General features: G+C 32.3%; 5 protein-coding genes, 2 long non-coding RNA genes and 1 pseudogene across 8 annotated transcripts; 5 read left to right on the top strand and 3 right to left on the bottom strand.

Moving 5' to 3' along the window:
* Positions 1-7854: 7854 nt before the first annotated feature.
* On the bottom strand, positions 7855-31503 carry LOC136990523 (oligoribonuclease, mitochondrial). Its single transcript, XM_067288930.1, has 6 exons — positions 31214-31503; positions 15851-15934; positions 15652-15729; positions 8593-8813; positions 8465-8518; positions 7855-8383 (listed from the first exon to the last, which is right to left on the bottom strand). Exons 1-6 carry the CDS (start codon positions 31337-31339, stop codon positions 8317-8319), a joined length of 630 nt encoding a protein of 209 aa, XP_067145031.1. The 5' UTR covers positions 31340-31503; the 3' UTR covers positions 7855-8316.
* A 160-nt stretch (positions 31504-31663) lies between these two features.
* On the top strand, positions 31664-45889 carry LOC136990527 (uncharacterized). The gene is made up of 4 exons (XR_010883070.1): positions 31664-31876; positions 42570-42621; positions 45626-45660; positions 45754-45889. It is a non-coding gene; the product is annotated as an uncharacterized lncRNA (long non-coding RNA).
* An 18006-nt stretch (positions 45890-63895) lies between these two features.
* LOC136990529 (uncharacterized) lies at positions 63896-99174 on the top strand. Its single transcript, XR_010883072.1, has 2 exons — positions 63896-63959; positions 99020-99174. It is a non-coding gene; the product is annotated as an uncharacterized lncRNA (long non-coding RNA).
* An 18055-nt stretch (positions 99175-117229) lies between these two features.
* LOC136990518 (synaptic vesicle membrane protein VAT-1 homolog-like) lies at positions 117230-156609 on the top strand. Of its 2 annotated transcripts, none has more exons than XM_067288924.1 (10): positions 117230-117568; positions 131004-131133; positions 131207-131422; positions 131496-131638; positions 131711-131814; positions 136276-136331; positions 136650-136844; positions 151426-151515; positions 151599-151710; positions 155686-156609. In XM_067288924.1, the coding sequence occupies exons 1-10, from the start codon at positions 117366-117368 to the stop codon at positions 155694-155696; spliced, it is 1260 nt and encodes a 419-aa protein (XP_067145025.1). In that variant the 5' UTR covers positions 117230-117365; the 3' UTR covers positions 155697-156609. The 2 variants fall into 2 exon arrangements, with proteins under 2 accessions (XP_067145025.1, XP_067145024.1); XM_067288923.1 differs by lacking the exon at positions 136276-136331 and adding an exon at positions 136190-136245 and having other exon boundaries at positions 117231-117568.
* Positions 156610-167081: 10472 nt separating this feature from the next.
* LOC136990522 (uncharacterized protein SCO4629-like) lies at positions 167082-178724 on the top strand. Its single transcript, XM_067288929.1, has 3 exons — positions 167082-167396; positions 168943-169066; positions 178122-178724. Exons 1-3 carry the CDS (start codon positions 167187-167189, stop codon positions 178601-178603), a joined length of 816 nt encoding a protein of 271 aa, XP_067145030.1. The 5' UTR covers positions 167082-167186; the 3' UTR covers positions 178604-178724.
* A 32-nt stretch (positions 178725-178756) lies between these two features.
* Positions 178757-189841, bottom strand: LOC136990516 (carcinine transporter-like). Its single transcript, XM_067288920.1, has 9 exons — positions 189381-189841; positions 186645-186748; positions 186316-186470; positions 186084-186252; positions 184548-184674; positions 180007-180334; positions 179760-179941; positions 179507-179677; positions 178757-179438 (listed from the first exon to the last, which is right to left on the bottom strand). Exons 1-9 carry the CDS (start codon positions 189765-189767, stop codon positions 179364-179366), a joined length of 1698 nt encoding a protein of 565 aa, XP_067145021.1. The 5' UTR covers positions 189768-189841; the 3' UTR covers positions 178757-179363.
* Positions 189842-192450: 2609 nt separating this feature from the next.
* Afg3l2 (AFG3 like matrix AAA peptidase subunit 2) lies at positions 192451-231094 on the bottom strand. The gene is made up of 18 exons (XM_067288914.1): positions 231076-231094; positions 230766-230881; positions 222051-222234; positions 215412-215505; positions 211157-211298; positions 211009-211083; positions 208303-208427; positions 204896-205072; positions 199920-200022; positions 199706-199843; positions 198335-198488; positions 198121-198250; positions 197929-198026; positions 197691-197801; positions 195729-195925; positions 195501-195620; positions 192887-193081; positions 192451-192811 (listed from the first exon to the last, which is right to left on the bottom strand). The coding sequence occupies exons 2-18, from the start codon at positions 230850-230852 to the stop codon at positions 192584-192586; spliced, it is 2358 nt and encodes a 785-aa protein (XP_067145015.1). The 5' UTR covers positions 230853-230881; positions 231076-231094; the 3' UTR covers positions 192451-192583.
* A 2238-nt stretch (positions 231095-233332) lies between these two features.
* LOC136990479 (uncharacterized) lies at positions 233333-235104 on the top strand (annotated as a pseudogene).
* Positions 235105-235435: the final 331 nt, after the last annotated feature.

The following is a 235435-nucleotide window of genomic DNA, read 5'->3' as shown; positions in this document are numbered from 1 at the left end:
CAATTACAATATACAATTAGAACAGAATCCAATATGTTAACTACTAAAACCAGGAGTCCAACTTTTTTCAGTTTGGAAGACAAATTGCATGTGCTTAAGTCAAGCAATTTTTTGAGTATGTAGAAAAATAATTCCTATATTTTATGGCATATAAAATATTTTATATGCCATAAAATGTAGCATATTTTTATGGCATATAATTCATTAGCCTATGAGAGATTGCAACTTCAACATATAAGATGCAAGGCAATCTTAATGCTGTAAAATGGTAGTTGCAAACAATTGGAAAGTATTGTATTGTATTTAGTACTATTAATTAATTAATGACATTCAATGCATTGATGTCTTTAATTGCATATTGATGAAAATTTAGGTGCTTAATGGTCGTCGAGCTCTATTTTTGCAACGGGTGCCATTACTGTGAGAAGGTACAGAGACCAGATTTTGGAACTCCGAGCAAGACTTTTCCGAGGTGCAGCAGGTGCAGATTTAATTTTCACAAACAATAATGCCCACACATGGGTGCTGCACTTGTCCATGAATTTCTTCACAGCAAAAATATTTGTCACATAAAATGGTCAGCAAGATCTTGATCTAAACCTCAAAGAATGTGAGGGAGATGAGTTGCATTGTCAGCTTCCACCAAGAACATTTCAGGAGCTTCAAGATGTTCCTGTTTAAGGATAAACCTGGCTTCTGACAGAGCTGATGAAAATTATATCCAGTGTGAGAAATTGCTGTGCTGCATGTATACATGCAGGAGACAACCACAACATTAAATGATCCTGTGCAAAAGGATTTATGACTCTTTTCTGGTTGGTTTTGCTTTTTGAGTGTTTTGTTGCATAAAGAATACAATTTTCTGTTCGTACATTGAGTTTAATGCTGTTCTGGTCAGTAGTTCCTGACATATAGGCCAAATTAATGATTATTCATATTTTTTGAATGAGTATATATTACACAATAGTAGTTCAACTTCTGCCCAAAATTTCAGTAATGGCTATGGAATTGTATGTTTTTCAGAAGTTTAACTACCACTGTATAACCAGGCAATAAATAAAAATAAATAATTTTAATTACCAAATAAAAAAATGACGAAATACTCATTTAGAAATTAAAGGATTTTGTTTGTAAAATTTAACCTTCTGAATTTAGATCCATAAAATCAAGGATTTAGTATAATATTAATACTGTATTACTATTACTGCTTTTCATTGAAGTTTTATAGAAATTAAAACTGAAATGGACTGTTTAGTATAATTTTACAAAGAAAGTATGAATTATAAGATCATAAAAGCATCTACAGTTAAAAAAAATATACAAAACCTCAAAAAAATTTTTCCCTAAGCAGATAACTTGGTATTGTACTTTAACTAAAATCTTAAATTTATTGTTATTAAAATGCTATGGATCATTAATAATTATTAAATTCTCAAAAATATAAAATTAAAAATTAAAAACAATGGGATCGGTTATTGAATAAATTAAATTAATAATTCTAAAACTTATATTTTCAGAAATAAACGAGTTAAAACTTACTCTCTTCTATCCGACTTCAAGAAATTTAACAAAGATGGATCACAATCAAAATTCAATATTTATTTCTTAGCATATTTTCCAATTATAGAAGAGAGTAATTTTTAACTCGTTTATTTCTGAAAATATAATTTTTAGAATTATTAAGTTAATTTATTAAATTCTCATTTCTAAGTTGATTTTGAATTTTACAGGAAATACATCTGATTTCCTGTAAATAACTATGCTGCTCTTTGAACTTTTAATGCACGTGTAATGATTGTGTTTTTACACACAATCATTACACGTCTAAAGATTATTGATGATTCTGCATTTATCATGGTTAAAAATCTGTGTTAGTAATCAAAGTAATGAAAAAATATTCAGCTATGCAAAATACTTCCAAGGCGAAGAGATCATCATTAATGTGGAAAATTATCTTCAAAGTTTAGTTTATAGGAATAAGCTTATAATTAAAAAGGTATCTTATCTTACTAGTAATTTTTTGTTTTACATTGTATGAGGATCACTGAAATTTCTGAGATATTGGAAAACAGTAAATGCTAGAACAAAGAAATTTTAGGAGTGTTCATAGTAGTATCCTTTAGGATCAATGCATTTTTGGGTTGCAATTTGAAAAAATTGTAGACCTATAAATTTCAACTGTCTCCATCCATCTTTCCTTAATCTTGATAACGGAGTCAGATAGATGAAAGACGAGACCGGATATGGAAACTTTAGGAGCAGGAGGCTCCGATTAACTATACGTGAATGTCTGATGCAAATCGGAAGTCACATCATTTCAATTCATAAATTTTCCTCTGAAAAGACATTAGATGACTGGCATGACTATTGTTAAAGGAAAAGTTATGATGTACAGGGGCAGGACACTACTAATTTAAGGTGGAGAGGAAATGCTTTAAATAAACTAAAAATTGCAGTCTGGCATTGTGATAGTGTCACAATAAATAATTGCTTGTTGAAGTTGATTTTCCAAACGGTGAAAACTTTGTGCTATATCAAGGATAGCCTGTATCATTTGATAGGTATTGTACATTAGTTGTCATCGGTTACCATTTTTTGTACGGCAGACATTTTCTGGGATTACTATTAATGCATGCTTGCTGCATAATTTTCATCACACAGAGCTGCAACCCCTGAAAGCCACCTGAATACAGTGGCTTGAGATAGTGCTTTATTGCCAAAAGCTGTTTGTAGACGATCGATGCATTGTTCTTGAGTTATTCCAACTTTAGAATAAAAATTATTGGTTGATAGTACTTATGCAATAACTCAGTGTTGATGCAGTTTTTATCTTCTGTTCCATTTCCGCAATTAGCTATTGCTAATTTGAATACATGGGCATTGTGTAAGTTATTTCTAGAAGCAAATGGTTTTTCGTTCTCAAATATTTCAGTGACCCTCATCTAATTATGCTCATTTCTAAGAGAGAATTTGTAAAATCTACTTAGAACAATATGTATATGGAAATATGTCTTCTAATTTAATTGAGAAAGAATGCAAAATCTAAGATTTAGGTACTGTACATAATTATCATGTTTATAGTAGTATTCCTTCTCATTCTCAATACAGTTTCTTAACCTTGAAAAATTCCTGTATAGGTATATTTTACATTGTACTGTACAAAGTAATAATGAAAGGTTATTTTTTACTGTTAGTTTTGCATAGAAGGTATCAAAATAAAGGTATTATTGTACATTGACTACATGTTTCTTAATATATTCCAAATTTGGTGTATTAATCTTGAAAAAATTCTAAGTAAATAATCAAAGATATATATTTTTATCAAATCAACTAACATGGATACCCAGATTGAAAAAGCTGAAGTTGAACTTGCAAGTCATAGGAATAGATATATAGAGAGGTTGAGGTGCATGTATTCAGCCCAAAACATGAACGGCGGATGGATGAACGCCGACATCTGGCAATTCTATATGGTCGATAATGGTGTTTGTTACGTCTAGAATGGCGAGTAGACGATTGGCTTAAACTTCATTTTTTTGTGCTTGTGGTTAAAATTATGATGTATTTTATTAAAATAATGATTTGAGCATTTACGAATAATATTGTAAAGAAACAAACAAACAATTTCTGGATTAAAATAGTCTAATTATTTAATTTTTTAGCAAGTGATGTGAAGTGCCTATAGAATTTACATATATTTGTCTTCATAATAGCTTATCATAATTCTGTAGCAGTAGGTTTGTTCTTCCACAGCATAATACATTTGTAAATTTTCTAAAAATATTTTCCCAAGCTTCTTTCGGATTTATATAAGCCACTACTTCCCTCGACAAAAGTATGAGGTAGTCCTATCGTCCAATTGTACAGTAGGAGACATCACACTAATTAAAAATAATTTAGTGTTATTAAACATCCTATAAATACTTTAAAATAGTTTAGCTTGTTTATTTACCTTTGCTGGTAACCCTCAATGTTAAATGTATCTGCCATTTTTTCTTTGTATCTGCCATCTTCATTTCTTCATCATTTCTTTCATATGGAGTTTTATGGCTATTCGCCTTTTTACTCCGAGAGACTTGTGGTTGATCGCTAAGCGACCAAAGAGCCAGCCTTATAGAATGGACTAATCGCGAGCGAGGAACGAATGCCTTCCAGGGGGACTTTTATGGGAAACTGGCCCCTATTCAGGCATCATCGACATGGAGAAAACCCAGAAAACTCCATGCTGCCAGCCCGTCCGAGCAAGGCGCAAACTCACGACCGAACTTCCAGTGTTTAGGGTCTAGTCTCCGCCGAATGAGCAGAGATGGAGTCCACTTGGCCACTAGCAGGCCCTGCCATTTTTTCAACAAATTTCCCGTGTGTTAATGCGTGATGTTCACTGAGTCATGTGATGTTGCAAATGAGCGCCGCAAGGTCTTTTACTTGGACTTAAAACGTCAAACGTGTACTTCTGTTTGCCATACAAGTTTAACATTTGTACTTACGCCTCAACCTCTCTTATGTTTGTCCAAGAATAGTCATAAATAAAAAGTCTATCAAGCTATCATAAAACCAAAGCTGCAGTGTGTCCCAAGAGTATATATAATCAACATTTTACTGCTTTACAGAATTGTTAGGGATTTAAAAGAAATATAAATAATTTCATTTGTATATGCAAATTACTTTAATTTTGAAATTATCAAAAATCAGTGTAAAGATTATTATATTAATAATTTAACAACAAAAGTATATTTTTGGCTGTCCCAAAAGTATAGATAATAAAACAGAATTGTTAAATTTGAAGCATAAGAAACTTAAAATTAACAAAAATAAAAATAAATGACATCATTTTACTTTGATTCAATATTTTAATTACTACTTGACAACAAAACTTTGCAAAATTCCACATGGAAGAGAGTTTAGTATGGAAAAAATTGCATGAATATGGAAATTAAAAGCAGAAGATAGTATTCATTTCCTTGTAGTGTCAAGGAAATGAACAGAATTCCTGGAATTTATAAAATTTTGAAAAACTCATCACTAATACCTTCTAAACATCAATCAGGAAAGCTGAAAATTGTATCTAAAAGGGATGGCAATTGAATTGTGCCTCTTGCATCACAACAGGATAAATCAGTTTGTCAAATTTTGTGTGAAAGTGGATTAAAAATATCAAAAAGCACTGTTCATTGAAGAATTTCAACAGCTCCATATAAGAAATTTGATGCCTTGATGAAAAACCATCCCTAACAAATACAAATTGGCAAGAATGCAGTGGGCTAAAGATCACATGCTATGGAATGATCAATGGCTCTCAGTCCTTTTCAGTGAAATTTAATTTGGATGGGCTAATCACTGGCATGATATTAGGAAAGAAGAGCACAGTTTTCCAGCAGGCAACAGGGTGGTGGTTCTGTTATAGTGTGGGGCTGCTTTGGATCCTTAATGGTTTATCAAATTTAGCAATTTTAACTGGTAGACAGACATCTAAAAGTTATCAAGTTCTAAAAAATAATTCATTACCTATTAGAGAAGAAATTGGAGGATCTGATTGACTTTTCCATCAAGAGTATGCCAGTATTCGTTGTTTACACTCAACAACTAAGTGGCTCAAGTATCATAATATTCAAATTATGAAGTGGCTGGTGAGAAGCCCAGACATTAATCCGATTTAGAATTTGTGTGGCATTCTTGCTCGAAAAATTTATGCTAATAACAGAATAATAGGCATTTTATGACAGTTTCAGAGCTTAAACAAAAAGTCATTGAGTGCTGGTTTCAAATGGATCTAGAAATCTTACAAAATTTAATTAAATCAATGCCTTATTATCAATGCCAATACCAGGCACCATTGCATTTTTGAAGTCATTAAACATAATGGCAGTTCTATTTCATATTAAAACAATTTTCATCAATTTATGTTATGGACTATTGCTCAAAGTTTAAATTTATATTTTTGGGACATCACAAAAATATTTGTGTTTAACACTATGTAACTGTAAAATATTGTAAATACAATTATATAACATCTTATTATGCTATAAACAAACAATAATAACCACTCCATTGTTAAGAAATACTTAATCTAAATATTTAAAAAAAATAAAAACAATCTATATTTTTGGGACACACAGTAGAATATAGAATTATAATATAGGGAAATGTACCAAAATTTGCAATAAACTTCAAATTCAGAAAAAAAAAGTTTTTTTTTTGTTTTGAATTGAATTCGTATAGTATAGCAGGAAAAAAATATTCAGCTATTATACATGTATATTGTTTGTAAAACAACAACCTGTAAGAAAAAGCAACAAGATATTCATTACAGGACTACATGGAACAGAAAATGAGAGAAGCAGAAGCCTTCATACTTCCAAAAACTTGAAGACCAAATGTGACAAAAAAAAATCAGTAATATATTCATTTATGAGAATTTCGACTATTACACATTTATACAAAAAGGTTTTAATTAGAACAAACCCTTAGAGCACAATATATATTAAGAAAAATTATAAAAATACAACTACCACCACCAAATGTATGTAGCAATGTATTTGACTGACTATTCTATATATAAAAAATAATCTACAGTAGAGAGTCGTTAATCGGATTGCCGGTAATTGGAACGATTTTCAGTCAGACTGTGTCGTGCTGAATCGAACGTTTTTGATACTAAATTTACTTCTAAAGTATAATTTTCATGTTTTTATATTCAATATATTTATTTTGTTTGTACAAAATGAAGAAATAATTTTTAACGATGTGATAGCCTCGATTATTATTATAAAAATTTTCATTAGGCTTAAAATCAACGAAAATTCAACACGAAGCGACATGCAACGGAGAAAAATTCAACACGAAGCAACACGCAGAAAAATTTGAACATCAGACAGGTTAATATATTTTTTTTGTACATAATCGGTAATCAGAACAAATCACTAATCTGAACAACCCCAGTCCCCAATTGATTCCGATTTTCGACTCTACTGTATTTGATTATTTTGCAAGAATTATTCTGACAATTTTTTAATGTTTTATTTTCTATTTTTTTCTTGCGTTGTATATTGTCATATTGGCTTCTGAGAAAGGCAATGCCATGAAGTCCTATTATAAAATTTTGGTACATGATTTAAATAAAAACATTTTGTGTTGCTACCATAATTCACGAGAACAATAAATAAAAGTACAATGCAGACCTTGGATGTAAATTAAAAAATTTTTTTAAACTGATAAAACTATTATTTAAATATTATTATTGTACTGAACTTCAATGAACCGTCACAAACAAAACCTTTTCTACCAGTATTGAACTTAAACTAAACTTCCAAACATTTTTGGCCTTCGAGGACTGCTTCAGGTGCTGAACTAAACTGGCTTCCTACTTGGACCGTTAGAATGATGCTGTTCGATTTTAAACTCTGTATATATCAAATTTCACCCTTCTGCCTGATCCCACTTGAATTCCTCGAATAGGTATCTCCACGCATGCATGATAGTCTCACCATCTTTAAAGTTAATACAGTTGCTTCTTAAGTTGGCTTTATAAATCTCCAAGGCCTCCAGGTGACGAATATGATCTATTTGAAAGGCCTGTCTAATTAAATCTGGTGTTCCAAATAGCCACCCGCACTACCAGGTCAGTGGAGTACGTGGACAGGGCGGTGGCGTGTTTGTTGTGTTAGGTCGGAGTTGGTCTGCTGTTTGTTGTGTCTATCGTTAATTTAAGTTCAATACTCATAGAAAAGGTTTTGCTTGTGACAGTTCATTTCTCACTCCAGTATTTCTGTTTAGAAGACTGTTATTTTACTGTACTTAAAAAATATTTGTTTGTAACTGAAAATCCTGACTGCAAAGAAAATAATGAAACAATAATTAAAGTTTGCAATAATATTTATTCTATGTTGTAAAATAATAATCACATTTGAAATGTATACCATACTAAGTGCAAATGGTGCCATTTATAGTTGAAAACGGGTTTAAAAGAATGAGAGCCAAATGACTGGAGGACTATTATATGTAAATTTCTAATTATTTTTGATAATGACCAGTATACAAGTACATATAATTTTCTTAGACAAATCAATACTAACTCATGTTTTCTTGCATGATTAAAAGCAACAGTTTTTTAAATTATGTGAAATTTAGCTTTGTCTTGCAGAGGTGAATAGTTCATATAGCATGACTACGATAATAAGATAAATGAAAATTTTAAATTGAATGTTTGCCAGATTGGTGATCTTGGTTGACAGGTATGAGCTCACTGATGCTAATTCTGGGCTTATTTAATATACAAATTTATGATATATGGTAAATTTGACAGATGAATTTAACTCTTTACTTAAAGATGGATTTCTTATAATATTTCAGTTCACTAATGCTTTCAATAATATCTTCCAGAGCTCTGTAAATGAAGAAATGATACATTAATTGATGGTTAAATACTAGGATATATTTTTTTTTATGCTAATGAAATTGTACAAACCGATGTGTGGCCTTTTTTCTTAAACCTTCTTTATACTCTTCGGGATACCATCGTCTAACAAAATAATTTACTCTTTTATTTACATTCATTTTAGCAAATAAAATAACTGAAAATTTAATAAGACTAACCTGCACAATTCTTTGATGGTACTAACATCAACAATCCGATAGTGTAAATGCTTCATAAATTCAGGCATGAATTTTTCCAGAAATTTTTTATCTGCATGAATGGAATTCCCAGCCAATGGACATTTGCCTGGCGGTGTATGTTGACGAACAAAAGACAAAACTGCCATCTCTGCGGCCTGAAGAGTAACTTCACTTTTTCTACTTTGCTCAGTCAGTCCCGACTAAAAAGTAATATATCAGATCTTGAAAACATCATAAGAAAATATTTTTTATATCTAAACTAATTTGATAGAATTCACTGAATCATACAGAATTTAACAAACTGGATATAGTAATATATAGCAATATAAATTTTAGTATTTTCAGTTGTGCTAAGAATGTCATTAAAAAGAAATCATTTAATTCCACAAACTGTTAAATGTTTCCATTCTGATTTTTCAGTAATAAGTTCAAAACTTAATTGCTAGAACAAATCTTTTGATAAAGAAAAACCTTACTAGCATAAATTTGAACTGCAGCCACAAGAGAAATACTATTAAAAAAGCTGCATTTTGGAGGGTATTTCATATATTTTCAAATGCTAATTTTTCAGAGAATTATCAAATGTTAAATTTATTTTCATATAAATTAATAAGCATAAATGACAAATCATTATTTATTCTTTCTTCTATATATGTAAACAATTATATGCTTTCCCTATAATTTTGTTTGAAAATAAAAATTACCTGAAAACTTTACACAATGCATTTGAAATCAGACCTATACATAAATGTTTTAGAAAATATATGACAAACTTTATACATAATTTGAAAGCTATTTTAAATATAAAGTTTGTTTAACTTATTTTTGCCATTACAACTGCTATATTATGACTGAAGTTTAAACTAAACTAGTCAAATTGCTCTCCTGTTTAAGAGTTATTCCTTACCATTAATTTAAATGTAAAAAACTCAATCACATTACATTGACACTGTGGGTGTGGGCAATAACTGCTATGCAGATTATTAAATTTCTATTTAGAAACTTTAACTTGCATCTTAACATTGTTTTACATTTCAGGTTTTACATTGTTTTACATTTCAGGTTTTCTTGTAATGCTAAAGCTGGCATGCTATAAGGATATTTCATGCAGAACAACTTTGATAAGTTTCTTGAAAATGACAAAGACAAAACAAAAATGCTTATAAATTCATTTTGCAGAATAATATAGATATTTATCAAGAAAACCATTTAATAGCAAACAAGAATAATGTATAGGTGTTTTCAACTGTAATTGTTTCAATACTGTAATTAAAATCTGATTTGTAATTTTATCAAGTATTTCAACATTACAGTATTGCAAGACTTCAAATTTTCAGTGCAAAAATTTTGGTAAAACAGATTAATTTATCAATAACAAGAAAACTATTAATCTAGGATAAATACCCATATCTAGAACAGAAAAAGTAAAATTTTTTACAACAAAATTTGACAGTGCACAAAATTTTGTTTTAACAAAGTAGATACTTTTTGGTTACCAGACATAAAAGATTAAATAATGATGTTCATCCAGTGTATCAGTTCAATCTAAATTTGTATTAAAAAAATTTGCTATTATAAAATGCTATATTAGTTATATAAAAATTAACACACATTATTGTCAAAGAATAAAAATTATGTGAAATAGGTCAACATACTGAAGCTTAATTTAAAATCAAATTAAAAATATATACTTTAAAATAAAATATTATCTGCATACTGTGTGTAGAATGAAAAATATTTTAAAATTTAACTTTAAAAAATACTGTTGTTATTTTCAAACAATATATTCAATATCATTTGGATCAATATCATTTGAAACATATATTCAATATCCTTGGGAGTATCATTTTTCATCATTTGTAAAAAGTTTTAACAGAAAGCTTTAAGTTTATAACAGTTTTTCTGATCAGAAATTGTTTTTCCATAAAGAAACAAATTAAAAAAAATAAAACAATTAGTTCTCTGATTATATTAAAAGTGAGAGGACAAGGTATTCAGTGGGAGGTATTAGTTTTCTCTACCATTTCTGATTTTGAAATAATGCTGAAAGAAGGGTAATGAGAGAAAGAACCGACCTTCAAAGCAATGTAAATAGACCATAAAAAATATCACCCCTTTTTCTTGTAATTATGGTTAATTTATACAATCATTATTTGTTTATTTTGTATATAAAAAAAAATACAGTAGATTCTTATTAGTGTCAATCTGTGAGACTGCCTGTAAAGGCTGACAGTAGCCAAAAACTGATCTTAGCAAGTATTACAAAATATTAATTTCAACAAAAGTAAGTATATAGATAATTTGGTAATATTTCATTGTAAGACTGCAGTTTCTGTTTTCAGATATTTCTGTGGTTCTTATGAAAAAAAAAATTATCAAAGTCATCACCAATGCTTATAAAGAGAAAGACTAGAGATATTAAAAAAAGCAGTTTTTCAAAAATCAGTTAAAAAAAAAAAACAATTCTTCATAAGTATGGTTTTGTCAATGTATTCATCTAAGTTATCAATATGAGAAAATGCAGATTCAGAATTTTCTTAGTCAACAGTATGAACATTTTTTGAAACAAACTGCTGTATCATCATACCTTAGTTGTCAACTTCATCACTTTCTTGATTTACAATGTTCATAAATAGTTGTTAATTTAGACACTGACACATCAAAAATGAAAATTCTTAATACAATCCTACAATAAAAGGAATACACATTAAGGCCACTTTCATAAGTTATAATTAATATGATCGTGAGAAGCCAGACCAAACAAAACAATTAAAACGGCAAGGCCATATTTGGGACAAGACTGTCTTGGAGACTCACTACTAAGCGGGATCACTTCGATGCTCATGGTGGGTCTCGTTCTCATTCTCCAGTCATCTTTGGTATCGCTGGTTTTGAGCATGATCATTCAAACTTCGCTGGCCACAGCCACGACGTCTTCCACGATGCATTTTCATTGAAATTAACCTATTGAATGTTGAAATTTCTCTCCGTTGCATGATGCCCTTGGGTTAAATTTTTGTTAATGTGAAAATTTCCCATTTTCGAAAAAAATAATGGTGGCTATTGTATCATTTGCAATTATTTTTTTATTTTGCACAAACAAAATATACATATATATATATTAATAAATGTAAAAAGAAAAATTAATTCTATTTCGGAAATTAGTTTTAATATAAAATTATAATGACATGCCATCTAGTTTCAAAAAGTTCCAATGATGAAACGAGATATCTCCGGTCAATCAGTCAAGGTTAGCACGTGGCGACCATAAATATGTGGGAAATAACACAGGACAGGTAAATGGGTTTTTTCAAAGATTCGTTTGTCAAAATTTGATTTAGCAACATTTGCTTTTCGAACTTTCCAACGCACATGTTTGTCAAAATCCAATTTCACAATATTTCTATTTCCAACTTACCAACAAGCAACACATGCACAAATCTTGCACTATTCCCTGTTTGTAGAGAGTGTTGCCATTTTGTATTTTATTGTGTTTTGGTTCTCGGTTCCCTGACTACCTACAAGTCTGGTTTTTTTTATGCATGCATGATTTGGGCACCTAATACTCTGTGCCAAATTTCAACTCCTGACATGTACTCCTTCATACCTCTAAGTTGATAAGACAGCAGGCAGTATGATTTTATAAACAAGATGTAGTCTTGTCAATTATTCAAAATATTGAGAGAAACTTCAAGCTACAGACTTTATCTGTAGCAGATGCATGTCAACTTCCACACCTGAGTTTCCTCTTAAGAGTTCTCAGCATCAAAAATGACACTTTCCATGACCTTTTAATCTCCTGTCTAGAGTTTGCTGTTCTAAAATACTGATGAATAGACAATTCGGGCAGTCATTGTCCGTTCCTCAAATGGTCTAGTCATGTCTCGTGTGTCACCCACATCACCTATGAACATATCTACTTCATTAATGAAGATATCACCTATTTCCTCTCAGATACCAAACTGTTTGAACCAAAAGATCTGCTACTGAAGACGAACTCACCAGATTTGGAATGCTTCGACTAGATGAGTCTGGACAAATTCTTTTCAACAAACGTCAATTCAATAACCTCAGGTATTTACCAACATGTGGTTTATTGTAAACTCTCTCTCGCATAAAGACTCTTGACATCAGAATGTATATCCTCTATCAAATAAATGGGTATTTGTTTTGTTTAACTTGTTTCAGAGTGCTTTTCTTCTGCAACGCTGTCTCTTAGACCTCCTCTATCCAGAATCTGACCACCCATGTAAACCAATGACAACCTAAATAAACAGGTTATCGCCTCCTATTATCCAGGGTCCCCCAATACATGTATTAATCCTCTCCAGGTCCTGGAGGATGATTTGAATGTCCTCATTTGAGGATCTATAAACCAATGAAAGGTGGATCATAGCTTTGTTTACTTTTATATTAATAGTAGTGATTTTTGACATACTATTCAAGGGATTAAAGTGAACATTGATGTCTTTATTATGTACCACAAATGCCTGTTTTAAGACCTTGGGCAAAGTTAGTTGGCGGAAATGTTTGCCAGCTGCCATAGCATACAAAAGCATTATTGATCAGGTAAGACTTTTGTATTAATAGTAAATCAGCATTCTTTTCTTCTGCAAATTGGACAAGTAGAGAAGAGGCTGCCTTACTACATTGGGTATTAATCTGTAGTATAGTGAAGGATCTCCAAAAAATGCCATACCAAAACTACTAAAGTTAGAAATCCAAAATTTAAATGATTTATAGAAAATAAGGGAATAAAAAGACCATCCAACTGGCAGCCTGCGGAATCTAATGAGAATCCTGATGGAGGCCCGTGAAATGCACAGGCATTGACCACCCTAAGTTGCAAGAAAAGGAGGCTACGAAAGTAATTTCAACAAAATCAAACAAAGCTTACTGATCAAAAACCAGCAGAGAAAGCACCAAATTGCTAAACTAAGCAACAGAATATAAAACAGTAAGCTTACATACTTTAAAGTAAAACCTTCGATTCCAAAAACTAACACAAGAGCCGATGTGACACAGGTTCATTAGCTACGCAGACGCCCACTACAGAAGGATATGTAGCATCACTTAAATCAGCATGCCAGCTTTACCATACAGAATATATCTGATTTCATGGTCTATCTGGATAGACTGGCATGCCAGTCATTCCACAAAAATATGATATATCTTTTTTCAATTTTTTTTCTTTATTTTTTGACAATAATCTTAAATAAATAGTGATAGATTGAAAAGTCACATTTGTTATATATGCAATTCAGTTCCATAGCCATCAAAAGTTCTTCCATCATGCCTAATACTAATGTGGGCTTCATGTATTAAATTAAACAGTTCATCAAAAACAAACATAGTAAAGAATTTCTGTTATTGAGAACATCATACCTCTTCAAATGTATGTAGTAAACAGATTTTTTCTTGAAACATTTTTCACATCTTTCACTTCACTTAACTAGTGAACAGGCATAACATTCTGTTAAGTATTTTGGTCTTTCTTATTATTTACTAATTCAGTTAAAAGTTCAGAAAATCTGCTATGTATTACTTCATTCATTCTGCTGCATTAAAAGCAAGATTTAAGTAAACACAAAAAATTGTATAAAATAGACAAATAAGTTGTCTATTATGACAACTTATTCATTTACACTGCTTATTTCTCACCAAATTCATTTTAAAAAGATGAAATAAAAATCATTACAATGATACTTTCATTTTCTTGATTTACATTTTTAAGTACATTACAAAACAACAGATACATATGAATACTTTTTCACCTGACTTGATCGGTAAATTCGGACATTAACCAGTATCTCTTGGTCCGAAATGTGAACAATCCGGATTTCGGACTTTTACCAGTCAATACCATCAAATATCTGGATTTACTGGTAATTTCAAAATGTTACAGGACTTTGGACTTTTACAGTAACATACACTCAAATTTACATTAAAAATGTTTTTAGCAAAATGTTAAAAAAAACTCATTTATTAAACTATTAAAAGCAAATTTTAACCAGTGACAATAAAATTATTTTGCCATCAGCACTTAGCCTTAATATTTTTCTTGATTATAGATAAATTTAGGAGTAAAAGCATACTGACTAGACTCTTGTACAAAGGGCCAGATGGCATATAGGCCTTAAACCTGTCATCCTAAATGAATGACACGACTTCCTTTGATAGCAATTCTTTTTGGAGGCAGACAGACAAATAATGTAGTGTGCTGAAATAAAACCAAAGTAAACAGAAAAACAGAATTTATGACATACCTAACATTTTCATAGAAACAGAAGTGCATAGGCACACTGGGAGTATGCTACGCCAGATAAGCAAGAGTGTATTGTGCATTATTCTGCATTTAAAGTATGTCTAAATAATAAACAAATACCATCCCTTACAAAAATTTTTAAAAAAATGTTAATTATAATGTTTTGGTGTTCAGTTAAAACTACAGCAAAAATTTATTATTATTCTTTCACAGACTGCAATTGTAAGAATATTGTATCATCACAAAATATCAAATCAACGTTATCAGCATCTTGATTGAAGTAAACACTTAATTTTTTATGTTCAATTTCATTTCTTATGCTCACCCTCCTTGGTTATCAGAAACTAGCAAATATATTAATTAGCAAAAGCAAAGTATTGTGTTCTTCATTTAAAATACAGATCAGAAATATTTAGGCAATATATTGACTCAGATAACAAGAAAAATATTAAAATTACATTTTTTGTCTTTGATTTGACTTCTGACTTAATTGTATGTACAGGATGATACCAATTTTATGAAAACATACATTACAAGAAAAAAATTTACCAATTTTTATTAAATATACATAGAAACAAATTATAGACAAGAATTTATTACATGTGAAACAAAAATAAAAACAATGTTCCTTAACACAACCAAAGCAAAACAAAAATGTAAAAAATATGAATCATTAACTCAGTTGTGGAATGCAAGTAATTATTTTCAAAGATGATAAGAATATTTTTATACAATTTAGAAGTTAACTGTAAATTTTTTTTTAATATACTTACTCTACCATGATGATCCTTGCACCATTTATTCATACTTTCTAAAACATCATCTGGCTGATGAATAATTAAATTTGGGCCCTATAAATCAAAAACTTTTCTGTAAAAAATTTTAAATAGCTTCCAATTAAAATTAAAAATAAATATTTCATTTATGTTCTAATGGTAAAAAAGTTTTAGATAAATTTACTTGAAAGCGTACCTCCGCAATAATATTTAATTTGTCATCCGTAATAAGACAGGCAATTTCCAAAATATAACAAGTTTCAACATCTAGACCAGTCATCTAAATTAAAATAAATTAAATTTAGACTTATAAATATATTTTTTAAACAAACAGTTTAAAACTGTTAAATAATAACAATAGTCTTGTGTGTTTACATGTATACAGGGTGCAGCATATTAACTTGACTTTTTTTTAAACAGCTTTGACAAACCACAGAAGAGGAGAGTGACCCTGAGCACGTTATTTAACTCCAATACATTTAGTAACAATGAAATTAGTGTAAACCAATAATATATTTTATTTTATCTTTTTTTTGATGTAAAGGGCTAGGCATTGAAGATTTTCTGGTTTTGAAAGGTTGACAGGAGTGGTCAGCTAAAATTTTATTTCATTTTATTTAAATCTCATTGTATATAAACTATAAAACTGTCAAAGTAAAGCTGTTTTTTAATACTTCTTTACAATAAAATAAAAAACTTCTTTATAATAAAACAAAAATTTTAAATTATTATTCAGATTGCTTTTTATCCATTGACTTATTTCCCAAAAAAGAATGACGCTAAATCTGTGATCACTAAGCATTACCAGAATGAATGCAAAACGATAAAAAAAAATACTGAAGTTCAAAAACGTAAAGAAAATGTCTTTAAAAAGAAAACTATTCAAACATTTAGAAATTATAAAAATAGATGATGATAAAAGAATAAATGAAAATACAGGCCTACAGATTTATGAATCTTGGGGAGGGATTCCAAACAGATAGGTGTATGAAAAAATAAACTAACACATTTGTGAGCCAGAGAGAAATGCACCCAAAGGCAAAGTAAATGCAGATGTGTAAGTGAGATGTAGCTTTTAAATTTCCAGTATGTAAAATCGTGATGCAGTATGAATTCATCAGTGTCTCTGTTTTTGTATCAAATATTACAGAATTTTCTTTCCAAATTAGTGTGTTCAGGATAAAATGTATACGACAAAATCCACTAAAAGGGTACAAGTACATATGTTAAGAAGTTTTTACTATAAAACTAATAATGTATGTATAACCTAGAAATCCACAAAACAATCTGTGTGTCGTGATTGAGAAGGGACCTGTAAAGTCCGAAATGCATAATAATAATAAATACAAAGAAAATTGTGTCTCAAGGTCGTTCTGTTCCATGACTATCCAGTTTGATAAGTCCATCTACAGGAAAAAAGTGTGCTAGCATGAAACATGGAAAAAAAATTTAATGTTTGTTTTATTGCAAAGAGTATTTGTTCAAATTTTAGAACAACTGAAGAGGGCTTGAACCTAGTATCTAGCTGAAATGCATATTGTGAACAATTTTAAACATGGGATTTTTTAAAATAAATGTGGTTCTTTAATGATAGTGCCTCTTTTTCATTACTTTGACAATCTCGGTTAGAAAATGTCTGTAGAATTTAATTGTGTAATGTACTAGTCATATTGAACATTACAACTTTTTGTTTAGTTACTTTGATAAAATTTACATAAATTGCTTTATATTTGGGATGGCTTAAATTCTACTGTTTTTATTAAAATTTTAATTTAAAACCAGCAGGTTAATCTACTGCATCCTGTATATAAAATTTCTACTTAAGCAAAATTTTAGTTCTATATATAACATTTCCTTGATGCACCCATGATTTTAAAATTGGATTTTATGTTTTTGTAATGAAAGGAATAAACTTTAAAATAATAAAATTTTATAAACTTAACTTTTCACTTTTAAGTAAAAAGTTAGAAAGAACAATATACCGTATTTTACGGACTATAAGACGCACCTGAATTTTGAAGGCAATTTTTCGAAGAAAAAAGTGCATCTTATAGTCTGTAAAATAAGGTAGATGTCATGAAATAAAGAATATGTTCAACAGCTCTATTTCCGGATCTTCTGCATATATATATATTAATTTTTTTTGCTTTAATTTTGCATTGTAATGTCTTAAAAAGGAATTTTAAAATGTTAAAAAGAAATTTAAATTAAATTAAAAGGATTTAATTTTGTCATTTGAACTGATATGATGATTGAACAGTGTAACTGAAAACAATTAATTAATGATGCATAATACATAATGTGGTCTATTCATGACAACAACTATTGATTGTTGTCATCATGATCTTTGTTCTATAAAATCAATAGGCTATCAATGATCAACTAATAAAAATGTTTTTCATATTACTAAATATAGGAGTTTGATAATTCAAATATCATTTTAGTTAACTATATACAGGTAAAGATTAAATATAAAAAGTGCATTCTAACCTAAATAGTATTAAAGCATTACTACAATAATTTTCCTGTTTGGTATGAACATTTAATAACTAGATAGCATGAGTATTTCACATGGATGCTGATAAGTAATAAATGCTTTGCTTCAATGCAGTAATTAATATCAAAATCAACTGTTAAAGAAAAATTTTTGCATAATGCAAATCTGTAATTGGTTGTTTATCTACATCTTTTTTGGAATTTTTGGATATGGATTTTTGGACAATAAAAGTCATGACATTGCAATTACAGTACACATTACAATACTTCAACAATGATTGCACCATTGATAGCATATATGACAGCATCATAATATGGAAATTATGTTTTCAAAGTAAAAATAAATTTTATGACTATATTAAATCAGTTGATGATATAGTCCTGTCAAAAACAGGAATCTAGAGATATGTATATTACTTATAAACATCTTTCTAATTATCTATAAATTGCAAAATTCTTGAATCATACTATAATAGAAATCCACACTGCTTTTTCAAGTAGCCAAATGTTTTATTACATATAAAAACATTTTATGGTTGACTACATCTATAACACTATACTTTTGGAAATCAAAATCATGTATAAACACGTTTGTAGCACGCATGCCGTAAAATTTACATTTTTAGTTCAGTCAATTCAAAAAATTCAAAAGTATTAAATTTGGCCCTTACATAGAAAAAAGGTTGTCCATCCCTGGTTTAAATTTAACATGCAAATATAAATATCAATCAAATCAATCAAATTTTATTTGATATAACAAGTGTTATTACAAAGGGGGTTAAAAAAAATTTGTTATTTTAAGTTTGATACATAAACAAAGAAATTATATATTTTATACAAAGTTAGCATGGCAAAACTATTACCAAATAAAAGTTGGTAACAAATAGGGTTTCTCATTTCCCGATCTTTTGCTTGTCCCGGGATTCCAGGATAAAAGTGAACTGTTTCCCGGGATCCTGGGAAATCCCAGGACAAAATTAATTATTTTTAAGATACTTTGTATATCATGAAAATCAAATGATATAATTATTTTTCATTTTTTAAAGTAATTTAATACGTTCTGCAACCTCCAAAATCATATTAATAATGCTGTGTAAGATATATATTAAAAATTACCTTTGAATTACGTAGAAATTTTCACAAGTAGAAAAAATTTATTAAAGTTTGCTGGAAACTGCATACAACAACAAAAAATGACTTTGAATTGAGTTGAAAATTTAAAGAAAAATGAATTTAGATCAAACTTTTAACTTAGAAGGTAATTTTTGATTTTTTAAATAAAATATAATACAAAATATTGTAAATTTTTTATAAGATTTTAAAAAGCAAAGATGGTCAATACTCCGATCACTCAATCTAATTCTTATTTTAGTAATGAAAAGTCTTGCTACCAAGAATGCCTTTTCCGATTCAATTGATGTGATTGGAATCGTGTTTAATGCATTTAAGAGAAAACAAATATTATGTGTTTTTCACCTGTATCCTGAAAGATTTCTAGTTCGTTTTTGAGATTGTCGTACTTCTTTTGTTCCCTAGTAATCTTGATTTGTCTACCTCGACTACTTTAATAGAAACATCATAGCCCAATAATTCGGCAGTTCATTTGCCTTTAATAATCAGATTATGAAGAAAAACTTCATACTCGCTGACTCTGATTTTTAACCTGTTCAGATCTCCAATGCTTCTATCTTCAAAATTTTTTAAAAATTTCAAAATTCAAATCTCCAAATGATATGTGCCTGCACTAGTTGTTATAACATTGTGTCATAAATAGCATGCCATGCTCTTGATCAGGCCTGGCCAACCCAAATTGTTTCACAAGCCACTTCGATCACGCGTAACATTATGATGGGCCACAATTTAGGCAAACATGCTTTTAAAAAAGTAAAACAAATACGAAATGAATAAGATTTTATTGTTATACCAAGAGTTCATAATTGCACTTGCGCATTATAACAATGACACATGGAAATTTTCATTTATCTAATTGTTTTGGTATACACATAATGGGAAACAAAAGTTTTAATAGATATATAACATCGCTTAGTGGGCCACACAATTTAATGTGACGGCTGTGGGTTGGCCAGGCCTGCTCTTGATAGTTGTTTTTTTTTTTTTTTAAATTGATTGACAGGCCTTTGCAGTCCACTTTAAAAATTTCTAATGCCTCCAGATTTCGTAGTTGGTTTATATGTTGGGTTGACCCCGTTTCTTTATGCAGCACTCGAGAAGTGCTTTGCAGTGAACACACTGAAAAGCACTGGTTTCTAATTGGCGAACACTGCTTGTGACATCATTTCGCTACACTCTTGCTGCATAAAGAAATGCGAGCGTTTGTCAAATCATTGTTGCTTGTTATAGGTTAGAGATAATGTTGTTTTCATTGGAATATGTTGCATGTTACGTTTTTAAGTTGTAACTGCAAAGCCATACAATGTTAGTAAGATGTATCTGTAATTATTGCTTTGTTTGCTAGATGGATTGGAAACTTAATTATTTTTAAACTTGCCAAAATATTAAAAGTAATTAGAAAAACTCATTTTATTTTTGTAACTAATAAAATGAATTCTTCTAATTATCTTTGTTAATAGATCAGCAAATTTAAAACTGCAAATAAAATTCAATGAATTGAAATACTGGATATCATTTTAAAAATATCAAAAATATAAATATAGACTTTATGAATATAGTTGTATATCTTTAAAACTGAAAATGTGGTTGAAAAATCAACCTAGTACTTTATTGTAAGTTTTTTTAATTTTGCAGAGAAGAAAGAGAAAGAAAAGACAAAAAAAGAATGAAAAAAGTAAGAGAAATTTTATAATTTAAATGGCTATATATTTATCACACATTGACTAAAAATATTGATGGTAAAAATTTGCATTCATATAGCACAAGATGTTGATACTTTCAAATTGAAGTGGAGTACTGTAGATAGGATAAGAAAGACCAGAAATTTGCATCATCATCATCTGATTATATTAGTCTGACAAATATATTTGGCATTGTGGTGTTTTAGGAACAATAAACTTCAAAAGTCAATCAAGATAAATATATAAAGATAGTTAATTATATTTATGAACAAAATATTGTATAGTCACTTAATGTTGATAAAATATCAAATAGTTAATATTATTGAACATAACAGAACATTGCATATTGTGTGTTGAAATATATGACAAATAAATTGAAGATAAGTTTTACAGATTGACAAAACTTACACAATCATTTACACAATGAACTGTAAAATTTAAAAAATGAATAACCACAATAACAGAGGGATTAATAAAATAATATTTTTTACATAAGCTTTTCAGAGAGTTTTATATATGCTTTGCTTTAAGTGAAAAAAAAAGTTTCCTAAATGAAATTCCAAATATAAATCTTTATTAAATTCAATATGATACTTTTTTCTAATAGTATTTATTAGAATTTTTTAAATTTCTTACATTATTTAATATAAAAATCTATAAATATAATTTTTTTTAAACGATTTATTATTGTTACTTTTATCATATATTAACCAATTCAATGTTACTTTTTCATGAATCATCATCATAGATAATTAACAGGTGGCATATTCATATCAACTCCATTATGTTATTAAGTATTATTATTCATTTACAGTATCTATACTTTGTTGTTAATCAGCTAGTTATGTTAATTTTAAAGTAAATCAAAAAATGAAATTTAATGTTATAAATTAAAATAATTTTTAAAAAAGGATTTGATAAATGTTTTGTTTTTGTAATGTTCCACTCACACATGATAAATTATTGTTTTTATATCATATGACATTCAATTTATAAATAAAAACATATATATAATTTTTAAAAATCAGATTAATTAAGCAATTAGTTTTCATAGGATTTATTCAATGCAACTTTTAATTACATATTTAATATTTTATATTAAATTAATGGCAAGTTACAGCCTTATATATTAGCAATAAAAGTTTCATATGTTAAAGATTAAGATAGCATTTGATAACTTTCTGATAACTAATGTAATTTACATTATGATATATCAGTTCAAAATTGTGAAAAGATGAGATTAGATTAGATATTAAAATTTTTGTTTAATTTGCTAAATTACTAAAGGACAGAATACAAAAGAAAAATAACTGATTAGATAAATTTATATTTAAATTTAAAAATTAATTATAATCATCAATTACTATTTAACTGAAATGACACTACATATAATGATTAAACTGAAAAACATGTATCATTTAGATCAATAAAGCTATCAATTCTTTTATCTTTGGAAAAAAGGAAGAAGTCAAATTAAAATAAATCTGTTGCCCTTAAAAACATAATAAATATCCAAATCTTATAAATCAAAACAAAATTTTCCATTCTAGAGCCTGAAATTTTCTTGTGATTTAGACTTATGCCTGTAAACATTTTGCATATAATATTTACACTATTGTAAAAGTTCTAGCTCAATAAAAACTAGTAATTAATCTATTTTTCAACAAATTTTTTTTGTACAATATTATTTGAACAGATTTACAAATATCATTTTATTTTATTACTTTAATTAAATTCATCACAAAATTAATAAATTTGTTTATTTGACTGATTGCTTTAAAACTTAAAATAAATAATGAAATTTTCAAAATGTTCGCTACTATATATTATAGTTTCTGGTACAGCTATTATTTTGAGACTGAATCAGTTACACAAAAAATGGAAAATAAATATATAGCCATTTATTATTCCTAGATAGTGTAGCTACATTAATAATCAGTGTGAACACCATTTACACTTAAACATTCTTCTATATGTTGCCCAAAATTTTTGTCAAAATTACAAATTTCATCTTGCATAGCTGAATTTTACCCTTCTAGTACCCCAGCTTCCAATTTATTAATGTTTTACAGACTGGTTCTTGAAACAAAACACACTAACCACTTCAGGAAATATTACAACAATTGAAATAAGGTCTGGAGAATTTTCAAGCTAGTCTTCAGACCAGATAAATCAAGAGCAGCCATGATTGCATGTGTGGCATTTAGTCACCCTGCATCAATACAGTAATATTCTGTTTGGAAAAGGGTCTTCACATCCTTCAATACAACAATATACTTTGGAGTAATTTTTTGCAATGTTCATAATAACATTCTTATTGACTATTACTTTGTTTTTGAACAACAGGAAATCCCTCCTGCAAACATGATCTTTTGATAAAATTTTGGGATTTGTACTGGAAGAACTGATGCTGGATCAGCTGTTCATACTCATGCATTTCGATGATTTGGAACTAGATGCAACAATATTAGCAGTCCATCAGTGAAGAAGTAAATATAACGAGCAATTATTTATTGTGACATCGTCACAATGCCAGGTTGCAGTTTTTAATCATATTTTTAATTTATTTAATTTAAAATATATGCTCTCTACCTCAAATTAGTAATGTCTTGTCCCTGCACATCATACTTTTCCTGTTACAAGAGAATTGTGCTGGTCATCTAACTCCTTTCAGGGGAAAATTTTTTAATTGAAATAACGTGATTTCCAGTGCAAACCAGAAATTTGTATATAGTCAATCAAGGGCCAAGGTTTCCATATCTGGTCTCAATTTTCATCTATCTAACTTTGTTCTCAAGATTAAGGTAGGACAGGCAGATGGATGACAGAATTTATGTCAATTTTTTTCAAATTGCAGCCCAACAAAAATTTCTAGAATGTACTAGAAACTATTTATAAATTCTTAACATGTAATATTTTAAAAATATATTTTGCTGAAAATTGCTTATTGATTTAATTAAAAAAACCCAGGTTTATCAATAGGACTGTTGAAAAGATTTAGATGAATAAGATTGGTAATAAAATTAAAAGTTTTTAAGTCTAAGTATTCAACTAAATTTTATCAAATATATTTCAACCTCTCATTGACAATTAACATTAATTTTATTTTTACACAAATATTTTCACACACACACCAAAAAAAAATTCAATAAAAATTCATATTAATCTTTAATGCATTTGACAAAACTTGCAAAGTTTTTTAATATACCATACACAAATTTGTATATGGTATATTATTATGGTAAATTTGTGTATGGCATGTGTATATTATAAACTTAATGATTTTTATGTAAAAAGTTTCAAATAACATTTAGAAGATAATTGCTTAAAGTTATTCTAAGTTTCTATATTAAATCAAAAGAATTTTTAATAGGGACATTAGATAGTAATGCTAAATGATTGTCTTTATACTGGTTTAAAAACAACAAATATAGAAAATTTTTAAGCATTCATTAGATTACCATACACATGCATAGAAATTGAACATACAGAACAATTCATTAAATTCAAATTTGTAATTTCAATTAAAAACAGTTTTAAAAAATTCAATTATTTGATTATTTTCTTCTAATGTTAAAAAATTCCCCTTTAGTTGACTATACCATTTTACTATATTTCCATTTGATAGTATTAATATTATGATTGTGTGTTTTCATAAACATTATAAATATATCAACTTCATTTAAAATTATCTACTGTCTGAAATTAAATCATTTCTTTCTTAATATTTTATATAAAGTAAAGCAATCTATACAAAAATCAATTATTGGCTACTTGTATTTAATATTATTCAGTTATTTAAAGCTCTTCTTTAATATATCCTTTAAATAAAAATCACTACTCTGATATCAACACTTTTCAGCTGAACTTACAAGTTTAGAAATAATAGAATTTGCTATATATGAAAATTTTCTATATTTTTAATAATCGTTTATCTTCATTACTACCTGAAGCAATTTGCTCAGATAAAACTAGAGATTTCTGTTTCCACACAGAAGAAACTTCGACGACTCCATGTTCATGCGACACATGAGAACTATCAAAATTATTATGAGGACTCATTTCTGAAGGACTATCACTCCATTTAGCTGAAGCAGAAGGAGTCCTCCTTGGAAGACGAGGAATGCTTTTTCTAAGATCTCCAGCAGGAGCAATTATTTTTCTACCTGTAATATCTGGCCTGGATATTACAGGTAGAAAAATAATTGCTCCTGCTGGAGATCTTAGAAAAAGCATTCCTCGTCTTCCAAGGAGGACTCCTTCTGCTTCAGCTAAATGGAGTGATAGTCCTTCAGAAATGAGTCCTCATAATAATTTTGATAGTTCTCATGTGTCGCATGAACACGGAGTCGAAATTTTTAATAAGATGTGAGATTACAGTCTACTAAAATTTAAATCATAAAATTATATTTTCTAGTTAAAAATGGATCTGGTCTTTTCCATAAGTCAGGAAGATCAACTATTTTACATAATGGAATACATAAAAGCATTGTCTGCTTTTATATATTCCATTATGCAAAGTTTGTATAATGGAATATATTTATATATTTTGATAAAAGACTTTTTTATGAATTCAAATCAAAGTAACACATTATTTTAATAGGCACTGTTTAGTTAAGGGGATGCTAGCTGATATGTACAGCAACCAGTAAGATTCAAGCTCTAAATGAGGGGTTTCACACTACCTCCAGAATTGTTGACCCTTCATGAGATATTTATCTCCAAAGATCAGTTTTTAAACACCTATCAGTATACAGCCTATTCTACATGCTGCTTTCCATGTAAATGTGCATCTCTGTGCTCACTATCACTGGCACCTCAGTGCCCAGGTGGAGGTCCCCTAAAACTATTTAACATTAAGTACGCCACAGTCAAGTGGGGCTACTCGAAGGTGGCATAATTACATGGGCTAAATTATTAAATGCAGTAGTCTTCTGGCATCTTGTTAACCGAAAAGTACCTTTTAATTATAACTTGAAATAGATCTCTATATTATTAACTATAAAAGTAAGTGTTTATACATCAATATGTAAAACTCCAGTTTTTCACATTCATAATACCATCTAAAAATGAAAGTGTTTTCCATTAATTTGTTTTTATTTATATGGATGATTATTGAAACTTTGTATAAACTCATTTATTAAAATATCTTCATACAAAATTAAATACAGTGGGTGATTGATTAACGAACATAATCCGTTCCAAGACTGTTCGCTATCCGAATTGTTCGTTAACTGATTATCGATTTACCATAGGTTTTTATGGGAATTTAATTAATTCGTTCTGGAAACCCAAAAAATGAAAAAAAATATAAATAAACATAGTAAGAAAGTATATATGTAATAATAGAAATACATATATACACAGTCTTGCATTTTTATTAATCACGTTTTTTCATTCGTGGGGGTTAAAGAATCTGTCGAATGTTGATTACTTTTCTCTCTTCTTCAGGATTTTTCAGAGGTAATTAATAGCATTGTAATTGTAGAGATCCACAAGCATATTAACCTCAACCCGGTTTGGATGCCATTCTAAGACCGTTGTTCTGACATCATCCCACTTCTTCAAAAGATCTTTAATAGCAGATATCAGCATTAATCCTCTTTTTCAGAAGAAGGCATATCTGCCGAGTTTCTTGTTGTTCTTCATTCAAGAGTTCTTGGCATTCTTCTGTCGTCAGATCAGTTTCAGGTTCCAATATGAGCTCTTCAATGTTCTTTATTTCTCAGATGTGATTTTTGTTACTCCTTAAGCTGCTTGAGTCTTCTTGATTATACAGTATCTTTCTTAGATAGGATTGAACTGCAGCCTACTGTAGACCTGTTTAAGCCATACTGCCCAGCAACATCAGACATCATATGCCCACTCTCTACCTTTGCTATTATACTGCCATCTTTCAAAATTAAAAACAGATGCAAAACTTAACGATTGCCCCCCCCCGACAATCTCGCAAATACTTTTAAAAAATTGTTTCCGTCAAAAAAATAAAAAGGCTGGAATTACAAGGGAGAGTTTCAAAATTCAGAGGAATACTATTCGATCAGTATATACTGGATTGAGCGTCATTGTTGATGTCTCCCGTGCTCCGAAAAGTTTCGAATTGTTGCCTGAAGACAAGGGAAAACCAATCGGTATTCATTATTTTACGTTGCTTCTTCTTGTGTTTGTTCTGTGAGGTGTTCATTATCTGAACAAAAAAAAACTTTTGCAAAAGTGTTCGTTATCTGAACTGTTCATTAACTGATCATCCTCTGTACTATTTATTGTTTAAATATAAGAAATATTTTAGTCTCTATATCAAACAACAAAAATTACTGGCAGAAAATAAATTGTTGTTCTTTTATGAGGTTAATTGTAAACTAACTTACTTTGTTAAAGCAATAATAGAGACATTACAAAAGTCTACAAAACATGGCAAATCATAATTCAAACTTTTATATCAAGAACAAATATACTATATATTGCTCAACATATACAGAACTGAGGGAAAAGGTAGGCCTACTAAGTCTTAAATTTAATTCTTTCTTGAAAACTGATTAAAAACAAATTGTATTTAGATTTAGTTTTCAAAAATATATTTCAATTGGTATTGAATAGATAAATAATTAGATTATTTCATAAATTTTTGTTTTAAAAGAATATATATGTAAATAATCAATTAAAACAAAAAAATTTTGAAAATTTAAAAAAAATTTATTCTCTGATAATCTAATTAGAAATACATTTTTTACCTGTAGAAATGCATAAGTATGTATTAATATTATTTATTAATAGTATAGAATACTATAGATTACCACCTATGGAATTTCGGGACTGAGTATATATTTGAACTCAGAGGACCTAGAAGAGTTCAATGATACCCTACTTTTGGACTGGAGACGAAAAATAAGAAAGTTATCATTACTTTTTTAATGCTTTCATGCAGATGGCATCGTAGTTGCTAGTGCTGCCATCTCGCGGTAAAATCTGCAAACAAATTAAAAAAAAAAAAAACACTCTGAAAGGCAAGAAATTGCACGAACAGTCGAATGCCACTTCCTTTTCTTTTGTTCAAGAACTACCGTGAATCAATAACTAGTGATGTTAAACAAATCGGCAGCCTGCCGGCAGCTCCCCTCCCGGGGGGAGTCCGTCGGAAGCACAAACAGTGAACACTAGTTCCTTTTTTTCTTTTTGTTCAAGCATCGCGACTCCCGACCGTGATACTGCAGTCGGCTCATAGTACTGGCCGACCACAAGTGATAGCAAGACTGAGGTGCCGTAGCCCCCCGAGCGCAAGGGTGTGCAAAAAGGACTTAACTCAAACTGTAGACGATCAGTGTGCTCGTGGATCAACATCTGCCTTTGTTGAAGGTATATATGGCTGACTTGCCGGACTGCCTGTTAAACATGCAATAGGCTTAGCAGAGAGAGCAATGCAACTCCCGATCATCGCACAATCGCCGAAAAAAGTATGATAACTTTCTTATTTTTTGCCTCCGGCCCAAAAGTAGGGTACCGTTGAATTCGTCTCGGCCCTCTGAGTTCAAATATATACTCAAAGTCCCGAAATTCCATAGGTGGTAATCTAAAGTACACCCATATTATTTTCTTACAAATTAAGATTATGTTGTAACATCAACTATAAATTGCAAGTCACAAAATGAATTACAGAAGATAAACTTAAATATATGAATAAAATTCATTTAGTGTGCTTTATATTTTAAAAGTAATTAAATTTAACTTGGGTACTTATGGGTTTTCCTCCTACTTGTCATGCTGCATGCCATTTTCCATTCTCATGTATCCATCACACTCTGTTACATTGCTTACAAAACAATTTAGACAAGTTTGAATGGATGACTGAATGAAATAATTAAATTTTTGATTTGTGCAAAATTTAATTAAAATTAATTTGTTTCAATAACATTTAAAAATATTTTTTCTTTTATAAAGTCGGAATAACTATTTTTTTTAAGAAATCAAACATACCATATAGTGCTTAATATTACATGCTAATGTGCAAATTAGTCTTTGGTTTGAGAATTTGTTGTTAGGACAGTTTGGAGAAAATAGATTATTCATTCAATTTTTGGATTTTGTCTACATCTGAACTTTATATTATTCATATTCTGCAGGAATATGGTATTTTACATTTTGAACATTATCGTAAAAAAAGGTTTAAAAGTAGACTTACTGTATATGTAGAGTGAAAAAGATGAAATGAGGATAATTTTAAATAAATCAACATTAAGCAAATAAATGATAAAATAAAAAACACTTTTTGATGTAGCTAAGTAATCTTTTATTTAAACATATATTTTAAAATAGTTAAAACTTCTACCCTGTAAGAATAAAACACAGTAGCTAAGATGAAACAGATCTCTATTTTAAACAGCTTTCATGGCTACATGGTTTTCGTGGAATCAATTATTTGCATTCATGGAGTGTTTACTGTATTAACATCTGAGAACGCAAATGTTCTATTGACAATGTAGCATTTAATAACTATCCTAACATCCACTCAAAGTAACTGAGAGTATTCAACTGGTTTCCAAACATTAGTATTAAGAATGGCAATTTATCAATCTTTTTACATAATCATCCATTTTACTATTTTATATGAACTTTGGCAGGCATATCTATTAATATTTTAAAAACTTTGAAAATTTGGTTAATGCTACCTTAGGTAGACAAGATGGCAGCTTGTCTCTAATTCCAGCAAGGAAGTGGGACGCACATTCTAACCTAACCTAACCTATTCTAATAATTTGGTTGCTAATAATTATGGTAATTTATTAGAATAGGTTAGGTTACGTTAGAACGTGCGTCCCACTGTTTCCTTGCTGGAATTAGAAATGAGCCGTCATCTTGGCTACCTAAGGTAACATTAACCAAAAATTTATATTTAAAAAAATTTTTAGTATAAATATAATTTAAAAGCAATTATATGTAAATAAAATATAACAGTACCATTAGCAAAATAATTAGGAAAATAAATATAATAATAATAAATATTAGAATAATAAATTTAAAACAATTTGTATTATTTCTGTAGCAAATAGCAATAAAAAGAAAGAATATTGTAAAATAAATTTTATTTAAATTTCAAAAATATTTTTTGGTATTATTAAATTTCCTATATTTCTTTTTATTAAAAAAAAAAGTCATATTAGAGATTCTGAAATGTTTAATTTTCTTCTAATGAAAAGATATTTTATATAAATGCAAATTTTTATAAAATGTGAAATGGCATTTCCAATATCCAATCAGGAAAATATTTAAAATTTGAAAAAATTGTAAAAAGGTTTTTAGATTTTGAAACTAAGTTCAAATCATTTTGTATAAGTGTCAATGAAATAAAAACAAACAAACAAAATAGAAAACATTAAAAATTTGTTTTTCCTCTTTTATTTCTTACAAAATCATAATTAAAACCTTATTATAAGATTATAAATAGTAACCGTTTCCTTAAAATGTAAAATAAATATTTTCCGATTTATAATTTTTGAACAACACACTTTAATATGACACGAAACAAGATTAGCATTTCAAATTAACTCAAAAGGGTAATTTAACTATTACAATAATAAGAAATGTTTTATTTTACTTTGAAGTTACAAGCGAACTATCATAATAATAAAGGATATTTAAATTCGACACACCTTCTAATGCCAAATTTAAGGGAAGTTTCAACAACTTTCATCTTTGGCAAAAAACATTTCAATGCGATTCTGTCATAAAGTTTACAAAAAGAAAAATTCATATGCAGACGAAACATTTTGAAATTATCACACAAAAGGTTTGTTTAGTTAGTAACAAAGTCCACTTTTCGGTATGCTCAAAACAAGTTTCAAAGCATTTTCCATCAAAATCTCTTCGGGAAGTATGTCATTTAGTGCAAATAACTTATAAATTTTAATTGATTAAACAGAGTTAAAACCAGAAACATATCCAAATCAGTAAATAAAGGTAAAGAAAAAAACAACCAGAAACTTAATTGAAACATCATTACAGAAATTAATAAACTATTTTCCATTTAAATTCTGTAATAATTTATAACATTTACACCAAAAAAAAAAAAGGATTAAATGTACATTAATAGGATTAGGCTTGGCTTAAGGTTTCTTCCCTATCAAAATATAGAAGAAAAAAAAATCACATTTTAAACATTAAAAAAAAAACTCGATTAGAATGACGTAAAATTATGCATTTTAAGCAATTTCTATGTGTTTTAGAGTAAATTAATGCTTATTATCTATTAAAATTACCTCCAAATCGACCCAAATAAGTCTTTCTTCGTCTGGCAAGTGTTTGTTCATCCTTCTCGGCTTCTTAAACGAACTCATAATAATCTCGTTTATTAAAACTCTCGATAACTTGAAAATTCTTACCATCCGTCATAACACGACTCGAACATTTGTAATGTTTAAATCAAAAACGATTTCCCTATCGGAATTTATGCGGATCTATTCCTTTTCATTTGTAAACAAAAATACGTCGAGTGACCATACGACATCGATGCTTTCGACATCCACTTTACACCAAACGATACCAAAATCGATTACTCATATATACGTACGAAACTATAATTTTATTATAAATAAATATATTATAAACGATACAGAAATATAATTTACAATTTTTAATAAAATTAAATTATTATAATTGTATCCAATACCGTCATTTTCATTTATGTTTTATAAATTTATATAGAGTATTACGCTTTTACAGGTGGCGCTACGGTCGGGTGATGGCTGACGATGGTCGAAAACAAATTTTGACTTGTTTTGGTTTTCGCGATTTTTTCCTTTCGCTCTTAATGTTTTTGAATTACTAAATTTGCATTAGACGACGTTTGATTCGCTTTGTAATTTAATTAACGTTGATGTGATTTAAATAAAGACGGGAAAGAAATTACTGTCTGTTGACAGGTAGGTATTTAATATTATAATTTAATTGTGCAATAAATAAGTTAATGATCGTAAATTATTTATTGTATATACTAAAATTAAGTTACACTCGTGCATAAATATAAAATCGAGTATATATTTATATAAATTTTATTTTATGAAATTTTTCCGTAATGTATTGTTTGAAGGGTAAGATGTGAACTCTGAATGAGGGGTTTCCCACCCACAGAATTGTAGACCCACGTACGAGCGAAATAGTCAAAGGAACCATACTTACTTGTGCGACCTTTCGCGAGATATTCGCCTGCAAAGGTCGGTTTTTACCATGTGTCGGTATACTGCTTGGTCTCTGTGCTCTACGTGTGGTCGTGCGCTTTGGTGCCGACTTGGGCTTTGGTGCACGCTCTAAAACTACATGATGTTGAATGCTCTGCGACGGTGGAGTGGACTACTCGAAGCCTGCATAATTGCCTGGGCCGGATAGTTAAATGTGACGGTCTGGCAGAGCGATGTGACTTGGAAGTGGGATGATTTTGGGGGCTGTGTCTTGCCTAGGGTCGCATGTAGAGGTGTGGTTCCTTTGACTTTTTGCTCTTGTGGTTTATGGTTCTGATAAGATCCCAACTGTCTCGTACAGATTTGTACCAGATTGGAGCTCTGAATGAGGGATTTGCCCTCAAATTTTAAACATCTCTGGAATTTTTTGCTCCTATGAGCATGATCTACATCAGTGGTGTCTGACCAAAATTGTTTACTGGGCCAAAACCAAAAATAAAAATACACTGTGGGCCACACATATTTATTTATAAGAAAGCATCTACAATTATACAGTATTCTGTACATATTTTAATGCAAAACTTGGTTTTTCAATTTTTTCACGTAATTTTTTCATATCAATGGGTATTTTCAACATTGTACAACGTAGTTGGTTTTTTAAATTTTCATTGGTCAGTCTATTATGACTTTTACATTTAACAATTTTCAGTTTTGAGAAAAGAGATTCCTGAAAGATAGATGGATCCCATTGCAGCTATAATGCTCATTGCCAGTTTTATTAAGTTAGGGAATTTATCCTTATGGATATATTTTTTTATAAAACTGAATTTTGTCATTGGCCTCAAACATACATTTCAATTCAGAAAATGATTGGAGGTCTATTAACTCCATCTGCAAAATTGTTGGAGCAAATTCCACAACATTGTCAAATAAAAATAAGAAAATATTAAATATATTCTCATAATTTTTTAAATATGAAAATCTCTCCTGAAATTCTTGTAGTAAATTAGTAATTTCTTATTTATATTAAAAAAATGTTTTTGTCACTATTAAATTTATATAATAATGGAAAGTGGACTGTATTTTTTGATTTTAACTGACTTTCATAAAGTTTGAGTTTTGCTATGAATGCTTTTATGTTTTTATAACAGTCTGTGATCAATTTGTTTTCACCTTGAAGCTGCTTATTAAGTTTGTTTAATTTCATTGTGATATCTGTAAAGAAATATAAATCCAAAAGCCACTGTTCATCATATAATTCAGGAACATTCTGGTTATTTTCATTCGTAAAAATTTGAATTTCTTCTCTCAAATTCCAAAATCTTTCTAAGCCTTTTCCACGACCTAACCATCGAATTTTTGTATAAAAAAACAAATCAGTGTACTCAGATTCCAGTTCTTGAAAATAATTTTGAAACTGATGATGCTTCAAAGAATTATTTTTTATTGCATTAATTGTTTTAACAACAACTAACATTACATGGTTTACATTAAGTACTTGTGCCCACAAATTTTCAAGATGCAAAAAACAATGACAAATGAAAAGCTCCAAAGATTTTGAACTTTTTTCCACAACTTCTCTATGCTCAAGAATTAATTTAACAGCTCCAATATTCTTGCCGATCATTGAAGCTACAACATCTGTGATGATCCCAATTACATTTTCTAATTTCAGTCAATGGTCATGCAAGCATTTTATGACAGCTTCTTTTATATTTTTTCCAGTAATTGTCTCTTTCAAACTTGCAACATCGAGAAATTCTTCAGTCACATTCATTTCACTATCCATGCCTCGAATAAAAATGACAAGTTGAGCCATATCCTTAATATCTGTTGTTTCATCCAAAGCCAGTGAGAAATACACAAACCTCTTAGAAACCATGCTCAACATAACAAATTTCATTTGAATCAGAATTTGATGTGGCAGACTGATTTGACTGAAAATCTTTACTTTTTCAGGAACAATTTCTTCAGCTGCAATGTTAATGCATTCTTTGATGTATTCACCATCCAAAAACAGTTTCATTTTTTTTCAATGTGTAATATTTGCATGCTGGCATTAATGATGGCATTTGATTGAACTGTTTGTTTGTTTGACTCCAGAACAAAATGAAATACACATTGTTCTACAGTCAGACCTGCCTTAAGTATTTATAATTTCACTTTTCATTTGTCACTAGTATATTTTTTTAAATTGTTTTTGTTCATAATGTCTTTTCAAATTGTGTGATTTTAATACTGAAGTAGAGTCACAACAAATTAAACATACAGCTTTGTCTTTCATCTGAACAAAAAAAATACAAATTTTCCCATACACTTTGAAACTGTCTGTTTTCATATTCAAATTTTCTTTTCAGACATAATGGAAATAAAGGCCTAATAGAAAAAAATTAATTAAATAAAATTTTACTTAATTACATAAAATAAAATTACTCCATGTTTATTTGGTTCAGTTTGTATTGGATTATTTGTTAACATTTCACATACACAATATGTTTAAGCTACTAATAAAAACAAGTCCCTAGTAATTATAAATGCAGCAATAATAACACTTTGTTACTCTGTAAAACCTATGTTAATTAACAGAGATAGCTAAACAGAATAACTGTATTAAAAATGGCTGCCAGGCCAAAAAAGAGAACCAGTAACTAATGGTCATTCGATTTTGGAATGACTTACAGCTTCAAAGAATTTAAAGATTCCAATAAATGATATGAGATTTTATTGTCAACACAGAAGACTGTTGTAACTTTAAGAATGTGTCTATTGTTTGACATTTATTTCACATATAGGGCAAATTTAAAGAAATATGATTTCATTATACAAAATTCAAAACACAAATTTAAAAACTTTTGTTGTTGTAAATATACTGAATAAATACATACTACATATGTATATGTGTAATACATTTGAAGCTTTGTTAAAAAATATTTAAAAATTGTTTTAATTTCTGAGTGAAGGTGATAAGGTGTTATACATCATATTCGTGTATTTAACTATACATGTAATATTTCATTGTAATAAAAATTTATACACGATAATTACGGTTTTAAAAGAGCAACACTGTAAAGGTCCGCTTTTAGCGTAGGAGGTCGAAAAGCCACGCGACCAGGATAATTGGTCCCACCTGGTGTTGGGGCTATAAATGGCCGGGAAGAACAAAGGGATAGCGTCTCCGTTTATGAGTACACGTCAATGTGTTTGCCACGTGTTAGTCGACTTGAAAAACGTAAACAAGGGACGGACGCAACTGTAAGCTACGTCGTTGGGAGTAGGGCAGATGTTTTTGGAAGCTCCCAGGGGAAAGGAAGAACCTGATTGGTCGCAAGTTGTCGCCGTGGAACTCCTTAAATTGTAAGGGTGGCGAGAGGAACGGGGAGAAGGGCGAGAGACCGGATACGTGGTAGTCTCTGACACTTAGGAAGCCAGTGAGGTGTAGAGAGAGTTTTCTCCTCTTAGGAATTCCTCTGAGAAGGGTTAGTGTAGAGACCGGACGGCCACGCTGTTGAGCCAACTCCGCAAACCGACCGGAGTTTCCCCAGAGTCTAATAGTCCCCAATAGACAAGCTGTTACGTGAGGCACCACACCTTTGTTGCATTGTGTGTGTAATGTTGTCAAACTTGTACATCCTGTAAATATTTGTTTTGTAAATAAACTGTAAATATTCACTGGACTGAGTGTGGAGGTGTAGCTTTCCTCGAACCATCGTACGGACATTCTCGAGTCGTAAGAACCAACTCGAGACGGATCATCGTAAAGATCGTAGCGGATTACATAAGGATCTTCACTAACACAAAAACATTGACTGGGCCATGGGTTGGACATAGCGGATCTACAGCTCTAATAAAGTTCTGACCACCTCATTCAGAGCTGCAATTGTTCTTATAGTAAAAAACTTAAAATTTTCTTGATTAAATCAATATTATGACCATACAAATAATTTTGGGTCTTTGCAGAATTATCCTTTTTAATTGTCCAATCAGAGACAGATGGTAACAACTTAAAACCGACAAATGACATTAAAAAATTCATACAATACAATTGACGCTGACCTTTTCTTTGAGGATCCGACACCAAGAACACAGTATCACAATTCTTCACAATATCACTTAGGTAAAAAACAGTTGTATTTATATCCATCTGCTGACCTCTGGTGGAACTCTGGAACAGCTTCTTAATTTGCATATCTACATTATTAACAAAGTTCCAAGGATTAAGGAGGTTTTAAGTTATTACCATCTGTCTCTGATTGGACAATTAAAAAGGATAATTCTGCAAAGACCCAAAATTATTTGTATGGTCATAATATTGATTTAATCAACAAAATTAATCCTTGGAACTTTGTTAATAATTAAAATTTTCTTGTTCATTTTTTTAATATTCTCATAATAAATTCTACATTAGTTCTTTTGACCTAATAACACCATTTTATATCATTTATACTGACTATTAATTAAGAAGGTGCAGAATTTTTAACTAAAATATATTTTTAATTATCAATATTGGTTACTACATCCCAGTTTTAAGGAGAAAAATTTAACTCTTGAAACAATTCTTATAATTTTACTTTTTGTGTTGAAAATAAACTTAATTGTATTATTTAATGCAAAAATATTAGTTACATCAAATTTAATTGTATATTGTGGAATATCAATTGAAATGAATGTAAGAAAGCATCTTTGCACATATTGGAAGAATTAGAAATCTGATCTTGTCTGACCAAAGCATGTTTGTAAAGTTGGATACAAGAAGTCTTGACATTGCTTTTCAGCAGAATGTGTTTAGAAATTCAGATGTAGCCATGATGTTGGTCAGAAATTGTAGTCATTTACATATAATTCCAATTTTGTTGCGTTTGAGACATGGCAATGCATTCTATAGTCTTCAGATTGCAGGTGCCAGATTAGCTCGCCAACAAAAATAAACAAATTGAGATGGAGGATATTGGTCAAGGTGCCAGAGAGTCAATTTTGTCTGGTTAGAAAAAATTAAAGATTATATAATTACAGTTTGTGTGGTGAACTTTTTGTGTTGTGAAACGTACATAGTATGGAAATTGTGACATTTACTTAGTCATGTTTCGGTTATCTGAGTTGATGCTACAAAGATGAAGAGCAACATTGAAAGTATATTTAAATTGGCCAAATCTACTCTCTCTAGTAGAAACAATAAGTGCAATGACTGTCTAAATTCATAAAATGATGATTTATAAAATTCTGTTGGAAAAATAGAAACAATTTTCGATAATAAGTTATGAGTTTCTACCACCTAAGCTAGAAAAATGCATTGGCAGAAAATCAGAAGAAAGTGCCAATCAGGTTATCCTCAGGAGTTGATGTCAGAAAAATTTCTTTTGACATCAGAAAAGGATTAAACTTGTAAATGAACTTGTAAATGTCATTTGACATTTACAAGTCCATGCTACCACATTTTTGATTTTCTGTCTATTTCCAAATATGTAGCCAGAAATTTCTGAGTGTTAGTCACTCATGTGGCTAATGAATTGTGTAGACTTAGTACATGTAGGTAGGCATTGTAAAAATGCATTAGCCCACAATCATTAGCAACACATTGTGCAAGGAGCTGCCATATCCAAGCCATAGAGCAAACTAGTGATACACATGGCAGTGCTCAATAAAAAAAGAAAAGGTGAACAAGTATTAAATTTTGTCTTTACCTTGTGGCCTATTCATGTAGCCTAGTATTTGAATTCGAAGTGCCTGTTTTTCTCTTTCATTCAGTGATCAACTGCTTGTGACATTTTTTTTTCCACTGTTTACTTTTAAATTCTAGTAGGGCAGCAAACTTTGACCTGAGGGGGCAGAAGACCATTAGTGTGAAAACACCATCCATCCTATGTGACTATATTCTTTACTTAAAAAATGATTGTAGGATATTTATTTTATCTATGTCACCCATGTAATTATAATCTTTTAACTATTGACTGACAAGGCACTTCATGCTTGTTCCATCCTTTTGATTTCATGGAAGAGAACATACATCATTTTCATAATAATTTGAGAATAAATGTACACTATAATTATTTTTCCATTTCACATACAATATATTTTGATCAGAGATAGATGATCACTATCATCTTCAGTTAGTGATTTATCCAAAGTTAAAGATGGTAAACCCTTCCTGTTGAGCCTTTCTTATAGTATCACACACACAAATATTTTCAGACTTCAGTTATTCAACAAGATTTACTAATATAAAATAATTATCCATCATTACAATATAGTTCTTGTTTTCAAAGATTTTTTATAACAGTTTCACCCAAAATCAAATTGTGGATTTATTCACCTCTTTGTTTTCTTTGTTATACATAAAATTCATAGCAATAATCAGTATTGGATCTACACCATAATTTATATCATTTTATGGGCCTCATCAGATTGTACTGTTATAGATCTGCCCTTGAACAAAATCATACTTTTATCTACTGATATTGGTCAGATATTCAGATTGTTAATGAGAAGTCTACTGTATAAAGTTTATCTTGATTAGAAACTGGTATACAGTCATTATCATTGATACATAAATTCAGTAAAAATTAAAAATATCTGACTCTTGTCATGGTTTTTCTCATTAAATAAATTTCTAGATAAGGATCACATGATCAGTAATCTGTAATTTGTGGGAAACATAGGTAATCAAAGCAAAACTGCAATCCAAGAAATGCTTGAATCTCACTCAACTTGATTGGTAAATTATTTGTCTAGTATTGATTAACATATAAATTAGGTTGAATATAATATTATTTAAAATTTCTTCACCTATATATATTTTAGAAAGCATTCAGAAAGTAAACTAATTGACTGAAAATGTTCTCTAATTGATCCTTTAAGAAGTGATGAAGTGAAAAAATTGGCATTATGGTCTCAATTTCTTTTTTCTACATTTTTTATATCTTGGTGGACCTGATTTTTATTTATTACCAACAATAATATTAACGATAAACATAAAACCGAAACTGAACCGAAACAAACATTGTCATTGTTGGGAGTAATAGCTTGAGTTGAAGACAGCTCAATATTTTTGACTGCACTGCCACTAAATTCATCTGATATTGCATCATTAGGTACTTTTTCCAATTGAAATAAAATCTCATCTATTGTTAAACTTTTCATAAAACAAACTATTGTTCTAAAAAAAAATTAAAATTTTTACATCATTATATTGTTTTATGTCTTGTCACTAACAAAACATGCTTTGAATCCTTACAGAACTATTCAGTCCTAAACAAATAAACAATATTTTGATTGAAATTAACTTAATAACTAATGTAGATAATTGTTTATACAAACATATATAAAAAATATAACATACTGGTGTAAGTTATGGTTATGTTACCAAATATTACAAACAATAAGAGCAAGTTATCTAACTTAAAGTAAGAAAATTATGTTACAGAATTCAAATGTAAATGATGTAATTTTGAAGCTAATCTAACTGATATTACACCAGTAGTGTCATGTGCTGGCATAGTATACATAGTTTTCTACTTATAAGGGAAGGCTCAGAAACACATTTTATAGATTTGAATTAGCCATTGCATGGTTATTCTGGGATGCTAAAAAATAGGCTGTCATCCACTATAAAGACATAGGCTCCACTTTTGCATTTATTTGAGAAAGAGTCATGGTTTCAGGTCATGACAACAAATCACTTTTTGAACCTGAGGAATTGGTAGATACTGAAAAACAAGTAATTTCCATGTATGCATGTTATGTTCAAAAATTAATAGTTTTTAAGAAAATTGGCATTTTTTTTTATTTTGACTGAAATACCTCAAATATTGTCTGTAAACAATAGGAATTGTTGAGAAGGTAGTATATTCAACCAAGGATTCTATACTTGTGGGTTCACACCTACCTGAGGAGCTTCAGTTGAAATCAAAAATTGCTAATTTCTTAAAAACCACCAGTTTTCAGATGTCATATAAGTACACAAAAATTACTAGTACTGCTTTTATAAAAATATATACAAAAACAACCAAAACCCTAAAAGCAGGATAATTTAAAAATAAAACAGTTGCCTCAATCCTTTCAATGATTCTTTATATGCATTTTGAACTGTTTTTAATTTACAGTTCCTATTCAGTAGTACAAGAAAAAAGGCACAATGTAAACTTACTTCTTTACAATCTGTGAGAGTCAAGATACAATTTATACATGTGTTATCTTGTAATTTTATATCATACTAACCTGTGAAAATTTGCTTTTTTTTCCAATATCTATCAATTTCCCAGGTCCAAAAGTAATCCATTGTCATGACTTAAAATGGTAATTTTCTTCAATAAAATGCAGAAGTGGAACCTGTAGCTTTACAAGGGATATTTTTTAGTGCTCTAGAGTAGCAAGGGTAGGCTCAGAAGTATATTTTACATATTTGGATCAGGCTCTGCATAACCATTCAGAAGCTGATCCAAATACAGTTGAACCTCACTTAATGAGCACCTCTCATAATGAGTAATTAGCATAACAAGCAAAACAAATTGTAAAAAAATTACTCACTTAACGAGTGATGTTTTGCATAACGAGTGACGAGAAGAGGGGATGTCTTGGTTGTGCACTTGCTACATCAGTCTTTGTTTAGCACTCATTCTACTAGCATCTTAATGTTGCTTGTGATCACACATTTTTCCACTTGTGTTCAGACATATTACATATAATCATCAACCATAGCCCATTATATAATAAACATGCCAAATGATTTGCCAAATTCTTGAGCTATGTAAAGGCTATAATTAAATATTTTGACTAGAGGTAGTAGGCAGTTATGCTGACATCTTGTATTAAATTTAATGACCAATTAAAAAAAAATTAAAATTTAATTTGGAATTGGTCTAAATGTTCTTGAAACCGTGTTTTTACTGTATATTGAGCATTGAACACAAGATTGTGTTATTTATCAAACACTTCAACTAATAAAGGTGGAAAAAGCCAGGTGTTTGATAAATAACATGGTTTTGTGTTCAATGTTCAATATACAGTGTGAGATCTGGAATTCCATCCAAGTCAAATTTTGTAATAATTCGTTTTAGGAATTTTCCCCTAATATAAACATCCTGTCTAGAAACGATCCTGGACGAGAAAATATGCGTCCCCAGCCAGATAACTGTCAACAATCCTTTGTTCTTAGATTGTACCCAGATCATCTTGCAACCTTAGTTTACACTTAACGTCCAAAATCGTCATATATTTTGAATCCCGGGAACACCTATGACATAAATCGTATCCGCTTACGATCACGTGACCTAATTTCCCAGGCTAAACTTATAAAAGCCACTCCTTCCACCCCCTCAGGGGAGTCTCATATCATCTGCCGGACAAACGCCGTCGCTCGTCGTCACCGACTTGGACCTCCTGTCCTAACGTCTCCGCGCTTAGTCGTGACATTATAAACTGTGCCATTTTTGGATACTACTCTCCACCTCGTGGATATCCAAGTGATAACTATATCAGGAACGAATAATGAGGTATGAACCGAATCTGTAAGCTCTCTCTCTCGACCCCTATGCAACATAGGGAATTTAGTCAGATTTTGTATTTGTGTCCTTCATTAATTCCAATAAATCTTGTTTTTGTTAATGGTGTCCTCTTTGACTCGAATATCGCTTTCGCCTTCTCGTCGACCCCATCCATCTCACCTCCTATCCACTCGTGTAACACGTAACGCTAAGAAACGAAACAGCCATCCTTGACACGCGAGTCACCGGAAAGGGAGGCACGACTTCCTCCTACCTCCCCCGTTCTCACATATTGGTGTCACTCGAGTGGGGTTTCGACCTTTTCGGAACCCTGGTAGGCACCAGAAATCACATATCGGTTATCCGATCTTACATACAGTAAAAACACGGTTTCAAAAACATTTAGACCAATTCCAAATTAAATTTTTTTTTTTTTTTTTGTTTTCTGCAAATCAAATTTGCATTCCAGGTTGATTCATTCCATGTTAGAAAAAAAAAAATGATGATTCACGCTGCTTAACCATGATGTATATTGTATAATTTTCTTTGAATAAATGTTATACATAAAACATTTGAGTATTTTTTTTGGCATGGAATGCATTATCGTATTTTACATTAATTTATATGGGAAAAATTATTTTGTTTAACAAGTGTTTCGCATTACGAGTAAGATCTTGGAACATGAGGTTCCACTGTGTGTAAAATATACTTCTGAGCCTACCCTTGTTAGTATGCTTGAGTCTTAACAGGATTAATGAAAGGAAATTATTTAAGTGAATTTTTAAATATCTAAGTACTAATCCTGGTAGCAAATGAAGGGAAGGAGTCTAAAATTTTATTTATTTAATGTTTTCATAGTTATTTGACTGTCTTCAGTCAAAGAAACTTAATTTATATATTTTTAACAAATTGGAATTGAGATTTTGCATAATCTAAACAGTAGTTTTTTTTAACTCTTACAGAATTTAACCAATTGAATATATCTGACAGAAGAGCAAAGCTTCTTTGAAAATGGTAAGTGAATAAAATTTCAGATTTAAAAACAACTATCTTTTTATTCATTATTGTATCAGTTTATTTAGAAATTGTAATTGTTTCTTCCTTATATATATTGAAATGGATTGATTTAGATGTAATTTTTAACAAATATTTGTCAAACGATATATCAGTTTCTAGAAATTAAATTTAAAAAGAAAGTTTGAATATCATCATTGACACATGAAAATCTTGTAAGCACCAAAAATCAATTTTACCGGAGCAACAAAGGACATTAATATTGCATAAATAGTATAAGATTTTTTCATATGAAGGTTCGTTATAAATTGGAATCATATAATTACCAAGATTTACTATTGAATAAACACAACAAAAGAATCCAATGAATTGCTTAACTTTCCCAGCAACATTTGATGGTGCCATCTGTTATATTATTAAAAAACTTTTTATATTTTTAACTATTATAAAACTGCAAGAAGCTTAATTTTGAGGGTAGGGATGAGTTTTAAAAAAATAAAAAAAGATTGTAAATGCCAATAATGAGTAAAATCATCATTAAGTCTGACCCTACTGGAGATAAAGGAGACTGTATCTATCTCCCCACCTCCTTGACTTTTAATCATCAAAATTTAATAGTATCAATCCCCCTTAATAAACAAATTTCCCTGCAAAATTTCAGAAATTTTCAACAAAAAGCATGGGAGTTATCAAGCTTGAAAGAGGGTGAACAAAATTGTGCACACACTAACATCCATACATACAGTAAAAATCTCAATTTTTTTTTTTTTTTTGCATTTCTAGACATTTCAAGGCCCAAATGTAAAAATTTGAGGGTAATTTTTTTCACTGATTACCATACTTTTTCTCTGTTATATTTAATAGCTAGGAAAGTAAAAAGATGATCTTTAATGAGATTTCCTTAGCAGTGTGGACTCTGATTATATACAAGCTTATTACAAATAACAGTACAGCCAATTCTTTTGGGTGAATGTTTGAGATTTTTGCAGAACATACATATTTTAAGAGCCTGCATAAGTGACATAAGACTTATTTGACCCATTGTTGTACTTACAAGATTTTTGTGTATAGATGATATCCTGCATTTACTATTAGCAATCTAAAAAAAGTGAAAAGTTTGTTGATTTCTTATATTTAAATTGATTATTTTGATAAATTTTCAAACTTTTAATATGTAAACGTACAAGTATAAGACAAAATAATAGGAACATTGCTTTCAAAATGTGTTGTACACATTTGAAAGGGCCACTTCAACTGTCTAATGCAGCCCCGCCATGTATTGCAACAGTCTGCCATCCAGTGGTGGTGAAAGGGAAGGTATCAGTCGAGCATTTGGCAGTGTGACAGTTGCATGAGAAAATTCTGTTCCCAGCAAAGCGCCATTATGTCCGACCTGTCTGCCGTGCAAAGAGGCATGATTGGAGCTTGCCTCGCTGGAGCGTCCGTGTCTAGAACAGCCAACCTTACGGGTGTTTCAAGGTCTACTGTGTCAAGGGTTATGACAGCTTACACAAAACTGGGAAAAGTGTCCTCTGTGAAGCAGAGCAGTGGGCAAAAGTTGAAGTTGACCAACCGGGATAGACTAGTGTTGAAGAGGATAGTCGCCCGAAAACGTAAGACTGCACTTCTGCAGATAACCTTCAAGATGAGCACCCATATCCACCAAAACTATTCAACAGGAGCTGCATGCTGCGAGCATTCATGGCCGAGTAGCCATCCCAAAGCCGTTAGTGTCACCGCAGAATGCTATGAAGTGACAACAGTGGTGCTGAGACCACCGAAACTGAACACAACAGCAATGGGAACAGGTCATCTGGTCTGACGAATCATCATTTACATCATTTCAGACTGGTTCGTCTGGCAGATACTGACAGAGGCATTTCATGTTGACTGTCTGGTTCCTACTGTGAAGCATGGAGGGGGTTCTGTGATGCTGTGGAGAGCAATATCGTGGCATGGCTTGGGGCCACTCATAGTCCTGAGGAAGAAGGTCAGAGGCGAGCAGTATCGCAGTATTCTCGCAGATCATTTACATCCTATGCTTCATACTCTGTTCCCTGGAGAACATCCTCTATTTCAAGATGACAATGCCACTGTACACATGGCTCGCTGTGTTCAAACATGGTTGGATGAGCATAATTATGAAGTGGAACATCTCACATGGTGTCGTCAGTCCCCTGATCTCAACATCATTGAGCCTGTGGGGTTTTTTAGAGAACAAAGTCTGTGCTCAATTTCCTCCTCCATGCACACTATCTGAACTTGAGACCGCTCTGCAGGAGGAACGGCTGTGAATTCCCTTAAACTTTCTGCACTACCTTTATTTCTCAAGCCCATGTCGGATACAAGCTGTAATTCAGGCCAATGGTGGCCCAACTCCCTACTAATAAATATTTTGCATTCTTTCACAGGTGTTCCTATTATTTTGTCCTATACCTGTATATTTCAAATAAAATTTTATTTGTGAAAAAAACATTTACAAAATCTTTAATCTCATCACATGTAGCAATGTGATAAACATCTAAAAAATCTGGTTGTATTTCAAAATCAATTACTGTATTACTATATAAACTGCATTATTATCACAACAAACTACTTCCAACAACCTTTACTCTGCAGTTAAATTATTTCTTTAATCTAACGTTTTGGTTAGCTTTACTAACCGTCTTCAGGATGCGACCAGAAAGTCTTAATTTCAAAAAAGATTTCGAAAGCATTTTTTGAAATAACGATTTTGGTTGATCCTGAAGAGGGTTAGTAAAGCTAACCGAAAACGTTAGATTAAAGAAATAATTTAACTGCAGAGTAAAGGTTGTTGGAAGTAGTTTGTTGTCAATTACTGTATGTTTGTTGTTTGCTGCAAGGTTTTTATTTGAATTTAAATGTCTCATCATCATAAACTTCAGAAAATAATTAGTATGATAGGATTGCAGGGCAATACTAAAAAATTTGAAGTCCTATAGATTAAATTCTTGAACTGCATTATATGTTTGTTATTTTATAGTTAAGAAGGAAATTGCATTGGCATAACTTTTAAATGTAAGTATTGTTTATTTGATTGTAGCTAAGAGACTTTTTTGCAGTAATTATGTGAGTTTATTTCAATTTATTTTGATAATTGGCCTTCTCCAGATATCAACAAATAAGCAAAATAAAAATGGTATAAGCAGACAAACAGCAAATAGAACATGAGTGAAAATATGGAACATAAATCACAAAACTATCTATGAAGCAATTTCTCCAAGACAAATATATTTTTTAAACTTTTTTTAATGAAAAATATCCATTGCCTTTAAGTTATCATTAATGTATGTTTTAATTCCAATATTTGTATCATATGTATTATAAACACCATCTTCTAATGAAAAACTCCTGCTTTCCTTCTAAACATTTTTTACTTTTAAATTTTGTAGTATGGTATGAAATAAAAATACCTTTATATCTTGGGAGAGGAGAACAATTTGCCATTATAAAAATATTGGGGATACATCCTCTCTATGCTTTATGCTAACAGTAGCTCAAAATAAAGGTTTGTTGTGAATTGGTGTAATTACTTATTTTAGGAATTTATTGTTGAAGTTTACTAAATTTTTTGTAATTAAAATGTTTCAAACATGAATCAAAATAAAAGTTATAAAAATTTTGATTAAAATGCTATATTGTATAATATTTACTCATGCAAATATAATTACAACTATGTTTATTCTCCCCTTTGATAACAAATTTTTTTTGACATTGATTGTATTGATTGATTGATTAAGATGCTATCAACTATAGGACATTTCAAACACATTAAAATGTGAAATAATGCACATCTCAGAATTGAGGAAACAACTGCAACAGATTTTCATATGTATAATGAGAAATTACTTATTGTGACATTGTCACAATGCCAGGCTGCAATTTTTAATAGTATTTTTAATTTATTTAACTTAAAATATATGCTCTCCACCTCAAATTAGTAGTGGCTTGCCCTGTACTGTATGTCATACTTTTCTATTAGCAATGGAGTTGTGCCAGTCATCTATCTAACACCTTTTGGAGAAAAAGTTTTGAATTGAAATAATGTGACTTGTGGATTGCATCGGAAGTTCATATATAGTTAATCTGTGCCTCCTGCCCTAAAGCTTTCCATATCTTTCATCTCTCTAACTCTGTTCTTGAGATTAAGGAAAGACGGATGGATAATTGGAAATTTACAGGTCTACAATTTTTTCAAACTGCAGCTCAATCACATTTGTATATATGTTGTAAAAAATTTCAGATAATTTAGCAAAATATATTTATATAGAAATATTATTAAACTGAAAATGTTAAAGATAATAAAAGTGGAAATAAGTTTAAGTATTGTATGATGAAAATATAAATTTGTGCTTCATAAAAATATATGTGCCATTTGACTTATTGTAATTTATATCAGGTTTACTGGCCATATTCAAACCAAAATAAACCTGATATAAGTTATAATGAAGTTCTTATCAAGATAACTTGGAGTTATCATCTTATGTAGTTCCTGTTTCCACATCCTGTATATGTTGCTATATACATATATAATTGAAAATCTTGAGATTGATTTTTGCACCAGAATACATGACATACTTATTCTGTATTGTAAATAAGTTCTCTCTCTACATTTGAGGTACTCAAACTTTGATATCACCACCCTCTTAAAGTGTCAGTTAAATACTTGTGAAAGGATCTTCCCTATAAATATTAGAGAATCCTTTAATATCTGTGAAATATTAAATGTGTGAGTTTTGCCTTGCAAATAGTATTGTTAACACAATCTTGTGACTTTTTAACTCACTCTCACTTTTTAAATTTATATGTGGGCTTCATTACTATACAATGTACAATTGTTACTGTTGGAGGTATTTTGGTTTATTGGCGTTAAATTGAAGTTTGTGGAAATGTTGAAATAGAATCTACAAATAGCATTTTTTAGATCAGTTTTCTGATAGAGCAACTAACTCAAAACGTGTCAAATATAACATCATGTTCATTGTAAGAAGGCATCATAAATCTAATCCTGTAAAAGAATTTGTTAATAAAGCTATTTGAATTTATTATATTACACCAGTTGTTTCCATCATGATGGAATATAGACTATATAAAAAATGTAGAAGCTAGTGAGGTAGCATGTCAGAATTCAGTTAATCCAAAGAATCTTCATAAAATTATCCTATTTTTCAATCCTCTTAACCAAATGGACAGCAATTTACTTCGTCTTCAAATCTGATAACTTATCTTAGAAAATGGTCAATTTGTAACCTGAAATATTAATATCATAATAAATTTAAAGTGTTAAACTAAGTTACTACACATTAAAGCTTAGTTCACATAGAACAAACTGCTAGGAAACATGGAAAATGGAGCAAATATCATATCAGAAGTGACATTTCTAACAAAGTTTTTGGTTTTGCAAACTACACTGACATTTGAATATATCAAATGTGTTTGCTATCAAAAATATTCACTGTCAAACAGGACAGGTTTTCTTTTTACATGAGACATGATACATAATTTGAATGTACAGTACATTCTTTGATGCTATTAAAAATAAAGAACCCTAAAAATTGTTAGATACAAAACTAGCAACAAAAACAATTCATTAACATAAAATGATATTTTGTTCTAGAGATGCTCAATTTGCTGTTACTTTTATTTTACAAAGTGGAAGTGAGAACTAAATATGTTAAGGTTAAAATTAAAAAAAAAAAATTTCACAATCCACTTCAACTTTCATTAGCAAATATCTGTGTGAACTAAGCTTACTGTTTTTAAACAATATTCTCTGATTTTTTGTTCATTTTATTGCAAATTCTTTTTTAATATTACTCAAACTTTGACTCTGTTGTAAGTATATCAGTGTATTTGATTGAGTTTTGGATAGTTATATTGTTTGTGATAAATAAAGTCTGGAGTTTTGGGTGCCGCACCCACTTGGTTTGTGAAAGGGGCAAAGTGTAAAAAGACAAACTATATTGGTTTTAGTGCAGTAGGCCCACTCATTGCCAAATTGTTTAGCACCCAAATACACCCAAAATGCAAACCTGCCCCAAAATGGTGACTAGCACCCAAACTGTATATTTTGCACCCAACTTCCCCTTTTTTTACATTTTCAAAGAATATGTTGACAATTATCTCTTTGATTTTTATTCATTCATTCGAGGGGGAAAAAACAAATTTGTTAAACTGGACCACGTATGCTGAGAGAAAAAATATGATAATTAGCTTACTCTCTTCTTTTGTTGAGAGAAAAGAGGTTAATTTTCTGGACTAAACAACTAAGCATTAGGATTGTTCTAAGAATGTACACAGATTCACTGAAAATCTTTAACAAGTGTGTTCTTTTCTCAGAAAAAAAAAAAATCTAGAAAATCCTGACTTGTGTTCCAATTTTTTGTTTGTTTAGTGTCAGCATCATTAGAAATAGCAAAATTGTCCGCATATAAACTGAACGTTTTAGCAAATAAGTTTAAAGATGGTGTATACACAGATGGAAAAGTTCTTCACTGTTCCATTTGTGATTATGTGATTTCAGTTGATGTGAAACACCAAGAAACGAAAATCAGGCGACACACGAGTTCGGAAAAGCATAGAGAAGGAAAACCTTCTCTGCTTTTCCGAATTTCGAAAAGAAGGAATTTCGAGCAGACATTTATAGGGGCCTCATTTCAAAGAGGAGAAGAATCTCAGAAGGCTAATAATACGTTTTATGCAGATTTAATGACTGCTCTTCTGCAGGCAAATATACCCTTATATAAGGTAAACAATCCAGCCTTTAAGTCATTTCTCCAGAAATATATGAGAAAGCTTGTCCCCGACAAGAGCACTCAGAAAAAACTACATGAAACCAGTTTATGATCAAACAATATCTAACATCCTGGACATTGTCAGAGACAATCCTGTAGTGTTTATACTGGACGAAAGAACGGATTCCACAAAATGGTATGTATGGAACATTCTTGTTGCACCACCAACCAGATGCTATGTACAGTACAACCAATGTTGTTTAAAATGTACCAACTTGAAAATATGAACTCAACTACAGTGTCCCAAGCTTTCAATGATGTTTACGTCAAGTTGTGGCCAAATGGTGTCCAGTACGAAAAGGTTTGGCTTATCATTACAGATCAAGAATCTTACATGTCAGCATTCTCAAATTTGAAGCGTATCTACAACAACCTAAAGAATGAGACATATCTTGCCCATGCCCTACACAGTGTATGTGAATGTATTAGTGTAGAATATAGCAAGACCAACAACTTTATTTTGAAAACAAAAATGGTTCCCCTCAAGTGCCCTAGTCGGGAGCACTTGTACCAAGACATAACTGGGCTGCCATTACCACCCAGCCAGTGGTCACCCATTGGGGGTCTTGGTCCATTATCAATCATAGCATAGTCTGTTTTCAATTCTATTGTGAGAACTTTGAGAAAATTAATGCATTTATCAATGAACTTCCTCCTGGTGATTCTGCGGCCGTCGACAGTGTCAAGAAACCAGTCACTGATCCAGTAGTGACCACAGAACTCTACTCCGTGCATTCGTACAAGTTATTGGTGGATAAAATTAACGAGCTGCAAAGATGTGGAACTGAAATGCGGATCAGTGGAATGTTGTAAGTCAAGCGCTTGATATACTGGACTGTTTTGCCTTGGATAAACTCAGATCTAGTTTATGAAAAAAATTCAGATTTGAAAAATATTTTGGATTGCACTGAACTAGCATTCCAGGTAAAAATGAAACACGCCTCCTTAGTCTCAGTTGACGTAGAAAAATCTTTTTCCTTATATAGAGACATTCTATCCTCCAAATGAGAAAACTTTGCTTTTAAGAACATTGAAACAGTTACTGTTGTAAATTGCAATAAACAACTATGTAGTTTGTAAATATAATACTTCTCATTGGTTTTTGTCTTAATAATACAGCATTTAAAAGCACCCAAAAATCCAGACTTTAGTGATAAATCATTAGTCATTAACTTTTTTTGCACACTTTTGTACACATTTGGTATACAAAACAAACTTTCACACAATTTTAGACAAAAAGTAAATAAAAAAAATTGCAAGTTATCAAGTAGTAGTACTTCTTTTGTTTTCTGTTTAATCTACGTTTCTTTTTTTTTTCTACTGTGAATATATCACAATGTATAAAACTCTTCTACTTTAATAAGAGATGTTACAATTTTTGTTTTTAGGTCTTTGGGGATAAACTTCCTTTAGTATGGCCAACATAATTTGGTTGACACACCACTTCTTGAAAATATGCATGAATCTGAAAATATTTTATACCTATGCACTAGCCATAGTTTTTATTGTTTTCCCCCCCTTCAAATAATTTACATAAAACAATTTACAAAATCCTTATGACACTTTCCTTAGAACATAGGCACTTTCCTTTTTGTCTGTCAATTGTATTAGTTATGATGTAATTTTGGGAACTCAAGCTTTGTGAGGATTATGACTTTTTTTTGTATTTAATCACTGATTTTATTATATTTTGGATTGTTGCCTTACCAATATTGCATTTTTAGCAGTTTAACCAAAACTTCCATCAGTTTTAGATTACTTGAAGAATTAAAGCAATTTGTGTGTGAAGTATTTTTCCCTTGACTATGTATTTGCCAATTTTTCTCTCAATTATTATCTTAATAATTTTTAAAATGCATTCTTAACTGAATAAATCAAAAACTTTTGCTTTTATTACAGAGTACTTTCAGATCATTTTACTTTCATATCTGATCTGAAAACACTTAGTACATCATTGCTTATCAATCATAGCATCAGTTCTCTTTATTTCTTTATATAATTAATAAAATACTGTAACTTGTGTAGATAACCTGCAGTAGAAAATTCCTATAATAAAAATAAAAACCTTCTTATAATCTTCCCCATTCTATATCTCATATCTCCAAGTAGCAATTGAAGGTATGACACTGATATAGATGGTACTTTTTAAATATTAACATATATCTACAATGAAGTGTAATAGAAAAACAGTAACTATAAAATTAATGTAAAAATATGAAACTGAGAGGTTCCCTCTCAGTATTATTTTCTAACATCTAAGTTTAAATACTTTTAAATACCCAATAATATGAATTCAAAAAGCAATCATTCAGCTTTTATTTGCCATGAAGAAATCTAAACTTGATTCAGAAAAAGCATTTACTAGCAAAAGCAGAATGCAAAAAATTTATTTTTGCATGGCAAATTTGATTCAACTGCCATTTTGCAAAACAAGAATTCAAAATGATTGCTCATTTTGCTACTACAGCAGATGTTAAAACAAGATGGCAACTAATAACAGCAAATTATTTTTTATGCTTCATCCATTTATCAAAAAGTTACACAGAAAAATTTACCCAGAAGGATGTCACTGTGAACACTATTTGTTACTCATTCCATCAGCAAGTAATTAATTTTAAGCTTTGTTCTCTGTATAAATACATTAAAAATATTAAACAGAAAATACAAATTAACCAAAACTGGAACAAAATTGATGAATAAAACAACAGTGATATTCCAACAGAATTCAGTTTAATAAAACTAGTGTTTTCACCATATTTTAAGGGTCATCTATTCATTCTAAAGCTATATCTGAAGATGACCTTTAAAATATGATAAAAAACATTACAACAGAATTCAATTTAATGAAACTAATCTCACGGTTAGAATTATTTTCTACTAATGAATAAAAGTTTATTTTGACAATCATTATTACTTGGTAGATAAAAGAAAGTTTGTTCTTTAGTAGCTTTCTTAAAATTTGGTGGTTTTGAGAAAGCCACAATGGCAGGCAAATATCTGCATCACACAAAGATGTTTTGCACTTTTAAAGATGCTCTTAGTGATTTTAGACAAAGGAAAAGCTGTTCGTATTTACAATTTAAAATTGGCATATAACCCATAATGTTATCCATACCAAATTATGGTACAGTACATTAACTCAAGACAGCAGCAAGTAATTTGTGTATTTGGTAATATGAAATCAGTAGTATCTAAGAAATAAGGCAATTGATTTGTTAAGTGTCACTGCATATAAGCCAAATTCTTACTTTATTTTTTTTTTTTTTAATTAAGAGCACAACTCTAAAAGTTAAAACATGGTCAGAATCAAATAAGAGATTTTTTTATCCATGTAAGGCCTTTGTAGACATATTTGTGTTTGGATTGATGGCATCATTGAATATCTTTTCATTTCCCTGAATTGTTGAAAGAAATAGTTCTTTTTATTTGTGTACTTTTCTACAAACCTGTTCTATCATATTTTATAGAAAAACCTAGTGATGTGTGAACATTTTGAAAGTAGATGAAAAATAATAATATATTTCAAGAGACATTATCATTTTAAATTGCTTTGTTGCTGATTGCCCACTGTTCTTCAAATGACAAATTACTTGTTAACTACATTATTAACAAAGTTCCAAGGATTAATTTCGGATCCTCAAAGAAAAGGTCGGCGTCAATTGTATTCTATGTATTTTTTAATGTCATTTGTCGGTTTTAAGTTGTTACCATCTGTCTCTGATTGGACAATTAAAAAAAAAAAAAGGATAATTCTGCAAAGACCCAAAATTATTTGTATGGTCATAATATTGATTTAATCGACAAATTACTTGCTTTGTCATTTGAGAAAACTTTTTTACTCGGGATATTTCTGTAAAATACAATGGAACAAGTCTATATAAAGATATGTAAATAAAACAAAATTTGTTTTAAGAAATCAAAAGAAAAACAGCAACATTTATGACACTAACAGAAGCAATTATTCAATGTATACAATCACCAACTGCCACTTATACCAATATTTAATTAATAACTAAACCACCAGTAATTTTCAAACCTGATTGGTGATCTTAAGTGCCAGTGCATGTGAGCAATACTTTGACATTAGGATGCAGCCAGCATCAATATGATGTGGTGTCATAGATATACAGTACATGGAAGCAAATAGAACAAAGCATAGGTAACGAGTTACTGACGTGGTGACATTGCATCCAACCTACGTATGGTTGTACCTATTCAAGGTTTTAGTGGATTACACATCAAACTCACCACCTCTGCATCGAGCCAGTACTCACCAATTAGTGCTGGTGCACATAAGTGATATTTTGACATGAAGATGGTGCATCCTCACTCCAAAATATTGCTTGCATGCACTAGCACCAAGATAACCCAAGCATCACAGAGTAAATTTGCTAGTAAACAATATAAGCAAAGTCCAATTTCTACAGAAAATCAGAAATCAAATCACTGGATTATTTTCAGGTTGCAAATCAAATTGTTTTTTTAATTAACTTAGTAGCTTAACTATCTACCATAATTTTATCTTGTTCTAAAATTAAAATATAACAACCTACACACCTACCTTTAGCATAAATTAATCAAATAAATCATTGGATTACTACTTTCAGGCTATATTTTAATTTCTGATTAGCAGCAAATTAATAAAATAAAATAGTTTTATTAATTCTAAATTTGTATACTTCATTATACTGTAGATCTTTTTAATATTGGTTCATATTTTATTTAATGTATTGAATAAGCTAATTTCAGTGTAATTAAACTCTATGCAGTTTTTATTCCAATGTGTTGACTTACTCCAAAATAAAACTAAACATTTTGACTCTGAAATAATTTCTATACATTTAGAAAAACTTGTTATTACCTTATTGATTGTGAGTTTTAGAATAAATTATTCAATATTTTGATTTTTATATGCAGATATAGGTATACCTCAAGTTACGTCGTTCTCGATTATACATCGTTTGTCAAAAAAGTATATGGAAAAATAAAAATCAAGTTTGTCATTTTATTCGACTTCATATCCGTCCGCCATAAATATTGAAGTCATAATATCACTAGAAAAACATTAAAAGCGCATAAAATTATATTAAAATATGTACATTTACAGTAAATGTTAATATAATCATTATAAATCCTAGAGAACGAAACATGAAAACATTATGTTTGTGTTGTCATCTTATTTAGCGGTCTTTAAGTGCTAATTATTGGCATTTTCCACCGTAGTTTCAACTTACGTCGCCTCTCCTGGAACCAATTACAGACGTAAGGCGAGGTATACCTGTATATCTAATTTTATTACAACCATCAGAAATTATAGGTAAATTGCAAAATTTTTCTTACTGTACTAAAGTTTTTTAATCTGAAGGTTATAAAACAGCATAACTTAGAAGCTGTTTACAACTTACACAAGGATTATTTTTGTTTTGAGACAAAGAATATGTTACTTATTCTAAATAAATCTCTCTCTTAATCAATCATAAATCTGCATCCAGTGTTAAGGTAATAGAATTCTCAATATAGAGTATAAAATTGTTCTTAATAATAAAACTAGAGTTGAATTTTATTTAAAAATAAATATTCTAAATTATTTAGAATAGAGTAAATATTAGTGTAATCCTGACATCTTCCCATTTAAGCCAACATATTCTGGTAGATACTGTATTTTTTGGGGTCTATGTTGTATTCAACTTTTTAATGAGTACTTAACTAAATATGATTCCAAAGGGATAGATTTGATATTAAATACTGATGATTGTACCACAACAGATATAATGCTAATAGCTGCATATCAACAGAACATACATTTCCATAATCTTTGCAGCAAGCAAAGAAGTCTTCTTTTTACTTTTACACTATGCAAGTACAGTTCAGAAGAAAAGATGTATCATCCCATAAATAGACTAATCTATGTAGCTATAATTCAATTTAAAAAACCAATGTGTATATGTTACAGGCCAAACTGATTTATGTACTATAAATAGGTGCCAGTGTAAAAAAAAAAAAAAAAATTGATTTTGTGTAATTCGATATCATTTAGTTATAAATTTATTCTATATAAATCTATTTTATATGTTTTACAAATAAACTTGTAAAACACACTTGTGTACCTTTTAGCACTATCAGAAACGTTTTACAAGCACATTAATGTTTGTTTAAATGAATTTTATTGAAATGCAACCACAGTACACCCTGTAAAAATAAATAAAAGATTAAATATTTTATATGTTACACTAAGAAGCACAATTAAGTTCATTTTTAATTTTAGTTTGACTCTAAAAGTTATTTTTATTATTTTGTTTGAATTTTCGAAAGTTAATTACCTTTAAAAGTGCATGGCTTAATAAAAAAAAATACAAACTGATAAGTACTGATTAGCTTATTTTTATTTTATAGTTTTGTACAAGTGTTGTGTCACTTCTAATCAATACCGTTTTTGTTTAATGTTACCCTAGGTATCGAAGATGGTGGCTTGTCTCCGATTCCAGCAATCAGAAGACGGAACAGTGGGGACGCACGTTCTAACCTAACCTAACCTATTCTAATAATTATGGTAATTTATTAGAATAGGTTAGGTTAGAACATGCATCCCCACTGTTCCCTGTCTTCTGATTGCTGGAATCGGAGACGAACCGCCACCTTCGATACCTAAGGTAACATTAACCCCGTTTTTTTATAATTAAGTAGACTATGTTTGAATAAATATTGTTCATCTAATTGATTGGTTAAAATAAAATTAAAAGGCATTAATATACTTGAATAATAATTCTAAATCTGTTCAGCCTAGGACAAACTAATTTGGTCTGACACACGTAGGATAAACTAGTTTGGCCTGGAATCGGGTTTGTTCGGTAACATATATAAAGATTCAAAACAAAAAAAAATTAAATATTACAACTTGAATCTTTTGGGAGAAAGACTTGTTCCAATTCATTCAGTACAACAGAAAAATGTTTGTCATGGATTTTAATATGAAATAGGATAAAGGAAGATATTATCTAATGAATAATACAACTATTTTAGTTATGAAAGATTATTTTAAAACATTCAGTTGATTGGTGGAAAGTCAATGAGAGAGATCATTTTCCACAATCTTCTTCATTGAATTATGAGAATGCTATTGATGAAATCAAGGGGAAAAGATTGGAGTGATATGGATACACGCAGAGAATAGAGGCAACAAGAATACCATGATTATCGACGGAATGACTCCAAGTAAGAAGGAAAAGTGTGCACTAAGAGAGTTATGGAGAAAAAAGGACATTAAAATAAGAAGGGCAGAAGACAGGATATATATATGTATAATGAAAAGAACTGTTGATTTGAGGAGGAGGAGGATAGCAAAATTCTGATATATAAAATGCATATGCATCTATGATAAAAGAATTGTAAACCATCTATTTAGAGATGAAGCACATCAATGAAACATTAAATCACTGACACATTTCACCAGCTGAAGTAATTATTACTACTTGTATGTACAGTACATATACTCATTAAAATGGATAATGACTGTTTTTAGCAATAAACTTGTAAAACACACTTGTGTACCTTTTAGCACTATCATAAATGTTTTACAAGCATATTAATGTTTATTTAAATTAAAGAATCACTATTATATTTTAGAATTTAGTATAGTTATTAATCTATTTTATATAACTAAATATATCTACAATTTTTTAAAAGAGCTGAAAACATTTATTCTATTACAGTTATCATTTTTATATTACAATGACTATGTTTAGATAAAGAAATAAACATTTTCAGCTTTTTTTTTTTTTTATAAACTGTAGGTGTTCAAAGTTAGAAGCAAGGGACAAGAGGCAAAGTATTAAAATAATAATTACAAAAATAAACTACAAATAAATTTTCATTTTCTTTTTAATTACTTCTATTAATGCAATTGCATGTTATTTAGCATGCAGTTGCATACAGTATTTTCCTTCAGATATATATAATTTTCAGTAAATAAAAAACTTCCTTTTCCTTTATGTGGTATAATTTTTTCAATGTCTTACCCAAAGACAAAACATACAGTATATTGTCCAGAGAACTTTTGCATTTCTAGTCTTCCTCAATTGTAAAAGTCTGATTATTAAAAATGAACAGTTACACAAAATAAAAATCTGGATCTTGTGGTTACTAGTTCAAATTTATGTATTCTTCTACTTCAAAAATAGTAACCAAACAAAAATCAACTTTTCTATTTAACAAAATTAGTATGAAGAATGTTTCTTACAAAATCGAGGACGACTTCTATACTAAAATGCAAAAAGTTTATATAAATATAGCTTTATTTTTTCAAAGCTTTGTCTTTAGACAATATATTGAATGAATAAACACATGTAATGGTACTGTACAGTACAGTACATTCAATAGTTGCTTATACTGTATGTCAATATATTTTTTTCTTCTTAAAAATAGCCATTTAATAACAGTTTGTACAACAGTCAGTTCTTTGTTTTCAGGAAATTTATAATAATTAAACAGTTTGCCTTAAAACTGTTAAATGAGATTTTGATTGTAGAGCATGAATCTGAAGGTTTTTTGACAATGTTGAAATTCAATAGCTAAGTCAAAATTTTTGATAGTAGTTAATGTTATATAGTTATAAAATTTTAATTAATCAGAATACTGCTCACAAGTAGCAAGTTTCCTTTAGTTTCTATTTGATAAAAGGAAACTCAAAATTTTAGATTGGTGATTTTGTATTTATGATGGTTTAGGTACAAAAAATTGACAAAACAATCTCACCATTTCTAGAACTAAAATGCTTCGTAACCAATTTTTGACAAAAATAATTTATACTTCATATTCTAAACATCCTCTGTCAAATTTTTAATATTTTGTCAAGTACTCAGAATTCAATTGCCTCTAACTAGAATTAAGATTTACTGAAAACAGATAAGTAAATCTTAATTCTTCACAAAGAAAATTTACACTTTGGTTACATTATTACAATCTGATGTATTATGCCAGAATGTTACACCAATTATTGCTTTCATTACACAGTAAAGCCACTGTCTGGAAGTATTTCAAATAATGGATTTACTACTCTCTTAGGTAATGAAATTTGTTTTTGAAAGATTTGGTTTTTACTTTTTATCTGGGATCAACGTAATTGTGTGGATAAGTCATTCTGTGTGAATTAGAACAAAGAAATAAAAAACTGGGATAAAAATGTAAGATTAAAAAATTAAACAAGCTTGAAGTATTTCTAAACAAAACATTTTCAACATTTTACAATTCTCCATATACAACTTGTAGCAGTAGTTTAATCTATATACAACTTGTAAATTTTTAGATTCAAAAATTTTCAAATTGGACATAGAAAAAACTGATGAAACAGCAATAAATGTTGTCTTAGCATAGTTTTTAGGTACAAGTTGTAGTCGTAATACACAAGAAAATTCTTTCAATTAGTTTTGTTATTTTGAAAAAAATTTGCATGTGAAGATTTTTCTACAAGTTTCCAGCAAATGTGAAGTGATAGCTAAATTAAAAACAAAATTTCCATCAGTTATTAATCTTACCTTATTTTGCTTTTTGCTCAATAACACACACAGTGCTGTTAGTTTTTAGCATGGTATTTTAAGTGAATTATCCCTATTATCAATAGGGAAGTTATGTACACATGGTATTTATGTCACTTGCATTTAACAGAAAATTATACTTACAAATATATAATTACATTACAGATTATTGTGTAAAATATGATTTCAAATGATATAAAACAATGAAATGTTCCTTGTGTGTTAAATAACTAAAGAAAATTACAATCGGTTATATTTAAACAATTTTCTTAAAAATAATGAATATGTTATGCTTTGTATGTGTATATACAAATTTTACACACTAACTTTTTAGTTAAAACATAGCTGTTTCAAAACTATGTTTGAAGCATAAGCAAATTTTGGTTAACTGTTTCCTCTGTAGGGATGATAGTGAATATTGAACAAATTAGGCATGGACTGAACTAGTATGGGTTGAAAAACCCCTTGATGAAAGAATGTCTTCGTGTGTTCTTGCAAAACATTTGGTCTGAATTCCAGCTGTGTTGCTGATTTATTTTCTTCGTAAACGTTTGTATTTTTTTCGTGCATGTTCTGATTGACTATCGAGCTGTGTTCAAAATTTAAATTAGTGAAATTTGTGTTAGATAAACTATTTGATTCTTTACTATCAAAACTTCTATTTTGTCTTAAATCCTTATTTTTTCCCACCTTTTCTTCATATGAATAAGCCTGATGATTTTTATATCCACTGTTTCTGCTAGAAGTTTTCTTATAATGTCATAAGTTTTTCTGTCTGTGTTATATTTATAATCATGAGTATGCTGTTTGTATGACTTTTGAGGATTCTCTGTATTATTTGCAGAACAGCGTGATGCTTGATAATCACGTATGGCTTTTAAATAAGGATTATCATCATTTTCTGCTCCTGAACGTCTCTGGAGTTTCAGAACATTTCCAAATAAGCGAATACCCTCCATCAATGCTATGGTATATGGTACAGATTCTTCATGCTTGAAGGTTACAAAGGCATAGCCTCTATGACCACCTGTTCTATCCTTTACTATCTTTACACTTTCCACTGGACCTGCCTATATGCAATAAAGATGACAAAAAGAAAAATTGTTATTAACAATCACATGTTATTTTTAATTATATTTAATAAATGTAATAGCAATCAATATTTAATTAATTAAGAAAAAATTGATTTATGTAATTAACAATTTTTGTATATTGTTGATTAAAGAGAATACATTACACAATGACAAATTAATAATAATAATTAGCCATTGTTACATGAATTTTATCAAAAGCTAGATCATAGTTAAGTGAACTATTTTATTAAAGTTTGTCACCGGCACAGGAAATTCAGTATACATTTTATATAGCCACACGACTGTTCAGTTATAGATAGTGCATACAATATTGACATGGTTGATGATAATGTAAAGTTAAAAATAATAACAGGAAGATGTTTAATGTATATTTAACAGCTTATCAAATTTTCTGAAATTTTTACTAAATTTTGTACTAATAATCTTAAAAGTACAAATTTTAATTTACTGATCAAGTAAAAAATTTTTTAGTAATTGGAAACTTTAAGAAAATTACTATAATAATTTGTGAACAGCATGATCATCAGCTTGTAACAGGATGTATTACATATAATACAAGCATTTCTTAGGACAGTATTTGGTTTAAATTCTCAATTGGGGAAAACACACCATCTAATGTAATGATAACATCACTATTTGATATCACACAAAAAAACATTGTTCTGAAATTCAAATACTATTATACCTGTATATTGATAAATGAAAATGTCAAAATTATTCAAATTTTGGGATTGGAATAAAAAATCATTGAAACAATAAACCAAATTATATGCAGAATTATTTTCTTGTCATAAATCTGGCAATTAGCAATTGTACATTCTTTGGTGGTGTGGTTACTTAAATCGATCGTTTTCCATGTTTGTCCAAAATGAGAACATGTGGTTAATTTTTACAAAGGGGAATGGACTTTGTGTCCGTTCTTCAACGGGCACAAAGTCCATTCGTTCCATTTGTCATTCATTTTGGACAAACATGGAAAACGATAGATTTAAGTAACCACACCACCAAAGAACGTACAATTGCTAATTGCCAGGTTTACGACAAGGAAATAATGAAAGAGGTGCCCGCAGAGATTCGGACAACTGCCTCCTTTTCCGGCGGGAGCATAAGATTTTTACAACGAGCAAGCCCACGCGCCATCATTCGGGGCACATCTCCATGGAACATTTTCAAACCAAGTCTGCAGGCAATCTTTGCACGGAGTCCCCGACTTTGCCGCATTTTTCAAATACGGCGTCTTTTTCAATTGTCCTCCACATAACCAGTCACCAAAATCTTTAGCTCCCGCCAGAAAGAGGCCATCATCTAAATCTCCGCATGCACCTCTTCCATTATTTTCTCCATCGTTTCCCTTTCATAAAACAACACAACAAGCAATTATGTTTTTCAAGTATATAGTTATTCGAATCGGCCATTTTCGTGTTCTTTTATCCAAAACGAACAACAAATGTAACATACTCGATATACATTTTTAAATTCAAGGTTACTTAAATACGGAAATCTCTTTTATCAGAAACGACCCCACAAAGAATTCTAGTGCGGGGTCGTTATTTATCTAATAAAGTAAACATTTAGCCGAAAACGTGTCCTCTGGGAATAATTGATAACAAAGACCGATTCCATTAATTTCGTCTCAAAGTTCGACTGTAACAGTTTTGGGTGATATTTCTCACGCTTTCTACGTAATCGATTTATTTACGCCATTAGAACAATTCCGTTCGTAATTCTTTGCAATAAAAATAGAACGGAAAACGAATGGACGGTGTTCCGAAGCAGCAAACTGTGCAGAGCCGCCATAACGGCTCTATGCAAAAATTTGGAGATTAGAAGGGAAGAATACCTGGGTGAAAAGTTCGCAAAGCAAGTCTTCTGTGACCATTTCGGGCAAATTACCGACCCACAACACACGCTCCACGTCAGAATCCATCGTCGATTAAAGAAGGAAGAGGTTAAGAGCGAAAACGAAAATTTCCATTCGTACCGTCGGCCTCCTCCCTGTTGAAATGACGTCATTGGTTCGTCACCGCATCGTGTTCTACGATGCCAGGCCATGTGAATATAATAATAATCGAAATTATTTTCAGATGTGATGTAAACACGTTTCCATCTATCTTTATACTATTAATAATAGTTTTAATATAATATTAGCCAACGATCATCTTTTAAAATCAAGTTTAATTAATTGCGTAGTAAAAATCTCCCGAATGAAGAGGCACCTGATGTCGCGTATCGGAACTAAATTAACGTCTGCTTTCGAAAGCTCGCTTTTGTTTAATGTCGATTTAATAATTTTTTAAAAGTTGTTTTTTTTTATAAGAAAATACGCGAATTGGATGAGTACGCTCCATCTGATTTATATTTTTTATTTTAATTTTTTATTCTGGAGCCATACCACATCTGTAAGATGCATTATAATGTAATATTATGGATGTAGAAGGGTTGAACATTGTCTACATGGAATTTTTGGTTAATGTTACCTATGGTTCAAAAAGAAAGGAAACAATGGGGTGCACGTTCTAACCTAACTTAACCTATTCTAATAATTTTGTTGGTAATAATTATGATAATTTATTAGAATAGGTTAGAACGTGCGTCCCCACTGTTTCCTTTCTTCTATTTGCTGGAATCAGAGACGAGCCGCCATTTTGGAACCATGGGTAACATTAACCGAATTTTTTAGTGATATTAGTGTCATGTGAATAAACTGTAGGTTAGAAAATATTTGCAGAACTTTTCTTTAGTGTCAGGGATCCACAAACTATTTTACACCTAATTAAAGGAGAGGGAGTTTGCCAAAAATATATACAGGAGAGAGGACTCAAAAACTGTATACCAAATTAATGGCAGTCCCTTAGGTAATCTAAGTGAATATAATTTAATATTCTGGCACAATTCTAGATGTTTATGAGGGGGTCGGGACCTTGACAGGGCGTTAGAGCATATTAATAGGAACAAAAGAAGTCTAATAAACCATGGGTGTACGGGCGACCCTTCGCGAGATATAGGCCCCCCAAAATGACTATCGACGTCGGAACTGACGCCGCTTTTTCCGCTAAGCCTATCGCGCGTTTAACAGGCAGCAAGCCCTATTGGGTGTACTATAGATTACTCCCTATGGAATTTCAGGACTTTGATTATATATTTGAACTCAGGGGACCGAGACGAGTTCAACGGTACCCTATTTTTGGACCGGAGACGAAAAATGTTACTTATGGCAGCGAACATGGCGGCCCGACTGACCTCTCGTACGGGCGCCACCACACGCCGCCAAGTGCTAAACTAGTGATCGATTCACGGTAGTTCTTGAACGAAGTAAAAAAGGGGGGAAACGTCTTCTAAAGGCAATTTTAACGGCAAGCGACGCGACTCCCGATCGCGATAGCGAGGCCGGAACTGACGTAGGCGCATCTTTCGAGGGCTATATCTCGCGAAGGGTCGCCCGTACACCCATAGTTTATTAGACTTTTTTTGTTCCTATTAATATGCTCTAACGCCCTGTCAAAGTCCCGACCCCCTCATAAACATCTAGAATCTTGCCAATATTCTTAATTATATATTCTTTATTACATAAGAACATTCTTCCAAATTATAATTAAATTTCTCTGTTTACAAAACATCAGCACTTTTAGTAACACATTACAAGGATGCAGTTGAAATATTCATAAAATATGTATTATTTTATGAATATTTCACATAGTAACAGTAACAGAAACAGAAAATAATGATGATAAACTGTTTTATTCTTGAACAAATATTTTAGGAATAGAATATAAAAGTAATTGTTACAAATAAAGCATTTTTTTAAAAAATTATATTGAAAATCTTCTGTTTTTACAGGTTTAAGCCTATTTCAATATTTGTTTAATTAAATTCCAAATATGAGCTATCCTATCTAATAGGTAAGTTTCAATTATTCTATGCTCAATATATTTATATATTTATGATAGTTAAAATTTCTACATACAGTAAATCCCTCTATAACACAGTAGATATGTTCCGTGTTATATGAATTCCATGTTGCACGAGTCACTTAAATACATGAGCCAATCACAGCCCGGCACATGTGCAGTTTAGGGGCTACGGCTGTTTGAAAGGTTTCTTCCATAAAATTAACTGATTCTAGACTAATTTGACTCAACATTTCCAAAACACGTATAATTTTTTGGGAATAATCCATATAAACTATGCTATAAGCAAAAAATTGTAGGAACACTTTCCGAGTGTGCACGATTCGAAGACCCCATTGCTTAAGCTTGTTTTCATCACGGAGCAGCTCATCAAATGGCAGACGCATGTTTCCTGATAAGTTATTCTTTCTGCGAAAAATTTGCTGAACTTTGGAGACATCATTAATAAAACTATAATTTTTATGGCCGTTGAATAATAATATGTTTTTTAGTAGGTCCGCTGCTCGTTTAAACTCAATGGTTTGTACAATATCCGCTATTGGTCCAGACTCGACCAATCCTGTTGTGAAACAAGTCGGCAGTGACATTTTATCGTGTTATACGAGTCTCTTTTAGAGTGTTATACGAACACGATCGCAATTTTTTCACTGTGTTATATGAATCTGTGTTTTATGAATCCGTGTTATAGGGGCATCTACTGTATATTATTATTATATTTTTATTTTAAGATTAAAATTTATATTTGTTTAAATTAAATTCAAAAAAATTTTTTTAATTCCAAATTTAATTAAATTAACATTAGTTTAAGATGGCAGACTAACCATCTACCTTTAGTTAAAATTATTTTGTTTAATGATTATTTGCATTTCTCATTGGATGTTCACCCTCTGATGTTCTAAAATACATCTATTTTATCTGGGTCATTTGGCTCAAGGTTCGTATAGATATAGGAGACCATAATTACAGTATGCCTATTCAGTGCTGTCTGGAGGGACATGCAGCAATCAAAACTCAATAAAGTATTATATGCTGACATTTCTGGACACACGAGATTTTTGACAGAGTATTCCTAAATTTCATAATGCACACGTACTACGGTCAATTTGAGTGTAAAACTGTCTTTGGCGTATGAAATATCATTTTTATTACTTCAGATCAGTAGCAATGATCATGATCGTGCCTGGATGTGTCTTTTGTGTGATAAAGTTATTTAAAGAAAACAATACCAATGTTGCAAGTATACTTCAAGAATACACATTAAAAAATTATTATTATTATTATTATTTTTTTTTTTTTTTTTTTGCTGCTTGTATCATCACAAATCCTATAATAGTAAGATTTGAAACTAAATTCTTTTAACGTGCAGAAATGTCAACATACAAAATTTGGTTGAGTTTGGACTGCCACATATTTGTCCAAACAGCATTGAATAGATATCGCATTCTGTATATTCTGTACTGAATTTTGAACTTTGGTTTGGATCTTTTTTCCAAGTAAATTTACAGAAAAACATTGAACGCTGCCCATTTAAAACAAAAGTTATAATTACTCAATTATTTAATTGAACTTTTTAATCAACATGACTGTAATGTTAAAACTATGTAAATGTTGATAAATTTGGATGTTAACTCTTTCCCGGCCAGGGTACCAATTGATCGTTACCCTGTTAACAATCGATTTTTATAAAATTTATTGACAACAGATGTCAGCACTTGACGGCATCATCTTGTTTACCGTCTGTTTCACATATTTTTGTCCAGGTGGTGTTTTGTTGACTTAAAAAATTTTAATTATTAGTTTTTTTTTCTTAATTTTTCATTTTCTGATAATTTTTTTATTTCATTTTTAGCATATTCATGCAATAATATTACTATAGTAAGTTCATTAATGCTATAATAAGTTTATTCAGCTATAATATGTTAATGCAGGGGTGAGCAACCTTTTTAATCAACGGGCCAATTTAAATTTTAAAATTTTTTGGCGGGCCGCACATAAAGTAACACTTATTAATAATTTACAAAACTTTATTTATAATAAACATTAGAATAAAAAAATATAAAATTTAAAAAAAAGTAAAGATTTCATATACAAATTTTAATGCAAAATAAAAACAAACAAGAAAAGAACAGAAAAACGAATTTACATGAAATTTTAATGAGACATTTGGCACTGTTTTTTCGATACAAGCTGATCAATATCAGCCGGAATTGATGAGGTAGCTACAAGTACGCAGCTTTCTAATCATGCATCACTCAGTCTTGATCGGTGGTCATTTTTGATTAATTTCATGGTTGAAAATAATTGTTCGCAAACATACGTACTTCCGAACAGAGATATCATTTGCTTTGCATTTTTCGTCAAAAGCGGAAATTTCTCAGGGCTCACATAAGATTTAGAAAAATTTTTGATGTTTACTGAGAAAAATACATTTTTTAAATCGGTATTATTCTGCATGTCAATCACTTCCATTTGAAAGTCTTCGGGAACTGTATCCACATCGATATTAAATGGCAAGGAAAACATTTACGTGGAAACCGCTGTCTTCTCAGCTTTGAACATTTGGAATCGTAATTGAAATTCATTGATTAAAATGTCTATATATTGTGCGTATTTTTGAGAAGTAGTAACGTTTTCTTTTTCTAAATGTGGAAAGTGAGACACATTATTCTGCAAAAGATGCTGTTTCCACAATTTTAATTTGCGCTCAAAACCCCGAATTTTATCATACAAATTGTGAATAAACTGTCCTTTGCCTTGAAGTTCCACATTAAGATCATTGAGATGCTGAGTCATGTCGATAAGAAACCCAAAATCGCACATCCGTTCTTTATTACCAAAATGAGGAAAGGCATATCCCTTCATATCCAAGAACAATTGTATTTCGCTTTTTAAGTTGTATACTGTTTTTAGCATTGCACCTCTACTAAGCCAACGTACTTCGGTATTAAAAACCACGTCGCCATATTCAGTTTCTAAATCTTTCAGGAATTCTTTAAATTCACGGTGATTTAACGCGCGCGACTTTATAAAATTGATTAGTTAAATTATTGGTACTGTGACATTTGGCAAACTCAATCTTTTCGCACACAAATTTTCCTGGTGAATTATGCAGTGGTTAACGAATATTTCCCTTCCTGTGACCTTCTTAATGTCTTGAAATAGCCTTCCCGATACTCCTACCTCCATGCTTGACATTGCTCGTGCTCCATCTGTCGATATACCAATAATCTTTTCTAATGAAATTGAAAAATTTTCCAACACAGACTTTAGTTCATCGTACAGGTCTTTGCCGGTTGTAGTCCCTTGCATTGGAATCAGTGAACACAATTCTTCGGTAATATTAAATTTGGTGTCAATACCACGTAAAAATATAGCCAGTTGTGCTGTATCGCTAATATCGCAACTCTCATCAAGTGCCAAAGAACAGTATTCGAATTTTGCAATGCGTTCACGAAGCGTTGTTGCTATGTTCTCGGACAAGTCTTCAATTCTCCTTGCAATGGTGAATCTTGATAAACTAGTGTTTGAAATAATATTTATTTTTATCAGGAAATGCTATTTCTGCAACAGCAGTCAGACATTCTTTTATCATCTCTCCATCTGCAAAGGGTTTCATTTTTTTTTTTGCCAGTATTTGACTGACAACAAAACTAGCCTTTACTGCCGTATTTGATAAAATAGCTTGATTTTTAAAAATAGCCTGTTGCTTTCCCAAGTTTTTCTCCATTTGATTAAACTGATCTATCTGGAGTTGTCCTGTTAAGTTTTTATATTGTTGTTCATGTTTTGTATTGTAATGCCTTTTTATGTTATATTATTTTAATGTCGACACAGTCTCTGAGCATTTTAAGCATACAGCTTTATCTTTGACGAAAGTGAAAAAATAATCAAATTTCCACTTTTCTTGGAAATGCCTGTGCTCATCCGCAACCTTCCGTTTTTTTTTGTTTGCTTTTCCGACATGCTATTATGGATTAAAAATTTGAAAGTTAAAAAAATTTGTAGGAAAACTTAATTTTGAATAAAAAAAACTCTAATATAACCTTTTTGACAATAATATTGCACTCACGCCTTTCAATAAACACAAGAATTGCTAAAATTGCTAGTTAACAGCTTACCAGTCTGACTGATTGTGTGACAGAAGCAAACACAAACAAGCACAGACGCGGTGCGTTCGTATTGCATGCATGTTTAAACAAGTTGCCGACAAGTGAGTAACTCGTCACAAAAAATTGTTTCGGTTTAGTATGTACTACCATTTTATTATAATTAATTTTATAATAATATATTGATGAGAGAAAGTCGATAAATAAATTCAATTTTAGAAATGCTTGGCGGGCCGCATAAACATGTTTAACGGGCCGCGTGTTGCTCATCCCTGTGTTAATGCATTATAAATATTCAAGTTATGACCTTCAGTTCTGATATTTTATATATTTTTTTAATTTCAATTTTTAATTATTTTTTAAATCTAAAATATCAGCAAATGTTACATCTATTGCTACTGGTAATCATATGTTTATTACAAAAATATATAATCTTGTTTGATATGAATAGAATAAAGTATATTAGTTCATTATATTAGTTGAAAGCAGAATAAAGTTCAGATTTCAAACAAATGTTTGATATAATGTGCAATAATTTCACAACGAATAAACGTACATGCATAAATGTTATATCAAATTGTACAGAACAATATTCTGCATTCTGGCTCAGTGACAATAAGAATGAAGTAACCAGACAATGTTAATTTTGACAAAAAGTAACAAATTTTCAAGTTTGAATGTCAGTTATCATATATTATTTTTTTTTCTCATAAATTTTTCAAACAAACTTTATTGAAAAATGTCATATTTAAAACTAACTATATTGATAAATATATGTGATTTTTTTCATATGAATAAAATAATAATTTAATTTTTGGTGAATTTTTAAGATAATATTGCCTGATTCACCTATTTTGCCCTTGGCCGTTTTACAAAATAAGGGGGCATGGCAAACGGCAGGCTAAGGGTTAATGATGAAAAATCCTTATCAGAACTGATGTTATATTTCATACATTCCTTTTTACATATTTTCCAAAAATATATATTAATTATTAAGGAGAAAACATTGACGTCACTGAATTACATACTGTTTTTACAGATCTTAGAAACAATATAGTGCAGAGAAAAGAACAGTGCATTTACGGTTTTATAGTTAATCAGACTCTTTTGGATTTTCCGGAGAATAAGAAAAAAAATATTCAAACAAAAAGCCAATATGGTGTAAGTACTCATGAGCATTGAAATATTTAAATGACTGCTATAATTTCGAAAATGCATTTATTTTAGTTCAAAAATTTAATTTAAAAAATAATGTTCCAACTATACAAGACTGCTGTAAACTTGATAAACATAAACAAAATTGATTTCAAAGTAAAAGGTGATGATGTTTTTAATGAACTTTGCGCAATAAAGGAAAGAGTAGGAAATTTGGAGGACAAATTAAAAGCAGGAAAAAAATAATTCACAGTTGTGTGCATTTATATTAAAAAAAGGAAATTTTCCAAATGTTCAGAGGATAATTGAATTTATATTTAGCATTCCAATTTCTAATGTGTACGTTGAAAGATGTTTCTCTTCAATGAATAACTTATGGTGGGATAAAAGAAACAGATTAACACTGGAGAATGTTAAAGCTGAACTACTAATTTGTAGTAACATAAAAATTAAAATTAAAAATTTTTACAAAGAAATAATAAAAAATAAAAAACTTCTGGAAGCACCTAGGAGCAACCAAAAATATGCTTTTAAGGCAGTAAATAAAAATAATGTAATGTAATATTTATTTTTATATAATTTTTCTTAATTATTTTCATGTAGTTTATTATTATATGTAATCACTATGAGCCCAGCATTGCTTGGGCAAGCGATTTGGATGATTTGGTAAATATTGTACGTTTGGAAATTAAGTTATTTCTATCAATGGTAATCTTCAACAACTGTAGTAATTGTTATATAACACATAGTCCTTATTGCTGAGAATCATTTTACTGCTTCAAATGAATGTTTTCAACCTGATCAATTTTCTGGAATGTTTACAATCATTCTATAATTGAACCAATATGCAATAGCAAATTTGAATTTAAAACGGTTTGAACATTTAGTTAAAAAATCAAAATATATAAAAATATTTATAACAATGTATGAAATGTAATCAATTTAATGCACCTAAGTACTCAATAAATACAAAACTCAATGAAAAACAAAAAATTTAATCTAAAATAGTACGGTATAAGTCGTTCTTCAGGTTACGAAGTCTTAATCCTCTCTCCCCCCATGGGGGGAAATTTTGAAAAATCCGATCTTAGTGTGCATTTTCATGACGTACCCTAACTGTGTACCAAATTTCACCCCTTTATGTTCAGTGGTTTGCTCTGGGCAATGATGAATCAGGGGCTCAGTAAGTCAGGACATGTAATTTTATATATTTAGATTACTTGTGTTACTTTTTAAATTTCTATATTTTTATTATATATTGTATCATTTGTAACTTAAATTAAATTAAATTAAATTAATATTAACATTGGTATGTGTTATTATTTATTATTATTTCTTTTATCTATTATTTTTGCAATTAATATCGACATTGGACTGTTATTAATTATTTTTTAATACACCACATGATTATTGTATTACTTTAATAATATATCATGTACAGTACATGTTTACCGTCTAACAAAAAAATATTTATTTTCTACTCACAATAAAAAAACCTAATTTCTTTATTCCTAAGTATAACATCTTAGTTTTAAAATGTCCCGTCCCTCATCACTCAGCTGCACCATTGTGGGCCTGGCCAACCCATAATGGGTTTGCTTAAAGAGGCCTTCTTAGTGTCCACAGGGAGGAAAGAGTTGACAAAAAAAAGGTGGGGGATCGGGGGACTATCCGGGTCAGCAATTTTGAAAAGGTGGCAATACTACTACTATTACAAGGAAGTTTGACATTCTGTTGTTTTTCCTGAAGTGATTTGTGACTCAATTTCATGCTGAATGTCAAAACAAGCGGAATATAGTTTTTATCGCCACTTTAATAAAAATATTGCCAGGTGGTGATTTTGGCACTATGTAAAGCCTGCTTATGGGCTGTCCATTAATTACATTTACAGTTTTTGAACCTCTTACTCCCTTTTGTGTACAACAGTGTACTTTTAGCAAACCCTTCCCCTTTAATTACATTTGCAATAGTTCATGGTTCTCCCAACATTGAAGAAATGACTTTAAAAGGTTTTTTCATATCCATAGAACAGAAAGTTTAAGAAGAAAAAGTATTTTGTGGTATTTTTAAAACAGGAATTTTTATGCGAATATTCTTCTGACTTTTCTAATATTCTGTAAGGATCTATATTATTGCATATTAGTCTACACAGGAAGGCTAAGTGCCTATTGGTAAAAACAGTTAACGAGGGGTGGTCACAATGTGGTCATCACAGCTTTCAATGATATTGTTTGTGTGGATAAACCTTGGTATGAACCTTTAGTGAGCAAAGGGAAGAAAGTGTGCTTCTGAAATATTTTCAAGAAAATCAAAATTAAAAAAACCCAGGTGACTTTGGAATCTTCATTGAAAGATTTTGCAAAGAATACTCATGCTTGACTGCTAATTACAAGATCGTTAGTTTATCTCTGTGAGTAAAACCTGTTTTTAAATCAATATAATTTTTACATTAGATAAAAGAAATTGTAAATTACATGGGTTTACACATTTTATTTTTTATTAAAAATGTTCATTTTATATTCTTTAAAAATTTGTTTTTGGAATTGTTTAAAATATAAAGTTTGTTTATAAAACTGAAATAATTAATTACTTTATAGTTTACAAATTTATTATTCTTACTTTATAACTTTAATGTATCTTTACTTATTTTATTAGTTATGAAAAGGAAAAATACTTAATTCCAGCTTTGGGAGGTAATAACTATATCTTATAAACACAAAATTTTACACCTTCCTCCTAATTTCCAGCATTCACTGTTTAAAAACAAAACGTTTTTGCTATATACAGTGGCCTTCATTAGGTTAAGCAGATTCTACTTATGTGTAAACAATAAGAAACTAGAAAAGTGATATTGAAAGGCATTTGTTTACTGTCACTCATAACAGTTCAATTGATATTTTGAGTTAGTTATAACTAATAATTTTTTTCAGTTTATTTAATAAATTAGAATATCATGAATAATTTGACATTTTAACATTCCCAAAGTAAAAAAATTTACAAATAAACACTCACTAAACCTGATAACATTGAGCCAATACATCACCAACTGCCATAAATAATCAGGCTAACTTTTGGATATATACGATTAAAGATTATAAATAAATTTGGCACTTGAGGTAGGCGTTAGGTGCCATCTCTTATTAAAATTAATAATTATAATAATTTAAATAATTTAGATTAAACTGGAAGGAAAGAATTGGCCCGAAGCGAGATTCGAACCCGCAACTCCCGCTTAGCCCGATTATTTACGGCAGTTGGTGATGTATTGGCTTAATGTTATCAGGTTTAGTGTGTGTTTATTTGTATATACAGTAGAGAACCGAAAATCGGAATCAATTGGGGACTGGGGTTGTTCAGATTAGTGATTTGTTTCGATTACCGATTATGTACGAATAAATATATTAACCTGTCCGATGTTCAAATTTTTCTCCGTTGCGTGTCGCTTCGTGTTGAATTTTCATCGATTTTAAGCCTAACGAAAATTTTTATAATAATCGAGGCTATTGTATTGTTAAAAATTATTTCTGCATTTTGTACAAACAAAATAAATATATTGAAGAATATAAAAACATGAAAATTATACTTTAGAAGTAAATTTAGTATCAAAAACGTTCGATTCAGCACGACACAGTTCGACTGAAAATCGTTCTGATTACCGGGGTTCCGATTAACGAGTCTCTACTGTATGTATACCTTGCCGGGGTTGCGATGGCCAACTGAGTGCCTTGAGTTGATGTTTCTGGCCGTAGGCACAGAGGTGTCCCCAGTCGGTGCCGTAATAGCCATTGATGGTTATGTCTTTGGCTTATATATGCTGGAAGAGGAGATCGGACCAAAGGTCTGGTAAGTGTAACTGACAATGCGACCGCACGGTAAGCGGCAGTTGCGGGTTCGAGTCCCACTTCGGGCCGATTCTTTTCTTCCAGTTTAAACTGAATTAATTAAATTATTATAATTATTAATTTTAATAAGAGATGGCACCTAATGCCTACCTCAAGTGCCAAATTTATTTATAATCTTTAATTGTATATATCCAAAAGTTAGCCCAATTATTTACGGCAGTTGGTGATGTATTGTAAAAAATTTTACCTTTATTTTTTTACAGACGCATTTACAGTGGAACCTCGTTTAACGAGCATAATTCGTTCCAGTACCTTACTTGTTATGCAAAACAATTTTTCCCATAGAAATTAATGTAAAATACGATAATGTGTTCCACGCCAAAAAAAATTTTCAGATATTTTATGTATCAAATATATATTTTATTTATTCAAAGACAATTTATGCTTCTTAACAATAGATATTGTTAAGGAGAATAAATTATCTTTACTTTTTTTTCTAGTGCAGAATAAACCAACCTGGAATGCGAATTTGATTTACAGAAAACAAAAAAAAAAAAAAAAAATCGAAATAATTAGTTTATTGTTTATGATAGAGTACATACTTAATTCTTTTTTACTAGAAAGCTGTCTAGAGGCATTTGTTTTTGCCAACACTTCAAAATTTGCTGAAAATGCGACACAACGTTATCGTTAAATAAATTTGTAGCGCGCTTAGCCACTGTCTTATTCGGATGATGATTCTCAATGTACAATGAAACAGTTTCCCATGCTTTCAGCATTTCTCTTATTTTGCCAGAAGATTGTTGCTTTGCAGTCACCTCTTCCTCTGACAAACTCTCCTCCATGACTTCTTGCTGTGAAACGCAATGCAATTCCTTAAGCTCTTCAGTAGTCAGCTCTTGGCTGTGCTCTTCCACAAGCTCATCAGTATCGTTGTTATCCACTTCCAGTCCCATGATCTTGGCCAAAGACACAATCTGGTTGACTACAGGGTCACAAGCACTGTCTCAAACTTCTCAAAGTCACATTTGACAATGCTCTCTGGACTGCTCTCTGGCCAAAGCTTCTTTCAGGCAGAAGTGAGGGTTCTCTTGGTAACACCTTCCCATGCCTTTTTGATCATCTTGAGGCAAGCAACGATGTAGAAGTGATATTTCCAAAATTCTCTGAGAGTGAGATTGGTCCCTTCAGTCACCTCAAAACAATGCTCGAAAAGCGCTTTAGTGTATAACTTCTTAAAGTTAGAAATAACCTGCTGGCCCATAGGTTGGAGTAACGGAGTAGTGTTGGGAGGCAGAAACTGGATCTTGATAAATTTAAATTCTTCAAGGAGGTCATCTTGTAGGCCTGGAGAATGGGCAGGAGTGTTATCCATAACAAGCAAGACATGGAGTGGCAGATTCATCTCAAGCAAATATTTTTTTAAAGAAGGACCAAACACTTCATTCATCCAATCAGTAAAAAGGTCACGTGTCACCCAAGCCTTGTTGTTGGACCTCCACATCACATTTAGCCTGCTCTTCTGGACTTTACACTTCTTGAAGGCTTGTGGAGTTTTCGAATGGTAAACAAGCAGCGGTTTAATTTTCAAATTGACACTTGCATTAGCACAAAATAGCAACATAAGACGGTCTTTAATTGGCTTGTGGCCAGACAATGCACTTTCTTCTGCTGTTATATAGGTTCGCTTCAGCATCTTTTTCCAGAAGAGACCTGTTTCGTCGCAATTAAAAACCTGTTGCGACAGGTAACCCTCAGAATTTATGAGCTTCTTGAAGTCGCCAATGAAGTCCTCTGTTGCCTTTGTGTCAGAGCTTGCTGCTTTACCTTGTCTGACAACGTTATGGATGCCGGTTCTTCTCTTAAATTTCTCAAACCACCCATGGCTTCCCTTAAATACTTTTTCTTTGGCTGTTGATGATCCTGGTGTCTTCTTAATGAGGTCAGCGAAAATCACTTCTGCCTTCTCACAAATGATGTTCTCGTTAATAGTGTTGCCTTGTAATTGCTTTTCATTTATCCAAATGAGAAGTAACCTTTCAACATCATCAAGAATACGTTGTTATATCACGCGAGTGCATGGCCAACGAAAGAACAGGCAAAACGACTAAAACGAAACTTGATATTTATTTATAGAAAAAAAAAAAAACAATTTTAACAAAACACTTTTCTCCTTCTCATGTTATGATATGCAGGATTCTTTTAGGACTCCAACTCGGGATCTCACACACGTGTAGACGAAGGAGGGGTAGACAAAGGGAAAACCCGTGGTATCGCACAAAAGAAACACGACTCAATGATAATGAGTTACAAAGAAATATTATCCGAAATATTATAAACTAAGACTAAAAACTAACTTACTAACTATAGAGAGGAAAAGGAAAAGATAAATAGATATAGAGAAGTATAAGAAGGAAAGTATAGGGGGTACCCAGGATATGATATGTCTTCGAGATCTTCGGGTCGGGAAATTATACTCAAGTTGCTGGCTATTATATTTCTTCTTTTCCAGTTAATAATCCGAGGATATTCAAAGAGTTCCTTGCACTCAGTCTTGGCACATGGATTTCTTTCTTTTCTCTTGCAGACGATCCCAGTCTTATCTCCGTTCTTGAACGAACTGTTCAGATTTTCTCTCTTACCGTCTGTTCCGTCTCAGCTCCTCACCAAGAATGACCGTTACTCACTTCTGAGTGCCTCGGGGTCTTTTCACTCTATTCGTCTTTCCCCTTAATTCCTGGAACAGGACTGCCCCACCCGCAAGGAAAGTGAAAAATCGGAAGGTTGAGAAATAGGGGAAATAAAGAACAAAGAATTGAGGAATTAATGTTAGGCTTATAACTATCGCGTATATACAAAATTATGGCGTACCGCCACAACGTAACCGTTGCCTAGATATTCTTGTCACACTTTTTGAAGTATCTATCTTCTTAATCTTGTCCTTGTTCTTGAGGATAGTGCAAATCATTGATGTAGATCAATTGTATGTGCGTACTAGATCAGCCACACTCACACCTTGTTCTCACTTTTCAATGATTTTACGTTTCATTTTTATGGTTCTCTTATTGCGACTTTTTCTTTGGCGACATCTTTGCAATGATAATTAAACGATACACAAAAAATCCCAAATAATATGTCTGATAAACACGCATTTTCCGCTTCTACATCGATCTTATATAGTTGTTGACAGCTGTCAGCCGACCAATCAGCGACTATGCTAGTCATAGCTGTATTCTAGGTCTGCCACATCGTTTGATATGTCAGCCAACAGTCTCTTCCTTGAGATGCATGCGCTACCAATTCAAATTTAACCGATTGTGTTCCTCAACGAACTCTCTTGGCAGCATTTGTTACTAGTTCAAATCAACCAATCCTGTTCATTACATGATATCACCATCTGTATGTTTCTATATTCAACAGTTGACTCAATGGTGAGAAAACGGCATTTCTAAATGGACAGTTAGGTTTCTGTTGAGACTAGTGATGTCACAGCTGTTTCACCATTGAGTATTCAACAAACTAACATATTAATTTCTAATATTTAATTATAGCCTTTATATAGCACAAGAATTTGTCATATCGTTTGGTGTGTTTATTATATACTGTAAAAGTCTATGGTTGTTGATGTTTATATGTAATATGTCTGAACATAAGTTTGGAAAAATGTGTTATCACAAGCAACACTAAGACACTAACAGAATGAGTGCTAAACACAGACTGATGGATCATGTCGCATGAGCACAATTCAGGGACTTCCCCTCTCCTCATCACTCGTTATGCGAAATATCGCTCGTTAAGCAAGGTAAATTTTTACAATTTGTTTTGCTCATTATGCGAAATACTCGTTGGTCGAGGTGCTCATTACGTGAGGTTCCACTGTACTTTCATTCACTTACATTTATAGACAACAGTTCTGAAAATGAATTTTCAAAAAAGAGAAAATGCACATTTTTATAGAAAATAAATAGATTAAAATTAGATGGGTTTTACAATTACAATATATTAAAATATTTTGTCAAAATTGCATTGATTTGGAAAAAGTTTACATTTGCTTGAATTGTGTTATTTATACCAATTGTGTCATGGAGGACATTGCAAAAACTTGCTATAGAGTTGCTGTTGCAATAAATAAATTCAATGCACAGTAGTCATTTTCATTGCCTTACGAATGGAAATTTCCAATGAAAGGCACCAAAGGTATTCAAAGAACAATTTTTTCTGTCAAACAAAAAAAATCCCTATCTTGGGAATATGTTAGTGCAAACTGCATTTCAATACAATGCTTTTTCATTTTTTTAAATGAATTTTTAAAGTTATTAGGGACTTTTGGCTGCCCTATGTATTGAAAGTGAAAAAAGAGAGACTTTTTCTTCACTTTCTGCAAAGTATTACATGCCCACAACTCTGGAATTGTAAGGTAGCCGACTTTCAGGGGAAAACTGTTAATCACGTGTCAGGAAAACCTAGGGTCGAAATCGTATGTGGGTGATGGCAGTAGGAGACAAAGATGACAAGTGTCTTACACAAAACCGTTTATTCTAACCACTAAGTTAACTTACATATTAATGGTACAACAAAGATCGTCGGCCAACGGCGAGACATGAGACTTAACGTGGCTCTGGAGCTTCCTGGGAGTGGATGTCCGAGGAGTTTAAGTGGCACTCTGTGACTCGGTCATAGGATAGTCGTCCTAGCTCACTTTTTTCAGCGGTTAGAGGACCCGTTGTCTTCGGTTAAGGCTTGAACAAAGGTGAAGAGGTCTGTCCTGCACTATGGGTCGAGAAGAGAACTGCTGCACCTTTCCGAAGGAGGAGAGAACCTCCTGACCTTGTGACTTGGGAGTTTTATATGATTTTTCCCAAATCTTGCCCTTTTGATTGGTCCTAATTCCCCTCTCCCGCCTCTATATTGGTCATTCCCTTGTTTCCATGTGAAAACCGAGACCTATCTGGTTCGGGAGAGGTCTGAGAGGTGTTGACAGCCTTTGAAGTTTGTGCTCGTATTTTCCGTCGTTATGGCCCTCTTTCTGATGTTTTGTTCCCAAGCGACCTGCCACATGTCTCTGTGGCCATTTACCTCCCCGCTTTGTTTCTTGATTCCAACGCTCGTACGTGAGCACCTGGACAAAGCTCCCTCTCTTTTGATTGACATTCCCTCAGTCGTTCATTATCGTGTTGCGTTTGTTTTAAGATAAGTTTTAGGCAAGTTTCTTTCATGTCTGGTCTTCATCACCAACATGTGTTCCCAACCCGAGCTGACCCTCAAAATATTCAACTTTGGAACTTTATAATTATTCACCACTTCTACGCATTTTTGCAACCCTTACAGAATCAAGTGCATGGATAGCATTGATGCATAGCATGTGGCTGTGGCTGTGACAGTGCATATGTGGGTGACAGGTTTTTGAAAAATAGTTGTACCAGGAGGAAATCAGCTGTCACTTTTGCTTTGTGCAATGGCATTGGCATGTCATGGAAATTGGTGTCAGACCAATGGACACAGTTCACATTTAGTTGCCCAGTCAAGATGAAATATGCCTCATTGGTCTATAGCAGGGATCTGCAACCTTTCAACAGTATTATGCCAAACTCAAGTTATAGTGTTATTCTGGGTGCTGACATGATTCTACCAATTTTGTTATATACAGTGGAACCTTGCTTAACGAGCACCTCTCACAATGAGTATTTTGCATAATGAGCAAAACAAATTGTAATAAATGACTCGCTTAACAAGTGATGTTTTGCATAACAAGTGACGATGAGAGGGGAAGTCCCAGATTTGCGTGTGCTCCATCAGTCTGTGGACTGATGGAGCACATGCACAATCCAGGACTTCCCCTCTCATCTAGCATCTTAGTGTCACTCATGATCAAACATTTTTCCAAACTTGTGTTCACACATATTACGTATAAACATCAACAATCATAGCTCGTTATATAATAAACACACCAAACGATATGCCAAATTCTTGGGCCAGGTAAAGGCTATAATTAAATATTAGAAATTGATTAATTTGACTAGAGGTAGGAAGTTATGCTGCCGTCTCATACTAACTTTAATGACCAATTCCAAATTAAATTTTAAATATTTCTAAATTATGAATTAATAATGTATAATTATTAAATTTAATACGAGATGGAAACATAACTGCCTACCTCTAGTCAAATTAATTTCTAATATTTAATTATAGCCTTTACATAGCCCAAGAATTTGGCATATTGTTTGGCATGTTTATCAGACATAATATCTGTGATTTTTTTTTTTTTTTTTTGTTTTCTGCAAATTGAATTTGCATTTCAGGTTGGTTCATACCGCACTAAAAGAAATGATGATGATGATTCACACTCCTTAACAATGTATATTGTATAATTTTCTTTGAATAAACATTATACATAAAATATTTGAGTATTTTTTTTTCGGCATGGAACACATTATCATATTTTACATTAATTTATATGGGAAAAATTGTTTTGCTTAATGAGTGTTTCGTATTATGAGTAAGATTCTGGAACAAATTATGCTTGTTAAGTGAGGTTCCACTGTATATTATCAGAATTGGTCCAGTTATAATAACTTCAAAATATATAATTTTGAAGTCCAAGTTGTTAAGTGACACAGAGCATAAACTCATGTGCTGTAATATAAATATACAAGCCAGAGATTCATTTATAATGTATCATGGCCTACACTGAACTATGGTTTCTGTTTAAATGTGTAATTAATAATTAAAATATAATTTTTACTACATTTCTATTCAATCAGAGTGCCACCGAAAATTGTCTCGTGTTCCATAGGTTGCTGACCCCTGGTCTAGAGGATTCATAATAGGAAATTGTCATCCTCCATTGGTTCAAGAATTCCTGAGCAAAGGCCTGCCATGCTGCAGGATCCCTGTCCTGTAACATTTGTATCCAATGAAATTGGTACAGGAACATTTGCAGTGTTGATCATAGAACTTTTAACATGGTGGTTCTTGATATATTGAGATCATTTGCAACAAGTCAGGCACTTATCCTGACATCATATTTGATGGTTTGCTGAACCTCCATGACAACTAATATCCATTGGGGGTTGCCACTTCTTTTTTGGTCACATATAAACCTGTGTCTTTAAATTTGCTGATTAAATCATGCACAGCTGCATACATTATGGATCTGATAAAATTGGCATAATGCTTCTGCAACATTGCAACTGTTCATGTAATACAGCTTCACAAGTTCACCATGCTGCTTCTGCAGAAGTTCTGTTTTTTTTTTTTTTCTGTAAGAGGTATAACCAATGTAGAGGATATACATTTTGTCTGAATTCCATTTGTCAAATTCTTTTTATATCCAGAAGCTGATGTCACAGTAAGCTTCAGCTATGATGCTACTGTCTTGCTTGCAAATCTGTATGCAGGGACATTAAAAGATGTCACATAGGCCTGGGGAAATTTACACTGTCCTTCTATGGTTAATTAGTGTGAAAAAAAAATTATGGGATGATGTCTAGGTCTGGAGAATTTTGCCCAGAATCCTCCTCCTTGTTGACCCTCCTGTATGGATCTTATGTTGTGGGTATTGGCTTGCCTACTTCCTATTTTTCAAACACCAATATCTCTGTTGTTTTTTGTTCTACCACACACTGTAATCAATCTTATGCTGTTCTTCATCATGCAGAATCTTGTAACATCACAAATTCTTGACATTTGTATTGAAAATTTTTGAGTTATGGTTACATTAACAGTAACTGTGGCATGTATTATACTCAATTTTCATGTATTGCAAGCGCATGTCATCCTGTAACTATCCTGAAAATTTTTCAATAGATTTCTTGCTTTCTGTGTTCCCAAGACTGTCATTATTTCATCAAGTTACTTTATGAGTATTCTGTAGATGGAAATAGTCCCAAGTAAAATGACAGAGTTCAGGGAAAAAAGTTTTTTAATTTTTAAAATGATTAAAATAGCAGTAAATATATAAGGTTACAAATCAACAGTTAATTCGTAAAGTTTAGTCAAATCATTAGAGAACTCAGGCTATTTGCTATTGTATCACATTTCTTTTAAAACAAAGATTAGAGGTGTGTGTGTGTGTATATGTATATACTATATACAGTAGAATCTTGTTTAATGGACCTTGGGCCACTGAAAATCATCTATTGTTCTGAGAATCTGTTATATCACACAAACAATGGATTTCCTGCAAACCCAGGAAAATGTTATTTAATCCCCTACATGTAAGAAATACCTGTACTTGAAATTATTTGGTCTCTTGAGATCTCTGTCCTTCATACAAGCACATATGTTATAAGATTATGTATTATGTCATATGTGTGTATACAACAAAGCTGGTGGAAATTGTATATACTGTAAGCACAAAGAGAGGCAAATTATGTATGTTTGTTAGAATTTCACTTGACTTTGATTTGTTAACAAAAAAACTCATCCATCTTGGTTTGTTTTGATGCTGCTTTTCTGCCTATTGAATAAAATGACCAGTTGATATTAGCAATGTCATGTACTGTACAATACAGCCTGTTCATTTATGCTGAAACTCCTCAGGAGGGTCTTCATGACTTGGAAAGACCCAATGGTCTTGCTAAATTTTGCCACCATACTTAGACTGGCGTTAGTGTGTTCACCAAATGGCTCCTTTTCAATTCTATCAGCCTGCTGACTCCCTTTGTACAATTAATCAATTGTACATATCCCTGATGTAACAAGTGTATCGTCAAACACTACAAATTCCCAGAAACTCCCAAATATTAACTAAATGTTGAAAAAAAATACCAAGTTTACAATAGATGGGGCTAGAAAATATCCATTGTTCCATAACCTATTTAAACAAGACTCTACTGTATGTATGTATATATATATGTATATATATATATAATGTAAAACATATACAATAACTAATAATCATATTTTAATATTACTTCTTGCATTTTTTTAAGTCATAATCAAATATATATCCCTCATCCCAAAACTTAAATTCAAAAGCATATTTTTAATGTTTATTTTTTAAAAATTATATACTTCTGTACTTCCTTTTAATATTACATTTTGTATAAAATGAAAAGTAGATAAAAATTTGTTAATAAATTTATCAAAACACGTACTATTTTGATTATACTGGGTATTCAGAAAATAATGCACCATAGGAGCATTATTAGCTGAATGCACTCCTATGGTATATAGCAGGGGTGGCCAACAAGTCGATCGCCAAGCCAATTTTGGTCGATCGCTAGCGATGTCTTGACTTAATGTATTATATTTGTAACCGAACGCAACTGTATGCATGCAGTTATGACTCGACTCATAAGCAGTGAGTGCACTTCGTACTGAAACACAGTGTATAAACATAGTATGTATTTCACACTTCCCCTCCCCACTTAGACTATGCCTATGACAACAAGTCGATTGCGACACATTTTTACGATAAAAAGTAGATCTTATGTGCACAAAAGTTGGCCACCCCTGGTATATAGCACTTGACAGGTGATCACATGTACTGATTTTGGTGCAATATTCTATGCTGAATTTTAATTGTCTAGAATCAGAGTGACTAAATTAACAATGCAAGTATTTGTAATATAATTTATTCGTACTGTAGTTATATATGCATTTCGAATCACTACATTTAACAATTCCTCTTCAGTATAACATCTAAGGAAAAAATTTATACAATACTTTTTTAAAATAAGATACCAATACAATATTTGAGTTAAACTATGATGCTTAGGAGTATTTTACGTTACAAAAAACACTTGCATTGTTATAAATCTTATTGAGTGAATGTTTGCTGTCAACAACATTCTAGTGTAACGTTGTCAAGGCAAGTGATGGATTATCACTGGTCAACACTGTGCTTACTATGTATGATGTCATACCAACATGGTTCTATTTGCATTCCATTGTTTAAATCTATGCTATTTATATGTCTCCAAATTTCAATATGCTCTGTAAATCTACATTTCAACTGATTTCCTTCTTTATGCAGAACTCTAATATTATGTAAGTCCAGTTTACAAAGATATTCATTTACATGTTGGGACCAAGGTGAACCTGCATAAACAGATGGCAACCAAATGTTCCTTGACTCTGTTTCTCCTATATAAACATAAAAGAAAATTAAACTTTAGATGGATCAGATGTGCATAGTAGTCTATATACTACTACTTGTAGGGTTGATTTATGTTTATTTATTTTTTTTTTTTTTGTGATTGATTTTATTAACAGAATCTACCACTTTAAGATCCGGGGCTAATTTAATATTAAATTTCTTTAGATATTTATTATATTTTTCAAAAAAGTTATTTATGCAATATAGAGTGTAAGCAGTTTCCTTGTTATCTTTATATTTCACTTTAAATCTATTTGTTGAGATGTTCTAAACCGTTCTTACCGTCTTCCTTGGGTATCTACTAAGTATATATTTGTTAGATTAATTGAAACTTGCATGCATCAGTCTTCCTGTAATGTTGTTCTAGTCCAGATTTTCTTGAATTCTGTAAGGTAAGCATTTTTTTTTTTTTTTTTATTTTGAGTCTGGGAAATATGATATACTATGAATAGTTTTCCACATGTTACATGATTTTTCAAATTTGTTAATTTTAAACTAATTTTCTTTACAATTCATAGAAATGTCCAAAAAGTTTAACTTATTTTGCTGTTCTATTTATAATTCAAATTTTATACAGTCAAACCTGTTTTTATGCGGGGGATAGGGACCGCATTAAAAAAACGCATAAAAAAAATCTCACGAAACTTCACGAATGGCTGTAAATAATAGTTTTCGCAACACAATTAAAAAATATTTTTTTTATGCGGTCAACAGGGACCGCATAAAAAAAGTCTCACATAGAAAATAACTCAAAACCGTACAAATAGAATTTATTGACAACAGATGTCAGCACTTGACTGCATCGTCTGGTCTATCGTCTGTTTTACATATTTTTGTCCAGGTGGTGTTTTGTTGACTTAAAAAGTAAATTATTTCATTTTTCGCATATTCATGCAATAATATTACTATAATAAGTGCATTTATGCTATAATAAGTTTATTTAGCTATAATAAGTCAACGTAAGACATGACGAATCGCACGAGACTAGTCGCCAACTATACCGCACAAATTAAAAATTCGCATTAAAAAAATCGCACAAATAAAAATCGCACATAAAAAGAGCGCATAAAAACAGGTTTGACTGTACTTTCATGTATCTTGTTTGCTTCTTTTAAAATATATTTGGCTGTGATGTTCGAATTGTATATTATAAAATAATACACTAATAATCTACATACCTCTTACATAATTTTACTCCGGAAATTGCTTAATTGTTTTATCAAATTTTATCATAATTATTTTACTGGGATTTGGAGTATAAGGAAAAGTAGTTAAGATTTTATGAATTATCTTGCATACTGTCAGGTAGTGTGGGATGCCAATTTTGAACATTTTGTGAATTAATAGGTAAAATGTTTGTGTCAATACTTTTTTCTTGGAGTTTACAAGAGAACTTTCTTTGAAATGAAGGAAAAAGAAACATGAAATTAATATGTAATTTTATTTCTGATTTAAAACAACCTATTAGTTATTGATCTATCAGTATTGTATGTATTTAGTAAAAAAGTTGCTATTCTTACATTTTATATTAAATTTTTGCATAATTCTGCATAATAACTGACGGAACACTGCATATCATGCTTACTGGGCTGTACTCTTATGGTATGTTATTTTCTGAACACCCAGTATATACATAAGAATCATACTCTTTTAATTAATTTTCATTTATATATTAATAATAATTAAAATATACTGACTAGCGCACAAGATTTAAAGTTTTATTGATTTATAATATACTAAGATATAATTATAATATATATATTTATTCATGTAGCTTGGAAATAAAACTAATTTTATTATTTAACAGTGACTATACAAATTTACATTTTATAAATGAGTTGCAAAATTCTTATAAACTTTCTAACAAATTTAACAATAATTGGCTATTGTTACGACACAAAAATTTACTACAGTTTTTTGAAGTTTCTCTTGATATCTGTGGGAGCTGTATCGTGACTAATAATTCATATAAAAGTAGAGCTGTGAGGCTGAAGTTCAAAATACATTTTAAATTTTTCTTAAGTTAGTTTGGGAAGATACCATAACTAATGTCATAATGACAGGTAGTTTGCCATATATTAAGCTTCAAAAATTTTACAGCATAATTGACACACATTTGTTTAACTGTGCTTCATTGGAAAACATCAGATCTTTACTGGTAAAGTAGTAAGTGCATATTTTCCAGACATAATGACAAGATGCAAGTTGTATGGAATATATTCTTTATTGGATACTACTGTTTCCTCAAAAATAAGACCAGGTCTTATATTAATTTTTGTTTCCAAAAGATGCATTAGGTCTTCATTTCAGGGGATATCATATCCAAAGGTGCTCTCTTGAGTATTTACAAATAATTATAATATAAATTAAATATTATTATTGACATTAATACTTACTTAAACTAAATGATAATTTAAATTATTTTAAAATGCAATACGTCCCTTGTGGGTTGCAAAGAACTTATTAAATACAACCATCTAACTGATGATCTTAACTGGGGCTTATTTTAGAAGGAGGGCTTATGAGCATCCTGAAAAATCCTGCTAGGTCTTATTTTCGGGGAAATATGGTACCAATAGCATTTTTATAGTGTCACATGATGAGCGGCCGGATGGCTGCTCGTCATGTGACACTATAAAAATGCCAGATGGCTGAGCGGTCAAGGTTAGCAGCCTGCTGCCCTGAGGAACTCGGGATCAAATCCAGACAGGTCAAAAAGTCCCCAGGAATTTTTCAGGTGGTCCATCAGGATATGTCAGGTCCTGTCTCTCACCGCCTGGCTGAACACATAATGGGATTGCTGTAAGAGACCCTCTTAGTGCCCACTGAGTGGAAAGAGTTTTCTTTTTTTAAAAAGTGTCACATGATGTACTGTAATTAATTCCCGATCTACCAACTCCATTACATTATTGTAAGCATATTTCACAGAGCTTTATTAAACCTTCTGGCATTAAATAAATATAACATTTTCCATAAACTTTGGGAAAAACCTAAGCAGAACATACATGCCATTATGTGAATTCTCCACTGCCATAGAAAATAAAAGATTTAATGTTGGGGAGCCAAGTTTAACAGAAAAAAATTTTTTATTTGAATTCAATAAAATATCCACCTTATGTGAGTGCTAATTCATGAGTAATATAGAAATAGAACTCATGGCATAATATAAAAGAAAAATTAATTTTAATTAGGAAAATAGTTTTGGAAAATTTACTAGAATTTCTTTACCTTTTACTTTAGGGGTGCCAGGTCCCCATGGCCCACACCTTGGGTGCACCACTGTTGTAATGTAATTCCTGCTGGATCCACACAAACTTCACAAAACTCAAAATATTTCTTAAAATCACTTCAATTTTGCTGCACATAAAATGTTTTTCTTAAAATGCATCTTACCGAAAAAGATGCCACTGCTGTCTACTCCTCACAGTGCCTCTTTGGAAACATGACCCTATCCATCATTTCTTAGCTAAACCAAGTAGTTCCATGCAATGTTAATATTGGCTTACATCAAACACGGGATCAAAAATCTTCATTATCAGGAAGAGAAATATTATAACATATCAACTCACCAGTAACAATGAACATAAATCTGCAGATCCATCAGATGAATGTCAGTAAACTAAAAGAAACCTACATCTTACATTCCACATATATATTGTGGAGCAATAATTGAAATAAGTTTTGCCGACCTTTGTTGGCTGATGAATGAGTTAAGGAGTTTAGTGGCATCTTTCCCAACTTTCTTTATATTAATCCAGAATGGCCTATTGTCACTATCAAGTGAATCATCAGGCTACTTTTTAAGTATTTATCTATTGACACTGAAAGTACCTCTCTGTGGTAAAAAGTTTTCATTATCACCACTATCATCATTTTCAACTATACATTGACACACACAATGCTTTTCATTTGTCTAGTAAAGTATTCAAAACCACTATATTTAACCTAATTTATCTTAGCTATTTTGTACAGATTTTTGACAAAAATTTATATTCAAATACAATCAACAGTAATTAGTGATATGCAAAGAAAGATCACAAAGTAGAGGAATCATCATGCAATCTTGCATTAGAGGAGGCTCCTATAATGCAAAATAGGAGGTTAATGATTCTATTAGAAGAATAATATATAGAACATAATTAAAAAACAGGAGTCAGTCCATTTATACAGGACTTCGGAGTCAGTAAAAAAGTGTCAATGTATGTTTACATCCTGCTGTTGAAACTCTACTGGGAGTCACCAGGACAATTACATGAAGTTGATGTAACTTATGTAAAATACAAAATATACATTAACAACATTAAAAAACCAGTTGAAAGGCCTGATGCAGGTATTGGGGCATACTAAATAGTTAGCATGCATAGCAATGATAAATAATTAATTACAAATGGTTTACCTAAAGTGCAGAGACATTCAGCAGAACACTATTTCAAGTGAACTGCCCAGAGTAAATCGCGTAGAGATCTCTCTGCATGTCACCCCCACTGGCCTGCGGTACTTTGTAGGCATTGGTGGTTTTTCAAAGACCCACAAAGTTTTTAAAATCGTGATTAAAGTATTTCCTGAAACACGACATTTCAGGTAAATACTCTACCATCTCCCATTGAGTCCCCTTGTAAAGCTGTTTTAAGGATTTGAACTTTTACATCTGTTCTTTTCCTTACTCATTAGAAGTCAATGTATAGTTGCCCATGACCAAACACATGCTCAGGTAAATAAATCCCAACTTTGTTCAAAGTTTGTCCTGGAGATTTATTTATAGTCATTGCAAATGCTGGTTTCACTGGAAATTGTCTTCTATTTAATTTAAAAGGTAGTCCCGTCTCAGAGGGACATAAATATATTCTAGGAATAAATACCTTTCACCTTCAGCCAAGCCAGTGAGAACTTTGGCTTCAATCAGATTAGGTTTTAAGGATGTTACAACTAAACAGGTTCCATTGCAGAGTCCTTTTTTAGTATTCAAATTTCGTAGGAGCATTACAATAGTTCCTAATTTTAATTTTAGGCAATGATTTGGCATCCCCGAAGGTGTGATGCTATTCAAGAATTCAACATTAAAGTTGTCTCGTTCTTGTTTATCATCTTCCTTTACAGAATCATCACTTAAGTACGTAATGTACTCACTTTCTAAAATATCTATTATTTGTTGATTAAGTTTATCAACATCGTCATTCTTAGCACAAAATGTTGCCTTCTGTGACGTATCTTTGATCATGTCAATCGAGATATTGTCATCAAATGTTGCGGAGACAATGTAGTCACACAAAAACTCTGAAGATATTTCTACCAAACTGAGGTCTGCAGGAAACTCAACTTCATTGTTTTAAGTTCCATCTCCAAGTTTCAAAAGCCATTCACTATGTTCTGGATCTTCTGATCTGATATTACGACTCAGTGTAAGATGGCAAATAACACCGTTATCTTGCCATAGCTTTGAATATTTTAAGCTTCCTTGGACTATAGCACATCTCATTGCATGAGGAATGATTAGCAGGCATTGCCTGAAATCACCCCCAAGTAACATAACCTTACCACCAAATGGTACTTGGTTATTTTTGTCCAAATTCATGACTTCATTTCTTAAGATCATCAATTATATTTACGGCACGATTTGAAGCCATTGTACATTCATCAATAATCAACAGATCAGCATTTCTCAGAGTTTCTACAGGTTTTGAATTTGCTTTTATATTTGAGGGAGATGCCTTATTCATTGGTACAGGTAAAGCAAACAATGAATGCATTGTTTTACCTTTATTTAATAAATTTGCTGCAATGCCAGTTGTGGCTGCAGGAAGCACAACTTTTCCAATCCCTCGTATAGTGTATCAAGGTTTTATATAGGTATGTGTTTCCGCTGCCACTGGGTCCATCAATAAAAAAGCACTTTGCCCTTAAAGACGAATCCTCAATGGCTGCTTTTATTTCAATAAAAGCTTTTGTGGCTTTATTAAACCTTATTTTTTTTCTTTTCTTTACTTTCCTTATACTATCTTCCTGTAGTAACAATTTTACTTCCGTTTTCTATTTACTTAACCACGCGGTAGTTAGTCGACACATGTGGCCTGGACGGTAATAAAAACAAAAAGGGTGTGACACCGAGGGGTCGAGGGGTTACGTCAGAGGAGATAGGAGGACAGGAGAGAGAGGAAGGAAGATTTTTCGGAGAGAGAGAAAAACGGGACGAACAGAAACAAAGAAAGTTATTAAGGAACGGATCCGAGGTTTTTTTTCTTATTTATTACCGCCAGTCACCCCTTCGAACCAATTTTCAGTCTTATCATCTCTGTTTAATTCTCTTCCACCTTATCTTTCTCTAGGGCCCTGTACTTAGTTAAGCTAGATATAAGTTAGAATAAGTTCTTTGTCTTGTCGGCACGCGGGGACTAATTGATGACATTGTTACGCGCAGTCCCAAATGTATTTGTATTAGTAATTAGTAAGTGTGTGTAATCGTTTCTTTGTAAATTATTTATGTTCGTTGAAATTAATAAACCTCTTTTTTTAATTCTATCAAAGCCGAGCGACTCTCAGGGTCTTGTTATTTCATATACTCGGCTAACACTTTCATTTGCTCATCATTTAGATGAGCAATGAGCTCATCTGCATTTCTGTGTTCATCTTCTTGATTAAACTCATTATCATAATCCAGCAAATATTGTGCAGGTTTATAAGTGAGATTAAAATTTTCATATGTTTGACGATGAATGTTAAACACATTCTCTATCTCTGTCATCACATAACCAATGCAATTCTTACATTCTCCTTCTTTGTTGTGCTCATGCAAACAATAATCTTCAGTCAAGTGTAATTGGAATTCCTCAAATAAGCATATGTATGCAAATAGGTCTCAATTGTTGGGGCATGCTAAAACCTGCAACCTCTTCCAAAGTTGACCTCCACATTGTGTCATCTAGCAGAAGTCTTAAAGCTTTTGCAGCTTCTTTAAAGGTGGAATGAATAATTCCATCCACCGTTCTCAAATTTTCAAAACTTGTAGATCCTCTAATGCAGCATTTCTCAACCTGGGGGTCGCGGGTGAAACCATAATTTAAATAACTGTCATTGTACAACCTTGTCTTTTTACCAACCGATTCACTGGATGTAGATGGCTCACTTCGTTTTTTCACAAATTTATCCATTTCGCATTAGAAATTTTTAAAAAAATCAGTTTTACGGTTGATTGCACACTAAAATAAAAGCACTAGACGCACACTTCACATTCAAAACTTAATTGAAGTGGGGCAATCACCAGCGCCTCTTTTATACTAGTGACAGCACGACTTGTTCAAACACATCCATATGCATGTTCAAACATGCTCTCACAGCTAGTATTATAGAAGGAGATCAAATTACAAAGAGCACGTACACATCAAGTTGGAACTTGTAAATTGCTCATTCATGTATGTACACATCATACATGCATGTTCATACCTGTCACTATAAACACAGCGACATAAAATAATAGGAATAGTTGTGATTAGTTATTTGAAGACACAGTCCTTCCCAAAAAGAGGACAAAAAATTTTTAAAGTATCGTCACCAGGGGGCAGTTTTCTTAATATGCATTTTTCCAGCACCTATTTCATTATAGATAAAAGCCAAAACAACCCCAAGAAGGTATGATGGAGAATAGAAGACATCTGTATATCACCAGTTCCTGTTTTTTAAAAATGTTTGTATTTTTAATTGGATGTATTCTTGTGTTTTTAAAGGACTTTTTGGTGGCCAGTAGCCTAAAAAGAAAGGTCAGTCGCCAAGAATGTATTGTCTGGAACACTGAGTTAATAAAGGGTGGTTCCTCTTTTTGGGAAGGACTTTGTCTTCAAATAACTAATCATAATTATTGCCATCAGAAGAAATTTACAAAGGAATAGTTGTATTACAATTTTTACACTGTCAGTATTTTCTTAATGTATAAAATTAGTGCAATGTGATTATATAATATTTAAAAAAACCTACATTTATAATTACAGTCAAAATTCAATTAGTAATAGTAAGGCTTACTGTTGTTATTCCTTTGGGTGGGGGTTGCAAAATATTAATTTTATTTATATTTACTATTTGGGGAGTCGCGGAGCTAAGAAGGTTGAGAATTGCTGCTCTAATGTGAAGGAGCAACAGTCTTAAATAATATTGTTCTTGGTCTCTTACACTTACGAAATACATTCTTGCAATAAACATTCATTTTGCTCTTGGTTTCCATTAGCCCTGTGCAAAGACAAAATGATCAGGTCTATCTGTGTACAAATGCTGTCTGGCCCCTGGATCTTGTTCGTATAACTTAAACCAAGCCATCAGGCTTTACTGTTTATCCATTTTTCTGGCAAGAGCATCCGTTTCATCTGCCTCATTAAGATAGATTGTATGTTTACATGGAAGATGAACAGCTAATTTTATTATTGCATGTGATTGCTGATGCATTGGAAAGGAAAATATCCTCCATATTGCTTCAGGTGCACTTACATATCTTGAATCAACATAATGGTTTGTCTCATTGTGAGTTAAGACGTTATCATTTATTCATACACTGACACGATAATGTTCTTTGTAAACATAATTGAATAAATATTTTACACTCTTAATTGAAGCACAAACTTCCACATTAGTGTGACAGTTGTACTTCTTCAAAAGAAATAGATTGTATGGAACAACCCATCAATTATCAATCATGTTTCCATTGTTTTCAACTGCAGAATTTTGTTTCCTTTTGTATCTGGGATATCCATCAATGTTTCCAACAGTAAAGTTCATAAAGTCTTTTGGAAAATTCTTTGTACATTTTCCTTGATCCATGCAAGGGGCATTTGGATTGTTTTGTCCACATTTTCTGTGAATCATATTACTAACCACAATTTTGTGAAAAATTGGGTATTTTTCTTTATCTGGAATTTCTGCAGAAACTATTCTATCTATATCATCTTTGTTATGTAACATAGAGTCACGATCAAGGATAAGTAAAATGTGAGCATGGGAAAAACCGTGCTTCTGAAATTCAATGACATGGATTTTGACAATAACTTTGCCAAAAAGTCCAATATGTAAATCATCTAATAAACTATTAAGTTTAGTCAAAAAGACTCGGGCTACTAAATCCGGTCTATGTTCAGGCTTTCCTTTTTGTCATTCTTCAAGATTTTCTGTAATTTCTTTCCACTTTGGATTGCAAGTCATTGTAATGAATAGATCCGGTTTTCCGAATCTAGTTACAGTGGCCATTTCATCCTGGTATCTTTGTTGATAGTTTCTAGGACTACCTTCAAAAGAAGATGGAAGTATTACAGTTTTTCCAACTGGTAATTGATCATTTATGGCTCTGGTGTTCAAGTGATCCATGAGACCACTGTAAGACTCTGCCTTTAATTTAGGTTGATTCATACGAATCCAGTGAAGTCGATTTGCTTCCATTCTTGAATATGCGTCTACAACAAACTGTTGAGTCAGTTTCCCCCATTAAGCAAAGAGTTAAATGTATCTCTAACATCCAGTTTATTACTGTAGAACTGCATTTGAGTTACTTTTTATGGCATTTTGTTTGAACCAAATTAGCATTTTCAGCTACATCAACTTCTGTTTCAAGCATTTCTGCAGCAGAGCTATTTGCCACATGGGGAATGTTTGTTCTCCAGCTGCATTCTCCTCTAGGAAAAAACAATGGATAAACCATTGCATCCAAATTTGGGTCCAAAATGCTTAAGTGTTTTGTTTTTGGTCTATTGAGACTCGATAAATTGGGTCTGCAATGCACCCAAATATCTCTTTCGAAAGGCAGTTTGCCTTTTATGTCTTCAAACACCACTACCACTTCATTCGCGGTAGGTGCATTATAGTGCTAAAGGTCTTGACTTCAGTCTTGTTTCTTTGCTATACATAAAAATGGATCTAAATTGCCAACTATAATTGCTTCTGATTGAGCTTCTTTTTCAATTTTGTATAGCATTTTGTATATCTTTGCAAATACGTTAATATCTGCCAAAAGCTCTGGAATTTTCTTCATTAAATCCTTGTTGCAATCTTTATTGCCAGGATGAGTTGATCACTCTTTGTTGGCATCCTCTGTATCGACTATGTACAACTGTGCATACTTTCTTTTTTCACCTTTAGCAAGATGCAGAATACTGCTTGTTCGGTGATATATCTGACCACAGATTCAAAAGTAATAAGGTCCGAATCCTGGTAGCGACGCAACTGTGGCACCCATTGATGCAAAAGTAAAATGAGCTATTAATAGCTCTAATGTTTTTCATAAAATTTACAGTGTTGGTCATCATGATTAGACATTAATTTTTCCAACATTTCGGGAAAATCTTGTAAAGGCAAAATTACTTTGCCTTTTTGGCAGCACATCATGTATTTGCCTTCTTTATCAGGCTTCTCTGCATGAAGGGGCTTAACAAGACACAAAGTGCATTCGTTGTCAAGAGGACCACAGTTGTGTTTTTCGAGAACATCTTCATTTTCCATTAATTTGTCAGTTTCCATACATTACGTCCTGCATTAGTCATTTTGTCATTTTTTTTAAAACTGTATTCTATTTCTTTTGTCTAGCCAAATGCTGATCTTCAGTTTCAGTGTCGATAAGACACTTTTGGGATTCACTTTTACTTTGCAGCCGTAATAGCCGCTCCTCTTCAGTTTCAGCAGAAAATGGATACCATTTTGCATCTCTGTCTTTTTCTAAGTGTAGTGCACGCTGTTCAGCAGTTTCAGTTAACTGTTTTTCTTGTGCTTTTGCAGCTTGAAAGGCTTTTCAGTCCACTTCAGTAGTATATTTTTTGGGAGATGCCATTTTAATAGATGGAGCTCTCCTTTCAATTAAGCACTTCAACTTTTCCAGTTCAAAACATAATTAAAATAACATAGCATAACTATCATTGTCATTGTGAGAAACCGGGGGCTTTAGGGGATCCCTATAAACTACTTAATTGGCAACAGTTTGGTAAAAACTGCTCACGTTGTTTGTAGATGGCTTTAAAATAGGAGGGACTTTAAATCGAGTGGGGCATGCAGTGAATAAGCTGGTAGGTGTCCATTTCCCGAATAGACAGGAGACAAAAGTTATATAATAAACTAATTCTATTTGTTATTTGTTGAAAATCTATGATACATATAATTCTACAAAATACACTAATTTCTACAAGATATGTGATTAGATATGGTTACATATAAACTCCTATGGAGTGGAGCAACAAAAATTTCTATTCAGCTCGTGATGTGTGTTCTTGACCCATTGACCTAACTTTGATGCTAATCTCGCAGAGAGAGAGTTTACAGATATCTAACAAAAATACCTCTGAGAGAACTTGCCAATGTATGTGGCATTATCAAATGGTGGGTCTTGACTTCGTGCATGGTTGTAGGTTGTGTCTTGGCCAGTTCATATTGAGAATAAGTGTTCTCTTCGGGACACACTTTCTTACGACAAATGCTGTCTATATGGCAACCGCCTTCATTATGACTTTGCATGGGACGAACACCCGGAACTTCGGTGTCGCCACCTTTTATGCAGTTTTCTTGGGAAAATGATCATGTGATCAACTGTTGGAGTCAAAATTAAGTTACATATTTCATAAATTTGCACGAAATCAAGAAAAAGGCTCAGGCCCACGGGCTCACATCGTGTACTAAAATCAACATCCCTACATCCAATTCTTATGAAATAACTTTCAAAATACCAATAAGATACTATATATTTCCGTTATGATTGCAAAGAAATACCATCTCCAGTTCAAAACATAATAATGAAAAAAAAAAGCATAACTATCATTGTCATGCACTTTGACCTACATCACTATATCCAATTCTTTTTAAATGACACAGCAAGCAGCATGTGTGCCAAATACCATCAAAAAGAGTCTTGCACAGACTCTGGCAATTCCTAGGTTTGCCACTATGCTTTACTGGTGCTCAATATGTTGACAGAGACTGGCCATTTTTTCAGATAGATAAAAATAAATAATAATGAATTCCTATTACAAATAAAAATAATAATATACTGTACTGAATTATACTTAACAATATAAAATATATATGTATTGTTATAAATAATTTATATTGTTAATTTAAATAATAGCTAGGGGTGCCCCTAGTGGCCATTTTTGGAATACTGTGACAGACTGCCCAGTTTTTCAGTTTTATGTAGTAGATTAGATTGTTTCATATTAAAAAGCTTCTTGCCTATTTTATTTAATTACAAAAACTACTTAGTGGTAGTTACTTATGACTAATGAACAGGCTTATTACACACACAGTCTATTTCATTAACTTTTCCCAAAATGCATTTCGGCCTTACTGGCCCTTACCAATTGGGTGACATACAAAACAGTGTGGCCGTCGGCCATGATATTGTATATTTTATATTGAATTAGTCTTAGATTTTCTTTGTTCCTTTGTCTAACTCTTTTAGAACTTCCTTTGTCTAACTCTTTCTAGAACTTTCTTTTGTCTAACTCTTCCTAGAACTCTCTTTGTCTAACTCTTTGCCCTTGGGGGAGGATTATCTTTCCCTCAATAGTAAGAACAAAAGAGGGAGTGAGGCCCTGAAGCAAAAGAGACAGAAAGAGTGCCAGTCTGGGTTGGAATCCCGAAGAGGTAGGAGCTGAAAAGGAGTGCTCCAGAAAGGGAGAAGGGTGATCTAAGAGGATAAAGTGCAGAGAGAGATCATCGAGGAAAGACGACTCAGTCTGAAAGAAAAAGATTATAGACGAAAGATCTATAAGGAAAAGGGCTACAAACGTAACAAAAGAGAGAGATCCGAAGTTGTTCCCCACCAAAAGACACATCGCAAAGAAACCCGGGTATTTCTACTACTTTTCTTATCTTTCCTTATTTCTTCTATTCTTCCAATTTCTTTTAGTTTTAAGTTAGTATAAGTTAGTGTAAGTGAATACGGTCCTCGTCAGATTGTCGCGTGTGTGCAAGATAACTGTTTTTGAGGACAAACATTTAATGCCTATATATATTAAATTCTGGAAGTTGTAAAGTTGGGATCCTATGTAAAGAACCTGTTCAGAGAGAATAAAACTACTTTGTATTAAGTTTTATTTTGTACCATTTCGCTCGCGGGATCATGTACCTCTTGTTACGAACACCACAACAGAGTCTATGGTGACAATTGCCAACATTACAATGTATGTTAATAGTACAATTATTACAAGTTATTACATACACATTATTAATAGGACAGTAACACTATAATACTAAACAAGTCAGTAAAAACCTTGTAAATAGTTCCTATATTATTTACAGTAGTGGTAATTTCCTATTTTGTGTATGCAATAATTTGTAATAATTGTACTATTAACATATGTTTATGGTGACAATTACCAACATTACAATTGTTTTGTATGTCACCCAATTGGTAAGGACCAGTAAGGCCAAAATGCATTTTGGGAAAAATTACCTAAATAGGCTGGGTGTGTAATAAGCTTGTTTATTAGTCATAAGTAACTAAGTAATTGTTCTAGTTTCCAAAAAATAGTTTATACAGAATCTTGAAGTTCCTAATTTATTTTCATTATAATTTTACCTGTTTTTTGTCATATTAATTAATACTGGAATGACATCCATTAAACAATTATTTAATTAATTTTATCATAATATGCTCATCTGTTGTATGCTTGTAATTAATGTATAGGCTTTTTTGCCAAATTTTAACATCAAGTAAGGCCTATTAAAAAATGTATTTGATATTTGCAGTGATGAATAATTATTAAACCTACATAAAATAAGTTGTTAGATATTACTAACATTAATAATTCTTAAAAGCAACTGCTACACAATATTTTTTTTAAGGTGATTGTCGTCATCATCCATTATTGTCCATTGTGGGATATAGGAAAAAAGTCATTGGATCCTGAGTTTTCTGCATCCAGTTCACCTCCATCTTTCTTGGTTTTCTTGGTTGTCCAGGCATTCTTCCTGATCTTGGGGTTCTTTCTATTACTCTCTTTATCCATCAATCATCTGTAACTCTTCCCAGAAGCCCAACCCAACCATGTTTTCTTTTCCTAACCCACTATATGTAAACTGTTCATTACACTAATAATTGGCCCAATAATAACTTGTCATAAAACCAGACCACTACCATAAGAGATAAGCAAAATATACAGGCTGAGTATAATTAAACTGACGTTGTTTAAACTTGGAACATTGTGGAAGGCAATCTGATCGATGCATTGCAGTGGGACTTTGTGAATATCTGAATCTTCTTCCCCATAATCACATTAAATTTGTTTTTTGACTGCTGGGTGGCAGCACTATACATAAAAAGCCTACAGGTAGAAAACATGTTAACAAGCAAATCAATTAACCATTCTATTGGTGCGTAGTGATTAGGAAATAGGCATCGTACCATAGGGGTTGCGGTTTTGAATGCCAAAAAATGCAAATTCAGTACAAATTTTCAGCCATTTACGTTTTGTCTGGCATTCAACATGCTATAAAATGTGACTCCTATATAAAGACCACTAAAAATGGGAATCTCTAAGAAAGATCATGCTTTAGTGAAATGCTATTACCAGAAAGGCTGTAGTGCTCCAGCAGCTTTGCATGAATATTGTTGCATATGGAATATTACAAAGGACCTCTTTCCATAAATGGATTGAAAAATGTGATGCAAAAATTTAAGGAAACTGGTAAGTTATCTGTGGATCCAGGTAGTGGTAGAATACCTGTTGTGGAGGCCCAGGTGCAATCTGAGCTATCCAGTGTCTGGCACATATCCCAAAATTTGCAACTTCCATAGGCAACTATTAGAAAAAATCCTAAAATTTATCCTGAAATCAGTGGCGTAGCGTAGTGGGGGTGGCCCGCCCTGGGTGGCATTTTTTCACAATAAATAATAATAATATCTTGTAAAAATTTGAACCATTTCATTTCAATAATAATAACCCATTTCATTTCATATTTTTGTCATGCCTATGATTCGGACCAATTGAAATGAGCACGGAATTTTTCATTACTTATTCTGTGACGAAACTGGGGAATCCCCTTTCTTTAAATGAATGTATAATAATGACATCTTGCTCATTGTAGCGACTGACAACACCGTCTGTACTGACTTGTAGGGATTCCCTGTATATTATTTAAGGGGCCGGCGAAATTTTCCTCCGCCCCAGGCGGCTGACACCCATGCTAAGCCACTGCCTGAAATGGTAGCAGATTCAGAGACTGCAACAGCTACAACCATGTAACCCAGAAAAAAACCTATGACTTCACTTAGTCTAGCTGAATCCTCACTACAATGTGTGGCCTTCAGATGTCTTATGGACTGATGAGGCTCACTTTGGAGCTATGAATATGCAGACTGCCAATTATGTGTACCTGCAAATCCACATGCTATGCACCAAATTCCCTTGCATTACATTACTGTTTGGTTTGGGTTCACTGCAAACATCATAATTGAAGAAATAATGCCACAAGGCTTCATGCTTTGAACACTGAATGGAGAATGTAATACAAATATTCTTCACATTATCTCAGCTTTGCAAAAGAGAGACTGTTTAGACACCCTAACTTTCATGCAGGATGGAATACCACCTCATATTGCATAGACCAGTGATGCAATTTGTTATGTATCACATTTGGGGACAATGAAGTGATTTATGAAAATGTCAATTTATAAAATAAACTTATTGCTCTTCAACATGTATTTTATGTATTGTATTTATATCAGCACTTTCTGGTGACAAAATTTAACTATTTGTTTTTATTTGCACATCATCTCATTAAGACATATTCTTTCTTTGGCTTGGAGAACACTATGAGCTCACATAGTTCTCCATAATAATAGTTATTTTTATATATTATTACGTCTTAAATAACTTATTCCCTTTTTTGCAGCTGCCATAGTGGGCAAGTGCAGGTTTCCAACTACCGGAAGTTTCGATTTATACAGTATTATATTCTATTTTTTTCATTTTTCACTCCGTATGTAACCCGAAGGAGTGCATTTGAAAACGGAAGAAAGCCTTTGTTTTATTAAATTTTTGGTTCTAGGTGCGATAGTGTTTATTTGACAAAGTAGTTTTTCCTCGTCTTCATCACCTCACATTTACAAAAATAATTTCTTTATGCAGTATATAAATTTAAAAAATCTTGTAATTCATTATTATAAAATAAATATGAAATGTAAGTTACCCGATTAAATATTTAAAATTTTATTTCTTATGTAAGAAAGTGGTGTAATTTTTCCCCGAACTACCACCGTGAGGGCCATGTAAAAATATTAAGCACAAAGAGGGCCAAAGGTCATAAAACACTACTTCAGAGTGGATCATCATTTGGTAGCTGTTTTCGACAAGCCGCAGTACGCATATGCCCGATACCCGATAGTCTGGCTATAGATCGGAACAGTGGAGATTCAAACCGTTTGCCTCGATCGGTATAGCCAAGTTCTGGGGGTAACGAAACACGGTCCTCGGTCGTAAAATGCTCGAGCATCCGTATCTGCCACGTCCCGGACCCACGTCGCCTCTATCCGACACGCAAACCTGCATCACGGCGAAATGGTAGCGGACCAATTCTATCTTCGCCGATTTCCGATATGTCCTGGTGCAGCTTGCAAGTGCGCAAAATGTGATATTATGTAGGATTTAGCGTACTGTATGTACATCGGCGGTTCTCGGCCCGTCAATACGGAATGCAGGTTTTTAACCCACACTTGCACATCATTCTTAAACAAAAACACAATTTTTTCATTTTATGTCGGGGCATAAACCGACTTTCTGCTTGGATGTGCTATGCAGTATCGAAAGGCAAGTTTGCGAAACTCCTCGGAAGAGAAGGACAGACTCTGTCGTTCCACAAGTCGCAACAGAAGGTTGCATCGATTGGTGTTAGACGCGGTCGTCTGTTGTCGTAACTGCAAGTTTGTCTTTGTTGGCGCATCTAGTCCTTTGTGATTTATTCTCTGTCCCTGAAAAAAAAAAATTGTTAGCTAGTATTAAATTAGTTTACTTTTTTGGTCCGTTGTCCTCGTCGGGAACGGATTGAGGAAAATATAGATCATCACGAAATCTAGACACCTCCCCGATTTCATCCCCGTATTAACTCCTAAAGCCTTTGTCCAATGCAGCCCACCAGTGGCTGAGAGGTTCCGTTCCCAAACACTGGGAGTTCGGTCGTGGGTTGGCGCCTGGCCGGCCACGTGCAGTTTTCCGGGTTTTCTCCACGTCTATAACTCCCGTATAGGGGCCACTTACCCTTAAAAAGACTTCCTGGAAGGCATCCCCCTAGATAGATCGCCTAAGCGTTGCATTGCCATAACTTAATTAACAAACAAACTTTGTCCCATGCGGACCAAATTTTTCATACTTACATCTGTGGGCTCTGAGGAAAATATAGAATATCACGGAATCATCACACTTTCCTATCTCCCTGTGTTTCCTCTTATACCTAACTTCTTACTTTCCTAATTTCTTCTTTCCGTTTCCTACAGGGTTAAGTCTGTGTTATAACGGATAGTCCTTCTTATCTTTAACATCGAATCAGATTTGATCTCGACACTTGGGATAAACATAACAATCGTAAGCTAAAATAACCAAATCTGTAATATGATTTTTCATTTTTAAAGTATAGCCATTTTACTGTTTGGGCGGGGAATGCTGGAAATATTTGCTGGTTAATAAAAATAATTAAGAACTTTAATAAACAAATTTCCATCCGTGCTCATCGGTCGGCTTTTTGTCAGTTTTAAGTTAGTTTTTGGACTGTAATTTGAAAATATTGTAGACTTATAAATACACACTGTCATCCTGTCGTTCCTTAGTCTCGAGAACGGAATTAGACAAAAATAGGCCAGATACGGAAACCTCGGGGGCAGGAGGCCCCGATTAACTATATACGAACTTTCGATGAAAACTGGAAGTCACGTTATTGTAATTCAAATACTTTCCCCGAAAGGATTTTGATAGACGACCGGCACTACTCTATTGATAACGGAAAAGTACAATGTACTGTACACTACAGTACTAATCTGAGGTGGAGAGCTTATATTTTAAATTAAAAAGTTATTAAAAATATGGTTAAATATTGCAGTCCGGCATGGTGACGACGTCACAATAAATAATTGCTCCTTTGTTTTGAGTTGTCATTTCTCGTTTGGTTTTTATTCTGTTCTGTTAGCTCTCTCCAGCTTGGGCCGTTTTAGGATTAGGCCTCTGTTAACATACAACTCCGTCTAGCTTTTGCCTGGTCTCATTCGACAACTCGGGTTTTCGTTCGGGCCTTTCGGGGAATAAACGAAAACCCGAGTTTTCGGCCCGGCCGCCTAAAAACTACACGTCGAGGGAGCCATAACCAAATGTACGCCCCACAGAATGATCCATTCTTTCGGTCCCCGATGTCTACCCGTCTTCCCCCTGTTCCCCTTTCTTCCGCCTGCCAAACACCCGCAAACCAAGGTCCTAGAATATAAGGTTACCTCATACCGCCGTTTTAGCCACTTCCTGCCAGATTGCAGATATATGTCATTCGTAGTCGAGAGACTGCTTCACAACAGTTAGCGAGGGAAGAAAATTTCGAATTTCAATATTTTTGTGAATGAATGTCTCTTTAATCCGAATAAATAAATCCGGTAGACTTCCTCACAGCTATCAGGTTAGGTACTCCTTCATTGGAAATTATAAATGCATTTTGGGCCTATGTAGCGTTTAAGCCCCTCCTCAGTGTAATGCTTTGAAGGCAGAGGAGCGCTTTTCAGATTTTTAAGATACAAACATGGGTGTAATTACAAATGCATTTTGGGCCTATGTAGCGTTTAAGCCCCTCCTCAGTGTAATGCTTTGAAGGCAGAGGAGCGCCTTTCAGATTTTTAAGATACAAACATGGGTGTACATTAGGCACTATTGCACCCGAATTACACCCATGTTTGTATCTTAAAAATCTGAAAAGCGCTCCTCTGCCTTCAAAGCATTACACTGAGGAGGGGCTTAAACGCTACATAGGCCCAAAATGCATTTGTAATTTCCAATAAAGGAGTACCTAACCTGATAGCTGTGAGGAAGTCTACCAGATTTATTTATTCGGATTAAAGAGACATTCATTCACATTACGTATATACAGCTACCACATCTGACATTGAGTTCAATATTTTTGTTGCTTTGTTAAGAGTTTTTAGACTCATCTTCGAAGCTAAATATATCTATCGTTATTACTATTAATAAACGTAATTGTGATGATAATTATATCGATAAAAATTGTACGGAAGTAAGAAACCTGTTCCTAGAGCCGTTTGATATTTTGTTGTAGTCTTTACATTTCGTTCTGTAGATATTACAGAATATGATTACGAATGAAATATATTTATTACTAAAATACTTTAAAATACTAAGAATAGTTTTCTACGTGTATAAAAATAGTATCTGCACGATGAAATAACGACTACAAATAATAAAAGCTGGCCGATAACACCTTTAAAATACCTTGATATATATTAATTAATAATAAACAATATTTCTTTTTTATAACTTTCTTAAAATATGCATATTTACGTAAAATGCATAGAAACGCAAAACATAAAAATGTTTTATACATAGTATAAATTTATTATAGTGTTATTTGTTTGTATAATAATTTTTATGTAAGAAATGTTAATAATATTCAGAAGTAGAAAAAAAGTAGTATGTCTTGATTACATTTATTTGGGAAAGTAAAAAAAATATTATTATTATTTTTAGATGCCAGGAGCATCATGTGCTGTTGCAACTTGTAATAACAGCTATCATAACACAAAGTTATTAAACAGGAAAGTTGGTTATTTTAGATTTCTAAAGATCCAATAATAAGAAAATTGATTCATAACTGTAAAAGAAAAGACAAATTCAATCATGATCGCTCTGATCATTTCACAGAAAATGATTTTGAGAGAAATTTAAAAGCCGAGTTTTTAGGTTTATGGGCAAAACCTAAACTAAACAAAACTTCACCACCGACAGTAAATTTAGGAAATATAGAAAATGAAAGTATTAATCAGTCGAATCAAAGAAAGAATCGTTTATTAAAAAGAAATAGAAAAAAAACTGACGGAAAATGTTTAGATGTAAATAAACAGGATAAACCAGAAGAATCTCTTAAATATAATGATTGTAAAACTCTAGAAGATAGAATTTTCATGTTTTAATTTAAAATTAATATTCTAAAAACTAATAACAATAGAAATTTTAAAAAGTTTGTACCCGATTTCTTTTAATTCTGTTTTTATGTAACACTTAATTTGTATATATATTGATATTAAAAATATGTTTATAACATAAAAAATTGTTCTTTTGACAAAGTTATTTTTGTATATGTTTGAGTAATATCGTTTTCGGTACACGAGTATTAAAAATTAAAAAATAGACCAATATAATTTTTGGTTTTAAAAAGAAGTCGTTGGACGATATAAATTAAATTAATTTACTTATATTTATATTAAGATTTATATATATTAATATAATAAATAATTTTGGTAAATTAACCTACGTAGAATTTACCAAAATTAATCTTTCAAGAAACTATTGTTATAATATCATAAAATAGATAAAATCGATTTCATTTACAAAGTAGAAAAACGCATTTTAATTTCAACTTTACACCTAGAAATTACGGATTTGCTCAATATTCCAGATTTTTCTTATTTATAATCCATTTTTATTTACATTTCATTAAATATAAATCGTAATGAAATATTAGCGTGTAATTAAAGCTACAAACCTCTGATCGGTAATGTTTTTACTATGAGTACGTAGTAAGATGTTTTGTTTTCGACTACGAGTGACGTCAAATAAGTAACCAATGAGAAGCGTTTCTTTTCATTGGTTGCTTATATTCTAGGACCTTGCCCGCGAACATCAGATGACCTTTGGGGTTCGGATACAGAGTTGCCAGACTGGGCAAAGATTCGCCGCTTGGGCTATTTTTCAACAAACCATGCTACTAATTTTTATTTGGGGCTACTTCTGTAATTTCATGGGCTACTTCATGCTACTTTTATGTAAATGAAATATAAACTTTTTTTAATAGCTGTAAAAGTAACTGAATTATATGAGGATAGCTAATGTAGTGGGATTCTACTGCTATTATTTTACCTTCGTCACTGCGCGTGATAAAATAAATGATACGAGGTTATAACATAACTGACAAGTGAGTTTATTGAGTTTAACGTTTTCCTTGCATATAATCTGCACGTGTTTCGACGTCGCGGCTAACAAAAAACAACTCGTTGCTAACTGTCTCATTTGTAGTTGGACTTTGGAATCGTTCTAGCTAGTGACGGTGCATACTACACATCGTTGCCTGTTTTATAAAGGTCAAGATGGGAAAGGTAGCATTCGCCACACTAAAAGTAACTAGAAACTAGCCATAAGAAATCATTTTTAGCTGCTTAAGATTAAGAGTCCATTTACACACAACAGTGACGTGCCAGCACAGACCGTTTGGTGACAGTGACGTTGGCACAGTGATGAATATTTACACACAACAGTGACGTGACCGTGCTGTCGGTTAGTCGTCATGGACTTTTCTGAGGATTATGATAGCTATATGTTTGGATGAAGAAGAAAAAGAAATGCAATCAAGAAAGTGCCGCAAGTCGGTACATCAAGCATGGACAAAAAATATCAACAGAATGGGAGTTTCATACTCTTTATAAAAAATTGAGATGACGAATCTATATTTTTTGAATATTTTCGAATGTCCCAACATGCATTTCGTACTTTATTAAACAAAACAGAGAAAATATTCATTTTGTACCCAATGACCATGTATTCCGAATGAGATAAATCAAATAGAACAGGGTGTTGATGCACGATTTCAATTAAATGTTCGTAATCCATTGGAAAACAAAATTTACCGTCACCGAAAATATCGTTCCCGTCAAATGTACTTTGACGGTACGGTCACGCCACTACCACTGCACAACACTGACGGACATGATGGTTTAAAGGTCCATTTACACACAACAGTGACGTGCCGGCACAGTGCAGTGAATTTTTGCCTGTGGGAAATCGTTGACCTAGTTTTAAACCACCTTGTGTTTTTTTTTGAAAAAGAGGAAGACAAAAGCGAACCAAGCAGACATCTACTATTAAAGAACTTTTGAAGAAGTGGGAGGATGTGAGGACAACGATCTTAGAATGGCATCCTAACCAAGTTAAGGTTAATAGGCTTGGAGATCTCTACGACGACAATGCTATTAATTACTTCCGAAAAATCCTGAAGAAGAGAGAAAAGCAATCGACATTGGACAATTCTTTAAATGTCGTCTTCTAATTATCGTTACGTTTCCGCTAAAACATGGCTTGGTCGAAAAAAGACGGCGGTTATACTGCGTTTAATAAGAGAACAATAGGCGTACGATGGTCATCGGTTAAACCTTATGGGAAGTTGGTGGGTTCGACTCCGGGGAAGGGCACTTTGCCGAAAGTTCTCTAGTTAAGGGTTTGAAAAAGTCGCCTTTACCGTGGATTCTCCCGGAGAAAAACCGCCAATTGTTTTCCATTTGTAAGGAACGTGTCGAGTCTGTCGGCGGGCCGGATTTTACCCGGAGGCCGTAGCGCGGACTTGGCGTTTACACCTAGCATACGGACCGGAGTTTCCCCAAGTGTAATAAGCGTACCCCGATACGTGGCAATTTTTCGGTTACTCGGTTACGTATGGTCGACGCGTAGAATCGATATTAAGAAAAAAATGACGACTAAATATGTGTAGTAAGGTATGTCATTATATATATATATACAGTATTTATATTACACAGTGATACCTCGGTTTTTGTCGATAATCCGTCCGAAAACAATCGGTGAAAACCGAGGCAATTATTTCCATATGAATCAATGTAAATCCAATTAATTCGTTCTAGACACTCCAAAATACATACCAAAAACACATTTTATAGAGAATTAATATAGCGTTCAATACTAAAAGCAATAAGAAATTAACATAAAACACTAATTAGCATAAAGATAAAAGCATTAAGATTAAAGATAAGATAATTAGCATTAAGATGAAAGCATTAAGATTAAAGATAAGATAATTAGCATTAAGATGAAAGCAATGGAATTGTTCTGCTAGACACGCGGAGTAATGTCTTGTCTTGTAGAAGTTAGTTGGACGAGCTTCTAGCCTATATCGCCTCGTGGTAAAGTGACGTAATTGTCTTGTAATAGTAGTAGTATGCATTTATGATGGTCGTATCGAGGGGAAAAATGCCTTCCGGGAAATACGTTTAAGGGTAACTGGCCCCTATTCAGGCGTTACAGACGGAGAAAACCCGGAAAACTTCATGTGGCCAGTCCGCCCTGGCGAAGCGCGAACTCCCGGTGTTCAGGGAACGGAACCGTTGGCCAATGATGGGCCGTCGTGGGGTAACGTTCACACAACGAGAAATAAGGCACACTGTGCCGGAAAACGCGTGGGTCGCCCTTTGTTTTCACAAAATTAGCAGTGAGGTTACTTGAGCACGCCGACGAAAACCGAGGTATTACTGTGTATATGACGTATCTTACTATACATTTTTAGATAAACGAGCAAATATTTATTGTCACCACATAGTCACAATGCCGAGCTGCAATGTTTGATTTATTTAATTTAAAATATATGCTCTCCGCCTCAAATTAGTAGAGTCTTACCCCCGTACATCATACTTTTCCTTTAGCAATGGAGTTGCACCGGTCATCATCTAACTTCTTTCGGGGGAAAGTGCTTGAATTGAAATAACGTAAGTTAATTGGGACTTCTTGCCCCTAAAGTTTCCATATCTGGTCTCGTTTTTCATCTATCTAATTCCGTTCTCGAGATTAAGGAGAGACAGGTGGATGACAGTTGAAATTTTTTTCAAATTGCAGCCCAATAAGGATGTTTGTTCGCTATACACTCCTTAGACTCGAAAGTTTTGTGTCAATTTATGAAAGTTTGCCGCATAGGGCAAATGTCCGGTTTGCCCGTACGGTAGTATTTTGGAAGTAGAACGGCGATTCTTAAAATAGTAGTATTTACGGTCTGCTTTCTTGGGCCTCAGCACATTTTCCCATCTTTCGGAAGCATCGAGTAATCTTTACCTCCGTAACTGGAAAAATTTCTTCGCTATCGACGCACGTGTGATTAACGTTTAGTCTTAGTGTCAATCGTAAATTCTTAGAAGAATTAACAAAAGAAATTCGAGTTCTGTCCACCGATCCCACTCCGCCCAATATAAGTTTGTGTAGTTTGCGCGCCGCCCTCCGGGCACTATTTAACTTGCTTAGGAATGTTTCCATCCGGAGCTGTGATTTTATTACATACTCTGCGAATAATGCCGTCCCGCCGAAGTTTTGCACCGTTTGTCGACTATAAAATGCAAAAGTGGTCGCCGTCTCGAAGAATACGTAGAATGTGCGAGCGACTCAAAGACGTGGTGTCTTTGAGTCGCTGCAACCCGTGCAACGGCAACGTAATCGTAAGCAAACGCTCGAAAGATACTGCCATCTCTTACCAAAGCCGACTTCCTTCGAATCGTTGGCCAGAGACGTGGAATTGTTTCTAACTCCGACCAGACTAACGGTAACATTCTTACATCGAGAAACGAGCCGGTCGATTCGTAAGTTGACGACATAATTCCTGCTACGGATTCCTTAAAAAAACGTACCAATTGCTGAAAACGCCGATCTCAGTTCTGCCCGTCACGTGGATACCGGATCTTCCACACGGGATGCTGTTTGAAAAGGAAAGAGACGAACAATTTCGCTGTTTTGGCAAGAACGTGCAGACTATCGTAAGATTTTTTAGCAAAGTTTTAGACAAATTATCTCCGAAATTCGATGTGGCCGAATCCGACAATTGGCCAATAAGCATCCGTCTATCGTTTTGGAAAAGACGGTGTCCGGTAATCGCTTTACCGGAATCCCGGCAGGCAAAATCGACAGAAAGTTCGAAGATTTATTTTCACATCCAGACATTCTGTCGAGAAAACAATTTAAATGGAAGACCGAAAGACTCGGTCGCTTCCGGTTGAAAATACTCACCAAGTGCCAGTCAGCATTGCCAAAGTCATAAAACTTTTTAAAAACAATGCTTCTTATATCATACACCCACGTGGAAAGTCTGCTGCGAACGAGGAATGTTCGAGTAATAATGAAAACACGTAACTCTCGTAGCTCTCGCGAGGGGACGGCACGGCGTGGGGGTCACCGATTTCGATATAGCGCATCCTCGACGAATCAACGGCTGCCGAACAGTCGGGCGCACTACGCAAAACTAAACAAGAAAATTGCATAATGGCTTAAAATCTCGACATTTCTATTATTCGTAGAGCGGCCGCTGGCTCTGGGGGAGCGCACCGGTCTTCCCAAATAAATTATAAACAAACATATACGAATACCATACATATAGTACACGAATATTCCAAAATTACTTTATAATTTTCAATTTCGGTATTTTAGTTTTAAAAGGGGGAAATAAACCACCCATTCGAAGCGCCGACTCGCTAATTACGAAACTGGCGTGCAATTTTCAACCTGGCATTTTCTTTAATTTTGGTTAGCGCGCCTCGCCACTTGGCACGCGCCGGTCGTTGGGATGCGCCGTATCGAAATCGGTGACCCCAACATCGTGCTGTTCCCTCGTTAGACTAGTAACGGATGCGGAATAGATAAATTTCACGTCACCAAAACGAAGAGTCTCTCGACCCGAAATCCGAAATGCACGTAGACTTTTTCGAGAAGCGCGTGGAACGAGGAGGGAGGTGGGTAAAAAAAATCAAAGGAAGTGGAAAGAAAGAAAATGAATGTATCGAGCTAAAGAAGAAAAAAAGAGCAAAAAGTTTCCACAATTTGGCCAACCGAGAAACGAACCAAATTGAAGAGGAGTCAAACGGTGCGACTCATTCCGTTTCTCGACAATGCTTGGTTGTAAACTAAGTCACGTCCTCAATAAAAACTTTCTGATTGACAATCAATGCTTTCTTTATTCATCGAAATTACATTCTGTACGATTGTTACGCTGTAAGACGCGGTCTCACATTACGGTTTCTAAAGAATAGGCTACGTCGAAAATATCTGCCAAAGGGGTGTTTCCGGACGACTTTCTACGGGAAACCCCCGTTTAGGTGTTAGATATCAGAAGAAAACGGAGGGATCACCGCCTTACCTTTGTAAAATATACGCGGAAAAAATATTTTAATGCGACAAACGTATATGATATTTAAGAAATCTCTCGGTCCCGGCGGCCGCATTATGGGCACCAGTGCAAGTTTGCGCTTGCGCCCGCAATGTAGGCCCAGCCCGTAATTGGGGTTTCGCCCTCAACATCGGCCCCAGCTTCGTTAAACGTGGCGGTAACGAACTCCATCGTCTTTCTCGAGTATTTGGAACGGGCGCACGTTTAGTCACCGAACGAACGTGACTAAACATTTAAGTTACATATCATTTAAATAACAACTAAGCATTTAATTTAATTAAATGTTTCGGATCCACCGTAACGAATGCAGTACGCGGAGAGGTGGGGGGTTTCCGATAACGGAAGAATCGACATTCTCGCAATTAAGACAAACAATCGGGACCCACGGACGCATCGATCTCCGTCCAATTATTATAAGGAATAGCGAGGTTGAAGCCGAAGTTTTAAACGCGAAAACGTGTACGTCGGAGGTTCAGCGCCGCTTTCCTGTAAGCCTAAAAGTTTGACAATGGCGTTTGGAATGTCGAGCATGATTTCACTGACTATCCAAACACCTAGGCTTACAGGAAAGCGGCGCTGAACGTCCGACGTACACGTTTTCGCGTTTAAAACTTCGGCCTCGACCTCGCTAATAACTCGGGATACCGAGAGTCGATAAAACGCCGTGGTTACGTCGCCCCTTTCCCCACCGAAACACTTCCGGTTTGAGCGCCATCCGGGATCGGGATAAAGCGCTCAAAAGGGGTAGACTGGCGGAAGTGACGCGGATTATAAAAATCAATAAGTATAAAACTGAAGGAGCGAGAAGGTGATTAACGGTGACGTCGAATGCGAACGTAAAGCAGAAATTGACGAGGAATAATTACCTGCTAACGACGACGACGGCACGATTGATGGGCCAATAATCCGTCAATCCGTCATCCCCGTGACGTTTCCATATCCGATTTTTCCGAATAAACCGATATTCGACATTTTTTTTTTTTTTTATCTGAAAGAACGTAAAGTTACATTTAATGCGTAGACATTTTTTAAAGTACGTGACGCTCGACTACAATTTTAAGGCTTCTACGTATTTTCGTCGCGTATTTTTGCTAACTTCGTGTTAACTTAAAGGTATTCTTTCGATTTTTTACGGATTCTTTTCCGAAGACAATAAGATTGATAAAAAAAAACAGCGCGTTACGGACGATACGTTAATTACAATTAACTTAATTTTATTTATAATTAGAAGGCGTATGTTTTTATAATTTTTTTATTAATGTAAAACGTTTTTTTCCGTTTGCCGCGTATAAAAAACAAACACGAACGCGCAGAAGCGATGGCCCGCACGCGCGTCCGTGCCGATGACGATGGTTCGTTTCCGGTCGCTTTGTGCCCATAATCCTTGACATTCTGTTCCACAACGCCTCTCGGGGGAGGTTAATAACCCGAGACAGAGATGGCGCGACCCCGGTCGAAGAACCGGTGTGTTGTCGGAGGATAACAGAATCGGCGCGGCACGAATTACGTATTGCGTAAAATCGAAACGCGGCGTACCGACGTACGTAATACGTTTTATAACAATACGTTGGGCGCGTGATGTTACGTCGAGAGTCACTCACACGCCACGTCTTTCGAAATGCTTAAACAAACCTAGAAGTTACGTTACCTCACATAGATAAGACAACTGTGTGTGTGTGTGTTTGTCTAACACAACATACACGTAATTATCTCATGGAAACGAGACAATATAACTTCTAGAATTTTTACAAAATTACTTTTCTGCCGATTTAACAGAAGAATCGACATTCCAACGCGGATTACTTAGACATTTCCGTTGTAATCGTCTTAAAGAACATTGGGAGTGCGGAACGACCGAATCTTTTTTCATTTTTTTTTATTACTCGTCGCATATATGAATAATTCTGCACTCGTATCCGAAACCACGCGTAAAGAATTACACGAGTCGATCGGTTTTCGCTTTATAAGCTTAGAGAATTAAGAAGGAAGCGCGCTTAATCGTAAAAGAAACGATTCCTTCCTCCTTAGAAAAACCTACTCCATGTTTTTTGTTTTAATTAAGAATGCAAATGGAATTAAGTAAAATAGGGAAAACTTGCGGAAAAACTCGACACTTTCGTTTAAAAATCTCTTACAAAAAGGAAGATTCGACAAAGTAATTCGTTTTTGTACACGTTTCGATTATTTCGCCCCAACGGTTTTAAATGAAGTGACGACTTGTGAGTAGTTTTTTCTGTATTTTTTGAAATAAAAGTCCGACGTGGCGTCGATTTTATTATATAAAATTCACGAAAGCAACGGCGAATGTGAATAAATTCGTGACGTTTTTATTTAGCACAATTATCGACGGTGGTAAAATCCGGCATAACTTGCCAGCTTGTGAAGTTACGCCACGCTTGGCGTATATCGTTCGAAAGGTTAAGTAACATCTCTTTAGATTGTCTAGTGAAGTAACTTCCAGTGTTGCTATTGTAGATAATAGCCTATCAATAAGAATAAACAACAAACATTTCTAACGATAAATCGAGTAGATACTTAGAGAGGCGTTGACAAATTTGAATGAAATTCGATTCGAAAGACCCCTATTTTACGTCATTTTACATCACATCCGTTGTTTACCCGATGTAAAAAATAATAACGAACATAATTATATACGGGGCTGCCCGAAAGTCATATTTTTAAGGTGATTGATTGATTTTTGGCCCCCTCTCTATATAATAATGCTAATTTCGAAGTTCGTCGACTAAAAAAATTACGGTTGCGCGTGACATCGGCCGTATAATCCGGCGGGTAATTTACGTTATCCTTAAACGCTCGTGTTTCGAGGACGTAAATTAGTAATCACGTTACGCGTAACTCGTGAAATAATAGATTAACTCCGCGTATCGATCTCGACGAACACCAAAAAACCTACTAGAAACGTAATTGGACGTTTCCATTTTTCAATTGAAAGTCCAGAAAAGAAAAGGTTTCAAAGTTCAATCGCTTATTTGTACAGTACAACAGATTGTAGCACGACAATTGATAATTTAGGACAATCGATTTAAACGCATTTATCTCGTCGAAAACGTCGAAAACAATTACAATTTTTTAAAAATCTATTTAAATTAATAATTGTAGATAAAAATTAGAATGTAGACGATAAAACCGTCAACTTTTCCACCTTATTTTTCACTTCGACGAACCGTTAAACCGCCCAAAATTCCGAACAAAAGTTTAGTTTGGCCAATTTTCGTCGAGCTTGCGCTAAAACAGGCGCGTTAAATCGAGAATTTTACCGCCAGAGTACAAATCCCTCACTCTCAATTCTGTACCCAAATTTCACGGAGTCCTGGTCAATCGAAGAAAGCGTCATTTAAGGATTTGCGAATAAAGTAAACTTTCATTGGCCAAACGTAACGTAACGACGACGACTAAGACGGGTATCCTTCTTAAAACAGTTTTAAATTGTATAAAAGTTACCATAGCTTTATTTTCGAAATTTCTACGTAACGTAGGAGAAAACAATTCTTGTAAATAACACGGAACGGTACACTTGCTAGCAGGCCATAGAGGCTAATATGGCAAACAGTTTATGCTCGTATACGTTTCGTCCAGATGTTTTCTACAATAAAAATAGGTCTGTATGTACAGTACTGTACCGCGTGTTGCTATAGAGACAAAACAACGCTTACGTTATTCGGTCGACGTTACACGCGTAGGAAACTGCAACAGCGCTAATTAAACGATCGATATTTCTGCGCGGCTCCGCATCAATCTTCGTCCGAATTTTGCGGAAACGTTTCAATAATTAAATCCGTCGGCAGACGACTTCGCTCGTGAATTTTACTTTCCCAGCCGTTATATACGACACGGAGAAAGTATGACCCTCGGTCAAAAATGACCCCACCCCAGATTTTTAGTTTTGGATTCGGGGTTCTCGAAACGTCTAGAAATGTAAAACAATTCGGGGTTTTTCTGTATGTATGGATGTGTGTATGCGGAGTGGGCATGATTTTCTTCACTCAATTTGAAGCCTAATAATTCTCGTGAAATTTTCCGTGGAGGTCTGTGTATTGGGGGATCGTCGCTATTAAATTTTCGTGGTTAAAGGTCGAGGGAGTCGGACTTAACCAAGGCTTTATCCGCTATAAGCATTTACAATTTATTATAAAACTAATCTCTACCTTCGAAATTGTCTTTTGCCATTTTAATAATAGTATAAAAGTTTTTTTAAAAAATAGAAGCTCGTAACAGATGGCGCCACACACGATTTTAACTTTGTTGCCGGGAACGTTACGCAACCCGTAGCTGGATTTTATACCGACGGGAAACGTTCGTCTTTTCTGTTGTTAATTTAATAATCTGGAAACAGTTTTTTCCCCTGCCACCCAAAACGTTATAAATCCCATAAAATCACTGTTTATACGAGTTTTTAAGAGCCGGAGCCACGCGGTCGGGCGCGCAATCGATTTTTGTTGGTAATTAAGGAGCGGAGTTAATACATAAAATTTTCAACGTTTTCAAAATTCTACGTATTAACACAGCGCCGCTCGGATTATATTTATTTTATTTATTTAATTAAGTCTGGTTTGACGTGAATCACAAACTTCCCCCGTCTCGTGACAGTCGTCCCACGCGGTCACGAGATTCTTACTTCCTGCCGAGGGCGGTTGCAAAATAACTACCGTCGGAAAGGATCCGGTAGGAAAATGGCGGAAGAACCTTGGAAAAGATTGGCGTATTAAAAGTAATTCGCATAAATTTCAGCCGATCTTCGAAGGGGATCTCGTTAGATTCGATTGTGACGAATCGCCTCGTTTCCTGTGTTACGGCACTCGACGTCATCGGATGGGATTTAAGGGTGGAAAAGTTGGTTTAATTGATCAAAAGCAGCAGCCGTGAGTCATAAATTAAGCATTCGCAAAGTGTTCTTAATTAGGGGACAGGAAATAGAATCTTGTAAATAAAAAAAAAAAGGTATAATTAACGATAAATGAAGGAAGGAGGAGAAATTTGGCGAATTTTTTTTTTTTTTTTTTTTTTTTTTTTTTTTTTTTGCTAAAAGACTTTGGTTACGCGTATAAAAGTTCATATTTTATGGGGTGCAGAATTTAAAACGCACGATGCTACCACGGGAATCGAGTGAGAGTAAAGGGATATCCCGAGATTCTATTACTAGTTAAGGAATGTGTGTCACGTATCAAGGCCATTCAACTCGTGTTTTATACACTAGAAAACACTACAAACTCGATCCAGAGGGGTTAAGCACAGAACCGCGAAAGACGAAATCAGTTTAAATTCGACAGAGAGACTCCGCTTTTAAAAAAATAAAAAAAAATAAAAAAAAAATGAAAATGTGACCGCGTGGGACAATATTTCCTGGGAAAATGTCGTTTGCAGAAAACCCTTTTCGACTTTTAATGATACTGTAAAATTTTACGAGCTATTACTCGTAAATATCAAGGGGGAACAACCCGAGAGAATTAACAAATGGAGTACGAGTGCAGTAACCTATCCGAGTAGAGGTGGCCCGGTGTCGTCCTACTACACAGTTGTTGTGTGTAGCTCGAGATGGGAACAGGTGGTAGGTAGTAACAGTTATCGTATTTATGAATTTCCCAGTCTCCTTCAATTAAGTTTATTATTTTTGGATTATAAAAATATACCTACAAAAAAAGTGTCTAGTAAAATATAATGGGGCGTGTTAAAATTTCGTTTTGTACGCTTAAAACTGTTCTTTTGGACCGGAAAGCGGGACTTTAATCGGTGATTTTTCACTCCAAATACTGCAAATAATGTAATATCTCGAGGGAGTGAGAAGCACGATCGGTCTCTCTCATCGGTCTGGCTCCTACGTTCCATACATTAACGCTGGTAGGTCGGAAGGGACGACACCAAAAAAACACTACTTTATATTCATTAATTTCTTAACAAACGGAGAAATATTAATCTCGCGCCGTTTAACAATTACGAAACTTAAAATACACGTACGGCTTTTAAGCTAGTTTTATAACGCTACATTTATCCCACCCCGTTTCTTTTAATCTCTACAACATCGTTAACACACGAACTTTACACAACTGACAGATAGGTCGAAAGACGGCGACAGAATCAATTTTATGTAGACCACAGTGGCAGCTTGACGGAGACGAGTTCGCACGCCTCGCCACAATTTTATCATCCGTCTTTTGATACAAGTTTACAATATTTTATTCGTCGCATAGACACACTATACTTACGTTACTCCTATTAATTAAAGTCACAACAGGATCAACTGAAATTCCGTAGAGGAAGATAGGCGTAAAAATGGCATTTCTGTCAACGGCGTAACGATAACTTTTACTAATTTTTACGTAACGTGTTTTTAAGTGGCCTGAGCAGAAACTTCTCCAGGAATACTTCGCTAAACTTCTTTCAATATTGACTAGCACCGAAGTATTCAGGAATTCGTCAAGCGTGAAATTTCGCTTTAGAAATAAGAAAAGTAACCATAAAGTCGTTCCCATTCGAGACGTTTAATGAATTACGCCATTCAACGTCACTGGAATCTCCACGGACCTCGTCCGTCTTTAAAGGATTCTTCCGAATTTAACCGTTCCTCATACGTTATTATTTCGTTCGCTATAGAGAGGTTAGAAGAGTCGATCGTTAACGATTCTGCGACGTGTAACGACGACACTGGTTTCTGCCGAGTGGCAACCGCTACTTATAATAATAAATATAAATAAATAAATAAATACGGTTCTACAATAGTTACGCGCTGTAAAAAGTCTATAAACGTCGTACCGAAAATGTTTTTCTGCGTAACGACAGTGGAAAAGAAAAGAAAAAACCTGCCGATCCGGTGTAACGTCGTTATGAGTAATAGCAGAAAACATGCGGTCCTCCATTGAAAGGAACGAGTCTCCTCTAAAGAACAGAGTACACAGGCTGTTGCACCTTAACAAAACGTGCAGATTCCGTTCCACAATTCCCTACGCTCTGGTCTACGAAAGAAAAAAAAAATCGAGTTTTAATTAAATCCGATAGCTTACGACGTAAAATATACCGGGGCGTATGTTTGTCTTTAGTATAAACGCGCGGAAAAAATACCGTTGACAGACTTTTGGGCCACTCGATACATACGCCCAACCCGCGAATTTCGATGGAGTGAAATACGCGCGTATCGTTAGAAAACGTAATTTTTTCCACCCGTTTAAACTACGGGTCTGTTGGAAAATGTTTGCGTTTACCAAAGCGTAGGCGACGTCAGAGGGCAAAATTAATGCGCGCGCATTACGCGAGGGGCCAAAACACGATCTGACATTTATCGGCCGTTCGATAGAATAAAATAAAAAAAGGGGAAAGGAGCAACGATATTGAGTTTTTTTTTTGGCAAAGAAGAGAGGCGAAAACGGGAGCGCGACATTTGCAGAAGCGATCAATGGACCACATCCTACATTTTAAAGTATTAAAAATCGAGTTTAATTACGAAACGCGGCCGCGGTTTGTGCGCAAGGACGAAATTAAAAACACTAGAAAATAGTAAACACCGGCTCCACCCAACAACTCATCGGTGGTCGGTGGGAAGTTAAAAAGAAATATCGAACTGGTCAGGGCACGTGTCTGTCGCCTCTTCCTCACCCTCCTCCTCCTCTTTCCTACCAATCGACCGGACGGATTCGACCGTAGAGAAAGGGAGGGATTATCGGGATGAGGGGGAGCGGGATGTTCGAAAGAGCGCGTAACCATCCGCCGCGTGTGGCGATCACGTGGTCGCCGTTTAACTATTCCATCGATCGGTTTTCGAACTTTACCGGTGGTAAAATCGACGGGGTGGACTGAAAACCTCCGTTTTACGGTCGGGGGTGGGAGATCGGCGGGTATGGGGGGGATGGAAGAGGAGTGGGAGGCGGGGAGACGCCGGGATCGGGGCACTACGTTGCGAGGAGAAGAAGTACGCGCCTATCACATCCCGCAAATGGTCATACCTGGATAGACCGTCGACGACAGGCTGGTTGGCGGCGATCGTTAGGAATCAACTGGTGTTGCCGATATTTGTTCCTCCCCTCCGGGATTACGTACAGATAAATTAACCATGGCCGACACTAACAACGCGGAGCAGGAGAAGGCAGAAGACGTGCAAAATGCCGAAGAACAAAAACAGGAGTCGACGCCTCCACCCAAAGAGATGAAAGCGGTAGTTTTGACGGGTTTCGGAGGCCTGAAATCGGTGAAGGTGATGAAAAAGCCCGAACCCACGGCCAAAGAGGGAGAAGTACTCATACGGGTCAAATCTGGGTAAGTCTACGCTTATCCGTTCCTAAACCCGGCTGTCAAGTACGCGCGCACTCCACCCAACGTGCCCGCTTTCCCGGGATTTTCTGTCTTTTCCGCGGGTCCATGGGGGGAAACGAGGCGAAAACTTCCGAAATTCACCAATATGGCGCGTCGGGTGGTGCGCGTATTAGCGGACGTCGCATTGTCTGGCTGGCCGGCACCCCCTCCCGGTCCCGAGACCGCCACCCCGTCATTGTGTTATTCGGTTACGGAACGATTAACGAGGGTAACCGGCGTTAAAATCCGGTTTGGACGTCCGAGACTGGTTTCTGCTTCCAACGCGCTCGGCCACGGCGACCAGTAACCACACACGCCTGGGTGCAACATATTTCGGCGCCATCTTGTACGTTTAAATAATCGCCTGGGCGATTTCCCCTACTTTCGCCGCGGATTTTAGCGGGGGACAGCGGTTACGCGTTACTTTCGTCTAAGGGTGGCTACGTCTAAGGGAGTTAACGTCGCGGTTACGCCCTCGCCCTTTCCATATGGTTCAACACACCCACTTCTGCGGGAGCAAAGTCGAACGTATTTTATCGTAACATACATGGGTTCGTGTTTAGAAACCGGTAATTGCCAGAAATGTCAATACCGCGTGCCGCGTTTTTATCTGTGTCGGAGGCCTTTCCGACCAGTTTACGCTCCACTGACAATTTCTATAGAAACCCAAGAATGGTTTCCGATAAGGAGGGACACCGAAAGAGTCGACGCGCAAACTATTGTATTTTTTTCACTCCCGTCTCGCCGCGTAACGCACGAAAGTCGCCCGGCTAGACACTATTTACGCTCCGATAAATTCTAGAAATTCCGCAAATTTAAAGCGTTCGGCAACGATGTTTTTGTAGAATTATTGCCGGGTACGCGCGTTTTTACTCGATACGCAATAGATTTTCTAACAAGAAACGGATTCGGTTGGGTGTACTCCAGTTTTTTCTTTTTTCTACTCGGGATCTTGTGACTCGTCACTTGAACCGTCGTCCACCTTGAACTATTCAAGGTCTACGGGAAAGATAACATTCAACTTGACAATCGCCTCGAGATTTCGCGTTCTATTCTTGTCAAATATTTATCGATTGGCTCCGTTAGACCAATCTGTAAGGGCGATTAAATTTGACAACGCGTAACACAAACCGGACTTGACAGGCCCTATCAAATAGCCCAGTTAAAACGCTGCGGCAACGCGTTTTCGCCTCGCTTAATAAATATTAATGTTAAAACGGATCGGAAGATTACGCCAAATCTGCGAAGGACCAGAGTAAAACGCTTCCGACGATTCTAAAGCCGGTGAATTAATGTGTGTGAAGTTCCGGGGCTCTCCCGTATATCCCTGCTCCCCTATTAACCAATGCCAAACTCTAGTCCGTCCCCGACTGTCGCCAGACCTGGCTTGTCTCGTGCATGTCGTTGGAAAGACGGAAACTCTGTATTCATAAAGAACGTCTGGATTTGGCAGCATTCGTTGATGTTCCGGTAACAGTTCCATTATCAAAGAGTGCAGGAGGAGATCCGAGGGATTCCGAGCGTTTAGAAAGAATCCATCGACATTTGGTGGCACTAGTCTCGTCCGAAAACTCGATTTTTCCCGTCTGGAGGGGTCGATTTAATGTAAGAAGTGGTAACGAACGACGAGAGAGGGAGGGAGGAGAAAACGGAAAAATGGCACGAGAGAAACAACCCTGAACGAAGTAAATTAACGCGTCGAGGAAGGAAAATTGATTCCGAAGGCGGTCGAAATCCGGTGACGACCGAGTACTTAAATATTGACGTTCGCAACCGTTTCGAGCGTCTGGAAGGCGGTTAAAATTAGTGACTACTCGAGTGCCCAGCGAGAAGATTCAATCCGGCAATTTAGTTCTGTTTCGAAAAGTCGGCGGTAATAATCAATAAGGCGCTCCAATTATTGCACGTTCGGAGCTCCGTTTTGTACGTAAATTCGGTCGTTAAAACACGCAAAAAGTTCTGGCAATCCGCGTCGATGAGGTCGGCCAAAGTTTTGCCTCCAACACGGATAATCGAGTACCGAGGCTATTACGCGCCCGCTTCGATCAATTTCGGTTGGTAGAGGAGCGTCGTATCGACGAAGATTCCGTCCAATCCTTTTATCGACGATCGAGAAGTTGTGTTTTTGATTAAACTGCAGAAAACAGAATTCTTACGTAAGCGAGTTTCCGCTTTTTTATATAAATGTAACTTGGCATTTCCGGATGTTCCTTCCCCCTCCCGGTGCAGACGGTTCGATACATCGGTAGCGGGAGGCCTATCTTAAGTCATCTTCGACTCGTTTGTTGCCGGAAATTAAGTTTCGGAAGATGGCCGCGATTGCTAAATATTCGGACGGATCCTATGCCAGTGACGTTTCGATGTAATCACGGCCGAGAAGGGGGTGGCCGCTCTGGAAATACATCGAAACTAAACCCTCGACGTCGGGAAATTATTCAAAATGGCTTCCCTTCCGTGAAGGATGGCCGCTTAAGAGATTAGAAATAAGGAAAAACGATTTTTGGCTAATTAGCTTCAAACACGAAGTTCGTTTTAGTTTCATCGCATAATGGCAGAGCAGTTTCGTGTTTTCGCGTAAGCTTAAACATTTAAGAGACTTATAGTAGCCTACGTCGGTCGGATCGATATCTCTCTACTGGCGAGTGGCATATAGTAATATGATGCTAACATACAACTAGATCGGTCTGTTGATCTGTCGGTGTTAACCCCCTCCTTTGTTACCTCCCCTTTTAGCACCTAACGGATTACCGTTTTAAGTAAAGTTTCGCTTCTTATATAATGCGCGTTAAATCTCTCCTCGCCTTAACCGGCATCGTTGCATAATTTAATTAATTTACAATCGTCCGGTGGTATCGCAGCTTAGTCTTCTGCTAATAACGAATTTATTGGTAAAGTTTAAAGTTTTATTAATTTTTTAACGATCGATGCCTGCTGCGAGCAGTTCTAACGCCGTACATCCGTCTGCCGCTTATATATTTATACGTATATATATTTTAATAAAGTGTATAAACGGTAATTCGTGACTGCGTAGCAACTGGTGGACTCATAAAAAAATAAATAAATAAATAAGTCGAACGTATTAATTTTTTTCGGAAGGATCGGAGCCGTCACGTCGTACTTATGCTCGATCGTCGCAAGTTTCTTTTTTTAATTAAGAGAGGAGCGAGAGAAGAAAATGAAAGTTGCGAATCTAGTTCAACAAATATTGGTTTACTGCAAGCTCCTCCGTCGACAGTGTTTCGCGGTACAATAAACCGGATATGACGTCATAACTTCCCACCGAATCGACTTCAGATAATAAATAGAGCCGTTAGCATTTTTTCACCAGTCGCTCAATCCGAAAAAAAAAGAGGAAGGAGAACTTCGAAAAACATCTGATTAATCCCGGTCTTAAGCATGGTTTATGGCATTTATTTTGTATTTTATCCAAAAAGTATATAAGTATTTATAGACTACAAAAATACAGCCTTAAAAAAGCCTAAGCTAACATTCAAATCCGTTCTAACATTCATCATTTGGCAATTAGAACGGTAATTTTCATTCGAATCGGTAGTTTTGGGGGGATTTTCTGCCAGATTTCGACTCCGAAGCGGTAATCGAGACGTCTCGAATTTTATATTTTGTCACTCCGGACGCTTTAAATTTTGCACCAAATGTAATTTGCTAATTAAGTTTAATGCCAGACGAATGCAGATGCGCTCATTAACTCCCTCCTGGCTTCTCCCTCCAAACGAAAACGATGACAGTTAAATAATGAAATATAAAAGGTCTTTATTTTCTAGTTTCGCACCTTTCGGAACGTTAAAAATGCGCTGAATGCCGTTTCTTAACGTTAGAATTCCCTGTTTAGGGTATAAAAATCGGTTGCTAAGCGAATTGTTCGCCGCTCGTCCGCCTCTTAATTGACGTATCGCGGAAATCAAAGAAAATTATGTATATTTAACGAAGCTACAAAGATTTAATAACTTTCTTCGGCCCTTCGGCCTTTCGGCATGCAATTTACTCGACTTTTCCGGATTAAAAGCGCGCAATAATTTCCATAATGGTCCACATTCGCGTGTAAAGAATAGAAAATAGATTTCGGATGAACATGTTAATCGTAAAAAAATGCTCATTTTCGAAATTTAACAGTCAAATTTTTCCATTTAAGGGATAAATATCGCAATTGCCCATAAAAATCTGTAGACGTTTAATCGGGGGAATCGATTCCTTACTTAGTCTTATACAATGCTGTTCTGCGCGTCTTACGAGAGCGCGAAAATCGAGACGCGATTATATTAAAATCGTCACTTTTAACGCTTACAATATAAATCTGAACGGGTTCGAGATTCGATTCGAGTAAGACTCGCAGCCTGTGTAATTGAATTGTGACGTTTAAAGTGGTCTATGGGGTATTCTTTCGGAATTAATGGGTACATTCATCATCACGTCTATAATCAAAACGTTAATTCCACTCGCATTTTTTCTTGTTTCATGTCTAGTTTAGTGGCCAGATAATCAGGATTTTAGATAAGATTACAGCTTGCACGAACATTTTCTCTTCATTTTTCTCTGTAAATTATTATTTATATATTCAATTAATTTGCCGCATTATCCGCCTAAATCCGCTTGTATTATTCAAGTTCTGAATGAGTGTATAACCGTGTTTCCATTTTTTTTTACGCATAGAAATTCGTTAATTTTTTACATCGTAATCTCTCTTCGTATGTACTCGATGGGGAGTTCGCGTTTATAACTTTTTTTTTTATAGTAGCCAAGTGAAATGATTCCTAATTACTGTGTAGAACACGTTATATCAGGTTCGCCGATAATAAAAGTACGAGTATTTACAATCGTTTCTAGATAATTAAAAAGAAAAGAAAGATTAAATGTGGAGGGCGTAACACCTGTCCGTTTGTATGAAGAGTATTGTCAAGAAGTTTTTACAGCTGACAGCCGGTAACATAAGAAAAACGAAGAGCTGTATAATTTTTACGATATCGTTTACTAATTAATAATTTAAAAATTATTCGCTACAGTTACGGTAAACTGTACGAATTGTTAAGAGTGCAGTAACAGGTGCGCGAAAATAATTTCTATTAATACGGAAATAAAATACCGTACAACCGACCTACAAATTAATTAAACACGTATAAATTTCCCGTCGTTTGACACGTGTTTTCGTCGTAACTATCGATAAAGAACGAGCTGGAAAACAAAAATTTATGTTAAAGGATCGAGTTGGAAGCAACAAATCCTATATCGAGTGAACGAAACTAATAGCATTGATTAAGTTTGTCTCGATTACTAGACGCCACACGATAAAACACAGACTAAAACTTTGATTAAAAGATAAAATACTCGATAAAATCCGGACTAAAAAATTGTTTTATCAATATTTTGATAAAAGGAGTCGACAGACTGTACGAAAAATGTTTTATTGGATTTTAATCGGGATAACCTACACCCTTTCTAACCTGTAAAAAAAAAAAAAAAAGTTTTCAATCGACGCGTATTACAATTATAATGTAAAAAGAGCAAATTTGTTTTCGAGAATTTGGAATATTTAAAATTAATATATTCTAGAAGGCCAAATTTTACAGTTTATGTTAAAGAAGTTTGAGGATCTGCAAACACGGTTGAGCTTCCGTGTCGAGAACGTCACGAAATCTTAACCCTGTACAAATTTCCGTTTTCAGGTAGGACGTTGGGGAAACGTCCTCACAGAAACGATACTGTTTACAGAGATATTAATCCCTAAGGTATTTTCTTAACGAAGAAGCTGCAGGAAATTACCCTAGTCAACCGGACTAATAATTTAGCCTATAATTATTATGCAAATGAATCGAATGTTGTATGGAATCGAAATGGAATGCTGATTGAATTATTTTTCCTCGCAAGAATTTAAACAATTCTCTGGTGTGCGAGAGAGGAGAGTACCTAGAGATTCTCTTCTCTACCTTCACTTTTCGAGATAATAGAGCGCATTTCTCTCTCTTAATTGAGACGGTCTCTTAATTAACAAAATAAACGAATTTTGCTCATTCATTAAATAATCATAAATAGTAAAAATGAGAAAAATCATAATTATGACTTTCCTGTTATTCGACGACGTTCGCTAACCGTTCGACAATCGATAAAGACGGAAAGGTGCTAAACATCATGTGTTTGCCTTCTGCTCTGTTCCGAACTTTAGATATTGTCATAGGAAAATTGCAAAGAACGACACACATTCCGTGTGTATACGTTAAATTTACGAAGATCTGAATTGGAAATTATCGTATTTACAGGCGTTAATTTCAATGCAAGTGAAAGGTTGGAAAAATTCAAATTGAAGATTACTTTTCTGACGAAAAATAACGGAGACTTCAACGTTTTTTCCATTTTTTCGTCTAACAAGAGGCAATTTTTCTGGTTTCTTCATCTGAAATTAGTCAAAATTTTCCTCCTTTTCGGCTCGAATTTAATATAAAAATTTTCCTAGTTTCCACAGAAGAAAAAAAATCTAGCACCGTTGAATATTTTGACATTCCAATATTTTCAACTAAATAAAGGTGGAAAAAACCAAGTGTTTAATAAATAACACAGTCTTGTGTTTAATACTCCATACACAGCAAAACACGGCTTCAAAAATAGATAAATTCCAATATTTTCTTAAATTTTGAAACTACATACAACGACTTAATTCATATTGCCTCCTAAGTTGAATGACGAATTCATTTTCTGTTCGTTAATCCTACTAAAACTTAGACCCGAATTAATGCAAGAATTACGATTATTATAGGTTCAATTGTACAGTACATATTGTAGTGATCCAAAAGTCATTTAACCGACATACAAAAAAGTCAGTTTATCTCGGTTATCCGAGTTTTGTATTGAGTTTCTAGATACAAAACTGTATTGTACACTAAATATTGGAAAAACCTATGATTTAACAATTTAACTCACATTACTTTAAGAGAGACATTTTTAATAAAGAGGGGGTGCAAATTCAGAAAATCCAACAATGGACATTGCGTTACAGAATTCGTTTCTGGTGTTAAAAATGGATCTTACGTCTTAGTCGATCGACCAAAGAAAATTCTTTTAAAATTAAAGTCACGTTTACTTGATTTTTCTAACCGTAAACTGATTCGTAACGTATTTTGAAACATTACACCACTGCATTACACAATAAAAATCAACCCAATTCAGCGCGAATAATGGCGAGACGTCGTTTGAAAAGCGCTAAAAGTCGCGCATCATCCCCCCTACGTTACGCAATTCCTTTCATCGGAACTCATACAGAATGTATTTTATATAGAATTTCCCATTTTGTATTATACAATTTATAAGAAAGTGGAAAAGTTTTCTATGCACTTTTTAGATGAAAATGTTAATACAGCATTTCCATTCGATACTGAACATAGAGAGAAGTTTGATTTACAGATATATATCATTATTGCAAGAATAAGAATTTCTCGAATAATTCCTAAATTTTATACAACTTAAATTAGTTTCTTCGATATACAGTAGAGAACCGAAAATCGGAATCAATTGGGGACTGGAAAGAAACTATTCGGAACTGATAAAGTCCACATACTTATTTTAATACATTTAGTTAAAGAGTAAAAGATTAGTTACCTATTCGTATCCTTTAATGGATATATAGGCCCACTTTAGTAACAATTTTGCTGGAGTTAATTTAAATATTAACGGGAAGACGAAGCTAGTAAATTCAGTTTACAATCGCGATTTATTCTGGTTGAATGGGATGTTTAAATTCCAGAGTTTAACAAATGATCCAGTGTGTGATACCAAATTATCACGTCGAAGTTTCTTGGACATTTTGTAATCTAAGACCCGACGTGGCTAACAACGTTCGCATAGAAAGAAGGGAAAACGTCACTTCGTAAAATTATCTGGTGAAATGTCCTCCGAAATTCGTGGCGAAATGATATTTTAGGGCCGAAGCGATAAGTGCTGACTCTATTCCTACAATCATAATAGATGGTTGCTTAACTTGTTGCGACGAAACAATAGGCCGTAAGCAGCAAGCAGTTAAGCTACATAATCGTTAGTTTTGAAAATTCACAAAATCCATTATTTAATAGATTATCAGATTAAGATTCTATGAAATTTTTGTCATATGCGAACCAAAGTATATTTTAAAAATCCATCAAGGAGTTGCTTAATTTTCCTGGCATCATAGAAAACTGCGTATGGCGCCATCTGTTAAAAAGTTTTTAAAAATAAAATATATTTTTTTTAATTATAATAAAATAGAATTTAAAAAAAGCTTAATTTTGAGGTTAGGAATTGGGTTTTACAAAAATTGTAAATGCTAATGAGTAAAATCGTCATTAAGTCCGACCCTACTGGAGATACAACACACGACACCCCTTTAACCACCAAAATTTAATAGTATCGATCCTTCTAATACGCAAACCTACCTGCAAAATTTCAGAAATTTTTGACAAAAAGCACGGGTGTTATTAAGCTTCAAACAGGATGCAGAACACACACTAACATCCATATATACAGAAAAAAAACCCTGAATCTTTTTGCATTTCTCGACATTTCAAGGTCCCCCCCACGAGTCCAAAAATGTAAAAAGTTTTTGGGGGTTATTTTTTGACGGGAAAGTAAAAATCTAAATTTTTCGGATTTGTACTAGAATAATAAATGAATAGCAGCAAGAGACTCAAATAGTTGAAAGAAAAAAAAAAAAAAAAAACAGTAATTCTATTCTATAAAGTCCGATACGATAGCAGAAAGTAAAGCGAAGTCATTTTGGTGAATCGTAACGGCAGAAAGGAAAGAAATATATATTATATTATACATAAGAAATATTTAGTATCTTAATATTTATAAATGTTATCATCATCGAACAACAAATGTCATCTTAGTAGTAAAATACAAAAACCAACGCTATTTTCAATCAAGAATTCATATATATTTTCACACATACAAAATAAAAGTATATTTTAAAAAATATTCTACCAAAACGAGTAGGAAAAAATATAGTTTCTGACTGTTAGATAAACAAAAAATTCAGGTTTTCCCCTCCCCAGAATAACTTTACTTAAAATTGGAAAAAGGAGTGGAATTACTACTCCAAGACTTCAATTTTTTACTGCTTATGAATATTCAAAACCCGTAACGTCTTTCGAAATCGTTACACGTAATTCAGGTGTGATTTCTGACGTCGCATTAAATGTGACTACCTGTGTTTATATCGGTTAGGTGAAAACGGAAACAGAAAGAAGAAATATTTTCGACTATTTTCTAGTTTTGTGTGTTATGTAACGGGAAATGATAGACGGTATCGTTTTACGTCGCGTAACAATTATCGAACGAAAAGATTTCCTAGTATGAATATTCTTCGCTCCGTTCTTTTATAAATTTTGGATTTACGCTAATCACAAATTAAAACTCCGTCGCTTAGTAAACATTTTCTTTGTTATCTGTCGAATTATTAGATAATAAGACAAACAGAAACGGATATGGGATTTCCGTTTCCGACTTCCCCAGATTCTTAGAATTTAATAAATGTTCGGGCGACTACTGATAGAAGTATATAGATTTTTATGCAGGCCTTTATATGTCGTATTCTTTCGTAAACAACACTTACGCCCGTATTTTGCAACGTATCTGTACGTTCCGTACCAAAGCAAGGTATATATGCCTACTATCCAATCAGACGCAGGTTTCCGTACAGACAATACACTAAGAATTTCGGGCTGTGCCTGTTTTGCCATGTCTGGCCATTTTCCTTAAACATTACGGGATAGTCAGCAATTGTTTAAATTGTTAAACGCCAGAACCTAAGCCCGACCTTCGTCATTATCTAGAATGCGGGCGATTTTGAGGCTCAGATTTCGAGAAAGTGCGTGTTATAGCCTATGCGTCAAAATGTGGTAAACTGCAATAATTAATTCGTAAAATTAGATGTAAATTATTATAGAATTCGTCAAGCAAACTGTGCATAACCGATCGACTATATTCTGTAAAATACAACAACCAGTCAAACGTATGACTAATAAACTTCTCTTAAATGTATTTTAATATCATGGAGCTCTCGGGATATAAATATTGAAAGTACTAAAAGTTTTAACGTTAATTTAAAAGGTTTTACATTTTAATCATCTCTGGCAATTTCGTGTGGAGTGATTCGATCGTATATAGCCCACGTATTGAAGCGTGATTATAAGAGGGTGGAAGGTGCCAACGAGTCGACCCTACCGGCTGGTGTTGGTGTATTAACTGGCGCTGAAGGTATCATATTTTATGGTAGCTTCAACGCTAGTTAATGTAATGTGAAACAACATTTAGTCGACGCTTTGGCTGCAAAAATATTGCGCCTGCTACGTTATCATTCCTGACAACTTTGACAATATTTCATATTTCATCAATTTTCTTCTACACGTTATGTTATTTTGCTATTTTCTTTCTTATTTGTTCGTTCTTCTGTCGTTCTTTTGTTTTTATATTTAAAAAATTCATTGTTTCTTATTTAATTACGTAAAATGATATATTTCGGAACCCATCCAAGGTGACATTTTAAAATTTAAATCTTGTGAAATCAAATTCTGTAGTAAAGTTTATGTTCTGTTAAATATGAATTAAACATTAATGACCCATATATTATGAAACGATAATTTTCGTGATGTTTTTAATGGGATTAATAAGTTATGTATTAGCCAGTATTTCCATTAAGACTTTTTAATTTAACTAGACTACATTCATATATTTGAAAAATTGCAATCTAATACTTAATAAAAATGATTTCTCTTCAATATCTTGTCATTGACATTGGTTATAAAAATCAGTCTAGGGTTATGAAGCTGAATTAATAGTTTTAAAATGGCAAAATAAACCGATGCCAAACGATTGCTGGGTTATATCAGGCTATAGCCTATAAACTTATTTGTTAATTTTATATAAATTAAAATTGCTCAAACATATACCATAAATAATAATAATTGATCAGTTAAGTAGTTCTATGATGAGAAAATATTTTTTAAATGAACAAAAACACTGCTATTTGACAAAGAATTATTTAATATTGAAACTCTGCCTGAATTTAGACCATCTTTTAATCCGATAACTCTAAAAATAGCAGATTCTTGTTCACTTATTAATTGGAGGATAATATTGGATATATATTTTATTTAGAAAAATTCTAAATGATGAAATATATTATTTGATAATGTGAGTCAATAGTATAATAATATAACTCACTCAATATAAAAATAAGATCTTATATATCTAAACCAACATAATTAACTATATAAGATGAATAATGTATATAAACAGAAAACAAACTGTATTTTCAATTTAAAAAATTTTGTTTTTGAATATTTAAGATGAAATTTAAGAAATGGCAAGTCTATACTCTTATATTTCCCAAAAAAATATTGTAAATTATGATAATCTTAAAATTTGCATAATGAATTATATTTAAAGTTTATCAGATAGTTAAGGAAGGTAGAAAGATAAATTTCTCAATTGTCTTCAATTTATTAAATTTCAACCAAATTATAAATTTTCTATTTTGTGTAAGATTATCACTACTTATAGAAATAAAACCATGAAAAAGTTTTCTATAAAAATTCAAAATAGAAAGACATAGTTCATTAAAAATGATCTTATTTATGCTTTAAAAAGAAATTAAATTAACTTTTGCATTTGTATTGCAATTTATTTTGAATGGAAATTATAAACTCCTAATTGATTTAACTTTGAAAGAACAAAATATTAAGACAGAAATTTGGTATTTTAGGAAGAAAGTAACTTTTGATACCCTTTATAGTTTAATAGCAAAATTAGATGAAGATTAAACTTCTGATGAGATTTTGAAAATATCAAAGAAATAGAAATTCTTCAGGTTTGTTTCTTCCTGGCACAGAGTTTGAAACTACAAAAATTGTATGTCTAATGAGTAAATCAGAAAATAAAAGATAATTATAATAAAAGAAAATTGTAAATTTTTACAATATTGCACTTGGTCGTCATATATGTCAAATATAACTTGTAAATCTAACATTGCTTTAATAAGATTTTTAACTTGATGCCATGGCCTTCAATATGAATTAATAGTATTTAAATTGGAAAATTACCACATTACTAATACGACTAATAAGTTTATGTAAGTAATATAATTCATACATTAATAATTATCAAAATAATAAGTAAATGAACTAAAAAAAACTAGCTAGTTTGTTATTTTTAGCTTTTGAATAATGAAAGAACTTAACAAATGGAATAGATGAACTTTGACATTTTTTCTTCTACACTCAGGCAATAAATTACAAGGTTAGTAACAACATAACTAGATATTCAGACTCTGTACATTAGAATTACCATTAATAGATGTATTCTGTGATAAATAGATTAACAAAATTTGGAGAATGTCTTGCACAAAGGAAGTTTAAAAATTTATTTAAGTTGTTCAAGTTATGATGCTAATAAGGTTTTTTAATCAAAGTTATTTGAAAAACAAAAATTTCCCCTTCAATAAGGTTTAGCCATACTGAATGTTACTAAAAAACGGAGAAGTGTTTCTGTAGTCAACCATTCAAACTCAAAAAGGTACATTAAAAACTATCATAGAACGAAAGTTTTTTGACATTATGAATTTCAACATCACCAAACTTACCACATGAATATTTTTATACTATATAAATTTTTAGAATATGATTTTTCTGTCATGCTTCATGGTAGCCTGTAAGATAGTTTCTAAACTTGTATGAAAAAGGCTTTAAATTACTGTTAAAAAGTTTTTTATTTTAAGTTGTTTAATTTTATAGCAATTTTTCTGTGAATTCTCTATCTTAAAATCAACAAATAAATATATATATATATATATATATATATATAAAACATGGAAACTAGCATAGCATTTATTTGTTACCAAAGATCTAGACTACTGGATTATTAATGGGCTATAATAGTGCTATTAGTTAGATAATTAAGTTACATAGTTTGGTCTGAAGATAACCAGTTACTTTTCTGTCTTGTACTAATAATAATAATTATTATTATTATTAAGTTTAATGCTAAAATTAATATAACTTAGGACATTTTGGAAGAAAAGATAAACCTGGAGTGAGACAAATTTAGTTTCTGCTTACCAAGCTACCTTTACACAAAATTACATAGAAGTGCTCTTAGTCTTTTTAATAATCCAGTAGTTTAGATCTTTATTTGAATATATTGAGCTACAATTTGCTGGCTGTTACTTTTTGAAATGAAATTTAAATGTAAAGACTTTTATGTCTTCTTACATTATTAATACTGTACTTTCAAAAATTAATAAGTTATGAACTATGATTGTAAATGGCAAGCAAACTAATATAGAATTGATTTGTGAAGTTATAATAAAAAAAATAGTTATAAATTCTATATAGATAATTTTTTTGTCATATTTAACTTCTAGTGGTCTTAACTTCTTGGATGTGATGGTACGACAGGGTGTATTGGACAATCCTGTAAAAACACCTTTTATCATGGGATTTGAATGTGCTGGTGTCATTGAAAGCTTAGGAGAGAATGTTACAGATTTTCAGGTAAGAATTGTTATAAAGTTTTTAAATACTTTAAACGTTTATATTAAAAAAAAAAATGGATATTTAATTTTAGGTAGGAGACGAAGTAGCAGCTCTCAGCGAATATAAAGCCTGGGCAGAATTAACAGCTGTTCCAGCAAAATTTGTCTACAAACTTCCACCAGGAATGAGTTTTCAGGATGCGTCAGCTCTGTTATTGAATAATGTAGTAGCTTACATTCTACTATTTGAAGTGGGTAATCTACGTGAAGGAAATACCATCTTAATGCATTCTGCAGGCGGTGGTGTGGTAAGAAATTATTTATTAATAAATTAATTTTTAAAAAACTTTTAGGTTTCATATTGCAAAAATTTAAATTTAGGGTCAAGCTGTTGCTCAAATGGCTAAAATGATTCCAAATATTACTTTGATTGGAACCGCTTCCAAACATAAACATGAAGATATAAAAAGTTCAGTTACGCATCTCATTGATCATGGAGTAGATTATGTACAAGAAGTGAAAAAGTAGTTATTTCAAATTTCTTTTAATTGTTCAAGTCACTATATTAATTTACAAGCTCATAAAAATATTTTCAGATTATCTCCAGAAGGTGTTGACTTAGTTTTAGATTGCTTATGTGGAGAAGATGTTAATAAAGGTTACAGTTTACTGAAACCTCTTGGACGATATATACTGTATGGTATGAGATTGTTTATTTTTGATACAATATAGTTTTTAAAATGAACCTTACCAATGAATTATGTAAAAGTAACCTATTTTTAGATGCCTTATATCTAAACATGCATTAGACAATTCTGACATTACAGATAATTGTTTTATAGAATAATGGTGAATCTGTTCTTTATCAGTTCTTTTAACCTTTTTTTTTTTTTTTTAAATTCATAATTCAGGATATTTAAAGCTCAATATAAATTTGTTATTTTTGAACTAATTTTATTCATATTATACAAAAATTTTACAGCAAACATTCTTTCATCAATAAAAAATTAAATCATTGAAAGATGTAATTGTCAGATATTTGAAAATCATCTATGCAAATTCATATCTATTTTGACATCACACCAACTATCTTAAGATTTTAATTTTATTATTAACTGCTATTGGATGTTTCCAAGAGATGGCAAAGAATCCTTGGTATTTCAATGTTTCATTCAAATATTTTAAAATCATTAATAAATCATTAGACTAGACTGGTTTAGCTATCATATCAGAATGGATACTTAAAGATTGGTGGATTAATATCTACATCTTTTAATGATTTTTTATTATTTAACCTGATTAACTGACCAAGCCAACTTTTTGAATTTTTTAAGATTTGTACAGTGAAATTACAAAATGCTAAATTTTAATGATAATCTCATTAATACCCAATTATCATTAAGAGCAAACAAAGTATGGAAAACATTTTAATTTGACATAGTCAACATAGTTTAGATGCACCTCTAGTTTGCAAATATTTAAAGTCATAGTAAAAGAAAAGTGAAAAAAAGATAATTTTCTAATAGTATATGATTTGAATTGAATGATGTGAACTGATGGCAGTTCATAGAAAATGACAGTACGTAACAAATGGCCATTGATCTGCAATTATTTATTTTATGTAAGAGAACTGTTAAATGCAGAAATCATACAAATTGTCAAGTGATCTTTGTGATGAGGATGACAAATGACTTCAATTGATATCATGTAATGCCATTTCATATCATTTGATCACTTGAAATGATTTTATCAATTAATAACAATTCATATTACGACACATTATTTAGTCACTTGAAGCCGTCTAAAAATAACTTCAGAAATGATATTGGTCCATATCATTTCAAAGTGACAAAATAATATTTTCACTAAGAGTAAAAACTACATTAGAATGTGGTATGGAATTGATGGTGCTGATGGAAATAGCATGCCTTAATTTCATTAAATACAGAAAAGAAAAAGACAGTTTTGATCCCATGTATTTGAAGATAAGATAAAATGATGATATCTCTGTAATAATATCTAGTCTAATGATGATGATCATCATCATCAGACTAGATATTATTACAGAGATATCTTAATAATAATAATTTCTGTATATAAAATCTTTCTCTCAACTGTATTATAAACAGAGAAATTTCCATTTAATCTATAGAATAATGATATTCCAAATACTTTCAAAATAAAGAATTTTAAAAAGTGGATATGATAAATTTCATTTTTTTGTTATAAAATCAACATATATATATACTGTATATATATATATAATAAAACATAATACAAAGAGGATTAATGTTTCAAAATAATTTCTAATTTCTTATACAAATTTAATTAAAGAATTTAAATTTTTTATGTAATTTTAAGAAAGAAATCATATAAAAATTTTTAAGTCATTTCATAAAAATTTGTACAAACTTTTTCAAGGATAAGGAAAATTTCAAAAATTAAAAGTTTAATAATAAGATAATTCATAGTTTAATCATAACTTGGTAAATATGTAATTATATATTCACTATCTTATGAGTATATTTTTAATTCCTTCTTCATAAAAGGATTTGGGTTTTGATGCAAAATAATTTTATAGTATTCTAAAATTTATCTTCAAATTTTTTTCTTTAAAAAAAAGTAAGCTTCTCAAAAGATGATAGTTCCGTATTGTTAGGAGAGTATTGTGGATAAGCAATGACCTCCAAGACCTTAAGTTTCTATAATGTTATATGGACAGAATAAGACTTATTCTATTGCTCTTTTATGCAATTCTGTGTTGAAGTGGGCTAGTTGTTCATAACATTTACAGTTACAGTTTTATTAGGTTGTCATAATTGAAAATAAATACCATTTTATCTTGTTATACAACAAAATTATTTTTGGATGTAATCCAATAGCTAAGTTATTAGTTTTGGCTACTTTTTCTAACCTGTTTACAGTCTTTTTCTTAAGACATCTTTTAATCCATTTTTATCTTTTGTTACTAAGTGCTCAAGAAAAGACTCCAGTGCATAATACAACAAAAGAAAAGTGCATACACTCTCACATGCTAATAGCACTTTCTAAGCTTAGATAACTTTCCTATTTGCTATAGGTGACAATGAATAGTACTCTAAGAACAATGTAGGGATTCTGAAGTTTCATCTTTAAATATAATTTGCTTTGACAAGAATAGCAATAGCATCACTGTTAGTATAGATGGAACCCGTCTTCCATGCTAATCTTCACAAATGTGGTTTGAAAGATTTAAAGGTGTAGTTCTTACAAACAAATATTCTATTTGATCATAGTGTTAAATTTGTTTGCAGCAAGTCTCTTGATTTTATTGTCATTTTTTTAAGCATATTAAGAGAAAACAATTCAACCAATTTCAAAAGCATTATGCTATCTAGATCTAATCTCTTTAAATGCAATTAAATTTATGACTGCTCAAAGCATTCTGGTATTTGAGTATTTCACAGTCACAACAGATATGCACAAACTTAGACTTCCCTGACATAACAGCAAACTGCTTTTGCTTATGAACAAGTTTTTTGTATAATTTAATTCACAGATGAAATTAAAGCAAGATTATTTCAAAATCTTTACATTTAATAAGGCTGATGGTATAAAAATCTATTTTATTATTTTTCTTGGATCTATAATTAAACAAGAAAATTGAAGAATCTATTCTGTTATTAAAAAGAATTGTGTTATGTTGCAGGACTAAAGTTTTATAATAAGCATTCAATTTGTACATTTGGCAGCTAATTTAAATCTAAAGAGACAAAAGAAACAAAAACCAAAAAATATTTGTATATCTAATTAATAAAGCTACTAATTTTATGCTTTTATAAATTAATTTTTATGCATTAATTTTACTTACAGAAAAATTACACACACATGTGGTATAATCCAAAAGTTCGAGGACTGCAGTAATCTATGACAACAAAAGCATGTATTTGAAGTTACAGCGTATGAAATGGATTCTACCAAACCACCTCTACGTGTTCAGGTTAATTTCACCCATGTCATGTGATTAAACCGCAAGCGCTGCTGTTTTTTTCCGGAGATAGTTACCTTTGTTCTGCGATGTAATAAAAGTGGAGTTTCAAGAACAACCTCCAACATTAAATTTTGTCAGCGTTTAGGTAAAACACCTACGGAGACTTTAAAATTGCTAAGAAAGGTGTGCATTGATTCTACCATGGCAAAGTCGAAATGTTGGAGGTTGTTCTTGAAACTCCACTTTGATTACGTCGCAGGACAAAGGTAACCATCTCCGGAAAAAAACAGCAGTGCTCGCGGTTTAATCACATGACATGGGTGAAATTAACCTGAACACGTAGAGGTGGTTTGGTAGAATCCATTTAATACGCTGTAACTTCAAATACATGCTTTTGTTGTTGTAGATTACTGCATTCCCCGAACTTTTGGATCATACCACGTATTTTTAATGTCCACTGACTCATCATGCACCATCTGAAAATCATTTCCATTTAAAATATTACAAATTTCTTGAATATCTTGTTTTTCTATTTCATTCAGGTATTTGCAAAAGGTAGTTTCTCTTGGTAGTGAAGCATCAATTGAAATTACTTTGATACCCATGCCCACTGCAAATCATTTTGAAATACACAAATGGGTGGGTCTTCCACAGTTAGCACAAGCATTTGTAAACTCCAACCATACATTTTCTTTAGTTGTCCTTTAGTTTTTTTGAAGTTTCTGTTAAAGTGCACTTGTGAAGGACGTACTTTTCTACCTGCTATTTTGCACTCAAAGTAGATTTGGGCAACTCATTTCTGCAGAAACTTAATGAAATATATGCACTCCAAGCACCAAAGATGAGTGGTTTTTAACTTTTTAAAAGTTAATCAGTAAATGTTACATTTTATAGAATAATTTAACCAAAATATAGAACAGATATTAGTTTTTGATTATGTGAGAAAAATACTAACAAACCATATAATTTACAAATGAAAAATTTAGTAATGTCAGAATGAGTTATAATATATGAATATACTAATATGCTGAATTATGGCTTTTCATATATTTAACATTATTATTTATTGAGATTTTTATAGTCTGATCTATTTTCTTACATGCAGGAACTGGAAGTATTGTCTCTGGCGAAACCAAAAGCTTCTTCAGTTTTGCCAAATCAGTGAGTAATATTAAAGTATTTCTCTTTCAGGTTCTTCCAGCATTGTTACTGGAGAGACAAAAAGTTTCTTTAGTATAACTAAGTCTGTGAGTACAATGCATGCTTATATATTGTGTTTGTTTTGTTGTTGTTGTTCTTTTGTTTTAATGTTTATTTTATATTAATATTAATTTGAATTTGTTGTGTTAATTTGATCAAGTTTTGTTCAAACTATGCTTATTTCTTAGTATGAGCATTTACTGAAAGAATTTCTTTTGTGTATTTTCAAAGTTAATTTTTTTTTTTATATATATAGTTTTATGAATTTTCAATAATTAAGGAAGAAATATTAAAAAGTTTCCATAATTTTGGAGATTTATGTACATTTTAATTTCAAACATTTCAGTATGAGTATTCTTTTTCAGTGGTGGCAAGTGGATAAAGTGAACCCAATAAAACTGTTTGATGAAAATAAGTCAATCTCAGGCTTCAACCTTAGACACCTGCTTTACCAACAAGGAGGTCATGAATACATCAGAGGTATTGTTGAGAAAGTGTTCAGGTTGTGGAAAGAAGGAAAGATTAAGACTGTCATTGATTCTACCTGGGCATTTGAAGATGTAAGTAACAGCTAATATTACATAAGTATGAAGCAGATTCAATAAGAAGTTATTAGCATTGTTAAAGAAAAATAATATTATATAAAAGGTTGAGACTAATAATATTGAAAGAATAATCAATGATGTAGCCCTGTACTAATAGTGTTTCTATCAGATGGCATCCAGTACAATGTTTACAAAATGGCTTTGCCAATATCAAACTGCACCAGAATTGAACAACAAGCTGCTATTTTATTTTTGACAACAAAAGGTATTAGACATAATGAAATCTATTGCAGGGTGTATACATATTATGGAGAGTTGTGCAAGTCACTACAAAAAGCATGGGTTCTAAACTCTAAGTCAGGAGTTCCCAACTTGTGTTCTGCAGAACCCTAGAGTTCTGCCAATAAAAATTTGGGGTTCCACAATAAAATCTGTTGAGTCTAGTGATGTATGAATGTTCCAATGCAGATTTGGGATGTGAGGTGCAATTGTTCTAGTCTCGGATTGAGTCCTTGTACAACAATCTGAGACTATACACATGCTGAAGTTATTTATAGTTTTATAAACAATGGAGACAGATTTATCGGGAATGGAACAAACCAAAATCATGAAATAATGTTTGACAAGGTAATGGAAATCATAAACTAAAGCTAGAAAATCATTAAAAAAATCAGGTTAATGTTACCTATGGTAGCAAACATGGCAGCTTGTCTCTGAAACAGTGGGGAAGCATGTTCTAATCTAACCTAACCTATTCTAATAAATTATCCCTATTCTAATAAATTGGTTGGCAATAATTATGGTAATTTATTAGAATAGGTTAGGTTAGAATGTCCCCCCCACTGTTTCAGAGACGAGCCACCATGTTTGCTACCATAGGTAACATTAACCAAAAATCATAACCGTAAAGAGGATTCAACATATAAATAAAAATACAATTGTTAAATCTGTATATATATTTTAAAAAAATGTTCTGTCACCATTGCATACAATAACCTAAATTGAAAATTTCAAAACAACTTTTAAATGGTTTTTAAAAACATTGTTTTAATTTGCAATCGATTTGATTTCAATTTTAATCGTATTTAATTGTAGATTTACTTTCACATTTCAGTTTTGGTGGAAAGTGGTTACCTAGTATTGGTGTCTGCAAGGTTCCAACATTTTTTATTAGTGTGAAAAAGGTTTCATGATAAAAATAAGTTGGAAACCTCTGCTCTAAGTGGCTTGTTGTCTGTTTGTTTGACCTTTCTTAAACTTTTGAACACCTGGACCCCAAGCTAGCAATTGCTAGCTTGGGGTCCAGGTAGCACAACTGGCAAGTGCACCACATGGCAAGCAGAGGTTGTGGGTTCAAGCCTCACCCTGGGTCGTTCTTTTCTTCCAGATGACTCTAAATTATTTATTAAATTATTAAAATTATAATTATTAATTTAGTTAAGAGATGGCACCTAACATCTACCTCTAGTAGCAAATTGCTTAGTATTAATCGTTCAATTATTGGTGTCATAGCCTGATTATTTAAGGCAATTGTTTGGTTATGTTTCTATCTACATATTAGGCTTTGTGATGTTTGATATACTTAAAAATTGAATATAGCAGTGTCTCATAAGCTTGACTTAATGTGGACTGAGGTGATGAGTTACAGAAAATGGTGAGTTTTATGGCATAGCAATTATGCTAATCTAAATAGCAGAATTTTCATAAAGGTATTACATATGTAAACTTATACATACCATTAGTGGATAATTTCTATTTGTAGTTAAATTTTAATTACAAAGAAACTATCAGCTATTTAGTGCTAATCACAGGTTAGACATTTGTGTCATATTTTGCAGTGGCACCTTGGAAAAAAAGTTATATACTTTGTTAACGTGTAGAATTGATGTTCTAATTGTGTTGTCAGTTAAGAATGATAACTTATTAAATAAGACCCTAGTGCTAAGTTATAGAATAGAGATTAGATTACATGTACTTTTTTAATGCCACGAGAATTTTACAGAATGTTGAGTTATCAAGAATAGACTTTTCAGGACTCTACTGTAACAGTTTGCTGTAAAATTTTGGATATTTTGATATGGGTGATGCCATTTTGTAAACCACATTTTGAAAATGCCACCTGGCTGGAACAAGTATTGATATAAGGTTGCATTACTGTATATTCTTTCATTATTACTAGTTTCAATTCTTTTATGGTACATTTTTCTTCCTTAGCAGTGTTAATGACCTTGTTTATTGAATCTATCTTGATATAAAGTCTCTTCTAATTTTCAGATATTTATTTAATATTTTCAAATAATGGTATATCAAATAAATTCTAACTACTCATAGATAATATGCTTAGATAAAATAGTGAAGAGGTATAATGATAAATAACAAAAACAATTAAATGGAAAGATTCTAGAATTCTATCTCAAAATATTCTGAAAGATTCATCAGACAACTAAGTCAAAAACTAATTATTTTTTGATATAAAAATAGATAAGGGAGAACGAGATCTACAAGTCTTAAAAACACAAACATTATTTGTAAAAGAAAAACATAAATCAAAACAAGTACAGTACTTGGAATTTTTACTAATAAAGCTTCTTCAGATCACTAGACAAAAATTAAAAAAAACCTATTTTTTTCTTAAATTACTATTGAAAGAAAGATGAATATGATGCCAGTTATTTTGCTTCGGTCATATTAAACATTTGTATATAGTTTATAAAAGTACATATAACTTATTGTACTTCTTTATTAGATAACAACACATACTTTTAGGTTATCATTACTTGATCACAACATAATTTAGTGATTACATTTGAGTTTTGATAAAGTCCTTATTTAGGTGATAATTTTAATCATAAATAACATTTTCTTATTACATTTCTTAACATTTTTAGATTAATTTCTTCCACATTAAGTCTTCCAATATCAAACATTATGTCTCTGAAAATAATAAATTAATAGATTTGTGCCAGCAGAAATCTAATTTATCTTAGTTCTAGTCTACCTCAGTTTTAATTTGTAATATTTCTTTTCTTATTAGGAATTTGAAATGTAATTATATAAAAAATAAGCAGAATATATATGTATGTAAAGAAAATAAGTTTTAATACACAACCAAAAATAAATATGTGAAATGAACTCTAATTAAAAGTTTATAATCATAAGATAGTTAACAGGAATGTAGAAGAAATAATTAAGTTTGATGATTTGGGAAATATGTCTGACAACAAATACAGTGCACTCTGGCTAACTTGAGGCAATTTTATTTTGTTCCTGAACATCCTGCCCAAAAACAAACAATAATCATAGATTTCTTCTAAAATCAGGTTAATTTTTAAAATTAATAGGTACAGGTACTAGAAATTCAATAAATATATGTACCAAACATAGTAATTTTTAAAAAGCTGACAACATTGTTGCTGACTTTCCCAGCATTCTTTATTTGTTTTCATCACTAACAATTGCTACCACCACCTTTAAATCTTCAGATTTACATAAAATTACTAATACAAATGATTACTCATTACTCTAGATCTGAAGTAAAAATATAAAAACTATTTTTATGAAATTCTTTGAGATTTTTTGTTTATTAATCATAATTTTTATTGAAATTAGACTGAAAGATCATTATATGTTGAAGAGCTAGGGGTAATATTTTTAAAATAGTTAAATGACCCCTATGACTATCTCATTTAACTATTTCCCCAAATCTCCCTGCAAAATTTCAGAAATTTTTGACAAAACGCACAGGAGTTAAGTTTCATAATGGGTGAAAAAATCATGCCCTACACACACACAAACCCCACTCCAGCTTTTTTTGCATTTCTTGATGTTTCAAGGTCCCAAGTCCAAAAATGTAAATGTCTTGGAGCGTCATTTTTTGACCGAATGCCATACTTTCTCTCTATTATTTAAGAGCTAGGAAAGCAATATGTATATATTTCTCTAATCATGGATCTAATAGTTGGAGGAGGTAATTACTCCCTATGAGATTTTTTTTTACTGTAAACACAAGCTCCCATTGTAAGTATGTTATGGTGTTTGAATATATTTTCCTTATAAAATGAGCATCAATATTAAAATGGATACTAGGCCATTAGTTTTCTGGTTGACTTAAAGAAATAATGGTGGTAAAGCTTTCTGTATTATAAAATGAAAAATTTCCTCTTGATAGTTACTCCTTGATCAACCTCAATAATTGTCTGTAGTTCATTTCTTCGTAACCCAGCTATTCCAAACAATTCTGCATTGTTTTGTATGTTTTGTGCTAGTGTATTTTTTCCAAAGACAGACTTATCAGACAGAACAGAATGACCAGGTCACAAAACATTCTTATTTGGTGTAGTTTTGTTGCAGGTGTGTATATGTTGTGAAGTTTTTATTATGAATTTAATAATACTTATCCCTACAAATCCTAAAAGATGACCTATGTATTAGGGACCTGTTACATTCAAAATACATATTGTAAAATACATAATTATTCTGCAAATTACTCTCTCTCTCAAGGTCATTCATTCTGTTCCATGTTTAATCAAGTGTAATAAGTCTGTCTTTTGAAAAAGTGTGCTAGCACAAAACATACAAAATAAGACAACAGAAAAAAAGCCATTTGAATAATAACTCTGCATTAGTTTGAATTAGCAAAGAATACTACATTGATATAGGCATGTAGCAATGTTCTCTAAACCTTCAGAAAAATCATATCTAATCTTAATTTATTACAATTAAATTTTCAGTTTAGTATATTACTTAATAATCGAGATTATACATTGTTATCACTACATATATTCAATATATTTAATTGCAAGATTGGAATTTTAAATGTCTGAAAATAGATAAAAGAGGCAAGGAGAAAAAAATACTAGTAAATTATCACTAGACAACTTCTTCCAAAGTACAAAATTTAACTTTCATAATAATATGTTTAGGTAAGTAGATTCTGGATGTTCAGTTTATTGATAGTTAATACCCTACTCACAATGTACAGTGTTAAGTAGGGATATAAGATTTAAGCAGAATTAAGTCAAGTCGCATTGTCGAAAACAAGATTAACTACTTGTTCACACTAGGTAATTAAAGCAAATTATTTGCTTAGCCCTCAAGTGGGTGTACTCAATATTACATTTTAAATAAAATCAAACTTTTGCTTATTTTTCATAAATCATCATAAATTAATTTATATTTAGTAATTTAAAATATAAATAACTTATTTAAAATGCATAAGAACTGTTAAACATTCTGTCTTGTCATGGGACATTGGAATGTCATGAAACTAACACTACTTCAAGAACTTTATGCTTATTTTGAAGCTATTCTAAGATATCTTAATAATAAAAATAAATTTTCACTGTGTACAGCATTATTAATAGTTTTCCTTTTCAAAAAGAAAACTATTAATAACACCATACACAGTGAAAATTTATTTTTACTACTATTATTACTTGGCATGAGTATAACACTAAAACTGTATTAAGATATCTTAATGTAATTATTTATCTGTACATGTAACAAATTGAAACTTTACTTTAAAATTTTAATGCTTTGATTTCTTTTGAGATTTTTATCTGATTTTATTATATTCTTTCTAGAACTGATTTTAATATTCTCAAAGGAATTAGACAAAAGAATTTTATAAATCAATTCATTATGCAAATTTCTAAATTTTTACCTTCAAATGTAATTGCCATAAGGAGTCTTAGTAATCCAGGATTTTTCAGGTCTGGTAATCTGCTACTTTTATTTCCCATTTTCTATAAAAGAAAGAAAATATGATTTTTAAGAGACTATTTGAAGAGTTCTATTTAAAACTGATATATATCTGTGACTTATTTCCAACCATCACTAAGAGCCAAAATTTGTATGATACTTCTGACTCCTCTCATGCAGTACACCATAAAAATCAACAAATCATGACTGTCTTTCAATAGAGAAGAGGGGGAAAAAAACTTTGCTATCTAAGATTAGCAACAACCTAAAATCAACAGAAAAACACTGCTAACTTTCAACAACATAACACACTATACATACGTATTTCAGCCACTTGAAAAAAAACAAATGTTTTCAGGTACTGGTACCTACTTCAGGTTATTAAGTTTTTTGAAAACTGCTATCTTTAAGGTTACCATTGGCAACATTAAAGATTGCAGTAATCTATGCTCTTTAGCATAGTTTCAATTATGTAAATGTAACATTTATAAATAAATTAAGATGTAATTATACAAAAATTTTATTTAGAGTAAAATATTTCTTTATTAAAAATGTCTATTTTCCTGACTGTCACTTATAAAGTTTTATTTTATCGTGATCTAAATCTCAATATTAATTTAGAACAACATAATACTAACTAAAAATTCTATAATCTTTCTTAAAGCATGATATATCTCAAAACAAATTCTACTTTACACAATACAATCTTTTTATCATTTTGATTATTCATAAAATAACAAAGGTTTAGCAATATCTGATATAATCTATTAAGCATTTTAAGAAAATCTATGATAACAACAACAAAAAAATAATATTCGATACAGTCCCGAGTTCAATTCTGCATTATTAGTGAGGTTTTGGCTGAAGTTTTCAATGCAAAAACGTGAATGTTGGACGTTCAGTGCCATCTTCCTGTAAGCCTAGAAGTTTTACAATGGCATTTGGAATGTCAGTGAAATCATGCTTGACATTCCAAATGCCATTGTCAAACTTCTAGACTTACAGGAAGGCAGCGCTGAATGTCCACATACATGTTTTTGTGTTGAAAACTTTGGTCGCAATTTGCTATTCTCTTTCATTTTCTAGATTAGGGGTTGGCAACGTGGCACCCTTGGTGAGATTTTTATGTGCCCTCACTATATTACACACATACTGAGCCCAATGTAATTGCACAAGCACAGCATTAACAAATAGCAATCAAGGTTATAAACTGACGCACTTGCCACTTAGCATGTAGAAAAATTCTTGCTACTGGTACATTTGGTAGTATGTTATCGTTCTGCAGATAAACTACATGTATTTTGAGTATTGGGGTTGAGTTATAAACTCCGTAACATAACCATATCCGTCCATAGCTGTAACCATATCGTATAGCGTGTTTAAAATGTCCATATCAGATCCATGTGGCCATACCATATTCCATAAGAAAAGTTTGGATTGACCAAACTTTTATGGTAGGGATATGGAGAATTGACAAACTGCGCATGTGCTAAGTCACCATCAGTTGATATACAATCAGAAGTTGTGCCAGAAGCAACCGATGAAACTTTGACAAATTGTTTGAAACTTAACTTTTGACCAACAATGCTACTTCTGAACAATATAAAATTTTAAGCTAATAGTTACTTTGGTCATAAAAAATAAAATAATAATAAAATGAATATATAATTATAGTGTTAGATCTGGCAACAATAGTTGGATAACTTTGCACATGCTCATGATGGACTGCTTCATAAGCCATAAAAAAAGTTTGTTCATTAACGGATATAGAAACGGCCTTACAGTATTTTATAACTAATGCTATAGACATCCAGTGTAGCAAACATTTACGAATATGAACATGGTTACGTTACGGAGTTTATAACTGGACCCTTAGTGACCATATCACACAAGATAGTCATGCTTCTCACTACCAAATATGTATCGTACCGGTAAAACAGATTTTATATATAACTCATCATAAATAATTGTAAAAGAAAAAGAATTTATTGTTTTAATGACAACTGGAAAGAACAATTTTGTTTTATTGATTTCAAAGGCAAATGTATTCTCTTACTGTGCAATAATAGCATGGTGATCCCCAAGAAAAGTAACATCAAAAGACATTTCAAAACTGTTCATTCAAATTTTGATGCTGACTATCCTGTGCACTCCAAAATAAGAAGAAAAAAGATATCTTCCTTACAATCAGCTATTACCAAACAACAAAGCATTTTGCTGAACCTTTGGAACAATCTAAAGCTGCAACAACCAAATCACTAAGAAGAAAAAACCCATATACAGATGGGAAATTAATAAAAGAAGCCATGTTAGAAGCTTCTGACTCGTTATTTGAAGGGTTTAAAAATAAAATCAAAAATAGTTTTGGCTATAAATACTTTACAATTGTCAGCCAGAACAGTAACCAGAAGAATTGAAGCAATTTCAGATGATTTAGAAACACAATTATCAAATGATATGAAAAAAATGCATTTTCTTTTCACTACAGTTGGATGAATCAACAAACATAGTAGACATAGCTCAATTAGCAGTTTGTGTAAAAATGGTGTTTTATGATTTTTCTACAAAAAAAGAATTCCTTAAAATCCTTCCATTAATTAATTAAAGGGGTGTACTCAAGGTGAAGAGATATTTTCCGCATTTAAAAATTTTGCAATGACTAATAAATTACCACTGCAGAAGTTAATTTCCATTACTATAGATGGTGCACTTTTGATGGCTGGTAAGAACATTGGATTTATTGCTTTATTTTATGCAGACAAGATTCTACATTTCCTAAATTTGTATCATACCATTGTCTTATACACCAGGAAGCATTATGCACGTTTTAATGATTTAATGTCACTTGTAATAAAAATTATTAATTAAGATCACAAGAAATGCAACACAGATTATTTAAATTATTTTGGAAGAGGAAAATAATGAGTGTAATGACCTCCTTTTACATACTGATGTGAGATGGCTCAGCAGGGGTAAAATATTTAAAAGATTTATCAACCTTTTCCCACAAATAAAAGAATTTCTTTCATCAATGAGTAAATATTATGAGCAATTAGAACAGTGATTGGTTGATAGATTTGGGATTTTCAACCAATGTTTCAGCCAAGTTAAATGAATTAAATATAAAGTTGCAAGGAAAAATAAATCAGCTTATTTCTGATATGATTAGTGCAGTAAATGTGTTTGAAACTAAATTAGCATTATTGAAATCACATTTAATAAAAAATTTGTTAACACATTTTCCAAATGTGAAACGTATTATTGAAAGTTCGGTTAACAAAACATTTAATGCTACATCATATATAAAAATTACGGAGAATCTTTCAGATGAATTTTCTTCCCAATTTGCAGATTTTACAAAATTAGAATCTGTTGTAATATTTTTTGTTATCCATTTAATGTGTCTTCTGATTATGCATCTGCTGCAATTGGCAAACATTTTGAGCTTAGTAATACAGATGAAATAGAATTAGAAATAATAAATCTATAAAACAATATTATTTTAAAAGCATGTCATAATGATAACATTAACATGTTTTGAAATTTAGTTCATAAAGAGAAATATCCTATTTTAAGAAAATGTGCACTAATAATTTGTTCATATTTTGCAATTACGTATAATTGCAATTGTCTTTTTTCAAATATGATGTATCTAAAAACAAAATATCGATCAAAGCTCAGAGATTCTAATTTAGATAACTGTAAGAGCATCTAATTCTAATTATATCCCCAATTATAACAAATTGGCAGATTTGCAATGTCAGATGTCACACTGATGCGGATGTTTGCATTTGTCATTGTTTTGCATTTATAATTTAAGTATATCTATGTATATTTCTTGAAATAAACCCTTTAATATTTTGAAGGTTTTTTATGTGCCCCCAAAAACTTTTGAATTTATACTGTGCCCTCATTGACAAAAAAGTTGATGACCCATTCTAGATAATGCAAAAATAATTTTAAGTATTTCAAAATATTGGCTCAAAATCACATTCTTTTTTTTATTATTCATATCAAGTCCACTTTAAATACTTCTTTATACTTTCCTCTTTGAGTTAATTTAAACTAATAAGTGCTATTGATTGCAACTAGTTTCTAAGTATAACAACTCCATATGACTTCAGGAGAAAAACAAAAATACTACAAATTTTATAACCCAAAAATGATTTATCCAATAAAGCTTTGACTCATTAAAAATTTCTAACACTTTCCCTATATCTGGTTTGGTTCTCCATATAATCAAAATATCATTTTTAATTATGGTTTTGATTATATGGAGAACCAAACCAGATATAGGGAAAGTGTTAGGCCGCGACTCCACTAGCCGTAAAACAGCCGTAAAACCCCTCACCGTAAAAGCTTTTAATCATGTGACTTATTTGCCTTTGCGCTCGGATTGCGGTGGAGATCCGGCTAGCAAAGCTTTTTACGGCGACAGTACTATTACGGTGTATACGTGATATATAAATATAAAGACAATAATTATATTCTACGAGTTTTCTCTATACTATAATTACAAATATAGTAAAAGTAATATCTTTACTTTCATATATTGACTTTTATTATTATATTATTAAGATAATATACAGCATTTATAAGCTTAGCTTTTTTATTATATACTCCTCTAGGATGATCTTCCAATTCTAAATATGCTATTTTGGGATTGAAGGATTTTCCTTTGGCCGTTCATATCGCGTGTTTTAGGCATCCATTATTATAATCGGAATACCTCTTGTCATACATACATGAATACTTTCGGATGTTTTCGATAAATCTTTCCAGATCTTCTAGAGTAGCCACGAGATAACGTACACAAAAGCTCGTTTTCCGCCATTTTCGTACCGTGTCACGATGACCTAGATTTAACTGACTTCTGATTGGTGGATGGTACTGGTTTATGGTCGTATTTGCTTCGAAAGTTGAGCACTGCTCAACTCGCTTTTACGTTGGTTTTACGACCTGCTCAGGCATAAAATACCATGGTCACGTGATTAAAAGCTTTTACGTCCCTTTTACGGCTAGTGGAGTCGCGGCCTTAGAAATTTTTAACAACGCATACGGGCTAACACTAGAATTAGAAGCTTTGACTCCTAAAATTTGTAGTATTTTTGTTTTCCCCGATTATTTATTGCTTTAACAACACAAAATTTCACCAAACCTTTTTTAAATAGGTTTGATGAAATTTTATGTTGTGAAAGCAATAAATAATCAGGAGAAAAAACATAAATGCTACAAATTACATTAACTTAGAATTACTGTTTGTTTACACGAAGGAGGTACCATAAGAATTTAATGGCATCAAATAAAAGAAATATATTTTTAGAAAATAAAGATGTTCTAATTTATTTATAATTCTTTTCATCCTGAGAACTTTAATAGGGCTATTTTAATCACTCATCAAGGATTAAATAAAGATCAGAATGGTGGCTGAATGGTGAGGGATAAGCCCCAACAAATCTGGAACAGACTTCCCATAAAGTTCCTGAAGATCCTGACTTGGACTCTGGTTCACAGAGTGACAAGGCTGATGTCTATCTCTTTGGCCATCTGGCTGTCTGATTTGCTAACTGAAAGAAACATTGTAACTACAGTTTAAAATGGTTTAACATAACTCATTTCCTAAAATAATGACTGCTCTTATAATTATCATAATAACCTATGCCAGATGCTTATGTAGAAACATTACAGTACATTATTATTTTTGTAACCACCAAAAAGGGGTTTGTAGGCAAATAAATAAATTTGTTGTCTTTCCAATCTGATGTTCACCAGAGATCAAGAACCACTCAAATAAAAATGGTGGTCAAGAATCTTCTAAGTGGTTCTTGACCTCTGGTGAACATCTGTAGTAACTCCCTTAGCACGTGGTGGCTGCAGAGTTGGACAAACAAAAAAATAAAACCACAGAATATCAAGGAAGAATGATTAGTTGGCGTAAAGGGGTGTGGTGTAATAACAAAAGTTTATTTGTCACACTAAACACACTTAATACAGGCTATACATATACAACACAAATTCCAGTCCGATTACAAGTCTTGCTTTTGTTCACACCTTCTCCTATCCTTCCTCCACTGAGCAAGGCCTCTTTGATACCAGACAATAATACAAAATAATAGCATGAAGAAACAAAAACAAATTGAAAAATAAAAAATATACAAACATTCCCTTGGAACAAAAAAAATCATAGGTTTCAATGACCCTCCAGTTAGTCCTTAATTCCTTTTAGTCACTCTTTTCTTCCTTCATTCATATTCCTCTTGAATAGAGTTGGATTCTTAAACAACATTGTCTTTTTCTTTTTCTATTATGGTTGTCCTTCCTAACCTCTACCTTCTTTCAGGTTGACTGTCACTCTCACTCGTTTGTTTTACAACAACCTCTATTGCCCTCGATGAGCTCTTACTATCTTCTGCATCATCCAATAGCCAAAAAACCAAAAAAGTCCTTCTCACATAGACACACACAGTATTTATATCCCCCACCAGAAGAAACCACATTGTCCTATATGGCCAATCCCCCATATCTTATATCCTGCCAGCTGAGAACTGGCAGTACAGAGGAAGGAAACAGAGGGGGACATGTAAAATAATGGGAGACAATATGACACAAACGAAATAATAAACACAAAAAAAATAATAATAATAATGACAATACAAAATAGCTGTGAAGTGCTACCCATCAGATTGGAAAGACATAACAAATTTGTTTATTTGCCTACAAACCCCTTTTTGGTGGTTGCAAAAATAAGAGATTGTATCCAGCAAATATTGCTGATATTAGCTTTATATCAGTACATTATTAGCATCATGTAGCTACATCAGATGAACAGGAATGGGAAAAATAGTTTTTTGGAATTCATTGTTAATTTTTCTATTTGTTACCTAGCTAATGCTATAAACTGAGAAATCTATTTTCCTTATAATGAAATAAACTTTGTTGTTGTATTTTGCAATAAAGGACCATCCATTAAATTAAATGTGCAGTTTAACAGGGAGAGGTCACAAAAAGTACACCATTATACACAACAAGGAAGAAGGTGATCAAAACCTGTGTTGGATGGTCTCTACCATTAATGCAATTTTCACACTGACTTTATTCTCATGATTATACCTTATCAAATGCATAGCATCATAGGAAATTCAAAGCTTTTGATTTCTTCCCCAAGTAGAAAAGATTCAATTTGGCATTTCAAATTGTCAGCTATTTTGCAATTACATAACATAATATTTCATTAACAATCTATTACTGCCAATATTAAGCTTAAGTACATTTTTGGAAAATATGAAAATTCTTTACAAAATGCCAATAAAAAATAATTTATAATTTTATGCATAATTTTGACAAAATACTAAAATTTGATATCATTTAATGTATTAAAACTGCCATGAATATTTGAAATAAAGAACTAACATTCTATCTTTTGTTTCTTGTTCATTCCTCTAAGATACAGTGGTGTAACTAAGGGGTTAAAGGTGAGCATATGCCCTAAATGCTGACTTTGGAATGCAAATGAACCCATGGAATTTTTGTAATTAACATTGAATCAAAAGTGTCAGGTATGCAGTTTGCCTCAGGTGCCAAACCATTCAGTTCTGCTCTGCTAACATATACTGTTTTATGTGTTACACTGAATTGAAAGTATAACATATATGTTTTATGTTATACTTTCAATTTAAGGATATATAAATTTGAGAAAAATCTAGTAGTAATAAACAGTTTTTTTCTCAAAAAAAAATTTTCCAAAGATGAAGAGGATTTTGTAGGTCTATTAAACATTTCATAATAACTAATAATTTTTCAAAAAATTTTAAATATTTTGTATTATAGAGTTTATAGGTTAATCTGAAAATTACTCTCTTTAATAAAATGCTACACCTAGTATAAGCATACTTACAAAAATATGCAAGTATAAGCATGCTTACAAACTTTTACATTTTAATGACTTTTTTAAACAGTAGCACATACAAAAGTTTCTCACTTTATAAGTTATGTTGCAAATGTCATGCTCAGCTGATACTGGTGCCAAGTGCTATGCCAGACTAAAGTCAAAGCTTAGCTACCTAAACATTGAGCTGTGTTATTGATATATGTAACAACATCTAGAAACTTCTTAACAAAATATAACATGTTCAATATTGCAGACTATTATTATTATTATTATGTTTCCTAAAATAATATATAACAACAGTTAAAAATTCTAAACTATTATAAACAAATAAATAAATCCACCATTGTATAGTTGTAAAATTAAAGCCAATCAATCATTAAATTATATTGGGCTATATTATTACTATTTTAATTAATTAAATGCTAAGTATAATAATTTGGCATTAGAGGAAACATTAGCCACCATCTCTTGCTAAATTTAATAATTATAATTAAATTAATATTTTAATAATTAATTTAGAAAGTTCTGGAAGAAAAGAATGAGCCCAAACCAAGATTCATATTTGCAATTCCCACATACTGTGCAGTTGCATTGCTAATATGTGGGATGCTAGCTATAAAAATCACAGGAGTTGAATAGTGAAGTCATTTGAGTTTTGTTTTTGATAAACCAAACTGATGATCAAATTTCAGTTGATCTTTTTTAAGAAAGCTTAAAATTAATCAAGGATATTAAATATCAGAGTCCAGAATTAAAGTACAGTACATAGATTACATACTGATGTGTCACTATTATATTACTGTTAAAATAGAAATATTGATAAATACACTGGAGAAATTGTAAACTTTATAAAAATAAGTTAAATAAAATTTTATATTTTACGAAATAAAATTTTATATTTTATGTAATAAAATTAAATCATTTTTAACTAATCATAGCTTATTTTATAAAATCAGTTAATAACAAATTAATTCAAAAATAAAAATATTAATTTTTTTAATTTTTCAGGTTCCAGAAGCTATGCAAAGGCTTCATGACCGTAAAAATGTGGGAAAGATTACATTGGATCCAAACATGGAACCAAAACCTAAACCACAAGTAAGTTTATAATAAATGCTGCATTTTAAAAAATCTCTAAAAAAACATTAACTTTATATTTCTTGTATGTGTATAATTTATAGCCCACTAAAGGAAAAGAAAAAGAAGCCAAAGATGGAAAAGCTACAAGTGTTCCTTCAGGAGAGAGTACTGATACAGAGAAAGAGGCTAAGGAGGAATCTTCTCCTCCTCCAAGTAATTGACTTTTTGTGTAATTTTTTTTATACAGTGGGTGATTGGTTAACAAACATAATCCATTCCAAGACTTTGTTTGCTATCCAAATTGTTCATTAACCGATTATTGATTTATTATAGTGTTTTATGGGAATTTGATTAATTCGTTCTGGAGACCCCAAAGAATAAAAAAATATACACTTTCTTACTATGTTTATTTATATGTAATAATAAAAATACATATATACACAGTCTTGCATTTTTATTAGTTGTGTTTTTTCCATTTGTGGAAGTTAAAGAATCTGTCTAATGTCAATTTCTTCTCTCTCTTCGGGATTTTTCAGAAGTAATTAATAGCATTGTAATTGTAGAGATCCCTAAGCCCATTAGCCTCAACCTGGTTTGGATGTCATTCTAAGACCTCCCACTTCTTCAAAAAATGTTTAATAGAAAATATCGACATTAATTCTCTTTTTCAGAAGAAAACATATTTTGCTGAGTTCCTTGGTGTTCTTCATTCAAGAGTTCTTGGCATTCTTCTGTCGTCAGATCAGTTTTAGGTTCCATTATGAGCTTTTCAATGTTCTGTATTTCTCAGGTGTGATTTTTGTTACTCCTTAAGCTGCTTGAGTCTTCTTGATAATATAGTATCTTTATTAGATAAGATTGAACTGCAGCCTACTGTAGGCCTATTCAAGCCATACTGCCTAGTGACATCAGACATCCTCTGCCCATTCTCTACCTTTACTATTATACTCTCACCTTTCAAAAATAAAAATGGACGCAAAACTTAACAAGTGCCTGCCTGACAGTCTTGCAAATACTATAAAATTGTCAGAAAAATAAAAGGCTGGAATTACAAGGGAGATTTTCAAATTTTGGAGGAATACTATCCTACTTTGATTTGAGCATCGATGTCGACATTTCCTGTGTCCCAAAAAGTTTTGAATTGTTGCCTGAAGACAAGGGAAGACCAATCAGTATTCATTATTTTATGTCGCTTCTTGTGTTTGTTATGTTCATTGTCCGAACATAAAAATCTTTCACAAAAGTGTTCGTTATCCGATTTGTTCATCAACCAATCACCCACTATATATATATATATATATAATATATACACATTTTATAATATATATAAAAATTAAATTTAAAAATAAATTTAAAACAATGGGGTCAGTTATATAGGCCTATATATATATTAGGGTGTCCCTTATTTTTCGAATATTTTTTCTAACACACATAGCCTAGTTTTGTTTATTTTACCCTTAAATACTCGCACAATAAATTTCAACTCATTTTGGTCACTAGAACCCGTGCCGACTTGCATCGAATCATGTCCACACATGTTACGCTAGAAAAGTGGCACGTATTCGCTTTGTTCGCCATTCTAACACAATTTGTCGGGCTATTAACATGTATAATTTTATTTTCTGAAGATGTCAGTGGAATTACGAAAAATCTCTGACTAAAAAACATATTTTCTTAGTCAGAGACATAAACCACCAAATCACGGGTGCAAAACCACCGTCAAATCGGCAAGTACTCGCAGTTTTGTTTTTTTTAACATTCACAAAGTTAAATTAACTGTGAGCGAAAGCACAAATCTTGTAATATACGAGTGTATCATATTTGGGAAAAAGCTAGAATACCTACAAAATCTATACCTAACTGTGTCAAGAAATTGGTGGATCTTTAACACGGAGAGAGTTGCAAAAAAACAGTAAGAAAACTATTGGTGGATCTTTAACACGGAGAGAGTTGCAAAAAAACAGTAAGAAAACTCAAGATGTTTATAAGCGCCATGAGAAAACTTTCCAAACAGATTTAGATAACTTATTTGATATCGCACATGCTGATGCCCTCAAACATATGACAATAGAGGAAGATAAAAAATTCTTACAAAAACAGAGAACTGGGGTGTCTGGGCTGCTTGGCAGGTGTAAATAAAAAATTGGCCAAAAAGAAAGGGCAAGGCAAAGAAAAACAGAAAGAAAAAGGCTCAAAGAAAGAGAGAAAAAGGCTCAAAAATATTTCTGTGAAGGCTGCATGGACTTCTTCAATATTGCACTTCAGGCACTATAGGACAGTTCTCATAGCTCTGACAATAGTCTGGATGAGCTTTTTTTCTCAGGAATCGAATACTGTGCTGTCTGAAGCCAGTGTAAAAAGAGGAAGAAAGGATTTCATTATGCCTAAACTAGTTGCAGCTTTAGACAGATGCCAGTTGAGCATTAGAGATTCTGTTTATATTCTTCACACTACAGTGGAAACACTAGGGCTTTGTATTGATGAATTTTCAATCAACAAATCTTCACTTCAATGGATTCAGACACAAGTGAGGAAGGACAGAGCAGAAGCCATAAAATTTGATTTTCAGGATGATGTGCTAGAAGTAGTCACCGTTCATTGGGATGGCAAATTGTTACCTGGCTTGAACGTTAGAAGTTCTAAAGACGAGCGCCTACCAATTCTTATTTCATTCGGAGAGAGGGAACAACTTCTTGCTGTACCAATACTCTGGTAAGTTCTTCTGGGAAACACCAAGCCAAAGCAATTTTGAATGCTCTCTATGATTGGAATTTAAATGACAAGGCACAAATAATGTGTTGACACAACAGAATCCAATACGGGTCACTTAAATGGAGGATGTGCTTTTAGAACAAAGCTAGAAAGAGAGCTGTTACTCTTCGCTTGTTGCCATCATATATATGAGTTAGTTTTAAGAAGTGTGTTTGAAACAAAAATCCTCCAAGTTACTAACAGCCCTGATATTCCAATATTCAAAAAATGTAAAGACTCTTGGAAAAGCATTGATTCTACGAACATACAAATGTGCATTGATTTTGTAAAACAAAATCAATGCACATTTGTATGACATGGAAATTGATCAATTATCATCTTTTTATATGAGAGAACTTCAAAAATCTATTGTGAGAGATGATTATTGCAAATTAGTCGAGTTATCTATCATATTTTTGGGGGGAGATAAAGAAAAAAAAAATTAAAATCGGACCTCCGGGTGCAATGCGTCAAGCAAGGTGGACGGCTAGAACTATTTACTTAATATATTATATATTGACTCCTTTAACCCTTTTGAGCTTATTTTATTTATATCCATGGTGTTGTCTTTTCCAGTTTTGACTGTTATCAACTCCATAAACACTGAGCAAATTGAGAATGCTCAGAGAGAACCCTGCACTAAAAACAAACAAAATTGTTCCTTCAATTTCTGAAATAACTGTATTTGAGGCACTCATATCCTCAAATTGTAAAAATAAACAGTCCATTTAGAAAGACACATTTATTCTAATTTTTTTTTTCACATGCTACTTTGAATAAACTGTAACTGAAGTATAATTTGCCACTTGTCTTTATTTTTTAATCAATCCTTGTATATAAAATGCTGCCAACAGATTTAAAACAATGATTTGCTGCAAAATCATTATATATTAGATTCATTATTTTGTTATTGCATTTTACACACAATATTATATATGTAATATTGACATATATCAGCATTATATGCATAACAATAAAAAAATAATAAAATTTACTTTCAGGAAAATAATTATCTGAGAAGAGAATAATTATCTGACAAAAATACAAAAATACTTTAAACTTCTATTTGAATTTTAAGATTATTTGTTGAAAAAATAATGCTTAGGTTTACATAATACAGAGATTAATTTTTCAATAGTTAGTAATTTTATCTTTAATTAATTTGTTTAAAATATTTTAAGTATGACCAATTGTAAGTAATACTTCATACTATTTATCAGATTCACTTAGCACAAAACTCTAGATTTTTTTCAATTAGATTTAAATATTTCAAATTATAAAAATCATTACATCTCTAACAGATTATTCAGTAAAATATAGTTTAGTTTTCTGTAATTAAGAGTTAAATGTTTACAAAATGTTAAGCTGAATATAGATGTAAAATTAAATAAATAAAACTGTATTTCGTTTAAATAATAAATTTCTTTCTAATTGCAGATTCAAGTTAACAAGGGACTAATTGGAAATGATAATTGCCATCTGTGAAACTGTGTTTTGATGTATGCTTCAGTAAATCCCTTAAGAAAAGTGCCTACAATAGGTACAAATATCCAATGAAGAATGTATGTGATTTTTCCTGTTAAATGTTCCTGCTCTTGCTACTATAAACTGCATTTTGCAGAATTCCTTGTATTTTTAGTAACGTGTCACTATTTTTCTTCAGATGTTTTTTGAAATCAAATGTGACACAAAAATGTTTCAGATGGGGAAGATTTTTATTATCTATTTTCAATCAAATCATAAAAAGAATCTTTATATAAAGTATTCCCCTAATAATTTTTTGATATTACAAATGATTTATATTATTTATTTGATATTTTCTTTATTTTTTCTTACTTTTGATTACCGACATTGGAATTTTTCAGCATAATGCAGTGCTGATATTATATTCAGAATAATTACATATCACTGCTGAAAGGTGCTTCTTAAAAATTGCATTCCACCACGTTTGGGGTTCTTTGATTCAGTTAATGTAAATATTAGATTTAGGTATCATCATTATCATTTGTTATATTAAGCTTTGTTTGTTAAAAGTTTGTTCCGAAAACAAATTGGATATGTAACAAAATGGGAAAGGGGATTTTGATGCCAATTTTTAAACAGACTGTGCTTCCGAGCCTGCATATGTCCTAACTATAAAATATTACAGGTAACTCTTTACAGTAGCAGCTGTGTAAAGAAACTGTTAGTGCATGATATTTGACTTTCCAATGTGGTCTGGTTAATCATCCAGACATGTCAACCATCACTATTGTATATGTTGTGCCTCACAATTTTGTCTTGGCCGCCGTGCGTGCTATGTACTTTTACTGCCTGTGATCTTGTAAATCTAAGTGAACAATAAAAGAGCAGAAACTTAAAGTTAATTCTAACTTTAAATAAAAACAAACACTTAAAAAACTTAATCATCATTTCAAATTTATGAAAGTTAATTCACATATTGAAAATTTACTATCAATCTTTATACAAACTTCTATTAGAATAGAAAATTATTGAGAATTGTTTTCATAATAAAATTTCAAAGTAATCAGAATAAAAACAAAATTTTTTTTTGTTTTGTTTACAAATATTAAAAAAAAATGTAGTTTCTTTATTGTGTAAATGCAAAAAATTGACAATATAACAACAAAATAAACTTTTTTTTTTACATTAAATTGACTGCTAGTTTCTAAAATATGGTTTATTTGTAACTTTGTTTAATGTTTATTTTAGACTATAGTTAAAAAATAGCATAGTCTAAATTAAATATTACACAAAATTACAAATAAACTATAAAATAAACCATATTTTTGAAACCAACAGTCAGTTTAATGTAAAAAACAGTTTATTTTGTTTTATCCAGTTTGTTAATACACAATAAAGAAACTACATTTTTATACCTGCAACCTTTTCTCAACATGTTACAATAGAGATTTTCGTAAACTTGACAAATTTTGGCTAAAGTATTTTTGCATTAACAGTAAAATCATAACTAGAACTGAATAAAAAAAAAAAAAGCAGCTTTATTTATTGTAAACTTAAAAAAATATTTCAGTAATATTTCTAAATATAATCATCACTCGTTACATAATAATTGATAATAGTAAATTTTATTTGCATTTACTTTGAATAATTGCATATGCAAACATAACATACAGAAATAACAATTAATATTCATTTACATAAATAAAATTTCATTTTTCTAATGTTTACTTATCATATGTTTTAATAATTCACATTATGTTTGCATTCAAAATAAATTAATATTACCTTCTTCAATGAATTATTTGAAAACTTGCTGTATATTTTTAAGGATTTTCCTTGATCATCGTAGAAGGCATCAAATTCCATGTCATTAATCATCTGATGTTCTTTAATTTCCATAACAAATTACATATTTTTACCTGTAAATTTAAAAAGTAATTTGTATATCTTATTGAAGATTTAGGTCCTTTCACATGCTACTGTAAAGATCTTAATTGGAAACACATTTTAATGAATTATTATTATTATTATTAATATTAATATTTATGTAATATTTTATTAACAGGTAGTAATTAAGATAAGAAAATGTTACATATAAAATATTAATATATCAATTTTTCAACCAAATGTGTTTAGCCAAATCATTTTATGAATTTTAATATAAATAAATATTTTACATGTTTAATTCATTTAAACATTTAGGTCTATTTCTTCTAGAATATTCTAAATTAAATAAATATTAATTTAATTATAATTATTAAATTTAATAAGAGATGATGCCTAATGCCTACATCTAGTACCAAATTACTAAGAACTTAATTATTAATAGCAGCAGAAAAATAGCTCTATTCATTAAGGTGGTCATTTGGCTTTGATTATAAACTTCATGCTTTGAGATGTTTATGCTTTTATATTAAAAGATTTAGATATATATTGTCAGTTAGAAGAACCTTTATATAAAATTAAATCCCCAAATTTTAATAAAAATATTAATTTGTTTTGGTTTAAATTGTGTAAAAATTCAATGCACTTTAAGATGATAAACTTAATAATTGTTAAAGAATAGTAACATATTATTTTATTAATATGTATTCTAAAGTTTTAAAGTTATTGAAAAAGGAATAAATAATTAAAGTACTTAATATTTATCCTTAAGTTTGTCAAAAGTTATTACATTTATAAAATAGTTTTATCTTAAAAACTGGAAAAAAAAAAAAAATCGTCATTTAAGAATACTGTTGAGACAAATTTCTAAAAAGCAGTGGCATGTGGTGACATTTTATGATAGGGAAGCTGTGCCAGCCCTGGATAGAATCATTGGAAGCATTATATGATAATTTGGTGTGTAGCATCCATGAGCTAAACTGCCAGAGGGTTGGTACTCTGTAAAGTGCATGTAAATATTTGAATCAAGTAATCTGGCCGCTTTACACAATTCAAATATTTTTGCCGTGGAAGTTGTCCCATATTTGACAATACAGCGCTTCCATTGGGAATAAGCATATACAAATGTATATTCGAATATACAATGGCAACTTTATCGTTGTTTTTCATATATAGTATAGAAATTTGTAATAAGATACACAATGCAGTTATAATAACATACTTTGAATTAATTAAAATTAATATTTTAAAATATGAAAATAATTGCATAATATGTATTCATATTTTATAAAATACAATGGAAGTGGTGCTTCCACAGCTTCCATGGATGGCATGCCACTGCTAAAAAGAAATCAAATAAAAAATCTTTCTTCCTGCAATATTTTATCAAATTAACTAAAAAGGCTTTGGATAAAGTAGATGGGATAAGGATAAATTTATATATTCATTAAATAATCAGCCAAAAGCAATAGTATGAAATATAAACATTTTCTGGTTATTTATTGATCCACCCTTACAGTATAAGGAGTTTAGTGACACTGGAAATCAGAGTGTATTGACTTTGTAACATTGTGAGTGTGCATATTTATTATGCCATTGGCTCATAACATTTGTGCAATTTCTCATGCATTCTTTTTGTTGGCTTAGTATATTTAAATATAGAAAGAAAAGAATTACAAAATTTCTAGACTTATGAAAAACTAAAGAAAATATTCTGAATTTGTGAGATACCAATTATTTATCCACATCTTTGAAAATTGCCTAGCATAAAAATTTCAATGTAGTGAGAGATCCAATTGAATTTGATACTAAATATTTTTAAAATTCTAAATTTAAACCTTTATGATACTATATCGTTCATATTAAACTTATATATTAGCAATAATTCTTAATATTTTCTTACATTTAATTTTTGTTTTTAAATTGTTAAGTTTCAGACATTGAAGAATGTTGACATTTATCATCAGTAAGATGAAATGTAACTAAGTTAATATTCTGAACATTTCATATTATTATTATTTTATTACTTTTACAAATACTATAAAATAATTGATTGTAAAAGTTGTTACTATAGCAACTAGTCATAGATATTTGTTTTGAATTATTCTAAAGGATTTTCTACTAATAAATGCATGAGCTTAACAATGTTTTTGCAATTAATTTTATGAAAAACTTTTGGTAAATCAAAAATTATAAAATTTTTTGTACTAAAATTAACAAATACAAAAATTTATTTTATGAGATGATCAAAGAAAATGTTAAAAATTTCAACATAATATTAATTAATGAAAAGTTTGCATTATAGCAACAAATATAATTTTAAATTCTTAAATTATAAAAACCTATTAAGTTTGTCAAAGTCCACAAAATATGACCTTATATTTATTAGTAACTCGAATTTTGTTGTTTGTAATATAAACATTAACCTGTATAATCTGTATTTGATAAACATTGCATTTCAAAAATAACTTTCAACAAAAAATATGAAAATTTTTGCACTGGACTTAAAAAAATTAAAATATCATTTAGTGACAATAATCAAATTAAGAAAAAATAGAATATGCATAATGTCTTCTTTGGATTATCAAATTAAATGTCAAAAACAATTATTGATATAAAAACAAGTTTTTTGAGTCAGGAAATATTTTCATTACAGTATTTATAAATTTTTATCTAACCCAAAAACAACTGCTAAATTATTTTGAGTTAGTGCATATTACAAACAATTATAATAATACAAATATTGATATTTTACAGAAAAACAGGTACACACTTTCTAATCATTTTTTTTATTTTCCTATAATCATCCTGTCTAGCCATTATGCAACTTATTTTTATTGGTTTTGTTCTTTATAAGTAATACTGTATAGTTGCTCACTGAATTATTAAATAATTCAAAACAACTTCATGACCCTGACTGTATAGCTGAAAATTACTTTTTACTTTTAGAATACAAGACAAAGAATTTTGTTACTTTGCTGGAAGGAAAATTAATAATCACATTAAAATTTATTATAATAGCATTTTCTCAAAAATCAACAAACATTAAACCCTGGGATTTAGAATGGGATATAATGTATACACAAAGTGTTCTTCTGTAAGACTCTTCTTTCATCTCAATTAACAGACAGCTGGAGCAGTAAAAGCATCTGCCTGCCCATTTGAAGGAACTAGGCTCAAGTCCTCATCAGAAATTTCAGAAATCTTTTGCACTTCAGGCCCTATCCTTCATTACTCAACCATCTCAATGACAGGCTTGGTCAAACCCATAATGGTTATAGGAAAAAGAAAAGGTTCTGATTGCCTATAGGGTGGAAAGAATTAAAAAACAAAGAAAAACCTCAATAATTTATGTTTACATTTACATTGAAATATAAAACATCATGAAGCTACAAAATTGTCTTAATTTTCCTTTTCTGTGGTTACAAACACCAGTGACAGTCCAAAACAGTTTCATATGGAGATTACATTTAATGACAGAAAAGGAAAACAGACAATTTTGTAGCTTCATGATATTTTATATTTTAATGTAAAATATAAGTACTGTCAGCCAAGTTTTTTAAATTTTACTCAAAATTATGTTTAGTTTTTGAATCCTTATATAAATCTAAATCATGTAATACATAGTAAAAAATAAATAAAATCAAATTTTTTGAAATATATTATTTTAGTAATTTATGTCAAAGAATTTGACAGAATATATACTCCTCAAAAGTGAAATCAACACCATGAAGGAATGTACTGGTACTGTACATAGCCACATGCACATTACAGGACTGGTAGTGGTGATAGACATATGCAAATGAATAAAAGAACAAAGATATACAATAGACACCTGTTTACTCAGTAAAAAGTATTGCCCCCATGGGCTGCTGTTTGGGCAATATAGTGAGACATACTATCAACAAGACGATTAACAGATGCCTGAGATATCCCTTGCCAAGCTGCATCCACTGCAGTGTGCACATCATCTACAGTATGTGGTGGTAATTCCCGGTACACTTTGTGTTGGATGAGGTCCCATAGGTGTTCAATGGGATTTAGCCAGGCAGATTGCCAGGGAAAGACGTAATTTCATTTGGGTCAGTGAGAGTTTGCCGTGCGACGTGCAATCAGACATTGTCTTCCTGAAACACAGTGTCATGTAAGGCCTGAACCAGTGGCCAAACCACAGGCCTCCTCCATAATTTGTGTGACATACTGGTTCACTGTTAGAGTACCGGAAATGTGCACAAACTGTCCACTGATCAAACATGATGCCATGGTGGGGCCAGTGTGACACTTAGCAAAAAGGGCTGGCATGTAGCATTCCCTAGGATACCACCATACTCATCCATAGCTGTCATTTCTCTACAGATAAAGCAGGATTCATCCGTAAATGATACCCAATGCCATTCAATGGTCCAGTTTCCATGACAGTATAACCAGCCTCATGTCGAATGGTTAATGGCACTCCAGTTGCTGGTTGACTGTACTTTATAGAAAACTTTGTTTTGCTAAAGTTACTATATTTTCAAATTGTTACTTTTGGTAGTTAAATTTATCAATCAAAAACAAATAATTTTAGTCAATATTAAATTTTCTAAAATAATTTGATTGTGAATATGATTATATAATAAATTATTTATACATTTATGCAATTTATTATTGAAAAAACCTTTCTTTACAAATGTTTTTGAACTTTTTAAAACAGTTCTTCCTCAGGTAAAAAATCCGATGGAATGCTTCAAAAAAATAGAATGTAACGATTTAAAATGATAACCCATATGGCTTAATGGTAGATGTTGAGCAATCTAGCAGCACTGAAGTCCATTGTTTGGACGTAAACATTAAAGTGGACGGATCCATCATCCTCAGGTCAGTATACTACAAACCGTGTGCCGCCTCTACATACATACTGGTGGGTTCATTCGACCCATTCTCCTACAAGGCTGCAGCCTTTAATACTCTAGTTAGAAGAGCATCTACCCACTCATCCACCTCACAAGCCCTAGCCACCGAGTTAACTTACATTCAGAAGATAGCAGCCAGACACAGGTATCCTACTCTAACACACCGTCTAATTGAGCAACATCAATGCTCACAATACACACCCACTACGCATGCAAGGACCAGCACCAATCTGGAAAATCATACACTTGTCCCGGTCACATTTAACCCAAATGTTAAAGCAGTTTACGCGGAAATTGCTAGCAAGCATCAAATGCAAATAACATATAGGAGATGTCCCACAATCTTCGACATCCTCAGAAATGGAAAGGACCCTCTGGATCGTAACAGACTTCGTGGTGTGTACTCAATTTCACTCAAAGATGACAGATGGGACATGAGCCTCATATATATCGGTTCCACCAAGTGCTCTTTAAATACTAGAATACAGAACACCAAGCGGACCTTCAACATGGGCGACACACCACTGCCCTGACCACTTGTGTGTCTGATCCCGACATTGAGGTGGAATGACAAGGCCGATGTCATAGTCACTACACCTCACTTAGAACATCTAAAATGGCCATATCCATCCTACAAAGCTAGTTACGTAACCACCTGTATCAACCGGAAAGATGAACTTAATCTATCTGTAACATGGCAGGCCTTTATAGACTGCAGCCTTTAAATATCACCATCCATGCACAAGTGCGCAACAAGTTTCATTAAGCAAGCATTCAATTTTGTTCTAAATTGTTACATTCTATTTTTTGAAGCATTCCATTGGATTTTTTACCTGAGGAAGAACTATTTTAAAAAGTTTGAAAACATTTGTGAAAAAAGGTTTTTTCACATGATTTACACCAGTAACAGGTTCCAGATTTAGTGTTGATTTCACCCCCCCCCCCGGTGTTAAGGTGATGTTGAATTTATTATTGCTAAATGTTTTGCATTTTGAAACATTTCTCAATAGAAATCATTTACTACTACTAATTCATCATGTAATCTAATACAGACAGACAATCTTGAAATGTTTCATTTTCATTTATAATTTGAACTCAAACATTTAAATTCTTAAATAATTAATTATCTTAAATACTGCTGGTAATCTGTATTTTACAAGATAACCTGAAGATGACTACTTAAAGCAGTTGAAAATATTTAACTTAAAAACATGATTAGTACAACATCTCCAATCTCCAAGCCAATGAAAAGAAAATACAAATTTGACATAAGAGTGAACTGAATGAATGAATGAAAAAAAACATACTGTTCAAAACTCAATCTGAATGAAATTTAAATTTAAGATTAAATAAACATAAACTAAGTCTAATAAATAATCTGGTAACTAACAGTATCATTTGTATCAGGCACCAGCCTAAATATAAATTCTACTACATGTATACTTTAAACAAAAAGCATAAAAATCATTTGATATTTTAGAAAGAAAAATTGAAATTTGGACAAAAATTTTTTCAACAAATTTTTATCCTTTGGTAATATGCTAAATAACCTCTATATCCTGTTTGAAAACACACTATTCTCAAAACATTAATGAACATATAATTAAAATCAAGTCTTATTGAAAAACAATGTTCTAAAATAACTCATACCATGATTCCTAGAGTCAGTGTTGGATTAAGACCATTTTTCATTTGATCACTTTTTCTAAGAACAATATTAGTTTATTTAATATCCTTAAATTTTATTTAATGAAAACATTGAAATTGCATTAAAATGATAGCACGTACATATATTATCATTGCCGAATTTTATTACAAAACAAAAATTTTTAAATAAAATTTCTACCAGTACATCAATGGAAACTGACTGCATTGAATTAGAATTATTGGAGCATGTCATAATTTTAATTCAACATAACAAAGTTTAAATAACATAAGTAAACCTTTACACTTTTCAATAAATAAGAGAAGTATATAAAAACAAGCTCATTCATCAAAACGTAATTCTTATTTAAATTATAATAATAGAGAGACATTCTTATATTACATTTTTATAAAATCAAGTTCATTTGTAACTATTGAAAATATTCAATAAATCCCAATAAACTAAAAATACAAAAATGTACAAAAGCAAAATAAATATTTTTATACATTTTTTATAAAAAAAAAAAAAGTTTAAAACACTGCATTTGATTAAATAAAAGAATTTTTAATCAAAGTTTATCATTTTATCATCATCAAAAATAAGGTTGGTAAAGTTCTCAACATTAATTTGTGTAATAACTTAGATAATAGCTAAAGTATAAATTATAGTACATATATAAAAATCACATGTCTAAGAAATAAAACAAGACCCAGAAAGGCAAAAAAATAAATTTAATATAATTTTATGCCACAAACTGCAGCTGAGTAATAGTTTGTCATGCTCTGTATATCTGAACTATTTGGGACATACTTTTTTCAATGTTGTAATGGGATTCTGAATTTATTTGGGATTCATGATAAAATATGTCACCATTTTTATCAAAAAATAAAGGATTAAAAGCATGATTAAATAAAATTGTTATTACTTAAGTTTTGGATCTTTACAAACTGTTTCAAAAACATTTGAAATTTAAGAAATTCAACTTCTTTATCAAAAAAATTGTTTTTTTCTTTTTTTTCTTAAGCAGGTCACAGTATTAATAATATACAGATCACCATTGAAGAACAGCAGCTAAAATATAAACAGAGACCTATTGTATAAACCAGAGGTGGTTTATATAATAAAGAGGAAAAATCTTTTTTAATCAGAAGACCACATCCAATTTCAGAAGAAACTTGTAAGGCCACACAATGTATTGCAGGTTGCATAAGTGTTCATACACATTTAGTATACATAAATTGTTCTTAGATATCTTTACTGAAAAAGAAAACAGAAAATGTATTTTCACAACTAATAAGTTTAATTCTGCCATCATAAATTTTACATTGTATAAGGTTGCACTAGAAGTCACAAAAGGCCACAGATTTCTGATCCTGTCACAATTCTCCCAAATTTGCTAGACGACTTCCAGAATTTGCTAGGAATTTTTAAATTTTCAGACTTCTGAACAAAAGATCTTTTCCTCCCATATTTACTCAACAACACAATCAACTTTTGGATTTATATTAAAGCACACTAAAGGTGACAGCATTTTGATATTGCCAAGAGTAAAAAGTGTCAAATCTATACTTTTTATTATTCAAAAACTTCCAGAATCAACTCTTGGGAGTTAGAGAGAGACATTACAAGCCTGATCTTTTTTCTTTTTTTTGTCTTTCTTTTTGAGTGGATTAACATCCCACCTGGAACAAAATTTACTTTTGGATTAAAGCTTGGTTCATGAAACCAGGGTTCTTCAAAGTGGTCAGTATCAACCTGTAGGGGTTGATAGGTTATTTTAGAGGGTCTCGAAAAGTTCACATATAGTCATTTTGGGGGGCCTATATCTCGCGAAGGCGCGCTCGTAGACCCATAGTTCATTAGACTTTTTTTGTTCCTATCATTATGCTCTACAGCTCTGTTAAAGTCCCAACCGCGTCATTCAGACCTAGAATTGTACCTGGCACCCTTGCTTTATGCAAACATATCTCCATACCAATGGTTTTTCTACTTGGCTTTATGACACCCAAGTATACTCCACCCAGAGAATCTCACAAAGTCTCTAAAAGCTTGTTGTGTCACAATAAGCTTCTAGAGACATCTTGAGAATCCCTGGTCAACTTCTACAGCAGTGGTTCAGTGGTTTTAGGATTTCTTGCGTGATGGTCTCTTTACAATTTTTAAATTGCAAACGAACCCTTTAAAATTAACTACAATTAACATCTAGGTTACTGTTACTGAAATATTTTTTGACAAAATTATTTATTAAACAGCAAATCTTCGTTATCAAATGTACAGTACAGTACATTCAACAGGATGGGTACATCTGCTTTGTCTGAAGTGACCCCTTCACAGTCACTCTGAAACTGCTTTGCAGTCCTCAATTTGAAAACCACTGTTCTAAAGGTATCATGAGTGTCCCTGACCAGTATCACAAACACCAAAGCAATCCAGTTGGGGTACCAACTTCAAAAACAGTTTAAATTCTAACGTGTGAAGCAGTAATTTTCAGTTTTTGAGTAATTGAATTTATATCACTATCTGTGTGTTAATATCAGCAACTGAAAACAAACTTAAAATTCCCAATTAAAAAAATAATAATAATAATAATTTTATATTTTTAAGTAATAAATAAGTAAAAAAAGAACTCAAATTACTTCAGAATGATTTCCCTTAAACTTTTAAAGTAATTAATTAAATAAACTGGAAAAAATAATTATCTTCTTAACTTTTCGAACAGTTAAAGAGCAGACGAACTCGACACGTCAATAACGCGATAAATAAACGATTTTAAGACTTAAAAAACTAATTTCCGAATAATAACCCGAAATTAAATTTAATTACGAATGGAACTTAACAATAATAATTAAATCTTAATTAACATTAAAAACTTTTTTACTCACGTCCGAATAAAAACGTTTTTCACCATTAAACACAATTATGTCATGCGCAATAACGGAAACGTTTATTGCGCAATCGCGCGAGGAAAGCAGACGATGATCTAACTTCCGGATTTTCTGTTGATGTTTGGATCGAGGGTGGACATGTTCCTGTTTTAAAATCCACGTTCAAATATGGTAGATAAATTAGTCAAGCAATTTCTTAGTAAATTACGTTGCGAGAATACAGAAAGGCCGACATTGAGGCGTATTTGCGGTATTTTAGGAGGTCATTATCCCAATTCTCCATCGATGTCGCCTCAGCTGAAGGTAATTCCGGAAGAGCATCTTCGACTCGCCGAAAAGATTTGGGATTATATGTTACTCGGAAACACGCCGGAAAAGGTACGGATTTTTCTTTTTCTTTGTTTTTAAATTTTTTTAAAAATAATGACGTATTATTATAATATTTACCTTTTTAAATCACTCGCGGTTAAAATAAAGGCACCAAGGTAACGTTTTCAAAATGGATCAATCAGAAAGTTTGTTACAAATTTAAATTTTTGCGTCGAATTGCTTGATTGGACAATTTTTTTAAATTTTTGTTAATTAATGTTAATGTTAACTTAAAATTTTAAGAGAGAAAAAATTATAATCAATAGAATTTTCATTATTTAAAAAATTCTGTTTAATTTTGTATAAATTAAAATACATTTAAATATTTTAATTTTATATTTAAAAAAATTCTATATAAAATAACTTTATTATAGAATTATATATACATACATTAATTTGGAATTTTAAATATAATTTTAATTATAATCTTAAAATTTTTACGTAATATTTAAATTTTATTCCATTTCTTATTTAAAAAAAGAAGCAAAATATTAGTTAAAAAAAAAAAAGAATATATTAAATTTTAAAACGTTTTTTGATTGGTTTATTTAAAACAAAAAAGTGCAATTCATAATTTATTATTTCACAGAAAATATGTATTTTTGGCTTCTCAAAGTTAATCGATTATCATCATGATATTAATCGATTAATTTTCTTAATTATATTTTGCCAACATATTTTTAGACAAGTATACGTATTATACACCCGAATATATTGATTTACGAACTTTCTATTTTTTTTAATAAATTTTAAATTAGTGTCAAAAATTCAGAATTTCATAAGCAGGAATGCTGTAATTACACAGTTTTACAGTACTGTACGGGTTTATTATCAGTATACAGTCGTAGTAAAGGGGATATTGAAATTGGCTACAAGGATGGACAAGTTCAATAACGAGTTCACAATGAATTCTTTCATTAATATATTTTTCATTTTATATATATATGTTAATCAGTTCTACTCCGATATAAATAAAAATTCGAATAATCGATTTTTCTACCCGTGTTATAAATCAATTATATTCATTTTATTATACTTGTTTAATGTTTTTTATTCGGTTGTGAAGGATCGGTTGTTGACCCTATTCACTTTATCATCCCATTTAACAAAATAGCATTAAATGTGCCATTTTCTTCGTTAGTTTAAAAGGCACAGAGGTAAGGACAGTGGGAATTATCATAGAGTGCATATTATTTCATCCGGATCATGTTTATTATAACCTTGATAAAATGTCACGACCTTGAGGGTGGATGAATTACGTCAACGAAACCCCTGTAAATCACGTTTCACAACATCACTTTAGTGTACAACCGCTTTCATAATTGATTCCGGTTATTGAGGTTTTTTTTTTCCTTTTCTTCTTCCCACCTAAAAATCGAATTCAATCATTTCTATTTAATTAAAGCTATGATCTCGATTCCAAAATCAATATATGACTTTTTTTATTTTTATAAATAGAACTTTTGAAACGGAGTTCTCAAATATTTATTATTAAAATAAATAAATTCGACAAATTAAAATTCATATTAAATAATTTTTTCTATATATTGTTTAGTGCGATGTCATATTGGCTTTGGGTAATAATGACATTCGTGTGGCCGAACATGCTGCTAAATTATGGTTGGAAGGTTACGGAGATTGGTTGATGTTTTCAGGAGAAATGGGTAATTTAACGAAAGGTAAATGATATTTTTCATGAAGTATTTCATTCATAGAAAAAAAAATCTGAGTTTTTATTTATATGAAAAATCAAATTATTTGTTATACAAGCCAGTAAAGCGCAATTTCTTATTTAAATTTATAACATTTTGCATTGAATTTATTAGAAACATCTATAATAATTGAAAAACTTTAAGCTGTTTTTTTCAATTTTTAAGTATTTAATTTCAAATTATACTATCTAACTATATCTATTTTTTATATGTAATATTAAATTATACCTCCATTTACGTGCTGCAAAATAGAATATTTCATAACACTCCTCTGGAAAAATTTATATAAAGAAATATTATCTAATTAATTTATTTTTATATAAAATTAAAATATATTGATATATAAATACTGTTAATAAAAGGTTGTTTACGTTATATTTAAATGACAAGGAGCTACGAAATATGCTAAATTATGTATCAAAGAAATTTAATGCTATTGAATTTCTCCGTGAAACGTGAATTAATTTCGAATTCGATCAAAGTAAGCCATCCGTGAATCTTTCATAGAACTTTAATGAGGACAGAAAAGTCTAGGAAAAGATAATTGACAGAATTCGTTGATTATTTTTAAAATTTTGAATAATTCCCTTTGCTTTTATTAATGCAGCAACCGACTTTATTCTTACAAATCTTTAATAAGTTCAATAAAAATTCTAAATGCCTTAACCTATATTTCAAAATTTTCGTCTTAAATATTGAAGGCGCGACTTGTTTCTAATTAAAATACATTAATATAATATCTATCAATAATATCATTTTAACGAAATTAAAGATTAAAGTAAAATAAAATGACAGTTTTTTTAACGTTATTCTTTCATATTTAATTTCTACTTATACCTACTAATTTTTGCTTATTCATACTAGCATATTATTTTATTATTCATCATATACTCATATAGGGCCTAGTGTAGTTGATAGATTACATTAACATTTTTTTTTTTTTTACAAAAACAGTAATCCTATAAGAACATTATTTATTTAACATTTCTTTTCTACCCTATAACTTACTAAATACAGGTAAACCTCTCATGATGCAGTTCACAAATTGCAGCAATCCTTGTATAACGCGATTTCGATATAAGAGGAATTTATCTGTTTATCTTATTCTAGTAAATGTTCTTTCAGTTACTACAATATTATTTGCCAATATATATTGTGCAATTTCCCTCTAAATTGTGAAAACTTTTCTCTATAATAATGAAAGATTTTTTTTAATTCTTGTTAGAGAAACGTAAAATACTCTTGTGCTAACAAGTATGTAATTTTATACATCAGAACTTCCTTTTTGAATTTTGTCTGTAAGCTGCATGTTGCTTATAATTTTTTTTTTTTTTTCCAGTTGCTTTCCTGAAAATGGCATTTAATTAGATAATAAGCGTGTACGAATTAGTTAAAGTCATAAGTTCATATCAATCCCGAAAGAACAAAATCGTATTTTGCGAATTTCAATAAGTTTGTTTTTCTATTGTAATTCATGTTTTGTTAAATTAAATTCTCTGAATTAAATAAAACTGTTTTTTTTTTCTTTATATGCTAGATAAAATTTTTATTTAAAAAATTTGTTTTGGAACGTAATCCCACTTTTACTTTCCCTGCTGTTATTTATACATAACAAGGGAAAGTATTGGAATCGTGTCAAATTTGACCCTCCGAGTGTTTTTTTTTTTTTTTTTTTTTTTTTTTTTTTGCAAATCTCCACGTTTTGAGACCTCCTGAATCCAAAAAAAGGCAAAAAAAATTCCGTAGATATGTTATGTATGTGCTGTACAGTACATGTACTGTACGTGTGTGGGAGGGTGTTGGCATCTATTTCGCTTAATATCTTAGGATTGGGTAAAGATTAAGAAACGAAATTTGGCATGATGGCTTGTATATGAGGGACATTGATGCTAATGAATTTTAATAGTTAAAGATCGAGAGGGTGAGGAGATAAACAGGGTCGTGTTTTTCTCGAGTAGGGTCAGACTTAATGACGATTTGATTTCGTTATTAACATTTATTACTTTTTTATAAAACATATCCTTACCCACAAAATTAAGCTTTTTGCCATTTTATAGTAATTAAAAATATAAAAAAATTTTATAACAAAATCTCATAATAAAATTGTGTAGGACGCCATCTGTTAAGTTATATTGTAATTAAAATTATAAAACTTATTTTCTAAATAAGATCTCATAATAACCGAGAAAGTTATGCAACTCGTTGCTGGATTTTTTATACTTAATGTGAGTCTCGGATGACACGATATTTTTCTGGAACCTAATTACCGCGTTATACCAGGGTTATCTTATATACAGCGGAACCTCGCATAACGAGCATAATTCGTTCTAGAACCTTACTCGTAATGCGAAACACTCGTAAAGCAAAAACAATTTAGCCCATAGAAATTAATGTAAAATACGATAATGCGTTCCACGCCGAAAACTATACTCAAATACCGTATTTACTCGCGTTTAAGACGAGGTTTTTATTCATTTTTCACTGCTTCAAAAACCTAGGTCGTCCTATACGTGCGAGCGAAGGATCTTTGCGTTTTTGCAATAATTTTTGTGAACCGTGTATAGTTCATAGCAAGATGCTATCGAGGTCAAGGTGAATATCGCTTGTAAAGAGATGATCCGAAAATAGCTGGTCACTTATCAATGATAATGAATATAGTTATTTCATATTTGTTAAATTGGTATTTTTAATGAATATTTGTACATTCTGAATCATTAAAAATAAACTTTTTTCCTGTCACGTGCATTATAATCTTTTGGTTTTGCTACATGGGTATCGGGTGTGTGGAAAAGAAATCTTCAAAAGCCGATAGCAGTCATTCAGGAAAGACTGCATTTTAAATTCACTCGACGGATCAGAGGACGATGCTTTGTGGAGTAAGAGTGAAAAAGAGAAGAATTGTAACGAAGCTTCGGAGGGCGAGTCCGAGTAGACAAAAGGTGATAGCATCAAGTAAAAACATGGTTGTTTGCCTTAATACGTGCATTTGATGATAATTTATTTGTGATTAAACGAAATAAAATTAGAATTGTATTAATAAATCTAATTTTCTTTATTTTGATCTTTAAAGTCACACCTCGTCCTATATGCAAGTAAATACGGTATTTTATGTTTAACGTTTATTCGAAAAAAATTATGCAATATACATTGTTAAGGAGTATGAATCATCGTCATCTTGTCTTCTAGCACGGAATGAACTAACCTGGAATGCGAAATCGGACCTGGAATTCGATTTGCAGAAAACAAAAAAAAAAAGAAAAACAGATAGCATGATGGAGCATGCGCACAATCCGGGACGTCCCCTCTCCTCGTCACTCGTTACAAGAAACGTTGCTCGTTAAGCGAGGTTCCATTTTACTTTAGAAGGAGAACTTACGAACAGAGGTCGAGTGTGGATCCTTATTAATCTTATCCTACGAGTCAGATAGAGTATTTTATGTCCTACACGCTTCTTTTAATAAAATTTTAAAAAAAGTTTTAAAATGATTAAATTTCAAATTTACTGTGACTAGATGTGTTAGCTTTCTTAATGGCTTTCAGAATATATTTATGGTTTCATATAGAACCGAATTTTCTTTGAGAAACTATAAACTGCATTCACGACATCAACAACGATAAAGTAGACTACATTCATCGATGAAGTTCTAAATACTGCTACGATAGAGAGAAGCGCAAGGATATAGTTTCTTTTCCCTTTTTTACCAAAAGTAATTTTTACTAGCAGAACAGAAAATGAATATATTATACTTTTTTCATTTTTTATTCTACATTAAATGTTATTTTATGGCTGAAGCAACAGTTTCAAAGTTGTTTTTCAAGATCTCAAAATTCTTTCGGTTTTGGCATCGAAAATTTGTCATCTCAAGATGGAATCGGTTCTACAAATTTAAAAAAAAAAAAATCATTTCGAGATGCTATTAGTATAAGTGTCTTGTAAGAAAATGAATACAATAAATAGAACATAATATTTAATGTCAACCTTGATAAAGGATACAATAAAATATAAATCGAGTATAGACGTAGTACCATAGTATTGATGGAAAATTCTTGAATAAAATATTTTTATGGTGCCAAAAACGATTTACCTCGTAGAAATTTCTATTAAATTTCTATCGTTAAACTTACACCTGTGAATTTTTAAATGCAATAAATCACAATGTTTGTTAATTTTAAATCACTTTAAATACGGCCCTTCCTGTTAAAGACAATGCCGATAAAAGTGGTTAGAGACCATATCTTAGAATTGGTAATAGTACACGTTTAATTTCTTAATTTTTTAAAATCAAACTAAATAATCTGAAAATAAATGAAATATTGTTAAAATTATTATAGTTAGTGAGATAAAGACGACTTTCTGAAATACTGGCTATGTCTTTCCTATTGTGTTTTAATGATGAAATATATTATGTCAATTATTATTTCGATATTTCTAATTTTTTCTTTATTTATAAAATCATTGTATGGCAATATAAATTGTATTGACTATATATATTGTATAGCAATTATGATAAAGTATATTGCCCAATTTATAAGTTCACCAGTTGTACTTTTTTGAAATAAGTGATGAACCGGAATTTTTAAATTTTTTAAAATGCTTTCCGCCCTTAGGCACTAAGAAAGAAAACAAATTCGTATCAGAAGTGGAATCCGAACCCATCCCACAAACGTAGACCAAAAAATGAACCAGAATATTATAAATTTTTAAGCACACAATAAATAAGTTATTTCATATGTTTACATTAATGTTGCTGTGCATTTGTTTACAACATACTCTATTTTTGAATTTGTAAGTTATTTCAATAATAAGAATGTAGCTAGTCATTACGATGACGGATGTAAAATTAAGTTTACATTAGAAATTAGTTTTAAATTCTTGGTGTTTTGTTTGGACCATATCAGTTTATATGTTTACTGCAAAATATATTCGTGAAAAAACCATCTGATTTGGCTGGAAGTTAGGTAGTTGAAGATGATGTAATACACAAAACTATCGACTACAGTTGAATACTTGTGCGTAATTAATTGAATTAGCTTCATCAGTAGCGTTTATTCATTTTAGATTCTGATTGTATCATACGTATTTTGTAGTTAAAATAATTGAAAAGTTTCCAAATCACTTCCCAATCTGAATTCTCGGAGAGCGTTAACGTTTTGCAAAAAAGTGTGAAACTCAAAGAATGACCTTTCAAGGGAAATAAAATGAAGTCTCGCATAACATTTCACAGAATTTTTCCATCCTCATTACTTCCAGAATGCATCGTCATCAAGTGAGAACAGAAAAATAACGTGGAATTACCTTTCGTGAGACATCAGATATTGGAATAAACTACATGACAAGTCTGTTTTTCCTATAATGAGATTTTCGTAACGGAATCCGAATGAGAACCAAACCCCTATCCAAACTATTCATGGAAAACACGTTACAAATTAAATACGGATCTCACATCACGTGGCCAGTTTCGCTAGAGGAAGGAATGGAGAAAACAATTGGGCCGCTCTTAAACACGGTTTAAAAGATCTGTTAGCATATTCAAAAGAATGAGACTGAAAGTAATGAAATGAAGATTTATTTGCGTACTATGCAGCAACTATATACCGGCAATTAAAATTTATTAAATAAAGAATGGATACGGTGATTCAAAACACGAATTATATCTCCAACTTTAATAATTACGGACGGATTTGGTCAGCTGCGAAGACGGGCAATATGGATGATGAATATTGAATGACGTCGCAATTCAAACTGACAACATTTAATAACGCAAGTGAACATGTAAAAATATATATAAATAATAATCATTTTAATAATCATTAAATATATATAAATAATTATTTTTAGCATTTTATGTAAAAATATATATAAAGATCGATGTATGTGCTCAATAAACCATAAAGATATACAGATGTATATGCTCAACAGACAATTCGTCAATCGATATTTAATTATTGTTCCTATAAAATTTTTCTTGTAAAACGTATCCAAACATTTACTTATTTTTTTTTTTTTTAAATCTTATTCTTAAGAAAACATTTGCCTTTTTTGTTACATCGCTGTATCCATTTGTCAATTATACTCTCTGGAAATTAGCAACGTACAGTACTTTAATTTACAGTATTTTAGATTTTTCTACGAGATACTTAGTCTAAATCAGTTATTATACATTACAGTTATATATATTCACATAGATCGCAAGTAGTAATTAAATATTAGATGAGTACCGGCATAATCGTAAATTTTTCTGTGTATTTGAATATTTTCGGTTATACTTTACAACTTTTGTGTTCCTAAAAGTGCCATAATTATGTATTTATTTATTATTTTAGAAGCTATTTCGACTCCAATGGTATTCTAATTAATATATAATAGTTATTACCATATTATAATTATGTTTAATTAATTAATTTTGATATATCGGTGTCAAAGGATTTCAAAGATGACATTCTCTCGAAATCATTTTATTGCTAAGTAAGCAAATCAGTAGTATTAATAGTTTGTTTCATACAAAACGGAGTATGCTATTGGTTTGCTTACTTAGCTGCATGATACCTAGCACCTTTTATTTCCTTTCGGACAGATGCTTTGAAACAAACGAAATTGTTCTCGAAATCCATTATATTGAAATCCGTAAAATCGATTGCTACTAACGAAAGTACAACGAAAAATAAATAAATAATTAGTACGAACAACAATTCAGTAGTTTCGACCAATTTAAAATATCAAGTTTTTAAAACAAAAAGTTGGTTTTAGTCATTTATATGATTTTTCACTTGTTTTACTTGTTTTTTTACCAATAGAAATTTATATATAATTAGAATGGTAATACAGTATAGCATCGATTATCCGACTCAATATTGAACATAAACGTACTCAGCAAAAAATATAAACTCCAATAACCACCACCTTATAAGTTGCTGAGGGAATTTTTAATTAAGAAAACAAACGTTTTTGATCTATTCCATAGATCATCTTCAGGTTTAAACTGACGAACAAAAATAATTCCAAAGAATGGAACACAAAATATTTAAATTCAAAAAACCCGACAACGGAGCAACTAATTAAAATTAGAATTAAAGCGCAAAAAATACCCAAATGTAAATTAACAAACACATAACAATATTAAAGTTATTAGTACACGCTAAAAATCATTTAACAGATAATAAAATATTAAGGTTCTCCAAATACGAAACACATCGCAAATCATGAGCCATTTGTAAGTCTCTTAATTGCAAATTTCCAAGCTGACGGTAATCCCTCAGCGTCCCTGGCGTTAATGCATCTATTCTCGAGTCTACTCTTGTAAATTTCTATTTTTTCCGCCGTCTTTGCTAAAGTTGGAGAATATATTTGTTTGACGATTTCCGCCTCTTCCCATCCAACGACGGATCCTTCGGCCTGGGCCATCTGGGCCAGAACAGTTGCGTTAGAACTTTTCCTTACATCATATTTATGCTCTTTGATTCTTACATCTAGGTTCCTTGTTGTAACCCCTATATACTCCTGTTTTAGTCCTAATTGCTGATTTTCATAAGGGATCCTATAGACCCCAGCTCTATCCTCTTTCTTAATCTTCCCTTTATCAGTTCTCAGAATTTTGTAGAGGTTCGGGGCTCGTTTGAAGATCAATGTTGATTTTTTAATGTCCGCTGTCTCCTTCATAATGCCCCGTACATTTTTGTTGAAAGTAAACTTGGTATATCCACTAGGTCTTTGTTTAGAGGTTCTTGTGTCACTCTTTTCAAACTTCCTCACGATACCATTAATTACGCTTCTTCTGTAGCCCAAGCTCTCTGCTATTCGCATGATCCTGTCGATCTCGTTAACCCTGTCCATAACGTTATCGCAATAAGTAAAAGTCCTCCTGACTAAGGTACGAAAGGCTGCCAATTTATAACGAAATGGATCATTTGACTGTGGCGGGATGTAGAGTGGGCTATGTGTGGGTTTAGTATACACTTTAGTGGATAGATGCCCTCTCTTAAAAGTGATATTGATGTCTAAGAAGTGTACCTCCACTGAACTTTTTTGCTCTAGTTTCAGACGTAGGCCGTCTTCGTTATCGTTAATCCTTTCTATAAAGGTACTAATTCCTCGATTACTTCTCCAAATTATAAGGATATCGTCAACATATCTCTTGTAGTAAACTATACTGTTTCTGAAGCTGTGCAGAACCTTTTCTTCAATTTTCTTAACCACTAATTCGCACAGAAGCCCCGACATAGGGCTTCCCATAGGAACTCCCCTATTCTGTTTGTAAGTATGGCCTTCGAAGCCAAAGAAGGATTCACAGCATACCAGGTTAGCCATCTCCAAGACATCGTCCCTGTGGTGTAACAACTCTGGGTTTACTTTAAATAAGGATTCCATTAGCGCTTCCAAACAGGACTCAATTTTTACGGATGGGTACATACTCTCGTAATCTAATATAGTACCCACGGTCCTAACTCTGTGGATCAGACTCTGTGATAACTGTGCAACCTTTTTTCTAAGAAAAAAGGTTGCACAGTTATCTTTCCTCCCTACTGGAAGACAGTATATTGGTTGCAAAGGATCCTACGGTAGTAGTTAAAGAGTTGCAAGACATAGGCATTTAGGCTAAAATATAAGTGAGAAAATGAAATCACCCCATTTTCTATTTAGCGTAATTTTATGTAGGCCTACACCTTAAATAATTTAGAAACTCTGACATCTCTAATTGGCGTGAAACACAAGTAGAGTTTTAGAAATATAGTAAAGTAAATAATGGCGGTTTTGAAGAAATGTTTATTATAAATTCTTAAGAAGTAACAGAAATAAAGTTGTAATGTATATTTTTTAAGCATTTGTAGCCTCATACAAAATCTTGCATCTCCAAGGTGCGCCCAAGCTAAGAACCATTGAAATAATAGATTTATTTCACGAAATCTACATTTTTCATAATTTATCCTTTATATTATCGGTGATTATTTGTTTTTAGTTGTATTGAGTATTGGTGTTTTTATCTTACGATAAGTAAGCTAACTTATAATTCTTCTTTCATTCCAGGAAAATGGACAAGGACCGAAGCCGACGTTTTTCGCGAAGTGGCTCTAAATCTAGGAGTACCCAACAATAGAATAATATTGGAAGAAAATGCCACCAACACCGGAGAAAATATTCGTTTTTCTTACGACGTTCTTCATAAATTAGGGCATCAGGTATCTAGTATTATTTTAGTCCAGACACCTTTCATGGAACGTAGAACATACGCTACGTTCATGAAACAGTGGCCCGGACAGCCTACAAGAATGAGAGTATTGGTAGCATCTCCACCCATACCTCTACACGAATATCCCAACGAAACGGTAGGAACCATGACAGAAATCATAGGTTTAACCGTCGGTTGTCTACAAAGGATAATCCTTTATCCAAAATATGGTTTTCAAACACCACAACTCGTACCCGACGACATTTTATCCGCATACGAGCAATTAGTACAAACGGGATTATATAACAATTTTATTCTGAAAGATGACGACAACGTGTAATTTAAATATGCGTTTAAAGATATTTTATGTAACACTGTTGAATATATTTATTGCCAAGCAGCGTTATTGCTTTGTATGTTGTAATTAATGAACGAATAAATACATATACGCCGTTAAATAATCTCTTATTAAAATTAAAAAAAAAAAAAAAAATTCAGAACAAAATTTATTCCTTCATTCGATTTTTAAAATTTCCTTACATACAAAAATACACATATCCAATTTTATATAATTATAAAAATATAAACAATTGCTGTATCATCAGGGGCACCCGCAGAATTTCGTCTCAAGGGACGAAAATTATGCTATTTAGATCGATTAACCACCAACCAATTCACTAAAACCATGTTCTTTAAACAAACTACTCTATAATTCCAGCTACTCTAAAAACTAAAGATTGAATATCCAGAACTTTACTAAAAACTTGTTTAAGACTAGGCAAGCATTGTATTATAAATAATACAACGTCTTAAACAAGAACCAGGGGAATACTAGTCACGTTACGCATGAGACAACTATGGAAATTTCATGCGTAACGTGTAGGCACAACGAGAGGATTCCTAGTTCCTGTTTAACAATTATAGTTATTTCATGCATAAAGTGACTATTAAAGTTAATATTTTTTTAACAGTTATAAAATACTACTGTTGTATAAAATTGATATTGGAAAAAAAGCAAAGAAAATTAAAAGAATAAATCAAATTTCGGGAGGGACAATCGACTCCCAGTTCTTCTCTGTGCGTGTCCTCGTACAGCATACTCAACTATGACGTAAGCTATTTGCATTTTGATTTAATTTTATCACATTTGTTCCGTTTCGTTTGTGTCTGGTTTCCTGGGGGAAAAAATTACGTTTAAACGTCTTAAAAATTAAAAGAAAAAATACACTAGAAATTAACTTACGACCACGGAAAACTTAAGAATTTGAACTTCTTTCCATATCTTTCGCTTTCTTCGACCGTCTGCGGGAGGTGGGAATTTAACGTTTCGGGCAATAACAAGATTAAGACACTCCCAATTAACGAAAGAATCCCAAAGACGGTCAAAGGAAGAGCTTCGTCCGTACGTCTCTGCCTGTATTAAAAATTAAGGGATAAAGAATTAGAAGTGTAACAGAATTAATAAAAATACACAAAATAATAGAAACGTTATTTACCATATACAACAACTGAGGAGCTAGAATAAGTACAAAACCGGAAGTAAAAGAGCAGGTAGCCAGAGCCAAACTGCGTAATACGGTGGGTACTAACTCTGATGCGAAAACATAAATGACAGCAAACGAACCCGATATTCCCAACTTCCCGATATTCGATAAGGCAAACGTCGTCCACACGTAACCTGCGGACGTAAAAGTTTAGAAAAAATTTCGATTTTTAAATTAATCCTTCGTGTAAAATGCGTACCGGATGGAATAAAACCGGTAGAGATGAGGGATGATCCGCCTAGTAGCATGGCAACGCACATGGTCCATCTCCTTCCTACTCTTTCCATAGTAAACCACGCTACTATTATTCCTGGTAGCTCTACTAGCGCCGAGATACAAAAAGCCACGTAATCGTTAACCCCTAAAGACGTGGAACCCAGGGATAGTCCCGAATAATCAAAAGCGATGGCAATCCACACGAAATTAATTATAATGAATTTTTTCCTCAAATTAGGCGTTCTCACCAAGTCTAACAGAGACGGTTTCGGCTCTTTAGGGTTGTGTTCCACATTCACATCTTGCAGATTCTGTAAACACAAATTAAACATTTTTTAGAACACTGAACGGGTTATATTTTCTATATTGAGTATTCGATTTTATATATTTTGAAGCGTAATTATCCGCAATCACTCGCCGATATTATGCAGTAATTTACTAATATATCTTGTATATAAATCTCTAATAACATCACAGAACTTCTAATCGTAAGGCTGCATAAGTGTATGCACTCAACACGTGATCCACATTTTCAAAGATATTTAACTCAAAATTCTGATATAAAATGGTATAAATTTAATTTAGTTATCGTATCTAATGCGTGACCTTCCCTGTCGGAGGTGGAGAAGCCGTGATCTTTTACGACTTCTAATGCGGGCTCGTCAGAAGTCATAAAAGGTCGGGGGTTATGTTTAAGAATAAACGACTAAGCATGTACGATTACGCTTATATTAAAAGTTATTAATGGGCTAGAAAATTATTAATTTTCTTGCCCATTAATAACATATTAATTTTCCACACATTTATCTACTATTTCACGAATAAACTGCTATACAACTCTTGATTAAAAAGGAAGTGTTCCGTAAACTCGCCTGGAATATGTAGGCTATAATTATTGAAAATTTCCCATATTTGCACTCCATAATGGTTTGTCATAATTGTAATAATTGAAGCTATTATATTTCTGAGCCCATTTTTAGTAACTACATTAACTTTATATTAATATTTTGCCGTTTCTTTTAATTAACTATCCGATTTACTCGTTGTCTGTTTTTAATATGTAATTAAATTTTAATTTTTAAATTCGTAAACCCGTTTCTAGATTTTAATGTTTATTTATATATATATATAAGAAAGTCTTTCCATTAGCTTCGAAGTAGAAACAGTTGTCATTCGAGTAGGTCTATTTAAGTGATAAATTTAAATGTTAATTTATAAATGTCCAAATTTTCCTTCGCAGAAGCAAAACTGAATAATTAAATTTGCTAGTTATTCATTTAGATCGTGCATTTTGTAATTTTAGAGTATCTACCACCATAAAAATTTAGTTTAAGCACTTAAGAAGTGGCTACAAAATCCGTAAAGATGCATTAAAAATATAGGGAAATGCGGACAAGATCTCATAAAACAATCGAGGGAACAAAGTGAATTTACCGAATGCTAAAACTCGCCATCGACAAGGTGAACGAAATTCTCAATAATTGAATTCCTCGGTCGACAATTGATGGACTTGTAAGCCTTCCAGTAGTAGTTGTGAGGTCTTGGAGATGATTTCTATAGAATGCGAAATTTTAATAACTTTTGATTTGCCCAATATCACTGCAGAACTGTTTTACTTTAAGATAATTTATCGCCGAATTGTTTTACCTATCTTATCAATTCGCCAGTAAATTAACAATATCTTATTATTTCTTATATTTATATTTTAATTGCGATAAAGAATGCGGCGAATATAATCTATTCATCAAACGTCTCCTTAGAGAATAACGCATTTTTCTGTCAATCTGGTATTACTCTTTCATTTTAAATAACTCGAACTGACAATAAACGTAACATAAGCGTAACATAAATTTTACGTAACACCCAGCTGCTAGAATTTTGAACTGTCAAGGTTCGATATTACGTAAATTTAAAGAACGTCGTCCTACGATAATATAACGGACAAATAAGGTTTAATCAGTGATAATTAATTTAATTTATTACTTAAAAGCTATAAATCTGTTCAGGAATACGAGAATTTCTTATCATTTTCAAGACTAATAAAAGAAATCTTAATCTTATTCTTTTAACATTTAAAGATAACGGATATCAATATTCTTGTCTGAAACGTAATATCAAGTTCTATAATTAAATCGGACAACCTTCTGTAGAAATCATGGATTTTGAGAAGATAATTTACAAAGTTGCGCCTTGAAAAAAATAGAACATTTGCTATTTTATACTGCATTTATATGACGAGTATTTAAAATTCCGTGTTTATACTTAAGAGCATTTTAAACTCGTCCACAAGTTATATTCATTCTGTATACCGTAGATCACTGCAGAAGTGTAATTACAATAAGGAGTGAGCCATACCGATTGCAGATTATTCGTGTAAAAATTGTTATCTATAGAAGAAAATTAGTGTAAAGTTTCACGAGCATTAAATTATCTTTCAGCAATAGAACTAGATATATTGAAAGCATCTCCCTGTACAGAACAGAAATGAACATTATAAGCATTCATTTTTTCAACGCCGGAAGTGGAAAATTTGTTGAACATAGAAATCAATAGAAAAGATGATGAGTAATTCTCAAATTTTTAACAGTTATTAATCATAAATTTCAATACAGAAACATTGAAATTTGTGGTTAGTAAAGTGTTAATCGCGCAACCTTTGAAAATACTCTACTCAACGATACCATTCGTTAATATTTAATTTCGTAAGTCATTTGTTAGGATTTTAAAACTTAAAAGTATGCAATTCGATTTACTGATACACCAATCTTTAATTTTAGACTTAATCGGCGAAAGGGACCTTAACTATTACACGGTCTCGACATAAATATGGACACCTTTACAAAATGAGCATTTCAAGAAGACTAGGCACATTAAATCGCAAATAACTAATGCCTGCAGCACTAAATTCCCTCAAACCATCACACTACTAACTTTGACCGTCCGAATGAATAGAATGTATATTGGCACGATTTAAGGAAATCCCCCGTGTTTCTAAGCGTAACTTTGTGGAGGTAATCTGATGATTTGGGAGCATTTACCTCTGCAGAAAAATTACTTTAAGCTTTTGTTTCATCAAGAATGAACGGCTCAGATTATTAATTGGCTCTTGTCGATAACTTCCTGCCATTTCTTCAACGACACCAGTACAAGATAATGCCGCCATCTATTTTAGCATCCGCCAGTGGTTTCAAAATAACGATCTTGTTGTTGTGGATTGGCCTGACGCTCCCAGACCTCAACTCTATGGAAAACTTGGGAATTCTCGCGAGAAAAGTATACGCGGATAACTATTCTTTTACATCAATCGAACACCTAAAATCGCCATTCTGCAGATCTAAGATGGATGTGATGACCTAACAAAATCTTTTTCGGAGGATGTCCAACAAAATAAAAACCAATTATCAACACTGACGTTTCGTGACTTTTGTGTTCTTTTTTCTAATGTTGAAAATACGCATTGTAAAAAAACAATTTATGATTAAAATAAGAAAACAATTGGATGTTTTCTTTGTGATACTTACATAACTTGTTCATCATTTTAGTTGTGTTATTGACAATTAATTATTGGCGTTTTAATATCCCTAGAGTGTCTGTAACGCCATTTTGCAAAGGTGTGTATATTTAGGTCGAGTACTTAATACAGTCCTCGACATAAGTGCATACATAACAGTACTCCTTTCCTACTATAATACATAGTAGGAAAGGAGAAAATTTCTTCACCATTAAAGTGAATAAGCAGTTCTGAAATTTATTACGCGTAGTTTATAGTTTTTTTTGTCACGGTTTATTTAAAGCTTAACGCAATTTAAATACCTGTCGAGTAATAATTTTTAATTTCGTATGCTCTAACGATCGGAGGAATTTTTAATTTACAGAAAATATTAACATTTTAAGTTTCGTCCTTTTTGCGCCATTTCGAGTATCTTTTATCCATTGTTAATCGACTCGGTTATTTACAAAAATTAAGTTTATAAGAAAAAAAATATTTAGTTTACAGTTTCTATTTTTTATTGTGAAAGTTTATTGATTTAATTTAGTAATGTAAACCCATTCGTATTATTTATGATTCGGAAGACAGCTAACACGCTTCCGACGTAGGTAGTAGATCTACGCTTCTAGATATCGCGTTACGGTACAAACCCTGCCGACTCATAGCCTATATGATAAATTATATTACTCGTATATTATTTAAACGTTAAAAAATATGATTCAGTATAAAAATAATTACGTAGTAGAGATTATAATTACCGCTTCTAGATATCGCGTTACGGTACAAACCCTGCCGACTCATAGCCTATATGATAAATTATATTACTCGTATATTATTTAAACGTTAAAAAATATGATTCAGTATAAAAATAATTACGTAGTAGAGATTATAATTACCGCTTCTAGATATCGCGTTACGGTACAAACCCTGCCGACTCATAGCCTATATGATAAATTATATTGCTCGTATATTATTTAAACGTTAAAAAATATGATTTAGTATAAAAATAATTACGTAGTAGAGATGATAATTACCGCCAAGTTTTGCAGATAATCTTCCGGAAGTGTCTTTCCATTGAATTTCGCAATTTTCTGAATGACACACTCTGCTTTCTCCAAATGATTGTGGCTTAGATACCATCTGGGAGATTCCGTTATGAACCTAAAAATTCCAGAGACAAAATGTTATATAGATATAATTTGAATTGCAGGGTTCATTCTAGAATTTTGTATATAGGCTTATATTCAATCCGAAGTCATTTAAATCGCAATATGTTCGATATGTTTGTCTTCAATTTCAATGATCTTTGCACCACAAAAGAGAATTGACTGGCCGCATTATCTCCAGAATCTTAGATATTTTTATAGAGATATCTCTAGAACAGAACGTACCGAACCAACTCAAAGACTGAAGATCTCGAGTCACCAGATTTTAAACTTGGTATCTTTTGTGTTAACTTGCGTGTTAAAATGCGTTATATAACAACGAATCACTCAAAACATTTACGTAAAATGATAAAATATGGGATTAAAAAACACCGAGCTTGACACAGATTCTAGTATTTTTGATGGAGAGATTTATGCAAAACTTTTCTATTAATCATCGTTTAATATGCTTCGTTATAGAGTTACCAGTTATCTGCCTTTGGTTCGACTGACGTTGAACACGACCTGTCAATTGTACTGATCGTATCCAGGCAAATTCTGATTTTTCTGTACGGGTTCAATTAGTTTGCATATCTAAAGTAACGCGTTACGTAACTCTTCCTTCATTAAAGTGCATTAGAGGCTATATTAATGACGTACTCCCTCTATTCCGAACAGTTAAAAGTAGACTATATTTAATTTCTGGTTATTTTAATTGTTTAGTGGCTGTTTCCACTGATAGAAAATGTTTAAAACGCGCCTCCATTTCTAAGACAAATCATTTTCTGTCATAAATTTGCAAATTGTTCGAGGAAATGAAGGAATGTTCGAAGTTTTAAACGTCAGTAATTAGTTGTCTGGGAAAAATCCCTACAGAATGTTGTCGAGTCGGTGATTATCTCGCTATCGATCCGTCGCCTTTGTCCACTTTGTTTACCAACTCTCCCTTCCGATATCGATAAACGGGGGGAGGAAGATTTTGGCGCTGAAGTGAAAAAATTAAATAAAAGCTTTACGCGCGCAATTTTGATTGACGTGTCGTTACGTAAATGTCGCCGAGTTCCAGAGAACTTTTACTACGGAGATAACGATAGACCGAGGTCGAATTGTTTATGTTCTCTACATTGCCAAGTAGTAAATGCCAAGTCTTAAAACGATCATCCTCGTAGGAGTGACCTTGTTAACATTCGACGATCTCAGAATTTGCCCGTTACCAGCCAAAAATTTGAAGTATTCCCTTCGTAAACAACACTATCTATTGCAACAACAAGAATACCAATGCAACTGCCACTCGACTTTGAGCCTCCTGCAGTTCAAATTAAAGTAATAATTTTTCGCGTAACGTTTTCCGTTTATTGCATAGGATATTGTTTATGCTAGGCATCGTACCGTGTGGAAACTTGTAAAGGAAATTCACGGACTTACCACCAGTATACTAGAAGAATAGCGAAAGGTAGTGACGTGGCCAGGGCCAGGTAAACCCAATTTCTAATTAAGTAAGCAATGCCTGCCAGAAGCATCATGGAAAAAGAGAAGAAGATGCAATATAACATGCCGCAACGAGCCCGTCTTTCGGGGATCATCAATTCTATGGCTGAAAATAAACGATTTTAGTGATCTACAACTTTTTATTTAGTATTAAAAATGTACACCTTACCCATAATAAATGATATTCTATAAAGAGAAGGAAATCCGAGGCCCAAAAGAGCTCTGCATCCGATGTAGAAGGAATAGTTTGGAGAAAATACAGATATAAAACTTACAGCAAAATCAACCAAGATGATGATGAGTAACGTCGGTTTTCTACCAAATCTAAAAGAAAAAAGGGAATTGTTATAAGGCTAAAATGCAAGGGGGTAGTTTGGAGGTTGCAACCTTTGGCCGAAACGTATGGAAACTAGCAACGTAGAGAAATATACAGTACTTATTTACTCATTTTATTATAATTATGCGTTAAAAGACATGGAAAAACGCTTCGGAACCAACCTATCACCAATGTATCCGTAAATAGCATTTCCAAATAAGCTTCCAGCATAGAACACAGACATGGCTAAAGAGGTCATCCAGCTCCTGTCGCAGACTACGTCCATCTGAAATATTTTGAAATATTACATTTTAAAATAGTCTACGACACAAAAGTTCTATATAAAACACAGGTTTCCCGTGTTCTCTGCCATTCACGGAATGGAAATTCTAATTTCGTCTTCTCTATTATACTTCGAAATTACGTTTCGCTACAAATAAATCGCTCTATTAACTTACTCCTTGCCGCGAACAGTGCTCGACGGAAATATAGACACCTTTGCAAAATGCGCGTTACAAGAAGACTAACCGCCGATGTTAGTATCATTAAAAATATCAACTTGTTTGCTTATTTAAATATAAAAAATCATAAATTATTGTTTTTTACAGTTACATGAATATAGACACCCCGAGTCTATTTACTTGCTAGATCAAAAAGGACACGTAAAAGTCACGAAACATCAGTGTTGATAATTGGTTATTTTGTTGGACATCCTCCGAAGATTTTGTAAGGTCTTCACATCCATCTTAAGCCTGCAGAATCGCGTTTTCAGGTGTTCGACTGATGTAAAAGAATAGTTATCCGCGTATGTTTTTCTCGCGAGAATTCCCAAGTTTTCCGTGGAGTTGAGGTCTGGGAGCGTCTGGCCAATCCACAACATCAAGATCGTTATTTTGAAACCACTGACGGATGCTAAAATAGATGCCGGCATTATCTTGTACTGGTGTCGTTGAAGAAATGGCAGGAAGTTATCGACAAGAGCCAATTAATAATCTGAGCCGTTCATTCTTGATGAAACAAAAGCTTAAAGTAATTTTTCTGCAGAGCTAAATGCTCCCAAATCATCAGATTACCTCCACAAAGTTACGCTTAGAAACACGGTGTGGATTTCCTTAAATCGTGCCAATATACATTCTATTCATCCGGACGGTCAAAGTTAGTAGTGTGATGATTTGGGGGGCGGAAGTAGAGGAGCTAGTCCAACAGAATATTTCAAATTACAAATAAAAACAAACGTCTAACCAATTATTAATTAATAATAATGTTTCGTAACTTTTGTCTTTTTCAACTTTGAAAATAAACATCGTAAAATAACCAATTAATTATTAAAAATAAGCAAACAATTTGATATTTATTTTGTGATATTTACATAAATTGTTTATCATTTTATTTCTTATCGACACAAGTAAAATGATTGACAGTCTGACTGTACGGAGCATTTAGTAACGGTGTCTGTATTTATTTGAAGCCCTTAGCGCAATTAAAGGGTTGCATATGCGTTATGTAATTGAACATCACGTTTCGTCAGAACGTCACGTACACGTACGTAACGTTCTGACGAAACGTTACGAGGTTGAAGTGTATAACAATAACGTTACGTAATTTATGGAGATCCCTTTCCAAATGTTTGTCGCAAAAATTCTTCAATACTATCGATAACTGCAACATGTAGACCCTAAACGTGTTTCTTTAATGCCATCGAATATTACTCTGTTTTTTAACTCTCCGCTCTGCAGGCGTAAGACGGCCTTTTATAATCATCCCCATCATAGATTCCGCTAGGCCCACAATGGGAGCTGTGAGGGACGGGTCGACATATCTGGGACGGACACCCGTGAAAAATTTTTGGGGTTGGTCGCCCGGATTCGATCCCCAGTCCTCCATAGTGGTAAAATATAACTTTACTCCATTGGCGTAACGTTGATTTCTTCTATGCGAGGCCATCACGTAACAATTTCCAGAAACCTAACTTCGTATTGAATTTTTGACGCCCGATAACGTGTCACCACAGACTAAATGCCTTTGTTATTTTATCGATTATCTTTGGCTTCACTCAAAGGGCTCGTCACGCGATATTTAATGCTCTCGGTACATGCTACAGAGAGAGTTGTGTTGTTATTATGTCACATCTTCCCCGAGTGGTACAACCAACACTTCTTCCGCCTACAAGATCGTTCCAAGAGAAGAGCGATGCCCTTCCCTTAGAACGGCGCGGGGCGATGGATACCCTCCAACATACCCGATAAAGAAATATTGGCGTGACGAAATTAAACAGACGTGCCTATCCGCCTTTATAACTCACACCTAGGCTATTTAGCGCATAATAATTTAAACCCTTGTGTAATTATAACTTTAGTCTCTCTTATTTCATTTCTGTCAGAAATAGGTTTTTATCGAAATTTTCTAGAATTTGAGTTTTCTAGAATGCGAATCGCGTCACGTGCCACTTAATGGAATTCTAGAACTCGGTCAATGCGTTTAAAATGCGCGCTCTACTGATCTAGATTCGCGTTATGCTGCGAGAAGCAAAACTGGAGAAACTTTGCACACGTTTTGATTTAAAAAAAAAACACGTGTGAACGACAAATGAAACAATTAAAGATCTCGCACGCGACGAGATTCCAGAATTTTTTTTCGTAGAAACCGGTTGCCACGCAGTTCGGCCACGAAACAGTTTAATCCGAGTTAAGGTCGAAGACGGCGCGTAGCGTTACGCGTTACCTGATGCACTTTACACGTCTCGAAACGGATCGATTCGAACCGCGCAGGTGGACGGACGTCGCTCATTAATTGGGCCGGAGAGCGACGCGACGCGACGCGCCGATCGATACCTACGTTTATTTTAGCCACACCGAAATAGCGTAAGTATCGCTAGTTTGGTAGAAACGTGGTGTTCGGAGGGTGAGGGCTATACTCACCTGCGTCACTAGTGTTTCGTGATAGAGCGAACGGTCGTAGTTCCAACCGTATCGACAATCGGTTCGAGGCCATTCCGCATCGGCCCCCGTCACCCCCCTCTCCAGTAAAGCCGTGTAGTTGACGTCGTACATCTGACATCGACTGTAGACCAGTTGCCCGTCCCTAATTTCGGTAGGAAGACTTAGATTCTTGATCGTTTCCGGCGAGGAAATCGCCTCTTCCAGTTGAGGCACGCGACACCAGTGGTCGGGGGTGGCCGAGAGAAAGACCACGTTGAAGAGGACCAGGACGCTCATGATGGAGCAAGGCACCGACAGAAGATAGAAGACCAATTTCTGGTACCTCTGCCGGTGGCCCATGTCGCCTAGGATGTCGTCGAAATCCATGGCGACTCTTTCTCTCCCGACGATCCGATCCTTCTGCTTACTCGAAACGTGACTTTTCTTCTTTTAGAGCGCGGCGCCACCTATCCGCGATCGAACGCGCGCCGATACGACGCCGCGCCGCGCTGGAAGTAAACGTGTCGTCTTACAATGCGACGGGAAGGAAACTTGAAGAAAAACTAACTTTTTCCCTTTCTTCTAGGAAAATTCGACGCGTTAACACAATAATAATAATAATAATAATAATAATAATAATGAAACTGTTATTGTTATTGTAAGCCAAACATTCGTATTTATTTATAAAAATAAATAAATATTTTTAAATATCCGTTGGAATATAATTACAAAAAAATTAGTGCACTGTGTAATATCCTGACGTTAAATGAAAATATGTCATCCGGTAAATTAAATTTTTGAAATGTTTCGAGCCAATGTCGATATTTTTCTCCGCAGCAACCAGCCAAAGATAATAAAGGATATATTCTGGGAATATTCCAAATTACGTTACAAAGGATATATATTTAAAATTACCGAATTTAAAAAAGAGGACGATTTTATTCGTTGAAAATCGGCGCTCGCTCTAAAATTTACCCAATAAATGCGTTTTTACATAACGTAACGATTCTAATTCGGGTCTCGTGCTTTACGAAACTTCCGTCGTCCGCAGAATACGTTTAAACTCATTTAAAGCCAAATTCTATAAAGTAGTAATTAAATTTTGCGATAAGAAAAGCCGCCAATTGATATTATTTATTAATCGAACGGAAGAAATTCGAAACATCAAATATACACATCCTATTTTGATTTGTTCGAGAGATCGGATTGCCTAGTGTGCCATTTTCGCCATGTTTTATCGGCAGTTTCAAACGAAATTTACGGTTCATCAGACTTTTTCCCATTTAAATTTCCCGCTAACGTACTCTTATTCTGAATTACTTCCGTAAAACAATGCTACTAAAACTAAAAAATCTCTGACGTCTTCCGAGAAAATCGGACTTCTCTCGAATTCCGCCTCCTTGCGTCATGTTTTCCCAATTAAAAAAAAATACCTTTTTTAATACTTGATACTTCGACTTTTAATTATTATCGTAACCCATTATTTCTGTAGATTGTGACATTTACGGTATCTAATTACAGTGGAACCTCGCTTAACGAGCATAATTCGTTCCAGAACCTTGCTCGTAATGCGAAACACTCGTAAAGCGAAAACAATTTAGCCCGTAGAAATTAATGTAAAATACGATAATGCGTTCCACGCCGAAAACTATACTCAAATACCGTATTTACTCGCGTTTAAGACGAGGTTTTTATTCATTTTTCACTGCTTCAAAAACCTAGGTCATCCTATACGCGCGATCGAAGGATCTTTGCGTTTTTGCAATAATTTTTGTGAACCGTGTATAGTTCATAGCAAGATGCTTTTTTTTTTTTTTTTTTTTTGTAACTCTTTCCGCCCAGTGGGCACTAAGAGGGCCTCTTATAGCAAGCCCATTATGGGTTCGGCCAGACCCACAATGGGGCGGCCGGGTGGTGAGGGATGGGGACTGACATATCTGGACGGACCACCCCCCGAAAAATTCCTGGGGATTTTTTCGACCCGTCCGGATTCTATCCCGGGTCCCCCAGGGCGGCAGGCTGCTAACCTTTGGACCGCTCGGCCATCCGGCCGCTCATAGCAAGATGCTATCGAGGTCAAGGTGAATATCGCTTGTAAAGAGATGATCCGAAAATAGCTGGTCACTTATCAATGATAATGAATATAGTTATTTCATATTTGTTAAATTGGTATTTTTAATGAATATTTGTACATTCTGAATCATTAAAAATAAACTTTTTTCCTGTCACGTGCATTATAATCTTTTGGTTTTGCTACATGGGTATCGGGTGTGTGGAAAAGAAATCTTCAAAAGCCGATAGCAGTCATTCAGGAAAGACTGCATTTTAAATTCACTCGACGGATCAGAGGACGATGCTTTGTGGAGTAAGAGTGAAAAAGAGAAGAATTGTAACGAAGCTTCGGAGGGCGAGTCCGAGTAGACAAAAGGTGATAGCATCAAGTAAAAACATGGTTGTTTGCCTTAATACGTGCATTTGATGATAATTTATTTGTGATTAAACGAAATAAAATTAGAATTGTATTAATAAATCTAATTTTCTTTATTTTGATCTTTAAAGTCACACATCGTCCTATATGCAAGTAAATACGGTATTTTATGTTTAACGTTTATTCGAAAAAAATTATGCAATATACATTGTTAAGGAGTATGAATCATCGTCATCTTGTCTTCTAGCACGGAATGAACTAACTTGGAATGCGAAATCGGACCTGGAATTCGATTTGCAGAAAACAAAGAAAAAACAAAAACAGATAGCATGATGGAGCATGCGCACAATCCGGGACGTCCCCTCTCCTCGTCACTCGTTATGAGAGTCGTTTTTAAAAAAAATTGATTTGCTCGTTACGCGAGGTTCCACTGTATTTTCTTTTGAGGCTTTATACTGTAATTGCAATTTTAACACCGAATTTCGACAGGAGTTTAACACGTTATGCACGTAAATCTGTGCATTTCTGACGTCTCTGCGCACCAGAAGTACCGTACGGAGACGGATTCCGAACGTATCCAATTTAAGTGCAAAGTAACGAAATTAAACGTAATTAAATAAAAGAAAAAGACGACAAAACAGATTAAAACGAATTACTCAAAAAATTTATTTTGTACAGAAAAATTACAGAGGTCGACTTTACTACTACTAATTGACGAAGCGAAACGGACGATGGGACCTCGCGACTCGTTAAGACCCTTTCTGACACTTCCGTTTCAGGTTTCGGCCACTTTCTTTTGTTTGTCGTCACCGGGCTTGTCTTTGTCGTCTACACTTTGGTTCCATCCCCTCAATCCCTTGGGCAGGACCGTGTCCTCGTCCAGAGATCCCGTCCCTTCCACGAACTCTTCGTAGGTCGACTTCTCCGGGAAGGGTCTCTTGCCCAGCAATTCGATCATGTCCTGTCGACTCAGAACCTCCTTCTCTAACAGCCTCAACGCCACCTGAAAAAGTATAAGTGAACTTCGATGTCGAATTTCTCACCGGGAGCATAGATTTTGGCGAAATACGGGTCTTACCTTCTCCACGTTGTCCTTGTGTTTGGTCAGAAGTTCAACCGTGTGATCGTAGGCCGACTGGACGAGTTTTCTGACTTCCGCGTCGATGATCTGAGCCGTCTCTTCGCTGTAAGGCTTGTCTAGTACCACGTCGCCCGGCTGGGGGAGATCGAAGGACAGATGCCCCACTTTTTCGCTCATCCCGAAATGCACCACCTGAAAAAGGAGAAAATTTTCATTCTTTCCGAAACTCCAATACTTAAATGTTGCGCCGAAGAACGTTTTGACGCTTCAAATTTTCTATTGTTCCAACAATAAAAATCTGATGAGTTGAAGGCGCGACCGAATTATTTTATCGATCAAATACGTGCACCAATTGCCGAGTGAAAATTTTTTGGTCACGCGTGGCAAAAAAATGTTAGAAATATTGATAACAACGGGTTTCTTGCACCTTTTTGACACTTTTTTACTTGAAAACCGAAATTGCTATTTGAAACAAACATTTTTGGCAATTTAATACAATTCTAAAACTTGTCTTAATTGTCCCCGTCCTCGTTCCGGGGAGGTTTGAGTTTCAGCTTGTTTTAAGTTAAGGCAACGTAACAATTGGGCGATCTGCCTGGGGGATGCCTTCCGGGAGGTCTTTTTAAGGGAAACTGGCTCCTATTTAGGTGTTACAGACGTAGAGAAAACTCGGAAAACTCCACGTGGCCAGCCTGTCCGAGAGGCGCGAACCCACGACCGAACTCTGGTCTTCAAAGAACGAAGACCGCTTGGCCACTGGTGGGCCCAATACAAGGGATAACTGAATCGGTGTTTAAAATTCCGTTCTCAACGGGACTGGGACAGAGAACATTATAAAAAGAAAAACCTAACGCGCGTAGGACGGGTTTAACGAATGCAAAATTTTCAAAATACAATATTTTTTTACCAAACACCAATTGAATTTGTTGCAATACATAACACCAAATACAGTAATACCTCGGTTTTTATTGGCTTCGGTTATCGTCGATTTTTTTCGGAAAAAATTTGTCACGGTTTTTGTCTGTTGACTCGGATATCGTAGGCGTGCCCACATGATCTCACTTCATTTTGAGAAACCACGCGTTTCCCTGCTCAGTGAGGCGTTGTTTCTTGTGTGAGCATTATCCCACGCATCTAGCCAAATAATGGGCGTATTCAAAATATCAGCGTACAGTTTAAGATAACTTCCGGTTGCTACCAGCGCGCTTCTAGCAAACTGCAAGCCTTTTTCGATGCTCGATACACCAATAAACAAAATGGCAGCCACCACGAGGCTCGGAAGAGCTCTATTTTGCGTTGACAATTTCGAATTTAATTTATTTGTTGATGAATAAATCCTGAATAAATTAATATCCGGTTAGTACATTAATAGAATATTTTAATATACTAGTACATTTACGTAAGACATCACAATTTTTTTTAGTTGTTAAAATGTAATTGATTGATTTATTTATTTAAAACTCATATTAAAATTGAAAAAATCTTTATTCCTATTTCTGTTTTCGAAATATTCATTTTTAATTAAACTGTTCTCATTAAATAAGTTCAAAAATAAATTTAACGTAACGTGAAGTCCACATCATTCGCCATTTTTTTTTTTTTTTTTTTGTTTCTCTCCCCCGAAATTCCCGGCAGTCAGCGTTTGTTCTCTCTAGAAAACGCCAGCGGTTGCGTCACTTCCGGCAGCATCTCATTGGATTCATGCTGAGATTTTAAATACGCCCAATTCCATTGCTTTCCTTTTCTTTTAGTTCCATTATGGAAATGCCATGTTAAATGTTCATTTATTCTTTACATCAGTCTTTTATATTTATTTTATATTAATTTCTTATTGTTTTTAGTATTAAACACTAAATTTATTCTCTATAAAATGTGTTTTGGTATGTATTTTTGAGTGTCTAAAACGAATTAATTGGATTTACATTGATTCATACGGAAATAATTGCCTCGGTTTTCGTCGGTTTCGGATTTTGCAATTGTTTTCGGACGGATTATCGACGAAAACCGAGTATTCGTATTTGAAACACTGTATTTGTTTCAATTCCGTACACGTATAGGCATCCTCTATGGCATAAATTATTTTGTTCGCGACAAATGAATACTATTCAATGAACGAACTAAACGAAACTATAGTAGTAAATGTTAATTTAAAAGTTTTTATTATTCGTCCGTCCTCCCTGAAATTTTAACGACCATCTAATTGCGTAATTTTCCTCTTAGACTTTAAAAAATCAAGGTAAACGAAAAAACGTTTACGCAACTTTTTCGTTTCGTTAATTACCCGTTAGTTTCTTAACAACATTTAAGTGAATAAATACTTTGCAGATAATGAGAAAACAAAAATACAAAATTGTCGTTGGGATATAGTAAAAAAATTATGAAATAAAAGTGTCTTCAGTCTAATTCTTCGTAAGTGAAATTTAAAATGCCACTCCCTACTTCTAATTTATTAGGTAAATTTTCAACATGGCTCTGTCTGATGTGCTTTGCAAATTTTCTTTAAACAAATGCCATTTTGTTTTGAAATAATCAAGTGATGTAATTCTGTTTTATTACTTATAAAATCCATGCATTTCTGCATCATTTCATAATTACAAACTACCATAATTACCTGAGAGTATGCGCTCTGAGTGACCTTCTTCAGGTCATCTTGGGCACCGGTGGTAATTTTCTCAAAAAAGATCTGCTCGGACACTCTGCCTCCAAGCGTCATGCACATGCGGTCAAAAAGCTAAGAAAATGCATTTCTTATTAAAGAAACTTAGTCTAAACATGTTGATAAATTACGGTAATGACACTCAGAACAGACAAGTGTTAACGTTTCTATATTTCCATATACCTGTTCTCTAGTATAGAGATACTGTTCCTTTGGTAGATATTGGGCATACCCCAAACCTTTACCCCTGGGAATTATCGAAACTTTGAGCAGGGGATCTGCATGTTCTAGAAACCATCCTGCCACCGCGTGACCAGCTTCATGATAGGCGACGGTCTTTTTCTCTTCTGGCTGTAGAACATTTGTTTTCTTCTCCATTCCTAAAAAGAATAACAAAATTTATTCATATAATTTTATTAAATTTATATAACAAGCAATACAATTTTTGTTGAAAATGTTTGAAAAATAGTTACCAAGAACAAGAAAAGTCTGTTCAATATAAGCACTGTTGCCTTTTGTGTAAACCTCCAAACATGGGAGCAAATTATGACTGAAAACCTCCAACTATGATAGAAAATATCTCTAAAAAGAGCCTCTAGATTGTTTCGTGTTTCAAACAATGTGTAAACTGATTACCAACCTAAATAATAGCAGCAACTAATGACTATGACAGAAAATGACATTATGTCAGTCTATGGGTTTTGCATTTACCTGTCTGCACTTTTGTTTTTATTGAGCTAATTTTATCATTTGTTTTGAAGGATCAAAATTTTGAAAAATATTCTTAATTTCAATCCATACTTAACTTTCAACATAATTTTCTCCCTCTAACTTATATCCAGTGATTCTCAAACTTTTTCAATCCACTGCCCCCTTTGTTCTATAAAGTTATACCAACGCCCCCCGTGTGAGAAAGGATTGGAAATATTCTTAGGAAAACTTTTCTATGAATATCACACTTTGTGCCCTTACTGTACATTGTTCTCGACATCTGGAAACCATTAAATGCAATGTTTCCTCTTATCCGTTTGACAGAGGAAAGGGAACTTTTACCTTTGATCATCATTCAGTACCCTGCTTCCAGCGCCCCCTAGATTTACTCACCGCCCACAAGGGGGTGTTATTGCCCACTTTGAGAAACGCTGCTTATATCTAAATTCCCTAAATTTCGGGAGACCTGGCAGTCTTAATTACAATCTTCTGCAAACTGTTTTTCCATTTAACTAATTGCCATTAGTTAAATAGGAAGTTTTACTTCTGTTTTGAATTTTATTAATTTACAAGGAAAGTTTTTTTATAATATAAACAAACCTCTAAATATAACTGGCATCCAAATTTAAATCTAGACAAAATCAAAGATTCTATAATGACAACCCTGACCTGTATGAGTGTTTAAATGCACAAAGAAAAGGATAGAACAATATAATTAATTAATCTGTAAAACAGGTCGCAAGTTAAAATAAGTCGAGGGTTGAAGGGATGGAAGGACAAGCCACACACTTTCCCCTGGATGCAAATACATACATTTATCATACCAGACATAGAGTTTGTTTATCTGGTTATGGCAATGCAACACTTGGGTGATCTGCCAAGGGGAGTGCCTTCTGGGAGGTTTTTTTTAAGGGAAACTGGCCCCTATTTAGGCATTACAGACATGGAGAAAACCCAGAAAACTCCAGCCTGTCCAAGCGAGGCATGAACCCATGACCAAATTCCCAGTGTTCAAGGAACAAAGACTGCTTGGCCACTGGTGGGCCCCAGGCATAAAGATAACAAGATAAGAGCCAAATGATCTTGCTGAATAATCAGACTATTTTTAGGCTGACTAATTAATTGGTTACTACTTAATTTGACTAAAGATAGGCAGTTATCCTACTAGCTCGTATAAATTTTAATAATTATAATAAATTGATTTTAATTTAGAAATTTCTGGAAGAAAAAATGGCCTGGAGCTAAATTCGAACCCACTTCTGTTCAAATTCAGTCCAAGGCCATTTCTGCCGACTCGATGTGAATCATTTGGCTCTAATCAATTAATTGAGAGTTGATGTTGTTACTGCTAACAAGATATAAGTATTGTAGAAAATTAAATTTATGTAAAATTTGATTTTATGTACAGAGATTTCACAAATTTAAAATATTTACCTGCAACAACTCTTTCTATAGCTTGTTCAAAATGTTTCATGGTAATGTTATCATTCAGGTCTCTAGCTGCGATGAGTGCAGCTTCATTACATACATTTGCTATGTCAGCACCTATAGTTATAGAAAATTATTTTGCTGAGACCATACTTGCAATGCAAATAAATTTATTTTTAAATCTCTAATCATAAACAGTATCCATATACTTAATTCTAATATGCTTACTAATCACTAAATGTACCAGTGAAGCCAGGAGTGAGGGCAGCCAATTTCCTAGCGATTTCAAGCTTATCTAGGAGAGTTTTCAAAGGCTTTAAATGTACTTTAAATATAGAAGCTCTAAAAAAAAAAAAAAAAAAAAGGGAAATTGATATACATATACAAAATAATATTACAGTAACAATACATATTAAGTTATATTCTTGTACATTACCTTCCTTTGATGTCAGGAGCGGGTACGAAAATCTGTCTGTCAAACCTTCCCGGCCGAAGCAGAGCCTGGTCGAGAATGTCCACCCTGTTGGTCGCCGCCAATACCACAACATTTGTTGTTGTATTAAACCCTACGTACAAAAATTAAAAATAAATAAAAAAAGGACTTAATAGAAATTTAAATTTTTTAAAAATTTAGGATTGCAGTTTTATACCATCCATCTCTACAAGAAGTTGATTTAACGTATTTTCTTGTTCACTATGACCTCCAAAACTTCTTCCGCCTCTCTTCCTTCCCACAGCATCTATCTCATCGATGAATAATATACAGGGAGCATTCTTTCTTGCCAAAGAGAACATATCTCTAACCTACACATTAAAAAATAAAGTATTATCAATAGTTTAAGATATACATAGTCATTGTTGTAATTGCTATCATTGTTGTCGTCGTCGTCGTCGTCATCAAATCAATATTATACTCACAGTAGTGTATGGCTATATATAATTGCCATTATACATAAATATGTTGTAAATGAAAGTTAATTTAGTAAAACTTTAAAGTAAACTGGAATTTAAGAAGCATTATTATTTTTGAGCTCCAAATGCTAGCAACACTAGTGACAAGACAACAATTTCTTATCTTACTAAAATGTTATCTGCTTATATGCCTTATGTAAGTCTTGTCAAGTATAGTTATTAACCATAAAAAGATTTTTTTTCTTCTAGAATTGGCAAAGGAAATCGAGTGAATGTAACATATACCAAAAAGTATAACAAACATATATTTGTAAATATCCTGAATGATCAAAATGAAAGGTTTATTTCTGAGTAAATTTGCAATGCTGTGAATTGGCCTTGCTTGTTATTGCTCTATCACAAGATGCAAGAAATACTAAAATCTCAAGTATTTACTTACTACAGACATATTTGAAACCATGTTATTAATTGAAAGTAAACTTTTCATTTGATTTTTCTGCATTTTATCATAATATTGTAAAACTAAAACAATTGAATCTTCAAGAGAATACAATTTCTCTTTGCTAAGACAGAGAAAAGCCATTGTAAAAATAATTTAATGATAAGAAATAATTAAAACTTCAGAGTAAAAGGTATTATTACAAAAACCAGAAAATGAAACTCATTTGCATAGCTATTTAATTAAAAAGTTTACAATATATTATCATAATAATAATCTTTCATGTAGAAAACAAATTTAGCATCTTTGGATCTGTCCTTTTCTTACCACAAGAATACAGTCAAATAGAAGAGCCAATCATTTGGCTCATCCCTGCTTAAATAAGTAAAATTATTTAAACCTCCCTCTGGCAAAAAGCATAGTTTTAAAATACAGTCAGAGGAATGCTTTAGAAAGTTTACATATTTAAGTAGGAAAGTCAAAAAATATTGACTTTTAACTGTGCTCCCGTGGTATGAGAAAGACAAACCCAAAAAAGCTAAATGCATGTTGTTGTCTATCAGGTGAATATTTTTTAGTAAATTTCATCCAGATTCATATATTAATTATTTTTTGAAATCTCGGTTTAATTAAACAAGAATCAATCGGGTCAAAGAATCAATGTACTTACGCGAGATGGACCCACACCGACAAACATTTCTAAAAATTCAGAGCCAGACACTGTAATGAAGGGAACATTGGCCTCTCCAGCGGTGGCCTTGCCCAGCAGAGTCTTACCAGTGCCTGGAGGTCCTGTCAGAATGGCTCCCTGTTTAAATAAATGACATTAAAAAAGAAACACATTTTAGAAATTTAAAGTTTAATACTCAATTTATTTTTATAACCTTTGGAATTTTAGCTCCTAATTCAATGTACTGTTGTGGATTTTTCAAAAAATTTACAAATTCCATAATTTCTAGTTTGGCTTCTTCACATCCGGCAACATCCCTAAGAAAAATGAAAAATTGTAATTAAAAATTTAACTTTAAACATCAAATAAATAAATTAATGAGATTGAATAGAAATTCAAACAACACAATTATGCACTTCTGTCTTTAGACCAATATTACATATTTATTATTACTATGTACTTTAAATACTCCTTACAGGACTCATCTAGGAAGGTGGGCTAATGACCAATATTTTTTCCAAATTGTTTCAACAGATACAAACCATGAAGTCAGTCTAACAATAAAAGTAATGAGAAGTTCAAATATTTTTGATCATATGCAGTTTTGTATTTTATTCTGTCCAGTTTTAATTCTGAAGTGTTCTTGTTTCAACAGATTTGATATTAGAAAGAATCCTCCAATACATTACAAACGACGCTACAGTTATAATTTAAATGACCCACACACAATAAAGACACTTGTCTGAAGAACATAAGGCAATATAACATTTTTCCAGATTAGATGAAACTTGTTTAAACACACCCAGAAATTCATTCTCTTAACAACATAAGGTTATAATAATAAAAAAAATGGCCTGACTATTATCCAATATTTATGAATACCAGGAATGAAATTTAACATTGACTATATTTCCTCCTCCTCTCTTGAGGAAAGATTACAAATGAGACTAAAATTGTGTCACTAATAACATTTCATAGTCTCAAAAGATGAGTCAATTACAGATAAGGAAAAGCCTATCCAATTCAGTATTCTGACTGATTTTTTGTGATTTGTTCATTGACAATTGTTTCAAAACCAAATATACTGCACATTCAAGAGAGGAAGGGTCACAGATATTTCACAAAAATTTAAGTATTAGTTTAATAAAACATTTATGAGAAAACGTTAAATCCATTTCAGAACTAATATATTGAAATCAATTTCTTGAAACCAAAATGATGATGAAATAGCAGCAACTGAATCGAACCAATCTCATCGATACAAAAAGGTCCCCAAAGAGTAAATTGTGGAATCAACTTAACCCTTTCCCGGCCAGGGTACCGATCTATCGTTACCCTAATTGTTTCGCAAAACGGCCAGGGTACCGATTCATCGTTACCCTGTTAAACATCGATTTTTATAAAATTTATCGACAACAGATGTCAGCACTTGTTGGTATCGTCTTGTTTATCGTCTGTTTTACATATTTTTGTCCAGGTGGTGTTCTGTCGATTAAAAAACTTTTAATTATCGATAGTTTTTCTTTAATTTTTTATTTTCTGATTATTTTTTATTTTATTTTTAGCATATCTATGCAATAATATTACTATAATAAGTTCATTAATGCTATAATAAGTTTATTCAGCTATAATATGTTAATGCATCATAAATATTCAAGTTATGACCTTCAGTTCTGATATTTTATATATTTTTTTAATTTTTAATTTTTAATTATTTTTTAAATTTAAAATATCCGAAAATGTTACATCTATTGCTACTGGATAATCATATGTTTATTACGAAAATAAATAATTTTGTTTGATATAAAATGAATAAAGTATATTAGTTCATTATATTAGTTGAAAGCAGAATAAAGTTCAAATTTTAAACAAATGTTTGATATAATGTGCGATAATTTCACAACGAATAAACGTACATGCATAAATGTTATATCAAATTGTACAGAACAATATTCTACGTCGTATTGGCTCAGTGACAATAAGAATGGAGTAAGCAGGCAATGTTAATTTTGACAAATAGTAACAAATTTTCAAGTCTGAATGTCAGTTATCATATATTATTATTTTTTTCTCATAAATGTTTCAAACAAACTTTATTGAAATATGTCATATTTAAAACTAACTATATTGATAAATATATGTAATTTTTTTCATATGAATAAAATAATAATTTAATTTTTAGTGAATTTTTAAAATAATATTGCCTGATTCACCTATTTTGACCTTGGCCGTTTTACAAAATAAGGGGGCGTGGCAAACGGCAAGCTAAGGGTTAACATAAAGAAGCAGCTAGCTTCTTAACAAGGGTCATATAACTACATGAGTTTGGCCATATGATTTGCTCCGAACTCATGTAATTAAATTTCATAAAACAAAACATTTTTTGTATGATTTCTGCTTTTGTATTATGATTTAAAGCTTTGAAAAATTCCTTGATCTAATAGTTGCAATCTAAAAGTTGTATTTGGTGGTAAAAATCTGTTACAGATTTTCAGAGTGGGAATCATTTAATGTGAACTGTAATTGTTAACAAATGAATAATTTTTCTGTTTTCAGTAATTGTGTGAGTATTGAACTTATTCAACCAGAGAAAAAAGCTCTGAAATAATCCATGCATTTGACTCAAGTTCAACTTATTGAGTGTTTATGGTATAAAAACAATAGGAAAATACTTGAAACTTTTGCCAAAGAAAAGTAATTTTGAATTTTGTGCATAATTAATTTAATTTTAATCTCCAAAGATAAAATATTGTTAATAACATTTATCTATAAACTTATTAATTATTTTTAATGAAGAGTCTAACACACATTTTTGATAAAGAAATAGGCTATTTAAAGTTAAGTTTGCTATATATTTGATTATTTAATACTGGAAATTAAACAAGATGAATGGATCAAACAGTTTGCATGACACTAAATGTCCCTGATTTTACACACACAGTCAAACTCAGTTATAATGAACATAGATATAAAGAGTTCAAAATGTCATAACAATTTTAAGTTATGCATATTTCCATACATTTTCTCACAGTTCTAATGAGGGTACTTCATGGATATACCAATCAAATTTTTGTAGCTATGCAAACAGTCAAACATTCTTGTTACTAACTAATTGTACAAGTAGTAAGAAATGTGATAGTGAATTCTTGGAAGAGATAAAACTGAAAGAGTTACTTAGTTTTAACACCTGCATCAATTACAGGCTTATTTATCACTTAACTTTCTTTTCGGAAGTAGCCCCCTCTTTGTTGACTAACTTCCTACTCTGTCATATACCTAATCATCGCTATGATTGTAAAATTACCATATACTCTAGTTAGAAATGACCTCTCTCTCATATAAGCATTTGCCCTTATATGAGAGAGGTCTATGAAAAAAAGAAAATGTCTCTCAATTTACAAAAAAGTAGAAATTATTTACAATTTAAAACGTGTTGCTAAAAACATCAAAGTGAGTAGAAAGTTTTCTTTGTCGTCTTCGACAGTATTGACAATATTAAAAACAAAGCAATCATCAATTTTAAGATTTGTAGATAAAAAGATTAACTAAAATCAGATATATTATTAATTAGTATTATCTTTATTTATGAAAAATAAATTGTTATATAAACTATAATATAATTAATATTTAACTATTAATAAAGATACAGTATAATTTAATTACATATACTTTTTTTTTAATTAACTTAGTTAGAATTAAAAATTAAGATAGATCTCACTAATTATAAGTGGAATAGCTACAGATTTTGCCACCCACAGGACAGCCCCTGTGTGTTTGTGCCCAAAGAAGCCCCACCCATTACATCACTGCTCTTCATGGATATAACAAGTAATAGTTATACTGAGGAAATCTTACCGGTCCCCTAATGCTCATTATAACTGAGTTTGATTGTATAAGCATCATTTCCATTTTTTCGTTAATCTGTAACTTATAATCACGTGTTTCATTCTGAATGCTTAATCAGATTACAAAAGCAGCAACACAAATATCGTATTACTCGTGTGTAAGACGATCTTGCATATAAGACAAGGTGTGACTTTAAAAATCAAAATAAAGAAAATTAGATTTATTAATACAATTCTAACTTTATTTCATTTAATCACAAATAAAATATTATTAAATGCACATATTAAGGCAAACAACCATGTTTTCTTGATGCTATCACCTTTTGTCTACTCGGACTCGCCTTCCGAAGTTTTGTTACAACTCTCCTCTTTTTCACTCTCATTCCACAAAGCATCATCCTCTGATCCATCAAGTGAATTTGAAATGCAGTATTTCCTGAATGACTTTGCTATCAGCTCTTGAGAAATGCTTTTCCATGCACCTGATACCCACATAGCAAAACCAAAAGATTATAAAGCACATAACCGGAAAAAGTTTATTTTTAATGATTCAGAATGGACAAATATTCATTAAAAATACCAATTTAACAAATATGAAATAACTATATTAATAATCATTGCTAAGTGGCCAGCTATTTTTGGATCATCTCTTTGAAAGCAACATTCACCTTGACCTCAATAGCATCCTGCAATTATAGCAGGTTCACAAAGATTATTTCAAAAACACAGAAAATCCTTCACTCACACGTATAGGACGACCTAGGTTTTTGAAAAATGAATAAAGACCTCATTTTATACGAGAGTAAATACAGTATATTGAGATTATCACGTTGTACAAACTTGTTTGGTGAGATCATTTAATAAAGAGTTTGTGTTGCTATATGAATAATTCAAGATTAAGCATCCCAAATGATCTAAGGCCAGCTCTCCACATTTGGCATTTGCTAATTTCCAAGCAAATATTTGGCCAATACCAAGTAGTGTGGGCAATTTACTCATGACTATTATTTGGTATTCACCATTTCCCACTCTCTATAGGCATATTGTACTGAATCAAAGTAAACAAATACTTGATTATTTAGAATTCAGCAAATATCAAATATTTGAAGCCAGCTTAAGGATTGCAGTATCAAAATTAGGATATCTGGATTTTCATCTAGTGCCAATAATTCCCTGTTTACATTAACTTGACAACCATGTTGTTAGATAATGGCAATTCTTTGAAACAGGTTTTGAAAAACTGCATATTACATGGCAGGAAATACAGTCACTGTTTATAATAACAATTGATCAAGCAAATAATGCAATAGATTTGACAATGGCAATTTGTAATTATACTACTTACTTAAATTTTACACCTATTTCTGCTGGATTTATCAACTTTGCAGTAGTTTCTCCCATTCCGAAAAGTCCCATTCCTCTTCTCGTAGCTCCACCTCCCATTAATCCACTGGAACGTCTCATCAACCAAAATATGAATCCAAATAGTAATATAGTCGGAAGCATGCCGGTAACATTTGATCTATAAAAATAAATAAATAACTATATAAATATATTTATTGAAACACAAATTCAAACAACACTACACAATCTTAGAGAAGTTTATAAGTTATGTGATGAATATGAGTGAACCTTATTATTATTAAGTTTTAGCATGCAACATTAAATTTGTAGAATTTAAAAAATTAAAATAAGGTTAAATTATCTTTATCTTTGACAATAGCTGATGCTTATTGTGCCAGTAGATGTTTATTGGGCTACAATTTTAGATTGCAGACCTATACATTCCCACTGTTGTCCATTCTTCATTAATCTCGAGAACATAATTAGATAAATGAAATTGAGACCAGAAATGGAAAGCTTAGGGGCCAGAGGCCCAATTACAGTATTTTACGGACTATAAGACGCACTTTTTTCTTCGAAAAATTGCCTCCAAAATTCAGGTGCGTCTTATAGTCTATAGCGTCTTATAGGTATTTTTTTAAAAAAATTGCTTAAAAATTAAGGTGCGTCTTATAGTCTGTAAAATACGGTAACTATATAACTTTGGATCTGGACTAGAAGCCATGTGATTTTTAAATTAAATGATAATTAAAAATTGCAGCCTGGTATTGTGAGGATGTCACAATAATATATATTCGATTTTTAATTTTTGAATTTTAATGAACATTTGTTAAAATTTGAAAAAATAACCATAAAAATCCAACTGAAATGGAAAGTTATAAAACATTTTGGAAATTCACTTTTGTTAATCAGTTTACTTGTAAAAAAGATATAAGAAATAAACATTGTTTGGAACCTGGTAAGACAAACATTGATTACAGTCAAAGACAAAAACAATTTAAAAGTTTATAAATTTCATACAACTTACAGAGACAAATAGCCACCAGGTAATACGTAAATAGACAAATAGACACCCTGAATGTCAGCAAATGCATAAAGTTCATGTAAATGACTGTAATGTACTGTACATTGTCATATTGGAGAAGAATCTTACAATGTTCTCCAGTGGGCTGACGGACAAATCATCCATTTTGTTTGTGATGGACGGAGCTCCTTGTCATACTTCCTAAAAAGATCTGCAATTGGCTGGCAATGCAAGCCATTCGTATGCTTCCATGGGCCAGGCAATCACCTGTCACAAATCCTGTCAAACACGCCTGGAATCTGCAGTGCAATATCGTTCACAAAAATCCATTTCCCATGGAGAACTGTTAGAGTTAGACTATTTGCATGCCAAGTGGGCCAACAAAAAACTCATTGATTCATGCCTGACTGAGTTAAGGCTTTGAAGAAAGTGATAGGATAACTAGGTTTTAATAAGCACATGTGGCATTTATATCACATGGATACTGTGAAATAAAAGACAATATCTAAAAATAAAGGTGTCTATTTTGTACTTGTGGGTTATCTCTATAGTTTTGTTAGGAAACATCCACTTGTGATACAAAAAGTTCTAAACAATATATAGTTTATTCAATTCAGCTTGAAAAATAATGTCTAAATCTTAAATCTATGGTGTTGTGGATACAGAAATGAGGAAAAATGAACAATTCACAAATTAAATAAGAGCACGATACTGCATTCAGCACCACCTTCTACTAGTTCACATTCCTATTTTGTAAAAAAAATAAGAATGAGAACTAATAGAACTAGTAAATAAATTAAATTTATTCATATCATATTTTCACAGATTGTCTGGCATGTCAGTCTATATGTGGAGACCATGAATTAGATATTTCTGTATGATAAAAACCAGCATGCCAGTTTAAGTGAGGTTATACATCCCTTGAGAGGGACGTATAACTTCAGAAGGCATTTTAAAAAAATGAATGAGCTATGTCACACAAAAACTAACAAATTTTAATTTAAAACTGTGAGACTGTCAGCATTACATCAAAATTACAATTATATGTTTAATTTCTTAATTTTGTCTTCTTTCTAGTCATAAAATACTGGTGAATGATAAAAGTGCTTTTTTTGTTTATTTTATTGTAACTTGATTTAAAAAATGCAAAAGTAAACTATTAAATTTCAGAAATGGCAGTAAATTATCTCATCTTACACCATTAACATCTGCTCTGTGTGAAATTTGAGAGGAAGGTGTTATTTATAAGGTCAGGGTAAATGGTCAGTGTTGCCTACACTGACTTACTACTACTACTACTACTACGCCAATAAGTCATAAATTGTTTTATTGTCTTGTAAATGAAACTCTCTTCCTGATTGTAAGTCAGTCAAATTATATTATTATTTTATTGTACACAGAAGAATGTTTTCTTTAACATTTAATTGACAACTAATTTTGTTACATACGAATAATTTTATTTTTTAGTTGCAGTTTAACAGGCATAATGGTAACACTGGAGTTTCCGGCATGCTGGTCTACCTCGGTTATAAGCAGCATGCCGGTCATTCCACAAAAATATGGTACAGGAAATTCACTGTAGTTTCAAAACCAGAGCACATTAGAAAACCAAATGAAAAATTAAAGAAAAAATATAAACATTTAAGTTTGCTAAATACAGAGCAGAGCTCTCTTTTCTAATTCCTGAATTATTCACTCTCTCATGTCTACAGTACAGTACGAAAATAATGTCTAAATATGAAATATGTAGACATTTCATATTTAGACATTATTTTTCAAGCTGAATTGCATAAAATATGCATTGTTTATAAGAGCATTGTTGCATCATAAGCAAATGTTTCCTTCTTAGCAGTAAGACTGCTTATTAGAATTAATGAAATAAAATGATACCCCAAAAAATGGAAAATTATACTAATTATATAATGTGATTGAAATTTTGCAATTTCTCATGTGACATCCATTGCATTCATTATAACAAATGACTAAATTCATTAATTAATTTAATTTAATTTTATAATATTCTGGGAGAAAAGATCAGGTGAAACAGGACTTAAACTCACAACTCAATATTTTACTCTGCAAATGTATTGCCAGTTATACTATTCAGATCACTGATCAATCTTTGCTTGCAGACTAATTAAATAATTTTAGATATAACTAACTATATCAGTCATTCAGGATCAACTGGGGAAACTTAGTACCCAATAACCCTCCTTGGCTTTTTGCTCTGCTTACATTTTATCCTGGCATGACATATAATGTATATATCATACTTTCCTTTATTTAATTTTATACTTTATTTTTTAAAGAGACTTTTACAACAAGAAAATAATTACATTATAATTAAATAAAGCTGAAATTCACTATAGAAAATCAACACTTACCCATCCATTTCACTCTTATAGACAACTGGTATAAAATTAGGAGGTTCTATATTCATTTCTAACTGGACATTTTCTAGATTTCTTTCGAAAGTATCAACGCTGCCGATATTAAACCATAAAATATTCTGAAAATAATTAATATTAATTATATTCTTATTTCGTTTATATTAAAAATAAATAAAATTACGTAGAAAACTAAGATAAACCAATTTTAGTTTAACTGCTTGTTTATTCAGAATATATTATTTATGATTCTGAATTTAATTAGCATTTGGATTATATTTTAACTATATTATCACCACACTTCATTATTATTTGTCTGCAAATAACGGCTACATCAATTTTTCGTACTTCAATTTAAAAATTGAAATTTCAAAAAATAATTTATGAAAATTAGTCTGTAAAACATACAATAAATTTAGTTTTGATTTTTTCTCTTCTCTAGATTAATACTTGGCCCAGCAGTGACCGAGCAGGTCCATCCCTGAACACTGGGAGTTCAGTCGTGGGTTTGCGCCTTGCCCGGATGGGCTGGCCATATGAAGTTTTCCAGGTTTTCTCCATGTCTGTAACACCTGAATGGGGCACAGTTATTCTTAAAAGACCTCCCAGAAAGCATTTCTCACTTGTGTAACATTGTGTATCCAGAGAAGGCAATGGGGAACCATTCTGGTACTAACTTTCCCAGGATATCACTTGGTGCACAAACCAATCTGTACTAACATGCACTGAGTGTTCACCAATATCAGGGTGCCCTGATATGGCACATGAAGAGAGAGAGAGAGATTAACCTATTCTCTGGTATTCCTGACATATCTCGGGTCAAAACATGACAACTTTGACCTGTGAACCCAAGATATCTCATTTCTGCATCGGGATGTTTTTGACACTAGATGTCATTAGCTGGCATAATTTTTATATTAAAACTAACTTCCAAAATATAATTTTTTTGTTTTTACATTTATTAATATGTCTATTTTGTTTATGCGAAATGAAAAAATAATTTCAACAATACAATAGCCATGATTATCTTTTTCTAAAACATGGAATTTTTCTTAGGCTTAACATCGACAAAAATTCAACCTGAAGCAACACACAACGGAAAAAAATTTCAACATGGGACAGGTTAATACTTATAAAAAATATACGGTATGTCATTACAAATGTTTCAACAGAAATATCATAATTTTTGGTACAGTGGTGCAAGAAAAAACTGCACCACCCATAATTGTTAGATACTTCTGCTAAGTGCACTAAAATGATGAAACTTGTTTATGATTTGCATCGTATAGGCTCTCAAAGCCACAAAGATGCATGGCAATAATAGAGAATGGGTCGGCCCAACAAAGTATTAGTGGTCCATAATTTTTAAACAATTCTATTGTACATTTTCAGCCATTTCACTGTGAGTTACCACCTTATAAGTGGCATTCCATTGTTTACTCAATGTTAACTGATAGTATTGCATGCTAATATTAGTTTTTGTATATACTTTCATGATATTTTATTTTAATAAAATAATTTTCTATTGAGTTGTGTGTCCCTCTATCCATTTAGAATATATTACAATTTATTCTGTTGGTTTTTATTGCAACAACAATGTTCCAAAATAGCAGAAAATGAAAAACTATGAGTAATGTGGTATTTTTTCTCGCATCACTATTTCATGTATGCAGGTTGTAGAGTCTGCAAAATTCAGCATTAAAAAATTAAAGATTCTATATAATTAATTAAAGAAACATTCAAAAAAATTTAAAAAGCACTTCATAATCTCTCCTTTCTTACACACCTTGGGAACACGACAAAGTCATGTGGCAGAATCGACTTTTATCTTACGGTCTTCTCCGCCTTGGTGTGTAAAGCTTCTTTAAATTGTCTCTCTGGCAGCAAAAATGACAGATTATGAATATACTTTTTTAATTTTTTTGAAAGTTTCTTCTATTATACAACTAAGAAATTATATAAAATTCTTAGTTGTATATTCATTTGTCCTTGGATGTTTTATCAGCAATATATTTAACATCATGCAACTGCCAGAGGGATAATTTTAATAAGTTTGATATAGGGCCTGAGGTGTGCAAAAAGGACAGATTATGAAGATGCTTCTTTTCTTTTTTTGTGTTTTTTCTATAATTTTAAAAAGGGAATATATGAAGATAATTATGATCTTAATTTTGAAAAAATCAAAAAACTATTTTCTAATTAAGTATATGTGTAATTCCTTAATAATCATTCTACATACTATACACAACTCTGAATAAAATTATTTTAGATTTTAATCCGAAGTGATAACTTAGCTAAACTTTTATAGAAAATATATAACATTCATTAAACAAAATAAGTCTCGGCATATGAAAATGGCTTTTAAAATGTTTGCCCACCTCTGATTTAAGCAAACAATGTTTTTTACTCTTTTCATCCTATGGGCACTAACAGGACCCTTTTTTTCAATCACATCCCATTGTGGTTTTTGCCAGGCCCAGAATGGGGGCGGCCAGATGGTGAAGTACAAAGCCTGACATATCTAGGTTAGAATATTCCACAAAAAATCCCTGGTTTTGATCATGAGTTCCACAGAGCAATAGGCCAATGCCTGGCAATCTGGCTGTCAACTTCCAAACACACAAATTCAATTTATTATTTTGAATATTTCAAATTAACTATAATTATTTTAAATCATTTTATATTAAAAAAATAATTTCTTACATTTCCTTCAGTCATATTTCCAGGTAATAATTTTACTCTAACCCATTTTTTATTTACAACTTCTAATTTTTCAACCTATAAACAGAAAAGTATTCGATGTTAAATAAACTTACATTTTTATAAATAAGTCAACATTACTACTACTTACTATTCCTCTCCCCAAATACGAATTAACAAATTCTTTCCAAGTAATTTCTTTGTAACGCATTTCATTAAAGGCTAGTAGTCCTAATATTCCAAGAGTACTGATTAAGGCAATCGTCATTAATTTGTTTTGATTATTAGAGCCCCTGAAATAGATTATATATTAGAAATATTTATCACATGTATAGAAAATTAATTATAAATTATTATTTCAACAATTATATAAAAGATTTTCTTTAGAAATATCTTAAATTTATGAGAGTTTGGCCAATTGGCAGCTAAGTTTGTTAGTGAAAGTTTTCCTTGTTTGCCAAATCATTAATTCAAATTCTATTTTGGGCATGATATTTCTGACTACTGAACTTTTAATGAGAATTGTTTCTAGAACAAACAAATATAGTCATTGAGGATTATGGCATTGTACTTAAAATAAAATATTAATAAAAATGACATTTTGATAAGAATGTTCAAATGTTTTGGTCTTTATTAATAGAAAGGTTTAGGGCCATTAAGAGCATATATGGAACCTAGAGGTAGAACGGGCTTCTTTTGCCAAACTTTTTGGAAAAATGAAAAACATAGAATGTTTCTTTATTAATAAATAAGTCTTAAAGATTTTATTTTTCTGTTAGTAAAAGAAACATTAATTTATAGGAGTAGGAACCACTGTGGGCACCCAAGTTCTCTTCTGGCCAGAGAAAATTCCATAACTCTCCTCTCTTGACAGCCTGGAAATGTTGAAATGCAACTCTGTATTTTGTAATGCATATTGACACATTAACAAAAAAATTTTAATAAGAAAGTGTTAAAACTTTTGTTTTTGTCATAACTTTGTTCAATTGACTTTCAGTTTAATATTGTTGATTTTTTCATGTTTCACTAGTTTCCTATATTGTTTGTAGACATTTGAAAAAGGCCAATTGGCCATAGCTTTTTCTTTATAAAATAAAAATAAATACATAAAATAGTAAAATTTTAAGGCTTTCATCCCATTCATCCTTACTGTTAACAAGACATATTCCAAGTGAGAGTGTCATTATGTAAGTAAATTCAGGACTTTTTAAAGTGGTGTATTTCCATACTGAAGTCAAACTCAGCTTTATTCAAAACATACACAAAGAAAAAATTTTATATTTTGTCAGTAACAACATGGATTCAGTCTGAACACAGAATATTGAACTCCTTGCCAACATTCTTTTTTTTTTCAAATTCCTCAAACATTCTGATTTTTGAATGTCCCAAACAACACAACATTCTGTTTCCATATTATAATTTGATGCAATATTGCATCATTTCTGTTAACTGTCACATCAGTTGTCTGTTAAGTCAAACAATCATGTGCTTAACCTTCATTATTCACTCCCTATTTTGTTACTTGTTCTTTATTGCTTTTAAGCAATGAAGAACGAATGCAATAATGGAGAAAATGACAATAACAACAGTTTAAAACTACTATTACTCACAATGAAGTTGAAATTATTGCTATCAAAGTGAATCAAATGTAGGAAGAAGCAGAGACAACACAGGTGTTATTTTTGCACAAAATTCACAATATTACTTCTGCAAATGCTAGAATTGTGCCAAAATAAACATTACAAATTATTCAATAAATTAAACTATCAATAGAATGAGTGTAAAGGTCGCTTTTAGCGTCCTAAGTCGAAAAGCCACGCGACCGAGATAATTGGACCCACCTGGCGTTGGGGCCATAAACGGCCGGAAAGATCAAAGGAGTAGCGTATCCGTTTAGGGGTCAACGTGTTTGCCACATGTCAGCCGGCTTGGGAAAAAAATGTAAACAAGGGACGGACGTGAATGTAAGCTACATCGTCGGGAAATAGGGCGGACGTCTTTGGAAGCTCCCAGGGGAAAAGAAGAATCTGATTGGCCGCAAGTTGTCGCCGTAGAATCCCTTAAATTGTAAGGGATACGCGAGAAACGGGGAGAAGGGCAAGAGACTGTTAACACGGTAGTTTCAGGCACTTGGACAGCCCGCTGAGCGTAGAGAGAGTGTTCTCCTCTGACAATGATCTCAGGGATGGGTAAGTGCGGAGACTGGACAGGCCGTGTAGTTGAGCCAACTCCACAAACCGACCGGAGTTTCCCGAGAGGCCAATAGTTCCCCAACAGACAAGCTGACGTGAGACACCACACCTGTGTTGCATAGTGTACGTAATGTTGTCAAATTTGTACATCCTGTAAATATTTGTAGTGTAAATAAACTGTATATATTCACTTGCTGAGTGTGGAGGTGTAGCTTTCCTTGAACCATCGTACGGATGTTCTCGAGTCGTAAAGACCAACTCGAGAAGGAATTTCGTAAAGATCGTAACGGCTTAATAAGGATCTTCACTATGAGTGTTTGAATTTGTTTTATGACACCTGTTTTATTTTATATTGTATATCTGTGATGGAAAAACATGACATGCATATATTTTAATGTTGTATAAATAATTTTTAGAAAATTTTATTGTCTTTTTTCATTTATCCATCAAGCTACTGGTTCAAAGATTAACAGATAATCAAGATTTTACCATGTTATATATATTTTGATTTCAATATATTCTATACATACAAGAAATAATATATTACTACTCTAATTTCAGCATGCTAAACAAAATAGATTACTCACACTTATACATATTCTAGTTTTATTTATTTTGACATTAAAAAAAACAAGTAAAATTTACTACTTGAAGATTTATTAATTAATTAATTGATAGTAATTCAACCTGTGTATAATTGAAGTAACGATGTCAATACTTCAAACTCGTGTAGCATGAGCAAATAATGATTAAAGATGATAAATATTTAAGGTTTAAAACACTGGTTAACCCTGGTAACAATAACCATTGACCAAAATATTGAAGCTTGACAGTACAAAAAATCAACTTAAAAGCAAAGCCGGGAGCAGGCTTTTTTGCCTACTCTGATTCTAGAGACAATATTTTCAGCTTAGCAACTTCAATACCAACACCAACTTCTCAGTATATATATATATATATATATAATCCACCATTTCATCACTGACATTTAATTCATTAGACTAATTTACTAATTAGCAATGCACTGGTGGTCTAATGATAATTAAGTATCGTAGCTATAGTTTCTTTACACCATTCAAAAAGACAAAAAATTACAATATGATAAAAAAAAAAAGACAAAACTTTATTGGAAAGTGCACATACAAATACAAAGCAGTGGGTTTAAAACTGTCTAATTATATTGTTTTTAAACGCAATTAGTCAACTAATTTTTTCTAACAAAATTACAGCAAGAAATTTGAAATTGTTTACAGTTTAAACTTGCCAACCAATCAAAAGCATATTTTTAATTTCCAAACATTAAATGGGTGGGATTCCAAGAAAACAGTCAGAAACAGTTTAACTGTTCACAATGCAATCACTTAAAATTTAAATTACAAATGAAATTCATTGACAATTTCAATTTGAAAGTTCATTAGAATTAGGCCATTAGATCAATTAATTTTATTTGACAAAGTGGCCAGGTCTGTAACAGTCTTACATCTTTATTTAGATGTAATGTTTATTTAGATTGTGATGTTTATTGAAGTGGACAAGAGACCTCTAAATAACCTGTTGATTCCACCATAAGACTTATTTCCTGAGCTGTGAAAAAAGAACAAGATAACTCTCTTATTATAAAGTCTTATTTTTATCATTAACTTCATATTCATGCAATTTTTTAAAACTTCCTATGCTTAGAAAATGTCTAACTGCTTCTAATTATGAAATATAAAGTCAATCAAGAAGTCAGTCAACAAAAAAATTTGCCAAAATTAACACCAACTTCTCTTTTAACTGCCAAGTCCTGCCAATACAGACTTCCCAGCTTTGCTTAAAGTGCTAATTTATCGGAAGAAAAAGATAATTATAAATAAAACTCTGATTACAACAAATGATGTATTATAATTATTTCGGAACATGCTAATTCTGATAACATTACACAACTGATAAAAGCATCTTTATTTACAATAAGTGAATTATACTGTATGTACATATTAGATACATATATTATATTGTTAATGAATAATATTAATTATACTTGAGAGATTAGCAATGTTATCCAATTGGCATGTTTATAAGCATATGTATTCACATGTGTCAATACAGATTTGCATTTGTAATATATTTAATAATTAATATATGTGGTAATTATATATTTCTGATAATTATTAAGATACACATTCATCTCATCATATGTTATAATGAACCAAGCTATTATAATAATTTACTTACTTTCCACCTCCAAAACTAAAGTTAAATTCATAATCAAATGGCTTTCCTGGACCTGGACTCGAACCGCTTCTCGAAGGAGCTTCTTTCGGCTGATCTGTGCACAAAAATTTAGTTAAATTTCATAAAAAGAAATAATATATCATAATTTTTAAATAATTGAGACAAAATGGTTTGCAATTCTGATCAGTTGACAGAACCACATCAAACTGCTGATTGATGCAAGAATGTCTCTTTGAAGAAATAGAGATGTCATGCTTGCCATAAAAAAATCAGGCCACAAATACAAAAAACTACAGAAAGCACATGTAAAAAATGCCACATCGCACATGAAACTATACAACATATTACATCAGGTTGCAAGCCTTTAGTACAAACAAATGTAAGTAGTCTTATTTACATTAACATAACCAAACAGCAAACATAATACATCAAAAGCTTGCACATAAACACAAACTATTACTATTATATATCCAAGAATCATACTACAAATACACACCTCAGTTGGTCATAGAAAACAAGCAAAATATACTACGACTGTACCATAATTAAAGACAAAACAATCCAACACAACAAACAAGATATCATATTTCATACATAGCTGTTCCAAATACAATATACAAAATACATACACTGAAAAAATTATTAAATACTCAGAACTCGCCCACAAAATGAAGCATCAGTGGAGAATGAATAGGGGTAGAGAATGAATGGTGTACTTGTGCCTATAGTCCTTTCTTGCACAAACATCATAACACTTGGCCTTTTTGTGCTCTCTGAGCGGTAAAAGGCCTAAAACCACAAAGAAAAAAAAAAAAAAAAAACATCATAACACATACTACACAGAAGTCTAGAAATATTAGGGCTTCACAACAGTACACAGAAGTCTAGAAATATTAGGGCTTCACAACAGTACACACAACAAATTACAGACAGCTGCCATACTAAACACATGCCACACAGGAAATTCTTACAGATACATACATGAACACTACCTAACCACAACAACAGTTTTCTCTTTAGCTATTTATTGATCTGGAATAGCATTGGAAATCAGCATTAACCAATTAGGATGCAATCCAAATACACATTAATAATCATATATGATTATTATTGTAATTTAAATAAACTCAGAAAAAATGAAATATGAAATGATTTTAATCCAATGACAGGAATTCAAGAGTTGATCAGTCAGCTGTGATTCAACACAGAAAACTAGGTTTAGTACAGACAGATATCACTAGCAAAAGCAAAAACAGAGTAAAAAAATACAATTTATTTTTACATAGTGAATTTGATTATTACTGCCATTTTGCAAAATGAGAACAGCAAAATTGGCAATTGTGCAACCAAAGCAAATATCATTAAAACAATTTGCATTAAATCATACACGATGATATATTCATTGCAAAATTTTTGCAATCATCTTGTTTTAATGATTGCAAGATAAAGCAAATGTTTTTTAATGCTTATTCCATCCATTTATTTACTGAAAAGAAAGTTTCAAAATTAACTTTAATAACTGTAAGAATATAATTATAAAATTTATTCTTTATAACTGTCATGTTTATATCTCGCTTTCTAATCATAAAAGAAACTTTAAAACAATAACATGTATTCCAAAATTTACTTCTCTTACCTTTTATCATATAACTTCGATGTGAAACAAACCATTCATATTAAAATGTAACTACAATAATGCACATCTCTATTCTTAAACTATTATACTGTACAATATTAGCTGTTAAGTAAAATTACACTTTACTCTGACACCGGGGATGAAATACTAAATACCGAACCTGTTACCGGTGTAATTTGCGCGAAAAAATCTTCTTTCCACAAACGTTTTCGAGCTTTCCAAACAGCTCTTCTTCAGGTAGAGAAAAAAGTTCCGACGAAACACTTCGAAAAAAGGAACGTAGACATTTAAATAAAAAACCGAATCTAAAAATAGAACGCAGATGTTTAAACAAAAAATATGGAACTTGCATATCAAACGAACATTAAGGTGGTCATGCGCATTCGTGCGCTGATGTTGCTATTTATAGATCGTTGTTTATGAGGGCCTGCCACGCTATAGAAAGATTAATCTCATCCTTCCGATTTATACATGTGGTCCGGTGGTTAGCCTTACAGATGGATATAGCTTCCCGCCATTTTAGTTGCTCCAGGTGGGGCGTAGTGTCGATGATGTCAGCTTTGTCGAACTCCGGTTCTATATTGGGATCAGATGCAAAGGTGGTTAGGGCTGTGGTGTACCGCCCGTGCCGAAGGTCCGCTTGATGTTCTTGCACTCTGGTATTTAAAGATCGCTTGGTTGAGCCGATATATACAAGGCTCTCGTTACATCTGTTATCTTTCAGCGGGATAGAGTACACGCCAGGAAGCCTGCCACGAACTGGATTGCCTTTTCCATTTCTGAGGATGTCGTAGATTGTCGGGCCTCTTCTATAGGCCATTTGTAATTGTTGTTTTCCAGCGATCTCAGCGTATATCGCTTTAACATATGGGTTAAAGGTGACTGGGAGGCGTGTACGTTCATCCTGGTCAGTGTTGGTCCTCGTACGCGTAGTGGATGCGTATTGTGAGCGTTGAAGTCGCTCAATTAGACGATGTGCCAGACCATGGTAACCGTGCTTGGCTGCTATCCTCTTGATATAATTCAATTCGGTGTTGAGGGCTTGCGTGGTGGACGAGTGGGAAAAGGCCCTTTTAATCAAAGTATTAACTGCTGCAGCCTTGTAGGTGAATGGGTCAGATGAACCTACCGGTATGTATATAGGGTCGGCATAAGGTTTACGGTATACTGACGTGACGATGGCGGATCCTTCTATTCTAATGTTTATATCCAAAAAATGAACCTCAGTATTGCTAGATTGTTCCATTTCCAGCGTTAGGCCGTAGGGATTATCGTTAACGGTTTGTACAAAGTTTGAGATGGTCGTTATTGCAACTGGAACGAAAAATACTTCTGCTGTTCCTCCCGAACATCTTACTCTATAGGAGGTATGTGGACGACATCCTCATAATGTGGAAGACAATACCTGAATTTCTCATGGCATACCCCATTAAAATGCAGTCAAAAACGCAAAAAAACGAATTCTAAAATAGTACAGTAGAAGTAGAGTTCTTCGAGGTAATCCTTAACTCTCTCCCTCATGGGAGAAATTTTAAAAAATCCCTTCTTAATGTGCATTCTCATGGCATATCCTACTAAAATGCAGTCAAAAATGCAAAAACTGCATTTATTGTTAATTTAAATAATAGCTAGGGGCACCCCTAATGGCCATTTTTGGCATACTGTGACAGAGACTGCCCAGTTTTTCAGTTTTATATAGTAGATATATGATTAAATTCACAATGATATAAAAAGAGACCTACTGTATATGCACTACCATATAAAGCTTTTATATTCTTAATTTTTAATCCAAAATGTCTGTGGCTATCCATTTTATTTGAGTTTTCAGTTATCCAAGATAGTGTTGATCCATGTTACCCCGAATAATCGGGGTTCTACTGTACATAATTATTTTCAATCATTCTTGGGTTTTGGAAAGGGCCTGTAATAAAGCAACTGAGTAGTGTGAATGGAGCCCAATATATCTGAGACAAACCCTCCCACGAAAAATTCCTGGGGTATTGCTTGCCTGGATTCGATCCCAGGTCCCCAGAGAGGTAAGCTGATGCTTTAACTGTCTCGGCTGTTCGATCATCAAGGGCAAAGTTTGAGTACACGTCTATGATGGTTCTGGGAAAAATCGTGATGACAAGAATATATCTTCAGTGTGTGAAAGATTTTTCATATCTTCTAAAGACATTCTTTCTGACTTCAGACAAAAGAAAACCTGTTTGATGAGTTTGTAATTCCAATTTAAAATTTAAAAATAATCTGCTTCATCACAACCTACACCCATTTTCAAAGTGCCTTTTAGACATACATAACTGCAAATTATCCTCACAAAATTACAGTACTAAATAATTTGAAATCAGTATGGGTATTCAAAGTGCAGTTTTTCTAACTAAACTGGCATTTACAGCTTTCTTAAAAATGGCAAATGCATCTCTTCTTGATCTTGCTTTTGTTAGAACAAGTTCTTTAGCAAAAGCCAATGGCATAACATAAAAATGTTTCTGAACAATGTTTGCCAATTGTCAAAATCTATCAACAGAAGGATTAGTCAATGTAACTTACAAAAAATGGCACAAAATAATTCTTTAAAAAGATAAAATGTAAATTAATAAAAACAAAATGAGAACTGTCAGTGCAGCAGTTATTTATTAACGTTACCGATATATTAAATTTTAATAAAGATAAGAAGAATTCACTGTTTTCTGTCATGTCATTCAGTTGCCACACATTTGCCATTTGCACATTTTCACAGTTCACAGCTTTTGTACAATTCAGCTCTTCAAAAAATGGAAAAAAATTTCATTATGAATAACCCTAAAAATTGTTAGTCTAACTTAAAATTTGAAATAAATCCAAATATAACATAATGCATTGGAAATAATTAATTTTAATAAAATAATGTTCTTATATGTCAGTTTATGTAAATCCTAACCTTCTTTATGTTTATTTTTGGACATTTATTACTAGTGATATGGCTGCATTAACATATAGGCATACCAGACCATAGACAGCCTCATCTCACTACTGAAATGAATATTTTGTTCTATATCTTCATAATGCCTCAAAAGAAATTAGGTTGAGGGTGCTCAAAGTGCTTAAAATTATCCTAACTACTATATCATTAAAAAAAAGTGTTGTAAATTCAAGGCTTTAAATCTATGATCATGCATAGAAATTATAAAAAAATACTTACTAAAAAGCCTATAGATACACTATATATGTTTGCGTGTAAGTGCTAGTGCATTTAGCCTGTAACAATGAAAAACAATAGAAATCAAATTAAGTATTTTCACACTGCTTTTCTGCTATCTGTTCAACTCACAAATTTCTATTAGTGATTAAATATACTTATTTATAATAAAAGCACTTATATAGCCTTACTCTAAGCAAAGTTTGGCATAAATTTTGACATTTGTTTGAATCAATTATATTTTAGCTATACAACAAAGTAAAGCTCGAAAAAGTTATTATGGAAATGTTTTGTATCAGTAAAAAGTCAGATCTAAGATTGTCTTAGATCTGACTATTTACTGATATAAAAAATAAAGACCTAAAGATAACAATTATACTTGCCTTTTGGCATTATTAATGTATATAATGAGAAAAAAGTTGTATTACATGTTGCTTACTGTATTTTATGGCATATAAGATGCATCCCCATTAGAGCACAGAATATTTACCAAAAAGCATTTAGCATGTTTAATCCATCTTGTGACTTTGACACTTGGCCCCAAAAATTTTTTTTTTTGTATTCAGGTTAAAAAACAAAAGTAAAATTAGGATGCACACTTTTATCTATCATGGAAAAAGCAAAATTTAAAAAAAGGTTTATTAAATGTTTACTGGAAGTAATTCAAGGTACTTCTGTTGTGGCTTCTATTTTATGTTGTAATTTCCAGTTTCTACAAGAGCTTAAACTATAATAAAAGAAATCATTTAGAATTAAAATATTCTAATTAATTCACATAAAAGCTGCTTAGCTATAGCAAAAAGAAAGTTTTACAATTAAAATATCCAATAACTATAAATACTGGTACATGCAATTTGAAGAACTCAATTAGCCTATGGAAGATCACAAATTCAATAAGAATTAGAAAAATACTTTGATCCTTTTTTGGACAAAAGTTGTTTTATATGCCATAAAAAATGGTACATTAATCAAAACATGAAGCATTTATATCATATCTGGGCTCTATATGTTTGATTCATTGCCTAAAGCTACATTAAAGCTTTACTTTATCTGCAAAAATAACAGATAAAGTAACACTAATTAGAAAACAATAAGTTTACAGCACCTTCAAGTTGTGTGTACAGAAGCAGAGATATGGCATAAGTAGCATAACATTAGTCCCAAGATATCAGTGGAACCCAGAGCCAGTCAGTGGCAAAAGAAAACCTGTATATCACCTGTCAAGGTATGAAAATTACACAGTCAAGTATCATATCAGTCTGAGCCACACTGGCAACTTTAACTAGTAGTTATGAATAACAAATTGTTAAATACAAAAACATTAATGCATATTTTCATTGATTATGGACTATGTACATTATCATCATAAAATTGTTGAGATAATATAATCTATGAACATATCTAACTTTGTACTGCATTCACGATGATAAACTTATCCCAAAACTGATGTACTATTCAGACTCTTGTCCAGTGGCATAGCGTGGCTGTCAGCCGCCTGGGGAGGAAAAAAATTTTGCCGCCCCCTTATTTAGGTATCTCAATTTAAAAGACTAAAATATACAGTAATTCTAAAGAACTTTTCAGCAAGAACAATCACCATTATTGTGTATTGTACAGGTTCAAATTTTTACAAGATATTATTATTTATTTATTGTGAAATTTTGCCGTCCCCTAAAAGTGCCGCCCAGGGGGGCCACCCCTGCCGCCCCCACTACGCTACGCCACTGCTCTTGTCATACTGGTCAGTTATTTTACAAGATGTAATTTTCATCTACCAAAATTTCATTTCAAGTAATTATATAGATCTAATAAAAAAAATTACCTTTCTCTGATTGCTTAGATGGTTTTGCAGATTTCTCTTCAGTCGGCGAAGGCTTTTTATTCTTTGGAAAATATTTTTCAAAACCTTTTGGTGGTTTCTCGCAATAGTTCCTCCACTGAGTAAGCAATGCCGAAATTGAAATATTTTCATGGTTATTATGAAGATGTTTAATGTTTTGCTGAACCTAGATATATTAACAACATTATAAATAACAATTATAACAAAACTTAGTTATAACTAAGGCTAGGACTTCTAGACATTAAAAGTAATATAATAACTTTTTATCGTTTGCAATAATTTCTTATAAATCATACATTTTTCTTAAAGATTTACAACTGTTAGCATTAAAGCAGTACCACACATTCTGTATTTGCCAATCACAGACTAACTGCCTATTTGTCCCCTTTAATTTGGCAAATATACCAGCAAGTAGTGAAAAATGGTGAAAAACAAATATTAGTCATAAGTAAATCATCCACACTAGCTGATATTGGCCAAATGTTTCTTTGGCAAAAGAAAAAATATTACTTTGTATGATTCACAAGAAATTATTATAAGTGATGATAAGTTATTTACAGACATCTTCCAAAAGTCATATATAATAAATGGTTATAAAAACGTCCAGATAGCCGAGCAGTTAAGGTGGCAGCCTAGTTCTAGGGGACCCGGGATCAAAACTGAATGGGTCAAAACTTAGAAATTTTTTGGGGGTGACCTGTCTGGACACGGCCGGCCCCATCCCTCATCACTGGCCACTCCACTATGCACCTGGCCAAAACTATAATGGGCTCATTAAAAAGACTCTCTTAATGTCCACAGAGCAGAGAGTTAAAAAAGACAAAATCATAAGTTACAATTTTTATAATTATATAATTTTTAGTATGTAGATGTCCTAGCTCTACTCCTAATCTAATTCTTTAGTATGCTTAAGTTATACATTATTGTTAAGTTATGGCAATGCAACACTTGGGTGATCTGCCTAGGGGGGATGCCTTCCAGGAGGTCTTTTTAAGGGTAACTGGCCCTATTCAGGCATTATACATGGAGAAAACCCAGAAAACTCCACGTAGCCAGCTCATCCTGGCAAGGTGCGAACCCACAACTGAACTCCCAGTGTTCAGGGAATGAAACCACTTGGCCACTGGCGGGCCTAGTATGTTTAAGATGCAAACACAAATTAAAATATTAGTAGTATAGATTTTTTTAATTTTATAGGAAATATTTAACTTTGTTTGGTATAATTATTAATATATCTGGTGAATAGAAATGTTTTTTTATTTTAAAATATATTTTTTCTGCTCATTATTGATTGCAACAGCATCTGAAAGTATTAGAACAATAAATTACAAAAAAGAAGTTATTGATATGATGTAATATATTATAAATTACCACAAGAACCAAGAAAATATGTAGGCAAAATACATCCTTAATTAATCATTAATTATCTAACATTTTAGAACTTGAGTATAGATTTCTTTGATTATGAAATATATTTGATAACAGCTGATAAGTTCTTCGAGAAAAATGAAACTTAACCATAAAAATAAAAAGAAACATTGTTTGGCCTACAGTATTAATAGACAATTGAATATTAACAATTTAGCACAATGGTTCTCAAAGTTATAGTCAAGGGATGGTCAAACCTTGTCACAACAGGAACGATATAACAATATACTATGTATCAAAAATATGTGACATCCTATATTGGAATGGTATTTTACATATAACCATAAGTATATATATATATATATATCATTAAATGTATATGACACACACACACACACATATATATAGGAGGAGGACACAACACACACACACAACACACACACACACACACCACACACACACACACACACATATATATAGGAGGAGGAACAGCACCAAAGTCAGTCCAATATAAAGTAGCTGCAATATAATGAATTGGAACAGTGCCATTCAGCCACTGGTTACACTAAGCAGACATTTAACATGAACCTTAAATTAACTACCTAAGCTGCCTGTCCATTTCTTATCCTGTAAAAATTATGTTAGATTAAGGTGACCAGACATCCCAGATTGTGCGGGACTGTCCCGGATTTGGGTTGTTAGTCCCGTATTGAACACCATCCCAGAAAGTGTCCCGCACTTGGTCATGTAACATTTTCAACATGTTCGGAAGTTGTCAAGAGCACAAAGTTGTTGTTTTCTTTTACTACTAGTAGCCCGGGACGCCCCCTAGTGGGCGTTCTAACAGCAACGGTGTCATTCCGTGGTATAAATAATAAATTCATATTAATAATTTAATAATAAAATTCCTATTGCAATAATAATATACTGAATTTATTATTAATTTAAATAATATCTAAGGGCGCCCCTAGTGGCCGTTCTAGGCATACCACGACAGATATACAAACAGTGCTATCAAGTTGTGGAAAAAAAAAAAAAAAACAATTTCTTTTTCTATAGAGAGTTATTTTTAAGTTTATTTATGCATTTATGTATTTATATATTTCTCTACTAAATTATTTATTAATGAATTAGTTTTTATTATTATATATATGTATGTTGGAGGTCCACCCCATTTTTAGCTCCCACAATACAGAAGTGTTTCGCATTTCAACCTAACATATCTGGTCACTTTATGTAAGATGCATGCCAAAATATTTTGTCTATCAAGAAATCCAACATAAGTGAATTAAAACACATTCTTTCCACTAGCTAAAAACAATAGAACTGTAACTAGGTCAGTTTTCAGATCACTGAGTGCATATTTGCATACTTTAAGAGTTACTGATCTAGCAAATTATCAGAATAGTAATTTGAATCAATTTTAACCAGTAAGTTTTTTCATACAAACAGTCTGAATTAAAGTTTCCTATTTCCCCATTTTCATTCATTCCAACCTATTTTTCCATTTTCCATTCATGATGGATGTCTTAAAATATATGTAATGAATTTTCATAATATAAGAATAATGAACATTTCATAGTACACTGACATAGTGCATAGTGACATAGTGCACTGAGTAGCATAATAAATCCATAATATATATTAATATGTTAAAAAAGAATAAATATATTTTAACATTATAAAAATATATTTCAAACACAAACATTTTATAAAGGTTTTTCCTTTACAATAAAATAGAAAATAAAATTATAATATCCAAAAAATCATTCATATTTTTATTTTTTAAATATCAGCAATTTGTGAAACAGAAAGATTATCATCAAATTTTATCTATTCACGACAAATGATTTAACAATCAAAATGAGATGATTTTCTTGTCACAGCTAAATAAAGCCAATTAAATCATAAATTATAATTAAGTTTATAACAAAAACCAAAGAAAAAACAAGAAAGAATATCTACAAAATACTGTAGATATAATTTTAAAGAGATAAAACAAAGAATAATATCTAAAAATATATTAGTCACACCCATCTTCAAGCATTACACATCAAAATAATATAAAATTTAATTATTAATGAACCAAATACTTTCAATTCACATGCATATTTTGAAAAAAAATATCAAACATTATTTCAAAAATGGTACCTTTTGAAAGTAGTGAATGACTTCCAAGTCCAAAACTATTGTATTATAGTCGACTCGTGTTAATATGAATTGCTAGGGGAACAGTAATTAGTTCTCTTTATCGAAAATTCATATTAACAATTTTTAGGGTCAAGGTCGTATAATTTACAGAGTTTAGGATTAATATGCAATCCAAATCTCTAAATTATATTTTGAATTAATTTACTAAATAAAGTTAAAATAAATTAATGATCTAAATGATTTTCAAATCAAACAAAATGAGATGGTATTTGCTGTTTAAGTATGGAGTAGTATATTAGAGCAATTAAACAAAACAAAACTAAAAGGAATCTGTGATTTTCTGCTGAAGATTGTTTGAAAAAGTAAAAAATATTTTTAGGAGGAGTTACTGAAAGAGTAAAAACAGGAGCCAAACCTGGCATCACTGTATGCACCCCAACATGCAAACTAGTAGATGTTTGCATGGGACTACATCCATTTAAAGAGGATGGCATCCCTAAACTTTAACCCCTATATTCTGAGTACAGTAGAATAGTCCACTAACACCAGATGTTTGAATTGCTCTACAATCAGAAGTTGAACCAGTCTTTGCTTACTAGAAAAAACTTATTCTACTCAAAATAGAACATTTATTACAGTACTACTTTGCTTTTTACACTTTTTGACATTAATAAAATCATTCTTGAAAATAGGGTTGTTTCTTGGGGGTTGTAAGATAATTTATGGGTACTATTGGGTACTAAGAAAGCAGAAACCAGTTAATGAGAGTATGTCCATCACTCCATTGATTTGCTAGGACAGCATTTCTCCCCTGGACTACCTAATCAGCACTATGGCTCACAGTCCAATGTATACTCCATGTACCACAAAGCCGCTCCTGAAAAGTGTAATGTATTATATCAAAAGGCTTGTCATTGGCATGAATGATGTTCACAAGGAATACTACAGATGGAGGGCCGCCTTAGAAATTTGTTCCATCAACAATAAGACCCAAGACAACAGTTTTTGGTGACTTTTACAAAAGATCAAGAAACAGCTGGTGGATGAGCACATCATCGTACTGAAGGCTGATAAAAGCAGAGCACTGGTTCTACTAAATGAGGCCATTTACAGAACTCTCATGCAACAGTACATTATTGATACAGACTGAACCAATGGATACGTGAATAAGTTACAGGCTCAGATCACATGGTTTACAAGAGCACCCCTAGCCAAGGGACTGAAATTAAACAGGGCAGCGGTTGCCTCACCAGACACACCTAGGTTATTTGCCTTCGCAAAAATGTATAAGCCTATGCCTTCCCTAGACCTGTTCTCAATAAGGCTTCTAGAAAACATGGTTCACAACATCACATCAGACCATTTGAAGGGTTATGCTTTAATGGTCAAGAATTCTACAAACTGATAGATCTATTGTGATAATTTATGGTTCGGTTTAATAAATTCTGGTAAAATTTTTGTTTGCTTTATTGCATGAAAATTAACATTGTGACAATGGTGTTTTACCAGGACAATAGCAAAATTTGTTTTAACATGAGAATTCACTTTATTGGTATTCATTTTAAGGCAAATGACTGTACTATTTCTTCCTATTCTCATCATAATCCATATTGCTCATAAATTTAGTTTATAGAAAATTAATAAATATTATAAAGCCAAACAATCACTGGATTACATCAGGCTACTTTTCCATGATTATATTTAATTAATTATATTTAATTAATTACTAAATAACTTGTCACTAGAGGGCGGTGTTAGGTGCCATCTCTTATTAAATTTAATAATTATAATTAAATTAATATTTATTAAATAGTTTGGAATATTCTGGAAAAAAGAATCAGCCCGGAGCAGGACTCAAACCCGCAACTCCCACTTACCATGCGGATACATTGCCAGTTATGCTACTCGAGCCTCCAGTCCGACCTCCTCTTCCAGACATATTTATTAAAATATTATAACCATCCTCAGTTACTTATGGTGCAGACTATATTTCTTCCAGAATATTCAAAATTATTTAATAAATATTAATTTAATTATAATTATTAAATTTAATAAGAGATGGTGCCTAATGCCTCCCTCTAGTGACAAATTATTTAGTAATTAATTAAATATAATTGCAGAAAAGTAACCAATGTAATCCAGTGATTGTTTGGCTTTACAAATTTATTGGATTTAGTGATGTTCATTTACGTATAGTAAATACAGTGGACCCCTGATATAACATGCACGTCAAGCAAGAAACAACACCCGCGTTATAAGGTGAACCACATTACACTGCGCCGCTTGGTATAACGTGGTTCACCTCTTTACTTTAGCAATAATGTCAAGCTTTTCTTTCACACTGTAAGGTTTTCTTTTACTCATCATGCATAAAATAATTAAACACTATTCAAAATACATGCAGAAACTCGATACATACACAATTATTCAATACGCAGTAACAATAAAATGCACTACTCACAACACCGCAAGGACCTGTATAAACATGTTTGAGCTTATCGCGTCACAAACATCACCTGCACTATAACCGAGTGCGTGGTATAGTGAGCAGTGCTATAACGAAGGTCCACTGTATTATGAAATGATCTCTAGAATGTTTTGTTATTGTCTTTAATATTTACACTTATAAGTTAGTGCATTTTTATATATATCTTCTGAATATAATAAAAATGAAAAGATATATAATTAATCATATATATATATATGAATATATAACTGCACAGCACATCAGAATGAATATAAAATACGACTCACATCAACCATTAACCGATGTGAATACGATTAGCACTTGAGCAACAAATGTTTTCGTAATTCCTTCTGGGCTCTTCAGGTTTTCTCATAATTCAAAACGAGCTGGATCTGAAAATTTGAACAAGTGCTAATCATATTCACACTGGTTAATGGTTGATGTGAGTCATATTTTATATATCAACTGAATTCTTTAATCTAGTAAAATAATTACTAATGTAGGTAGATCCAAAATGTTGAAGATATTCAATGATTATTGAGATTTATGATGTCCTCTTGTGAACTTCACATGAAAAAATAATATTCACTTAAAAAGTTTATAACAGAAATGTTTTTTCTAGGATGTTAATTATCGTTATATATTTTTTAATTTGATACCTTAATATATTGATATTTGCATTAAACCATTCTTTTTAAAATTTCTCACTTTCATAACATTCAACAAATGAAGATCATGAATGATCAACAATTATATGTACTGTACAAGACAATCAAGTTAATGATACATCAATAAAGAAGCAATAAAGTTCACTCAACTTGAGCAGCTGTAATTCTTTCTATGACAATCCAACAAGCATTAAAATATATTATAGTGATGAACAACACAGTTTGTGGACTGCTTGCAGCCAATGAGATCCTAGTATGCATCCCTTGGGCTTTGGCAACATAATTTTCTTTTTCTTTTTACTGGCTCATGGCATTGTGCAACCCTAATCTAGCTTGTACTGATGATTATGAAGGTTGATACTCAGTAGCCTAAAAACCTGCAGCTTTGTAAGAAAAAATGCATGTGGCTCACATCTAGAAAAGGTTGCTTATCACTGATGAATATTGAAAGAACACTGAATTAGAATTTGTACAATGTTGGAGCTAATAACCCTGCCATCTTTGACCTAATGTACAAAGTCAACTGTCATACAGGCAATAGTGTCTCAAATGAGAATCTTCAGCTATGCATACCTATACAATTTGTTTTATGATGGATAAACAAAAAGACCAAAGTAATTTTTCGTGCAGCCAGACTGTAGGAGCTAGATGTATAGACCACTCCATTTCAGAGATTGTGTAGACTCTGCTCTTCTCACATGCAACAGTGTCTCAAGTATACCATGCCGAAAGATACCTGCTACAAGACAAAACTGTCTCAACCCAACAACCAGTATAGTTGCAGGCTAGTGTGCATTGTAACTATCAATGTGACAGCTACGACATGACAAATCACAACATAGCTCAATACTTAACAACAAAGATAAGTGTGCCAACAAATAGTGCAATGATTAACTCATTGCAATGGGCTATAAGAGCCATTTACCCATGAGAGTGCCACTTCCGAATGCAACCCACAAGGCACAATGCTTTGCCTGGGTAACGGTATACCAAAACTGGACTGTCAAAGACTGAAAATGAGTTGCCTGGTCCAAACTTTGTGGTTAATGTTAACAGAAGACTTATAGTCCAACCCAAACCCCACAAAGCTATAAAATCATTGTGGGTAGTTCAGGCAGCTGGTGGGGAAGTGTCAGCCTGGAGATGTCTTCCCCACCCCAGGGACTCCAGGCTCCAACTTACAACATTCCTCAATGGTGAGTGATACAGGTTAATATGCACCACTTCATGAACATTGTGTATACAGGCAGCACAGGGTACCACTTTCAGCAGAACAATGCACCACCAAGTCATTTCCAGTTACATCAACATGGCCAGAAGAACACCGGAGAGTCATCCATGGGGTCAAGAGCACACGTCTCACAACCTCAACTCCACCAAACACGTTTGAGACAAAGCGAAACAGAGCATTTGAGCTTGCAACCTCACATCATCCATGGGGATTTAGGCCTATCAAAGACTGCCACAAAACATCGATCCACAACAATACAGGCAGCCAGAGGAGTCGACACCAAGGAATGCAACTACTGCGATCCACATGAGAGGTCCAACACAATATTAGACGACAATCCCCAATTCAATGTTCCTTCAGTGTATTATATGCAGTATTCACAATTCAACATTAATGCTAACTCATCTATGGTTCAACAAAACCAAAATAAACTAATCAAAAGAAAGCATCATCAATAAAAGTAGTTGTTTATGCTTATTTTAAGTATAAACAACTCGAATCGTAAGTAAATAGGTACCTTTTCGTTATCTTCCACGATATATAATTTAATTTAGAACATTTTATTTAATCAAACATTAAAATTTCGTATGTTTAATATAAATGCAATAAAGTGGTGAATTCACTTCATTTTTATAAAGATGACGAATTCATACAAGTAATTACCGGAAAATTAACAGAAATTAAATTTAAAATATTAAACAATAATTTATTATATCGAAAGAATCCAAAACGAATAGGATCTATGAAAATTGACTTTTCATGAAGCCACGACACGAAATTGATCATTTATGCTAAATCGTGCGTATATTTACCTGAGAATACTTAAAATTTGACTGAAGAAGAACTTTAAATAAAGTTCTTTCGAGTTTTTTAGTATTTATGACGAATCTGTAAGCCATAACTCTCGTTAACGTTCGACAGGCTTATCCTATAATGATGTAAGAAAAGCACATTTCGAGTAATCAATCTCAAGTTACCAACTTTAATTTCGTAATTATTTTTCATAAACTATATAAATTAAACTAAACTTATCGCATATTTATTTTTTATTATTCGAAAATTAATTTTAAATATTAAAAACGTTCAAAATTTTCATATTTTAATAATAAGAAAGTTAAATACGTTGCATCGATGGTGAGATAAACAACGTTCTGTTTGTTTGATTGGATGATATAGAGGTCGCAACCAATCCTAACTTCGCATTCTATATAAACTTAAAAGATCACATTGATATTGCATTTTAATATAATTTTCCACTGTAAACCTTATATACTCCTGTAATGATTAGATTAATTAATATTTATCAAATTTGTTATAAAAACGAAATATTAACACGAATTCTAGATTTAACAAACTTTGTTAGTTTTTTCCCCATTGGGAGGTGTCGTCACAATCGTCGACCAAAAGTTTTAGTGGTAGCGTTACGTACCATATTCAGAAGTCATTAATTTAAGACTTTTTGGATATTGTATAGATTACGCCCGGTGGAATTTCGGGACTTTGAGTATATATCTGAACTGAGGAGACCGAGACGGGTTCAACAGTACCCTACTTTGGACCGGAGACGAAAAATAACAGTTATCATATTTACGATTTCTTGCCTTTCACAATACATTCTACGCCATTTCAGTTTTTACTAGGTGAGCTTTCTGATTCTTTATACACATTGTCCCTATTAAAAAAGTATTTCATTATCTCATCATGTTTATTGATAATCAAAGTTTGACAACTTACATCGCGATCGGGAGCCGCGTCGCTCTCTCCGCTAAGCCTATCGCGTGTTTAACAGGCAGTCCGGCAAGACGGGCCATATATTCTAAAGACACATCGGCAAAGACTAAAGAAAACTGCCCAAGTAAAAGGCCAAGAAAACAGATTGTACACTCAACTTCAACAGAGGCAAATGTTGATCCACGGGCACACTGATCGTCTGCATTTGGAGTAAGTTCTTTTCGCACGCCCCGCGCTCCTCGACCTCGGGACCTAAGGGCCCCTCAGCCGCCGACACGCTCGCTGTCGCTCACGGTCGACTAATACTACGCGCCTCTTTCACGGCTTATCCAAGACTAACTACCCTCCGGGAAGTAGTTAAGCTAATAGAAAACCTTTTATTTCAACTCAATCAATATTCAAGGCTGCAAGTCTACGCGCGGTTGGATTAAATACATTACCATGGAAAACTAAAATGGCGTAGAACGCATTGTGAAAGGCAAGAAATCGTAAATATGATAACTTTGTTATTTTTCGTCTCCGGTCCAAAAGTACCGTTGAACTCGTCTCGGTCCCCTCAGTTCAGATATATACTCAAAGTCCCGAAATTCCACCGGGAGTAATCTATAGCCGAATTTTTTTTATAGCCCTTTCGGTTCTGTGGGTGCTAAGACGGCTAAATAAGCCGTCTTAGTGCCAGGCCAACATTGAGGCGATCAGGTGGTGAGGAACATGACCCTACATAACCAGATAGACCACGCCCCGATAAAATTCCCGGGATTTTTCGGCTCGTCCAGATTCGATCCCGGATCCCACAACTTAAAACTGCCAACTTAACCGCACAAAATTTTTGTTAGAAAACCTGGCTGCTCTCATTGTGGACATGGCCGAAACACATGATAGACATAATTAAAAATAAAGATTATCTAAATCAGTGTTCCGCAACCTTTTTCTACTTGTGGCACACCCATGACTCAACACGGAACACCAAAATGTTATTCCCCTCAAAAACGTATGATATGTTACTATTAATAGAATTACGTAATGCCACTAACCTATGTTGGGTTAAGTGAGATATACTCGGTTAACACCGGTGGCTGTGTACTATGCCGGACCACATCGTGAGCAAATTTATTTTACATATAATTTCTTATAATACATAAAAATGCGTGGTTTGTAATAAAGAATAAACAAACATCATCTTATTTCATCGAGTGCTGCGGCAGAGAATAAAATACAAGCATGAAGAAACACAACTGTAATAAAAATATATAAATAAAACTTTGAAATTAATAGAATATGTAAAAGTTCACGTCACACCTTTCACCATGAGATAACACTCTGGTTGCGAAACACTGCTATACAAATTCATTCTTGATATTTTTAGTGATATTCATTCGTGATATTTTTTTTAATGATGGGATGGAAAGTATTTAAAAGGTAAAGATACAAGTATGTATAACTTTGTTATACAAGCATTAAATAATAAACAACACTTTTATCATTTAAAAAGTATATTTTTTTTAGTAATTGTGAGAAATTGCTTGTTATAAATACTGCATACGAGAATTAAATCTAGTATTTAAATTAGTGTGCGGCAGGGGGCACGCACACTAATTTAAATTTAAAATGCCGCGTTTTATATTAATCCGCCAGGCGGCTACCGAAAATTAAACTTTCCGGACGGATGCGAACAAGTTCATTTCAGGATGGAGAAGAGTCACGATGCAGAAGTTTTATTTAGTGAAATTTACGAAAAAGCGAAAAAACTCGGCTTGAGTCACGAACAAGTGGAAAATTTACCGTCGGTGAAGATGCTAATAGGCGACGAGGGTCGGACGTTTTTCGCTCGTCTGTGTGCTTGCCTGTTGATCTGCTTAATGGCGACGGCGGTTCATTACGAGTTGTACACTCGAGAAGGACTGAGTCTGTGTCTGGTTCTATTGGGAAAACATCGAAATCCACGAAGAAATGTGCACTGTAGACATGCCCCCGTCCATTCAGAACGTCTTTATGCCTCCGGTCGATTGTTCCCATTGCGAAAATTTGACTCACGTTCCGAGAATTTCCCACGTTTCGCCGATCTTATTCGAAAAGATGTATGAATATTGTACATTTCGATATTTATTAGTTACGATCGGCGGGGTATACGAAAAACAGGGTTTTAGAACCGTGTTTTTCGAGATATACGGGGAGGACCAAAAGTCAGTTAATCGCAGTAAAGACTAAATTGCCGTTATTATTCGCGGGGCTTTAACGAATTCGGTTTACGAGTCGACTTACCCGGACATGCAAAACGTAGTCAACTGACTTTTGGGTCGCCCCGCATATAAAGGAAAGGGCCCTTCGAGAGGTTGCAAAATATTATCATCGATCTAATTTCGGAATAATTCTTCCGGAAATGTTTATACCTAAGCATTTCCGTAAGCCGTGTTTGTTCTTTTGTATTGTTTTAACAGCTTGCCTCTCCAAATACCGATTTTAAATGATGCAACATTAAAGTTTCCTTTGTCGTGTTAGGTATGCCTACTCGGGAACACCCGTCATCGTTACGGACGCGACAGAAAATTGGACGGCCATGGAGGTATTCAGTTACGATTTCTTTAAGGACGTCTACAAGAAAGACAGCCCGGCTCTGAGCAATTTTAAGGTCGATTGCCAGTTCTTTCCCTATAACACACAATTTAAAAACCTGAGCCAGGTTTTCCACATGCCTTACGAAAAAGCCGTTCTGTTCGAGGGTCGAGAGCCGTGGTACGTCGGCTGGTAAGTAAGTGGCGCGCGAAATTTGCTTAGAAAATGGCGATTTCATCGTACACTTTTAGGGGCAACTGCGATCCGAACGTGGCTAATTTGTTAAGGAAACACTACACCAGACCATATTTTATACCCGAACAGTCGGAAACATCCAAAATGGATTGGATTTTTATGGGCACTCCGGGTTACGGTGCCAATCTTCACGTGAGCGATCGTAAAATTTCGCGTAAATTCATTTTGATCAAAGCCAATTGTTAAATTCAGTTTATTATCCGTGACAGATCGACAAAGTGAATTATCCTTCGTGGCAAGCTCAGATCAAAGGAAGGAAAAGGTGGACGTTGGAGCCGATTCCTGAATGCTATTCTTCGTGCAAGACGTTGGAAGCGGTGGTAGAAACGGGAGACATCAGTAAGAAATTGCAAATTTACAATTAAAAACCAACAAAAGAAAGTAATTGAAATCGTTTAATTGGAATTTTCAGTTGCCGTGGACACCAATTTGTGGTATCACAAAACGTTGGTCATCGACGACGAAATGAGCATCGCAATTGGCTCCGAATTCGATTAAGCGGCGAGTGAAACTTCGAAAGCCTAGAATAAATTTTAATTCACTGAAGTGAAAACTATTTGTTGATGAATTCGATAAGGAAACAATTAAAAAAGAAAGATTTTTCAAATTTAATGTTAGTTTTTCTTTTAATTTTGAGCTCATTTTTCGAAGTTCGCACGGAAAGTTTAACTTTAGGTAGCCGCCTGGCGGATTAATATAGAAATACGGTGTTATATAATTACAATAGGCCTACAAAATCTTAAATTCAGTTATTCGCAGACACAGGAGCGTTCTGTATTTAATATTTATGAGAAAATTCTCTGGGTAAACGTATTAACGCTTCTAAAGAGTGGCGCTATATCGAGTTTTGACTATTCTTGTTTCCAATTTCCGGCTTCTAATAAAATTAAACAGTTTAATTGTAATTTATTTCAACAGAGGGCGGTAGTGACCATAACGAATG

Source organism: Centruroides vittatus, unplaced genomic scaffold, assembly GCF_030686945.1.
Source record: "Centruroides vittatus isolate TY-2023 unplaced genomic scaffold, ASM3068694v2 scaffold_944, whole genome shotgun sequence".
In the NCBI taxonomy this organism is placed as follows: Eukaryota; Metazoa; Arthropoda; class Arachnida; order Scorpiones; family Buthidae; genus Centruroides; species Centruroides vittatus.
Note: the sequence above shows the minus strand (reverse complement) of the source record. Positions and strands in the feature narration are given on the sequence as shown.

Excerpts from the sequence above, each read along its gene's own strand:
- LOC136990523 (XM_067288930.1), bottom strand. The coding sequence starts at position 31,339 with ATGGTAAGAATTTTCAAGTTATCGAGAGTTTTAATAAACGAGATTATT. Across the intron at positions 15,730-15,850 it reads AATTAAATATTATTGCGGAG|GGCCCAAATTTAATTATTCA; the intron begins GTACGCTTTCAA and ends TTTGATTTATAG. Across the intron at positions 8,814-15,651 it reads GCAAGGATCATCATGGTAGA|TCGGGACTGACTGAGCAAAG; the intron begins GTAAGTATATTA and ends ATTACTTTTTAG.
- LOC136990518 (XM_067288924.1), top strand. The coding sequence starts at position 117,366 with ATGGCCGACACTAACAACGCGGAGCAGGAGAAGGCAGAAGACGTGCAA. Across the intron at positions 131,134-131,206 it reads AGAATGTTACAGATTTTCAG|GTAGGAGACGAAGTAGCAGC; the intron begins GTAAGAATTGTT and ends ATTTAATTTTAG. Across the intron at positions 151,516-151,598 it reads AACCAAAACCTAAACCACAA|CCCACTAAAGGAAAAGAAAA; the intron begins GTAAGTTTATAA and ends TATAATTTATAG.
- LOC136990522 (XM_067288929.1), top strand. The coding sequence starts at position 167,187 with ATGGTAGATAAATTAGTCAAGCAATTTCTTAGTAAATTACGTTGCGAG. Across the intron at positions 167,397-168,942 it reads TCGGAAACACGCCGGAAAAG|TGCGATGTCATATTGGCTTT; the intron begins GTACGGATTTTT and ends TATATTGTTTAG. Across the intron at positions 169,067-178,121 it reads AATGGGTAATTTAACGAAAG|GAAAATGGACAAGGACCGAA; the intron begins GTAAATGATATT and ends CTTTCATTCCAG.
- LOC136990516 (XM_067288920.1), bottom strand. The coding sequence starts at position 189,767 with ATGGATTTCGACGACATCCTAGGCGACATGGGCCACCGGCAGAGGTAC. Across the intron at positions 186,749-189,380 it reads ACGAAACACTAGTGACGCAG|ATGGACGTAGTCTGCGACAG; the intron begins GTGAGTATAGCC and ends AAAATATTTCAG. Across the intron at positions 186,471-186,644 it reads TACGGATACATTGGTGATAG|ATTTGGTAGAAAACCGACGT; the intron begins GTTGGTTCCGAA and ends TTTTTCTTTTAG.
- Afg3l2 (XM_067288914.1), bottom strand. The coding sequence starts at position 230,852 with ATGGCTTACAGATTCGTCATAAATACTAAAAAACTCGAAAGAACTTTA. Across the intron at positions 211,299-215,411 it reads TTTAGTTTTGGAGGTGGAAA|GGGCTCTAATAATCAAAACA; the intron begins GTAAGTAAATTA and ends AATCTATTTCAG. Across the intron at positions 198,251-198,334 it reads ACTTCTTGTAGAGATGGATG|GGTTTAATACAACAACAAAT; the intron begins GTATAAAACTGC and ends TTTTGTACGTAG.